Genomic DNA, 255291 nt, shown 5'->3' on the forward strand with positions numbered 1-255291 from the left:
CTTCTCTATAATTATTATATACCTATACAGATGTACCTACATACTATAATAATATAAAATATATATAGTATTAGTAGTGAATCTTCTCTATAATTATTATATACCTATACAGATGTACCTATATACTATAATAATATAAAATATATATAGTATTAGTAGTGAAGCTTCTCTATAATTATTATATACCTATACAGATGTTGTACCTACATACTATAATAATATAAAATATATATAGTATTAGTAGTGAAGCTTCTCTATAATTATTATATACCTATACAGATGTACCTACATACTATAATAATATAAAATATATATAGTATTAGTAGTGAAGCTTCTCTATAATTATTATATACCTATACAGATGTACCTACATACTATAATAATATAAAATATATATAGTATTAGTAGTGAAGCTTCTCTATAATTATTATATACCTATACAGATGTACCTACATACTATAATAATATAAAATATATATAGTATTAGTAGTGAAGCTTCTCTATAATTATTATATACCTATACAGATGTACCTACATACTATAATAATATAAAATATATATAGTATTAGTAGTGAATCTTCTCTATAATTATTATATACCTATACAGATGTACCTACATACTATAATAATATAAAATATATATAGTATTAGTAGTGAAGCTTCTCTATAATTATTATATACCTATACAGATGTACCTATATACTATAATAATATAAAATATATATAGTATTAGTAGTGAAGCTTCTCTATAATTATTATATACCTATACAGATGTACCTACATAATATAATAATATAAAATATATATAGTATTAGTAGTGAAGCTTCTCTATAATTATTATATACCTATACAGATGTACCTACATACTATAATAATATAAAATATATATAGTATTAGTAGTGAAGCTTCTTTATAATTATTATATACCTATACAGATGTACCTACATACTATAATAATATAAAATATATATAGTATTAGTAGTGAATCTTCTCTATAATTATTATATACCTATACAGATGTACCTATATACTATAATAATATAAAATATATATAGTATTAGTAGTGAATCTTCTCTATAATTATTATATACCTATTCAGATGTACCTACATACTATAATAATATAAAATATATATAGTATTAGTAGTGAAGCTTCTCTATAATTATTATATACCTATACAGATGTACCTACATACTATAATAATATAAAATATATATAGTATTAGTAGTGAATCTTCTCTATAATTATTATATACCTATACAGATGTACCTATATACTATAATAATATAAAATATATATAGTATTAGTAGTGAATCTTCTCTATAATTATTATATACCTATTCAGATGTACCTACATACTATAATAATATAAAATATATATAGTATTAGTAGTGAAGCTTCTTTATAATTATTATATACCTATACAGATGTTGTACCTACATACTATAATAATATAACAAGGATGACAACATCCATAAAAGTGAAGCACTGAAACGGTAGGACAAACGGATATTAACACTTGTATAGTGTCTGAACTGAATAATCAGAATATAAAAGAATCGAAACAGTAAAAGCAAAATTGTAAGTAAATTTGTTCAAAAACTGCTTGATACGGGATAATGTTTCTGGACATACTTACATTTTTAGGACTTGATTATAGAGTTGCTTCGCTTATACTATTGTTCTTTGTTGTCCCATGAATCAATATACCAAAAATTAGATCAAACGGATAACTAGATCACATAAAAATTTGTTGTTAAAAAAGTAGAAAATCAACATGTTTAAAATGGACGTACGGACATTCTGGTAATGATTATAGAGTTGCTACGCTTTCTAAATCGTACCTAACTACTACAGGAATCATCATGCAAAATTTGAAATCGATAGGACAATTCTAACCTGCCTAAATTAACGAATAAAAGCTATCTATCTCGGACGGAAGTACGGACAGACGTACGGACGGACAGACCGACCCTAATTATAGAAAAGCTTCGCTTTTAAAAATATATATACATATATGTTAGGGTAAAGGGGTGGATTGTGGAATCGTTATTTTAGCCAGCTGCAAGTATTACTTTATCAAAGTACGAGATAATCTGTTGCATCATCCAAGTAATAATACATCGATTACCACAGTGACAATATAATTTTGACTTTACAATAATAATATGAGTCTCGCTAAAATTAATTTTTACTGTTAAAATTTTAGCGGAAAAAATCACACATCCTTTTTGCATGACCTTGGGAATCCAATACTATTAGTTTTCCCTCTTTAAAATATGATAATATTTAAATTTTAAATCTGATTGATAGAGAGTACATACAATGATATTGAAGCTTTTCAAATAATATTCTTTACATATAAAGAAAAGAAAAAATACTAAAAGAAAGGGGGGGGAAAGAGATAGTTATAAAGGGAAAGAAAGTGATAGAAAAAGAAAGAAAGAGAAGGAGAGAGAAAGAGAAAGAAGGAGAACGAAAGAAAAATAAAGAAAAGGATATTGAAAGCCAAATAAGAAAGAATGAATGAAAGAAAAGAAAATTTGATCTTCAGACTACAGAAATCTATATCGAAGAGTATCTTCACTAATAAAATCAATTTTAAATTTCCTCATTTTTTTTTATTTTCCTGTTGTCATAACAATTTAAAAATTAAAATGAATTTTATGAGAGAAATATTTTAATATCAAAATGACTAGCAATGTCCATAAATATCAACCTATGTCATAAAAAAAAGTTTTGAAATTACAAAAATAACTTCAAAACCAACGAATCAAAAGTCCTATGATTTTTAGGTAAGCTTTGTTTAATGTGACTGTAAAAAGGGACTTGAGAAAACAAACAGTGTTTGATATGACAAGAATAACAAGAACCACAGACCTAAAGACTTTCTAAAGATTCTAGCAACCTAAATTAACGATCGGGGTTACTAATTAGTGGCGTATACCCTAAATATAGAAAAGCTGCGCTTTAAAAATGATATTTTCAATTCTTTTTCCCTTCAAAAAATATACTTTTTAAAACACTTAAGTACTTAAAGAGGAAACATAAGAATTCAATTTATATTTGTTTTTATTGAGACTTGAATGGTTTTTCGAATCATAAATACTGTGACTCAATATGATTGCAATGTATATATACAGTGATATAAATATCTAAAGTTATTATTTTATTCCTAAAAAAACTATTCAATTAATTTGTCAATTTTACTAAAAGTAGCTTGTCCAACACTAGTTTTGAAATATACTGAAAAAGTGGGAATTTTTTTTCTCGTATTCATTCAAATCCGGTGGATAGGAACCGGTTCTTATCCATTCGAAAAAACTATGTCTAGCATCGTATTATATCCAGCTTTCTACGAATACAAAAATGTACAATCATAAGATTAAAACCAGTTTTTTTAGCTGGTGCCTTCGGCACCCCGGGGCTAAAAAACTGGTTTTAATCTTATAATTGTACTTTTACATCCGTGGAAAGCTGTTTATAATACGGTGCGAGAAATAACTATTCTTTGTTTCTTTAGGTAAGGTTAGGTTAGTATCTCTGCAGAGTAAAGGCAATGCAGGTAGATGCCCTAGACGATTAGGGCCTCCGTAATGGTTTGTCATGAGGGAAAGTTCATTTTAAAAAAGAGAGGCCGGGGGGTGTGGGGGGGAAGTGCTTAGAGTTGAGAATTTCACTTTGGAGGGTTAAATAATCCTTCCTAAGATCATTCATAAAACCTTTCTTGGCCTTTTAAGAAGTTTCACTGTAAGGAGAACCATATCGGTTCATCAGATGGCGAGATCCTTCGCATCGGACATACACACGCAGATAGACATAATGTTGCTTTTATATAAAGATTAATCTTTGCTCTGATAAAGTAAGGACGGACTGACACTTTTTGTATAAAAGCATTGTTTTCAAAAACGTTCGTAAATGTACAAAATAAATTAGTTTAATTAACAGGTGTTTTAAAATTTTAATTGTTTTACTTAAACTTTTAAAATCTTCTATAATTCAGGGCGGGAGGGGACATAGCACTGTAAATTATTAAACTAACCAAACTTTAATAAACATTAATTGGGGATGTACATAAATTAATTGTTTATTGTGTTATCCCTGGCAATAGCCATAAAATGAAATTGCAAATACTCACACAAAAACCAGGATGATAGTGTTAAAAGGTTAACCAAACAAATATTAAAGTGTAGACAATTAATTTTTTGTGTATTAAAAAGAATAAGAAGTTTGCTAGACAAAAATCGATAAAAAAAATAGCTCATATCATTAATTTATTAATGTTTAAGTTTTGATTTTAAACTTCATGATTCCTGAAACAAAAAGGTACAGTTTAAAAACATTCTGACTCTGTATTTATGTTATTTTTTAAACTGTTTTACAATAATTTTAATTATTTATACGATATAATTTTTAAATTATGATATCTAGTGCGATTATTATTAGAATACAAATGCCTGAATTAAGCTGACTGATTTTAAATAACCTTGGTATAGATTTACACTTATTTGTTTAGATATATTAGTTAATCTTGAATATTGACTGCGTTGCTGCTTTATATTTTCCCTATTACAAATATTGTCATCCTAGTTTATAACTCTATGTCGGCTGCACTACCTTTAACTCTAGTGATTCTAGTTTAACATAATTTGAGAAATATCTCAAATTGTAGATCTATTGGATTTTATTTGGCTAGTGCATTTTATTGCCAGCAAAGCATCTCTTTATATTATACTAGCGGCTTCGCCCCTAGCCTCTAGGGGCTTTGTCCCAAGAGGTTTATTCAAACCAATTTTTCATATTTTAGATTTAAAAGAAAAAATATAAAAAAAAATTGGGGGGGTTCGGGGTGTCACACCCCCCAAGAAAATAGTTATAAACCTTCCCGGGACCTATGAGAACCTACCCTGGAAAGGAGAACCCGATCGGTTCAGCGGTTAGCGAGATCCTTCGCTACAAACAAACAGACAAACAGACAAACATCGTTCTACTTTGTATTATAGATTTGTTAGTTTGATAAATCTATAAGAATAGATGTATATTCCAGATAGCCATCTGCCCCAAGCGGTGAAGACCATTTTCGTCTGCTAGCCAATTGCTTTACGTACTTTTTTTAGGGATCGTATGTTTTATATTTCCGACGCTATTAGCTGATTTAGCTGATTCAAATATCTTGTAGTGTAACAGTGAAGGTTTTATTTCTCTTTTTTTTTCAAATTTGATGGTTAGAAGGTTAATATCTCCCCAATATCCTTCAAATTTTCGCAATTCGTGTTCCTCCAATCAAAATAATAATTTAATATAAAGCTTGGACGTCCTTCCTTCCTTGTAATATTCCTATTCTTGTATGAATACATACACATATATAATATATGATATATGAACTATCTATTTGTATTATATTACAGTGATCTAAAGGGATAAGACAATAGCCAATAAATTGATGTACATCCTCAATAATGATACACAAAATTACCTCTTAAAATTGGTTGAAACGTTCGTACACTCCAGTTTATGACCAACCAATCAAATTTCAATAAAAGTCCCCAAAGTTGATCAGCCAACACATAAGAAAACGTTATAATAAAACTTTAGGGACTTTAGTGTAATAAACAGCCCAATGTCCCCTCCCTCCCAGATTATATTATATTTGATTTGTATTTCAAATATTGTAAAATATAACAACAATATTTCTATGGGAAAACAATGTAACAAAAAAAAAACAAGGATAGCAACATAAAGCAAACAAGTTTACAAAATAACACATTCTTTAGTACTTATTTGAAGATTTGATAAGTTTTTTTTGTACCGCCTAATCAACCATAGAATCACCATCAATTAAGTTTAAAAGTCATGCTCTCAATTGTAGAGGTCGCAAAATCATACCGACTATAGAGACTATTTTTTATCAATTTGTTATCGACAAAGGAATCTCAATGAATAGGTTTGATATTTATCTGAATATAAATATAAATTAGCCAACCATTATGCTGTATTAGCAGATGTAGACTCTATTTCTGCAGATATTTATGCTAATAATATTATTTCTGCATTTCTAGAGGTATTATAAAAACATAAAAATGTTTGTGGGTTATTTCGATATAACCATCAATATAGTTTTACTAGCCTACAGCTCACGTTGTTCACTGGTCTGTAATGTTCTTGAGAATATTAAATATCCGTACTGGAAAGGTAGAAGGCTGATGCAAATATTAAGGTATAAAATCCGATGTATTAAGAATTCAGGGTTAAGACAGAAGGCTTATTTTATGTTTGCTGACCAATGCATGTATACTCTAAGAATAATATTGTCTGTCGGTCTATTGGTAATGCTCTTAAATAATTTTCCCAGCTTTTATCGAAGATATTTTTTGTGTAAAGATTCAAATACCACTAAGTATCATTACTCAGTATGTCTGTTTTTTGTGCACCCTTTTTGCTTTCATTTGCTTTGCCTTTTATTTTTTTAATTCAAAAGCTTCTATAGTTATGGATTTTGTCATCCTTTCTGTTAAATGTTAGTAGCCAAGACAATAAATTTAAATTTAAAAAGTTTTACTTTCTGTCTTAAGTGCTCTGAAATAAATAAAATTACTGTAGGAGAAATGTTTATTTTCCCTTCTGCTATTTAATATAGAAGGTTTAATTTTTTGGAAAGCAATGCACTTCTGTACGCCTATAGCTAAAATATTTGTTTTGGATTACATTTTTTATCAAGATTATAATGGAACATTTGCAAAATTCATTTTCCGCTGTTATTTAGTAGCGAATCTCATTTATAATCAAAATGTCTGTCCGTTTGTCTGCTGTTGGCTAGGATTAGGGGAAAATGTGATTTTCTCATTTACTAATCAATGGCTGAAAAATTGTGTAAATTTTCCCAACATAGCTTGCCAGTGTGGACCTCATTTATTGGTCAGTTTGAAAAGGGATTGTATAATATTAATGATCTATTTCTTGTTAAAAGCGAAACTTTTCTACAGTGGGGGTTGGTCTGTCCATCCGAACCTAACAGATAGTTCTGATTGTTAATTTAGGCATATTAGAATTGTCCTCATTCAATTCAACTCAACAATAAAATTTTTGAAACTGTTATGTCCTCTCCCCTAATTCTCTCTCGTCCTCTCTCTTTCTTTCTCTCTCTCTATCCCCCCGTTCTCTCTCTCTCTCTATCCCCCCGTTCTCTCTCTCTCTCTCTATCCCCTAATTATCTCTCGTTCTCTCTCTTTCTTTCTCTGTCTCTCTCTCTCTCTCTCTCCCTCTATCCCCCTGTTCTCTCTCTATATATATCCCCCTGTTCTCTCTCTCTCTCTCTTTTCTCTATCCCCTCGTTCTCTCTCTCTCTACCTCTCTCTCTATCGACCCGTTCTCTCTCTTTCTTTTAAAAATATTAAGTTGCACATAAAGATTACGACTTTAACGTCTTATTTTATAATATCTGTTTAACTGATTTGTTCAGTAATTTTTTGTTTTATCTATATTTAATGTAACAATACACGATATAACGTTTTGCCTCATTTTTTTAACATTTTTAAAAGAATATACACCTAATATTTTTCATTTCAAATTTTCGTCCTGAAAGGGTTAAAATGTTTAGTTTAATATCAGACCACATTACGGGAGTGTTGCACGAATCAATTTATATTAAAACTAAGTTTTCTTAGATTTTCTATATTATAAATTTAAATTTTCTGTGTTATAAATAGAAATCAAATATTTCAATGTTATTCAAATAGCAACATGAATTTAAAAAACTGAATTAATGATGCTAAAAGTAGAATAATGGGTCTTATCGTTCTGGTCAATGAGAATTTAATAGGGATTATTGGAGCACTATGAGTTTTTAACATTCTTTACTTGGAGAATTCGAGCTCGATTATAGATGTTTATTTCCTATTTAGATCTGTCATGGATCTTGATGCAATACAGCATGCCGTTTTGTACATGTTAAAAATTAGAAGATTTCATTAAATAAAAGTAATCGCAAATATACTTAGTAAATAATTTATTTTCTCGTATTCATTCGAATCCGGTGGATAGGAACTGGTTCTCATCCATACGAAAAACTATGTCTAGCATCGTATTATATCCAGCTTTCTACGAATATAGAAATGTACAATCATAAGATTAAAACCAGTTTTTTTAGCCGGCGCTTTCGGCACCTCGGGGCTAAAAAAAATAGTTTTAATCTTATAATTGTACATTCTATATCCGCGGAAAGCCGTTTATAATACGATACGAGAAATAACTATTCTCGTATTCATTTGAATCCGGTGGATAGGAACCGGTTCTCATAAATACGAAAAACTATGTCTAGCATCGTATTATTTCCAGTTTGCTACGAATATAGAAATGTACAATCATAAGATTAAAACTAGTTTTTTTAGCCGGTGCCTTCGGCACCACGGGGCTAAAAAAACTAGTTTTAATCTTATAATTGTACATTCTATATCCGCGGAAAGCCGTTTATAATACGATACGAGAAATAACTATTAAACTTTTGATTAAACAGTTTTTTTTTTGGCTGGTGCCTTCGGCACCACGGGGCTAAAAAAAATAGTTTTAATCTTATAATTGTACATTCTATATCCGCGGAAAGCCGTTTATAATACGATACGAGAAATAACTATTCTCGTATTCATTTGAATCCGGTGGATAGGAACCGGTTCTCATAAATACGAAAAAACTATGTCTAGCATCGTATTATTTCCAGTTTTCTACGAATATAGAAATGTACAATCATAAGATTAAAACTAGTTTTTTTAGCCGGTGCCTTCAGCACCACGGGGCTAAAAAAACTAGTTTTAATCTTATAATTGTACATTCTATATCCGCGGAAAGCCGTTTATAATACGATACGAGAAATAACTATTCTCGTATTCATTCGAATCCGGTGGATAGGAACCGGTTCTCATCCATACGAAAAAACTATGTCTAGCATCGTATTCTATCCAGTTTTCTACGAATATAGAAATGTACAATCATAAGATTAAAACCAGTTTTTTTTTTGGCCGGTGCCTTCGGCACCACGGGGCTAAAAAAAACTTGTTTTAATCTTATAATTGTACATTCTATATCCGCGGAAAGCCGTTTATAATACGATACGAGAAATAACTATTAAACTTTTGATAATTCTAAAATCTTTTTTTTATGAATATATCTATCCATCTGAAAAGTTTGAGGAAAATATTATTTTTTCGTATTCATTCGAATCCGGTGGATAGGAACCGGTTCTCATCAATACGAAAAAACTATGTCTAGCATCGTATTATATCCAGCTTTCTACGAATATAAAAATATACAATCATAAGATTAAAATCAGTTTTTTTTTAGCCCGTGCCTTCGGCACCTCGGGGCTAAAAAAAACTGGTTTTAATCTTATAATTGTACATTCTATATCCGCTATATGCTAAGGTTCTTTCTAAAATTACCTATTAAAGCCACTGTGAAAATACGGCGAAACTCGCTACTTTGTTTTCTTTCCATGATCCAGTGCTTTTTTAGCATTAAAATGATTATCTTTTTTTAGTACTATTAAAACTTATAAAAAGTATTTACTTATTCAAACCTAACAATCTATATCAAACAAGAAATTTTTATGTAATCATTCAATTTTTATAAATGTGTACGGTTGGAGATTTAACTTGAAAAACATAGAGTGCAACATTCATAAAAGAGACGCTTTTATTTATTAGAAAACTTGAAGATTAGTTAGTTGCAAAGTGGTTTTTGCAATGTAGAAAAATGTCCATACCTACAATTGTATAACATAGTACCCTTAACCCTTCTTTGGTGCAATCTAATCCCCTAGAGGCTTTGGATACAGCCAGTTGTATTAAATATAATAATTATTCATCATATCGTCTCATAGACAGCTTTCCACGGATATTAAAATAAAACCAGTTTTGTTAGCTGAAATGGGCCAAAGGCACAAGATAACAAAACTGGTAATATTTAGGATTTATATTTTAATATTCATGGAAAATTGTCTGTAAAACGATACGTTTTTTTCAGTTTGGCTAAGAACCGGTTCTAATACAGCGGGTATTAATCGGTTTCGAAGCCATACTGAAAATAGATTTATAATAATTTATTCGAGAAATTCAATTTTTTTAAACACCCAACTTTTGTATTAGTGATAATCTTATCTTAAACTACAGTTGTTATTTGCTTACTTATTTATCTTTTATAATTATAAAACGTGATTTAATGAAAAGAACAACATCTATAACTAATTCAAATATCAGCCCACATTGAAAAAATTGAAAATAAGGGGGAATTTTTTTTTTTACTCTATGTTGAACCCCTGTGGAAGGGCCATAACCTAACTGGACCTAAAGTAATCAACAAAGAAATTAAAAACTATCCCCCCTTACTCCTTATTTTAAATTTACTTCAAATAAAGAGTGAAAATTGCCTAAAATATGTTATGCCTTTAATTAAAACTTTATGACAAAATATTATTGCTTAGTATTGTTCTTTAACTTACGTCTTTCTGGATAAGACTGACCAATAATAAGGCTTAGTTCATTAATATTTTTTAAAAACATTTGAGTATCCACAGGCCTAAAATTAATAAATTTTAAGTTAGATCTTAGAATTTCGTATATAGTCCACATGTCATTTTCTTATGAAAGTTCTTGTTAAAGTAATAAAATTAAGAACAAGGATGACAACATCCATAAAAGCGAAGCGCTGACACGTTAGGACAAACGGACATTAACACTTGTATAGTGTCAGAACTGAATAATCAGAATATAAATGTATAAGAGTCGATGCAATATTGTAAGTGAATTTGTTGAAAAACTGCTTGATACAGGATAATGTTTATGGACATACTTACATTTTTAGGACTTAATTATAGAGTTGCTTTGCTTATAATATTGTACTTTGATGTCCCAGGAATCAGTATACAAAAAATCAGATCAATCGGATAATTAAATCATATAAAAATTTGTTGTTAAAAAAGTAAAAAAAATCAACATGTTTAAAATGGACGTATGGACATTTTGGTAATGATTATAGAGTTGCTACGCTTTCTAAATCGTACCTAACTACTACAGGAATCACCATGCAAAGTTTGAAATCGATAGGACAATTCTAACATGCCTAAATTAACGAAAAAAGCTATCCGTTACGGACGGACGGACGGACGGACCAATCCTAATTATAGAAAAGCTTCGCTTTTAAAAAGAAGGGTTTTTCCAAATTAAAATTGAGGGGGTGGGAGTGTTAGATAATAAAAAGTAAAAGCACCAGATAAACCTAAGTAATCAGTCCTGGTGTCTTTTTAAAAGCGAAGCTTTTCTATAATTAGGGTCGGTCCGCCCGTACGTCCGTCCGAGATACAGCATGACCCTCGAAAAAGTATTTTTAAGCATCTGCAGCCCTTATTTCTCAATGAAATATTAAAAAATGCATATGTCCTTGTTCTCTATAGTATTCCACGTAAGTAGATATAAAAATATTTTTTTTACCTCCATTAACACCGGAGATTTTTAGTGCTTTTGAAAAAGTGACTGAGGAAAAAGTAACTTTTAACATGAAACGACTTTTTTAGCAAAATTAAGCTAGAAATCCTTTTATTTTTGTTACTAGCAGAAACTTTATACAAAAATGAAATAAAAAATTTAGTTTTTGAGTAAAAAGCATTTTTTTACACATATTTTTGGAGTCTTTTTAGTTTAATGATATTTTGAAAAACTTACTTATTAGGCAAAATTTTTTAAGATTAAAAAACCAAATAAATCTATATGAATATAGCAGGAAAATTGTTTTTGTTTCACAATCCTAACTTTAATAACAAAAAAGTTATAAAGAAAATAAAAATAAACATAATGATTTTTTAGTCTAAAAAGCTTAATTTACCCCCTATTAAATAATTGAGATGTCAGAAAAGTAGGCGGAGCAACTGTCATAATTAATCCTTTTCTATAAATAAGGGTTGATAAATAACCTAAAATTTGCAAATAATCAATTCATTCAGTAGTATTTTTTGCCATTAAAAATTTATATTTTTTGGTGGAATAAAAAAGAAATATTTAGTTAACTTGTTTTTCTTTGTGTCTCATTAATCAGTTGCCAGAAAAACATAATATAACCATCCAAAAAATAAAGAGAAACAAAAAAAATTCTTTTTCTCAGTCACTTTTTCAAAACTTTAGCTCTAAAAATCTCCGGTGTTAATGGAGGTAAAAAAAATATTTTTATATCTACTTACGTGGAATACTATGGAGAACAAGGACATATGCATTTTTTAATAATCCATTGAGAAATAAGGGCTGCAGATGCTTAAAAATACTTTTTCGAGGGTCATGCTGTAGATAGCTTTTTTTATTGTTAATTTAGGCATGTTAGAATTGTTCTATCAATTTCAAACTTTGCATGGTGATTCCTGTAGTAGTTAGGTACGATTTAGAAAGCGTAGCAACTCTATAATAATTACCAGAATGTCCGTACGTCCATTTTAAACATGTTGATTTTTCTATTTTTTTAACAACAAATTTTTATGTGATCTATTTATCCGTTTGATCTGATTTTTGGTATATTGATTCCTGTGACAACAAAGAACAATATTATAACTCTATAATCAAGTCCTCAAAATGTAAGTATGTCCATAAACATTATTCTGTATCAAGCAGTTTTTCAACAAATTTACTTACAATTTTGCTTCGACTCTTATACTTTTATATTCTGATTATTCAGTTCAGACACTTTACAAGCGTTAATGTCCGTTTGTCCTACCGTTTCAGTGCTTCACTTTTATGGAAGTTGTCATCCTTGTTTTTACATAAATGATAAGATATTTTTTCCTGCATAGTTTTATAATATGTTAGTAATAAGCATAGATTATTTTGGAAAGGTGAAAATTAACTTCGAAATAATACTTTATTCATTACAGAGGAAGGGGGCAAAGGACTGTAAGTTATGCTGGTACCCAAAGTTTTATAAACATCCTCTAATTCATCAGATTAGATTGGGGACATTTATAGAATCTTAATTGTCAAAATTTTCCGCCAATGAATTTAAAGAGTAATTTGGAAAGTACATGAATTTATCGTTCATTGTCTTATCTCTTTTTCACTATTTAGAATTATATGATTAATATTCATACTTTTTATCAAATTTTTAAAGGTTAAAAATGCAGGTAGGGGCTTTAGGCTGCCTTCTGGTCCTTTGGCTATCAAGGTAAAATTTTGATATTTTTTGTCAGGGAAGTATGTCCTTTAGTACTTTTATCCGTTTGTACGTTTATCCCTTTAGTGGGTTTTTCCCTTTAGTAGGTTTGTCCGTTTATTAGGTTTTTTCGCTTTAGTAGGTTTTGTCCTTTTAGTAGGTTTTGTCCCTTTAGTAGGTTTTGTTCCTTTAGTAGGTTTGTCCCTTTAGTAGATTTTTCCCTTTAGTAGGTTTGTCCCTCTATTAGATTTTTTTCCCCTTTTTATTTGGTGGTTTCTTTGGTATTCCCAAATAAATGGTAAAATCTAATATAATTATTAGAATACTTAGAATATCAGTATTTCAATCGCTATGGATGTTTTCATACTTGTTTATCCTTAATTTTGAACTTGCAGTGTATCTGGACAAGTGCAGGTTCCTGTTCCAGTCTGGTATGAGAATAATGGTGGTCTCCATGTTGAGGTACAGATATAGATAGATAGATAGGTCCCTGTTCCAGTCTGGTATGAGGATAATGGTGGTCTACATGTTGAGGTACAGAGATAGATAGATAGGTCCCTGTTCCAGTCTGGTATGAGAATAATGGTGGTCTCCATGTTGAGGTACAGAGATAGATAGATAGGTCCCTGTTCCAGTCTGGTATGAGGATAATGGTGGTCTCCATGTTGAGGTACATAGATAGATAGATAGGTCCCTGTTCCAGTCTGGTATGAGGATAATGGTGGTCTCCATGTTGAGGTACATAGATAGATAGATAGGTCCCTGTTCCAGTCTGGTATGAGGATAATGGTGGTCTCCATGTTGAGGTACAGAGATAGAATGATAGATAGATAGATAGATAGATAGATAGATAGATAGATAGATATATAGATATATAGATAGATAGATAGATAGATAGATAGATAGATAGATAGATAGATAGATAGATAGATAGATAGATAGATATATAGATATATAGATAGATAGATAGATAGATAGATAGATAGATAGATAGATAGATAGATAGATAGATAGATAGATAGATAGATAGATAGATAGATAGATAGATAGATAGATAGATAGATAGATAGATAGATAGATAGATAGATAGATAGATAGATAGATAGATAGATAGATAGATAGATAGATAGATAGATAGATAGATAGATAGATAGATAGATAGATAGATAGATAGATAGATAGATAGATAGATAGATAGATAGATAGATAGATAGATAGATAGATAGATAGATAGATAGATAGATAGATAGATAGATAGATAGATAGATAGATAGATAGATAGATAGATAGATAGATAGATAGATAGATAGATAGATAGATAGATAGATAGATAGATAGATAGATAGATAGATAGATAGATAGATAGATAGATAGATAGATAGATAGATAGATAGATAGATAGATAGATAGATAGATAGATAGATAGAAAGATAGATAGATAGATAGATAGATAGATAGATAGATAGATAGATAGATAGATAGATAGATAGATAGATAGATAGATAGATAGATAGATAGATAGATAGATAGATAGATAGACGATAGATAGATAGATAGATAGATAGATAGATAGATAGATAGATAGATAGATAGATAGATAGATAGATAGAAAGATAGATAGATAGATAGATAGATAGATAGATAGATAGATAGATAGATAGATAGATAGATAGATAGATAGATAGATAGATAGATAGATAGATAGATAAATAGATAGATATGCATTCGATTAGATAGGTCTAATAGTTATTGAAAAAAAGTTTACTTTCTATTTGCCAAATATTTTACTCTTTTTCGTCTGATATGTTATATTGCCAATATATTTGGATTTTAGATATAGCAAATCAAATTAAATTTAATATTGTTTTTTTTTATATACTGTATACGTTGTTTTTTTCTAGTAAGTAAATAAACAAGAAAAAAAACAAGCGAACAAAATAAAAATAATTACACAATTACTTTTCCAGTAAATCTTCGAAAACGAATCATATCAGATTGACTTAAACTGGCTGTGAGCTATATTGAAAAATCACGTATCATATAACAGACAATTTGTCAATTATAATAAAACCAAAATCATAATATTAAATCCTATTGGGTTGGGCCAGGCCTTCAGTATCTCTGTGCCAACAAATATAAAATTATTTCATAACTTTTTATTTTAATATCCGCGAAAAGTTGTCTATAATACTAAAATTATGCCCTAACTTTTTTAATTTTCCTACCCGCGGATAACTATTATTTCATATTTTATTTAGGTTCCTGATGTGTCAGGCATGACAGCAGTAAATCTACATTTCAGGAAAACCTTGCAAACATATGTATTGTATACGCACGCACATACAATAATTCTAGCGCAGTTGCGCTACTATTACTGATTATCCAAAATTATTTTATCGTATTCATTCGAATCCGGTGGAGGAACTGGTTCTCATCCATACAAATAAAATATGTCTAGCATCGTATTATATCCAGCTTTCTACAAATATAATAATTAACAATCATAAGATTAAAACCAGTTTGTTTAGCCCGTGCCTTCGGCACCTCGGGGCTACAAACACTGGTTTTAATCTCATAATTTTACATTCTATATCCACGGAAAGCTGTTTATAATACGATGCGAGAAATAACTATTAAATCATTGGACTAAACATATTAAGAGAAGTTTTGATTAAATACCCATTGGACACGAGAATTTTTAAATGATTATCTGATTCAACAGTCCTCAATTAAAATCAAATATGTTTAAATAACGTTTTTACATAGAGACGGACAAAGTTAGTTTTATAATTGATGTGGTTAAAGAATCATAACAAAAACATCACAAAATCATTAATAGCTTTATGGGTGGAAAAAATTATTTACATTTCTGCAACAAAATCAAGTTTTTTTCATACTAATTTTTATAAATTGATTAAAATTTACAAATTAACAATTATAGAAGTCCAGTTAATTCTACTTCTATGTTCTATAAGTGATAAAGACTTAAAAGATTAATTAAAATTGCAATGTAATGGTTGAAATTGTTAGTGTGAATGAACCTGTAGTTGGAGTAACAGTTGGAAAATATAATATTGAAATACAGTAAGAGTAATTCTTACATGCAAACCTTATCCATAAATTCTACCATATAAGTAGTAAGGTTTTTGTCCATAGCTTTTGATTTCAATAACTTCTGAACCGATTGAGTTCTCTATTTTGGGAATGCTTCACATTTGTCCATGAATAGTTTTATGCTATTATTATATATATTTAAGTTTTCATATGGTTTTAGGCTATTTTTTCTGCTCTTCCCAACCATCTAGATGCTAGGGACGCAGTCGCTAGTTTAAAAATATTAAGACCATAACGGAAAGCTCTTTTTTGTTAATTTCGGCATGTTCAAACTTGTTTTGATGCTTCATACAATTTATCATGTGGTGTATGGCTACAAACAGTTCTTTTACTTCCCTCCCCCCCCCCTCATTATATTGTACATTTCTACCTGCAGTACGTCAGGGGGGGGGGGTAGTAGGCATAACTCGATTCATTTCGTATTTTCCATACATTTTAAACCTTAAAATGTATTTCAGGTCGAGCACTAACGGAGTTTGGATTTATGATGATCCTGCTATTCCTGTTAAGGTAATTAAATAGCGCATCTATTCTAGAATTAGGGTGTGCAGTACGTCTTTCCGTCACATATAATCTTTTTCCAACCAACAACATTGAGAAGTTATGTCAGGAATAGTCCCGAATATTCGTGGCAACGCCCCTTAAGAGGCGATTCGTCGTATTTTTAAAATAGCTTTTGAGAGGTTATTTTAGGTTAGGTTAGGTTATGTTAGGTTAGGTGATTGACCCATTGGGTTAGGCAAATGGCCCCGCAGGTTTAAACTGTTTTTAAACTATTTTTAAAAGGTATATTAAAAATATACTTTGACATCCGTAGAATCATACTGCAAAGCCAAAAATGAGAACAATTGCCCACATCAACTTTTATTAGGATTTTAAAGTTTATTTTTTACTATGGATTAAATAATTTTTACTGAATCGTGATGTTTCTTCCCTTTGTAGGTAAAATACTCAGCTTTTAGAGTGTCTTGCTTCGTAAATATTGTATGCTAGTATACAGTAAAGTTAGGTCTTTTGATTTTATCTATCAATACTAATTAAAAATTAATTCTTTACAATATATCAATGAATTAACATAAAAATGTTTCATGTTTATTATACATTAAAACACATAAAAATTGGCTGTAAAGGGTTAAATAAATTAAGATGACAACAAATGTTTATGCAATACAACAAATTTATTTTTGTCACATATACAAATATGATATAAAATAAGATTATTCAAACATATTTTTAAAAATATTTTTAAAAAGTATGTATCTTTTATGAGTAGGGTTTTCATTCTTTTCATTTTTATTAAATAAAATTATTTAATTACGTTTGAAATAAGTCACTTTGTGAAAACACTCTTTCGGAAATTCTAATTTCTAATTGGTTTAAATTCAGCATTATGTTTTTTATTGTATTATGTCAGATTTTTCAATGAAATTGATTGTTTTAGAAAAAAAATTATTTCCATTGAACAGAGTAATGTTTTTTTATTGTATCAGTATAAAGTGAATTATATAAAATTGTTCACTAAGTTACAATATTACACGAAGTAAAAAAAGATCCTTTGATCTGGTAAAAATGACCAGAGCAACAGTAAAAATTAATTTTTAAATCCCCCAAAAAACGTTTATTGGGGACTTAATTCAAATTTGGGCTCTGCAGTCTGATTCTATAGGTGTCCTAGTATATTTTTGACCCCCCATTCAAAAATAGTTTAAAAACAGTTTAAAGCCCCCAGCAGGGGCTAGAAATAGGAGAAAAGCTACTGTGAAAAAAAAACCAAGAAACGCCCTTGAGGAGCGTTGCCACGAAAGGGACTATACCCGTTATGTCAAATGCCTTTGAAATTTTCCGCTTGTACTTTTTAATCCTTATATAAAGTAACCGTATGTGTATTTGTATGTGTATTTGTGTGTTTCTTTCTGTCTGTACTGAAGGATCTAGGTATGTTTCCTCTTTACAGTGTAGCTTCTGAGAAGGTTTATAACCATTTAGGGGAAAGGTACCACCCCCCTCCTAAATAAATAACCCCTCCCTTCAAAAAATCATTTTATCTTTTAAAAGCTAAATTTGAATTTTAGAGGCGGCTTCCCCATTTCAAGTGCCACTAGAGGCCTCTAAAGCCGAAGACACTAGTTTTACATTAACAATCAAATTATTCCTTTTGTCCTAAATATTTAATTGATTGTGCATTAATCTGTGTAGTGCATATATTGGACATAAATATCCTTCTACAAATTACATAACAACAATAAATCATAGTCCTATAAGGCCTTGAAATTGATAAATATCCACAGGACTAGAACCGGTTCTACTCATGGATTGTAATGTATTATTAGCGATGAATAATAAAATAATAATCATAAAAACCAATACCAAAACCCTGGATGCATAAGAAATTAATTTTAAAAATTTTCATATTACTGTCCATGGAAAGTTATTGATTATTCTACGAAAACAATGATGACAACATCCATAAAAGCGAAGCTCTCAAACGGTAGGACAAACAAACATTAACACTTGTATAGTGTTAGAACTGAATAATCAGAATATAAATACAAAACAAAATTGTAAGTAAATCTGCGGAAAAACTGCTTAAATACAAAATATTGTTTAAGGACATACTTACATTTTTAGGACTTGATTAAAGAGATGCTTCGCTTATAACAATGTACTTTGTTGTCCTAGGAATCAGTAATCCAAAACTCAGACCAATCGGATAGTTTTATCACATAAAAGTTTGGTGTTAAAAAAGTTAAAAAGCAACAAGTTTAAAATGGACGTAAGGACTTTCTAGTAATGATTATAGAGTTGCTTTTCTTTCTAACTCGTACCTTACTCCTATAGGAATCATCATGCAAAGTTTGAAATCGATAGGACAATTTGGGAATAGTTCCTTTCGTGGCAACGCCCCTTAAGGGGCGATTCGCCTTATTTTTAAAATGGCTTTTAATAGGTTATTTTAGGTTAGAATAGGTTATATTGTGTTAAGTGATTGCCCCACAGGGTTAGGCAATTGGCCCCACATGGTTATAGCCCCCGCAGGGGCTAGAAATAGGAGAACAGCTACTGTAAAAAAAAACTAAAGTTGGCCCCTTAAGGAGCGTTGCCACGAAAGGGACTATACCCGACAATTTTAACATGCCTAAATTAACGAAAAGAGCTATCCGTTAAGTACGGACGGAAGGATGCACGGACCTACCCTAATTATAGAAAAGCTTTGCTTAAAAAGATTTAGATGTCTTTAGACTATTCACTGTTAGAATAAAGATCTTGTTGTTCCTCTCATTAACTTTTATTATGCAAAATTGGAATGGAAAGACAGAACTTTTTTAAAGCTTAACTTAGTTTACTTATCAGTCATTCAAATGAGCTTAATGGATACGCCATACAATACATCCCACCAATGATAGGCCAGTATACTTTAATATTGACCAATGGTAAAATGTATACTGGCCTCTCATCGGTCATTTGTATTGTATGACGTCATTTTCTATAGGACACTCAAAGCTACTTCAAATTTTAGGTTGGAGACACAATCAACTTCTGGATCCTGGTGTTTGTAAATGGAGGTGGATACCAGAATACTGATCAATCTGCACAGGTAAAAATCTGGGAGAAAGTGGGCTGTTAATTACACCAGTCCCCAAAGTTTTATAATAACATTTTCATATTCTATTGCTGAACAGCCTAAGGGACTTTAAGTAAATGTTTTGTTTAGTTTGTTTAGTCGAGTGTCCAAACGTTTCAACCACTAATTGTAATCTATAAAAATGGGTTTCTTGTGTATCATCATTGGGGATATATTTCGTTCTTATCCCTTTAGAACCCTGGATATATATAGTACATAATTATGGAGTAGATACATATTAGTAATGCAAATATCTAAATAACCATTGATTTAAAGGGATAAAGCAATGGCCAATAACTTAGTGTACATCCCAAATGATGATGCACAAAATTACCCCTTCTGTAGCGTACAATTAGTGGTTGAAACGTTTAAACACTCAACTTAATAAACCAACAAAAAAGAAAGCGTTTTTTAAAAACTTTGGGGAATAGTGTAAAAAACTGCCCATTGTCCTCTCTCTCTCTAAGCAAATAACACTTTATCAGGAGTTGTGGCTTATATAGGGGATAGCTGCGGCTAACAAAGCCTGAAGCTGAGAGTAGCCGCAGAGTAGTGGCTGAGACGGCCTGCGGATTAGAGTGGCTGATTCTTTCTCCAAGCCAACCTGTTTTTTCACAAAAAAAATTGGTGTATAGTCCCTTTCGTGCCATCGCACCTTAAAGGGCGATTCTCCGTATTTTTCACAGTAGGTTTTCTCCTATTTCTAGCCCGTGTGGGGGGGGGGGGCTTTAACCCTGCGGGGCAAATTACCTAACCCTGTGGGGCAATCACCTAACCTAATATAACCTAACCTAAAATAACCTATAAAAAGCCATTTTAAAAATACGACCAATCGCCCCTTAAGGTTCGATGTCACTAAAGGGACTATTCCCAAAAATTGCACAATTAAAAACTTATCCTTTTTTATTTTAATTCATATTCTTGTTTTTTTTTAATTCTAAGACTACTCTTTAACATAAAAAAACACTTGTAAAGTTGTGTTATTAAGAATACTGTATAATTAAACTTTGCAAAAGTAGAAAATATTTCATAAAAACATATTTTGACAAAATTGATTTTCACCAAAGAAACCAATTATCTCTTGTTTAACTCAGGTGCAAAGTAAATCCCCTCCCACTACGACAACCCCGAAGACAACAACGCCCAAGGCCACAACAACCACTGTGCCAACCACAACTGTGACCACAACAACCACAACCACTGAACCACCCTACCCACAGCCACAGTTGGAACAGACTGATAACGGATTCAGGTATATTATTTGCATGTAGATTTTTGAAATATTTGTGAATAAAAGTTTTTCGTGCTTTTTTTGACGGGCTAGGGGCCTATTACCAAGATCTTATAAAGCGCATCCCAATGAAAAGGAACCATGACAATACAATATTGAAATATCAATCTAGACATTATATTACAAACAGAAAAATGGGGGTAATCTTCAGAAAAAGTGGTTTCTGTCCAAAATGTTTTTTACCCTAGCCTTAAATTCTCAAAATATTTTGATATAAGCATTTTTTGAACAACTTAGTATTTGAATTATTAAAATGTGTAAATATCAGGGATCGAAAGCCGCGCGTAAGCTTCAGTGAAATCGTCATTTTATCACTATAAAATTTAGCTGGATGTATAAAACTGTCTCTTTAGTAGACAATCCTTCTTTCAAAAATTTCTTTTTCTGCTCACAAGCAGGTTTAAAACTGAGGCTTATGCGCGGCTGAGGCGCGGCTTCCGAACTCTGGTAAATATGTAAATTAATTCTGTTTTGATTAAGAAGCTGTAAAACTAAGGAATATTTATCAACTGTCAACACTTTCAGAATCTTCCTGGAGGACTTTGAAAATCTGGAGCATGTGTCCTACCACATGTCTATCAATCAACCTGTCAATGGAATTGATTATGGAGATGTAAGTCGTTTTTTTTTATTTTTTCAAATAAAGTTTTCCCTCAAAGTGCCTCCCAACTTTATAATTTGATAAATCAATTGAAAAAGGACAGGTATTGTTTTCATTTGCTGTCTAATACTTAGGATAGGTTAGGTTATATTGGGTAATTCTGCAGGGTTAAGGCAAAGTAGGGGTTAGACATAGAAAAAAATACCCCTCCCCCTTTATTTTCTATTCATTTAAAAATAAGTTTGGAGATAAGAAGTAAATAAGATTGAAGTAAACAACAATAATTGGTAAATCAAAAATTGAAAAAGAAATATATAAATTATGTTTAATTTTTATTAAGATTAATATTGAGCTGGATATGCCTGGTTCTCAGGGATATTGGGAATATGAATGGACTGGCAGAGAACTTCAAGGTATACAATCTAAAAGCTTGAGATTTAATATTTCATTTCATATTTTATTCCTTCACCTAATATTGTTTTAATGTTACGTATTTATTTTGAAATATAGAAAAAAACATAGACAAGCAAAGATCAGTAAGATCAATAAACTGTAATTCAGTAAAAATCACGAATTTGTCATTTTAAAATAAATAGCACCAGGGACATACAAGGGGGATATCTAACCCTTAAAAAATTGTCAAATTTGTGTCAAAAAAATATCCCGAATTGCGCCATAAGTAGATTTTTTGCATGTAATTATTATTATGACAGTTCAATATACTTGAAACAATTGTCATTATTTACTTTCAGGGATCTAAAGAGATACGAAAATGGACGATAAATTCATATACATTCCAAATTATGATACACAAAATTACCCCTTCTGTAGATTACCATTAGGGTTTAAAACGCTTGGACACTCAACCTTATGAACCAATCAATAAATAGTTATTCAATAAAAGTCCCCAAACTTGTCAAGCCAACGAGCATGAAAACGTTATCATAAAACTTTGGGAACTTGTATAATAAACAGTCCAATGTCTCCTCCCTCCCTGATTTACTTCTCTGATGGTCTGTCTTTGTAAGAAACATTCTAATATAAATTTTAAATGTTAGATGGAGACACTGTATACTACTGGTATATGATTGTTGTGGCTCACCATGGAATGCAGTTTACAGATCTTCACTGGACTATTGGAGAAACTACACCTGCAAGTAAGATCTTAAAATCTTAATTGCTTTAGCAAATTATTACAACCTGAGATATTGATTTAATTATTTTTGTTCTCAAACATTATTGCTAAGATAATGAATATAACCATAAAACTAGGGAGAGAGGGGACAATGGGCTATTTATTACACCAGTCCACAAAGTTTTATTATATCGTTTTCCTTTGGTTTAACAACTTTGGAGACTTTTATTGAATTTTCATTGGTTAGTGTATTAAGTTGAGTGTCCAAACTTTCAACCACTAAAATGTAATATACAGAAGGGGTAATATTGTGTATCATCATTGGGGATGTACATTAGGGCGGGTTCATATCGGAATTAGACAAAGAGGGGATATGCAACAGATAAAATTAACCTTTAAAACATTTCTGACCGGAAAAGAATTTTAAAAAATTGAGTTTTAGAACGCGAACACTGAAAAATATATTTGATTACTTATTAATATGCAAAGATGACATTCAAAAAGTTTTTGAATCAGAACTATGGCTTCATGATGCTCCCTGGAAAGGCCTTGAGGAGCTGAATCAGGAACTTTTGTCCGTTTCAAAATATCTCGTTCATAGCCTTAGAAATCACTTAAAATCCACATTTTTTAAAGGTTTATTGAGAATTGTCCAATTTGTAGATGTTTTTTTAGATTTTCTCAGGCTAGGAACGAGATTTTTTGAAACGGTCAAAAGTTCCTGATTCTACTCCTCAATGCCTTTCCTGGGAGCACCATGAAGCCATGGTTCTGATTCAATAAATTTTTGACTCCCATTTACAAATAGCTATACAATTGAATGTCTGGTCGTCAGCGGTTTAAAGACTTAGGATAAATTTTAAATTATCCATAGGTGTATTATACTCATACAAATCATTTGCAGATCCCCGCTTTGGCCTCAGAAAAAAATGTCCAAAATCGACCCACCCTAAATGTACATCCGTTTATCGGCATTTTTATTATCCCGTTAGATCCCTGCATAAAACTGTGATTTGAAAATAAGAACATATATATTAGTACATTACTACTATGAATATTATGTAAATGTACATTACCCCGTCCCGTTTTAGAAAAATTTTGTTAAAATTTTGAGCCCCAGCCAAAATATAGTTGACTTATGCCAAAAAATGATCCACGCTAAATTTTTTTTCTGTAATGCACAAAATTGCGATGGTACAAGCACTGCAAAGATTTTAAACTCTGCAAAAAGATCTGTTTTTAAAGCTCTTGTAGCATCTCAATTTTAAAGATTTTTACAAAATTTCAATTCTAGTGTGTTGATATAAACCTGAAATTTACCATAAAAATGGGGGCCTTCCAAATTATAACATATGAAGGACTAAGGTGTAGCAAGTAATCTTCCAAAGTCAAAATTGCCAAATTGCATACATAAATAATAGGGTTGGGCCAGATTGGACGGATACAGATATCCGGCTAATTTATAATGCTGGATATCAAGTATTCAGGTTTATATTGACACACTAGAATTTTAAAAATCTTTAAAATTGAGATGGTACAAGAGCTTTAAAAACAGGTCTTTTTGCAGATTTGAAAAACTTTGCAGTGCTTGTACCATCACAATTTTTGCATTACAGAAAAAATATTTTGCATGGGTCATTTTTTTTTGCATAAATCAACCATATTTTGGCTGGGGGCCAGAATTTTCACAAAATTTTTCTAAAACGGGACGGGGTAATGTACATATACAAATATACATATATGTTAACAAATTTAACATCTTAAAACCTAAATATTGCAAATTAATCAAGATAGATTTTTTTGTATCAAAATACATAATTACATAGGAATTGAACTCATGTTATATTAAATTCTTTAGTATTTTAAAGCTAGTTATTAAATAGGATACTCATTTCTTAATTTCTAGCTACTACAACAACTACTTCTGCTGGTACAACTATACCTGACATCATTTCTGTCACTGAATCCAATGTTGGAAAATACTTCCTTCCTGGAGAACTTATTTTTGAGGTAGATTAGTTATTTAGTGCATCGTATTATAAACAGCTTTTCGCGAATATAAAATCTACAATTATAAGACCCATGCCTTCGGCTTCTCAGGGCTAAAAAACTGATTTTAATCTTATGATTGTACATCTTTATTTTTGTAGAAAACTGGACATAACACCATGCTAGACATAATATTTTATTTAATATTATTGCTGAGAACTCAACCGGTTTTAATCCACCGGATATTAGTCGGTTTTTCGAATGAATATGAGAAAATTTATCAAATGATAAAAGTAAATTTTGAAAGTACAATAGAAAATCCATAAAACAAGTGGTGTAAAACAGTAAGTTGTTATTTTTTTAAATTTATATGATTGAGCAATCACCATAAAAAATTCTACAAAAAAATATACTTTGTATTATCTATCCATATTTTATTTTGAAATTGAGGAAAAATGCATTACTATTTTTATTTACTATTATTTTCAGGATAACTTTGACTTCTTTGATGAAGATATTTGGCAAAATGAAATTACCATGGCAGGTTAAAAAATTTCTACTTAGACTTTTTTTAATTTTGTAAATTTATAAGGATTTTATATTTATAATTGATTGTTTCAATTATCTGAAATGATTCATTTAGGTGGTGGAAATTGGGAATTTCAACTGTACACACACAACAGAACCAACTCTTACACAAGGTCCTACTTTTTTTTTAAGGAATGCTAAGTAAAACAATAAAATAGAGGGAACATTGGACAGTAAATCATGCAGGCACTCAAAGTTTTATAATCTCATTTCTCAATTGTTTGCATAAACACTTTTGGTACTTATTATATCTTAACTAGCAGTGTACAACTTTTCAAATAATAACTTTAGTCAACAGAAGGGGATGTACATCAATCTATAGTGTATTTGTCTTATCCCTAAAAATCCATGAAGAATAAATATACAAATTAGTTTTATATTGTTAAAGCTCAGAGTAGATGTATGTAGTAACTTAGAGAATAATTTTTAAGCTATTTTGATTTCTCTAATGTTCAGAGATGGAAATTTGTTCTTGAAACCAACTCTAACAGCAGATGTTTATGGTGAAGAATTCTTAACCACCCAAATTCTAGGTATTTTTTTAACTCCAAAGTGCATTAATATGTTTAGTAGCAAGTCACACATATAAAATTAGTATCAGTTAGAGAGTGGGCTGTTTATTACACTAGCCCCCTTAGTTTTCGAAAACATTTTTTTATTCGTTGGTTTAAAAACTGTGGGGACTTTAGTAAATTTTGATTGGTTGATTCATAAAGTTGAGTTTGTTAAACGTTTCAACCAATAACTTTAATCTACAGATTATTATTCAATATTTTTTCAGATATGTTTTCTGGTCAGCCTGGAAGTGAATGTACAATGAACTCTTTCTATGGATGTTTCAGGTAGGTTCACATTAATTAATTTATAATCTAACTATTGGCTATGCCCCTAGAGGCCTCATTTCTCTTAGTTATAAACTCTCTTAGGACCTATAAGAAGCTACAATGTAGAGAAGAATCAGATTGGTATAGTGGTTAGCAAGATCCTTTGGTTCACACAGAAAGACATTTTGTTACTTCTATTAAAGGAATAAACATGATATTTTCTGTGATAAAAACACACACTGTATTTTTATCTAACTGTGACCTTTCTGATGATTTATTTACATTTTGATTAAAAATGATTATCAAACACTGAATATTAAATTGAGAAATCTTTATTTCATGGTTAGTTATCTTAAATAATGCATATAAGTTATCCTGCATATAAGTTATCCTGGGTAAGAATACCAAATATTTCACTTTGCATATTTCTATTCTAATGTTTTCCCTATCATGCTAATAGCTTAGTTTTTTAAAGATTTATCCGATGTACTTTGATTCATTTCTTCTATAATTCTGTGTATTGTAAGTATCTAAATATTTTCTAATTAATATAGATACTATTTACATTTGGCAACATAGTTTTAAAATTTGATTTCAACTATTTATTGCTGTTTAGAGCTGGCACTGCTACAAATATGCTGAACCCTATCAGTTCTTCAAGATTGAGATCTTCTATTTCATTCTCCTTTATGTATGGAAAGGTACAACTTTTGAAATCATATTCATTGTTTTAATAGGAAAGGTAAACATTCTAATTAACAAAAAATATATATATGAGAAATTACTTCTATAGGATGCTGTGAGTATTGGTGCAAAAAATATGACGTAAAAAAAAAAATTAGCCAATGAGAGGCCACTATAAATTTTACCATTGGTCAATGACAGCCTCTCATTGGCTAATTTTTTTTGTTACGTCATATTTTTTTGCACCAATACTCACAGCATCCTTCTATAGGAAGAACTTTTAAAAACAAACAGTATAAAATTTGATATCTTGTTTAACAAAATAGTATACAAAATTTTATTGAAACACACAATAAAAAAATTTAAATAAACTTAATTTTAGGTTGAGGTAAGTGCCAAGATGCCCCTGGGTGACTGGTTGTGGCCTGCTATCTGGCTCCTACCTGCAAGATCTAAATATGGTCAATGGCCAGCTTCTGGGGAAATTGGTATGATGAGTTTAAAATTTTTGCAGTATCACTTTGAAACCAATTACTATCTGAAAAATTATATAAAACATCAAAGTTTTCTACAAATAAAAATTGAACAGTCACAATCACAAAACCAGTTTCTTTAGCTCGTGCCTTCGGCATCTCATGGCTAAAAAAAACTGGTTGTAATCTTATAATTGTACATTTTATATCTACAGAAAGCTGATTATGATAAGATGCCATAAATAACTATTGCAAAATTATTTTCTCATGTATTTTAGATTTTTGTCAATAAGCACTGTTTTGTTTTAATTTCTCTCTGTTTATAATTGTACATTTGTATCTGTGGCAAGCTAATTATATTACGATGAGAGAAATATCTATTATTTAATTTTTTTAAATCTTCCCTATAAACTTATGTATATACTACTACAATTATTGATAACTTTGATTTGAGATATCTTGGAGAGCAGAGGCAACAAACAGTTGACAATGGATGGGGAAGATATTGGTGTCAATCAATTTGGATCCACTCTGCAATTTGGTGGAGGATATCCTTTGAATGGTTATGAAAAGGTTACACTTGATTTTGATATTACTCCTTTAAAACTGCAAATAATTAATTTTAGCAAAATTCTTGTGAGTTCTTGTATAGAAAAGTTCCATGTTAAAAGAATAAAACACATGGGGAAAAAAAATTTTAGTTGGTGACCAATTTTCTCAGACTAACAAAATTTATTGTGTCATTTTAAAATAATATTAAAATAATTTCTCTTTCCTTTTTTATGAAAACTCCTAAAATATAAAGTTGAAAATCTAGAGTTCAAGTTGAAATTTATTACTTAATTTTACCTTTTTCATCATTCTTTCTGTTACATCATAAATTTTCAAGAATGATATCTTTAAAAATAATAATTTTACAATATTCTATGTTTTGTAAGTTACAGAATTTAAAATTGAGTAATTATGATATATAGTCTATATGAGACTGTACAAAATTAATTCTAAATCACATATGCCATGACTAGCAAGGATATTCCTTGAAAAGTTGAACATACTCTTTACTAATTATGGCAAGACTTTAAGTTTAATCTTACTTACAGAAAGACTGGATAAGATAGTCTACCTTATATTAATATTCAATTATAAGCTGACTAATGATAAAAGCTTATTGAAGTTTTTAGATATTAAAACAAGATGATCAGTGCACAATAAGATCTCTGAACCTATTTTATATTATTACCTAGGCTCACTGTGTATACAACCTCCCTGGTGGTGCTGGCTTCAATGAAGATTTCCATACCTTTGGTCTGGATTGGACACCAGATTATCTTTCTTTCAGGTAAGAAAGTTTAAAAGTTGTGATTCTAAAACACACATTTTATAACTTTAGTTATTTTAGTAGAAAAAAATTGAAATATTATTCAAAATGCTGCTTTCCTTAATTGATTTTTTGTTTTTATCATATATAAGTTCCAATTCATTTAGAATTTTGTGTTGTTTAGAGGCCATTGTATATAACTGAAGACAAAGAATTGTGAAGTGTTATGAAAATACCATATCCAGCACGATTTGTAGAAAGAAATATAATTAGATCTTTGAATTTATTTGATTAATAACTATTACTTCAGCATTGATGGTGAGGAGTATTGCAAGGTTGAGCCTCCAGAGGGTGGCTTCTGGGAGCTTGGAGAGTGGCAGGATACAAACATGTTGAACCCATGGGACTGGGGAAGGTAAACTTCTAGTTTTCAAGGGTGTTCTCAATTTTTGGAGGAGGGGGTGATTTTGTGAAATAAAATTATGTTATAGAATTGATTCAGCAGTAGGTGAGATCTTAGATCATTTATATATTCAACTTTTTAGAAACAAGAAGATTGCACCCTTTGATGAACAATTCTTCCTTGTTTTAAATGTCGCAGGTATTATTGTGCAATAACATCTGTGTGGTTAAAAATACTTGTACTACTAATTCAGACTACTATAGTCTTAGTTTTAAAATGTAAAAATAAGACATTTTATTTGATACTTCATGGAGAATAACATCCTGAAAGTTTATTGAAATGTCTTGTTTTAGCTGTCATTTTTATTTGATTGTTCCTATTTGTCCATCACAAAAAAATATCCACATGTCAGTAAATTGGACATTACAGACAAACGTTACAGTTTCATGATCTGAGTTGTAGTTATGGTTTGGTTTGTTAAAAGTAATAAATGAAAAGATATACAATAACATGATTTTCTAGCTTGTCTGATTTAACCAGATCGCCTAATGAGCCTATTTTAGTTGGTGGTACTGGTGGTTATTTCCCTGACGAAGCCCAAGCTGGCAATGGAAAGCCCTGGTCCAACAAGGCGGAATCTGCAATGTCTGACTTCTATCATGCCAAGGTAAATTTGATGTTATTGTTGATTGATTGATTGTTACAGTGGTAATAACAATAAAAATCTTTAACTGTTTTAATGTTTTTGTTGCATTTTGGATGTTTAAATGGATATATTATTAATTGGATCTTATACCTGATTTTCCTGTTCTCTCATAAAAGTGAAACTTGCAGAGGGATAATCTACCCCCTTTACCCCATCCCCTTTCATGTTACTGGATGATCGAATTGACCATGTTAGAAAGCTAAATTGACGGCAATTTTTCTACTGTCATGATATCCATGTACATTCTACAGCCATTGATATTATCATCCTTGTTTATTGTAGGATAGCTGGCTGCCAACCTGGAACCTGGATGAGAACAATGGAGAAGGGGCGGCTATGGTTGTGGACTATATTAGGAACAACATTCTTTCATATAAATTCTCAAAAATTGAATTTGACCTTTTATTAGAAATTTTGATAATCATTTTAAATTTTTTATCAGTCCAATTCATTTTTTATTTGGTATTATTTTTTTTTCTTTTATAAACTAGGGGTTCTTAAGGGTTGCTTCCCAAGCAACCCCTTCTACAATCTCATTTCTTGGGGAGTTGGAGGTTACATAAAACCCAAGAAAAAGGACTTAAACCTTGGTATCTTAAGCTTCTGCCCGGCAGACAGACATTCTCTTAGCCAAATATTTTTTCTAACAGCTTTTTTGTTAATCAAAAATATACTTTTGCAGTTTTTATTTTGAAACAAAACTTTAAAAACATAAATCAAATATGAAAACATGAAATATGAAATAATGCATATTTTTTACAACAGAGTGTGGGCCTCTGACGTCACGAAGCCAAGCAGCAATTAAGTGAAACAAAACAAAAAATTTTGGAGCAATATATTCATAATAATAAAAAAAAACGATTATATCCAAAGGTGGCTTAGCTTTTTGACAATCTTTTTTCTATGGTAAAAATTAACATTTTTTCTACGCTAAGTAGTATAGGGGATGTAAAAAACATTCTGTTCTTTCGATACTTTTTGAGGCTCACCTCATCTTGGCGAAGCATTAAGACTGTCCCCCACCAAAAATAAAAGTTTAATACAATTTAATTACCGACATACAGACCAACGTATCTTTATATGTTTTATAACTTTTTGTAAAAACAATGTTAAAAAAGAAAAGAATTGTTTTATTTCTTATGTACAATTATAAAATAAAATAATAAATAATTGTTGAAGCTTTTTTGTTGATTTATTCTGCGTTGTCTTACAAAAGGACTGTACAGAGTCATAACACGCAAAGATTAAAAAGGGGTAAGGGCATGAAAGAAAATGAACATTAACCAATTTTAGACTTTAAAAAATCCTTACAACACGTTAAAGTGCAAAAAAAATATAATTCTTCGAACTAACCCCCTTCCCTCCCCACAAAAAGAATAAAGCCTGCCCTTGCTCACACACCCCTCGGTTTTGGTTTCAGAGGGGTGTCAAAATTTTCCGACGAAACCCTGTCTACGCCACTGATTTAGGACATACAGACTGAGATTAGCTTTTAAAATACAATAAAGTTACCTTAAGGGGAAAAATCATACAAAATTAAACGAATGCGCCATAAGTTCTCAGGTATCCAATTTTAATAATAACCTCTATTCCAAGATCTTAAAATACTTTTTTACATTAAACACAAATTAAAATACTGTAAAGTGCGAAAATATTTGCGATTAACGATCTTATAATTTACGCTTAAAGGTGTTTAAAAGTAATAAAATATACATAAATTATAATCTAGTTCATTGACTTAAATATAATGGATAATGGAAAGAAAACGAAGTAGGGGGGATTGTCATATTTTCACAGTAGCTTTTCTCCCATTTCTAGCCACAGCGGGGTTAATTTCCTAATACTGTTGGGCAATCAATAACATTTACCTAACCTAACCTAAAAAAAAATATCAATAGCTTCTATAAATAATAAGACGAAACCCGCTACGTTGTCTACTTTCCATGAGCCAATATAGTTAGTACACAAGGATGACAACAGCCACAGTAGCAAAGCACATAAAATTGATAGTTATTTATCCTGGCGAACAAAACTGATATTACAGTATGGCCATGTATCGGTTCTAATCCAGCAGATATTAATCGGTTTCGTATCTACAAAACAATTTTAGTATGTATAATTGCAAGTAAAAGACAGACAGATAGACAAGTTGATTTATTAAGTAGATTTTAATTGGTTGGCAGAATCTTCACTTGAAAATTCAGCATTATATTTTCTTTAAAAATGGAGAAAGATACATTTCTCTAAAGAAACTTGATGCCCTCTAGAGCATATATTATAGACCGATGGACAAAATATATTTTTTAAAAGATGTTATTTTAAAAATTAAGTACAAGGTATAAGTTTATTTTTTATATTCAATTCATAATATACACATAAACATATTCTTATACAATTTGAGACATTAATTCTCAAAGTTTTATAATAATATTTTCTTATTTGTAGGTTTAAAATCTTTGGGGACTTTAAATGAATTTCGACTAAGTTGAGTATTCTAACGATTTAATTACAGACTGAGTAATTTTGTATATCATCATTGGGAGGTACTTTAATCTATCCCTTTAGATCCCTGATACTTTTAGCTTACTTTACGCACCTATAAGACTCTAGCGGCACTTAAGGTGTGGGGGTGGGGGGGTGGGGGGGTGGGGGGGTAAAAGGACGAAGTCGAACTCCCTCCATTTTCATTTAAGATATAAAAAGAATTAAATATTTTTTGTGGGGCGGGGGTCATTTTTATAGGGTGGAGATATCCTCCACCAAAGTATTTAAAACCCTTCCTTGACCTATAATAAGTTTCACAGTAAAATAGAACTACATTTATCGGGTCAACGGTTAGTGAGATTCTTCGCTACAGACCAAAAAAAGCTTACTACATTATAAAACAGGATAAATAAGATAAATACAAAAGGGTTGGAAAGAGGGTTTATAATTATGTCTCATTAAAATAGGATTGGAAACTATTTTGCAAGTCCATTAGAGCATGAATGAACCACATAGAAAACTTTATGTGTATTGTATCAACACTAATAGGAATAAGAATTAGCTAATATGATCGGAAACAATTTCTATTAATACAATTTCAATTCAAGGTTACACCCAACCTTTTTATTTACATAAGGTGATATTGGAACCTTTTTAAAAGCGAAGCTTTTCTATAATTAGGGTAGGTCCGTACGTCCGTCTGTCACTGGATAGCTTTATCGTTAATTTAGGCATGTTAGAATTGTCCATTCGATTTCAAACTTTGCATGGTGATTCCTTTGGTAGTTAGGTACGATTTAGAAAGTGTAGCAACTCTATAATCATTACAAGAATGTCCGTACGTCCATTTAAAAATGTTGATTTTTTTGATTTTTAACAACAAATTATTATGTGATCTAATCATCCAATCTAAAAATTTAAGTCTATTTAAACATTATCCTATATCAAGCAGTTTTTCAACAAATTTTGCTTCGACTCTTAAACATTTATATTCTGATTATTCACTTCTGACACTAGTGTAAATGTCCGTTTGTCCTACCATTTCAGTGCTTAGCTTTTATGGATGTTGTCATCCCTGTTATTTTTCTTTTTGGTCAATATTTTTCTATCTTTAATAATACCATGAGATGTATTAGGGTAGACTTAGAGATTCAAAATTCAAAAATCCTAAATGTTAAAAAAAGTAAAAGCAAAAATCACATTCTTATTTAAACTAATTGCTTTATTTATTGACATAGGTATCTCTAGGATATTCCCTTACTTATGATATCATGGCTCCATTATATTTTTTAAAAACTGATTTCAATAATAATACTCTTGTCTAATTTTAGTTTAACTTTAAGGTTATTACCATTAAATGTATTTTCAAGTATATTTTTTATCATTATAAACTCTTTTTAAGATTACTCTTCATGAATTTGTATCTTTATTGGTTGCAATAATTTTGAAATGTTTGATATATTTTACAGACATATATTTTATAATATACCTCAATCTGATGTAAAGTCATTTATTGCAAATTCTAATACCAAAACATTTTTATTGTTTGGTGTTTATATTTTTTTAAGTCATAGATAAAGATTAAACTTTTTTTAACCTATTTTTGAATGGGGGGTCAAAAATATACTAGGACACCTATAGAATCAGACTGCAGAGCCCAAATTTGAATTAAGTCCCCAATGAACTTTTATTGGGGGATTTAAAAATATTGACCAGAGCAAAAGGTCTTTTTTTACTTGGGGTTATACTGTAACTTACTGAATAATTTTATATAATTCACTTTATACTGATACAATAAAAAAAAACATTACTCTGTTCAAAGCAAATATTTTTTTTTTCTAAAACATTAATTTCATTGAAAAATTTAACATAATACAATAAAAACATAATTCTAAGGTCAAACCAATAAGAGATCTTCTTTCATTTCAATTCTTTATAATTTCCGAAAATAGTTTCCACAAAGTGACATATTTCCAATGTAGTTAAATAATTTTTATTTAATTAAAATTAAAAGATACATACTTTTTAAAAATATTTTTAAAAATAAGTTTGAATAATATTATTTTATATCATATTTGTATATGTGACAAAAATAAATTTGTTATATTGTTCTCATTTTACATTATTTATCCCCTTACAGCCAAGTTTATATATTGCAAAGAATTAATTTTTTAATGAATTGATCAAGAGGCCTAATGTTACTCTATACCAGAATACAATATTTATGAAGCAAAACACTCTAAAAGCTACGAATTTTACCCAAATAAAAAAAAGACATTTTGCTCCGATCAAAAATGACCAGAGCAACAGTAAAAATTAATTTTTAAATCTCCCCAAAAAAGTTTTTTGGAGACTTAATTCAAATTTAGGCTCTGCAGTCTGATTCTACTGTTGTCATAGTATATTTTTGATATAAATTTAAAAAAAAAAAGGTTAAAAACAGTTTAAGAGCGAAAAAATGTTATCAGTCCTGAGTAACATTGATTTTAAAAAGTCTTTTGTAACATTTTGTACTGGAAGGACAATTTTCAAATTTTATGTTTTCATCAATAATTATTTAATTGTACTATTGTGACTATTTTACAATCAAGTTAAATCAATTTTTGATTATGAAAAAAAAATTAATCCTCTGAATTCTGAAATTATGAAAATGGTTTAAAATTTAATTTGAATGTTCAGGTTCTTTTTTTAGGATTAACATGATAAAACACAATTTTTTTCAGAGTTTGAATATTTAACTATATTCATATTAACATCTATAGCACTATTTAAAGTTATTTTTAATACAGTTCAATCTTCATATTTTCAACAAAAAATAGCATACATGCATGAAATCTTTTATTTAAACAGATTTAGTTTGTTTCCAATTTTAAATCAATCAAGTTGTTGGAATAGAATATTTTTTTAATGTAAACATTGTCTTTAAAATTATTTGTGCATAACAGTTGGAACTCAAGGATTTCAATTGATAAAAGAAATAATTGGTGTAATATTCCACACTGTTTAAAAGTACTTTAAATGGAGTGGGGACAAAACACCTAATTTAAAAATGCCTAACTAAAAATGCCTATATAAAAACACCTAAGTTTAAAAATACCTAATGTTAAAAACACCTACGTTAAAAACACCTAATTTAAAAACACCTAATTTATAAATGCCTAATTTAAAAACGCCTAACTAAAAATGCCTAACTAAAAATACCTAATTTTAAAAATGTCTGATTTTAAAAATGCCTAATTCAAAAATACCTAATTTTAAACTATCTAAACGCCTAATTTAGAAATGCCTAATTCTAAAATATCAAATATTTTCACTAAATACCTAAAATTTTGATAACATTAATCCAATTGGCTGATTGTTATTGCTAAAGGATCTTGCTAGTCGATGAACCAATATGGTTCATTTTTACATAGACGTCTAAGGGGGGGGGGGGGGGGGGTAAAGTGGGGATTACCCCCCCCCAACGAATTTGGGGGTGTCGTAGGCACCCCTAAATTTTTTTTCATTTTACCCCCCCCCCCCATTTAAAATTTACCCCAACCACTTAGGAGGGTGTATTTACCCCACACAATCAATTGGGGGGGGGGGGGGGTGGGGGGGTAAATACCCCCCCCCAAAAAAAAAATAAAAAATCTCTAACAAAAAAAATGTTTGTGCGCTTCGCGCACATTTTTAATACTAAATATTTAATAAAACTTAAATTACCCCCCCCCCAGAAATTTTACCCCTGGGGTAAATTTTGGGGGGGGTAAACAAAATTTACCCTGCCAACAGATTTCAGGGGGGGTAATTAACCCCCCCAAGCTAATTTTACTCCCAGGGTAAAAATTTTTTTGGGGGGTTAAAAAAAATTTGCGGCACGCTTCGCGCGCCATTTTACACCCCCCCAATAAAACAAATTACCTCCCCCTTAAAAATTTTTTACAATAATGCTTCCCGTATGTCATGGGAAGGTTTTGGGGAGGTTACCAACACCTTCCAATGAGAAATCACCCTTTGAAAAATCCCCCCCCTCCGTTTTTTAATATTTCTTCAATCTTTCTTTATCAAACTAGAACAAAAATGGGGGATGATTAACTATCACCCCCCAAGAAAAAAAAGGGATGCTACGGCTACTTAGGTTAGGGAAGAAACCGAAAAAATTAAAATTCAACCTTTGAAATTCTGGAGGGGGGGGGGGGGGTCATGAACCCTCAATCCCTCCCTCACCCCAAAGATGTAATTGAATTCCCCTCCGCACTGCAATCGCCCCTAGAGGCCTCTAGGGGGCGTAGCCGCCGGTTTAATATATTTAACAACAGTTTTAAGATATACTTAAAATTAGGTTTTTTTATATTAGGTATTATAAAATTAGGCATTTTTAAAGTTAGGTGTTTTGTCACATTAGGCATTTTTAAAATTAGGTATTTTTAAATTAGACATTTTTAAATTAGGTATTTATAAATTAGGTGTTTTGTCACATTAGACATTCATAAAATTAGGCATTTTTAAATTAGGTATTTTTAAATTAGGTGTTTTGTCCCCACTCCCTTTAAATTGCATAAGTCTGTCTTAAAGGAATCTCTGTAATTTTCTTTTATTTGGTAAATTTAGGTTTCAACTTAAAATTCAAATTTTTAGAACAAAACAAGGCATATTTTTGTTGAAAGTTATTAAAAAAAATCTATAATACAAGTAGAACGATGTCTGTCTGTTTGTCTGTTTGTTTGTCTGTGTGTCTGTTTGTCTGTTTGTTTGTAGCGAAGGATATGGCTAACCGCTGAACCGATCGGGTTCTCCTTTACAGGGTAGCTTCTCATAGGTCCCGGGAAGGTTTATAACTATTTTCTTGAGGGTGGGAAAATTTAAAATACCCCCCCCCCCAAAAAAAAAAAAATTTTTTTTAAAACTTAAATTAAAATAGTGGAGTCGACTACCCCACACCCATGAAAAAAAAATCCCCCCCCCCCCCCCCAAGGAAAACTTATTTTTTAAATTTAAATTATGAAAAATTGGTTTGATCAAACCTCTTGGGGCAAAGCCCCTAGAGGCTAGGGGCGAAGCCGCTAGTATGTAATAAAACATGATAATTCAAAAATATTTGTCTTTTTAAAGTAATTTTCCTGAACATAATTTATAATGCTTTTACCCTGGATTATATGGTCCTTCTTTCATGCTCTTCAAGGCAATAAATTTCAAGAAACAGATGTTTTAAAGCTTATTGTTTTTTAAAAATCTATTGTTAGTAAGTAAATACAAGGCTACAGTGTTATTTCTTCTTCTGTATAATATGAATAGCTAAAATAAATAGAACAACTTTTTTATATATTAATTTTTATAGTTTCAGAGCAGATAGTAGCATGTTTATAGTTTTTTTGTTACTTTTTTGTGGACAAATTCATGGTAAGTTCAAATTCTATTGTTTTGATAACACAAGTCATAATAATTTTTAGATTGTACATCATTCAAATCTTTTATTTTAAACTCTAATTCAACAAATAACAGTTACAGCATAATGAAATTAAATCAAATGCCATTCTTAGTCCATTGGTAGTTTTTTAACTGATTTTCTGAAAAGAAGGCGTCTTAACTTTTTTTCTTTTTATTTAGAATAGCTAGACAGTGCTTTTAGTATGTAGTAGATGTAAAATTTTCCATAGAATTCAGATATGCAATCGGTTTTTTTTGTAGACCTCTTATTTTTGAAGTAATTAAAGTTTTTTAAAAAATAATTAAGTCGGTTTTAAGGTACTAAAACGCAACAAAATAAAAGAAGAAAATTGCCACTATGAACAAAAATAGTAAGATCTTTAATTTGATACCTTACTTTTTAAGTTCTGTTGAGTAATTATTGAAAAAATCTATTTTTTTAGCCTCGTTTTAATCAAAACTTTAAACCTAAATATTTTCTCTCACAGGCATAAAAAATATGTGTTTATATATGACTTTAGAATGAGAAAAATATTACAAATCCATTCTAAGCAAAATTGAAAAAGTTTTATAAAATTATAATAAAAAATATAAGTTTATTTTAAGAATCATAATTTTCGGCTTTAAAGGGTTGACTTGAACAAAACCTGAACAAAACCTATACAAATGTACATACACTGTAATAGATATTTTTTAAATACAAGAAACAAATATGCATTTTTAACTGCATTGTTTTGAAGTCTATAAACAGATTGGAGCAAATTTGTACATAATTTTTCATTCTTTACATGTTATGTAAGTATCACTATTTTTATTGTAGTATCTATTGTATATATTGTATGAACATTATCCTTTTTTTTGTCAATTTTATTGGTTAAGTTTTGAGTTGAAGCTTCTTGATTTGTCAATTTTTGATTGGCTAGTTTAATAGTTACAATTAAGTGTTGCCTGTAAAAATATAATATTTTAGGCCAATTTTTTTTTAAGTTTTTACTTTTTTTCAATTTTGCTTAGAATGGATTCGTAATATTTTTCTGATTCTAAAGGTATATAATATATATGAACCCATATTTTTTATGTCTGTGTGACAAAATATTTAAGTTGAAAGTTTTTATTAAACCGAGGTTAAAAAAAAAGATTATTTCAATAATTACTCAACAGAACTTAAAAAGTAAGGTGTCAAATTAAAGATCTTACTATTTTTGTTCATACTGGCAATTTTTTCTTTTATTTTGTTGTGTTTTAGTACCTTAAAACCGACTTAATTATTTTTTTAAAAAATTTAAATTACTTCAAAAATAAGAGGTCTACAAAAAAACTGATTGTAAATCTGAATTCTATGGAAAATTTCACATCTACTACGTACTAAAAGCACCGTCTAGCTGTTCTAGATAAAAAGCAAAAAAGTTAAGACGCCTTCTTTTGAATTTATGAGATAACAGTTTTAATTCTGCAAAGAGAATATTTTTGACTTTTGGCATTTGATTTCCCAAAATGAAATAATTTCAAAGATTCTGCTTAAACTGTTTTTAACCTATTTTTTAATGGGGGGTCAAAAATATACTAGGACACCTATAGACTGCAGAGCCCAAATTTGAATTAAGTCCCCAATAAACTTTTTTGGGGGGATTTAAAAATTAATTTTTAGTGTTGCTGTAATCATTTTGACCGAAGCAAAAGCTCTTTTTTTACTTCGGGTAATATTGTGGCTTACAGAACATTTTTATATAATTCACTTTATATTGATACAAAAAAAAAAACATTACTCTGTTCATTGGAAGTAATTTTGTTTTCCAAAACAATTAATTTCATTGAAAAATCTAACATTTACAATAAAACAAATAATTCTGAAATCTAAGCAATAAGAAGTCTTGTTTTATATAATTCTTTACAATTCAAAAAAAGAGTGTTTTCACAAAGTGACGTATTTCCAATGTAGTTAAATATTTTTATTTAATTAAAATAAAAAGAATGAAAACCATACACATAAAAGATACATACTTTTTAAAATTATTTTAAAAGATAAGTTTGAATAATCTTATTTTATAACACATTTGTATTTGTGACAAAAATAAATTTGCTGTATTGCATAAACATTTGTTGTCATTTAGCCCTTTACAGCCATTTTTTATGTTTTTAAAATAAGTGAGAGAACACAAACATGTTAATGTTAATTCGTTGATATATTATAAAGAATTTACTTTTTAGTGAATTTTTATAGTAAAATCATAAGGCCTAATTTTACTCTATACCAGAATACAATATTTATGAAGCAAAACACTCTAAAAGCTACGAATTTTACCCAAATAACAAAAAAGACCTTTTGCTTTGGTCAAAAACAGTAAAAATTAATATTTAAATCCCCCCAAAAAAATTTATTGGGGACTTAATTCAAATTTAGGCTCTGCAGTCTCATTCTACTGGTGTCATAGTATATTTTTTATATACGTTTTAAAAATAGGTTAAAAACAGTTTAAAGCATTTAGTTGTTTCTTTGCATTGTCTAAGGTGCGTTGAAAGCCCCCTTCCCCACTGGTTTTTTCTATCTCATTTTCTGTGTGTAAAAGATAAAGAGCCCAAACTGCGTGACTTTTTAATTATGGGTATGACACATAACTGAGAGTTGAATTTTTTTGAATATCTCCATCCTGTGCCACGGGATGCCAGCAAACCTGGCAAGGTCATCAGTTAAAGAGCAAAAATAGTTTTTGACTTAAACAAAGCATTTTATCTTAACAAAATACTAAAATATCCTCTAGTAGTACATCCTCATATGAAATACAGATGTTCAAATCAATTTCAGGTTCCAGGTATGATCCTCCGGGTCCTGATCCTCCAGGTCTCCAGCCCATATTTTGTTTTCCCGCCGACCGCTGACTGCGGCGGCTGGCAGCTGCGACCGAAAAAATTGTTCTTCTAGCTTCAAAAATAAGAAAAATTACAGCCGTTTGAAATTTTTAAGTAAAATCGGACATAAAAACAAAGGTTGTTAAAAAAAGGGTGAACTTTGACTCACTTAAGGTCGGAAATTCATTATCAAACAGGAAACCGATTAAGGTGCGACATGGGGCTCGACTGTTAAGGGTTAAACTCATTTTTATATTGGTAGACAAAGGTCTGATTAGGACAGATGTTGAACTTTTTCAATTCTAAAGAATATATTTGGTAAATAGTTGTAGATGGAAAGATAAAATGTTGCTAGATTTGATACTATTGCTAATTTTTATTGGTCATCCATTTTAGTCCCTTGTTTCTTTAAGGTGAAACAACTTTATCATGGTTTGAAGAGGATTATGAATATGTTGATGGAAAGCTAAGAACCCAACCTCCCCGTAAGAAAGATGACTTACCCTAAATTTGTAGATTTATGCTTAAAAACTAGAATAAAAGCTTTTGTAATTTTTTGTTTTTTTAGCATGGATAAGATTTGGATATTAAATGCTTTGTGCTACAGTCGATTAACTTTTTGGAGGGAAACATTTAAATAAAACAAAGGGTTTTGGTAGTGATGCACCAAAAAGTGATGAAAAAATGCTTACAAACATTTGCTTCTGCTGGGTGCTCGGTCTTGATTTGCGGCTTCTTAGAATGATAACAAAAGATTAAATAGTAAACTCCATTCCAATGACATTTACAGTATTTTTTGTAATGGGAAATTACATCCCTATTTGTAACTGAGGAACACGGAATTATTTGTTTTCAATCAAGACCAATACCCAATCAGAAAAAAAACAAGATTGTAAACAAAAGATCTCACAATTAAAGTTAAAAATATGGGACATAATTCTCATTTAATTAGATCCTGGCAATGTTTCAGGAATGGAGTGTATTTTTTCTTCCTCTAAAATAATATCTTTATATATAAAAATAAGATTTTCCTTCTTCTAATGTAGGAATGGAATTTCCAAGATTATCTTCTGGTTATACTATCAATGGGTGAAAAGTTTAATTCATTCTGTTATTTAGCTTGTCAGTATGAATGTATGACAAGTGAAACCCTTGCCCAAGCTCTTCAATATGGATGCTGGAATGCAACATCTGATCTTTCTGGGGTAATATTTGCTGTATAATACTACTCAAATAAGAAAATTAAATTTAGAATAATATTTTAAATTGAAAAAAATATATGATTTTTTTCTTTTTAAACTAAATGGGTCATCTCAAAAAACGCCTATCTCAGAAAATTCCTATATAAAAAAAAACTTTATTTGTTTCCATTTATTATGTGCATAAATAATTTTTCATCCAGGGAACCCAAGGGCATTATCCGCTTGTAATGGGATGCCATACTCTTATAACCACTGGTGGATATTAGGTTAAGTAACATCCAACAGACAACCAACTCTTTGATTGCACGACGTTTGTCTTGGAAGTTGTTGTTGTAGTTGTAGCTATGAATCTCTGAAGTTAGGACTCAGATGCACACGGAGACTGGAAGTGAGAATACTTTGGCCAATTTTAGATTGGTAAGCCTCGCGCACAGCTGATTGTATTCTATGTTACATTACAAGCTGATCCGCAATTCTCGTGGAAGCTACTCAATTATTACATCACCCTGGCCAAGAGTTTTGGCAGGTGTTCCATATTAGGCCACCCTAATTAATGGCACTCTCATACGTGGAGCATGGATGAGGGAAAGCATTGTTAGAGCTGCCTGATTTGTAGAATCTTAACTTCCTACAAATCTCCCCTTTTTTGTCTTGGAAGTCCTAACTGTGCTTGGTAATGAGTTGCGCCTGTTGAACCAATGACAAGCGGATGCGCTACATGATAAGCTTTAGTTGCGGATTAAATAAATTCAATATAAATAATGTTTAGTACACAGAAGCAGAACTGTCAGCAGAGCTTCAAACTGCTATAAAGCTCACAGTAAGTTATTCAAATTTAATTTAAAATAGCTAACTGTAAGTTCAGGAAATTTTGAATTATTTTTACACTCTATAACTATAACAAGGATGACAACATCCATAAAAGCAAAGCTCTTAAACGGTCGGACAAACTGACATTAACACTTGTGTAATGTCAGAACTGAATAATCAGAATGCAAATGTATAAGAGTCAAAGCAAAATTGTAAGTAAATTTGTTGAAAAACTGCTTGATACAGGATAATGATTATGGACATAATTACATTTTTAGGACTTGATTATAGAGTTGCTTCGCTTATAATATTGTACTTTGTTGTCCCAGGAATCAGTAAACCAAAAATCAGACCAATAATTAGGTCACATACAAATTTGTTGTTAAAAGTTTTTAAAAAATCAACATGTTTAAAATGGACGTACGGACATTCCGGTAATGATTATAGAGTTGCTACTCTTTCTAACTCGTACCTAACTATTACAGGAATCACCATACAAAATTTGAAATCGATAGGACAATTCTAACATGCCTAAATTAACGAAAAAAAAACTATTTAAAAAAGTAAAAAAATCAACATGTTTAAAACGGACGTACGGACATTTTGGTAATGATTATAGAGTTGCTACGCTTTCTTAATCGTACCTAACTACTAAAGGAATCACCATGCAAAATTTGAAATCAATAGGACAATTCTAACATGTCTAAATTAACGAAAAAAGCTATCCGTTACGGACGGACGTACGGACGTACGAACGGACCGACCCTAATTATAGAAAAGCTTCGCTTTTAAAAATGTCATTAATGGACAAAAAATCTTAGAATTTAGATCTTTCAATTTTATAAAACCTATTGAAAGTTCTTTCCTTAAAGATTGACTTATTGATATTGATAATCAACTGAAAATTTATTTATAAATTGAGAGTCTATCAATTAATATTAAGGTAACTGATACAACAGAGCTAATTGGTCTTGGAGCATGTACAGCTTATCTGCTGCAAAAGGGTACAACTGGAGTGTACAGAAAAACTGTAAGTTATTTCTTTAACATTATAAGGGCTTGTTACAATTTCACTTATGAATTTTAAGCCAAATTCGCCAAAAATTGGGCACCAATGATTTCTATGATTATATTAGTCAATTAAAGAAATATTTTCATAGGGAATGTTAAAGATGAATAAGATAGACAAGAGGGATATGGTCCCATACATTAAAATTTTACTACATATATTACAAAACCTAATATCTTAATCTTAATAACAAGATCTTGTTATCAGGCAGCAGAAAGAAGAACCCTCATGGAAGGATATTTTAATACCACAAACACACAGCTGGGTAAGAATGTTTAATAAAGGTACTAAGAAAGAGAGGGAATGTCTGATTGAGCAAATAGGAGAATCGCATCGGTACATACATTTAATTTCATTGGTTGAAATTTTGTACACATCTTGTCACGAATATATGTTTTTTTTCATTTCATACATAGTTAAAAGTCAGCTGTAAACAGTATATTTTCTTAGTAGAAAGCTTTGCGGAATCAGAATTAATTGCCCAAAAATTTCGTTTAAATTTGAAAGCTTCGAAACGAGGTGGATTCTTAAAAAACAAGTTAGGCTGGCTACTCGCTGGTGAGGCAAAATTATTTTTGTGAAAAATCCTACAAAATCGTATAAAAAAATTTACAAAAATTAAATAAAATATTAAGGGGTTATTAACATATGATTTTGTTTAATTTTTGTAGATTTTTAATGTGCTTTTGGATGATTTTTCACAACAATAATTTTGCCTCACTATCGAGTAGCGAGTCTATAATTTTTTAAGAATCCACATCAGCTTGAGTCGAAAGTAAACAATACTTTTGTCTGCTAGAAATGTTCCTTCTTAGATTTGACGAAAAAGGGGTTCAGAATATGCTTCTATTCTTCTATTTCTATTGAATGTTTTAACCCAAATAAGCAAATCATGAATCTTCAGGAATGAAGTTGCATGTAAAGTATAATATATATGTATGAAATAAAAAGTGTATGTTTATTTTTAAATCTATAAGAAATTCAAGAAAATTTTCCATATAGATATATCTAAATATTAGAGGAAAATTAAAATATATAATTGATATTTTTTCAGCTGTGCTTGCTGTACAAATAACTTCAACACATGAGCTATTTAACACTTATTATTCTATTCTCACCAACATGTTGTAAGTATCACCTTTTTGATTATTTTTTTTGTCCTTATAATTGATTAATTTTTACTATGTTCAGTGAATACATGCTTGTTTAGTGTACTAATTATGTACACAGATTATTATTTTTTAAGGACCATTAAAACTCTGGGACTTACAAAAGTTTCAAGTTATAAATTGGCAAAAGGAAATTGTGAAGCTCAAAAATTCAGTAAGTTATAAATATTTACACTTTGATATCAACTAAATTCAGCCATATTTATTTATATTTTTCTTTACCATTTAGTTAATATCTATTTCATAATTATTTTTTTTCAGTTGACTTATTTACTGCTACAACAACTACATTGGCAAGTACCACCACTACAACTACAACTATAGATTCAACAACTACAACTACAGATTCCACAACTACAAATATAGATTCAACAACAACAAATACTGATTCAACAACTACAAATACAGATTCAACCACTACTAATACAGATTCAACAACTACCAATACAGATTCAACAACTACTAATACAGATTCAACAACTACTAAAACAGATTTAACAACCACCAATACAGATTCAACAACTACAAACACAGATTCAACAACTACAAACACAGATTCAACAACTACAAATGATGGTTCAACAACTATTGATACAGATTCCACAACTTCAAATACAGATTCAACCACTACCAATACAGATTCAACAACTACCAATACAGATTCACCAACTACAAATACAGATTCTACAACTACAAACACAGAATTAACAACTATAAATTCAGATTCAACTACACTAAATTCAGATTCAACAACAATAAATACAGATTCAACCACAGCAAATACAGATTCAACAACTACAAATACAGATTCTACAACTACAAACACTGATTCTATTACTACAAATACAGATTCCACAACATCAAATACAGATTCAACCACAGCAAATATAGATTTAACAACTACAAATACAGATTCTACAACTACAAATACAGATTCAACAACTACAAATACAGATTTTACAACTACAAACACTGATTCTACAACTACAAATACAGATTCCACAACATCAAATACAGATTCAACCACAGCAAATATAGATTTAACAACTACAAATACAGTTTCTACAACTACAAATACTGATTCTACAACTACAAATACAGATTCCACAACAACAAATACATATTCAACCACAGCAAATACAGATTCAACAACTACAAATATAGATTCTACAACTACAAGTACAGATTCTACAACAGCATATACAGATTCAACAACTACAAATACCAATTCAACAACTACCAATACAGATTCCACCACTACGAATACTGATTCTACAACTACTAACACAGATTCAACCACTACAAATACAGATTCTACAACTACAAACACAGATTCAACAACTACAAATACAGATTCAACTACATCAAATACAGATTCAACCACAGCAAATACAGATTCATCAACTACAAATATAGATTCTACAACTACAAATACTGATTCTACAACTGCAAATACAGATTCTACAACTACAAATACAGATTCAACAACAGCAAATTCAGATTCGACAACTACAAATACAGATTCAACAACTACAAATACAGATTCAACAATTACAGTAGCAAGTACCACTACTACAACTACAACTGTGGATTCAACAACTGCAAACACAGATTCCACAACTACAAATACAGATTCAACAACCACAAATACAGATTCAACAATTACAAATACAGGTTTAACCACTACTTATACCGATTCAACAACCACAAATACAAGTACAACAACCAACCTGTCTCCTTCAACAACAACAAATCCTTGTGCTGGATGTCCATACAGTAATACTGCAGTATGTGAACTTTGGTGTGCTGTATTTTCTCTAAAATCAAGTGTTATAACTTTAGTACAAGGCAAAAGAACACTAACAACTCCGTCCAAATTTGTAAATATGACTATAACTGAACAGAATATCATAACTGCTTTAATCCAATCTCATACATTGATGGAGTCTTGCTGTAGTGGAGGAGTATGTCAAGAATCTGAAATTACTACACTAGCGGCACAAATTTATACATATCGCACAGAACTGATTGCAAGTGGAAGTTTGACTACTGCATTTATAGAAAGTCAAGAGTATTATTTCAATCAAATAACATTATTAGAAACAAATTGTGGTACCACAACTACAACTGTTACGACAAATACAGATAGCACAACAACAAATACAGACTCAACAACTATTAATACAGATTCAACAACTACAAATACTTATTCAACAACAACAAATGCAGATTCAACAACTACCAATACAGATTCAACCACTACTAATACAGATTCAACAACTACAAATACAGATTCAACAACTACAAATACAGATTCAACAACTACAAATACAGATTCTACAACTACAAATACAGATTCTACAACTACAAATACTGATTCTACAACTACAAATACAGATTCAACAACTACTAATACAGATTCAACAACTACAAATACCAATTCAACAACTACTAATACAGATTCCACTTCTACCACTACTAATACCGATTCAACAACAACAAATACAGATTCAACAACATCAAATACAGATTCAACAACAAATACAGATTCCACTACTACCAATACAGGTTCAACAACAACCAATACAGATTCAACAACTACTAATACAGATTCCACTACTACCACTACTAATACCGATTCAACAACAACAAATACAGATTCAACAACATCAAATACAGATTCCACAACTACCAATATAGATTCCACAACTACAAATACAGATTCCACGACAACAAATACTGATTCAACAACTACAAATACGGATTCAACAATTACAAATACAGATTCAACAACTACAAATACAGAATTTACAACATCAAATACAGATTCCACGACAACAAATACTGATTCAACAACTACAAACACAGATTCCACGACCACTACAACTACAACTGTGGATTCAACAACTACAAATACAGATTCCACAACTACAAATACAGATACTACAACATCAAATACAGATTCAACAACTACAAATACAGATTCTACAACATCAAATACAGATTCCAACACAACAAATACAGATTCCACAACTACATATACAGATTTAACAACTACCAATACAGATTCATCAATTACAAATACAGATTCAACAACTACCATTACAGATTTAATAACTACAAATACAGATTCGACAACTACCAATACAGGCTCAACAACCACAAATACTGGTTCAACCAGTGGCGTGCGAACCGAAGGGGGCACTTTGGGCAATCGCCCCCCCCTTGTCCCCCCATAGCCAAAGCCCCCCCTGTCCCCCCCCCCAAATGTTGAAAAATGCCCCTTTTTGCGTCCCCCCTGGTGAACAAAAATACCCCCTCTCCAAAGCAAAACTGTCCACAGTGCGTATGAAGGTGCTTATACTTTTGTATCAGAACCTAAATTGGGACATAGTGCATTTCATTACCCTAGGTTAGGTAACTTCATTTCACTTTTCAATAAAATCTAAAATGCAGCCGTTTTTAAGGAAATTAGATTTGAAAATTTCAAGTTCAATTTTCAACCACTAGAAGTTACCGCATAATCATGACAAGAAAAGCTAAGATTATTTATTTAAAATTTTGAACAAGTTAGCTTTTATAAAGTTCTTCATAAAACCACTCCTGAAGTGAGTTAATTAATGTCTTTTTTTATCAGTTGCTTTGCTAAGGTCACGGAAATTCAAACTTAAATAAATCATATATTCAGAGGTTTTATGACAGACTTTATAAAAGCAAAGTTTTTCAAAATTTTAAATAAATAACCTTTGCTTTTCTTGTCATGATTATGCAGTAACTCCTAGTGGATGAAAATTGAACTTGAAATTTTCAAATCTAATTTTCTCAAAAACAGCTGCATTTTAGATTTTATTAAAAAGTGAAATGAAGTTATCTAACCCAGGGTAATAAAATGCATTATGTCCCAATTTAGGTTCTGACACAAAAGTCAAAGCACCTTCATACGCACTTATTACTCAATTAATCATACCATATTTGGAATTTACCAATAATGACCAATAATTTTTTTAACTAGTGATTTTCTCTGCTTCTATAAGAGATAGATGGCAACTTTTTTATAACATTCCTATAATCAAGAAGCATAACCAACTATAAAACATCCATGGCAGTTGGACTGTCATTTAGCAGGATTTGGGCTATTTTTATATTTTACATATTTCCCCTTATCTTTGGTGTTTTTGGTCCTGTTTTCAAACTTTTTTTGGATAACAGTATCAATATAATTTTTTTCCATTGTTCTTAGCATCCAGTATTTAATCTACTTTAACTGTCGAAAATAAAAAAGGGCTTTGTGCTTATTTTCTCAAATAAATCTAAAATAACCATCTACATTTTTTTGTGCTTTGCTACTTATGGATGTTGTCATCCTTGTTTAAAATATAAACTTTACTGCAAAGAGAATTCATATTTGCAGGGATTTATAGGGAAAAGAATATGGCTGATTAATTGATGTACATCCCCAAAGATGATAAACAAAATTAATCCTTATATAGATTATAATTAGTGGATAGAACATATGGAAACTCAACTTAATTAACCAACCAATCAAAATGCAATCAAGTTCCTAAAGCTGTTGAGCCAACAAATAAGAAAATGTTTTTTTCTTTAAACTTTGGGGACTAGTAATATAAATAACCCAATGCCCACTCCATCCATATTTGAAAATAAGTTGCACTTTGCGGCCTTTCAAATGATTTCTTCTGTTCATCATATGGTATATTATGTTGTTATTTATATAAAAACATTTGTAAACATTTAGACAAAAAGTTACTTTATGTTAAAAAGATTTGCGTGCTTCGCGCGCCAATTCACGAGTACATTTCAAACTGCTTTGACATTTATCTAGGTCTTTTTCTCAAAACTGTTTGTCTGTTTAAATGAAAAACAATATGTAAGTATATCATAAAATGTTCAGGATAAGTTTATCATTTTTTGTGTATATTCCCTTAACTAAAAGATATGTTTTTTTCCTAGCAATTAACATTAACAACCCTAATTAAAGCTCACAATTTTCTATATTCTTGACTTGATGAAGTAACACAATTCTTGTTGTCTTTAATTGATTTTAGTTTGAAGGTGGTGTAAAATTTTCTTAGTGCGCCACCCTATCAAATACTTGCAAAAACCACTTTATAAAAGAGTGACAGATTTTTAAAATGCCATTTGAAGAGGGTGGGAGATGGTGATATAACTTTTTAGCTATAATTCAATCATTCTGTCATGTCTGTCAGTCTGTAACACTATGTGATTTTCCAAATTATTTCCAAAATGAGAGTTTTTTTATCTTGCTTATTCTTTAAAGATGGGTTATCATTCTTTTGTATCATTCTCCCTCCCATGAAAAAGGAAGTAATTCTATGTGGGGGTGGGATTAGTAAATATTCTTTTGTTTTGCAAGATGCCTTTTAGCATAAGGGATGGTGGATATAGATGGGGGATAGGAATGGGGGAAGGGATGGGGGATAGGGATATGGCAAGGGATGGGGGAAGGGATGGGGGAAGGGATGGGGGAAGGGATGGGGAAAGTGATGGGGAAAGAGATGGGGGAAGGTATTGGGGAAAGGGATGGGGAAGAAGGAATAGGGATTAGAAGGCCCATAATCAAGTAATTCCACCCCCTTAAAACGCCCTTGTTTAAAATAGGTATATAAAGGGTGAGCAAAAAAATGCGTACTTTTTTAAAATTGAAATTGCGCGGCTTGTGTTAATAGTAGAAAAATGTTATGCATAGTGTTAGAACCGCTAAGAAGTCTATTTTTCGGAAATATAAGAACGATTCCTCTGCTACGTGTAGTTACGGAGCTACGTATTGAAATGTCCCAACTGATGTAAAACTTGACTTGCGAGTAAATTTTAAAATATAACTAAAAATTAGAGAAGATATTTTGCAAAAAGAGATGCCTACATCTTTTAATTTCAAATTTTGCGGCTTGTAATAATAGTAGAGAAAAGTTACGCATACCTTTAGAACCGCTATGAACTAAATTTTTTGAAAATATAAGAACGGTTCTGTGCTACAAATAATCTAGGAGCCAGATGGAAAAATGTCCCAAAATTTACTCGCAAGTTAAGTTTTAAGTCAGTTGGGACATTTTAACACGTAGCTATCCGTTCTTATATTTCAATTTAAAAAAAGTATGCATTTTTTTTTGCTCACTCTTTATAATCAATAATAGGGGGCACTTTGCTTGATATATGAAAATATTCAAAATGCCCCCCCCCCCCCCCTAGACAAAGGGCTTCGCACGCCACTGGGTTCAACCACTACTAATACAGATTCCACAACTAACAATACTGATTTGACAACTACCAATACAGATTCATCAACTATTAATACAGATACAACAACTACCAATACAGATTCAACAACTACAAATACAGATTCAACAACTACAAATACAGATTCAACAATTAAAAATACTGAATCAACCACAACTAGTACAGATTCTACAACTACCAATACAGATTCAACAACAACAAATACAGATTCAACAACTATCAATACAGTTTCAACCACTACAAATACAGATTCCACTACTACCAATACAGATTCAACAACAACCAATACAAATTCAACAACTACAAATATAGGTTCAACAACTACTAATACCGCTTCAACAACTACAAATACAGATTCAACAACTGCAATAGCAAGTACCACCACTACAACTACAACTGTGGATTTTACAACTACAAATACAGATTCTAAAACTACAAATACAGATTCTACAACAACAAATACTGATTCAACTACAAATACAGATTCAACAACTACAAATACAATTTCAACAACTACAAATACCGATTCAACAACTACAAACACAGATTCCACAACTACCAATATAGATTCCACAACTACAAATACAGATTCCACAACAACAAATACTGATTCAACAACTACAAATACAGATTCAACAATTACAAATACAGATTCAACAACTACAAATACCTATTCAACAACTACAAATACAGATTCAACAACTGACAACACTGATTCAACAACTACAAACACAGATTCCAAAACTTCCAATACAGATACAACAACAACCAATACAGATTTAACAACTACAAATACAGATTCAACAACTTTAAATACAGGTTCAACCACTACTAATACCGATTCAACTACAACAAATACAGATTCAACACCATCAAATACAGATTCAACAACTACAAATACAGAATCTGCAACATCAAATACAGATTCCACGACAACAAATACTGATTCCACAACTACAAATACAGATTCTACAACATCAAATACAGATTCAACAACTACAAACACAGAGTCCACGACCACTTCAACTACAACTGTGGATTCAACAACTACAAATACAGATTCCACAACTACAAATACAGATTTTACAACATCAAATACAGATTCAACAACTACAAATACAGATTCTACAACATCAAATACAGATTCAACAACAACCAATACAGATTTAACAACTTTAAATACAGGTTCAACCACTACGAATACTGATTCAACAACAACAAATACAGTTTCAACAATTACAAATACAGGCACAACCAGTACAAATACAGATACAACAACAACCAATACAGATTCAACAACCACAAATATAGATTCAACAACTACAAATACAGATTCAACAACTACAAATACTGATTCAACAACTACAGTTACTGAATTCACAACTACAAATACAAATACAGCTAGTATATCTACAAATTCAAATACAGTTTCAACAACAACAATTGCAGGTATATCAAGTTCAATAACAGATTCAACAGGCACAACAACAAACACAGTTAACCAGACAACAAATAATGGGTCTAGCAATACAGGTTATACATCAATTACAGATTCATCATCATCAAGCACAGGGAAATTTAATATCAACTAGTTTTTTACATAATTAAAGTTAACCTCCCCCAATATATATAAAAAACACAAATCATATTAAAATATTGGAAATGGGTAGGTATGCTAAACATTTGCAAATCATTTTTCGTTAAAATGAATGAACAACAAAATAGATGTAATCATTTCATTCTACATTTAAAGAGTCATAAATCAAAATTTATTACAATGAGTACACTTTTAGTTATCTTTAATGTTTCTTTAATTCTTTTTTTCTATTTTAGTAGACGAAAAAAAACTTTGATCTAATTAAGAGTTATCTTTCATAATTTTTTATTTTATTTCTTAATTATTTAATTAGGGTTACATAAAATTACTTAAGTATACCTACATTTTAAAGGTATCTTATCTAGTTAAAGTGACGCCCAGCAAGTTTTAAAAATTTGATATATATTTGGAATAACTTAGTTAATCAGAATTATGACAAAAATTTTGCTAAATTTGATATAAAAAGTGCCTATTTTTAAATTTGCTACAGTATAACTAAAATTCATTGACACAATTCTGTGCTAAACAAACTTTTAGATTTGTTGGCATGTCTCTTAACACAGATTGAGTTGATAAAATTAATACTTGTAAAATAAGAGATAAATTACTGCTTTTTATGCAGTTATTATCAATTTTGCTTATTGACAACTGGAAAAGTTGCAATTAAGGTTTAAAAATGTTGGACCAAATGTCTAAAAAGATAAAAAAAACCATAAACTAAGAAAAAAGTTCCAAGAAAAAAAGCAATCATTTGAAAATAAGATTACCAGTATTACAGACTGACATAACCATTCTGTAATTAATTACTAGAAATATCTCCCTGGATCTCTCTAGATGACAGGGAAAGAGAAAAGAGATTTGGGGGCAAGTGATGTGAACACGGAAAAAGGGGCAGGCAGGCATGTAGCTGGATGAACCCCACGCCTTCCTGCCCCTTTTTATCCTGTTTATTTCTTCCACCTCCCTTCTCCATTTCCCTTTCTCGTCGTCTACTTTTAAAAAGGAGGTGGGGATGAAGGGAGTGAAATATAGTATGGGAGGGGGCCATGTATTTATATTTGAACTACTCTCTGTCTGCAAAACTATATATTTTCAAAACTAACATAGCGAGTAACGGCATTTCTTGCGCAAGTCCCCAAACTCAGTCAGAAACTGCTAAATTCTTGCACATTCCCTTTAAGCCAGTCCCCAAAGTCTGAGACTCCTAAAGATTGAATATTCGATCCATTGTCCCCTCCCTTACTCCCTGATTAGTAATTCACAGTTATATTAAATATAATTTTTGTTATCAATGTTGTGCCAAAGTGCCTCAATAAAATGACCCTTAGAACAGGAGGAAACTGGTAGTGGATGTATCATTTATTAAATAATACATAGATATCCAATTAAAAATATTTTGATTGTGTAATTGTAAAACAGTAAAATATGTATAGTCTAAATATTTTATACAGTTCTTCATTGATATTACAATTATAAATGAAGATAATGAAGGAGCTTCTTTAAATCCTCAAACAATAAAATATGTATAGTCTAAATATTTTTAACATTTTTTCATTGATTTTATAATTCCCAAAGAAGACCATTAGAGCCCCATTAAATCCACAAGCAATCAATTGGGCTATGAGGTGAAAGAGCTTGCATTGATATTTCCATTTGCCTATCATAAATTGGTAGTTTAGTAATTACATAATTCATTCATACCTCTTCTAAATGCAACTAAAAGGCTTCAGTATGGAAAAAAAGCATGAGGTACACTTAAATCAGAAGAAACAAATCATGTAAAGAAGTGCCCTTCTAAGTCTTCATGCCATCCATTGCTTTAAGAGGCAAAAATGCTTTCTTGTAAGGTTTCGCATAATCATCATTTTTAGGGGAATTGGTAATCCAATTACTATTTGGTATTTGGTGAGTGTCTAGAAGTATAAGTGTACAAAAAAGGGCAGGGGGAATGAAATAGTTTTCCTTCATCAAAGATTATTTATATATGTATGATGATTTGGGGGTGTCTTTAAAAAGGGTAAGGCGGTACAAAAATTATCTCATCTGAGTAAATTATGTAGAACTTAATAAATTTTTATTGTCATAATAATAAATATGTTAAATAGAACATTGATACAGGAAAGGCATTATTTCCTAAAGGTTATATTTATGTGGCATTGCAATAAGTATATTTTTTCTGTATCAATGTCCTATTTTACAAATTCATTATTTTTTTCAATAGCTATTTATTTCATACTGGGCTCTATTTGTATAGTCTATGATGTTTTGGGGCTGCCTTTGAACAAGGGAAGGCTATACAAAATAAACCTTTGAACTGTAAATATTGAACTGCCTTCCCCTATTTGAAGTCACCCCGAAATCATCATAGAATAGACAAATAGAGCCAACTATAAAATAAAAATAGCAATTGTAAAAGTATTTCTCTACAAGATAGTATCATGTTTAAGAGGAGAAATAGGCAATGTTAAAGGGTCCCTTTTAGTGGTACATACATAGACGTCCAAGGGGGGGGTAATGGGGCGATTACCCCCCCCATATTAAATTTACCCTTACCCTGGGAGTGCCGTAGGCACCCCCAACCATTTAGGAGGGGGTATTTACCCCCCCCCCCCCAAATAAAAAATCCCTAATAAAAAATTTTTTAATACTAAATATTTAATAAAATTTAAATTACCCCCCCCAAAAATTTTACCCCAGGGGTAAATTTTGGGGGGGGTAAACTAAATTTACCCCCCCCCAACAGACTTCAGGGGGGGTAATTACCCCCCCCCCCCAATCAAATTTTACCCCCTGGGGTAAAAATTTTGGGGGGGGTAAAAAAAATATTTCGGCAAGCTTAGCGCGCCATTTTACCCCCAATCAAATACGAATTACCCCCCCCTTAAAATTTTTTAACCCCCCCCCAAAAAAAAGCTTGGATGTCTATGGGTACATATATAGAATTATCTTCTCAATCCTTGGGTAATTTAATTGCAGAACATTTATGTATGATCAGACCAGAGAAGTGTTGAATGATGCTTTCTAGAGTAACTATATGAATGTAAAAAAAATCAAACTACTATCACAATAAAAGAAATGCCTCTAGAAATATTTTTCAAATTTATTTAATCCTTTTAATCTAAACATCTATATATATATAAATAATCTTTGATGAGAGGAAAATATTTCATTCCCCTTTGCCCTTTATGTGTACACTTATATTTCTAGACCCTCACCTAATACCAAATAGTAGTTAGAGTTCCAATTCCCCATAAAATGATGATTATATGGAACCTTACAAGAAGGCATTTTTGCCTTTAAAAGCAATAGTCGGCATGAAGATTTGAAAGGGCACTTATTTACATGATTTGTTTCTTCTGATTTTAGAGTGCCTCATCCTTTTTTCCATACTGAAGACTTTTATTTGCATTCAGAAGAGGTAGGAATGAATTGTATAATTACTAATCTACCAACTTATGATGGCCAAATGGGAACAACAATGCATGCTCTTTCACCTCATAGCCAAATTGATTGCTTGTAGATTTAAAGGATGCCTGCAAGAAATACCACGCCTTAAATGCTGAAAGACTGCCACAAGTAGACCTAATACCCCAAATTTAAAGCCTTCAGCTTCAATAACAAAAAAGTTCTTGGCATTTTAAAATAGTATTTTATGTACAATGCAAATTTTGAAAGATTTCCAACGCTCATAAAAGAAAAAACAATATTGAATTATGTAGCCTAGACACAAAATTATAACCTTATCTTTGTCAGAAATTTAAATTGCTGGTAACTAATTACATTTTTACAATAAAAACACCACATTTCATAGTCAAAATCTATGAAAAAAATTGATTTAAATTGCATTTGTAAATGAAAAACATAGTGGAAACAAAGAGGAAAACTAATACAAGCTCAGCTGTGGTTGGTTGCTTAGCTGATTCAGCCTTCTGATTGGCTACAGTACACTCAGTACAACGCAAGTTAAACTTAATTTTTTTTAATGATTTTGACTATAAAATGGGTATTTTTATTGTAAAAACATAATTAGTTACTGGCAATCTAAATTTATGACAAAAATAAGCTTATAATTTTGTTTCAAAATTTCTAACATTAGCATTGAGATTCTTTCAAAACTTTCATTGTACATAAAAAGTCATTTTAAAATGCCTAGAACTTTTTTGTTATAGAAGCTGAAGGCTTCAAATTTGGGGTATTGGGTCTACTTGTGGCAGTCTTTCAGCAGTTAAAGCGTGGTATTTCTTGCAGGCTTCCTTTAATGGGGCTCTAATGGTCTTCTTAGGTTATTATAAAATCAATGAAAAACTGTATAAAATATTTAGACTATACATATTTTATTGTTTTACAATTCCACAATCAAAAGATTTATTTTGGATATCTAGATCATTAGTTACTAATTGATACACCCACCACCAGTTTCTTCCTGTTTTAAGGATACTCTTATTGAGGCACTTTGACCCAACATTAATAACAAATATTATACTGAATACAACTGTGCATTACTAATACTACATCTCTCTAAAAGTATTTGAGGGCCCCTTAAACTGTTTTTAACCTATTTTTAAAACATATATCAAAAATATACTATGACAACAGTAGAATCGGACTGCAGAGCCTAAATTTGAATTAAGTCCCCAATAAACTTTTTTGGGGGGATTTAAAAATTAATTTTTACTGATGCTCTGGTCATTTTTGACCAGAGCAAAAGGTCTTTTTTTATTGGGGTAAAATTCGTAGCTTTTACAGTGTTTTGCTTCATAAATCTTGTATTCTGGTATAGAGTAAAATTAGGCCTTTTGATTTCATCTAAATTAATTAATTAAAAAATTAATTCTTTATAATATATCAATGAATAACATTAACATGTTTGTGTTCTATCACTTATTTTAAAAACATAAAAAATGGCTGTAAAGGGTTAAATGACAACAAATGTTTATGCAATACAACAAATTTATTTTTGTCACATATACAAATGTGATATAAAATAAGATTATTCAAACTTATTTTTTCAAATAATTTTAAAAAGTATGTAACTTTTATGTGTATGGTTTTCATTCTTTTCATTTTAATTAAATAAAAATTATTTAACTACATTGGAAATAAGTCACTTTGTGAAAACACTCTTTTTTTGAATTGTAAAGATTTGAAATAAAACAAGACTTCTTATTGGTTAGACTTCAGAATTATTTGTTTTATTGTAAATGTTAGATTTTTCAATGAAATTAATTGTTTTGGAAAAAAAATTATTTCCAATGAACAGAGTAATGTTTTTTTATTGTATCAATATAAAGTGAATTATATAAAAATGTTCTGTAAGCCACAATATTACCCAAAGTAAAAAAAGAGCTTTTGCTCCGGTCAAAATGACTACAGCAACACTAAAAATTCATTTTTAAATCCCCCAAAAAAAGTTTATTGGGGACTTAATTCATATTTGGGCTCTGCAGTCTGATTCTATAGGTGTCCTAGTATATTTTTGACCCCCCATTCAAAAATAGTTTAAAAACAGTTTAAGTTGTGTTTCCAAAATACATTATTCCTCACTAGTTCTGATTGCCTGTTATGTTAATTGCACTAAAATAAGCTGAAAAATATCTTTTTAGTCATTTGGTCCAACATTTTAAAACCTTAATTGCAACTTTTTCAGTTGTCAAATAGCAAAATTGATAACAACAGTATAAAAAGCAGAAATTTATCTCTATTTTTAAAGTGTTTGAGTAGCTAATCCCAAATGTAACAGTGATTTAGAAAGGGTTAATATAAGCAGCATTGAAAAGCAATTTTATTGTTTTGCCTCCTGATTTAATTTTTATGAGAAAAAAAATTTAAAAAATTTATTTAGACTATTTCTCTTAAATTTTTTTTGTCAATAAATAAAAGGGAAAAATTTAAGATTACTACTCAAAACAAAAAATCAAGAAAACTGCTGTTGTAGAAACCATTGGGTATAATACAGGCCTTCTTTTACGATATTGAAATAATGTGATAACATTAAATCTTGCATAGGAGATAGTTTTTTAGCGATTCTTTATTGTGCTAAGTATTATCTGTCAAATTTGTCAGAGTTATCAAATTATGAAAGATTGAGTTGAAGATTAAATTAAATTTTATTTTTTTTCACATACAATATGTACTTAAACAAGAGAATTGCAAATACCATTAAAGTATTTATCTTTAATCCCTTTTTATTTCCAGTTCATTTGAAATAAGAAGTTGTTAACTCTGAAATCAGCTGTTAAGTCAAATTAAGTTTGAAAAGTTTTTTTTAGTCATAAAATTCTTTTGAAAAATTAAAATCTTAATCAATTTAAATTTTTAAGATAACTTAATTTTATATTTAAAGTTGAAAAGCTTTATTTCTAACATATATAAATGTAAAAAAAATATGATTACTGTAATAATCATGAAGAAATATCAAATATTATGTCAAATGTATTCGCTATATTTTTTCAGGTTCAAATTCTTTTTATAAAATATATCCCTGTTATGCTAAAATTTATAATTTAAGCATAAATCTGTAGATATTTGTATTGTATATAGGTTCTGTAAAATCTTTTTTTTTATTTTTCTTCCCAAAAATGAGAAAATTATGTTTTAAACAAGGATGACAACATCCATAAAAGCGAAGCACTGATACGGTAGGACAAACGGACATTAACACTTGTATAGTGTTAGAACTTAATTATCATAATATAAATTTATAAGAGTCAAAGCAAAATTGTAAGTAAATTTGTTCAAAAACTGCTTGATACAGGATAATTTTTATGGACATACTTACATTTTTAGAACTTCATTATAGAGTTGCTTTGCTTATTACATTATACTTTGTTGTCCCAGGAATCAATATACCAAAAATCAGATCAATCCGATGATTAGATCACATAAAAATTTGTTGTTAAAAAAGTAAAAAAAATCAACATGTTTAAAATGGACGTACAGACATTTGCTACGCTTTCTAAATCGTACCTAAATATTAAAGGAATCACCATGCAAAATTTGAAATCAATAGGACAATTCTAACATGCCTAAATTAACGGAAAAAGCTATCCGTTACAGACGTACGGACTGACGTACGGACGGACGGACGTACGGACGTACGGACAGACCGACCCTAATTATAGAAAAGCTTCGCTTTTAAAAACATCTATTTGGGCTATAAGTCTATAAGCAAAGTAAAAATATTAAAATCTATCTCCTATATATCTAATAAAGGAAACTGAATATAAATTGAACTATTGAATAGCCATTTTATTGCTGCTCGATTTTTAATTTTCATCCTAAATCAAGAAAATTATTTTTTAAACAATGTTTCCTTAAAGGGCGAATATAGTTTCAATATGATATGAGCTTATATGAAAGGTGCCATTACATACTTTTAAAATATCTATGTTAAATTTTAAAAATCAAAAAAATCCTTAAGTAGATTTTGCAATTTTTGCTTTTACTTCAACATATGATAAATGAGAAAGTCAACAAAATCGTTTATTTTACCCCTTTACAAGACTTTTTTTGACTAGTTTTCTTAAGTTTAATTGATTATTACATTGGCATGCATCTTAATTGATAATTAAAGTGTTTATTTTTTTTATATTATATACTATTTTATTAATTTTTTAAAAAGCATAAAATAATTTGCGTCAATTTGCGTCCGGAGTAAGTACTAGGGTAAATAATACGTTTTAAAGTTTTTTTCTGTATAAAGATCAATGATTAATTCTTGATGATATAATTACCCTAGTACGCATTTTTCAACACACACACACAAACGCCCCGATCGCCAGATTTTCTCCAGAAAAAAATATAAGAAAAAAAACACTATTCACCTATTATTTTTGTCCTCTTTAAATTAATTATAACAATTACCATATAATTTTCATACTTACATGAAATAAAATTTCTCCTGTAAAGGTTTTTTTTAAAAAATAAAATTCATATACTTTACACTTTGTTGGGGAATATTGTCAAGGAAGAAACAATCCACAATACAAAAAAATAGATTGATAACTGGTTTCCACTTTTATTACAACTATCATTTAACGAAAGCTTTTTAATTCAACCTTAAACCGAAGCCTTGTGTGATGCTAGGGTGTTTGGAGTTCTTAGGGAACCACACTTATTACATAAATTTATCCTGAGAATGTTCAGGTTTTAAGCTATAACAGACTTATACATTTGGATATGTCAATATCTTAAAGTTACTTATAATCTATGGAATTGCACGGTTTTTTTGAGCCCATATTATATTCAACCTATATTCGCCCTTCAAGCACCATGTTTTTATACGAATATTGGTGCTAAAAAGAAAATCTATTAATTTTTCTATAAAAAAACTTATGGGATTTTAAAAATGGCCATTATGAACAAAAATAGTAAGATCTTTAATTTGACACCTTACTTTTTTAATTCTGTCAGGTAATTATTGAAAAAATCAATTTTTTTAAACCCACCAGAATAAAAACTTTGAACTTAATTATATCATTACCCAGGCATAAGAAATAGGAGTTATATATACTTTTAGAATGAGAAAAATATATTACAAATCCATTCTAAGCAAAATTGAAATAAAAAGTTTACAAAATAATAAATAAACTACAATAAAAGGAATTATATGAAAATATTATATTATATTATACAGGCAACCATCTTATTTCTTGTTTTGAGAATAAAAATGGGAAGGGGGTAAAGAGGGGATGAAGAAAGTGTTGCCTGTTAGGCCATTCTTAATTTTTTTCAATTTTGCTTACAATGGATTCATAATATTTTTCTGATTCTAAAGGTATATATGTACCCATATTTTTTATGCCTGTGTAATGATATAATTAAGTTCAAAGTTCTTATTCTCGTGTGTGTCAAATTAAAGATCTTACTATTTTTGTTCATAATGGCCATTTTTAAGAAAAATTTTAGGACAAAATAAACTTTTTGGGAGGAATATTTTCCACCCCTCCCAATTTTTTCTGGGGGGGGGGGGTCATCAACTCCATAAAACATCCCCCCAAACCTTACTCTAAGGTTGTGTGAAAGAATTTTTCAAATCGGACCATAAACAAGACCTTGGGTTTTATTGGGGGAATACACCCCCCCCCCAAAAAAAAAGGTAACTTCTCAGAGGTTATTTAAATATAATAATAATATCCTTTTTTATTGTGTTGGACAATAATTAACGCACTTAATTAGTTTACACTTTTATCAGACTGTTTATAAAGAAATATCTATTATTTACAAAGAAGGTGTCTTAACTTTTTTGCTTTTTATTTAGAATAGCTAGTTGATGTTTTTAGTAAGTAATAGATGTAAAATGGTCCATAGAATTTAGATATGCAATCAGATTTTTTGTAAACCTCTTATTTTTGAAGTAATTTAAGTTTTTTTTAAAAATAATTAAGTCAGTTTTAAGGTACTAAAACACAACAAAATAAAAGAAGAAAATTGCCAGTATGAACAAAAATTGTAAGATCTTTTATTTGACACCTTACTTTTTAAATTCTGTTGAGTAATTATTAAAATAATCTATTTTTTTAACCTTGGTTTAATCAAAACTTTAAAGGGCGAATATAGGTTCGATATGATATGAGCTTATATCAAAGGTGCCATTACATACTTTTAGAATATCTATGCCAAATTTAAAAATTCAAAAAAATCCTTAAGTAGATTTTGCAATTTTCTGTTTCAATTGAACATATAATTAATGAGATTGCTGACAAAATCGTTTATTTTAGCCCTTTACAAGACTTTTTTTTGACTATTTTGTTTAAGTTTGATTGACTATTACATTGGCACGCACCTTAAAAGATAATTTAAATGTTTATTATTTTAGATTATATACTAGTTTATTTAATTTTTTAAAAAGCATAAAAATAATTTGCGTAGAAGGGCGTCAGGAGTATTGACAGGGTAAATAATACGTCTTAAAGTTTATTTTCTGTACAGAGATCTTTGATTAATTCATGATGATATAAACAACCCTTGTGTACGCATTTTCAACACACACACACACGGCCACAAAAAAACAGGGATTTGAAATCATTCTTCCTCCAAGAAAATTATCGATTATTTTTTTTTACTTTTTACATTATTTGATGTTTTTTTAACTTTTAAATAATTTACTTTATGAAGGTAGAAGGAGGGTATATTTACCTCTGATTAATTGGTTTCCACGTTATAACGACTATCATTTAACGAAAGCTTTTTAATTCAACCTTGCCACGAAGCCTTGTGTGATTCTAGGGTGTTTGAGTTCTTAGGGAACCACACTAATTACAAAATATTTTCTTCGAGATTGACGGGTTTTAAGCTATAAACAGACTTATACAATTGAATATGTCAATATTTTTAAGTTATTTATAATCTATGGAATTGCACCTTTGATATAAGCTCATATCATATCGAACCTATATTTGCCCTTTAAACTTAAATATTTTCTCACACAGACATAAAAAATATGGGTTCATATATACCTTTAGAATCAGAAAAATATCATGAAACCATTCTAAGCAAAATTGAAAAAGTAAAAACTTTAAAAAATAAAAATGGCCTAACATATTATATTTTTACAGGCAACATTTAATTGTAACTATTAAACTAGCCAATAAAGTCATAAATAAACACATATTTTTTATGCCTGTGTGAGAAAATATTTAGGTTTAAAGTTTTGATTAAACCGGGGTTAAAAAATAGATTTTTTCAATAATTACTCAACAGAATTTAAAAAGTAAGGTGTCAAATTAAATTTCTTACAATTTTTGTTCATACTGGCAATTTTCTTCTTTTATTTTGTTGCGTTTTAGTACCTTAAAACGGACTTAATTATTTTTTTTTTTAAACTTAAATTACTTCAAAAATAAGAGGTCTACAAAAAAAACCAATTGCATATTTAAATTCTATGGACCATTTTACATCTATTACTTACTAAAAACACCTACTAGCTATTCTAAATAAAAAGCAATAAAGTTAAGACGCCTTCTTTGTAATTAAAGGTGGGCGATAAATGGGCCATCTAAAGTTACTTGGATACAGAATGCTTTCAGTTCTATATGTTCTTTCCTTATAGTTTTTTCCATTGTAATAAAGTTAAAAATAATCCACAAAAAATGCAACTTATAACTATAATTAATTTATGAAATACTTTTTTTATTAAATTCACGTTATCCTTATACTAAAGTAACAGGAGTAACATGTTTGTGTGTCTGTGTGTTTGTATGTTTGTGAGTTTGTGTGTTTGTTTGTAATAAAGGATCTCGCTAACCACTGAGCCGATCGGGTTCTCCTTAACAGGGTAGATTCTCATAGGTCCCAGGAAGGTTTCTAACTATTTTTTGGGGGGGTGGGACACCCCAAACAACCCCCCCCCAAAAAAAAAAACTTTCGCCCCTCCAAAAATTTTTTTCTTACTTTTTCTTTTAAAATCTAAAATAAGAAATTGGGTTATCAAATTCGACTCTCCCCTCCTCAAGTGCCTAGAGGACTCTAGGGGCGTAGTCGCTAGTTTTACATAATCAAATACTTAGCTAAGAGAGATTTTGAAATATTCCTATTTTTTATTTTAAGTTGATGTAATAAGAAAGGTTTGGTACACTTATTCTTGACAGAGATAAGTTAGGAATAGCCTAACATTAATATGACAGGTTTAGGTATTCCTAATCTTGACAAAGATAAGTTAAGGCTAGTCTTAAATTGATATGAGAGGTTTATGTAAGGCTAAAATATACCTATCAAAATCTTTACTTAAGCTTGACATTACTAAATTTAAGGGTAGCCTATCTCCCCTAAACTAAAGTAAAGCTAAAGATACCCTTATTTTTAAGGGGTCCCTAAACAACCGATTGTGATTTGGACTAATAAAAATTAATTTTTCCTTCAGTCTGTAAAATCCTCTACCCTCATAAAAAGCTATATAAATGTTCCATCTCTTAAAATTATAATTAAAATCAAACAGTATATACTGCAGAGTTTCTTTACAAAGTTTTCATATGAATGTATATTTCAATGAAAGTTTTTTTCAAGTTTTCACCATAACAAATATACAATGAGTCTCTTTTCTTGTTACATTATTATTTCAGCGATTTAATCCTAGGGAGTTAGAAATTAGAATTTGGATTTTTAGTTTGTCTCCAAATATAAGCAAACACATTATTAAAATTTCTGTGTGTAGATAACTCGACCACAGATACCGACTCAACAAGCACAAACACAGGTATCACCAATAACAACATAGATTCAACAACAACTACAGAATCAACCACTACAAATACAGGTATGATTAATACAGATTCAACAACCACTATTGGTGATTCAACTACAACAACAAATGCAGATTCAACAACTATACCCCAAGGAACAACCTCTGGTAATACAGGTGTACAAAGTTCAAATACAGATTCAACAACCACAAACACAGGTAGCACAAGTACTAAAGTAGATTCAACGACAACAAATACAGAATCAACCACAATAAGTACAGGTATAATTATTACAGATTCAACAACCACAAGTGATGAATCAACTACAACAACAACAAATGTAGATTCAACAACTTTAATTCATAGCACAACAACTGCTAATACAGGTGTACCAAGTTCAAATACAGATTCAACAACAAATACAGGTTCTACAACTACAAATATAGATTCAACTACACATTTAGATTCAACAACTATCAACACAGGTACAACAACATTTACTAGTGCAAGTTCAACAAACATAAACACAAGCTCAACAGACATAATTACAACAAATTCAGATTCTTCAACTTCAAATACAGGTATAACAAATGCAATTACAGATTCAACAACAAGTAATGCTGATTCATCCTCATCTACAATTACAGATTCAGCAACCACAAACACAGAATCAACAACTACAAATACAGGTTCAACCAGTACAAATACAGATTCAATTTCTACAAATACAGAAATTACAACTGCTAATTCAGGTACAACAACAACAATGGATACAAGTAGCACAACAACAAATACAGATTCAACAGCTATGAACCCAGGTAGTACAACAGTAAAAACAGATTCAACAACTTCAAATATAGACACATCAACCACAAATACAGATACTGTTTCCACTATTGCAGGTACAACAGATATAACAACTACAAACCAAGGTACAATCACTATTAATGTATATTCTACATCACCAAGCACAATGATAGATAGCACAACATCAGACATAGATTCAACAGCTACAAATACAGGTACTACAATGAACACAGAATCAACAACTTTTAATACTAATACAAATACAACCAGTGCAAGTATAATATCAACAAAAAATACAGATTCAACAACTACCAATATAGGTTCAACCACTACTTATACAGATTCAGCAACTACCAATACAGGTTCCACTACACTCAATACAGGTTCAACAACAACAACAATTGCAGGTTTTACAACAATATTAACAGGTAGTACTGAATTAACAGAATTAACAACCACAAATACAGATTCAACTACTTCAACTTTGGATTCAACTAGCACATCTACAAATACTGAGTCAATGACTACTAATACAGGTTCTATTTCACTAAATAAAGATTCTACAACTACCAATACAGGTTCAACCACTACTTATACAGATTCAACAACTACCAATACAGGTTCCACTACACTCAATACAGGTTCAACAACAACAACAATTGCAGGTTTTACAACAATATTAACAGGTAGTACTAAATCAACAGAATTAACAACCACAAATACAGATCCAACTACTTCAACTTTGGATTCAACTAGCACATCTACAAATAATGAGTCAATGACTACAGATATAGGTACAACAAATACAGATTTAGAAGGAAGTACAGCTAGTGTTACACTTCTGTCTACTTCTACTGATTTATCGTATACCATTACAGCTGAGACAACACCAAATACAGAATCAACAACTGCCAACACAGCATCAACAACAACTGGCACCACTTCAAATACAGATTCTACAACATCTTTAAGGTAGATATATTTTTACTATCATTTTAATTTGATTTTAAAACTTACATTTATGAGCTATATTTATTCACAATAGTTGGACAATTCATTATTATCAAAAGATGTTTTCTATGAACAAATGTAAATTATATCAACAATTGTATATTTTCTTTGTAAGATTTTAGAATAACCTAAATAGGATTTAATAAATTTTAAAACAAGTTCTTTAGTGATGAAATAGACATAATAATATAGTCTTACAATTTTGTGAGACAAATTTTCATTTTACTTTCAAAATTTCTTTTAAAAATTATATAGTCAAAAATTTTATATGGGTACAATAATATTTATGTATCTTTTGTCATGTAAATAAAAATATTAACCTAAACTGCGAACCAAAAAAATAGGCAAATCTGAATTTTCAGAATAGCAGCTTTATTATTCATTTAGGATGATTTTACTGTAAATATGAAAAGTAGATGCATATTTTGGTTACATGTTTCCACCGTTAATTTTTTATTAATTCGCACCAATGATGCACAAGATTTCAAAAACAGCATTATGAAGAAAAACTGCTAAAACCAAAAAGATATGCAAATCCAAAACAAATCAACAGAAAAGTGATTTTTTTTCACTTTTCTTCTCTTTTAAAGATTGATACTGATAAATCAATGATTTTTAAAGGGATTTATGCATTAGTTATTGTGAAATATAGTATTAGGTAGAAATTAATGATTTTTTTAAATAAGAAATATTAGAAAAAAAGAAATTCGACCCCTGTCACTTTAGAGGACAGTTGCTGACCTCCAGTCTTACAGAAGAAGCTAAATACATGTTAAAGATAAAAATTACCCTAAAAAGTATACAAAAATGTTTTGTGATGTGTTAAAAAATCCATTTTAAAATCTTGATTTTAAGGATGATGGCCTTTAAGATGCTCCTACAGGTATTGATGGTGAGCCAAATGTTATCAAAGTGCATGCTCATGATGACAACTTATATATTGAACTATGGTCCAGTTTTTGTATTCATAGCAACCTCCAGTCAAGCAGTATCAAAAAGGAAAAAATTTGCATTTTGATTACTCCAATTACTGTGGTTTTTAGAAGATGTTTATATTTCTTGTTGGCAGGCTTCATTGGAGATTGCTATGAATACAAAAATTGGACCATAGTTCAATATATAAGTTGTCATCATGAGCATGCACTTTGATTACATTTGGCTCACCATTTGCACAAGTAGGAGCATTTTTAACCCATTAGTGACGAGCGCCACTTTTATGGACGTATCAAGCTGAAAATTTCAGGGAAGCTTTATTATGGTAAAAACAGAATTCCAATTTTTTTTTTGCTCTAGTGGTGTCCACAGGAAAGTTGCAAATACACCTGGCTCGGCGCAAGTAAAGAAACTTTTAAAATTAAAAATGTAATTTTTGAATGTCCAAAGTGAGTTGTAGAGTAGCTAATACTATGATACGATCCGCAATTGAAAACTACATAACCTCATGTAATTGATAGAGCTACAAGTAAGATAGGAAACGATTTATATCACATTTAAGATTTTGGCTATAGGTACCACCCCTTTTCGGGTAATAAAACTCATTTTTGTTGTTGTAAAAAAGATCTATTAGTAAAACCAGGTAATAAAATTCTCGGACTTTTCCCCCATATGCCGAGCCGGGCATATATAGAACTTAAAAAAACGATAAAAAAATCATATAAAAGATAATAATTTGAATAAAACGAATTCACAAATGGATGTAGTTGGCAATAAACTTTAAATTTCACGAAAAAAATCAGGAACTTTACTTCAGAAACAAAAAATTTAGAAGGGGTATTTTAAAATCACCTCGTTTTTCTTGATTTTCCAATTTTGTTGAGCTATACCAGCAAACGGAAGTAAGCAAAACTGCCTGCTCCAGGGGAAAATGAAAACTAGAGTAATAGAGGGGGGATTCATACTGTCGAATGATGCAATTAAAAAACTAGGAACCAGTTTTTTTTGATTTTCTGTAACCGGGCGATAAAAACCGGTTCGTCACTAATGGGTTAGGGCCACCATCCTCAAAATCAAGATTTTAAAATAGATTTTTTTAAAACATCACAAAACATTTTTGTATACTTTTTAGGGTAATTTTTATCTTTAACATGTATTTAGCTTCATCCATAAGACTGGAGGTCAGCAGCTGTCCTCTAAAGTGATAGGGGTAGAATTTCTTTTTTCTAATATTTCTTATTCAGAAAAATCATTTTTTTCTACCTTATACTATATTTCATAATAATTAATGCATAAATCCCTTAAAAAATTGTTAATTTATCAGAACTAATCTTTTAAAGAGGAGTAAAGTGCAAAAAACATCGCTTTTTTATTGATTTTATTTGGATTTGCATATCTTTTAGGTTCATCAATTCCCTCCAATGCTGTTTTTGAGATCTTGTGCTTCATTGGTGCTGATTAATTAAAAAATTAACAGTGGAAACTTGTAACTAAAAGATGCATCTAAATTTCATATTTACAGTAAAATTATCGAAAATGAATAATAAAGCTGCTATTCTGAAAATTCAGATTTGCCTATTTTTTTGGTTCACAGTTTAAATTGATATCTCTGATTTGATTTTTATATTACATGTTAGTACTTCAACTACAGATTCCACAACTACAGATACAGATTCCACAACTACCAATACAGATGCATCAACTACAAATACAGATTCAACAACTACCAATACAGATTCAACTACAACTAATACAGATTCAACAACTACAAATACAGATTTAACAACTACAAATTCGGATCCAACAACTTCAAATACAGATTCTACAACTACAAATACAGATTTAACAACTACTAATACAGATTCAACAACTACTATTACAGTTTCAACAACTACAAATAAAGATCCAACAACTACAAATACAGACCCCACAACAACTAATACAGATTCAACAACCACCAATACAGATACAACAACTACAAATACAGATCCAACAACTTCTAATACAGATCCCACAACAACTACTACAGATACAACAACTACAAATACAGATTCAACAACTACCGATACAGATTCCACAACTACAAATACAGATCCAACAACTTCTAATACAGATCCCACAACAACTAATACAGATTCAACAACAACCAATACAGATACAACAACTACAAATACAGATTCAACAACTACCAATACAGATTCCACAACTACCAATACAACAACTACAAATACAGATCAAACAACTTCTAATACAGATCCCACAACAACTAATACAGATTCAACAACCACCAATACAGATACAACAACTACAAATACAGATTCAACAACTACCAATACAGATTCCACAAATACCAATACGGATTCCACAAGTACAAATACAGATTCCACAACTACCAATACAGATACAACAACTACAAATACAGATCGAACAACTTCTAATACAGATCCCACAACAACTAATACAGATTCAACAACCACCAATACAGATACAACAACTACAAATACAGATTCAACAACTACCAATACATATTCCACAACTACCAATACAGATTTTACAACTTCCAATACAGATTCCACAACAACTAATACAGATTCAACAACCACCAATACAGATACAACAACTACAAATACAGATTCCACAACTACCAATACTGATTCCACAACTACCAATACAGATTCAACAACTACAAACACAACCCCAAGCGAATGCTCAGGATGTCCATATAGTGCCAGTTATTTATGTTCATTATGGTGTCTGATCCAGAATCTTAAAAATAGTATCATAAGTTGGTCAGCCAGTGGAAGAGCATTAACTACACCTTCTCAATTTAATGTTATGAGCTCCACTGAACAAAATATTATTTTGGGTTTAATCGACTCCTATGCTCTTATTAAAGGTTGTTGTAATGGCACAGTTTGTAGTGAGGATGAAATAAATGCTCAAACAATTCAACTAAATTCAGTTTATACTGAATTATTAGTATTAGTATACAGTGGAACTGCTATGACAACAGCATTCAGTAATAATTATGATTATTATTTCACTCAGATTGATTTGCTGCAGTCTAATTGTGCTGTATCTACTACAACCTTAACTTTAACTGTCACTTCAAGCTCTGCTACCACTAGTACAAATACAGCATCAACAAATAGAAGTACAGATTCTACAACTTCAAATATAGATACGACTACTGGCAATACAGCAACCACAACTACAAATACAGCTACAACCAATTTGAATACAGATACAACTACTACAAATACAGATTCAACAACTTCAAAAACAGACTTAACAACTACAATTACAGATTCAACAACTACAAATACAGGTACAACCACTGCTAATACAGATTCAACAACTTCAAATACAGACTCAACCACTAATAATACAGATTTTACAAATACAAATACAGATTCAACAACTACAAATACAGATTCAACACCTGCAAATACAGATTCAACAACTTCATATACAGATTCACCACCTTCAAATACAGGTTCAACCACTGTTAATACAGGTAGCACAACTACAAATACAGATTCAACTACTACAATTACAGTTAGCACTACTGTATATTCAGATTCATCTACTCCAAATACAGCTAGTACAACTACAAATACAGATACAACTAATACAAATACAAGTTCAACAATTGCAAATACAGATTCAACAGCTACAAATACAGATTCTACAACTACAAATACAGATTCTACAACATCAAATACAGATTCAACAACTACAAATACAGATTCTTCAACATCAAATACAGATTCAACTACTGCAAATACAGATTCAACAACTACAATAGCAAGTACCACCACTACAAATACAACTACAAATACAGATACAACTAATACAAATACAAGTTCAACAACTGCAAATACAGATTTAACAACTACAAATACAGATTCTACAACTACAAATACAGATTCCACAACTACAAATGCAGATTCAACAATTACCAATACAGATTCAACAACTACCATTACCGATTCAACAACTACCAATACAGATTCAACAACTACAAATACAGAATCAACAATTACAGATACAGATTCAACAACTACAAATACAGATTCAACAACTACCAATACCACTACCAATACAGATTCAACAACTACAAATACAGAAACAACAATTACAGATACAGATTCATCTACTGTAAATACAGCTAGCACAACTACAAATACAGACTCAACTACTGCAACTACAGTCTTAACAATCACAAATAATGATTCTACCACTACTAATGCAGATTCAACAACTACTATAACAGACTCAACAACTACAAATACAGATTCAACAACTACCAATACAGATTCAACAATTTCTAATACAAACTCAACAACTACAAATACAGATTCAACAACTACAAATGCAGATTCAACAACTACCAATACAGATTCAACAAATACCAATACCGATTCAACAACTACCAATACAGATTCAACAACTACAAATACAGAATCAACAATTACAGATACAGATTCAACAACTACAAATACAGATTCAACAACTACCAATACCTCTACCAATACAGATTCAACAACTACAAATACAGAATCAACAATTACTGATACAGATTCATCTACTGTAAATACAGCTAGCACAACTAGAAATACAGACTCAACTACTGCAACTACAGACTCAAAAATCACAAATAATGATTCTACCACAACTAATGCAGATTCAACAACTACTATAACAGACTCAACAACTACAAATACAGATTCAACAACCACCAATACAGATTCAACAATTACTAATACAGACTCAACAACTACAAATACAGATTCAACAACTACAAATATAGATTCAACAACCACAAATACAGGTTCAACCACTACTAATACAGATTCAACTACAACTAATATAGATAATACAACTACAAATACAGATTCAACAACTACAAATACAGATTCAACAACTACAAATACAGATTCAACAACTACAAATACAGATTCAACTACTGCAAATACAGTTTTAACAACTACAAATACAGATTCAACTACTTCAAATACAGATTCAACAACTACAAATACAGACTCCACAACATCAAATACAGATTCAACTACTTCAAACACTGCAACGACAAGTACAGCCACTACAAATACAGCTACATCAGAAATATCTACAACAAATACAGGTTCCACTTCTACTACAACTACCTCACAGTGCTCAAGTTGTCCATACAGTGTAAGTGTTCTTTGCCAGCTATGGTGTACACTTCAAATACTGGAAGCTAAAATAACAAGTTGGATTAGTAGTGGCAGAGCAATTCTAACAACTCCAGCACAATTCTATGACATGACAACAACTGAACAAAATACAATTCTAGCTCTTATAAATTCCCACAAACTTTTGCATGCTTGCTGTAGTGGGTCTACATGTGATTTGGCAGGCATATTACAAGTAAAACTAGAACTTGATACTTACACGGCTGAATTAGAAGCATTTATTGCTTCTGGTGGGGCTTTGACTACAGCTTTTAAGGACTCTCAAGGCTATTTCTTTTATGAAATTGATACACTTGAATCAAACTGTAATGTTACAACTATTGCAGATTCAACAACAACATACACTAGCCCAATGACTTCCGACACTAATCCAACAACTACAAATACTAATCCAACAACTACAAACACTAATCCAACAACCATAAACACTAATCCAACAAGTGCAAACACTAATACTTCAACTATAAACACTAATCCTACAACAACAAACACTAATCCAACAACTACAAACACTGATCCTTCAACTTCAAATACTGGCACACCTTCCACAATTGAAGATACAACAACACATGATTGCATTCACACAACAGAAATGACAACAGAAGAAGCTACAACACACAAATGTGAAGAAAACACTACTGAGGACCCATCTTCATCCCTGCTATCCACATTAATTTCAACTTTATCATCATTGATTTCTACTACTGGAAGGTACTTTTTTAACATGCAAATTTTATTAACTTATATATTAATTAATTTTAAAGATATAGATCTCTTCTATTGAATTATATTATCAGAAATAATTTTAAAATGATATTTAGTGGTTCTGGAGCTAACTGTCATCTAACACAGGTTTTATTTCTTATCAATAGCATTATTAAAAATTTATGAATATATATTTGATACCAAGCATTAGAAATATGAAAATTTGATTATTTTTGTATAGACTTCAATTCAAACTCTGACTACATACATGCAGTTGAAGAATGTTACAGGTTATTATCATACATAATAATAAAGCAGATACAAATAATGAGATATGAATTTATTTTTTACTATGGTTGATAATTTTTTTACTTAGCCTTTGAAGTAACTCAACAAATGGACAGGGAATGGAAGAACATGTATGACTTTTTGTATGCCACTTGTGAAACTAGAACATTTAATGTCAGGTGAGAATATTTGAATCATCTCACAATTTGTTGTTCTGTCGTTTATGAATACTCTACAGGTGTTTTTATTTATAATTATGAATCCTTAGAGATCACCTAGATTCCAAGTTCTTAACTAATGATAAAAATTTAAATCACTTTTTAAAATTTAATTTATATGAAGTGACATTATAGATTTATGAAATTGAAAATACTAATTTGGCATTTTTTTCAGAATTGAGTTCTTTGTGGACTTTTAGACAAGAAGATTAGATGAATAGAACAAAAAAAATACAAAAAAAGTACAATATAACAGAGTCTCATTAAAAAAGCTGTTTATTTCTTGTGAATAAATGGTGCCCCACAAGAGTGTGTTTTTTGATTTATTTTTTTAAGAATTTAAGATCTTTATTGGAACAATTGATTATTTAAACAATACAGTAATAAGATTTTTACATATCATTTATAATTTTCTAGAATTTACTAATTCTAGTCACTGATGACAGTTTCTTTGTTTGTGGTAGTATTTGATTTGTCCCCAGTATCTATAACTCTACTAGTTCTAAATTATACAATCAAACAAACAAACAAGTCTTAACAAAATTTTTCTTAAATCTATAACTCTAAAACAGTTTAATTTGCAAAAAAAAAAAGTAAATTTAAAAAGGGTGTATTTTCTTTGTTCAATTTTAATTGTGTACCCATGCTATAAAGCAATTTAGAAGAAAACAAAAAATTTGTAATTTTAGATTTAAATTCTATGGTTGATATATGGCTAGGTAAATTTACTTAAGATTTTTATGATTTACATCCATGCATTTAAATCAAGAATGAAAGCTATGATTTTTTTTTAGATAATATAAAATACTAAAAAGAAAGATACCTAGTTCTGCTTGCAGTACCATTACTGGCCATTGTGCTGCTACCACTTATTCTTCTCAATGAAAACCTTCAAATTATCAGTTATTCAGAACAAATATGTATAAAAATTTTCTAGCCTTGAAGTTTACATTTCTAGAGACTTTGATGATACAAAAAAAGGATCTAAACACAAATATCACTTGGGCGCAGCTTCCGCCAAAATTTTGACTTGAGCTTAGAAAAGACAGTGGGCTGTTTATTATAATAGCCCCAAAGTTTTATAATAGAATTTTCTTATTCGTTGACTTAACATCTTTGGAGACTTTTATTGAATTTTGTTTGGTTTGTTCATTAAGTTGAGTGTTTCAACCACCAATTGTAATCTACAGAAGGGGTAATTTTGTGTATCATCATTGGAGATATAAATGAAATTGTCGGCCATTATACCTTTAGATCCCTGAAGATTTTATTGTGGTTCTATTTTTAGAATTGAAATGTTACCTAGATTGCTGAGACTGCAACACAATACTGGTCCTACGCCGTCTGTCTGTCATACGATGAACATATTGACGAAACTAAGAATAAATCATTTTATAAAAAGATGATAGGCACCTTTATTTAAAGTACCTATATGAGCACTAATAAACTCACCACTTATTTTTTTTTGAAAAATGTAATAGGGGTGTTGGTAGTTTTCTTATGTTTGTTTATCACTAAGGTTATATTGGTTACTTGCTGGCCCCGCAGGGTTATGACACTGCAGGTGTAGATCACGAAGGATAAAAACACCTGGCCGTAGGGGTTAGGTGTAGGGGGAAAAACTAACCTCCCCCACTCAAATTTTTCGATTGATTTAAAAAATATTGATGGGATATCAGTGCTGAATCGTGCCCATTTGGATCCATTTTTTTTATTTGGTTGGTTCAATTTTAACGTTCCATTTAAAAAAAACTATTTAATCAGTGCTAAAGTGAATAACAAAGCTTGAATTACTTCTACCAGAGATTTTATTGAAGATTTTTTAAAATATATTTTGTTTTGAATCAGTAGTAGTTACTAATTTAAATGTTATGGTTGATATAGATTTAAAACTGTTAAAAAACTTTACCTCGTCGGTCTTATAGCAAAGCATAATAGACATTATGATTCCCTAAAAAATACAAAAATGCAATAGCTATCATTTTTCTTTATCAAGTTGTTTTTAAATATAATAAAAAGTTGTTTTAAAATAATTAAATCAATACGCCCCTAGAGGCCTCAAGTACTTGAGGAGGGGGGGGGGGGTTAATCCCAAAACCCAGTTTTTAATCTTTCATACAATGCTATACATGATTCTTCAATATGGCTGAAAACTGGTTCTAATCCAATGGATTCGGTTGTTTCGAAGCCTATTTCTAACATGTACTAAAAAATTTGAAAGACACAGACGAATAAAGTTTATTATATGGTAGCTAAGTTTATATATAAAAAAAAGGATAACAACATACATAAAAGCGAAGCTCTAAAACGATAGGACAAACGAACATCAACAATTGTAGAGTGTCAGAACTGAAAAAGCAGAATATTAATGCATAAGTCTGAACAAAATTGTAAGTAAATTTGTTGCAAAACTTCTCAAATACATGATATTGTTTAAGGACATGCTTATATTTTTAGGACTTCATAATAGAGATTCTTCTCGTATATTATTGTACCTTGTTGTAAGGATTCATTAGTCCAAAAATCAGAGAAATAGAATTATTATGGCATGCAAAAATTTGTTTACTTAAAGTAAAAAATCATCATTATTAAATGGATGTACGGAGTTTCTGGACACAATTATAGAGTTCATATGCTTTCTAAATCATACCTAATTGCTTTAGGTATCATCATGCAAAGTTTAAAATCTAAAGGACAATTCTAACCAGTTTAAATCAACGAAAAGACCCAAGGACAAGGGAATGATATTCTTACCAATCCCTCTTCAATTACATGAAAGAACAAAATATGCTTCCACATACTTTAAAAGGTTTTTTGTAGAATTGATTGTTAGACCAGCTACCCCTGGAAAAGACCTAACTATCCCGGACGGACGGACGGAACCTAATTATAGAAAAGCTTCGCTTACAAAGACCTGTGAAGAATCTGTTAGCATATCAATAATCTTATACACAAGCAGAAAATAACAATTTCCAGATTCAATTCTAAATAAATATGAATAAAAAATATATTTGATTTTTTAAGGTAAACAAAAATCTTGAAAATCTGATTGATTTAAATGCTAACAAACATTATTGACAGGGATCTTAAGGGATAAGACAATTCGAACATTAAATTGAAACACATTCACAATGATGATAAACTAAATTATCCCTTCTGTAGATTAAAAACATTGGTAGAAATGATTAATCACTGCACTACTAGTCTACAATATCAATGAAAATTTAATTTAAGTACTCAGAAAACCATACCAAGAATTAATTAAAGCCAATACATTCAGAATTAATATAAAAGGATATAGAATACGTGGATATTGTGAGAGATTCTCGCATACCCTGATAAAATGTTTCTTCCAGCTGGCTAATATAACAATACACCCACCCTCATCCCCTTGTCTGATGGCTTTAGCCTATCCCCTCCCCTGACCATAGAGGAATGTAGTGACCAATATCTAAGAACGGCGTTGCTACAAAAGACCAACGCATACAAAAGACCAACGCCTACAAAAGACCAACTAGACGGTTCTACAAAAGACCAACGCCTACAAAAGACCAACTCTACAAAAGACCAACATTCAAAAAATCGTAATGCTAGGTCATGGCCGCAGAGCTCGGCTCCCTGGACTGCCTAGCCGCGGGCGCTCGGCCCCCTTGCCTATAACCTAACCTAACCTATATGTATGAATGTTAAATGTACATTAATTTATTTATAGTTTAGAATATCGTGGATTTTACAAAAAGTGGTTGGTAGATTTAAATAGGCGTTGATACATTATTAATAAATTTAATGTTTATATAACAATATATAGGTGTTGGTCTTTTGTAGGCGTTGGTCTTTTGTAGAGTTGGTCTTTTGTAGGCGTTGGTCTTTTCTAGAGTTGGTCTTTTGTAGCAACGCCCTAAGAACTATATTAACAAACGAATTTCCCCTGTCACAATATCCACGTATTTCATATCCATTAATTTACCTATATAGTGTAAACAGCCACTGAAGTCCAAATAACGGTATGATCACAATACACGCTCGAAATGTTTTGCTATAAAATGAAAAATTAATTTGGAAGATTTTTGTTTAATATTTAGAATATTTTTTTTTAATTTTTTGGATATATATTACCTCGCTTTTGCAGGATCATGTACATCAGAAAAGTTTAATTTAAATCCAATAATTCTATAAAATATAAATAAATCAAATTTTGTAATTTTACAAAAATTAAAAAATCAACATCTTTAAATACAGAATTATCGACTATTTTGTGTTTTACAACAATTTATTATATTTGTGTTCTGGAATAGTTATTTATCGCATCGTATTATTTATAAACAGCTTTCCACTGCTATCAAAATATACAATTACAAGATTAAACTAGTTTTGTTAGCACGGAGATTCCGAAGGCGCGGGCTATCAAAACTGATTTTAATATTATGATTGTACATTTTTTCAATTCTAGAGAACTAGATATAATAAGATACGACGATACATTATTTTTCAGTATGGCTTAGAACCGATTCACTTCCGCTGAAACTGGTATTCTGAGCAGTATTGAAAAATCATGTATCATATTGTATTACAGTAAATTTTTATAAAAAAAAAATTAATAAAATTTGTCCCTGTTTTGTTAACCCTCTAGACATTTACCTTAGTATGTTAATGAAAAAAGCCAGGTTAGAGATAAAGACAAGAAAAACTGGAAAATCTGCCACATATTCTATCCACGCCTTAGTAATACATAAATAGTTAGATATAGACAGGGAAAGGGGAATGCGATTCTGACAAACAATTATAAAGGACAATTTCCCCACAAGTTTTTTCTCCCCCCCCCCCTCCCCTTCTTGCCCACTCCCCTTCACTTACGTAACAAAAAAAAGTCTTACTCCAACCGGTTGTTAACAAACTAATGCCAAACTAAACCACGCGGTGGGGGCGTGATTTAAATGTGTAGTATACTCCTTTTGTTAAACTCAATTTATGGTTTTGTATATAATTGCAACGTATTTATAAGACTTTGGGCAGCAATAAAATGAGACGTTGGGTATCCCTCTAACTGAACCGATTTTTGATTAGTCAACGGATCTAAATTTGTCTCGGCCAGGATATAATTAAGAGCCTACACAGTTAAAAATAATTTTTTTATTTAGTATCAATTGATACTCTGGAGAGTATTGGACCCGTAAGTACGCTACAACTATATAATTAATATATAACACTATGTAATACTATATAACACAATAATTATTACTATACAGAACCCATACATTTTTTTAGTATCGATTGATATGCTCTAGGGTACTATGGATTACGCTGTAGAAAAGTTTATTAAAATAGTAATATTTTATACGTTGTAGGGTATCGGAAAATACGCTACAGAAATGTATATTAATTTAGTACTATTTGATACGCTGTACAGTATCAGACAATACGCAAGAGAATGATTTATTGAAATAGTAACTATTCATACCTTCTAGGGTACGAATCTGTACTGTAAAGAATAATAGAAACAGACACCATTCGTGCACACCTCTCATGGAAGTGTTTCTGCTTGGTCGTTTTAGACAAAGATAAAAAGTTACTATTTATGCTCAGATTTATAATTTTGATTTTTGTAATTATGACTGACCATAGTTTTTATTTTTAAGGATAATGTTTAGTCCTAAACATCTTTAAAGTAATTTTTTTACTAAATTTACATTTAAATTAATGTTTTATGGCTCTGCTTGGTATGTTTGTTGATATAACAAAATGTATATGTACATATAATAATCATATATTATAAACTGATCTTTCATACAAAGTAAAACAGTTTCATACTCTCCAGAGTATCAAAAATTATGATAGAGGGTAACAACAATTGCGAAGGAGCGTAATGAAAAATTACTTCTACCGTACTGAATTTTATTCCCAAGAGCGTATTGGATAATACTCTACAGACAAATACATTATTTAGTACTACATGTTACTTTACAGAACATTACCTATTACTCAATACAGCATTGAAAACTTCCTTGTATCGTAATGAGGTTTTTTTCCTAGTACGTACGGATTGATACTATACATTAATGTGAAGAATATATAGTATTACCTGATGCTAAAAAAAAAAATTATTTTTAACAGTGTAAATTGGCCAAGGAATAGCCGAAAACAAAATTTTTAAACTTAAAAAAATATAAATAAAGAGCTAAATGAGCGATTGTGTCTTTCTCTTTTTATCGACAGACGCACTTGGATATATTCAGGGATAAGGGATAGGAAACCTGGCCATTAATTAGGTCCCGGCCTAGATTCTAAAGGGATATTGCAACTATTACAAATTACTATCAAACTGGCGGACGCTCCCAAGTAGCTATAGCTCTAAACCAATAAGAATCGGCCTGTTTTTAACAACCAATCACCAATTGGCGAAAATTTTAGAAGCAGACAATTCTGGGAATGATTTCGTCTGCTACTAAAAAATAAATATAAATGGTGTTAGATCACATTGGCTTAATTATTAAATCTGCTTAGAGTTAAACATTAAAAAAGGGCCATATAGAAAAAACAAAAATAACGGGATTATTTTTTGGAAAGGAGGTAGCTACGAATTTTCATTTGGTAGTTTATAAATTAGATGTTGTATTTTGAATTTTAAAAATTTAATACGGAATTGATACAACACTTTAACCCTAATATATGTACAATACACAATACAACACAGTACAAATATATCACTACATAATATCACTACAAAGAATACTTGATAGAATGTTACCCAAGTGCATATTAATTTATTTATTTTGAATTTTAATTAGCAATGAAATTTTGGTGCTTGCTTACATGTGAAGACCGGAGCACCGAAAACCCCCCCCCCCGCTTAGTTTTGACAAAAATCAAAAATAAGGGGGGGGTAGTTTTTTAACCCCCTGCTTAGTTTTGACAAAAATCAAAAATAAGGGGGGGGTAGTTTTTAACCCCCCCCTTAATTTTGAAGAAAATCAAAAATAAGGGGGGGGTAGTTTTTTCACTGTACAACACGCCAGAAAGTTGAGTGAGGTAAATCAAGTAAATCCAGTATACCAGAGGGGAAACCTTATTACAGGGATATTCATGTTTTGTGGCATAATTTCCTTATTTATTGACTTTGGCCAGTAAAAGGTTTTAATTTTGCGCAAAATTTACCTCACTCAACTTTCTGGCGTGTTGTACAGTGAAAAAACTACCCCCCCCTTATTTTTGATTTTCTTCAAAATTAAGGGGGGGGTTAAGTCTTTGCCTTGCTGAGCTTTTTTCCTCCTTGCCGTTTTCCAGACATTAAAAAACTACCCCCCCCTTATTTTTGATTTTTGTCAAAACTAAGCGGGGGGGGGGTTTTCGGTGCTCCAGTCTACCACATGTAAGCAAGTACCGAAATTTTCAAATAAAATTTTTACTCATTAATAAAAATGCAAATAATACAAACTAAAATCTGTCTGAGGGAAACCCAACGATAGCTTTCTGACAGTTCAAATTACCAAAGTAAAAGATAAAAAAAATTTGGGAGAGAAAAAACTTCATTTTAACAAAAGCCATTAATATATAGGTTTATAAAAAGTTATGTTTTTTACTTTAAACTAGCTACCTAAATTTGATTCTATACTTTATCTACACACACACACACAGCTTTTTTATTAGCGTTTTATACGAAGCACTGCGCCATCCCAAAACTGGTTTATTAGGCTAGAAATAGGCCTAGGCTTGAAATAGGCCTGAAATAATATTTTCCTACGTTTCCCATCCCTTATCCCTGGATATATTATTTTCATAATGAATGATATGTATTTCCTATTTTAACGTCAGCTTATGTATAATTTTGGTGAGCTATATTATTGAGTAGCGTTGTTAAGTTTGGATGGAAGAATTTTGTAATGAAAGCGAAAGTGGGGTAGAGAATAAGGGATGGGGTAGGAACCAGTTACAATAAATCCAAAAACTCTTGTCAGTGGAACAAATTCCACCCTCCAACCTTACTCCAACAAAATATTAAATTTTGCGGTATTTTCAATTGGAATTAATTGGCTGAATAGCAGACCCTGGATATATAGAAAGATATATGTTTAGGTAGATAAATGGATTGATGAATAGAAAGATAGTAAGAGAAGTAAGACATATAAGTACTTCAGAGTTTGAATGGTTATATTTCTGTTGGTTCGAGTTTAACCAATAGCGTAAAAAAAGATTTTTATAATTTGTTTTACAAATATTGACCATATGTGTTACTATCGGGGTGAAGTATCCATAAGGAAGGGTAAATCGAGACATTTTGTAATTTTTGAAGAAATGAACATAAAATCGTCAATTTTAAAGATTTTATTGAATTTTAAAAACTGGGAAGAAAAATAGGTATATGACTAGTAGATTATTCAACAAAATCGCCGCCAGCCTCAATCACTGCCTCTACCGGCCTCCTCAACCGCCGGCAGATCCAGGTCAAAATGTACCTGTCCAAGCTGGCGTAGTTCTCCTTGATAGTGGCAATGAGGGAGGTCTTTGTGGTATGGGCACGTCTATTGGTGCATGCTTCAAAGTAGCCCTAGGCCCAAAAGTCCATTGAATTAAGATAGGGCTGCTGGGAGGCCACATTTCCTTAGGAACATGAGTAACCGCCAAATTGACAAAATCCATGTTTTTGCTCTCAATTGGGCTAGGATTTAGCTACAGTGGACTTTAAGTATTCAAAATGCGTGTCTCGATGAGCTTAAGACACACAAAAAATTTTGAGTCAAATTTCCAACTCCTTCACTGTCGGGCCCTACTGTTTGTGATTTCTTAAGGCTCAAAATCTTGAAAAATCGACCTCATTTCGGCTAGGATTAAGCTAAAATGGATTTAAACACGGCAAAATGTGTGTTTCAATGAGCCTAAGACACCCACAAAATTTTGGGTCAAGATTCCAACTCCTTCCCTGTCGGACCCTACGTTTTGTGATTTTGCGCATTAAACCACCGGCGCATTTGGAATCTGCCTTGTTGAACATATGCGCGGCCAGCTCGGTGTACACGTCTATCTTCGTCCCAAGATTTTTTTGTGCTAAAAGGTCATTACCTAAGCTTTCTATAGTGGGGTCAAACGTCCTGATTGGTCAAGTAGTTTTCGCGCCATGGCCGTTTAAAAAATGTCTCGATTTATGTGCCGCACCCTGTACATATTTATAGAGCAGAGATCTTAGTGGATAAGACAATGGATGATAAATTGATGTACATAATCAATGATGATAAACAATTTACACCCCCTGTAGAACTAATTATTGGTCAAATTGCATGGCACTACAAGTTAGAAACAAATGATTCAAAATTCAATGAAAGTATTTAAAATAATTTGCAATTCAGTGTCCCCTCCCTCCGTGAGATATATAAATAGTATCAGTGGCGTGCGAACCGAAGGGGGCGTTTGGGGCAATCGCCCCCCCCCCTAGCGACCAAAACGCCCCCCCCTGCCCCCCCCCTAGCCATCGCCCCCCCTGCCCCCCCCCCCTAAATGTTGAAAAATGCCCCATTTTGCCCCCCCCTGGTCAACAAAAATGCCCCTTTTTGCCCTCTACCCTACAAAAAGCAAAACTATCCCAGTTTCCAAAAAAAAAGATCAAGAAATACCAAAAAAAAAAAAATTTTGGCGCTTCGCGCCAATTAGACAGTTACTATTCATTTAACCTTACCAAATTTTCTAATTAGTGTAGAAATTAGGTTATAATCTTTTTTCACTGAATATAACAAACCAGGTAATAGGAAGTATTTTATTTTGTATAATAATACAATGTGATGATACACAAAATTACCCCTTATATAGATTACAATTAGTGGATGAAATGTATTGAAACTCGACTTAATTAACCAACCAATCAAAATTCCATAAAAAAACATGTTTTTTTGTAAGGGTATGTACACAAGTCCCCAAAGTTGTTGAGCCAACGAATAAGAAAATTTTATATGAAATATTGGGGACTAGTGTAATAAATAGCCCAAAAACCCCTCCCTCCCTGCATATTTGAAGAAAAAAATTTGCGCTTCGCGCCCTTCCAAATGGTTTCTGCTTTTTATCATATTGTATATTTTGTTTTTATTTCTATAAACAAATATTTAATCAAAAAGTTATTTTATATAAAAAAGAAATAGCATTGATATTTATCTAAGCCTTTTTCTCAACACTGTATGTCTGTCTGTATAACTATATATATGATGTCATATTATTTTCAGGATAAGTTTATCTTTTTTTTGTGTACATACCCTTACAAAAAACATGTTTTTTTTATGTAAATTTTGAATTTTCATTAAAAACCCTTAAAACTAACTACACTCTATATTCCTAACTTGATAAAATACACCACTCTTGTTGTATTTAATTGATTTTAGTTCAAAGGGGGAGTAAATATTTTTAGGTGCGCTTCACACACCGCCCTTATAAATCCTTGGAAACACCACTTAATCAAAAATTAACAGAGTTTTAAAGTGCCATTTAAAGAGGGTAGGATATGTTGATATAACTTTTTAGCTTCTCTATAATCCACTATGCTGTCAGTACGTAATGCTAAAGGGGAAATGTGATTTTTTTAACTGCAATTAAAGATAGAAGGCTAAAACTTAATGTTAACATTCTCATCATTATGGAGTATAATTAACTATTAAAAATTCATGGAGGTCGGATGTTTTTTTGTGCTTTGCTACTTAAAGATGTTGTCATCCTTGTTGTCATACAATAAAGAAATATTTAAAATCAGTTTTACATATTAGGTTAATTTTTGGTAAATTATTTCCAAAATGAGTGTTTTTATCTCCACCCCCCCAAACTTTTTTTTAATGGGGTTTTTCATTCTTCCTGCTGAGATTTTATAACATCGCCTTCCACCCATAAAAAATGTATTGTGGTGGGGGGGGGGGGGAAGGTTAAATTATCTTCTGTATTTTTTTTACGAAGATGCTTTCTAGCTCCCTTCCCTTCGGTCATTGCAGGGTGGGGAGAAGGGATAGGGGAGAAGAGATGGTGGGGGGAAGAGATGGGGGATATAAATGGGAAATAGGGATGGGGGAAGGGATGGGGAAGAAGGGATAAGGACTAGAAGGCCCATAACCAAATAATCCCACCCCTTAAAACGCCCTTATTTAAAATTAGTATATATAATCAAAATGCCCCCCCCTAAAGCAAAGTGCCCCCCCGGGGCACTTTGATTTAGGGGGGGGCAAAATTTTACAAAATCTTCAAAATGCCCCCCCCTAGACAAAGTGCTTCGCACGCCACTGAATAGTATGCTTACATGTTTGGATGGAAATGCCCACGAATCTGAATCATCCATTCTGGTGCGAAGTATTCCATACCCAAACATTGGAACCAATGGGAAACCTTAAATTTAAAAAAAAAACTAGTAATGCTCCAATATTTAGAGAAGAAATTCTTCTTAATTTGAAATCAGGCCATATTAAGACCAACAGATCTATAGTATAAATGTATATAAAGACAACTACCTCCCTTCATTTTTCAAAGACCTTTTTCATCTGCTTCTAAATTATTTTCGGCTACTTGGCTGTGTTAGTATAAGCGACACCATTGGTTGATTTTCAATGACCCAATAGGAAGGTAGCGATGGGGAGATTCAGTTATTTAACCTTTCTTCCTCTAGTGTTTTACTCTAATTTACAGATATTAAATTTTATCCTATTCCCATTTCAAATATAACTTGATTAATAATGGGGGAGTTCATGACGGGGTTGACCTCCTCCCCTCAAAAATGTATATAAACCTGACCTATTCAACAGATATATAAAAACACCATTCGGTCCTTTTTTTAATGCAAGGATTAATTAAAAATAAAAGATTGAGTCTGGAAATTAGAAACTTACCCCAACTAAGAATATGAAAATGTTGGAACTGAATTTGATCAAGAGTGAAGGCATTCTGTAGAATTCTGTGTAGGTAATAACCTTCACACCTAGTATATTATGTGTGAATTAAGATCTCTTAAACTGGTGAGAAGAAAACTTTCACAAACACAATCCCCAAAATTTAAACATTAGAACTCCCTTCATAGGCAAAAACAAAAATGCTTCCTAAAATGCTTAGTGTTGAACCTTTAGTATTCTAAGTAAAAAATTTGCATTGAAGGTAAAGGGCACAGCAGATGTGCAATTTGATTTAAACAAGGTATCTAAACAGTTGCATCGTTGAGTTTTATACAGAAAAGTCGATTTAAGTAAGCTAAGCGTTAAAGCGCACTCGTTGCGTGATAAATCTCTACTGACAACATCCAAACATATTTTGTTAGTCTTAAAATCTAGCTGTTGATTTATCATAAGAGATAGATTGAGGGAAGTTAAGCTTTAAAGAGCACTCGTTGCGTGTAAATTCAATACTGACCACAACCAGGAAAGTTTGTTAATCTCAAAAATTGTAGCTGTAAATTTTATTCCATAGATTTGTTTATTGGGGTTGCATATAAAATCTGTATACTAACCATTTTCAAGCATAGTTTGTTAGTCTTAAAAATTTTAGCACTAATGTATCCGTAGAGATAGATTGAGGGAGGCTAACCTTTAAAGAACACTCGATGCTTGATAAATCTCAATACAGACCACATCCAAACATATTTTGTTAGTCTTAAAAATTGTAGCTGTAAAGAAGGTGTATCAACTTTTTTGCTTTTTATTTAAGATAGCTAGCCGCTTCTTTTAGTAAGTAGTAGATGTAAAATTTTTCATAGAATTCAGATATGCAATCGGTTTTTTTTGTAGACCTTTTATTTTTTAAGTAATTTTAGTTTTTTTAAAAAATAATTAAGTCGGTTTTAAGGTACTAAAACGCAACAAAATAAAAGAAGAAAATGGCCAGTATGAACAAAAATAGTAAGATCTTTAATTTGACACCTTACTTTTAAAATTCTGTTGAGTAATTATTGAAGAAATCAATTTTTTTAACCTCGGTTTAATCAAAACTTTAAAGTAAAATATAATCTCCCACAGGCATAAAAAATATGGGTTCATATATACCTTTAGAATCAGAAAAATATTACAAATCCATTGTAAGCAAAATTGAAAAAAGTAAAAAAATAAAAATAATAAAAATGGCCTAACGTATTATTTTTTACAGGTAACACTTAATTGTAACTATTAAACTAGCCAATCACAAGTCTCAAAAATTGACTAATCGGGAAGCTTAACCTCAAAACCTCAACCAATAGAATTGACAAAAAAAAAGGATAATGTTCATAGAATATATACAATAGATACTACAATGAAAATAGTGATACTTACATAACATGTAAAGAACGAAAAATTATGAACAAATATGCTTCAATCTGTTTATAAACTTCAAAACAATGCAGTTAAAAATGCTTTATTGTTTCTTGTGTTTAAAAAATATCTGTTACATTGTATGTATATTTATTTAGGTTTATTTCAAGTTTCAAGTTTTCAAGTTGTTCAACCCTTTAAAACCGAAAATTATGATTCTTAAAATAAACTTATAAGTTTTGATTAAACCGAGGTTAAAAAAATTGATTTTTTCAATAATTACTCAACATAATTTTAAAAGTAAGGTGTCAAATTAAAGATCTTACTATTTTTGTTCATACTGGCCATTTTCTTCTTTTATTTTGTTGCGTTTTAGTACCTTAAAACCGACTTAATTATTTTTTTTTTAAACTTAAATTACTTAAAAAATAAGAGGTCTACAAAAAAAACGATTGCATATCAGAATTCTATGAAAAATTTTACATCTACTACTTACTGAAAGAACCGGCTAGCTATCTTAAATAAAAAGCAAAAAAGTTGATACACCTTCTTTATCATAATTGATAGATCAAGGGAAGTCAAGCTTTAAAGAGCACTCGTTGCGTGTTTAAATGTATACTGACCACATCCAAGCATAGTTGGTTAGTCTCAAGTATCTGCACAGTAACACTATAAAGGTATCTGAGTAAATGCTGAATCCCGAATCCTTAAAAAAAATGTTTTTAAACATTATAGTATATTTTTGCCGGTTTCCCACAGAGTGATCAGTCGAGCAAACTTCCTCCCTCTCCGATCCCTATTTTGATAAATAGGGGAGGGTGTATTTTTAAAAGCGAAGCTTTTCTATAATTAAGGTCGGTCCGTCCGTCCGTCCGTCCGTCCTTCGGTCCGTCCGTCCGAGATAGTTAGCTTTTATTCGTTAATTTAGGCATGTTAGAATTGTCCTATCGATTTCAAACTTTGCATGATGATTCCTGTAGTAGTTGGGTACGATTTAGAAAGCGTAGCAACTCTATAATCATTACCAGAATGTCCGTACGTCCATTTTAAACATGTTGATTTTTCTACTTTTTTAACAACAAATTTTCAAGTGTTTTAATTATCCGTTTGATCTGATTTTTGGTATATTGATTCCTGGGACAACAAAGAACAATATTATAAGCGAAGCAACTCTATAATCAAGTCCAAAAATGTAAGTATGTCCATAAACATTATCCTGTTTTTAAGCAGTTTTTCAACAAATTTACCTACAATTTTGATTCGATATTTATACATTATGTTCCGATTTTTCAGTTCAGATACTATACAAGTGTTAATGTCCGTTTGTCCTACCGTTTCAGTGCTTCGCTTTTATGGATGTTGTCATCCTTGTTTTTAGTTTGTTTATTACTGTAGGTCGGGTCTGGTTAGGTCACCCACAGGTATAGGCCAAACAGGGGTTAGGTACAGGAAAAAAACTACCCCTACCCCCCAAAAAAGAGGTCAAAGGGTCGATGGGCACTTTGATGGAAATCAATGAAGAAACTAATTTACCTCTTACTTAACCGCTGGTCAAAGTAGGAAACAACATTATTTTCTTCTGTTCAATTATCCCTTTATTTATAACTTAAAAAGCATGTATTTTTATTATCTTTATTATTTTTCTATTATGACTTTTTTCATTTTAAAGCATTATGACTATTATAAAACATTTTAGAATAGAGAGAAAAGGGCAGTTTTTTCTCTCTATCTTATCCCTGCCGACTGCCCTAATCCTGTGGGTCTGACCTGTACCCAATATATCTGATCAAAAGTAAAATACAAACAAACTTATTCTTATTTTCCAAAATAAAGGGGGGTTTCTCTGCTCGACTAGGCACTTTGAGGGGAGTCGCCATGTTTTCTTATGCATTAAAAAAAATGCCTTAGTAAATTGTTTTACCATATTATTTACAAAACAAACTGTACAGATAAACATACCTATGTATATACATATATATTATCACAAACTAATTGTATAACAAGATAAAAATATTATCGATTAGAAGCACAGATACTCTAAAGATTGGATTTGTCCTCTTTTTTTAATTTGTCCAATATTTATTGTACAATGTGATAAATATGTGATATTCAGTGATTTACTTGCAATATCTATTGAAAATCCAAAGATAATCTAAGATTTCTACTTTTACTGTACTACTTAATTTTACAGTTCAAAGTTCTTTTTTGGTCTAAGATGTTAGCTTGTTGTTGATGAACTAAAAATGAACATAATCGTTGATATTTTACAACACATTGTATTTAGGGTATGGTTCCAATAGAATTCATCCTACATAGAATTTTACCAACGACTTGCACCTAAGCCCCTACTAGCCCCTGCGGAGGTAATGAACCTTGGAATAAATAGCCTAAAAACTAAATAATAAAACTTAACCTTTTTACTGAATATTTTGTAAATGGAAGCAAATCTGTTTGGGTGCAAATGAAGGCTCTCCCAGAGTTAAGGTTTATTTATGTATAGATGTTTGTTTGAATATGTGACAGAAAAAGAAAGAAGAAGTTTTCAAAATCAATTTACTTTGCTTCAAAACCATACCTTTATGTAATCCTATAACAAATACGAGAATTATATTATGCTTATTTTATTTAAAATATAATGTCTGGGCCTCTTAGGAAACCTGTCAATAAGTATAAGGAAATCTAAATTTGATCCAATGATTATCGAGTTTTTGTTTGCAAGATAGAAAGATATTCAACCTACATCTATAATCTAAAAACTAAGGTAAGACCATTGTTTGGACATGCTAATATGATTATTTTATTTCTATATAAATTACTAGCGGCTACGCCTCTAGAGGCCTCTAGTTGCACTTTAATTTTTTTTCTTCAAATATTCAAGTTGAGAAATAATTGTCTATTTTGCGTTCAAGTCTCTAAGAAAAGCTCTAAAAATTTCGATTTTTGTGAATTCTCTTGGGGAATTGTTGGTACCCTCCCCCAAATAGTTATAAGCATTCCCGGGACCTATGAGAAGCTACCCTGTTAAGGAGAACCCGATCAGTTCAGCGGTTAGCGAGATCCTTCGGTAAGACAAATAAACACATAGACATCCTGTTACTTTATTATAAGGATATACAACATCGTAAAATGGACAGTCATCAAAAACCACTTTATCTTTCATTTTTATTGTACAAACATTCAAACGATAGAGTAGCTACACCGCTTCTGAAACAGTATGAGTGACTGCTGGCAAATACAAATGGCAAACATAAAGTTTAAAACTTTTGTTAAGTTTCCTTTCAGGCCTAATTAGGTGTGAAAGGTTTTTATGTTTTGATATTTATCTATCTATCTGTAGATATCTTTATATTTTTTTGGACAAATCAGGGATCTAAAGGGATAAGACAATGGCCGATACATTGATGTACATCCCCAATGATGATACACAAAATCACCTCTAATGTAAGTGAAAATCATTGGTTAATACGTTTGAATACTCAACTTAATGAATTCACCGATCAAAATTCACTAAAGTCCCAAAAGTCGTTAAGCCAACAATTAAGAAAACGTTAAATTGTAAAACTTAGGGGACTAGTATAATAAACAGCCTATTATCCCAACTCTCCCTGGGATAACTGCTTTTTATTTGGTAGGTTTCATCTGTCTGACTATTGGACCGAAATTCCTTCAACCAGTTTTTTAGTTTTTCACCTAAGAACCTTGAGGGAAGCTTTAACCCCTAAGAGTCCTAAATCAGTGGGGAATCAAAACTGCGGGGCGTTTTATAGTATATAACCACCTAACCTTTAGATGTATCTTAATATAGGTTCTTTTTCAAATGATTAAATCAAAGAAGGCTTTTTAGGTGCTCTAGTGGCAACGTAAGGGATTTTGCCTTTTAAACCAATTTATAACTTTTTTCCCATTTTTCTATAAATATTTATTTATATGTTTGAATTTAACATTTAAGTTTTTGAGATTAGTTGTAAACTAATTTTTATTATCCTATTATTGGATCCCTAAATCAATAATTTTGTTTGTTTTTTCACATATTGTTTTGACTTGTTTGTAAACAAATATCAAAATCAGGTATTTACTATATTTTAAATGTTAAACACTTTTGTTTCGCCCCCAACCTTTAAGGGCTTGCCCATAAGATCCCCACCATCCTCCACACAAAAAGTACAGAGAAATATTTGGGGGACTTTTTAAAAGTAATTTAATTTAGGAGGGTTGATTCAGGGCGGGAGTGGACAATGGTTTTTTTTTATTACAGTAATTCCCAAAATTTTATAATAATGTTCTCTTATTCGTTGGCGTAACAATCTTGGGGACTATTATTGAATTTTGATTGCTTGGTTCATTTAGTTGAGTGTCCAAACTTTTTAACCATAAATTGTACTCTACTATAGGGATAATCTTGTGTATCATCATTGGGATTGTAAATGTACAACAAATTATCGGCCATTGTCTTATCCCTTTAGATCACTAGAGTTGATTACAAAACCTACAAGAAGCTACAAAGCTACAATTTACGTCTTTGTAGATACTGTAATGTTGACCCAGGCCTGCAACCCCTCAGATCTATCCAAAAAAAAGGAATAACAAATTTTTATTTTCCTATCCTTGGAAAACTCCTTTTAATTCTATGCGATAAACATACATTGAAATTTACCTGTTTTGCAAATAGTTTACTTGAATCTGGTTGGTTTATCAAGGCAGGCATAAATACACAAAACCTTTAAATAATTTTTTTATTTGCTTTTTAATAGCTTTGTCCCTAGGAAGAAGGGTCAGTAAAATAGCCTAAACCCGCACAACATAATTGCAAAACTACCACACCTTTTGACCAGCGATTTCAGCTTCAGACAGAAAAGTAATACCATTAAATTCTAGGATATCTATACTATAGAATATAAATTAGAAATGTGGACTTGTTTAGGCTCTGCTAATGGCGACGCAATTATCCTTGTCAAATTAAAATTTAACTGTAATGTTCCTTTGGGTTTGATCACAACAATTTTTTTCGTTTTTGCAAAAAATGCAGAATGCTTTCGATGGGTATGCCCTATGACATCCAAGCTTTTCTTTCTTCAGGGCGGTTTCAAAGGTTTGAAAGGGGTAATCTAATATAATTTCTAAATTTTCAGAGGGGGGAGGGGTAAAATTAAAGCTTTCAAAGTTTGAGTGGGGTAAACACCCATTTAACTCACCTCCCACCCTTGGAGGTCTATGGGCGTGCCTTAACTTATGAAGACGATGAATATTCTTCACTTATAAAATAGAATCATTTATAAAAATAATCATATTAATAACTATTTTGCAAGATCACTATAGTAATTATTACAGAGTTGCTAAGCTTTCATGAATATAACATATTCTTACAGGAACATGTAAACAAAGGTTTAAAGTCGATTTGAAAATTCTAACAAGATTAATTTTACTATCAAATAAAAATGTGAAATATACCTGAAAATAATACTGGCTATCTTGAAAAAGAAAAGGCTGATAAAGAGATGTTTATGCAGTTGAACACGGGTCACTCGGAAACAACTTAACAAGGATGACAACATCCATAAAAGCGAAGCACTGAAACGGTAGGACAAACGGACACCTTTATAGTGTAAGAACTTAATTATCATAATATAAATTTATAAGAGTCAAAGCAAAATTGTAAGTAAATTTGTTGTAAAACTGCTTGATACAGGATAATTTTTATGGACATACTTACATTTTTAGGGCTTGATTATAGAGTTGCTTCGCTTATTACATTATACTTTGTTGTCCCAGGAATCAATATACCAAAAATCAGATCAATCCGATGATTTGATCACATAAAAATTTGTTGTTAAAAAAGTAAAAAAATCAACATGTTTAAAATGGACGTACGGACATATGGTAATGATTACAGAGTTGCTACGCTTTCTAATTCGTACCTAACTACTAAAGGAATCACCATGCAAAATTTGAAATCGATAGGACAATTCTAACATGCCTAAATTAACGGGAAAAGCTATCCGTTACGGACGTACGGACGTACGGACGGACGGACGGACGTACGGACGGACCGACCCTAATTATAGAAAAGCTTCGCTTTTAAAAATGTTTGTTAAAATTATATCTATTCGAGCACAGAACCCCCTTTCCCTTTGTAAGCCTATTTTGAAATAAACAAAAAATAAGAAAGGGGGGGGGAGAGAGGATAGTTTTTTATTCAACATAATCGGCCGTGCGGGGGTCCCTAACCTTCCAGGGCTACCACATATATGTATAATGCAGAAAAAAAATTAAGAAACCTTTTCACATATTTAGATATTTATATTTTGTGGCATGACTGACAGACCGACGGACAAAGTAAAATATAATAGTTAGGGTTGGGCCGGATATCCAGTGTGGCCGGATATCCGGCCATTTTCAATATCCGGCCGGATACCGGATATTGAAACTATTCGGCCGGATATCCGGCTCTATAATTTTTTATACTTTACACCAAAAATCTCTATTTTTTTTAAATTTTAAATGGCTATAATTTTCTTATTATTGAAGCTAGAAGAACATTTTTTCTGAACAAGTTTATATAAGATTTCTGATATCTGGTAATTTGGCCGGTTATCCGGCCGGATATCCGGTAATTTGGCCGGATAACCGGATATTTGCCGGATATCCGGCGTTTGAAATCAGCCGGATATCCGGTATCCGGTATCCGGCCCAACCCTAATAATAGTCATAGGTATAGGGAATCTTAGGATAAAAAAATCAACCGACTATCTTGAATAACAGTTGAGAAAACCACATCTCCAAAAAGCGTCAAGGACTGATTGATGCATGAAATAAATGACTAGCGGACTGACAAACAAAGTGAAATATAGAGTAGCTTCACTAATAAAAAATAGATTAGCATACAACTAAATGATTTAGTGAATAATCATACCTGTCAAAATGAAAAATAATGATGGCAGGAAGAAGAGCTATTCCAGATAAGATATATAGACACAATCTGAAATTATGATAATCCTTATACTAAAGTAACAGGATGTCTGTGTGTTTGTACCAAAGGATCTCGCTAACCGCTGAACAGATCGGGTTCTCCTTAACAGGATAGCTTCTCATAGGTCCCGGGAAGGTTTATAACTATTTTGGGGGAGGGTATCACCGCCCTCCCAAGAGAAATCGCCCCTAGAAAAAATTAACCCTCCCGAAAAAGAGACTTGAACAAAACATAAACCAATTATTTCTCTAATTAGATATTTTAAATAAAAAAAACATTCAAAGTGCCACTAGAGGCCTCTAGGGGCGTAGCCGCTAGTTAAATATAGAAAGCAGAAATAAGTTAATAATTGCCATGTTGTATTTTCGTACTTACTCTCTTCCTTTTGCAAATTTTCTCTCTTTTTGTAATACCTAGCATCTGCTCTATATCTCACTTGGTTCGTTTGTCAATTAATGATTTTCTGTGCTTCGCTGCTTTTGGATGCTTTCATCCTCGTTTTTATTAAAGTTGGCATTTTGACTCCACGGCGCGGGGGAGGGTAAAGGAATGTTTACCCCATAAAACTTTAAAACCCCTCATTTTATCCCTCTGAAAGTTTTAACCTTCATAAAAAGCTTGGACGTCCCTTGAAGTGAAAGTTTAAAGAAGTTACCTTTCCTTGCTGGACAAAGTTCATATTTGTCTTTAATATTTAACAAAATGTGTCAAATTATGCATTAATGTATATAATGTTAACAAAATCGAAAAAAGAAGTCCAAAAATGGGTAAATTAGGCCAGGCTTAGGATAAACATTCTCATATTTTCAGCCTCCTTCAATTATTAAACCCCCATATAGAATATTTAAAAAAATATCCAAAAACTATGCACAAGCAATGGCGTCCAATGCAATTGGGGAGGATAAAAATTTTAGGTGTCGTGGCATCCAAAAATTTAGGAAATACATGGATTTTAAAAATAAAAAATGAAAAAGCTTGGACGTCCAACAAGTATACGGTGAATAATAAATAAAGCAGATTTCCGGTTTCTCTTTCTTTGATTTTAAGTGAAACTATTCAATAAGATTAAACGTGTGAAAGTATTTAAAATAGGTTAAAAAGTGTACAAAAAAAGAATATTGACTATATTGTTCTTTTTCTTTGCACTTGTTTCATATTGTTATAGGTCAATTTATTCAAGTAAAGTTTTAAAATAGGTGAACCGTAGGATTTGGCAGAGAGAGGGTACAATGGGCTGCATTATTACACTAGTCTCCAAAGTTTTGTAATAACGTTTTCTCGTATTCATTCGAATCCGGTGGATAGGAACTGGTTCTCATCCATACGAAAAAACTTTGTATAGCATCGTATTATATCCAGCTTTCTATGAATATAAAAATGTACAATCAAAAGATTAAAACCAGTTTTAAAAAAAGGCTAAAAAAACTAGTTTTAATCTTTTAATTGTACATTCTATATCCGCGTAAAGCCGTTTATAATACGATGCGAGAAATAACTATTTTTTATTAATTTAGTGAATTTTCATTGGTTGGATCATTAAGTTGAGTGTTCTAACGTTTCAACCAATAATTTCAATGTACTCGAGAGGTAAGTAGGGATGTACATCAATTTGTCAACCATTATCTTATCCCTTTTGATCCCTGATGATTTGAGGACCCTGCAAACCAAATAGCGTATATACTCTAAACTGATAAAGCTAAAATCTTTTTATCTTAGAATAGTGTATTTTTATTAAAAATATGTTGAAAAAACATTCTAACTTTCAATAAAGAATTACAAAGAAATCAAGATCAATGCTGAGACTCAAAAATTGAATTCTAAGTTATTTTACTTAGGTTAAATGTCAATAGACATTGAATGATGCATGAGGTTATGAAATAAAAGGCATATAACTACATAGGTCTCTACTTCAAAAATTAAGACCCCTTTTAATATACCTAGATTTTTAAGTTAATTTAGAGTATAAATCTTACTAGAAGTGGTTGTGAAAATATTCTCTTATGGGGTTTTCTAGTCTTATACAGGGTGCGTCACATAAATCGGGACATTTTTTAAACGGCCATAGCGTGAAAACTACTTGACCAATCAGGACGTTAGACCCCACTTTAGAAAGCTTAGGTAATGACCTTTTATCACAAAAAATCTTTGGACGAAGATGGACGTGTACACCGAGCTGGACGCGTATATGTTCAACAAGGCAGATTCCAAATGCGCCGGTGGTTAAGTGCGCAAAATCACAAAACGTAGGGTCCGACAGGGAAGAAGTTGAAATCTTGACCCCAAATTTTGTGGGTGTCTTAGGCTCATTGAGACACACATTTTGCCGTGTTTAAATCCATTTTAGCTCAATCCTAGCCGAAATGAGGTCGATTTTTCAAGATTTTGAGCCTTAAGAAATCACAAACAGTAGGGCGCGACAGGGAAGGAGTTGGAAATTTGACTCAAAATTTTTTGTGTGTCTTAAGCTCATCGAGACACGCATAATTTGAGTACTTAAAGTCCACTGTAGCTAAATCCTAGCCCAAATGAGAGCAAAAACATGGATTTTGTCAATTTGGCGGTTACTCATGATCCTAAGGAAATGTGGCCTCCCAGTAGCCCGATCTTAATTCAATGGACTTTTGGGCCTAGGGCTACTTTAAAGCATGCACCAATAGACGTGCCCATACCACAAAGACCTCCCTCATTGCCACTATCAAGGAGAACTACGCCAGCTTGGACAGGTACATTTTAACCTGGACCTGCCGGCGGTTGAGGAGGCGGGTAGAGACGGTGATTGAGGCTGGCGGCGATTTTATTGAATAATCTACTAGTCATATAACTATTTTGCTTCCCAGCTTTTAAAATTCAATAAAATCTTTAAAATTGACGATTTTATGTTCATTTCTTTAAAAATTACAAAATGTCCCGATTTATGTGACACACCCTGTAATTATATAAATAAAAAAAGCTTCTTTTTTTACCTAGCATATTCCATGTAGTGGATATCATTAGATTTGTTACAATCTGAGTAGTCTGTCCATTCTGACCAATACAGAGGCTAAATATAGATATTCCATGTATTGGATATTATTAGATTTGTTACAATCCGAGTAGTCTGTCCATTCTGACCAATACAGAGGCTAAATATAGAAATTCCATGTATTGGATATTATTAGATTTGTTACAATCTGAGTAGTCTGTCCATTCTGACCAATACAGAGGCTAAATATAGATATTCCATGTATTGGATATCATTAGATTTGTTACAATCTGAGTAGTCTATCCATTCTGACCAATACAGAGGCTAAATATAGATATTCCATGTATTGGATATTATTAGATTTGTTACAATCTGAGTAGTCTGTCCATTCTGACCAATACAGAGGCTAAATATAGATATTCCATGTATTGGATATTATTAGATTTGTTACAATCTGAGTAGTCTGTCCATTCTGACCAATACAGAGGCTAAATATAGATAGATAAATGAATTATTAAACTCATAGATAGCACCAACCATACATACTCCATAGATAGATAGATATACTTACTGGAATATTATTGTACTGTCTGTACCATCCATACTCCATAGATAGATAGATAGAAATACTTACAGGAATATTATTGTACTGTCTGTACCATCCATACTCCATAGATAGATATATAGATATACTTACAGGAATATTATTGGACTGTCTGTACCATCCATACTCCAGAGATAGAAATACTTACAGGAATATTATTGTACTGTCTGTACCATCCATACTCCATAGATAGAAATACTTACAGGAATATTATTGTACTGTCTGTACCATCTATACTCCATAGATAGAAATACTTACAGGAATATTATTGTACTACCTGTACCATCCATACTTCATAGATAGATAGATAGAAATACTTACAGGAATATTATTGTACTGTTTGTACCATCCATACTCCATAGATAGATATGCTTACAGGAATATTATTGTACTGTCTGTACCATCCATACTCCATAGATAGATAGATAGATATACTTACAGGAATATTATTGTACTGTCTGTACCAACCATACTCCATACACTGTTTGATAGATTTACCTATATAAAAGTATTGATTAATTATAATACTACATATATATTTAAAGAAAGCAGATGATTTTCCTAAAAGTACCTGGCAAGCAAAAGGGGGAAATTTTTAGGTCTATTTCCTTTAGGGCCTATACCTCCGGATATAACTACCCCCCTTACCCCCCCCCCCTCCTACTATTTTAAATTTATTTCAAATTAGAGTGTAGGTTCTTTCTCTTTGAGGTAAACTGCCAGAAAGCTTCTTCATGAGTCATTATGTGATAAACATGTTAGTATATAATCTTATGGATCTTTTAAATATTAAAATATGTCTGCCAATAAATTTGCTTTCTCTTCTTCCAAGTATTATACTCACTACCGCAAGCGTAAGATTGTTGACGGCCATGTGTGAAGAAGTATATGTAGTGGGGACACCTGCCATACTCATATTCACCTGTATGCAAAAAAAGATAAAGTTTTAACTATATTTTGTATTTGCATAACATAATCCCCAAAAACTTTGGGATCATTGGACTAAAAATTATTATGTTAATGATCTCTCATTCACTGGCTTGAAACCTGGGGACTTTTATCAAAACTTTTCAACCAATAATTTAAATCTATAAAAGTTGTAATTTTGTTAATTATTATTATGATGTCTTATCCCTCAAGTTCCCCACAAAACATGAAAAAAGAAACATTGATTTGTTTCAAATGTTATTCTGGCAATAAAAATGTTTTTGCCTCAAACAGTTAAAAATATGCTACCTACATTTAAATGAATATACATTCATCTTACCAAGTTTGCCAGAGTTTTTCCAGCAGTGCCACCCGTCCCAGGTGGGAGGACATAATCCTACAGTACTGCAAGAAAAGAAAATTTGGATCATGAAAAGAAAGCGAAGTAGCGAGTTTCGTCGAATTTTCACAATAGCTTTTGATAGGTTATTTTAGGTTAGATAATCTTTATGATTGCCACGCAGGGTTAGTAAATTGGCCCGAGTAATTTGAGCCCACTAAAAGGCTAAGGCGCTGACGCTCTTATCATTTTTTATTTTGTCTACCTTTCATTCATAGCCTTGCAGCAATCAGCAGCAGCTTGACAGCAGTCTTTCAGCAACAAAATGTCTTCACTATCCTAAATTTTTAATACAGCATGGATGAAAAAGTGGTGTTTTTATTCTCCTATGCTTAACACCTGAGGGGATACTAAAAACCCAATATAACCTACACTAACCTGACCTAAAATAATAAATAAAGAGAGATCACCCTCCCAAAAAATTGAGGGTGAAAATCAACCATCCAAATTTTAATTTTAATTTAATCAACAAAAAGTAAACTTATGGCATGTCATTTTTTAATGGCGTTATATAGCTTAAAGGGACTGTGAACGTAAATTTTTCTCATCTTAATATCAAACCTTAACATTATCTAATTCATAATATCTCACAGATAGAGTAAAACGCGCTTTTGTTTGCTTAAAAAACGACTTTTTCCGACGATTTTTATAAGGTAATGGGAAAGGAAGAAATTTTCCGTATTATATAAAATGTGCATTAAATTGCTTTTTTCTCCCATTATAGCTAAAATTAAACTTTTTCACATAGTTCTTGACTTTTCCTAACGGTTAAGCTGACTTTTAACATAATCCTTGCTTTAAACCGATGTTTAGTTACCTAGAAATTGATAAAATAAGCAATATTTTTTATTGAAAACCAAATACAATAACAAAGCCATAAACAGTTTTTTTTATTAGTATCCAATTAACTTTAGATGGCCCATCTCTCGCCCACCTTTAATTACAAATTTGTAAATAATAAAGACGCAATATTTCTTTATAAACAGTCTGATAAAAGTGTAAACTAATTCTTGAAAGTGGGTTATTTATTGTCCAACACAATAAAAAAGGATATTATTATTTTAAATAACCTATGAGATTCAACCCTTTGTAGACAGTGAGGTATTTTTTTGTCAATAATACGAATTTAAAATAGGTCTTCATTACCTAATTACTACGTTATAAAAAAACTAATTGGCAATTTTATATCATAAAATAAATCCTTAACAGTAAGTAAATTGTTTCAACTATGTATGACAAGTTAAATATCCCTACAAACATTATAAGAAACAAAACCGTTCAGATTTTCCCTGTTTTTTCCTTTTTCCCTCCCAAAATACCATAAAATCAAGGCATTTTTCCTGGATATTTTTGTAAATAGGACGTTTTTTGTTGATCAGTGTAGTGAAAGGTGCTTAGAAAATGTTAAGATTTGATAATCAGATGAGAAATTTTTACGTTCACACTCCCTTTAATTAGGAAAATAGTTATCATCTTTCCCTGGACCATTGAGAAGCTTCAATTTAAAGGAGAATTATATCGGTTCAGCAGTAAGCGATATCCTTGGCTAAACACACATAGACATCCTGTTACTTTTATGCAAGGATTGTAAGCTAACCTTAAATATTGTTGAAAGATCATCAAACATTTTATTTTTAGTTGTACTTGTGTTAAATTTTTCTTCATTCTAAATATTTTTTCTAATTAAAGTTAGTATTTTAAAGATACCGTAAAAATAAGTTTTTTATTCATTTAGAAAATATTTGTTTTAAGTATGTCATAATGGATAGCTACAATCTTTGGACATCAAGACATTTATAACTTAAAAATAGTTCTAACATGCCTACATTAACGTACGAACATACAGTCCTTAAGAATAGAAAAGCTTCGCTTTTAATAAAACCTGAATGATATATGTTATTCCCAAGGTTTTGTAGTAACTATCCATCTTAGTTGACGAATTTTGCCTAAAATATTTTTTTAAAAACTTAGAGTCATACAAATCTAACTATATGGCTAAATTAAAAACAACAAAACAAATTTTGAAAAGTTATTTCTGTAATTAGGTATCATACAGACTGATAAATTTAGGTAAATAACTTCACTAAGAATATCTTTAACATTTGATCATGTAGAGTGACAAAGTGACTAAAAAATCAGCCATGTGACGTCATAAAAATGAGTTTTTTTAAGGGATTTTCCTACCACTTTTCCTCTCATCTCCCACATTTTATTATGGGGTCATGTGGCTGATTTTTGGACAAAATTCATTAATTGTTCAACATATTGTTACCTAAATAATTGATCTGGTATCCAGCTTAAACATTTTAAGCATGACTCTATTTCAAATTCTTTCTCGTCCAGTAATCTGGGAAAATGTTGAATTAAATAAGAATAACAAAAGTAGCTTTACAAAATAGAAAGACAAAAGAACATTGACAAATATAAATCTGTGCAAAAAATTGTTATAAATATTTTATTGAATGGCTTAAATTCAGTATGTTTGATATCTTCTAACATAAGTTTTTAGACTTAATTATAGAAATGCTTCGCTTGCTACATGTTTCCTTATCGCCATAGCAATCACCATTACAAAAATCATGTTCCTTTTTCTCTATGCATCAAATATCTATAATTTATGTACGTTTGACTTAAAGAGCACATTTGATATTATTCTTAGAGTAAATTTTTCTATCAAACAAAATTAATTAAAGGGAAACTTTAAGATACATATTTTAATTGTATACATTAATACAAGTTTAAAAGTAAATAAAAATGTAACAAGACAAAATTTAAAGGATAAAGAAGGATGACAACATCCATAAAAGCGAAGCACTGAAACGGTAGGACAAACGGACATTAACACTTGTATAATATCAGAACTGAATAATCATAATATAAGAGTCGAGGCAAAATTGTAAGTAAATTTGTTGAAAAACTGCTTGACACAGGATAATGCTTATGGACATACTTACATTTCTAGGACTTGATTATATAGTTGTTTCGCTTATAACATTATACTTTGTTGTCCCAGGAATCAATATACCAAAAATCAGATTAATCGAATGATTATATAACATTTATATAAAATTTGTTGTTAAAAAAAGTAAAAAAATCAACATGTTTAAAATGGACGTACATGATGGTAATGATTATAGAGTTGCTACGTTTTCTAAATCGTACCTAACTACTATAGGAATCACCATGCAAAGTTTGAAATCGATAGGACAATTATAACACGCCTAAGTTAACGAAAAAAACTATCCGTTACAGACAAAAGGTTACAACTCTCTCTAATCCCCAATATTTGGCTACTATTAAGGTAGACTTTCTCACAAAAGATTCGGAAAGATTAATTGATTGGCTATTGTCTTATCCCTAAAAAATCATCGATTTATTATGAATACTTTAATTCTAGCCTCTAGGGGCTTTGGAGGTCCTCCTCCTATCTAGAATCGTTATAGTTATAAAGATATTATCCAAAAATTTCTGTTTACTTTTGTAATTCGGAAAAAAATTGTTTTTACGAACACATTTTTTGTTGTGGATGGGCGTGTCCCATCCTTCAAGAAAATAGCTTAAAACCAACGCAGGACTAGCAGGTATATTCCCTGAAATGTAGAGCCCAATCTGTCTAGCAGTTGCCGAGATCTTAAGCTTCAAAAAGACGGATAAACATCAGGCAACTTTGTAGTTTAAATACCATTACCTATGTTGTAGTCTACATTTCTTTGCAGAACATTCTAATTTCAGTAATATCAATGACACAAATATTAGCAACAATCTATACATTTTTATACTAAAATATAAGCAGAGAGAGAGGGGACAATGGGCTGTTTATCACACTAGTCCCCAAAGTTTTCTAATAACGTTTTCTTATTCGTTGACTTAAATACTTTGGGGACTTTAGTGAATTTTGATTGGTTGATTCATTAAGTTTATTGTTCAAAGTTTTAACCACTAATTTTAATCTACAGAAGGGGTAATTTTATGTATCATCATTGGAGATGTACATCTATTTATCGGATATAGTCTTATCTCTTTAGATCCCTGACAGGAGCAACTAAGTATGAATCTTAGAGAAAGGTAGTGCAATCTTGATGGTTCTGAGCCACACTGAAAAATCGTGAATAGCATCGTATTAAAGACAATTTTCCACAAATACTAAAAAACAAAAAAATTCTATCAGTTTTGTTAGACCCGACTGGCCGAAGTACTGGCTTAAATCTTGATTTTTTTCATTTTCATTTAATATCCCCGGAAAGCTGTCTATGATACGAAGTAATAAATAACTATTAGTGTGCAAGAAAGTTGTTTAATAACTTGTTTAAATGTAATTACAAGTACAACAAGTACACGAACATTTTTTAAAAGCGAAGATAAAATTAGAACATTAAAAAATAAAAAAACCATTAAACATTAAAAAAGTTTAATATCAGCATGCTTTAAAAAAAGACATACTGACTTTCTGGTAATGATTATAGTGATGCTACGTTTTCTTTAGTAGTACTTTGTTGTTACAGGAATAATCAGTCCATGTTTGAAATCGATTGTACAATTCTATCATGTCTAAATTACCGATAAGAGCATCATTAACGGACGGGCGGACTTTTTATATTTAGAATAGTCTCACTTTTAAAATAGCGTACATTTAACAACTGATGGACATCACTTATGCATTTAATATCATCTATCATATATATATGCATATTTTAAATACTTCGGATTATACATGACAGCTAAGGCTTCATGTTAATTCTTATTTAAAAGTTACAGGATGTCTGACTGTTTCCGTTTGTCTGTAAGTTGAGATCTTGGTAAACGCAGGACGTGTTTATAGGGTTTGATAAATCTTTTTATATTTCCAAGGAAGGTTATTATTTTGGGGAAGGGTACCAAGAGAAATCACCCCCGAAAAAAAATGCTTCTCCCCCCCACACCTCTAGGAGTGAAGCTGATAGTTAGAAAAATTATAAAAAGGACTGATAATCTGCAACTGCTGATTGTTAACTTGGACGCGGCTTACATCGACTCGGCTGTAAATTCGATGGACAAATGGCCTTAAAAAAATTATATGAAAATTATATTTTAATATATATTTAAATTCTTTTATAGCTTGACCGACAGACTGATGGATCATGTAAATTATATCATTGATGCTCTTTGGAATGTATGGACTAACGTGCTACTAAAAACCGACTAAGGCGGACTTACCCTCATAACCAAAAGTAAATTCCAATTTAAAATGTTTTTTTTTTACTTTTGTTTGCGCTTTCTTGTAACACAATTATACTTGTCTTATTATCCAGAGAGAGAGGGACTGTTTGTTACACTAGTCGCAAAGTTTTTTAATAGCGTTTTCTTATTCGTTGGCCTAACAACTTTTAGGACTTTTAATTTTGATTGGTGGGTTTATTAAATTGAGTGTTTAAACTTTTCAACCACGAATTTAAATCTACATAAGGGGTAAATTAGTGTTTTTCATAATGAGGGATTTACATCAAATTATCGCCTATTGTCTTATCCCTTTAGCTCCCTGCTTATTATCACATTTATGTAAGAGCATTTTCAAAGGGAATTTTTTATGAATGTATAACATAAACAGAATCATTTTTTTCTCACATTCTGCTCGTTTACCTAATTTTGTTTAACTGAGTTAGAAACAGACCTTCATTATACTCAAATTTATACCTAATGCACGCTTACTCAGAAAAAGAGAGGGGCTGTTTATTACACTAGTCCCTAAAGTTTTATGATAACGTTTTCTTATTTGTTGGCTAAACCACTTTGGGGACCTCAGTAAATTTTGATTCTAATTTCAGTAATATCAATGACAAAAATAATAGCAACAATCTATACATTTTTATACTGAAATATAAGCAGAAAGAGAGGGGACAATGGGCTGTTTATTACACTAGTCCCCAAAGTTTTTTAATAACATTTTCTTATGCGTTGACTTAAATACTTTGGGGACTTTAGTGAATTTTAATTGGTTGATTCATTAAGTTGATTGTTCAAACGTCTCGACCACTATTTTTTTATCTACTGAAGGGGTAATTTTGTTTATCATCATTGGAGATGTACATCAATTTCTCGGCCATTGTCTTAACCCTTTAGATCCCTGCCGCTTACTACTTCGGGGAAGGGATATGTTATTGCAAGAAAATTAATATGAACAAGCCAAAAATTATAGTTTCTTAGTTTCTTATAGTAGATACCAAGTATTTCATAAAATAAAAAGGCAAAAAGTTGGATTTATAGAACTAAGAAAAATCTAAAAATCCGGTTTATTTCAATATGATTAAGCATAAGCATGTACCTTTTTCAGTCTGTCTATTCATAAACAAGACTGGCCTTGCTAGGTTAATTTGTTTTTGTTAGTTTAATTGAACAGTGGCACCTCTGTGTCGGTACGCGTTTTGTCACTCCCCGATACAATTTGATTTTTGTAAGCGCGACGTATATTTTGTTCATTTTAGCCTAGCCGTGATAGCTTATAGAGGATAGGATACACCACAAGTATCTTATTGTATTTCTCCTGAACCAAGTTAGTTTAATGATATGCACGATTATAAGGTCAAACGTCCTTCTGACAACCAACCATTTGATTTCACAGTCTTTATCTACTAATAAGTAATAAAGATCCATTTTTAAAGTCTTTAGTTATGAGATGGTGTAGGGCCGAGATTAGAGCCTATTACCTTCCCGACAACAAGCTGATGTTCAGTTCAGCCACGATAGTGTGTTGAATCTTTAAGGTAAATTGTGTGGGTTACACTGCTGTTAGCGCATTAGCAAATACATTACCATTTCATAAAAAAAGTATTAATGTAATTATGGCAGATTTAATCATTCATACGTACTTTTGCAATTAGAGTAAAACACTAGAGGGAGAAAGGGTTAAATAACTGTATCTCCCCATCGCAACCGCTTTATATTGGGTCATTGAAAATCAACCAATGGTGTCGCTTATATTAACACAGCCAAGTAGCAGAAAATAATTTAGAAGCAGACAAAAGAAGTAATTGAAGAAGGAAGGGAGGTAGTTATCTGTATATACATCTATACTATAAATCTGTTCTTTTGCCAAATTTATATCAATTTTACTAAGATAACATTAGATAGATTAGATATTCTACCTAAGGCAAAGAGCCAGAAGTGCGATATTTGCCCAGTTTAATAAATTATTTTGTTTAATGAAACTACAGAAAATGTTTATATTACACCCGACTATGCAATGAAATATTATCAAGTATGCAGAATAAAATTTTTAAATAAATATACTAAATATTTTACATAGTAATAAAGTTATACGTAAGCAAACAATTTCCAAAGTACAGTTATACTGAAAGTATAATAATAATTATTCATTGCATCGCTTTCCGCGGGTATTAAATGTTAAATTGAAAAGATTAAAACCAGTTTTGTTTAGCCTCGAGGGACCGAGACAGGGCTAACAAAACTGGAATTAATTTTATTATTTTTATCTAATTTTAGTAGGAAATTGTCTGTAATACATATTTTTTCAGCATGGCTGAGATCCGTCTCTATTGCATTGGAAATTAATCAGTTTCGAAGCCATTCTGGAAAGTAACTTATAAACAACTAATTATTCTTTGACAGGGACACTTACATCCATTTGTAGCACTATTAGAAATACAAATTTTTAATATCATATGCGAAATTTTTATGGTAAAACTTAATTAGGAGTGGAGTAATTACCCCTCTAAAACATTAAGATGAGGGGATATGTGATATGTAAAAAAAATACCCGATTTGCCAAATAAAAACAAGGCTTTAAAACATGGCATTAAAGCATATTTTTCGATGTTGAACTTGATATCCGTCACCAATTTTTTTTCAGGGTTTTTATACCCTCGCCAAAACTCTTTGTGGTGCCTATAATAAGAAGGTTTGGTGACACCCTTTTACCCCCCCCCCCCCAAGCCCCCTGACCATAAATCTATACTAAGGATACTTGGCTTTTTGCGTTTATGTATGCTTTTGCTTGACTGAGTTTTGATTCCTTTTTTAAAAAGGTTTTTTTTACAATCTTTTAAAATAATGTTTTTTTTCGGAATTGATGACACCCCGCTTTTATATATATATAGAGAGAGGGGGGGGGACAATGGGCTGTTTATTACACTAGTCCCCAAAGTTTTATATTTAATAACCTTTTCTTAATCTTAACAACTTTGGAGACTTAGTGAATTTTGATTGGTTGCTTCATTAAGTTGAGTGTTCAAACGTTCACATCACTTATAATTATCTACAGAATGAGTAATTTTGTGTATCATCATTGGGATTGTAAATCAATTTGTAGGCCTTTGTCTTATCCCTTTAGATCCCTGTTTTTTGCGGAATTGATGAGACATGAGACAATGTGTGGATTTGGCAATGTGACAAACTTTGATATTGAACTTCAAAATTAACTTAGTTTTACCCATAATTAAATGTGGGTGCGCATTCATTTCCGCGCATGTACCACATTTACTAATCACCAGCTGCGCATATTATTACAAAATCATAAACAAGCTTCTACGCTCCTAAGGAGTCGACCACCCATAATTTCAGTTTTAAAATGAAAAAAAGTGATATTTTTTTGTTAGCAGTGTTTTTTGTCTAGGGGTGATTTGTGATTTCTCATTGGAAATATGGCGGCCATTCCCCCAAAGATTTATAAACCTTCCCAGGACCTATGAGAATTTATACTAAAACGGAGAACCATATCAATTAAGTGATTAGCAAAATTCTTCCAAACCGACAGACACAGATCCTGTTACTTTTACATTAGGATTGCCCGTTTCCCTATGCCTTACCCTTCTCATAATTAAATACTCTTTCAAGTTTTTATATCTATTTGCTAAAATGCCCTTTAATAAATGTTAAACATTAAGAGAATATGCGGAAGTTGATGCACACCTTTAATATGATATTATCAGCAAGCATGTACTAATATATAAATATGTGGCTTGGGATAAGCGTAGTGACTCTATTAGGTTTATTCATTACAGGTCAACTGCCAAACTTTTTACGGTGCTTGTCCACTAAATGCTTGTATAGCACTTACCCCTGCGGGGCTACTCAGTACCCACTATAAATCGGTCTAACCTGACCTAAATGAATTATTAAACAAACTAACTAAAATAAATCTTCTTCATTTCAATTTATCTATTTTTTTAAGTCCACCTCTTGACTTCTTTAGGGATTTCAGTGCTTGACAAGTTAGTTTGTGTGAATACACCATTTTTGCATGAAAAAGAAAAAACATATATTTCTCCTATTTATTCTAATTTAAAAAGAAACGGTGAAAAGTTTAACAATTTATTGTTGAACTTATCAAATATAATTAAACTATCTTAATACCCTATGACATTCAGCAGATTTTTCATTTCAAGATAAACTATATTGTCTAAAAACATCTCTGATAACAAAACTCTAATTTGTGATTTATTGAAATTCTGCAAATTAAAGAGAAAATAGTTGCATTAAGATTTATGTTTTTTATTTACCAGCTTAAAATAAATACAATAATAGAATTAATAAAAAAAAAATTCATATTTTATAAAAAATTTTAATTAGCATGACAAATAAGTATAAAGTAACCATTGAATAAAATTAATAGAATATAAATGTTAACTACGAAGAAATAGTTTTAATAATATGAATAAATTTTGAGTGGCATGTACTTTATTTGCATTAATGTTCCTAAATGTTTTTGTCTTTTTTTTTCGTTTTTTTGATCTAAGGTTACATATTCAGGGAGGAAGGGGACTGTAGGATTTAAATTCTGTAAATAAAGCAAAAATGATCTTAACTATAATATTATATTTAAACTAAAAAAAACTAATATAAAAATGGATACAATATTAAATGGATGAAATGCAGTGCGGGTGCATTTTCACAATGCGTATGAAGGTGCTTTTACTTTTGTGTCGGAACCTAAATTGGGACGTAGTGAATTTCATTACCCTAGGTTAGGAAACTTCATTTCACTTTTCAATAAAATCTAAAATGCAGCGGTTTTTGAGAAAATTAGATTTGAAAATTTCAAGTTCAATTTTCATCCCCTAGGAGTAAACGCATAATCATGACAAGAAAAGCAAATAATATTTATTTAAAATTTTGAACAAGTTTGCTTGTCCCAATTTAGGTTCTGACACAAAGGTCAAAGCTGCACTGTGTTTTAGGTCAAGAAAACAAACAAAACACTATCCATTTAGAGCAATCTTTCACTCCCATTCCAGTCAATAGAAAAATCTCTCCATTTTGTCCTGAAAAGAAAAATAACGTTCAATAATTTAGAAATAGTTGATAATAATTAATATACTGTTAAATGAACTTTACAATTACAATACCATAGGAAGAAGGTATAGCCAACAAGCGAAATAAATCTAAAATAACATTTGGGGGCCAGATAAAAAGTGTTGCCCCCCAACTATAGGATTCGTGAATATATACAGAGCTGGATCTTTAAATCATTTTAGTGGTGATTTAAAGATCCAGCTCAGAATTAATTTCGTTGTTGTATTAAGGTCCTTTTTTAAAAGTTTAAAAATAACATCAACTTCATTACTCAATAAATATAAAATAGACACACCACACCTATAGGATAGACACTAAAAAGATCATAAATTGAAAAACCCTAAACCTATTATCGTATTGAAATGCCCTAATCCCACATTCACAGGAGAAACGCAGAATTCCTATTTAAATTAAAACTTTTTTTCGGCAAATACTGAAACTTTTTTCTTCTTGTAATTTTTTAATCTAAATAATTTGTAGAAAACTGCTGCAATATATGTATTATTTATCAGAGAGAGGGAGACAGAGAAAGAGAGAAAGAGAGAGAGAGTGAGAGAGAGAGAGAGAGAGTGAGAGAGTGAGAGAGAGATAGCAAAAGAGAGAGCAAAAGAGAGAGATAGAGAGAAATACAGAAAAAGAGAAAGTGAGAGAGAGATAGTGATACGGAAAGAGTGAGTGAGTGAGTGAGTGAGTGAGAGAGAGAGAGAGAGACCCATTACTAGATAGATAATTCAATTAAAATTGATCGACAAGTGTGACGCATTCACGCATGGATACATTAGACCTCACCTATAGAGTAGCTACGCTACTAAAAGTACCTGATACAGTTTTCTAGGGGCGACGCCGATGGTTGCATTGACAGTTGACCATTTTCTCTGGCGGGTGTCAGTGTCAGTCTAGACAACATACAATTGTCAGGAAGTCCCGAAAGTTTTATAATAGCGCTTCCTACTTCGTTGGCTTAACAACTTTGGGGACTTTTATTCAATTTTTATTGGTTGGTTCGTCATTTTGAAAGTCAAAAACTTTCAACCACTAACATACAAATCTGCAGTTTGTGTATCATTAACAACTAATGTAGGATTACCAACAGACCAACGAACAAAGTAAAATAAATAGTGTCGATGCTCGAAGACGAAGAAAGTGGCGTCATAAAAATGAGGGATTATTCATCTCTTTTTTAAGGGTTTTCTTTCCCTTCCTCCTCTCCTCGTCCCTCATTTTTATGAGGTCATAAGTTTTTTAAGCGACTTTCTTTGTCTCTTCTGGAGTCTCAATTGCATATCTACACACAAAAACAATTAAAAGGACTCTCCACAGAAAAATCAACTTTGGATTTTTGAAAATCTAACCTGAAACTATTATTCTCTGTTCAATTTTAGGCATTTTTTGTTTTTGTGGCATCGCGATCGAAGCCCTTTGAAAATTTTGTCCGCCGCCTATTTGTACTGCCGCTATAACAATATATACTACACTTTCCTCCACTCAATATGTGTTCGCCGCTAAAGAACATTTGCTCCATTGCAACCGGCCGCTCTACGATTTATCCTCTTCCTTGACTGGACAATCCTGCCGCCTCCATTTTGTGTTCGCCTCCGCCAAATATAACCATCTTTTGCTGCAGTTGCCGCATTCATCGCCCTTCTCCGCCGCTACTCCGCTATACATTGCGTACGTAGCTATACACAACACCCCCAGCCTCCATTTAATTTCTGAACAAGGGAGAGGGGAGCATGTATTAAAAAGCGACGTACAGCGGAGTAGCGGCGGAGAAGGGCGATGAATGCGGCAACGGCGGCAAAAATAGAAGCTAAAAATCACTAAAGCAGCACAAATTAAATGGCGGGAGGATTCACTTAAAGGAGGTAAAAAATTTCAAAGGGCTTCGATCGCGATGCCACAAAAACAAAAAATGCCTAAAATTGAACAGAGAATAATAATTTCAGGTTAGATTTTCAAAAATCTAAAGTTGGTTTTTCTGTGGAGAGTCCTTTTAAATTAGGACCTGTAAAAATCAAAAAGCTTCAGACAGATTAACATACTATGATTTTTTCACAGAGACCCTTGTCGATCACAGAAACCCCCAAACACTTTTTTAAATTTAAGGAAATTTAGGTCAGGTTAGGTTATGTTATATGGTACTGGATATTCCTGCAGGGTTTTGTCACCCAGAAATAGACCCTGCAGGGGTTAGTGATAGAAAAAAAACTTACTCCCTTCCCACTCCCCTAATTTCAATTTATTTCATAAATTTGGTGGTGGGGTTTAGTGATCCATAGGCACTTTGAGTTAAAGCACCAAAAATTATTTACTTGATTATAGAGTCTTGTTTAGCCAATCCATCATAGTAATACATATCAAACTTTTCTTCCTAAAACAATTTCAATATTTTTTTTTAAATCTCTCTAGCTCTTACTCTCTCTCTCTCCATCGTTCTCTATATCTCTCCATCGATTTTATCTATCTTTCTATCTATTTTTATCTCTCTATCCATCCAGAGAAAAAAATAAAAGAGAGGAATCTAAGCAACTAGAAGACGAAAATAGGCAGTCGGCCCAGGGGCCTAATTAGCGCTGTTGCCGCGCTAAATTTTATTGCTATTCCACCACTTTTCAAATGGGAGGATTACAAAATTAATATGTAAAGTTTTATTAATTAGAATATAATATTAAAATTAAAAATAAAAATAAAATTTTGTTATTAAATATAAAAAAATACTAAAATAACAACACCTAAAAAAATATTTTTTTTTTACTTTTTACTTTTAGATATTTTTGTTTTAATGTTTTAATTAGAAAATTAAAAAGAATTTATTTTTATTTTAAAAAATTTGTGCATGAAAGATGAATCCTTTCATTTCTAAAAAGGGGGAAATTTTTTTCATAATAAAAATTCAGCTGATTCTGACCGCCCACGGCTGTTTGCTAAATATCGCTTTTCTTTTTATTCACATTATTATTTATGATTGACATACAAAAAGGCTTTTGATTTTCGTCTGCTAAATTTTCTTTAAAAATTTAGGGATGGGGAAGTAGAATTTTACCATGAAACGGGGGTGAGTATTCATCCTCTTATCCTTTTTCCTTATGCTTTCACTCTTTCTTTCTCTCTCTCACTCTCTCATTCTCTCTCCAACCCTCTCACTCTTTCTTTTCGATCTATCTCTCTACATATCTACTTGTCTCTTCCCTCTCTCTCTCTCTGCCTCCCTCTAATGATTATCTCTATCTTTTTCTCTCTCTACTAGCGGCTACATAATTTTCCATCTAATCCATGATAAAATCAACTATTAACAAAAAATATTTTTTCGCCGCTCGATGGTGTTTGTTATGTTTTTAATTTATTACCAACAACATCCGCAGGGCTTCGTTATCTTATTTTGGAGATTTCTCCTGGGAGGAGGTTGGTGCCCCCCCCCCAAAAAAAAAAATTTCCTTACCTCGTTAATTGTGGTATGATGAGAAGAAAATAGAACACTAAAATGAGATTCACTACATATCACCCAAACATTACATGCAGGACTTTTCAGATAACTTCCGATTTCACAGGACTAAAACATAATTTTCAAATGTTAGGATGTCTACAAAATTTATTTTTGGCTCCATTGTTGGCAACAGGAATATTAATTCTTTGAAATGTTATATTTTGTTAAGCATGCTCGAAAGACAGGAGTACAAAATAATGTAAAGACTAGATATTAATATTTCATATGAATTTTCATCGAAAATTTCGACTCACTTTCTTAAATAATAGCTGGGAAAACATCCCATATTCTCCAAAGGGTTACTAAAATTTCAAAAAGGAAGATGTTATAATATTAAACGAATAGGCGTTTTTCAAGGGATTTTGGTTAAATATTTTCTCCTATTTAGAGAACCTAATTGGTCCTGCACTGGTTAGAATTGATAAGATATTTACCTTATAAAATTCAAATAAAGAAAGAAGGCCAATTTCATTCTCTGTATGAATACCCTGAAAGATAAAAAATAATGTAATAGTTATTTCTCGCATCGTATTATAAACAGCTTTCCGCGGATATAAAGTGTACACTTATAAAATAAGAATATTTTTTTTAGCCCCGAGAAGCCAAGCCTGAAAAAAAATAGTTTTAATCTTATAGTTATACATTTTCATATTCGTAGAAACTGGATGTAATATGATATAAGACATAACTTTTTCGTCTGGCTGAGAACTGGTTCTAGTTCACCGGATATTAATAGGTTTCGAATGAATATAGAGAAAAACAATTAAATTATCAGTGAATAGTGCAGCTGTTCTACAACTCATGTTCTATAGTGTATCAGTATGTTGGAATTGAATTTAGGAAAAGCACCTAAAATTACCTAAAGCCAAATAAGTAAAATAAATGAATAAAATTGATATAATAAACTACTGTATAAGAGAAAAGTTTTTGAGAAAAAAAAATTTATAAAGGCACAAAGTGCCTCTCGAGATCTAACCCCCCCCCCTTTCTTTTAATTTAGAGAATAAGTGGGAGGAGGTTCTATTCTTATGCCTAACCCCTATCCTTTACCTTGCGGGGTTAATATCTTCTGTGCCCTATAACCCTGCGGGGCTACCCAGTAACCAATAAAACCTAGCTTAAAGTAATAAGCAAGCAACGAAAATCTTACCCCTCCCTTTTCAATTTGTTTCAAAAATAAGGGAAAGGGGTATTTATGCTCTACAATGTACTTTGAGGTATATTGTCTGTTATTTAAACTAACCTTTAGTATGAAACCTCCAGGCAGCTCCTTGGTATTGTTAAACCCATTAGAACAGGCTCTACCAGTTAGCAGCAAATTGACTAATTCTAAAATACAAAATTAGAAGTTTTGTTTAGCTGCTATTAGGGATAGACGTTTGAATTTTTGTGAAGATTGTCTCTAACATCCAGTATATAGATTACATGGTCCGTCGGTCTGTCAGTAATGCTACAAAACTCAAATTTTTGTGCTTTGCTACTTCATTATGCTATTGTCCTTGTAAGAAATAAAACAATTTAAATTTGTTTATCCGATTTTATTGTATTTTTTATATTTTTTATTCAAAAATAGTACACCATTTTTTTAATGTCTGATATACATCTAAAAATGTAAGCTAACTTTCTTAAATTAAAATAATTTATCCATTTTTCATATGTCTTAACGCTCTTATAAGCAAAATTGTCAATTCAATAGTTTAATATCATTACATGAAGCTTTTTATAGTGCCTATAAAAATTACGTGATACTGGCCTAACATTGGTCAATTACTGGCCTGCCATTGGTAAACTAGTCTGTGTATTGGCCTATCATTGGTCATTTGTATTGTATGACGTAATTTTTTAAATACACTATAAAGAGCTTCTCTTTACCTTGATTACAGTAGAAAAGTTGGGAGAGTAGACAAATATCTGGACTGTCAAAATCCTCCTTTATTTTTTCTATACCCCTAAAAATTTCAAAAACAAATTTATTTTGGGATCATGGAAAGAAAACGAAGTAGCGGGTTTCGTCTATTTTCATAGTACCTTTTCTACTATTTCCCATGCAGAGGGTTTTAACCTTGCGGGGCAATCATTAACATTTACCTAACCTAACCTGACCTACAATAACATATCAAAGCTAATGTGAAAATACGACGAAACCCGCTACTTCGTTTCCTTTCCATGCTCCTTATTTTGTGTTACAATAATTATATTTCCGTATAGCCCTGATTCTCTGAAGTTAGGATTCAGATGCACACAGAGATTGGAGGTGAGAATCCTTTGGCCAATCATAGATTGTTAAGCTTCGCGCACAGCTGAGTGTATTCTATGTTACATTACAAGCTGACCTGTTATTCTCATGGAAGCTACTCGTTATTATATCACCCTGGCCTAGAGTTTTGGCAAGTGTTCCATAATAAGCCACCCTAATTAAGGCACTCTCATATGAATGAGGAGCATGGACGGTGGAAAGCATGATATAAGTTGCTTGATATCTAGAATCCTAACTTCAAATTTCCCCCCTTACAACTCTAGGGCATCTCATGGAAGGTTGCGTGATAACAATCTGACAAATTGCGACTGCATTTGTCAACCAAGTACATAGTCTACGTAGTGACTTGAACTCGATTTTTCCCAACCAAAGCGTAGTGTGCTAACCACTATACTATGGGACACCCTTGGTATAACATGCATCGCATCCGCTCGTTGTCGAAAAGGTGTTTCGTGCAAATCTAGGCCTAACATTGCGTCTTAACTACAGATGTTAAAAATGGCGCATCTTCTTCTATTTCAGGTGAGCAACATTAATAGGTAAAGTGGGAGAAATGTCTTGGCACAAGAAAAGGAGCATTTTATTTAGCACGATTTGACCCAGAGATACATCAAAATAAGATCTTAAGGTGTATCATATTAACTCTAGAGGTCAACCAGCTTGGTATCTATATTTTTACTGTTTGTTAATTTGAAAAACATTGGGTACTCAAATTCCCATACCTGGGAAAAACATTACCTGGATAAAATAACCGAGTAGACCGCTGCCAGCATGGAACCTGTACCTCCAGTTGTCAGGTAGAAATTTAGGTTATCCTGTTCAGAATAAGAATGTAAAATATTACCTGGATAAAATAACCGAGTAGACCACTGCCAGCATGGAACCTGTACCTCCAGTTGCCAGGTAGAAATTTAGGTTATCCTGTTCAGAATAATAAGAAGGTATAATAGATATCTCCATAGATTAATTGACCAACCATTTTATATAAAACCTACATTGAATCAACATTAAGTAACCCTCAAAATTAAGGCTTGAATAGTCCAGCCGATTAGGAGATCTAACTAACAGGCTTCTATAAAGCTGCTTATAGTGCCTATAAAAATGACGCCATACATTACAAATGACCAACGATAGACCAGTAGACATTTATATTTACTAATCGTAAAATGTATACTGAGGTGGATTCTTAAAAAACTTTTGCCTCACAAAAAATTCTTCGCCTCATAAAAATCAGTGAGGCTCGCTAAAATTTAGAAAGGATAATTTTGCCTCACTATATTAATGAGGCAGTGAACCAAAAAAGTTTTTTAAAAATACACCTCTGGTCATTTGTATTGTAGGACGTCATTTTTTTATAGGCACTATACGCTGCTTCCTCTTACATGAACCGTTTTCTGACTCATATTTGTTCTCTTTTACATTATACAAAACTAATAAAGATATAGGATGACTGTCTGTTTGTCTTTCTGTTTGTAAGGGATCTGGCTAACCGATAAACCGATATGGTTCTCCTTTAAAGTAATTCCAGTAAATGTCCAAATAATGTTTAAAACTATTTTGAGGGTACCTTAACCCTCGTTCCACGAGAAATTCCAACTAAAATATATACCCTCCTAAATATGTATTGTTTATATTTAATCTTTAAACTAAAATTTAAAGTGGTGGGTGGATGAAATGAGCAATGAAGCATCTAAGTACGTAGCCGATAGTCCCGTCGTACCTAAAGTACTTTTTAACCTTTTAACTTACCTGAACAAAACCTCTGAGCTGTGTTAGTGTAGTGAGCTGATGAACTGTAATGTACTCTGTGACCCCGTCACACAGCAGAGGGTTGTTGCTAGCACTTGACTTGTTGTCTGTTAGGCAAACTATATACGGGCTCTCCTGAAATATTGGTCATTTGCCAAAAGTGTTCGGTTGAGCACTTTTAACCCCATCCCCCACCCTTAATTTTTGAAAAGTTAGAAATAAGGATGGAGGGGTAGTTTTATTTCTAATTCTAACACTGCGGGTCCTATATCGGCCGTACACTAACCCTGCGGGGGCTTCTTTTTACCCAATATAACCAAACCTAACCTAACATAAGGTAATAAACAATTTAATTATAATACCCTCCCCCCACCACCCTCCTTTTTAAAATCTTTTTTCAAATTATCGGGTGTTGAGGGGGGGGGGTGTATTTATCAGTGCTCAACTTTGGGGACTTTTAATGCATTTTGATCAGCTGGTTTATTTAGTTGAGGGCCCAAACGTATCTACCAGCAATTGTGAGTTACAGAAGACGTAATTTTGTGTTTCATCATAAGGGAAGTACATTAATTTATTGGCAATTGTCTTATCCCTTAAGATCTCTGATAGTAGTAATATTAATAATTGTAGTGATGACCCACATTTCTATTTATTTCTATCTATTTCTTTTGAAGCAGTAGAAAGAAGCAGTTAAGCTTTTTTACAGACAAGTTTGATGGATTTTTTTACAATCTTAAGATTCAATAGATTTGAATTCATAAAAAAACGCCATAGATATAATACGTAAATCTATAAGTAGCGAAGCAATAACAATCGTAGAAAATCGTCGAAGACCTTGCTTTTGAATAATTACGTTATGACAGTGCAGTGGTAAGACTTACATACCCTAGTTATAGAGGAGCTGCGCTACAAATAATATTCTATTTTACCATACTATTATGAGCTCTATGAATATACAAAGTTATGTAGACGTACATACCCCTAGTTATAGAGGAGCTGCGCTACAAATAATATTCTATTTTACCTTACTATTGTGAGCACTATGAATAATCAAAGTTATGTAGACGTACATACCCCTAGTTATAGAGGAGCTTCGCTACAAATAATATTCTATTTTACCTTACTATTGTGAGCACTATGAATATACAAAGTTATGTAGACGTACATACCCCTAGTTATAGAGGAGCTGCGCTACAAATAATATTCTATTTTACCATACTATTATGAGCACTATGAATAATCAAAGTTATGTAGACGTACATACCCCTAGTTATAGAGAAGCTTCGCTACAAATAATATTCTATTTTACCTTACTATTATGAGCTCTAAGAATAATCAAAGTTATGTAGACGTACATACCCCTAGTTATAGAGAAGCTTCGCTACAAATAATATTCTATTTTACCGTACTATTGTGAGCTCTATGAATAATCAAAGTTATGTAGACGTACATACCCCTAGTTATAGAGCAGCTTCGCTACTAATAATATTCTATTTTACCTTACTATTGTGAGCTCTATGAATAAAAGTTATGTAGACGTACATACCCTAGTTATTGAGTAGCTTCGCTACAAATAATATTCTATTTTACCTTACTATTGTGAGCTCTATGAATAATCAAGGTTAAGTAGACGTACATACCCTAGTTATAGAGAAGCTTCGCTACAAATAATATTCTATTTTACCTTACTATTGTGAGCTCTATGAATAATCAAAGATATGTAGACGTACATACCCTAGTTATAGAGCAGCTTCGCTACACATAATATTCTATTTTACCTTACTATTATGAGCTCTATGAATAATCCAAGTTATGGCCGCTACAAGAGCCTTTCTTCTCTCCTCTTCGGTTAGACACAATGCATTTTCAGCCTAGCAAATATTTAATGTTATTTCCAGGGAGGGGACATTAGCCTTTAAATTATACTGGTACCCAACGTTTTATAAACACGTTCTCTTATTTGTTGGCTTAAAAACTTAAAATATAAATATATGATATCTTCCGTAGTTTTTATAACTAATTTTTTAACTATCTTAATAATACAAAATTTTATATTCTAGAATATTCTATCCCATAGTTATGTAATAAAGCAAATATTGGGTATAGTCCCTTTCGTGGCAACGCACCTTCAGGGGCGATTGTTCGTATTTTTTACGGTAGCTTTTCTCCTATTTATAGCCCCTGCGGGGGATTCTAACCCTGCGGGGCCAATTGCCTAACTCTGTGGGCAATCACCTAACCCAATATAACCTAATCTAAACTAAAATAACCTATAAAAAGCTATTTTAAAAATTAAGACGAATCTCCCCTTAAGGGGCGTAGCTATGAAAGGGACTATTCCCGAAATATTTATAACCTTTTATATATAAATAATGCATGTTGTTTAATTAATGTTAGTTTGATATTAACAAAGCTTTTGATAAATATTTATTCATCAAGAAATTCCAGTGTTAGGTGGATTTTTGGATAAATTAAAACTTTTCAAAAGTAAAAAAATAACATTTAGCACTGAAATTAATTATTTTTCAATTGTTATAAAAGAAAAACTACAATATCTTTAGCATTTGATATCATTCTTTATTGCTAACGATTATAGCATGCTATTCTGAAATAAGGGGCGGGAAATTATTTAACATTATAAAATACATATTATATAATATATATTAATTATTAAAACTTTTATTGTTTTATAGGTAAATATTGACTACCCCCAAACAGGTTTTTTGAAGCAATCTTAAGAGAAGGTGAAAGGAACAGATATGTATGTAGTATAGATATGTATATACAGATATGTATGTAGTATAGATATGTATATACAGATAACTACCTCCATCCCTTTTTTAATGACCTTTTTCGTCTGTTACTAAATAATTTTCTGCTACTTTGCTGTTTTAATATCCTCAAAACCATATTGGTTGATTTTCAATAACCAAACTGAGAGTCGGCACAAGGATATTGTGATGGGGAGATGCAATTATTTAACCCTTTCTCCCTCTAGCGTTTTACACTAATGTTAAAGGTAGGTCAACCTCGCTCTCTATATTTCATAATTTTCATCGTACAAATTTGTTTGGTGCCAAAATTTCTCTCATCTTAGCGAATATAGATAATTTCCTTTCTTGAACCTTTAAGAAACTACACTGCAACGTGTCGGGTGGTTAGAGAGATCTTTTGTTACAAACATACAGACAAACAAACAAACAACCTGCTTCTTTCATATAAGGATCATAATACTTTTGAAGAACATTTTCTTATTCATTGACTTAACAACTTCGGAGACTTTAGTAAATTTTCATTAATTGGTTAATTAAGTTAAGTGTTCAAACGTGTCAATCACTAATTTTCATCTACAGAAGGGGTAATTTTGTGTATCATCATTGGGGATGTACATCAATTAATCGGCTATTGTCTTATCCCTTTAGATCTCTGGTTTTACCTTCTTAACCTTGAACAGAGCACATCCATTGATGAGAATATTGATTACAAATGCTTGTATGACCGCAAGGACCCCGCAGGGGCCGCCGGAATTCTGGATCAGACCAAACCTAAACAAAACAAGAATGAAAAGTTAATCTTGCAATTAAACAAGGATGGCAATTAATCATAGACAATCGGACAAAGTGTGTTATAAAGCAGATGTTTAGTTAAAATAAAAAGAAAGAGAGAATATCATCTTCAACAATCACTAATTATTTTTTTTAAAATTATGTTTCTCTGTCTTTTTTTGTGGCTTGGCCGACACACTGACGAATCAAGTAAATTTATACTGGATGGTAAAATGAATACCAATTTAAAGTAATGTATTTTGATCAAAATACTTTTAACAAATAGCTTATTTTATCGTAAATCAAATTAAAAAGAGCATTTGAGATTTTCACCGGCATTCATCTTTGTCCCATTAAAAGTAGCCTAAAACATGGCTGTACACAACCAACTACTATGGTATTATATTATATAAAGTTTATTTTGTCTATAGCTCAAGATTTAGATAACTATCGAACCGATTTAGTTCTCCATTTTATGGAAGCTCCTTATAGGTCCCTTAATGTGGTTTTAGGCTATTAAATTCTTAGATCTAAGTTTGATTAGGGCTATTCTCCTAATTTCCTTTCTTATTCAAATACACAGTTCCTAAATGCCAGAAGCCGCTAATAAAGGATATGTAAACATTGTAAATAAGTATTTATTTACCTAAGGTCATGTTTCATCTCAAACACAAAGCTCTGTCTTTTCCAACTGTCCGGATATGCCCTAAATAAATATGTCTAATATAAAGATGACAATATCCAGAAAAGCGGAGCTTAACAAAACATGCAAACAATCATTAAGAAATTTAAAGATAATAAAAATACAAAAATAATGCCTTCTTGAGTTAGAAAAACAGGGCTTGTTTTAAAAGTACTAAGATTGATTTATATAGTCCATTGTCCCTCTACTCCCTCTCTCTCTCTTTTTTTTATTTATCTCTCTCTCTCTCTCTCTCCATATCTTTCTCTTTCGAATCAAAATAAAACAGAGAAGCTTCACTAAAACTTAAATTTTACCTATTCGTAGCTCCAAAAATTAAGAGTTTCAAATGTTTAATTTCATCAATGTCTAATCTTCGACCCTGAATTTCAAATTTTCATTAATCCGACAGTAGATATAATTATACTAGAGAGTGTTGACTCACCTAATGTTTCTTCTTCCACATAAATAACTTAACCCACGACCATTTGAAACTTCTCATTGGCTGATTAGGCTAAACAAAGTTCTCATTGGTTGGTTGGGATAAACTAATATCTCATTGGCTGATGGGGCAAAGCATTATTGGCTTATATGATCGGCGTTGCTACAAAAGACCAACTCTACAAAAGACCAACACCTACAAAAGATCAACTCTACAAAAGACCAACTCTACAAAAGAATAACACCAACATAAGACCAACACCTACAAAAGACCGACACCTACACAAGTTCTACCCATACAAAATATCAATTGATACAACTATATTGTTACATAAACATCAAATTCTTATACTAAAATAAGAGGATGTTTGTCTGTTTGTTTGTCTGTGTGTCTGTACCAGAGGATCTCGCTAACCGTTGAACCGATCGCGTTCTCCTTAACAGGGTAGCTTCTCATAGGTCTCGGGAAGGTTTATAACTATTTTGGGGGAGGGTACCACCACCCTCCCAAGAGAAATCGTCCCTAGAAAAAAAATGTTGGAATGTAATGATTTTTTATCATTAAAATTGGAAGATTTAAGATTTTTTCTTCAAGAATTAGAAGTTTTTCATGCAATTATTCCATTGCATTGATACAAAAAAATAATTTACTGCTTTTTCTCGTTATTGTGTCGTTTATAATCTATTTAAAGCATTTATTTTATTAATTTGATAAATACAGATATAATGTTAGACCATTTGCAGCTTTAGACCTTCTAGCATTACGATTTTTTGAATGTTGGTCTTTTGTATCAACGCCTAGTTGGTCTTTTGTAGGTGTTGGTCTTTTGTAGAGTTGGTCTTTTGTAGCAACGCCTATATGATCTGCTATGGCCTTTTCTCAGAAAGTTGTTGACAAAACAGCGTCCCCCTCACATTCAAAATGGCTTAAAACCTGCACCAAATTTTCCTAAATCTTTCTCAATGTAATAGGAAGGCATGTAATCAACCAAATAATTTTCATGATTTACTGGAATCTTTTCATTTAAAACTGTTTCAAAAAAGTCTATAACTTTTAATCTACTGTAATTTAATCTTGATTTGATTAACTTCACACATTCATTGCATAAGTGCATCTGGAAATTATCCATCCATATTGCAAGTAAACCAACCCCATCCCCCACGTTGATTTATATTTTATGTTTCTTAGAGTTTATTTAGGGTTGATTTGTTACATATTAGTATAAATGAAAACAACATTTAACATCTATACATATAAATTTAACAGGGTGTCTGCCTGTCTGTCTGTACAAAAGGATTCTTGCTGAGTGCAGAACCGATGCGGTTCTCCTTTACAAAGTAGCTTCTCTTAGGTCCTGGGAAGCTTGACAACTATTTTGGGGTAGGGTACCACCGCCCTCCCAAGAGAAATCGCACTAAAAAATACCTTCCCTGATATATTCAACCTTCTAATATATAATAATCTTGGAATTTCGCATTCACAGTAAGAGAAATATAAAAGCAACACTCCTTTTGGGCAGCTTGTAGTGTCTAATAAAAAATAACGTCATACAATACAAAAGACCAATGATAGGCCAGTATACATTGATATTGACCAATGGTAAAATGTACACTGGCCTATCATTGGGCATTTGTATTGTATGACGTCATTTTTATTAGGCACTATAAGCTGCTTCGTCCTTGTTATTTTATCCATTTACCTTGACTTGGCTTCTTCTTGGATTTGAAACACTTGGAACATAGCTACTTGCAGCTTCATTTATGTCCAAATCCTAAATAATACAAGGCTGATATTATCCATTAGGGCAAACCTCAACATATTGTACAAAACTGCAGAAGACGCAAAAATATGCTGTTAATCTAATGTCAAATTACATAAAGGTAATTAAGATACTTGATATGTCTATTATTTTACTTAATTGTCCCAGCTTTAAATATCAAGGCTTTTACAAGTAACAAGGATGACAACATCCAAAAAAGTAAAGCTCTGAAACGTTAGGACAAACGAACATTTAAACATAAGGACCTGATTATTAGAGGTGCTTCACTTATAGCATTTTACGTTTGTGTAATAGGAATCAGTAATCCAAAAATCAGATGAATAGGATAATCATAACATACAAAAATAGCATGTTTGAAATGGACGTTCGGAATTTCTGGTAACGATTATAGCCTTGCTACGCTTCCTAAATCGTACCTCATTGTTATCGGAATCATCGTGCAAAGTTTGAAATCGATAGGACAACTCTAACCTGTTTAGATTAACGAAAAGAGCTAACCGATCCGGACGGACCAATCTTTTGCAACTTTTTTTTATTTTAAGAAATTGCATACAAGGTTCTAAATAGTACCTCTAAAACCTCCAAACTATTTGAACTTGTTAGAAAAACATGCCTCTTTTTCTGTTCCATTTTAGCTGATCTTGCTGCGCTACTTTCATTATTTTTATCCTCCAAGTCTTTATGGTTATCATTATCTAGATTGTCAGTATATATCCAATCTAAGTCGTTGTTGCTATGGCTGCTTGACGGGCTTTTCAGGGTTAGTATGTCACTTTGAGGTATAATATGGCGCGGCATTCCAGTAGCTTTTCGTACTCCAATCTGAAAATAATAAAGTTGATCCTTATATGAAAGTTACATGATGTCTGTCAGAACTGAAGGATCTTGCTACCTGAGATACCTTCAAAACTAAAAAGTATAATGGAAGGGTTGACTTCCCCCCCCCCCCCTCCTTTTCACCTTAAGACCCCCTAGAGGCCTCTATGTCTGTAGCGAAGGATTTCGCTAACCGTTAAACCGATATTGTTCTCTTTTTATAGTGAACCTTCTTATAGACACAAGAAAGGTTTTTAACTATTCTAAATGAGGGTAAATTCAACTTCTTAATAAAAAATCTCCCAAAAAATCTCTTTGTACCTTGGGCTGAGTTCTAATCTCATGATAGACCGGCGGCTGGGCTTCCACAAAATTTGCATCAGCTGACGCTGTTTGGCGGTCAAAATTTGAACTACTAATCATATAAACTGGTTCTCTGGCCGGGGCAGACCCGCCAATGGGAGACATCTGGTGGTCAAAACTTGCACTACGAAGTTTCCTAAATATATTGTCTTAGTTTTAAAAACTTGTAAATCTTGTTCTACAATGTGATCAAAAATAGATTAAGTAATAAGCGTACAAAAGGGGGATATGTGGTGTCAACACCACCCGTAAAAATGAAAATATTTTCTCCTCCATTTTTACCTCCTAGAGAAGTACACCCCACCCCCCTGGTAAAACTAGTTTATATAATGACAGTTTGAGTAAATGAATAGTTTGATGATTACCTGTGGCCGCCAGAATATCCAGAAACAATGTTGTCAGACCTCATCACCCTGTATTCTAAAATAGAATATAACATGTGTTTGTATTAATTACCATTGCATTCCAAGACTTAAGTACAAAAATAAAGCAACCTAAACTGATGAACTAAATGTGTTTAGTGATTAGCGAGATATTAACTAACAAACAAAAATCTTATCTATAATACAAAGTAGAATGATGCCTGTTCGTCTGTCCGTCCGTCTGTCCGTCTGTCCATCTGTCCGTCCGTCCGTCCGTCTGAAGCTTAAGATCTTGGTAACCAATGAACCGATCGGATTCTACTCTTCAGGGTATATACCTATTGGTCCTGTGGTGGTTTTAAGCTATTTTCTCGGGGGTGGGACACCCCAAACCCCCCATAAAACAAAAAATTTCCCCCCCCCCCATTTTTTTTTTGTAGAAGAATTCTTTTGTAGAAGATTTCTTTTGTAGAAAATTTCTTTTGTAGAAGATTTCTTTAGTTCTTCTTATTTTTTTTTTGAATTTTTTGTTGTTGTCATCTCTTCGCCCCTAGAGGCTAGGGGCGAAGCCGCTAGTCACTATATAAACTAGTTGTTTCCGCCTAGCCTCTAGGGAGGGGGGAGGGTCAGGAAAATTGTCTTAGACCACCCAAACACATATGAAGCTTCTCTAAAAAGAACAACTAATTCGGAACGGCATTTTCCAAAATTTTGTTTCTGACAAAAAAAAACATACTTTCTTATTTGTATAACTAGAGGCCTATAGGGGCATTTGAGGAGGGGGGAGTTGAATTCGATAACCCAATTTTTATTTTGGATTTAAAAAGAAAAAGGAGGGTGGTGGAACTCTCCCCCAAAATAGTTATAAACTTTCTCAAGACCTATGAGAAGCTACCCTGTAACGGAGAACCATAACGGTTGCGGTTCAGCGGTTAGCGGGATCCTTCGCTACAAACAAACACACAAACAGACAAACAAACTAAGAGACAGACAGACATCGTTCTACTTTGTATTATAGATAGATTTATCACAGATATCAAAATTTATAAACTGATATGTACAACTTGTAGAGAAAGAACGAAATAGAGAGAGAGAGAGAGAGAGAGAAAGAGAGAGAGAGAAAGAGAGAGAGAGAGAGAGAGAGAGAGAGAGAGAGAGAGAGAGAGAGAGAAATAATTTGAGGTATAGATAGAGACATATAAAGTTTTAATTAGTTTGAAAGTCTGAAATGTTTTGTTTGCCTATTTATGCATTTATTAAAATAAATACAATATCAATATTAAAACAAGTACAAGAACATCCATAAAAGCAAAGTTTACAAATTTTTAAAGTTTGTTTTTGAAAGAAAAATAGTATCAAAACTGGTACAAAGTAAGTCAAAGAATAAGTCAAGAAAATAAGACGAGAAATAAAATATATTTTATACACTTGAAAAAGGTAGGGGATTCTAAGATGACCCATATATTGAAGTAACAGGATGTCTATCTATGTGTATCAAAGGATACCGATAACCACTGAACCAATATGGTTCTCCTTTTTAATGTAGCCTCTCATAGGTTCTGATAAGATTTATGATTATTTTTTTGGAGGGTACCACAACTCTTCCAAGAGAAATCACCTGAATTACATAGTTATAAAAATAGTTGAGTAAATATTAGGGTTGGGCCGGATATCCGGTGTGGCCAGATATCCGGCCGGATACCGGATATTGAAACTATCCGGCCGGATATCCGGCTCTATAATTTTTTATACTTTACACCAAAAATCTCTGCTTTTTAAAATCTTAAATAGCTATAATTTTCTTATTATTGAAGCTAGAAGAACATTTTTTCTGAATAAGTTTAACTTAATGTAAATTTATATAAGATTTCTGAAGAAATTTTTTTTTTACTACTTTAATATCTGGTAATTTGGCCGGTTATCCGGCCGGATATCCGGTAATTTGGCCGGATAACCGGATATTTGCCGGATATCCGGCATTTGAAATCAGCCGGATATCCGGTATCTGGTATTCGGCCAAAAAAGTATCCGGCCCAACCCTAGTAAATATCCATTTATAAATTATTTACCTAAATTTCTTGATTTCCTCATTGCAGTATCTTCAGACGGTTCTGCTGTTTTTATTTGCCTGCAATTTTTAAAAAAATTAGGTGCTTTCCTACAAAGTACTTTTTTTGGGCCTAACAATTGCGGGGTACTCTAATCCTGCGGGAATAACTTAATATAACGTAACCTAAACTGACCTAAAGTAATAAAACAAACAAATAAAAAAAAGCACCATCCCCCCTTCCTCCCTTATTTGCCCCTATGCATTTCGAATTCAAAAGGCAGGAAAAGGGCAAAATAATAAATTAAAGGATGACAAGTTAACATCCATAAGTAGCAAAGCTCAAAAATTATTACTGATATCTGGAAAAAATAATCTACAGAGTATGTCACAGAAAACTTTAATAATAAAAATCACGAAACCTTTTAAAAGTGTATAATAGTCTTTTGAAGCATTAAGCTAATACGAAAAACGTTAAAATCTAAAATTCGATTTAGCACCCCAACCAATAGTAAGTCTTTATAAATTTTAGTCAAAATATGTAGAATGTTGACTCAATTAATAACTAAAAATTCCACCCGTTTATCTTGAACAGGAGTTGAGAAAATCACAAGAACTTGAAAAACTAGGAATCGATCTATCACCCCAACCAATAAAGGTATAGTAATAAAACTTGATGGAAATATATAGAGTTTAAACTTATTCAATCCCTAAAAATTTCAGCTGTCTATCTTGTATAGGGATCAAAAAAATCATGAAAACTTAAAAATCTAGGAATCGATCTAGCACTTCAACCAATAAAAGCATCTTAATAAAACTAATAAAAAATATGTAGAGTGTGAATTTATTTAATCCCTAAAAAGCCGTTTATCTTGAACAGGAATTGAGAAAATTACAAAAAAGTTGAAAATCTAGAAATCAATCTAGCACCCCCAATTAATAGACAGATGAACTAAACAATGTATAGAATAGATGAGCATATGTCATAGGAATCTTCACTAATAATTTCAGCTTTCTATCTCTAATAGGAGCCGAGAAAATCACGTTTCCCCCATAGCGTTACTGACTGACTGACGGACGGACGGATAGACAAATTGAATTATAGAGTAGCTACGCTACTAAAAACTTAAACTTTGAACTTGGTGTAGGAGTGGAGTTATCAATATCATATGCTACAGACATAAAAACCTTACTAATCTATTTAATAGGATACGTGTAATAGTTATTTCTCGCATCGTATTATAAACAGCTTTCCGCGGATATAGAAAGTACAAATATGAGATTAAAACTAGTTTTTTTAGCCCAGAGGTGCCGGAGGCACCGGCTAAAAAAACTGGTTTTAATCTTATGATTGTACATTAGGCTATAAAAGTTTTCCGGAATTTTAATAAATATAATAGATTTGAAATCTTCATAAAATTTTAAGGATTTTTTATAAAATTCGTTTTTTATATAATTCATTATTTAAAAGCGCAAATCCAATTTTAGTTAATAAATTTTGACCAATAGGATAGGTGGATTGGAAACTACCTGCGCTCTAATTGGTTGAATGATGTACGTCACTTAAGCTTCTCCAATCAGAGCGCAGATAGTTTTCAATCCACCAATCACAGATGTCAAAATTATTTAACTTAATTTGTATTTGCGCTTATAGATAAAGAATTATACAAAAAACGAATTTTATAAAAATTCCTTAAAATTTTATGCAGATTTCAAATCTATTATATTTATTAAAATTCCGGAAAACTTTTATAGCCTATTGTACATTTCTATATTCGTAGAAAGCTGGATATAATACGATGCTAGACATAGTTTTTTCGTATGGATGAGAACCGGTTTCTATCCACCGGATTCGAATGAATACGAGAAAAACTTTTACCAATATTTTTTTCCTAAGGGGATTTTCGTTTTTATCAAATTTTAGAGGATAAATTAATCTATCATCCATTGTTACATCCCTGATTATCCCTGAGTGAGCAATGCAGACCTGTTAGGTAAAGCAAAGCTTGGAATATAATCAGACTGGTCACTCAATCTTCTTAAATCTAAAATAAAAATGTAAAAAAGAGAATAAATTACTAAGAAGAAAGGACATAACTATTTTCAAATTTTACTAAATGTGTAAAAAGAAATAAATTTTACCCTTGACGACAGACAGACAAATTGGCAGAAAAACAGTCAAGTTGACAGAAAAGCAGACTAATTACAGACAAACAGACAGACAAACAGACAGACGAACACACAGACAAACACACAGACAAACACACAGACAAACAGACAGACAAACAGACAGGACAAACAGACAGTCAAACAGACAGACAAACAGACAGAACACCTGTAATATTTGAAACACTGAGTCTTCCTCCAGATCTCAACTCTACTCTTTGCAATGCTTCTTGCTGAAACAATATAATGCTGAAAGTTCTTGCCATTTTCCTCAAGGCTCCTAATTATTTTTCTGTCAAAACTAACACAGAAACAAAGCATGTTTGCTGGGGTTAGGATACAGATAGCCCGACTCGAAGAAAGCCAGTAATACACTTTTTGTTTTAAATTTCAGAAATCCCATAAATCTCAAGGCAAATTATTGGGGTTAAAATTTACACTTTAAAAAGATTTTAAGGGGTGGGGAGGGGGTATATGAGGTAATGAAAATTGATTTAGAACTAATAAAGATAGTGGACAAAATAATGCCATATCTCCCGGTCTTACACCGTCTGATATCTGCTATCTGATACCTCACTCGTTTGCTGCACTTGTTTGACTGTGCATATCAAATCATCCTTATAAAGTAACAGGATCTGTGTGTGTATGTGTGTCAGTCTGTCTGTCTTTGTGTACTGTAGGATGTCCATTAAAAGATATGGTTCTTTCTCCTATATAGGGTAGCTTCTCATAGGTTATGGGAAGGTTCATAACTATTTTGAGAGAGGTTATCACCACACTTCAAATAGAAATCGCCCCTAGAAAAAAATTATGCCTATCTCTCTCCCCCCCCCCCCACAAAAAAGAAACAACATTATTTTAAAAACAAAAAAAAATTGTGTGTTGAATTAACAACCTCCCCACTACCTTAAGTGCCTTTAGAGGCAATGTTTTTTTAATGATAAAAATAATAGAATGTTCAGAACCTTATTTTTTAAAGGCTTACTTAAATAAATGCAGCTCCTAATGATTTTAAAACGTAATTAAAATACCAAGACACAATTATAAAGATATGCTGTTCATTACCAATGGTTTAATACTGAACCAAAATGTATTTTGTTACCACTAATATTTAAATAATCAATTAGAACTCGAGTGTAAACCGCAGAAAACTAGTATCATATATGTATGATACATGTATATGATATTAAGAATCTAAAGGGATAAAATGATGACCAATTTATTGATATTCAACCCCAAGGATAACACAAAATAACCCCCTCTGTAGATTACATTTATTGGTTGAAACCTTTGGATACTCAACTCAATGAACAACCAATCAATAAGTCCCCAAAGTTGTTAAACCAACAAACAAGAAAACGTTATTATAAAACTTTGAAAAAAAAGTGTAATAAACAGACCAATGTCCCCTCCCTCCCTGATATGGTATTATATATATTGTAAGGTTTAAATTGAAAGGAATTCTTAATTGCATTGATGACATTTGAATGTCATTTTTGCTGCTGCTTTTTAAGTGCCTTTTTCAAGCATACTTTCTTTATTTTCTAAGTATTCTGATTCTCTTTTCAATTGACTTTCCCTCCCTCTATCTTTTTCTTTCTGTCTTTTCTCCCCCCCCCCTTTCTCTATCTCTCTCTCTGTCTCTCTCTGTCTCTCTCTCTTTCTCTCTCTCTCTTTCTCTGTCTATCTCTATCTATATTTCTTTTTCTCTATCAATCCATTTTTTTAACATTTTTACCCTTCTAAACCTTTCTTTTTTTGTTTTCTTTTCTTTGTCTCTCACTCTCTCTTTGTACCTTTTTTCATCTTTCTCTGTTTCTTTTCTCTTAATATTTTCAATTCTGTTTTACTGCTCTTCCTTTTTTATCCCTTTTTAACTAATACAAAATATTAATATTACTTTTGGTCTTTTAATTACATGTCCGTAATTCCATCTAAGTTTTCTTGTGCTTCGCTACTTATGAATGTTTTGATCCTTGTTAAAAGCAAAGCTTTTCTATAATTAGGGTCGGTCCGTCCGTACGTACGTACGTCCGTCCGTAGGCATGTTAGAATTGTCCTATCGATTTCAAATTTTGCATGGTGATTCCTTTAATAATTAGGTACGATTTAGAAAGCGTAGCAACTCTATAATCATTACAAAAATGTCCGTACGTCCATTTTAAACATGTTGATTTTTTAAACTTATTTTAACAACAAATTTTTATGTGATCTAATCATCCGATTGATCTGATTTTTGGTATATTGATTCCTGGGACAACAAAGTATAATGTTATTAGCGAAGCAACTCTATAATCAAGTCCTAAAAATGTAAGTATGTCCATAAACATAATCATGTATGTATAAAGCAGTTTTTCAACAAATTTACTTACAACTTTGCTTCAACTCTTATACATTTATTCTGATTATTCAGTTCTGACACTATATAAGTGTTAATGTCCGTTTGTCCTACTGTTTCAGTGCTTCGCTTTTATGGATGTTTTGATCCTTGTTTTAAGAATAACTATACCTGTATTTTGGCAGGACTACTTCCTTTAAATTTTACTCGCTTTTCTTTTCTGGAAAAATATTTATGATTAATGATAATTTACCTTTTAATTATATTGTTGGTGGAAAAGTTTGGACACTGCTGCGATGATGATTCAATATATGACCCCAAAGTTTATAAACCAACGATTGATTAATCGTGTTTATTATAAACTTTTTGGACCATAATTAACAATTAATGCTTATTAATGATTTAATTGTGTTTTAGTTAGGATATCAATAAACTGATATTCCTATTGTATTATAAAGGTCATTAAACTTGTAATTGCCAAATTCGAGGATTTTTGACATTTAGATACTTTAGGAAAAATCATGGCTCGGCAGCCACAGATGCAATCAGCCTCGCAGGTTACAGGAGCCTCGCCTTTTGCAGTGCATGACAATCTGTCATGTTTTTCTATATATATAATCAGCTAATTTACTATTGAATTGAAACTAGAGACCGCGCCTCTGGCCACTAGGGGCATTAATTATTCAAAAATATTATAAATCGAAATTGCCTAAATTTAAAGCTTTAATGATAAAGGAAAAATAATGGATATAGTCTAGCGGTTAATGGACAGACCAATTTAAAAAAAACCTTGTACACCATATATATTAATATTTAGGTAGAAGCAGCTTATAGTGCCTAATAAAAAAATTACTTCATACAATACAAATTTCCAATGTTTGGCCGATATACATTTTACCATTGGTAAATTTCAATGTATACTGGCCTATCATTGTTCATTTGTATTTTATGACATTATTTTTTATTAGGCACTATACCTAAGCTTTATATCAAGAAGTAGAAATTAGTCAAATAATGTATATTATTATTTCCCTACAAGAAAGACACAATTTTCTACAAGTTAGCTTCTATTCATGATTGGTCTTTTAAATTGAAGGTTTTTTTTAATTAATATGCCTGGTGGTCGCTCTTTAGACCAAGTTTTATTTGTTTAAAAAGAAAATATTTATTTTAAGGGGCGGAGGGGTGATTTTAGTGTCAAATAGTATCAAACCTACCCTCAATAATTACTTAGTTGAAAATTGTGGAACGATCGATCCATCCGTTAACAAGATCTTATTGAACAAACAAACATAAATAAGGGCAGACAAAAATCCCAATACTTTATCAAATAAGTTTGTTATACCTTTCATCGTCACATTGCATACCTAATAAATTATTTCCATAATTTATCACAAAAAATATTAAAAATATTCAATATATTAAAATTAATATGAAGTGACCAGTTATAAGACTTTCAGAGTTACTGAAACTATTTTGTATAGGAAAGGAATATTATACATTAGATATTTATGAATGATACACTTCGGTTGTCATGGCAATATAAAACCAAAAAAATATTTGTAGTTTTTTTAAATGTCGGCATCCAAAATATTTTGTTTTAAAAAGCTAATAAACTTGTTTATAAACTTGAATCAATGTGTTTTTTTCTTTTCAAATTATAAATACTATAGATGCTTCGCCTCTAGGCCTTCAAGGTTGGTTAAGGAGGTCAGAAAATAGCCTAAATCAACCCAAAGACATTTATGAAGCTTCCTTGAAAGTGCGATCTATTCAAACCAACAATTTCCGACAACTTTAGCTTAGGACAAAAAAATTTATTACTATACATTGTAGGATACTAGCGAATGCGCCCCTAGCATATAGTTGCCTTGAATTTTAAGGATGGAAATCTAAAAGTGGTAGAAAAATAGCCTAAAGCCATCCCAATAGTTAAATCTAGTTAAATAAAGTAGCCAAAAACTCTCCCTGGACCTGTGTGAAGCTTACCTAAAAGATGATCCATTGGTTTAGTGGTAATTAAGATCTTAAGCTTTAGACAAAAAAACCTTTACCACTTTTTAAAATGTTAAAAAAATAACCTCTGTGTTTATATATATAAATACTTTATAAAATAGGATGCTAAATGGTTGCGCACGCACCCCTAGACTCTAGAGGCTTTAAATTGGAAAAACATAGCCTAAATCCATTCAAAGATGTATATATAAAGCTTCTCTGAAAAGCATTACTTATTCGGACCAGCCTTTTCCAAGGTCCTTTGCTAAAAATAAAAAATGTACTACTTTATATTATTAAAAAAGGGGTTTCTTCAATAGCATCTACATAGGAGCTTTTTAGAGCTTTTGGTAAAGACAGACAAACATCCTACATTAATGAACGATGTTGCAATTAAAAGGAAAAAACTGTTTTTAAAGAAAGAGAGGAAGAAATTTAAAATAATTTGAAGAAAAAAATCCTTATCCCAAAACTAATAACTTAGTTTATAATGTCGTCGTTATGATAATAAATCGCGGCATTCCTTAGTTGTATTGCGCATTTACATTTTCGGGCTCTTCGTGCGTCGTTATTTTTGTGTACATTTCAAAACAAAAGCCCTTTTCTTTCAATAATTTGAATAATTTATGAATAAAATTAGCTTTGTTCTAGTGTCTTTTAATTATATTTAATATTTTCAGATAAAGTAATAATGTTAAAATTGTAAATTTAATTAGAAGTGAACGTTTTTTGATAAAAGATTATTAAGAATGGCGGCTGGTCCTATTTCTGAAAGAAATCAGGTACATGTACTGTTTAGTAGCGCGGCTTATATGATATTTAAGTTAGGATAGTACGATCTTCCGTACCTACATATTTTACATTTACAATTAACGTCGATTGATAGAGTTAAGATTTTTTAAACTAGTTCCTGACTTTTAAAGGGCTGGGTAGTAGCACGAAATGCATTTGAATTTAAAGGGATAGTTTTACGAAGTGTATTTAAAGAGTTAAGGTACTTAGAGTAGTGAACTTTTATATGTCTTAGTAGAATATATTAGGCATTGGATAGATATGATTAGGTATATGTTAAAGAATTTTTAACATTGACCAGACCAAACTTTTTTTATTTGACAATATCTAAAAAAGTTGAAGTGATTTGCCACATAAATTACATGAGAATGGTCTATTTTTTTCCAAATATGTATAGCCAAAACAACAATATCAGAGAATCTTTTTCCACATATTTCACAAGAGTTATAAAAAAATTGAACAGGGGTTCCCCTTGGGACAAGTTACTTAGAAAACATAAAAAAATAACGTCCGGTTCATTATAGGACAGGTTTTATAGAGATTCTTTTTAAAAAATAAAGAAAACCGTCCGGTTTACTTACAATATACAAATTATCTCACGCGGAAATACCAACTAACCATACAACATATATATATATTAGTGATGGGAATCCGGATCCGGAATCCGGAATCCGCCCAATTTTCGGCCAATTTTGGAATCCGAATCCGGATCCGGAATCCGTTTTTTATAGCGGATTCCGGATGCTAAATTGGTAGGCTAAAATTACCGTCTTTTTTCTTACAACTCCCTCTGTTTGAAGGCAAAGATAAAAAAAAAATTTCTACATAACAAATTTTAATAATTACTAATGTGATGTAAATGTTTTAGTTATGCTGGAAGTCAACACTTTAAACAAATCAAGGCTTTAACCAAGTAACATAGTGATAAATTAACCGAAAAAGCTATCCCTCAGTGACGGACGGCCTTACTGCTAGAATCCGGAATCCGAATCCGGAATCCGCCAAAAATAAGAATCCGGAATCCGCAAGAATCCGTCACTTTTTTTTGACGGATTCCTTCAGAATCCGGAATCCGAATCCGGCCCAAAAATTCGACGGATTCCCATCCCTAATATATATACATAAAAAGACCATTCTCATGTAATTTATGTTGCAAATCACTAACTTTTTTAGATATTGTCAAATAAAAAAGTTCGGTCAGGTCAATGTTAAAATTCTTTATCACAATCATATCTATCCAATGCCTAATATATTCTACTAAGACATATAAAAAGATCACTACCCTAAGTACTATACTAAATATTTTTATTGGTCATTCTTTGTTGTTATGTGTATTTTGTTGTATAAAAAGTTTGAAGTTCTATCAACTAGTAAATGCTATCTAAAGTTGTATTTATGACAAAAAAGTTTTTGCCATATATAACATGCAAGGAAGTTGAAAATAAAAATGAAAAACTCATTTTTTAAGGAAAATCCCTGGTCAAATCTTTTAATTTTAATCAATAACTTTATATTATGCACTACTACGTTATTTAAAATAGAAAAAACTTACAGTTCACTATTTTTTTTTAAATGCACTTCGTGAAACTATCCCTTTAGTGAACAGCAAATTGTTTTCTGTATAATGGTATAAATTACATTCATAGGGCATATATTTTCACTAAAATAGCATGACGACTAATTTAGTTATGTCTTAATTGATTGTCATATTTTGTTATACTAAATTATATATGTTTGCAACTTCTGTAACTTCTGCTTGAAATAATTTTTCTGAAATGCATTTCATGCAACTATCCCTATAGCTGCATGTTTTTATTGATGTCCAAAACTGCAGAAATTGAAATCTAGGCTGACACAAAAGAAATTGAATAACTTTTGTTGTTCAATTTCATACATACTTTCAGATTATATAGTTGATTTAATTATATTTAAGTAATAGTCCTTATTAACTCCCTCGATCACAACCTTCCCCATTTTTATGTATATTGTATAAAACTACGTCTTATGTGTACAATTTCTTAGATAAAATTTTTAAGGAGGGGGGGGGGGGGGTGGAGTTCTGGCACTTTAGCGTAAACAGGGAGCTTAAGCTTTGTCTTAAGAGTTAGTTTTGGGATGAAGTAGATGTATTACCCAGCTAACATTTTCATTAAAATTCATTTAATTTTCATCTTTTTCGCTTACATCTATTCATTTAAAATCATCATGCCAGAAAAATGAAAATCAGGGATATTTCAGAATCAACTCCCTTCTAAAATGGCACCGATTTTGATGATTATAGAAATGAATTTTAAATGACAATCATTTTTGTGGAGACCTGACTTTTAAATGACAGTCATGTTTATAGAGAAATGAAATTTACATGCCAGGTCATCTTTTGACGGAAATAATATATAATGTAAAGCAGCATCCAAGGACTTGCCACATGTAGTATGATGGTCAAAGATATTACTAAAATAAATAATGTGTTGTAGTTGCCACTGAATTTAGTCGTTTATATGACTAATTAAAATTGTAATTCAAATAAGATTTCTTTATTTTAAATGAATGTTAAAAATTCCTTTCATGTTAAAAAATATTTCCTTTATATTTTCTAATAACATAATAATTACTCAATTTTAATTAAATTTATTTTTACTTAACTTTTCCCACTTTTAAAATTTAAATTTGAGACCTCTAGCGGGATTTTTTCTAACAATGTAATATAGAAAAAAAGAATATCATGAAAATTAAATGAAAGTCATTTAGATGAAAAAAAGATGACAGGAATGTTTTTTTCATGAAAAAAATGAAAAGTAAATGACCAGCATTTATTTTTCATCTCTTAATGATATGAAGATTCTTGGCATAATTTGGAAAAAGTCAAACATGAAAATTTAATGCCAGGTCATTTTTCGGAAATTACAAAAATGAAAAATAAATGCTGGTCATTCACTTTTCATTTTCAATGAAAAAAACATTCTTTTCATCTTTCTGGCATTTGGGGGAAAATTACAAAAATGAAAAAAAAAATGCTGGTCATTTATTTTTCATTTTTAATGAAAAAAAGATTCCTATCATTTCTATGAATTTGAAATTGTCATTTAATTTTTTTGGAGAGATGACGCATGTTTGACTGGGAAAAGAAGATGGATTTGGCCTTTAAAATATAAGAAAATTAAACCACAAAAAGAAACTTTTATTGCCAAGAGCGTATAAATAGCAAATCTTTTAAATTCTTATGATTTTGCATTGAGAAACTATTGTTTATAATCCGAATACTGTTATTTTTCTTATGATAAATTTTAAAGATATAAATAAGATAGGAATCACACTTTTTTGTAATTTCCCTTTAATACCTAACTAATTTCATTTGTAACAATTCACCTAAACTTAAGTAGAATTTCTTGACAGTAAGTCTAGTTATATAGCATGAATCCTGAAATATTTTATTTATTTAGGATGCCACCATCTATGTGGGAGGTCTGGATGAAAAAGTTAATGAAGCTTTACTATGGGAACTTTTCGTTCAGGTATTATTTAACAGTTTAAAGTTTAATAAACAATAATTGAAAATAAACGTTGATTCTCATATCTATCTAATTTTACCAACTCTTATTAAACAATACAGAAGAAAATGTAATATTTTTTGGGGGACAGTTTTTCTTGGACTTTTTGAGATTCTTTTGCCAACAACTGTTCAAACCTTTCTAGAATTCAAAAGAAGCTTCTTCGCTACAGACACACAGACATCCTGTTTCTTTTAAATAAGAATTTACCTAATTAAATTGAATATGTTTAGGCTGGTCCAGTAATGAACGTTCACATGCCAAAAGATCGTGTGACCACCATGCACCAGGGATATGGGTTTGTTGAGTTCTTGGGTGAAGACGATGCGGACTATTCTATCAAGATCATGAATATGATTAAACTATATGGAAAACCCATAAGGTGAAAATAACTAGGGAAAAGTTAATAAACAACGCTTTCTTTCCTCCTATTTTTGTCTAGATTAGTAAGAATTTTGAAATAAAATTTTTTTGTCTTTTAATACCTATGGAAAATTTAAATTATTATTTTAACAAACTGAACTCTTAAAAATGCATATATACAGTTCAAAATTTTCGAAGCTACCTATAGAATAATTTTCATAAAATTATCCCAATAACAAATTAGAAACTACTTGTCTTATTTTGAAATATTTGTAGAGTAAACAAGGCAAGTGCTCATCAAAAGAATTTGGATGTTGGCGCAAATATTTTCATTGGTAACTTGGATCCAGAGGTATGAAGGTTTTTTTTAGTAGCGAAGCTTCTATATAATTTCATATTTCCCTCCCTCGGTCTATCCGTTGAAAAATAGAATTGGGAAAACGCGATTTTCTCGACTCATTTTCAAGATAAACAGCTGAATCACATTGTCAACATTTTCATTATTATGTAGCATAATAAAGTATAAGACATCCATAGCGGTCGAAATGCTGTAGCTTTCTTTATTTTAAAATTTCGCTTATTGTCGTTGCGTTGCATATAAACGTAGTTGTTGCATATGTTAGTCTTGTTTACATTTGATTTCTTTTATTTTGCTAGTATAATATATGAAAAAAGGGGTAATATTTATATGTTACCTAATAAAGATAGAAAGTGACACTCAAATCAATTCAAGAAACTATAATTGTCTAGGTTGATGAGAAACTGTTGTACGACACCTTCTCTGCCTTTGGTGTTATCCTGACTACCCCTAAGATTCAGAGGGATCCAGATTCTGGAAATTCTAAAGGTTGGACATTAAATAAAAAGATATTTTAAAAACTGTGATGTCCGTTGTTGAATACACCTATAGCATTTTGGGGGGGGGGGGGTAACACTTTAGCGTAATACGTAATTATTATGCTAGGTATTAGGTACTAAGGTAATTTAGGATAAAAGTATAGTAATATATTAATGTTTCTGGGAAAACTCCCCCCTTACCATCTACCAACGCCCATGGGTTAGAAAATACTTAATCCATTGCAGTCTAAGGAATTATATTAATTAAAAACCTCATGGTTTATCTCCCTCCACACTTTGAAGGGGTTAACCCTAGTGTTCTTGTTGGAGAAAAGGACTCGTATCAAGTTAATTTTTGTAACTAGGTAGTTAATCTTTCATTTTTTTAAATGTAGATATTTTTGTTCTGATAAGATTATTTATAAAATATATTTTAGGTTTTGCTTTCATCAATTATGCCAGCTTTGAAGCTTCAGACGCAGCCATTGAGGCCATGAATGGACAATATCTTTGCAACAGGAATGAACATATTATTTTCTTTAAAAAATTTCTTGAAACTGGTCTCTGTTAGATCTTTACCCATATAAGCCTAATGGCCTGTTTCTTTTCTTTTAAATAGTCACCTTATAAAGCTAAAATGTATTTAACCATATTTATAAACTCTGTAAGATTAATATGTTTGAATGTTCAGAGCAATCCAAATCTCATATGCATTTAAGAAGGACGCCAAGGGCGAGCGTCACGGCTCTGCCGCCGAAAGATTGTTGGCCGCTCAAAATCCTTTATCCCAGGCCGACAGACCTCATCAACTGTTTGCAGATGCGCCCAGTGCAAATGCTCCGCCTCCACCTATTGGCGGTGGACCGCCCACAAGCATGCCGCCAGGATCAGGTCCCCCAGGGCTACCACCGCCCCCTGTTCCACCCCCAGGAGGATTACCGCCTCCGCTGCCGCCTGGCCCGCCGGGAGCTCATCCACTGCCCAATCTGCCGCCGCCTCCTCCGCCAGGCAGCATGGGTCCAGGCGGACCACCAGGCATGCGTCCGCCAATGCCGCCGCCACCTGGATGGGGCGCGCCGAACCAAGGCGGGCCGCCAGGTCCTCCGGGCATGCGCATGCCTCCGCCGCCAGGATGGATGCCGCCCGGCCCAGGCGGGCCTCATGGTGGACCACCGAGACATGGATTCGGTGGACCGCCCGGTCATGGAGGACCACCAGGTCATCATGGACCTCCTGGACACGGACCACCCGGTCATGGAGGGCCTCCACATGGATGGAGGGGTCCACCACCCCCCGGCTGGGGACCACCACCTCCCCCACGCCACCACGGGGGTCAAAATTACCCTCCCCGCCCACCTTTCCATCATGGTGGTGGGGGAAGATATTAAAATGTCTTCTTATCCCTCACAAAATGTATCGTTATTGCTTTTTTGTAACATTGTATTATTTTTTAACATTTACATAAGGAAAAAATACCTGATTTTTTAAAAGTTTTCATCTCACATACCTAGTTGTGTTAATATTTTGCAGATATCCTAATGATGCAGATCCTATATTGTGTGATATCCCGGGGGAATACTGTTCTCACCAAGTATGCATCATGCGTTGGCAATTTTAGTGAAATTAGGTAAGAATATTTTTTTAGGTACCTAGTAAATCTTAAGTTATTCGGGTCTGTATGTAACTTTCATGCCTTTGAAATATGTTTTAGTTCATTTTTTATGCTCTCCATCAAAGTGTATGTTGAACATTGAAACTATATTTTTGATAAATTAAAAAATTAGGGGGGAGGGGGGCAGAAGTAGTTTTTTCCTATGCCTAACCCCTGCACCGCGGGGCCTTCACCGAACTTGACCGAAAAACTACTTCCCCCTTATTTGAAATTTGATGTATTTTTAGTGATCTGGTGATATCAAAGATACCCTTTGGAGATGGAAAAATGACATACAAACACGGCAACTATTTGTACCATTATATTCAAGAGGATGGGCTTGTTTATTTATGCATTACAGGTTTAGTTAACTTATCTGATTATTAGGAGCTAAGCTACTCTGTAATTCACTTTGTCCGTCCGTGTGTCCTTAAAATGACATAGAAACACGGCAACTATTTGTATCATTATATTCAAGAGGAATGGATTAGTTTATTTATGCATTACAGTTTAACATATCTAATTAATAGTAGCTGCGAAACTACTATATAATTCACGTTGATTGTTTGTCCGTCCATCAGTCGGTTGGTCTGTAACGCTATGGGAGAAATGTTATATTCTCTAATGCTATTTATTTGGTACATATTGTCCGCAGGGTTTCGGATCCGCATTGATTTTTTGCGGATCCGGATCCTCAAAATTTGGTCTGTGCGGATCCGGATCCTACCGGATCCGGTTCCGGATCCTTGACAATAAAAATAAAATCACCAAACCTTTCAAAAAATATTTATTATTTAATTCGATTCAAAAATACTTTTAATTTTCAAGTCTGACCCTAAACCTTAAAGATTGGCTCTCATCAAGAGAATGTCTGAGATTGTATATAAATTTAGGTAGATTTTTCCATTTTTCCATTTTTTCCGCATTTTTTTGAGTCCAAGGATCCGAAACCCTGATTGTCCGTTTGTCCAACCATTATTTTTTTGTGCTCGCTACTTACGCATCTAGTCATCCTTGTTAAATGATTATTAGTATTGGTATAATAATATACCTACCTACAATCTAAATCATCCAAATGGGGGTTTAACGTAATGAGGGTCATACCTCTCCCCCCCCTCCCCCATTTTTGTTGTTGAAATTTAGCCATTTATTTATTTTAATTTCAGAGGATGGATTTGGACAGAAGGATGCTTTTCATTTTCTCGACAGAACACAAAACAGATTTAAGAAAAGATTTGCACTTAGGTAAGTGATTAAAGATAATTTTGTTTTAGAAGATAAGACCTTAAATAAAAAAATTGAAAAATTTGGCATAATTATATTGCCACAGCGAGTTAGAATTAAGGAATTGTTCCATTACGAGATCATTTCTAGAAAGTTAGTTCCTATTGAAAAGTCAATTTTTAAGCATGTCCCACATTATTCTAGGTTTTCCCTCTCCCACATAGTTTTTATTTTTTCCTTTAGCCGGGGATGGGGATCCCATGCAGAATTTACACCCCTGAGATATCTATAATACAAAGTAGAACGATGTCTGTCCGTCTGAAGCTTAAGATCTCAGTAACCGCTGAACCGATTGGGCTCTACTTTTCAGGGATTATACCTACTGGTCCTGTGATGGTTTTAAGCTATTTTCTTGGGGGGTGGGACACCCCCAACCTCCCCCAAAAAACAAAAAATCCCCCCCCCATTTTTTTTATCTTTTTTTTTATTTTCCTTGGTCCTTTTTTTTTTTTTTTGCAGCAGATCCCTTCGTCCTTTATCACCTCTTGGGGCAAAGCCCCTAGAGTCTGGGGGCGAAGCCGCTAGTGTTAAAATAAAGAGAAAGGAATTGAAAATGATTGATAAAATTTAAATATATCTTCATGTCATAGAGTAAATAATTCTAATAGGTTGAAGCAAGGGATTTAAAGGGATAAGATAATTGCCGATAAATTGGTGTACATCCCTAAGGAGGATATACTAGATTACCCCTTCCTGTATATTACAGTTTGTAGTTAAAATATTTAAACCTCAACTTGCTTAACCAACCAATCACAATTCAAAGAAAGTCCCCAAAGTTGTTAAGCCAACGAAGAAGAAAAAGGTATTTTAAAACTTTGGGGGACTAGTGTAATAAACAGCCAAATGTCTCCTACCTCCCTTGAAGCACATTCTAACTTTAAATACAGAATTATGATTCCTAGGACGATTAGATAATTTATAAGCGAAGCAAATCAATAATCATATCTTGTCAACCTGTTTCATATTTAGGGCCCAGACAGCTTCAGCGTACAGTTTAAACACAGAATTCAGCCTGGTTATCAGGGAGGAGATGGATAGATACAATAATAACAGTCATGAACACGAGAAAATTACAATGTAAGTATGTTGTCTTAATATGAACTAGCGGCTGTGCACCTACCATTCAGGAAATAGTATTTAAATGTGAGATAGTGTAGAAAAATAGCCCTAAAACCATACCAAGGATATTTATTAAAAACAAACTATTTCAGATGATTATTTTTCCCAATTAAAAGAATAATACTTCTCTGGGACGTCCAATCTTTTAATTTGATACTTGTACATTTGACTTTCTAATAACATATGATTACTTCATAGTCATACTCATGAACACGAAAAAATTACAATGTATGTAAGCTTATTATAAACTAGCGGCTTCACCCATAGCAACCAGGTTCAGATAAAAATATCCTTGAAACCTCATTTCTAAGACTACAATTCAAAATTCAACATAAACTTTTTTGTTGTCAGAAATTATCATATTTTATACAAAAAGAATTTTATTTCTGCATTTGACTCACTTTAATAACATTACGTTATACCAAAATGAAGAATTTATGATTTTACTCACAGAAAAGTTTTTAAAGACTTGGATTTATTCCAAAGGGTTTCAAATTGATTCTTATTTAAGAATCTGACACGCGGCTAACTAGCCCTGACCTTTATATAAAACTTTATATTTTTTTAGGATACAAGACGAAGTCAACCAAGTTAAAGATATTATGGTCAGAAATATAGGTAAGAAAATGAAGTTAGATTTTTAAATTCTTCTTGAAATACCTACCTAATTTGATAGTTTTTATCTCATAGAATTTTTATCAAAAGCGAAGCTTTTTATAAGTAGATACGTAGTTCCGTAACTAGGAGGTAAGGGTAGAAAATCTATACCTCTTAGTTGAAAAAAATTATGAATCTTATATATTTATTTGTATAAAAAATATACTTTCACAAAACTGACCTTATTAGATGGTTATGAGGAAAGGGAAGAAAATCTATACCTCTTAGTTGAAAAAAATTATGAATCTTATATATTTATTTGTATAAAAAATATACTTTCACAAAACTGACCTTATTAGATGGTTATGAGGAAAGGGAAGAAAATCTATACCTCTTAGTTGAAAAAAATTATGAATCTTATATATTTATTTGTATAAAAAATATACTTTCACAAAACTGACCTTATTAGATGGTTATGAGGAAAGGGAAGAAAATCTATACCTCTTAGTTGAAAAAAATTATGAATCTTATATATTTATTTGTATAAATAATATACTTTCACAAAACTGACCTTATTAGATGGTTATGAGGAAAGGGAAGAAAATCTATACCTCTTAGTTGAAAAAAATTATGAATCTTATATATTTATTTGTATAAAAAATATACTTTCACAAAACTGACCTTATTAGATGGTTATGAGGAAAGGGAAGAAAATCTATACCTCTTAGTTGAAAAAAATTATGAATCTTATATATTTATTTGTATAAAAAATATACTTTCACAAAACTGACCTTATTAGATGGTTATGAGGAAAGGGAAGAAAATCTATACATCTTAGTTGAAAAAAATTATGAATCTTATATATTTATTTGTATAAAAAAATATACTTTCACAAAACTGACCTTATTAGATGGTTATGAGGAAAGGGAAGAAAATCTATACCTCTTAGTTGAAAAAAATTATGAATCTTATATATTTATTTGTATAAAAAATATACTTTCACAAAACTGACCTTATTAGATGGTTATGAGGAAAGGGAAGAAAATCTATACCTCTTAGTTGAAAAAAATTATGAATCTTATATATTTATTTGTATAAAAAATATACTTTCACAAAACTGACCTTATTAGATGGTTATGAGGAAAGGGAAGAAAATCTATACCTCTTAGTTGAAAAAAATTATGAATCTTATATATTTATTTGTATAAAAAATATACTTTCACAAAACTGACCTTATTAGATGGTTATGAGGAAAGGGAAGAAAATCTATACCTCTTAGTTGAAAAAAATTATGAATCTTATATATTTATTTGTATAAAAAATATACTTTCACAAAACTGACCTTATTAGATGGTTATGAGGAAAGGGAAGAAAATCTATACCTCTTAGTTGAAAAAAATTATGAATCTTATATATTTATTTGTATAAAAAATATACTTTCACAAAACTGACCTTATTAGATGGTTATGAGGAAAGGGAAGAAAATCTATACCTCTTAGTTGAAAAAAATTATGAATCTTATATATTTATTTGTATAAAAAATATACTTTCACAAAACTGACCTTATTAGATGGTTATGAGGAAAGGGAAGAAAATCTATACCTCTTAGTTGAAAAAAATTATGAATCTTATATATTTATTTGTATAAAAAATATACTTTCACAAAACTGACCTTATTAGATGGTTATGAGGAAAGGGAAGAAAATCTATACCTCTTAGTTGAAAAAAATTATGAATCTTATATATTTATTTGTATAAAAAATATACTTTCACAAAACTGACCTTATTAGATGGTTATGAGGAAAGGGAAGAAAATCTATACATCTTAGTTGAATGAATATATCTTGATATCTACTACATATGTAAAAAAAAGACCCTTTCATAAATCAGTGAAAATAAAACACTTATAAAACTGACCTTATTAGGTGATTAAGAGGAAAGGGTAGAAAATTTATACTTGAATGAATAAATCTTGAAGTTAATGTAAAAAAAGACCCTTTTATAAATCAAAATTTATCAGATGGTTAGGAGGAAATGGGAGAAAATATAGATATCTTAGTTAAAAAGATTAGGGATCTTTATATTTATGTAATGTAAATGGATAACAATCCCTTCTCATAAAACTGACCTTTTCAGATGATCTGGTGGAAAGAGGAGAGAAGCTGGACCTGCTAGTAGATAAAACTGACAACCTTTCAGCCACAGCCGTTACCTTCAAGACAACCGCCAGAACGGTTCATCATAAAATGTGGTGGAAAAACGTTAGGTATGCCTTTGTTCGGTTTGTTACTTTACCAACCAGTATGGCTTAGAAACCTATTAATATCCGCTTGATTAGAACTGGTTCAGATCCATACTGAAAAATCATGTATCATATCGTATTTTCTACGAATAATAAAATAAAAATGATAAAATTAACACCAGTTTTGTTGGCTCGGGCGTTTGGGGCCAAGTAAACTGGTATAAATGGTATAATTTTCCTTTACAATTCGAGGAAAGCTGTCTTTAATACGTTTATGCTAAGAGGGTATTTTATTTACTTAGTTCGTTATGTGTATGTAATGCTCTGACGGGCATTTCATTTTTATATTAAAGTTTATTAATGTTTTTTATCTTTCAGATGGACCATCGTGGTGTGTATAGCTGTTCTGATATTCGTGTACTTCATCGTGTCCATGTCTTGTGGTGGTATGGCCTGGCCTAAATGTGTTTAATAACACACACACACACACACACGCTTGCTTCTATACATTCTGTCCTTGTTTGATTTTAAGTCACAAATTTTTATGCATTAAAGAATATTATTTTTAATCTATATAAAAAATGTTACATTTTCCCCCTGATTTTAGCATAGGTATTTAAAGTTTAAATAGTTTCAAGTTTAAGCTGATACAATTCCTAGAAATCAAATAAGACTTTCATTTTTCTTATGATTAAAGTTTAATCATCAATCATAAAAATAAATTAAAAAACAAAAAAATTACATTATTAAAATTGTTTAAATGCAAAAATTTCCCTGCTACCTCACTCCTTATTGTAACAGTAATCTATAAAATCAAATAATTACAATATTTTGCACTGATATGCACAGCAGAATTTACTTTTTTTCTTCATATTTTACTTTAGATATTAAAATTAATATTTTAATATTTAAAACATTTGTAGTATATCAATATTATAGCTATTTAAAATCTTTTTTGTTTGTTTTTAAAAAATATTTCTTATTTCCGTTAATTTAATCCAAACTGTATTTTTATCAAATCAGATTTTAATCATTGAGTACAATTCATAAAAGTATTATCATGGCGTTGATGCAGAAGATCTAAAGATTTAACATTACAAAGATCTAATTTACAAAAGACCAAATGCTACAAAAGGTCTAATGTTAAAAAAGACCTAATTCTACAAAATTAATATACATTATACAAACATACAATGGGCTAGGTTAATGTATATAATATGTTATGTACATAAATTTTGTAAGTTAGTTCTTTTGTAATTTAGACCTTTTGTAACATTAGATCTTTTGTAAAATTAGACCTATTGCAGAACTATACCTTTTGTAACATTAGAACTAATGTAGCATTTGACCATTTAACCTTTTGTAAATTAGGAATTCTGTAATTGGATCTTTTGATGCAACGCCATTATTATACCTATCTTTTAGTCACTTCAAACCTTCAATTGCATTTAATCATCATCAAAATTTACATCAAAGTATATTAAAATTTATAAAAGATCTTTAAAACGAATCAAAGAGTTTTTAGTTTTAGTCAAAGTTTTGAATTTCATACTAGTCCAAAGATTAATAAATAATACAATTTCCAGTTTCGCTTCCAAACCGATTAATATCCGGTGGATTAAAACCGGTTCTCAGCCATACTGAAAAATTATGTATAGCATCGTATTATAACCAGTTTTCTACAAATATAAAAATGTACAATCATAAGATTAGAACTATTTTTTAGTCCGTGCCTTTAGCATCTCTGGGCTAAATAAACTGGTTTTAATTTTAGAATTGTATATTTTTATATCCATGGAAAGCTGTTTAAAATTCACGACGATAAATAACTATCCTACCTATGAAACATTCATAATTTTATAGTTTCCAACTATTACAAGTTCCCGGTGATTATGTAGGTCATGTAAATTATGGAATCAAGAGCGTAATAACATTATAGAAAGCTAAAACATTATATTTAACCAGGGGTGTATATTCTTCATAGGATCCCCTGTTAAAGGGGGGGGGGGGGAGAGTATTGAAAAACATATTTCTCCTTGGTGGAAAAAAACTAGGGAAAAAAATGAAATATTTTGCAGCAGGGAAAAAATAATTCTTGTGCAGAATATACATCCCTGTAATGTTTCTAAGTGTTCTTTATATCTTCATTACGATATATCTAGATCTACAAAGATGACCCCTCCCTTATAAGTTTAATTATAAGTCTTGATGTAAATATGCTTTTATTTACTTTTTAAAAATCTAGCTTTATTGTCTTACTTTTCAGTATAAATAAACATACAAAATAAAGTAAAATATATTAATTAATAAAAGTAATTTTATATTTGACTCATTTACTGTATTAATATACATTAAGAGATTATATTTTATAATTCTGACTTAATGATTAAATGCATAACTTTCTTCTCAAAGATTTTAACATTCAAAGTTGTGTCTTTAATCATATAGCTTAAACCCTATTTGTAAATAAATAAATCTATATACTAGAATAAATATACATGAAAATTATACTTGCAGACATTGATAAAATGGGTAAGATTAGCACACTAGTGAGCTTGGGTGTACGGGTTGGTGCTGTGGGCGCCACTGTCTATGGTCTTAACCAAGTTGGTGCCTTTGGTGATGTTCACCAGGTAGACAAATACCTCTTATTTAAAAGTAAAAGGATATAATATTTGTCATTTCGATAAGTTTCTCCTGTATCAGTGTATAGTCAAGCTACGTACAGGCCTAATGTTTTACATCTTTTTGGGGGGAGGGTACTTCCACCCTCCAAAGAAAATATTCCTTGGAATAGATTACCTAGAGATTTAGAAATATATTTTATAAAACTTTTTTATGGGTAGGCTGCAAATAAATAAAAAAATTAAGAAGTGATAAAATTGTTGTTGAACAATGTTCTGATAGATTGATATAAACTATCATGAAGGTCAGGGACGTGCTATGAATTGGGGTGTAATGCGGTGATAATCCCCCTTCTCCACTTTTTGGTGAGGTTCCCCCCCCCCCCTTCCTCAAGTAAATTGTTAGTGGGAGATAATTGCGACATAATATGATAATCCCCATTCCCTACAAATAAAATAAACTTGTAACTACCGTCCTCATCCCTATTGAGATATTGTTGCCCTGTCGCAAAAAAACTTATAAAATGTAAAGTTTGGACGTCCTTCATATATAATATGTAAACTTCTCTATAATTAAAATACAACTTTAATCTAGGGCAAGGCTGCTCTGGAGAAAGTAAAGTCTATGAGCCTAGAAGATTTAGTTGGTAAAGATATTGCGGATCAAATTCCTGCTGTAGAAATGCCTGAGGTTATACGGTTCAACAAAACTAACAAGGATGACAACATCCATAAATAGCGAAGCACACGAAATCATGGATAGACAAACGAACAAATTGAATTCAAATTGTCCTTAAAGCGAGGAATAAAAAGAAATATAGAGCGACTTCAGACAAATTTAAGTATAAAGTAGCTTCGCTACAAGAAAATAATATTTCTACTTATTCATCATGTCGGCTTACTGTAATGGAGGTGTTAGCAAGAGTAAAGGAATGCTTTGACCTTTAAAAAGGCGCAACTTATTACTATTCACAGTCAGGATTTATTGACAAAGGTTGTGCAATGAAATGGTTGGTTGTCTTTCGGGTATTAACTTATATAACACCCCATTTGTTTGAAAATAAAATGCTGCATTGCTGATCCTAATGGCGAGGAGGTTGCTTTTATTTAAAAACAAGGATGACAACTTCCATAATAGAGAATCTCAAAATATTACTCATAAAACCTTTCATTAACAAATGTTGAGTAACAACTTATTTCATGTTGGTTAAAATTGTTTTAATAAAGACAAAGAACATCATGTTTCAAATGGACATACAGAATTTTTTGTTTTTAATATAGAGTTGCTTCGCTTTCTACTAGACTGTTTATTAATAAGAATTATTATGTCAAGTTTCAAATCGACAATACCAACGATAAGAGCTATCCGTCGCGGACGGACGCTCAGACCGGCTCTAGTATTAGAAAAGCTTTGCATTTGATAAGTAAATTTTTATTGTCTAAAAAAATTGTATTGTTATAACCAGATGAACCTTATAGGAGATAACCTCAACTTTGTCAACTGTCAGAAACACAACAAGTGATGTTTCAAAGGTAATCCTATTTTTTTTTATACAAAGGGGTAGTTGCACGAAATGCTTTTAATTTTGAATTTATTGAACTGTATATTTTTTCCTCTTCAATGGCTTTAACTACATTTGTATGGCATGTATTTGAAAGAATTTGAATTTTCTACCATGTAGTTTTAAAAATATCAAGACTTGAAAATCGTATTCTTGTTATATACCTTTACAATTCATATAGCTGACTAAAAATAAAAAGCATAACGACTAATTTAGTGATGTCTAATTGTTTTTTTTTATTTATAATACAAAATTATATATGTTTGATGGTATACTTCTAACTTATGCTTGAAATCATTATTCTGAAATGCACTTCATGCAACTATCCCTTTGGCCATAAACAATCCAATATACTAAATTAACAGGATGTTTCATTCTATGTATACTATGTATGTCAGCTTAGATCTTGAAAACGGCTGGACGTTCGTTTCACCATTTTCCGGGAAGATTTACATTGGTTTCACATGGTTTTAGGCCATTCTGTATAATGATTAATCTTATTTCAGAACTTGCCAGGATACTGGAACTACGGCGTAGAATCCACATTTACAGCAGCCACTAATCTGCCAGATACCAGCAAACATTACCTGGTTCTTGCCGTAGAAGAGGCTAAGAAATCTATGAATTAGATTTTCAGATAATTTTGTTGTTGTAGATTTTTAAAGAAATATAATCAATGTTCGATTGATTACTAGTAAAACCAGTTTATATTTTGAAAAACCTTATGTTATTGAGGAGAATGATATGTTCAATGAAAAAAAAAAGATTTCAAACGGCAAAAAAAAATTTGAAATCGCCTAAATATTATTCATGGAAAAACCTCCCTTTTTAAAAATCTACTAAACTGATTTTGTAGTTTCATGATTATATAAAAAAAGAATAAAATATTTTAAAATACATTCAGTTGCAAAATTTATTACAATGCTAATGAAAAAAGGGTTTATTATAAAAAGTAGTCATTTATAATAGTTTATTTCAAGTAAAAGCAAGCTTTTTAATAAACCAAAATTGTAAAAAAATGCTTTTTCAGAATGCTAAAATGTTAGCTCTAAGAATAATTTCAGGTTCTTTAGCCCATAAAACGGTGAGTTGATTCAAATTAAATTTTGGGTACTACTAACATTGTCTCTGGGTTAAAAATCGAAAAAAAATAAAATTTGCATGATAAAATCATCAAAATTTGGTTTATTAATTAGCATGTTTTACAACATAGATTACCATCTAATTAATGTTCTTTGTATATTATTAAAATTATTGTAATACTTAAAATTATTACTTTTCTTATAACATACCTACCTAATAAAAGTTTGTTTTATTTTTTTCTTAAGAAAAGGGGTAATTTGAATTGAAATTTAAACAATGTAGTAGAAATATTTATATACATAATGTTCATGATTTTGTGAATTGTAAAGAAATTTTTCTTGTTAATAACCCAACTGAACCCTGATATAATATTTCAGAGGCCTCTTGTCAGCCATAATCTCTTGTCTGTCATAACAAATCAGGTACCTACAGAGAATTTAAAGATTTAATAGTAGCATTGATAATCAAAAGTAGTTGGATGTGTGTTTGTTCAGTATTTTCTTGGAAACTAACTAGGTGTTTATATTCTGCACAAGATTTTATTTCTCATCATTTTAAGGGATTTTTGTAACTGTAGATGAGAGGACAAGTAGCTTTTTGCTGATTTTTCATATATTTCTATGGCGTCTTTGGTCCAATTTTCAAATTATTTTCTTGGTAAAAGTATCATCTAACTTTTTCAATAGACTCCCCCCCCCCCCCTAGATATACCACACTTTTCTGGGATCTTGCTGTGTCAAGTATCAACTGTTGGGAATATCAAAGGATGACTCCATGCAAAATTTGAGCCGGATCCGGCCAAAACCGGCCGTGAATTTTATGAAAAACCGGTTTTTTTCCGGTTTTTAGGGGGTATCTCTAAAACAATTCAGCTGGAGCAAAACCGGTTGGAGGTACAAAAAATTTTACTTTACATAAAATTTAGCCAATGCAATTGCCTACAAAAATGTACTTAATCATCAACTTGATTGGACAACTCTTTCTCCTCCTAAATGTCCATTAAAACCTCGGAAACGGCAAAAATCGCCAAAAATCACGCCTTCGGCGACGAATAACGGCTAAACGGTCAGCCGGAGGCGAATGAAACATAAATAAAGAAATGTCCGCCTCAAAAAGTTGTTTAATATCAAAGAGATGCCCAAAGTCCCTAAAACGACTCCTTCCCCTCCTTTAAGGGGAAAAACTGAAAAAACGTGATTTTCAAAAGTATGCCCACTTCGTGGGTATGGGGGGCACTGAACCCGTCACCCCAGGGTCACCAAATATAAAGTCTAGGCGGCCCACAATGCTGAATTTTCACCAAGTAAAAGTCTTGTGTCATTATCTCTTATGAGAAAAAAGTTATTAATTAATTAAAATTTTAAATTGGGATTTTTTGATGGATTTCTTTGATGAAATGACAGGCCGGTCAATTTCTAGGCCATTTTTTGCGGTTTTTGGGCCGTCACGCCCAAATGGTTTGAGATAATCTCATGGGACCTTTTGCTCAACCTAAGTTTGGTTATTTGTGAGGTCTAGGGAAAAAAATCATACTTACGCAAAAGATTATAATTATGATCTTTACACAGAAAAATGGCACGAGGTGAGGGTTTGAGGGGACAAAATGAGCCGACTAGCGATTTTTGACGGCGCGTAGCTACGTCGTGCTTCATCCAATCCGGGATTTTTTTTTTCTTAGACCTCACAAATAACCAGACTTAGGTCGGGCAAAAGGTCCCAAGAAATTATCTCAAACCGTTTGGGCGTGGCGGGCCGAAAACAGCAAAAAATGGCCTAAAAATTGACCAGCCTGTCATTTAATCAAAGAAATCCATCAAAAAATCACAATTTGAAATTTTAATTAATTAATAACTTTTTTCTCATAAGAGATAATGACACAAGACTTTCACTTGGTGAAAATTCAGCATTGTGGGCCGCCTAGACTTTATATTTGGTGACCCTGGGGTGACGGGTTCAGTGCCCCCTGCACCCACGAAGTGGGCATACTTTTGAAAATCACGTTTTTTTCAGTTTTTCCCCTTAAAGGAGGTGAAGGAGTCGTTTTAGGGACTTTAAGCATCTCTTTGATGTTGAACAACTTTTTGAGGCGGACATTTCTTTATTTATGTTTCATTCGCCTCCGGCTGACCGTTTAGCCGTTATTCGTCGCCGAAGGCGTGATTTTTGGCGATTTTTGCCGTTTCCGAGGTTTTAATGGACATTTAGGAGGGGAAAGAGTTGTCCAATCAAGATGATGAAGTACATTTTTGTAGGTTTTTTATAAAATTCACGGCCCGATTTGGCCGGATCCGGCTCAAATTTTGCATGGAGTCATCCTTTGATATTCCCAACAGTTGATACTTGACACAGCAAGATCCCAGAAAAGTGTGGTATATCTACCCCCCCCCCCCCCCCCCTCCCCCAACTTCCTAGCCTGGGATCCCATGCAGAATGTTTGTTAAGATCTTGCTAACCACTGAACCGATTGAGTTCTCCATATTTGGGAAGCTTCACATAGGTTCCTTAAGGGTTTTAAATTAAGTCTTAAAATTTTAGGCTGTTAATAGGTCCCAAACCTCTCCCTTGGAAAACAAAACCTCTAGGTATATGTGAAGCCATTATTTTCTTCATAATATGCTTGAAACATAAATATTATGACATAATTTAAATGTTTATTATAGGCTGCGGCTGTGCCTAAAATACCCTGGCGAACAATGTCTGAAGAAGCCAAGGCTCAAGCCGGACGCCCGGAAGGTCAGATATAATATTTTATTTAAGAGATGCTTCTTCTTAAGTCAGATGGCAGAAGGAGTGAATATTGGACTGTAACTTAAACTTGTCAGTTAGGAGGCAATTTTGTTTTTCGTAATTTTGAGGGTTAAAATATAAATTTTTCATCCTTAAGATCCTTGAGGAAGGGAGAGGACACTACAATTTTTCTCAGCTCATTTGTTTTCAATAGGGTACCAGCTACTAAAAGTACATTATTTTTAATCGGGAAATCATTTTTATTCCGTCTACATTACAATAATCTGTATCTCTGTGATCTTGCTTTGATAATAATATTTTGTATCAGGGCCAACTATTTTCTCCAAGATTCTGGATGGAAGTATTCCCGCCACATTTATACACCAGGATGACCAGTGCGTTGCATTCAAAGATGTCTCACCACAGGTAGAAATGCTGATTGGTGCTTGTCCTCAAAATGCATAAATGCTAAAAATTGAAAATTAAGGGGATATCTAATTCTACACAGTTGTTTTTTTCCCTGACCAACCCTGAGTGGCTATCCTGTTTTAATATGACCTAACTTTATCTTAAGTAAAACACTCACACACAGTTACACTGAAAGCTACCCTCCCCAGGTTTTTCAATTAACATCTAAATTATGGGTAAGTAAAATTCTGACACATTGAATATTCCCCCCCCCCCCCCTTATTTTCAATGTTGCCGTTGGGCGCACAGTTATGGAATCTCGACCATAAACATTTTTTATCCAATCTTGACAAGAGAGGTATTTTTGGAAAGAGGAATATATATAGAAAACGCCTATATAAATTAGAAAATCCGCAGAAATTATATTTGCAAGTTGTAATTCAGTTAATTTCTATTTCTTTTTAGGCCCCTGTCCATTTTCTGGTGATTCCAAGAAAACCCATTGCCATGATTGAAGAGGTATTTATTAGAAATATAAATATTAAATAATTATAAAAACCACAAATCTATGGTTTTAGTTGTACGGCTAATTATTAACAAAGTTTGTCCATTCGTAGTTTTCAAATTCATGTACACATACCAAGTAAGTTTGATTATCATGGACCTAACTCACTCAAATTATGGATTATTAATTTTTTCTATGGGTGATTATTTCGTTTGGGAGTTTGAAGAAACCCTCTCCCGAAATAGTTATAAACCTTACCTTGGCCTATAAGAAGCTTAACTGTAAAGGAGAACTGTATCGGTCCAGCGGTGAGCTACAGTATACGTTACGAAAAATGACCGGTCTTTAAAATGGTCTAGACCCCCCTGTAATGAAGTTGTAACCGTATTTTGTGTGATCTTTATATACATGTATGATGGTGTTTGTATCGGTCAATTAGACTTAAGAACATTTTCCGACATTTAGCAGACTCTGAAAGAAAATATTAAAAATGAAAAAATTCAGACCCTTATTTTTTAAAGTAAATTTTACTCAAGCTCAAAAATCACATAGAAAAATTAATTTTAGCCTAGGGGTTATTCAGAGTTTTATCTCAAGCATAAAATTCTGCTTCTATAGACACCTTACTCAGCTTCCTAGCTCTCATACAAGTAATTTGAGCACAAAAAGCATGTATCAAGTACTCAAAATCAATTAAATTTGGGCTTTGTGCCCAGGGTGCCCAATTTTCATATCTCAGCCCACAGAAGGGCTAGAAAAAAGTTCTTTAGCTTTTTGGTAATGGCAGAAGGAATAAAAGACAGTTACCATTTGAACTCATAGTCTAAAATGACTTTAGAGTACCCTTAGGGCCGTTTATAGGCTAGAATCTAGACATTTTAGATTTTCGATTTTCAGGATTCCAGGAATGAGTCTTTGGTTTGACTTTAGCTCGCTAAAAGTGGAGCTATGGTTAAGATATTGGAGTTTAGTCTTCTTTACCCTCTCACTGTGGTATCTCAGTGTACTATCCTAGCTTGGTAACTCGATATCTCAAATATCAAGGCGCTGAGACAACTTTTAGTGAGACCGTTTTGGTAGAGGTAGGAAAAAATTCACTCAAAATACATAATTGGTTGATTTTTGACATTTTTAATATCTTCTTTTATAGCCTGCAAAATGTGGGTAAATGTTCTTTAATCTCATTTACCGCAACAAACACAAGAATACGTATGTATAAAGAGCACACACACAAAAAAAATGGTTAAAACTTTATTAGAAGGGGGGCAATAGCATTTTAAAGACCGGTCATTTTTTGTAACGTATACTGTAGTTCCTATGCTACAGACAAAAAAGCTTACTACTTGATGTATATTAAGATAGGATGAATCTATTCTAATTTATAGGCTGAGGATAGCGACGCAGCCCTTCTGGGACATCTAATGTTGGTTGCTAGGAAGGTTGCCAAGGAACAGGGTCTGGAAAAGGGATACAGGTGAGAGGGATAGATAGATAGATAGATATCACTTCTGGGACATCTAATGTTGGTTGCTAGAAAAGTTGCCAAAGGAACACGGTCTTTAAAAGGGATACAAATGAGAAAGATAGATAGATAGATATCACTTCTGGGACATCTAATGTTGGTAGCTAGAAAGGTTGCCAAGGAACAGGGCCTGGAAAAGGGATACAGGTGAGAGGGATAGATAGATAGTAATATGTCTATAAGTAATATGCCTTTAGTTGGACTTAAGGGAAGAGGGAGTGGGGAAATTTCAATTTTAGTTTTTTAAATAAAAAATTTTGGGTAGGAGAATTTTTTTTTCTTGGGGTGATATTTCTTGGAATGTTGGAGGTACTCCTAAAAATACCTAGTTAAAACCTTTCTTGTACCAAAGAAGAAACATGGCGATGGTTTAGCGTTTAGCGCGATCTTTCGCTAGATAACAAGTTCTAAAAATGTTTAATGTTGGTAGCCAAAGTAAGTACATGTAAACTTGTAAATTATCATGGTAACAGATAGATAGTTATTTAGCAAGTAAGACATCTATTATCTGTCTAAACCTATATATCTTTATCTTCTTATCTAGGATTGTGATTAATAATGGAGTAGAAGGTGCCCAATCCGTGTATCATCTTCATATTCATGTTATGGGGGGCAGACAAATGTCTTGGCCTCCTGGCTAAGACGGACAGACAGACGACGGCCTCCGTATTGTTTTTTTGCTCACTTTCTATCAGGTAAAATTTACTTCATAAAAATCTCTTTAAAGTTGATAAGGATGACAATATCCATAAAAGTGAGCGTTGCAATTCTGAAGGTCATACAAACGAAATTTAGGTATTTAGTTTTAGAAGTTTAAACAATTTTTTTAATAAATCTTAACAAATGACCTACTTAAAATACAGGTTGCTTAACATGACAGAGATAGAGGGGACAATTTTCTGATAAATTACGCAAGTCCTGGGAAAAGGGAATGTGATTCTGACAAAAAAAAATCTGAGTGAAAATTTTCCCACAACCCCTTCCCTAATTTCTCCCCTTCTTACCCACTTCCCATTAGGTACACACACAAAAAATTGTTACGCCAACATAACGCCAACAAGATATTTAATTTTCGGCAATTTCGAATAATTGGCTGAATAGCAGCCCCTGTGGTCCCCCAAGTATCATATTAACGTTTATTTAATTTATTATTTTTAGGATTTCTTCAAAAATGGCCTCCACAGAAAATGCTATGCGGATTTTTTAAATACCCTGGTGAAAAAAACATCTTTTTTTTATTTTTACACCAATAGCTTTTTTACAATTTGTTATTATGCAACAAAAATATGATTTGAGCTTATTTCTCTAATTTATTTCATATTTTGTTTTTATCCTAATTATTTTGCATGTTTTTAAATCGAAATACATTCAATTGTTTTTTAAAAATCTTGTTTTCTTTATTTTTTTTAAATTAGAATTATTACTTTTTATTGTTATTTGTTGTCTCATGATCATTGATAATTTTAAAAGGAAAGCTACTCTACAATTTAGTGGTTTCAATAATAGTATGTCTTATCGGGCTATGGTTTTAAATAGTTTTACATGAATAGCTTGCGGCAGTACATATCTTTATTACAGATAACCAACATAACAATCTAAACTTAATTTCAACTCATAACAGTTCATGGTTATATGTTGCAACTTTTCTTAGAGTCAAGATAATTCTCGTTAACATAAATCTGAGGCGGCAGTTAAAACTATTTTAAGGACTTTTTATTAATTTGAAAGACAACTAGGAAATGTATTACATTTTGCGCCAGAGTTCATTTAATTATAACCAGGGTGTCGGAGCCGTTTAATTTTGATCCGCTCCCGGCTCCGAAACACTGATTATAACTTCTTGCATATAAATATTTTTATATTTGCCCCAGCAGTTTTGAATTTAATTCAAGTCCAATTATCCCTTCTACACAATACACCAGAGACTCAGGGAAATAACAATGGACGATAATTTAATCATATTCCCGTTTTTATGTGTTGAATTCTACTTTTGAGAGCTGATAATTATGGAAGGGTGTAGGGGTTGAAGATTAAATTAATCGTCATTGTCCTCTCCCTCCCTGACGCAATATTCACAGAGAGAGGGGACAAATGGCCGTTTATTATACTAGTCCCCAAAGTTTTATAATAATGATTTCTTATTCGTTGGCTGAACAACTCTGGGGACTTCAGTGAATTTGAGCGGTTGATTCATTAAGTTGAGTGTTCAAACGTTTCAACAACTGAAATTAATCTACAGAAGGGGTAATATTATATATTAATAAGGGGTATATTATCATTGGGGAAGTACTTCAATTTATCGGCCATTGTCCTCTCCCTCCCTGACTCGATACACACAAAATTGTAGAGAAACTTGTTTTACAAGTATCAGATAGCTCTATACAAAACGGTATAAAAATTTTTAAGATTTAAACAGCAAAGATATTCTATATATGTCTGTTGGTCTGTGGATGCCATGAAACATCACGTTCATCCTAAATTATCAAAATATTACCAAATTTTTCTTTCCAGGGATCTAAAGGGAAAAGACAATGGCCGATAAATCGATGTAAATCCCCAATGATGATACTCAAAATCACCCCTTCTGTAGATTAGAATTAGTGATCGAAACGTTGGAAACTCAACTTAATGAATCAACCAATCACAATTCACTAAAGTCCCCAAAGGTGTTAAGCCAACAAATAAGAAAACGTTATATAAAACTTTAGGGACTAGTGAAATAAACATTTTTTCTGTATTATAGTTAACTGTCGTTTTTTTCTAACTGTAGTAAGTCGGCATGTTTTTGCTAATGTCGATAAATTGTTTAGTAAGGCTTATTATTATTTTAAAATCTACTTGACTACTGACGTAATCAGTTTTTCGCTATTAGTTTTTTTTAAAGTAGTTCTGTACGAACACTATAAGAATTTAATTTTGATGTCTACTTACACAGTAGATACGAACAAGATAAAATTCTACATTTTAAATAGATGATTATTTCATAGATGTTTATCACTAAATATGATTAAACTAGAACGAATTTCCCCATAATTAGAGCATTAATATCTCAGAAATTGAAGGTCTGAATTGGTTTTACTTTTCAGATTAGCTTTGTAAATGGTTGGGATGGTTTTAAGCTATTTTCTGGCCGCCCCTAAGGCTAGGCCTAAAGTATTAGTCTTAGAAAGTAGTAAGATTTTTTAGTCTAAAGCTTAAGATATCATTTACTAAAGGGGGGAGGCGAAAGTGACACTTTTTGAAACCAAAACTAAAAGTAAACAAAGGAACTCAACTAAAAAAAGAGTTACAGGTCTGAGATTTTGCATGGCAGTTGCTTTATAGGGGTATAATATGGAACTGCGAAGAAACGGCGGCGCAACCGCCAAAAACCGCCGTTTTCCGCCGAATTTTTTTTTGCCTTTTCTCGGCGGTTTTCGGCGGTTGCGACGCCGTTTCTTTACAGTTCCATATTGTACCCCTAAAAAGCAACTGCCATGCAAAATGTCAGACCTGTAACTCTTTTTTTAGTAGAGTTCCTTTAACTTTTAGTTTTGGTTTGAAAAAGTGTCACTTTCGCCCCCTCCCTTACTAATGAACTGACCTAGTTTTTCTTTTTAGGAAGCTTCACATTGGTCAAAGTATGGTTTTAGGCTATTTTTTTAACACTAGATGTGAAAATCAATGGCGAAACTGTCCCGACCGTCGAGAAACCCAAATTTCTCGGAGTTACCTTTGATGGCCTCCTCTCTTTTAACCAGCATGCTTTAGACCCTAATTAAAGGGAAGAGGCGCTTTAATTTTCGTTTATTTTCTAATTTAAAACTTTTTATTGAAACCAAAAATTCATCAATTTTGGTCCATAGTGTAATTTTTCAATTGTTACTAAAGGAAAACAAAAAAGCAGTCGCAACTCAACTTTAGGAATGAAAACATACGCAAATTTTGTATGTATATATTTGACTTTTGGTGAAATAAATTGATGCAAAGTTAATAGGGGTATAAAGGGGGGGGGGCGAAAGTGACACTTTTTGTAACCAAAACTAAAAGTCAACAAAGGAATTCAACTAAAAAAAGAGTTACAGGTCTGAGATTTTGCATTGCAGTTGCTTTATAGGGGTACAATATGTAACTGTGAAGAATAGGCGGCGCAACCGCCGTTTCTCGCCGAATTTATTTTTTGCCTTTTCTCGGCGGTTGCGCCGCCGTTTTTTCACAGTTCCATATTGTACCCCTATAAAGCAACTGCCATGCAAAATGTCAGACCTGTAACTCTTTTTAGTTGAGTTCCTTTGACTTTTAGTTTTGGTTTCAAAAAGTGTCACTTTGCCCCCCCCCCCCTTTAAATCCTCTCAAATGTGGTTTATTCCACAGAGAGAGGGGACAATGGACAAACTAACTTGCTCTTATATAAATTAAGACTTCCAGACAAAGGTCGTGTAAATAAATGATCCATCTGTTGACCAAAGAAACACTCTGAAAGCTTCCATAGAAATATAAAAAGATTGAAGAAAATTATTTATTTCAGAATCAGAAAAAGTTTTAGATAAAATGGAAAGTATGCTGACTAAATTAGCTCCTGCGGCTACTAGGTAGGTGACAGAAGGGATGTATGTATGTGTGTACTAGTGTAGTCATAGTTTCTTAGTGTTTGGACCTAAGTAGTCATGAAGTAAGACGAGACACTTTTGTATACTAGCCACCAGGGTCAGCTCAAGCTTCAAGTACAAGTACTTGACCCGCTGTCTCAAAGGAGCTACTCTTTATTACCCTACCCTCGTCAAGAATGGCAGATTTCCCAAAGGGGGAGGGCGGGCGTAATGACATTTACACTTAAACTGTGAGCAAATTGGTCTAAATATTGAGCTAGACTCTTGAAACTTGGTACATAAGCCTAGTCCTATAGGTACTACATCTAAATGGCAAAAAAAAATCATTTTTTTTATTTTAGGTTAGGTTAGTAGGTAAGTAAAACCCTGCGGAAATGGGCGCAAAATGGGGTTTTTAGACCTTTTTTGGTCTATTTTGATGTAGAAACTTACCTTTAATTGTTTTTTATTAGGTTTTTTCCCTTGAATACACTGTGTCTATACACAAGGACATTATTCAAGATGTTCAGCAAGTCGGGGACCGACCCCAGCGGGCTAGGTGGTTGGCTCCCAGGAGTAAAGTGCCTTTTTTCTAAAGTTTGTGAGTCTTATATCAAATATAGGTTTTTTGGGATTTTGTCCCAAACTTGCTGAATCATCTTAAAAAATAATGTCCTTATGAATAGACATACAGTATTTAAGGAAAAAAATTTAAGAAAAAAATTACCAGTGAGTTTTTACATCAAATTACACCAAAACAGGCCAAAAAAGACCTAAAAATCCCATTTCCGCAGGGTTCTCTTACCTAACCTTAAAATAAAAAAATTTTAATGTTTTTTCATTTAGATGTAGTATCTATTAGACTAGGTAGTATCTATTGTAATGATTTTGATTGGTTGATTCATTAAGTTGAGTGTTGCTAAACAAGGTGTTTAATTAAAGTATGGCTGAGAACCGGTTCTAATTCAGCGGATATCAGCGCGGTTTCGAAGTCATACTGGAATATCTGTTAAAATCTAAATTTGACAAGTTTTAAAAATGGCAAATCTATTTAAATTGTAGACTTGGAGTTCGTAGAATGTCATCTCTGGGCCCAGAAGTTGATGTACTTCTGAAAGATAAAGCTTATGGTGAGTAGGACACCTGAAGATAAACAACGATTTAAAAAAACTAAAAGCAAAATCAGTTTTGAAGTATTTTAGTTTGAATTATATTTCACTAGCGGTTACGCTCCTAGCTCCTCTGTATTTGACGAGAAAAAGATTTACTTGAAAAATAGCTTAAAACCATCTAATGACTAAAATCTGAAAATTTAAAAGCCTAAAACCAACATGGGACCTATAAACAGTTTACCTAATATACAGAAAACCTTACTACTTTATATAATAGGATACATAAGCTGTTTTTAGTGCTTTTGTGATTTGAATTGTTGTTGAATTAAAGCAGGGAGGGGACACTGAACTATAAATAATTCCTATTGTTCCTCAAAGTCAAAGATCCATTGCACTCTGCTGTTGGGTTTCAAAATTTGTCCTTTCATATTAAATCTAAATAATGTTCAAGCCAACATTGCAGTGCCCAGCCTTTTCCACCAATAATTTTAATCTGACAAGGGGTAATCTATCGTCCATGGTTGTATCCAATCTTTGAATCTACCCTGGATTTTAAACATTATGGTTATTTAGTAAATGGAGCCTGGATTGGGGCGGCCTCTGGTAAAACTTTCCAAGTCACAAATCCTATGAATTCACAGGTATTGTAATTCAGGGAGGGAGGGGACATTGGGCTGTTTATTACACTAGTCCCCAAAGTTTTAAAATAACGGTTTCTTATTCGTTGCCTTAGTACTTGTGGGGACTTTTATTAAATTTTGATTGGTTGGTTCATAAAGTTGAGTGTTCAAATGTTTTAACCACATATTTTGATCTACAGAATGGGTAATTTTGTGTTTCATCATTGCGGATGTACATCAATATATCGAGTCCGACCATTGTTTTATCCCTTTAGATCTCTGGATTTTGACACACAAACTAACAAAGAACATTTGATTTTCCATTAGAAAGTTAATAGAACCTTTTCATAAGAAAAACAGGTTTTGATGCCAGAGGCACAGTCTTAAGAATTTTTAAAAGTATCAACAGCTTAAAATAAAAACAATGTGTTTTTACCTAAACAATTTTGACCACCCTTCCTCATATTTTCATTCCTAGAATACTCAACTAACCATTGCTTAACCAAACCTAAATGTGTGTGTTTTTCTTCAAAAAGTTGTCTAAACGCCAAATACCCTCCCTGAACTATCTCTTTTTTACATCTTGTTGTAGGTTATTACAAGTGTTCCTGATATGAATGCTGCAGATGTTAGTCTTGCTGTAGATGCTGCTAATGATGCTTTCCAGGTTATTTTCATAGATTTTAACTCATTTTATTTAAATACATAGGTAGTTATTTTAAATGCACGCTATGTTACAAGAGTTGGAAACTTAACTGTTGCTTCTTTTAAATCCAAGAAATCATTAATTCTGATTTTCTTGCAGACTTAGTTAATCCCTTATTTTTTTATATTTATGAATTTCAAACGACATTTTGATGCAATGAGGACGAGAATACTGTTTTGGATATCTCAACTGTTAAGAAAAAAATTTCTATTAATTTCTTTTATAGACATGGAGAGGTACAACGGCAAAGTATAGATCTGATTTACTTAGGTAAGCATTGCATTTTTTAAAATGTGCCTATATTACCTATGCAACTGTTATATTTAAAAAAAGCCCTTAATTAAAAGTTTTCTACTTATTTTTGTATTATTCTTTATTTGTTGTAACTACCTATAAATACTTAATTCAACTACCAACCTAGCATACAAATTTACCAACAGTTTTTTTTATTAAGTACCTATATATTTTAGGAAATGGTTTAATCTATGTGTAGCCAATCATGAAGGACTTGCAAAACTATTGACTGCAGAACAGGGTAGCTACTTTTATTTAGAGAAGGATTCATCTTTTTTTTCAGTGTATATGTATATGATAGTTAGTATTCCTTCAGAATAAATATACACATAAAACACAAGAGTATCAAAAGCAGTTTTTTTTTCTGCATCATAGTAATTAGTAATATTTATTTTATATTTATTACATCGTATTATTAAGAGCTTTCCGCGGTTATAAAAATGTACAATTATCAGATTAAAACTATTTTCGTAGAAAACTGGATATAATACGATAGGATACATAATTTTTCAGTATGGCTTAGAACCGGTTTTAATCCAGCCGTATTGGAAAAATAAAGCAAAATATGGTTTTCACAAATATTGAATCCTTAAAGATGATATCACATTATATTTAGTAAACTAAGGGGGGGGGGGGGGGGGAGTTAGTACACTTATAGGAAATGAAATTCAGTATCAAAGTTTGGGAGGGCCGTGTGGGCTTGTTTTTAAAGTTATCAACCTAATTCTTTTTGTAGGCTCTCTTATATGACTGTATATACACGTATTTCTTTGAAAATTGAATTTTGGCACTTTCCTTCTTGTGGAGCAAAAGACCCCCCAAAACACTAAAAATATGAGTTCTGACCTTATTTTTAAAGATATCAACCTGATTTTTTTTTTAATACTTTTTTAACACAACCGAATCAACGAACCATTACAGATTTCATTTTGGGACTTTCCTTCTAGGGGCTTGTGGAGCAAAAGACCCCCAAAAACACTAAAAATATGAGTTCTGACCTTATTTTTAAAGATATCAACCTGATTTTTTTAGGAACACTTTTTTAACATAACCGAATCAATGAACCATTACAGATTTCATTTTGGTACTTTCCTTCTAGGGGCTTGTGGAGCAAAAGACCCCCAAAAACACTAAAAATATGAGTTCTGACCTTATTTTTAAAGATATCAACCTGATTTTTAAAAAATAATACTATTTTAACATAACCGAAACAACAAACCATTACAGATTTCATTTTAGGACTTTCCTTCTATGGTCTAGCGGAGCAATAGACCCCCAAAACACTAAAAATATGAGTTCTGAGCTTATTTTTAAAGATAACAACCTGATTTTTTTAGGAACACTTTTTTTAACATAACCGAACTTGGTAACTTTTACAGATTTCATTTTGGGACTTTCCTTCTAGAAGCTAGTGGGGCAAAAGACCCCCAAAACATATTTTTAGAGATATTGAGCTGATTTTTTTCATGAAAACTTTTTTCCCATGTTTGAACTAGGTAGCCACTAATAATTTCATTTTTGCACTTTCCTTTTAGGGGAAAGTAGGGTAAAACACCTCCAAAACAAAATAAATTGAGTTCTCAGCTTATCTTTAAAGATAATGAGCTGATTTTTTTATTGAAACTTTTTTCATTTTATTCAACTAAATAATCCCTATCTTATGCTCCACTAGCCCCTAGAAGGAAAGTCCTAAAATGAAACCTGTAATGGTTCCTTAATTCGGTTATGTTAAAATTTTTTTTAAAAATCAGGTTGACATCTTTAAAAATAAGCTCTAAACTCATAATTTTAGTGTTTTTGGGTCTTTTGCTCCACTAGCCCCTAAAAGGAAAGTCCAAAAATGAAATCCATAATGGTTTCTTAGTTCGGTTATGTTAAAAAAGTATTATAAAAAAATCAGGTTCATATCTTTAAAAATAAGCTCAGAACTCATATTTTTAGTGTTTTTGGGATCTTTGCTCCCCTAGCCCCTAGAAGGAAAGTCCCAAAATGAAATCCGTAATGGTTTCATAGTTCGGTTATGTTAAAAAAGTATTATTTTTAAAAAAATCAGGTTGATATCTTTAAAAAATAGCTCAGAACTCATATTTTTAGTGTTTTTGGGGTCTTTTGCTCCCCAAGCCCCTAGAAGGAAAGTCCCAAAATGAAATCTGTAATAGTTCGTAGATTTGGTTATGTTAAATTATATTTTTATTAGGGTTGGGCCGGATACTTTTTTGGCCGGATACCGGATACCGGATATCCGGCTGATTTCAAATGCCGGATATCCGGTAACCGGCCGGATATCCGGCCAACGCCGGATATCCGGCAAATATCCGGCTATCCGGCCAAATTACCGGATATCCGGCCGGATAACCGGCTAAATTACCAGATATTAAAGTAGTAAAAAAAAATTTCTTCAGAAATCTTATAGGAAATTTACATAAAGTTAAACTTATTCAGAAAAAATGTTCTTCTAGCTTCAATAATAAAAAAATTATAGCCATTTAAGATTTTAAAAAGCAGAGATTTTTGGTGTAAAGTATAAAAAATTATAGAGCCGGATATCCGGCCGGATAGTTTCAATATCCGGTATCCGGCCGGATATTGAAAATGGCCGGATATCCGGCCGGATATCCGGCCACACCGGATATCCGGCCCAACCCTAATTTTTATAAAAAGAAATCAGGTTGATATCTTTAAAAATAAGCTCAGAACTGATATTTTTAGTGTTTTGGGGGGTCTTGCTCCAAAAGCCCCTAGAAGGAAAGTCCCAAAATGAAATCCGTAATGGTTTCTTAGATCGGTTATGTTAAAAAAGTATTATTTTTAAAAAATCAGGTTGATATTTTTAAAAATAAGCACAGAACTCATATTTTTAGTGTTTTGGGGGGTCTTTTGCTCCACAAGGCCCTAGAAGGAAAGTCCCAAAATAAAATCTGTAATGGTTCGTTGATTCGGTTATGTTAAAAAAGTATTATAACAAATTCAGGTTGATATCTTTAAAAATAAGGTCAGAACTCATATTTTTAGTGTTTTGGGGGGTCTTTTGCTCCACAAGCCCCTAGTAGGAAAGTCCCAAAATGAAATCTGTAATGGTTCGTTGATTCGGTTATGTTAAAAAAGTATTATAAAAAAAATAAGGTTAATATCTTTAAAAATAAGGCCAGAACTCATATTTTTAGTGTTTTTGGGGGTCTTTTGCTCCACAAGCCCCAAGTAGGAAAGTCCCAAAATGAAATCTGTAATGGTTCGTTGATTTGGTTAGGTTAAAACAGTATTATTTTTAAAAAATCAGGTTGATATTTTTAAAAATAAGCACAGAACTCATATTTTTAGTGTTTTGGGGGGTCTTTTGCTCCACAAGGCCCTAGAAGGAAAGTCCCAAAATAAAATCTGTAATGGTTCGTTGATTCGGTTATGTTAAAAAAGTATTATAACAAATTCAGGTTGATATCTTTTAAAATAAGGTCAGAACTCATATTTTTAGTGTTTTTGGGGGTCTTTTGCTCCACAAGCCCCTAGTAGGAAAGTCCCAAAATGAAATCTGTAATGGTTCGTTGATTCGGTTATGTTAAAAAAGTATTATAAAAAAAATAAGGTTAATATCTTTAAAAATAAGGTCAGAGCTCATATTTTTAGTGTTTTTGGGGGTCTTTTGCTCCACAAGCCCCTAGAAGGAAAGTGCCGAAATTCAATTTTCAAAGAAATACGTGTATATCCAGTCATATAAGAGAGCCTACAAAAAGAATTAGGTTGATAACTTTAAAAACAAGCCCACACGGCCCTCCCATACTTTGATACTGAATTTCATTTCCTATAAGTGTACAAACTTCCCCCCCCCCCTTAATGATAGAAATGTTTATTTGTTACCTACTAAATTAATCAGAAAGTTAAGTTATAGAAAAATGATCACAAACTTATTAAAAACTATGTTCATGGAAACAACCCTCCATTTTTTTTTCTCCAGGTAAGCCTTTGGCAGAATCTCGAGGAGAACTGGTGTATGGTAGCTCTTACATTGAATGGTTCAGCGAAGAATGCAGAAGAATTTATGGAGAGGTAATATATTGATGCTTTGGTGCCAACTTTTCTGCCAGTCACATATAACGAAAAAATGTTTGCTAATATCTCTGTTTTTAAAGGGGGAGTTTAAAAGCCTTAAACCATACATAAGCTTAGATTGAAAGATAAAACAGCCTAAACCCTGCATCCCAAGGATTCTCTAAAATATACAACCTAATCGATTTTTGGTTAACAAGATCTTATAGAACAAACAAAATTAAATCTTACCGCTTTATATGACTGGATTGTTTGGCTTTTGTTTCAATTTGAAATAGGAACAAAAAAAACTTTTAAATCGAATTAGTTGAGGAGCAAAAGGGATAATAAAATAATAATTTAGCCAAAAAGATTCATAAATTATATTCTTAAAAAGTTTTTGGGTATTGTCGGTTTCGTCTCCTCTTCAGGGGCGTTTCGTCGCATTTTCACAGTAGATTTTGATAGGTTAAATTAGGTTAGATAAATGTTAATGATTGCTCCACAGGGTTGGCAATTGGCCACGTAGGGCTAGAAATAGGAGAAAAGCTACTGTTAAACGAAACGCCCCTTAAGAGGCGATGTCACGAAACTGACAATACCCATTTTCACAGTAGCTTTTGATAAGTCATTTTAGGTTAGGTTAGGTTAGGTAAATGTTAATATTTTTCTTATTTAAGGTAGCACAAAGTCCAGTGGCCAGCAAGGAAATGATGTTTATTCGTCAACCAATAGGAGTTGTTGGTATGATTACCCCTTGGAACTTTCCTAATGCTATGATTACTAGAAAGGTAACAATTTCAACCAATAGGAGTTGTTGGTATGACTACACCTTGGAACTTTCCTAGTGCTATGATCACTAGAAAGGTAATGTCAACCAATAGGAGTTGTTGGAATGATCACCCTTGGAACTTTCCTAATGCTATTATCTCTAGAAGGGTAATGTCAACCAATAGGAGTTGTTGGCATGATCCCACCTTGGAACTTTCCTAATTCTATAATTATTAGAAAGGTAATGTTAAGTTTATGAGTTGTTGGCATGATTACACCTTGGAACTTCCCTAATACTATGTTTACTAGAAAGGTATTTTCTACTAATAGGAGTTGTTAGCATGATTACTCCTTGGAACTTTCCTAATGCTATGATCACTAGAAAGGTAATGTTTCAACCAACAGGCGTTGTTGTCATGGTTACTCCTTGTAACTTTCCTCCTAATGCTATGATCACTAGAAAAGTAATGTTTCAACCAATAGGAGTTGCCGGCATGATTACACCTTGGAACTTTCCTAATGTTATGATTACTAGAAAGGTAATGTTTCAACCAATAGGAGTGGTTGGAAATATCGCCCCTTGGAACTTTCCTAATGCTATGATCACTAGAAAGATTACCTAATATGTCATGTTTTAAACAGAAATGATTCCTATGACAACAAGACACATTGTTAAAGCATAACCAATAGGAGTGGTTGGAAAGATCACTCCTTGGAACTTTCCTCATGCTATGATCATTAGGTAGAAAGATTAATATGTCACATTTTTTTTCAAAATGAAATGAATCCTAGGACAACAAGACACAATAATAAAGCAAATCCAATAGGAGTAGTTGGTATGATTACTCCTTGGAACTTTCCTAATGCTATGATGTGATCATTATAAAGATTAATATGTCACATTTTTTCAAAATGAAATGATTCCTAGGACAACAAGACACAATAGGTAATAAAGCATAACCAATAGGAGTGGTATGAAAGATCACTCCTTGGAACTTTCCTAATGCTATGATGTGATCATTAGAAAGATTAATAAGTCACATTTTTTCAAAATGAAATGATTCCTAGGACAAGTCACAATATCAATAATCACTAGAAAGATAATGTGTCAGCTTTTTAAACAGGACAAGTCACAATATCAATAATCACTAGAAAGATAATGTGTCAGCTTTTTAAACAGACATAAAATTAAGAACATAGACAAAATTAGATAATATTTGGAAATTTTCGAGTGGTGTTCAATTTTATTACCTAATAAATCTTTTTTATTATTAATTGGCAATTTGGCGAAGCATCTGCATATTCAATCCTTTAAATGAAAGCAAGTCCCTAAAACATATAGTGTCTTTTGCCATGTAATTTTGCCAAAAGTGTTTATGATCGTTGGCCTTTTGTTTGAATTTAGAGCTTAATATTTATTGATCATTCATGTTTTATTTATAGGTAGCTGCGGCTTTGGCAGCTGGATGTACCTGTGTTGTTAAACCTGCGGAAGACACCCCTCTGTCAGCCCTGGCTCTAGGAGTTCTCGCAGAAGAGGCTGGCATTCCTGCAGGTTTGTTTGCAGTAGACATACAATCTATATATAATAGTAACGGGATGTCTTTCTGTGTGTACCAGGATCTCGCTAACCACTGAACCGATATGGTTCTCCTTTGCAATGTTATTGGTCCTGGGAAGGTTTATATACTATTTTAGGGTAGGGATTAATCCATGGAAGATACCCCTATGTCCGCCCTGGCAGAAGGAGCTGGCATTCCTGCAGGTTTGTTTGCTGTAGAACCTTAATCCTTAGATAAAAGTATCAGGATGTCTGAGAGTGTACGTCTGTCTATCTGTCTGTGAGACCCAGACTTTCTATAGTTATTACAAGATGGTTTATTTTGTGTTATGTCTAGGTGTGGTAAATGTGATAACAAGTAGCAGACAACACACAGCAGAAGTTGGAAAAGTGCTCTGTGAATCTCCAAAAGTGGCGGGCATCTCATTTACTGGTTCTACCAAGGTAGAAAAAACATTTTCATCATTATGAATATTTGATAAACTAGAGTTTGCTCGATATAACTATCTCCCTATTGGCTAGTTTTCTATATGCATATCTATTTCTCAATAAATCTATTTTCCTCACCCGGCATTACTATTTAAAGAAAGTAAATATTTAATAATTTAAATGATTTTAAAAAGATTTTTTAAATTATATTTTTTTCTTTACAATACCATCACCAAAGGGTTAATATGATTACTACAATTTTAGTTTAATATTTGAACACACAAAGTGTCGCCACAATCGAATTCTTTTAAAACAGAGTTTTCTTAAAGGGGGGGGGGGGGGGGGCGAAAGTGACACTTTTTGAAACCAAAACTAAGAGTCAACAAAGGAACTCAACTAAAAAAAGGGTTACAGGTCTGAGATTTTGCATGGCAGTTGCTTTATAGGGGTACAATATGGAACTGTGAAGAAACGGCGGCGCAACCGCCGAAAACCGCCGTTTCCCGCCGTAATTTTTGTTGCCTTTTCTCGGCGGTTTTCGGCGGTTGCGCCGCCGTTTCTTCACAGTTCCATATTGTACCCCTATAAAGCAACTGCCATGCAAAATGTCAGACCTGTAACTCTTTTTTTAGTTGAGTTCCTTTGACTTTTAGTTTTGGTTTCAAAAAGTGTCACTTTCGCCCCCCCCCCCCCCCTTTATTATATTATAAATTTAAATTTTCTTTTTCATGATTAGAAATTAAATACTTCAATATAATGTAAATAGCAACATGAAATGAAAAAAATGAATTAATTTTTAATAGAGTAAAATAATGGGTCTTATCGTTCTGGCCAATGGGATTTTATTATGGATTATTGGAGCACTTTAAGTTTTAAACATATATTCTTTGGAAGACTTGAGCTCATTTATAGACATTTATTTCCTATCGTCAAATAAAGTCACTACCTGATCGTGTTGCAATGACAGGTCAGATCAACACTGGGTGATGACCTGGCCTTCTGCCAGGATGGTAGATGCAGAAGGTACAACAGTCAGATCGCGGACAGGATTCAGCTACTGATTCTGGTGATGGTCATTGTATCACAGTCACTCTATTATCACTGAGTGAGGTAAATATATCCAGAGGTGGACTATCTATCTGAAATACAAATATATATGTACACAATGAACATTTGTAAGAGAAAGTACAATGTACATGTTATATTTGTATCCCCTGATTATCTTGAGCAGGACTGCGTCTAGTCAGGTAAAAGATCAGATCTTGAATCTTCGTCACAGTAATACAACACTGAAAAGTGTTTAAGTTAATATTGCGCAGTCCTGTTCCTCCTTTCTTCCCTCTTCAATTTTTCTCTGTTGGATCCTGCTTACCATATTTATTCATGTGATAGTAATCAGGTCTTTGAGTTTGCCTAAGTGATTTCCTTTTAGGACAATTATTAAGGAGGTCAAGAGTTTTGGAAACATCTTGAACTTTGTTTGTGTCTGTTGGCAAGTTTAATTGGTTGAGAGCTGGTGAGACATCACATACAACATTGACAGAGATTGAAGAATTGGGATCATTTATAGTGGCAATAGGATATATATGGTTTCCTTCAATCCTATTTTTACAAGGGTTCACGTGAGAACAGTCAGTCTCATGAGTATTAGGGGATAGATAGTCTGTGTTTCTGTGTTTTATGTTCTGATTTAACATATTCAAGGAAAGATGTTGATGAATTTGTTCTTTTTCATCACTATTAGTATGAGTTTGTTCTTTCTCATCATTATAAGTATGAGTTTGTTCTTTCTCATAACTATTAGCATGAGGTTGTTCTTTCTCATAACTATTAGTATGGGTTTGTTCTTTCTCATCATTATTAGTACAAGTTTGTTCTTTTGTATCACTATTAGTATGAGATTGTTCTTTCTCATCACTATTAGTGTGAGTTTGTTCTTTCTCATCACTATTAGTATAAGTTTGTTCTTTTTCATCACTATTAGTATGAGATTGTTCTTTCTCATCATTATTAGTATGAGTAGGTTCTTTCTCATCACTATTAGTGTGAGTGGGAAATTGGTAATCTTGAAATGCAGGAGAAGAAATATTGTTTAGGAAACCATTCACTATGTCTTGTTCATGGTTCTCAAATGCCATTTGCAGAGACTCATTTTTAGAATCATCACATTCAACAACAGTGCTTGACATGAAGTCAAATAGATCGGGATCATTTAAAGTGCTTTGTAAGGAGCAAAATATGTCATCCTCTGATGAATTCGAAGAAAGATCAGTCTCTAGATGAAAAGGATTAGTTGATGACCTGCGCTTATAGTTTCTCCAAGACTGTTGAATCTTAACAGCAGCACTGTTGATATCTATATCAGATTTTGTAGGCCATTCAGGAATAATCATTGACAAGTCTTTCAATGAAATTGAATCAGCAATAGTCTGATCATCCAATTTGGGCATTTCCTCAAAGTCCCAGGACAGATCTAAATGTGCACATTCAAAATTAACAATAGATGATATACCTGCTGTATAATCTAAATCATCCTCAAAATCCAGCATTTGGGACCATTGTTCTTGGTCCCAGCCATGGGTTGGAGGTTTAAAAACAGTTTTTAACTTACTGTTCAAAGTTCTGATGCAAGAAGGACCAGGTATAGCATCATCTACTATATAATCAGGATATTTAGGTTTGGGGGGTCTTCCTTTTTGTTTCGGAATCTCCTTTTCAAGGTTGGTGATAATATTTTTCAGTTTATCATCAACACTGGGTATATCCTGTAAACTATATCCATGCATTTCATTTTCTTCATCTATTTCATCATTTTTTACATCTGTGTTGGAAAAACAATTTGAGACAAGTACTAAGTTGTTTAATTGAACATTATAATCAATTGATCTAAGACCTTTTTCAATTTTTTGAATTTTTGCCCATTTGATGTTATCTTTCTCAAATAATTTAGTAATCACATGTTCTTCTCTCCCTCTTGATTTGGACTTGTCAGTTTTTATAAAAACTCTGTCGCCAATATGAAAGTCAAGATTAGTTTCTGCATTTACCTTACTATTATGTTTGTCATTATAGCTTTTTCTTGCTTTAAATTGTATTTCTGCAAGTTCATCATCTTGAAGTTGTATTGTTTCATTTGTCATTAGTTCCCTTCTTAGTAAAATTTCTTTGGCAGACAATCCTCTATATCTGATTCTTTGGTTCATATTGTAGGTAATAATTGCTCTGTCTGATTCAGTTATAGGGCCACCATTCTTGTTTAACTTTAGTTGTTCCTTACGAAACTCCTTAATTGCATTTTCCCCAATCGGATTCTTATTAGGGTTATGCACTCTCCCTAATTCTAATTGAATATTGAATTTTCTGAGTACATCATCGTTCTTTACATCAGATAGGAGTTTGTGAGCTGGAGCAGGGTCCACTCTAATCACAGTCCCAGTTGGAGGGATGAACTCCATGACACATGAAAGGATAGCATCTCTGATTGAGACAGAAGTTTCATCCTTAATAATCTTTGTTGTTGTAAATTGAGAAAGATTTTCTCTGCAGACAAAGATTTTTTGATTATTATCAACTAAAATATCAGCACTGAAATATGATCCAAATGTTGGTCTATGTGATGTTGTATATGTGTTTTCAAATTTAGGGAGTTTTGCTAGTGATGAACAAATTTGACAAGCATTATGTATTGAGTCCACTGTTTCATTGACTCCAATACAAAAGAAATAGCGGTGGAGAAATTTATGCATCTGATTTTTAGATGGATGTGAAAGTTTAATGTGAATACTTTGAACAAGGCCAGGATAAAGCTGCTTAGGTACTGAAATAGCATCATATTCTACTCCTGATGAACCATCAATGTATTTCACAGTTATTAATCCTGATTGATCAATAGACAACAAACCTTTCTTGTAGAGATTATACATTCTTTTTAAATCTGTGTGTCCTCTAAGTTTAGGTTCAGGTTGAAGTCCTCCTGATGTTATGAGTCTGTAAAGTAACCTGTGTGTTTCATCCTGTTTCTGTAGTTTAAGCCATGTTGGTTTTTCAGTAAGTGGAATTTTGTAATTCCCATCTTCAATGTCATTAACAGTTATAGACATAATTGAAGCAATGTCCCCAATAGAGGTCTGTTCAAATGCATAATTACATATCTGGCATCTTGATATGTTGCATGGCAATGGATTTCTTGAGCTGAAGTCAGCAACCTTAGTCTGGGTCCCTGGAAAGTGTACTATTTCTATATTGTTTTCAGATATAGACGACAAAAATGAAGCAACCTTGGATGATGTGGAAATATGTCCTTGTTTAAGTCTGTTCCAAGCTTGTACACAAATAAGGTTGTCAGTATGGATATAGGTCCTGTTCTTGGAGTTTTGAATGTATGGCTTGAAATGTTGAATGGTAAGTTTTATACCTAAGCATTCCTTTTCACAGGGGGTCCATCTAGTTTGGCAGTCTTCCAACCTAACAGAGAAGTAACCACCATTTAACCTGGTTATGTCCTTACCAGGTTTGTGAATTATAAGGTGTGAACCTATGGCATTAGCATTTTCACTAAAATCTGGATAGATATGTAATGTGTCCTCAGGTGTGGGGATTGCAATGCTTTTCAGGTCATTCAAAGAGGCTTTGGCATCTTCAAACTCAGAAACCATGTCTTGATTCCAAGTTACATATTCACGTGAGCCTTTGCCTCCAGTATATTTTTCCAATTTTCCTAATTTCATTGAATAATTGGGAATTGTAGAGCTAAGCTGTCTGAAAGCTCCAATAAAACCCCTCAGTTGTTTGACAGTCTTAGGACGTGGAGCTTGAGATAGTGGGGTTACTACATGTGGAGTGGGTGACCATAGATTTCCATTCTTCTCCCACCCAAACAAAATTGTTTTTAAAGGGCAGATAACAATCTTTGAAGGTTTGAATGTGAGACCACATAGTCTGGCTCTGTGAAATACAGATCTTAGATTTTCTAACAAATCATTTGGAGATGATCCTCCAACATAGAGTCCATCTGCCATTCTGCTCATCTTTCCTTGTTGTTCAAGGTCCCCAAAGATTCTGGCAAGTCTTTCAGAATTATGTTCTGAGGCATTTCTAATACCTTGAGGTTCTCTAGTGTAAACTCTGATGCCTCCAAAGGGATGTGGAGTAGCCAAGTATTGACTGTCTTGGGGAGACATTTTACCTTGCCAAAAACAATGGGTCAAATCAAGTTCAGCAAGAAATGCAAAAGATGATATCATTCTTTTTGAATTAGCAATAGATGGTGCAACCACTTCCAACTTTCCTATGAAGGGTAACAAGCTAGTGAAGTCAGTGACAAATCTAAATGTTCCATCTGTCTTCGGAACAAGATAACTGGTGTGAACATTTCTTGGAATCACTCCAACATCTTCTGGCTTAGATAAAACCCCCATGGATTCCATTTCATCCATGAGATTTGCCATAGTCACAAGTTTGTCATTTGAATAGCTGGGTAGTCTTGCTTTCAGAGATGCAGGTGGATCTTTAATGAAATTGATGGAACAATCTACATCTCCAAAATACCCATTATAACAACCAGGAAGAGATGAGATGGTGTCAGAATATTCATGTATAAGTTCTTGAAAAAGACATTTGTCCTTGTCTTTTAAGATATTGTCAGGATCTATAGATACCTTTGCTAAAGTAGAGCAGTCATTACTGAGTTGTAGATTTGAAGCTTGTAAAGGTTGCAATGAACTTAATTGCAAGGAAGATGATGGACTAGAAGGTGTTAAATCACCAAAATGGCTGTTCTTTTTGACAAAAATGGAAGTATTGTTGTTGTTCTTAATACTTACCTTGCCATTCTTCACTGAACAAATTTGGTGTGAAAAGAAATTGCCTGATGTTAGTTGTCTTGGAGAAAAGAATACCTGTTCTGATTCTTTGAAGTGGGCTGGGACATCAAGTTCAACTTCTTCACCAGAATAGACTGTCTCATTTTTATTTATTCTGCAAATAAAATCATTCGGATAAAATTGTTTTTTATTTATATAGGGGAGGGAAACAGGACATTTATTAACATCAAGAGTTGTTATTTTTCTTTTAACAGGATCAGTTAAAATGGTATTATAAGATTTTCCAGGTTCTCCAATGAGAATTGGGCATCCCAGATTCATAACAACAATACAATGTCCCAAATTCCATTCGATCTTGTTGTTGTTGTGTTCCAATTGGATGATAATTGGATCATCAGTTTGACCCATGAGTTTCATTGAGTGTGATCCAGCTGAGACAGCAGATTCATTTGTCCTAGAAAATTTTATGTTAGAGCTGTTAGCAAATCTAAAATCAATACAGCATAATTCACTACCTTCGTCAATTAGACAAAATGTTCTTTTAGTTTTAAAATATGCTTGTAAAGATGGAGAAGAAGCTTTTAGAATAGAAGTATTACCTAATCTAGTTTCAATATTTCTTATTTTGCTTATCAGATCAGAGGGTGGTATTATGGTAATGTTACCTGTATTTTCTTCAGGAGATTCATCACTAGCAGGATCTTTTTCTTGATCCTGATCCTCTGTAATAGTTTCAGCAGTACACTCTTGCACTGAGCGTATTGAGGATCGTTGTGGGCACTGGGAGGGATTGTGTCTAAAATTGACATAAAGAGATAAGCGCTTTCCTAGAGAATAGCAACTATTGCAATTGTTTGGGTTATGATTTCTTGTATGTTGGTAGTTGCTTACCTGACCTCTGCCACCTCTGGAACTGGAGGAAGCAGGGAAGCGTTGATTGGCTATTCTTAACACATTAGCTTGACAATCAGGATTCTCAGTACTGTCAATCTTATTCACTTTGGAAGTGAATCTCATCATAAGAGAATCAATATTCTCTGCAATAGTTTTGACAAGGGAGGATAAGGGTATACCTGCCTTGAGGTCCTTGGAGTACTCCAATTTTACAATATCAATTAGTTTCGGATTGATAGCATTCAGCCAGTTTAATGCGATGAGATTTTTATGGCTGGTAGTTAGAATGTCAGTCTTTTCTAACTTTGATGGACTGGGGCTTGACTCTGCTACAGGTGTACCAGCAGGACACAGGTGGTTCACTGTGTGATAGATCATTTTGTCATATAGATCTATATATCTTTCATCTTGTTCAATTTTCAAGTTATTGAAGTCTAGGAAACTATGTTGTGTAGGTCTTACTCCATAGTGTTCCCAGATTATGTCCCATACAGATTGTATTGATGTTGAGTTCTCAACAATCTTGTGTGTTATGTATGGGCTTGGTAGGAAGGATGCAATAGTATCCAAAAGACACTCTAAATTGTCAGCAAGAGTTTCTTTATTTTCTTCTGTGAAACCATAACATGGTAAGCTATGATTCCATTTGGTGCCACAGCTGAAGAAGATAGAATAGTTGGTAGACCGGCGGAAGTAATTTCTAACACTGGATTTCCAGTGGGAAAGTGATTCAAAAGTTTCCTTCTTAGACAGTTGTCTAGGAAAAGGAACTTTGAGATGTGAACTGTCCATTGCACAAGATTTAGTTGGTGCTTTTAAATGATGTCGGGGGCTGAGTTCTTTCAGGCTGCCACCACGTCAAATAAAGTCACTACCTGATCGTGTTGCAATGACAGGTCAGATCAACACTGGGTGATGACCTGGCCTTCTGCCAGGATGGTAGATGCAGAAGGTACAACAGTCAGATCGCGGACAGGATTCAGCTACTGATTCTGGTGATGGTCATTGTATCACAGTCACTCTATTATCACTGAGTGAGGTAAATATATCCAGAGGTGGACTATCTATCTGAAATACAAATATATATGTACACAATGAACATTTGTAAGAGAAAGTACAATGTACATGTTATATTTGTATCCCCTGATTATCTTGAGCAGGACTGCGTCTAGTCAGGTAAAAGATCAGATCTTGAATCTTCGTCACAGTAATACAACACTGAAAAGTGTTTAAGTTAATATTGCGTATATAGATCTAACATGGATCTTGATGCAATACAGCAGGCCGTTTTGTACATGATAAAAATTAGAAGATTTCATTAAATAAAAGTAATCGCAAATATACTTAGTAAATGAAAGCAGAGATCTAAAGGTATAAGACAATTGCCGATAAATTGATGTGCATCCCCAAAGATGAGACACAAAATTACCCCTTCTCTAAATTAAAATTGGTTGTTGAAACGTTTGAACACCTAACTTAATGAATCAACCAATCAAAGTTCAAAAGTCCCCAAAGTTGATATGAAAACGTTATTATAAAACTTTAGGGACTAGAGTAATAAACAGCTCATTGTCCCCTCCCTCTCTCTCTGAAATTAAAGAAATGAAAAAAATTACGTAATATTTTCTAGATACCCTAAATGAAGCTAATAAAACTTTTTGAATACTAAGATATATTTTTAGATGACTAGTTATTATTACTATTTTACCATCGGCTACGCCCCTAGAGGCATCTAATTACACCTCTCCCCGAAATAGTTATTTCCCTGGAATTATAATAAGCTTCGTTAGACACTACACAGAGACATACAGAAAAATATCTTAGTATATCCTGTTACTAGGGGCTAGAGGCTCTGTTATCAAAGGGGAGAAGTGGGAGCTATAAATATAGTTTAAAACCACAAAAGGACTTATGTGAAGTTTACCTAAAATAGGGAACCCAAAATGTTCAGTAGTTACTACCTTATATAAGAGGATAATAGAATATCATATGAAAAGTAATCTAATTCTCAGGTTGGAAAACTCTTGTAGAGACAGAGTGCCAACACACTTGAGCGCCTTGGTCTTATAGTCATTCCAGTATGGCTTCGAAACCGACTAATATCCGCTAGATTAGAACCGGTTCTAAGCCACAGTGAAAAACCATCTATATCATCGTATTATAGACAATTTTCAACTAGTAATAAAATAAAAGTCATAAGATTAATACCACTTTTGTTAGCACAGGCCTTCGGTTAACAAAACTGGAATTAATCTTATAATATTTAATTTTACTATCTGCCGAAAGTTGTCTATAATACTATGTGGTAAATAACTATTTCAGGTTGGAAAAATCTTATACAGACAGAGTGCCAACACAATTAAACGCCTTGGTCTGGAGCTAGGTTAAGTATTATTTTTTTTTTGTCTTATATGGCCTGTATGGAAACAATGTGTGAATACACATTACTGCATACTTCCTACCTTTTAGGAAACTGCCACTTGGAACAAAAATTTCTATATAAATTAACCATATCAATAAATTTTGAATGTATACCTATATAAATGTATAAATAATATTTATTTACACATTATTTATGTACAGTACACCCAAGAATAATAAATCTAATCTAATCTAGGTGGCAACGCTGCTTTCATTGTCTTTGATTCTGCCAACCTAGATCTGGCCGTACAGGGCTGCATGGCCAGCAAATTCAGGTAGGACTGGGATAGTTATTTGCCGCATCGTATTATAAACAGCTTTCCGCGGTTATATAAATGTAAATCAGGGCATCTCTGGGCTAAAAAATGGAAATTATGGCTACAAACACACATACATCCAAAAAATATTTTATTAGAAAAGATTTACATATTATTCACAACTCAAATAATCTAACAGGTACAGTTATTTTGTCTTTTCTTTCCATTTTTTCTTACCCTAACAAGTTCCAAATAAAAAAGGTTGCTAATATATGTTTGTTTTAGAAATGCCGGCCAAACATGCGTATCTACAAACAGGGTTTTAGTCCAGGTCAGTTCGAGCTTCTAACTTTTCCAATTAAAAGTTTCATGGTTAGTTGCATGAAGTGCATTTCAAATAAAATTATTTCAAGCAGAAGTTACACGTATATCCTCTAACATATGTATATGTATATAATTTGTATTACAATAAATAACAAACAATTAGACATCACTTAATCAGGCCTTATGCTGTTTTTGAAACCAACTATATAAATTGAGTATGTCACAGTAATACGATTTTCATGTCTTGATATATTTTAAACTACATGGTAGAAAATTCAAATTCTTTCAAATATATACCCTATAAATGTAGTTTATACCATTGAACAGAAAAAAAATATGCTGTTCACTAAATTTAAGTTCAAATGCATTTCGTGCAACTACCCCTTTTTTGTTTTTGCAACTGCTATACAGATCTGATTGCTGTAACTAAATTTTGTAGGCTAAGTTTCTTTGTGTTTAATAAAATTGCACTTTAAGCAATAACCATCCCCTTGAGTCATTTTAAATATTTAATGTTTTGGATCATGGAAGGAAAACGAAGTAGCGGGTTTGTCGTATTTTCAAAGTAGCTTTTCTCCTATTTCTAGCCCCTGCGGGGGCTTTAACCCTGCGGAGGATTCATTAAAATTTATCTAACCTAGCCTAAAATAACCTATAAGTTACTGTGAAAATACGATGAAACCTTTCGTTTTCTTTCCATGATCCGTTTTGTTTAGGAATCTGTGGTTGAAGAATTTATTGGGAAGCTGAAAGCTGCCATGGACAATCTTGTTCTGGGTGATGGTATGAAGGATGGTGTCAGCCAGGGGCCTATTATTAATAAATCTCAATTTGATAAGGTAAGGGGAGGGGGGGGGGGGGGGGGTAATGCAACCATCTCGTAATCAACGCGCAAATGGCACTTGAATCCGAATTTCGTTATGAAACTTGATTAATCCTTGGTAGGTCTATTTTCCCTAAATTGAACAAAAAATTGTAAAAGTAACGGTTAACGGCTTAGCCGTTTTTTTGGCTATTTTTTGGGCAAGTCTATCATTAGATGATACAAGAGGCTAGAAGTCTTGTACCTTAATTAGTTGAAGAAAATAACCTTATTCTATCTTTCTTGTCATCCCTGTTAAAAATTCTCTAACTATCTATCCATAAAACCATCAAGAGGCCAGAAGCCAGGGAGCAGCTTTAGTTGTAGGTGGTGAATCTCAAAACTCTATCTATATCTATCTATCTAGCTATCACTCTATCTCCATATATCTATCTACCTATTTAGATTTGTGAGATGGTACACTCTGCTAGAAGCCATATCTAGTTAGTTGTCATAACTCTATCTATCTATCTATCTATATATCTAGATTTGTGAGATGGTACAAGAGGCCAGAGGTCAAGGAGTAGAGTTTGTTGTTGGTGGTGAACCTCATAACTCTATCACTATCTACCTATCTAGCTATGACACTATCCCCATATAACTATCTATCTATCTAGATTTGTGAGATGGTACATGAGGCCAGAGGTCAAGGAGCAGAGTTTGTTGTTGGTGGTGAACCTCATAACTCTATCTATATCTATCTATCTAGCTATGACACTATCCCCATATAACTATCTATCCATCTAGATTTGTGAGATGGTACAAGAGGCCAGAGGTCAGGGAGCAGAGAGTTAGTTGTTGGTGGTGAACCTCATAACTCTATCACTATCTACCTATCTAGCTATGACACTATCCCCATATAACTATCTATCTATCTAGATTTGTGAGATGGTACAAGAGGCCAGAGGCCAGGGAGCAGAGATAGTTGTTGGTGGTGAACCTCATAAATCTGCTGGAGAGCTGTTCTATAAACCAACTATTCTTACAAATGTAAGTAAAATAAAAATAATATTAAAGGGGGTAATCGGGTATTTTCCGTAAAGTTGTGTGTTATAGGTTAGTCAAATGCGGTTATTAAGTTAAACTGTTCTTATTTATGGCAAATTTGTATACATGAAATGGTTATAATTAAGAACAGTTGACGTAATAAGTGCATTTCACTAATGTTAACATAACATACAGAAAATACGACAAAAAATGACCCCCCTTATTTTTATCAATATTATCATGTTAAAAACAAGGTTTTGTTGTTATCCTTAAAGTCTAGTAGAGAAAAACTTCAATTTTATTGACCTATCCTCGAGTTTTTTTTTATATATTTTGTAGGTAACAGAGTCAATGAGCTTGTACCGAGAGGAAATATTTGGTCCAGTGGTTTCTATTAAAACATTCAAGACTGAAGAAGAGGCTCTGGCCTTGGCTAATGACTCCAGGTATTAAGACTAAGAGCGTCATTCTTTTCGCGTAATTTCGTAAAGTTGGATGTTGAGTTATAGTCAAATGCTCTTATTAAGTCAAACTATTCTTAATTATAACCAAATGTATTAACCAGGGTTGTCTGAAGCCTAGGGGAACAGGGAAAGGCTGTTATTCCTAACATCTTGTTTGATGATTTATCGACCCCTCTTACATCTCCCTTCCAACACAATACAACGTCCCTCCCATTATTACTCAACTTTTCATGGTGTTTTATTGAAAATTTAAATGTAAGAAAACTACCACCTAAATAAATAGCTCTTCTTGTTAAAATGATCTAAATTCAAAGCATCTTTTATTGTCTAGGGTTGGACTAGCAAGTTATTTCTACAGCGAAAATATCAGCCAATGCTTCAGAGTAGCCAAGAAACTAGAAACAGGTTAATAATATTTGAACTTTATTTTTCATAGTTTTCACTTCAACAATTAAAAAAAATATCAGAACATTCTCTTCATTTTTATGTTACTTGGGACATCTAAAACGATGGTCTCCAAAAAGTTTGTCTGTCCGTCCTTTTTGACCTTTTCCACAAATTAAAAAAATAAATTATGCCTTCTCGTAATATATATGGCTTTAAAGTAATGGTGTAAGAAAATTTAAATTGTTTTCGCCTACAAGCAGTAGGAAATAATTTCCAGTTGTTCTATGCTGTTACTGGATGTTTTTCTGCCAAATTAGTAGGATGGATGTGTGTCATTAATATGCAGAGTTAAGACTTCAAGATAAAGATTGCCCAATCAATGGGCTGGTTGTCTGTAATACTGAAAATATGCGCCAATGAAGCCTTTTAGTGCATGCTTTCTACTGAAAACCATTCATGTCACGTTATTCCAGGGAACAAAAGGGATAAGACAATGAACGTCAAAGATAAGTTTGGATTGGAGGGTCTCACACTTCTTTTGATTTTTAATAGTTACATATAAGATTACTCCAAGAGAGGGATAGCGGGTCATATTTTTTCCACATTAGATTGTTGATGTAAAATGAAGACAGAAGGTTAAAAAAAATCTTTTAGGGGGCTCGAACCAGCTTACACCAATAACGAAATTAATTCGAAGAAAACCACGAAACCTATATGTGGTTTTCAGCTGTCGTTGGGGTAAAATATAGTAAAATTGATGACCTCTCCATTTGCCCCCCCCCCCAAATCCTTATACTAAAGTAACAGGATGTCTGTGTGTCTGTACCGAAGGATCTCGCTAACCGCTGAAAGTTTTTTTTAAATTTTTTGAACTAACATTAAAAATGAGTGGGGGGGGCACCCCCCCCCCAAAAAAAAATTTAAAAATTTTTTTTTTTTAAATCTAAAATAAGAAATTGGGTATTAAATTCGACTCTCTCCTTCTTAGGTGCCCCTAGAGGCCTCTAGGGGCGTAGCCGCTAGTATTATATAAAGATTTATTTTACTTGTTGGTTATACCTAGGCTTGAACTAATCCCCCCAAAAATAGACAAATATGAAACCAAACAGGGAACTTACAAATTATTTGAATTATTATTTGAATCTATAGGAATGGTTGGAATTAATGAGGGAGCAATTTCTGCAGCTGAAGCTGCTTTTGGTGGAATCAAGGTAATTAATACACTTTTACATAACCACATGCGCTTATTAGTTCAAACTGTTCTTATTTTTAATTTAACACATAATTAAGAACAGCTTGACCTGATAAGCGCATTTGCACCCAACTTTGCGGAAAAAATGACGCTCTTTCACATAAGATCTCATTTTTTTATTCTAATCTAATATTAAATTTTTTATGAAAACTAGAAAATCTGCTACAATTGAACAGCAAAAGCTACAAAAAGTTAGAAATCCGTTTTATCTGTCAAATTGCTCACTGTGGGCTAGAATTGAATCAAGACAAAAGTAAGTGCCGAGCCCTGGGACCTATGTATGGTGAAAATAGACATAAAACCATGATGATTCCAGGTAAAACCAAAATATTCCAGCGGGGGCTTTTTGAGAAAATTAGATTTGAAAATTTCAAGTTCAATTTTCACCACCTAGGAGTTGCCGCATAATCATGACAAGAAAAGCAAATATTATTTATTTTAAATTATGCACAACTTTGCTTTTATAAAGTTCTTCATAAAACCACTATGAAGGATGTTAATAAATGGCCATTTTTATCACTTGCTTTGCAAAGGTCACGAAAATTCAGCCTAAAATAAATCATATATATAGAGGTTTTAAGAAGGACTTCATAAAAGCAAAGTTGTTCATTATTTAAAATAGATAATATTTGCTTTTCTTGTCATTATTATGCGGCAACTCCTAGGTGGTGAAAATTGAACTTGAAATTTTTAAATCTAATTTTCTCAAAAAGCCCCCGCTGAAATATTTTGGTTTTACCTGGAATCATCATGGTTTTATGTCTATTTTCACCATACATAGGTCCCAGGGCTCGGCACTTACTTTTGTCTTGATTCAATTCTAGCCCACAGTGTGCTCTTTAACTAGGTATATTACATGCTTTATACATTTTCTTATATAAAAGCTGTGATTCTACTATAATCCAGGGACACTATAATCGCGTCTTATGGCAGGGTAGCTGATTTTTAATTAATTCACTATTTTTAATATCTCTAGGTTGGTAATTCGTCCAATTTTTTAACCGGATTCGGATTCTCACAAAAATCCGCCTAAAAATGAAACGGATCAATCCGTGGATTCCGGATTCTTATTTTTTTGACGGATTCCGGATTCTAGCAATATTTTAAAGGGCCTTTTTAAAAATAATTTAAGGGATTTTACCGGGTACTGGGAAGAATCTAAGGCAGCCTTTTTTTCTTCATATTTTCACAGTAGTTTTTCTTCTATTTCTAGACTCAACAGCGGCCAAAATGACTAAGATTAAAAAATAGATTCGGACCAAAAAGACGCAAGACGCTAATTTTAGCCTAACAATTAAAAATCCGAATCCGGTATCAAAATAACGGATTCCAAACATTGGATGGATTCCGGATTGTCAACCCTATTGATTATATCAAATTTTTAGGAGAGTGGACTTGGTAGAGAGGGATCTAGCCATGGACTAGACGAATATACAAACATCAAGTATATGTGCTTCGGAAATCTTTGAAGAATAAGAATTTTACATGAAATTGTGCCATTTAACAATCACAATTTGATTAATTGACAATGGAATCTAGAATTTATATTATTAATAGTCAAAAATAAAATTAATAGATTTATAATAGATAAGACATTCAATTCACCAAATATTAAATTATCTTTGTTTTTCTTCTTAATTTTTCCTATCCTATATTTTAAAATAGTTTTGTATGTCTAGTTAAACTTCTAGGATGTTTTGTTTTGGTCCATGGCATGTTTTAGGCTTTTATTACATTACCTGTCCTCCTTTTGATAGACAATGGCATTAATTCAAAGTGAAAAAAATAAATTTTAGGTTTAGTCATTACTTTACAAAAGACAAAAATTATATGTATTTTTATGTTAATTGTGTTATTGCATTTAAATATTATTGTTGTGATTATTAATAAAGTTATGATAGAGAAGATTATTTTGTAAATGTTTTTCAGTAAACTAAATTCATACTGTGTTTAAAATCGGGTTTTCCAGGTGGAGAGGGAAAAATGGACTGCTTATAACGCTAGTTCAAAATGTTTTATTATTCGTTGTCTTTGGGGACTTAAATAATTAGTTGGTTCGTTTAGTTAGGTGTTCAACGACTAATTTCATTCTATAGAAGGAGTAATTTTGTATATCATCATTGGAAATGGACATTAATTTATCGGCCATTATATTATTTCTTTAGATCCCCGTTTAGTACGCGATAAAAAAACATTAAAATGAAAAAAATATATATTTGAGCCAAAAATACAAATAAAATATCACAAAAATTTTATAGGTTCATATCAGGAGTAGAAAAGCAGCGATTTTATTCATGTAATGCTTACGTGGAAATTTTTACGTGCATGGAAATTTTTAAATGTGTGGATTTATTAGCAGACGAAAAAAATAAATTCGCGGTAAAATTGCATGATAAAAATGTGCGAAAAATCTCCAAATCCTGGATATTACCTTCAGATAATACTAGATTTTTTTTGTACATAATTTCAAAAATTTAACTATATTACATAGGTACATATTAGATTAAGCGACTAAATATATAATACGATTTTGGATATTATTACATCATTTTACAGTTTTATAAAGAACCAATTTTATAAAAAAAAATATCCAGTGTAGCTAGCTATGGCTATTAAAAGTTTTTTTATGTACGTACAAATTATCAGGATATTATACATACCATAAGAGAGAGGACTATAGACTATAAAATAGTTCTGCCATTAGTTGGCAATATATCTTTTAAAAATCAATTAAAAGATTGAATTAGGATTGGATTAGACAAAGTAAAACTTTTCCACCAATAATAATCTACTCAAAAAGTAATGTAGACACAAATCTAACGTTAGTTGTCCAATCCCTGTAAGTATTATATATCAGACTAAAGACAACTCTGGCAGTTAGACTATCCTTCCCTCGGGTATAGTCCTTTTCGTGGCAACGCTCCTTAAGGGTCGATTCTTAGTTTTTTTCACAGTTGCTTTTCTTCTATTTCTAGCTCCTGCGGGGGGCTCTAACCCTGTGGGGCAATCACCTAACCCAATATAACCTAAAATAACCTATCAAAAGCCATTTTAAAAATACGACGAATCGCCCCTTAAGGGGCGTTGCCACGAAAGGGACTATTCTCCTTCCCTCTAATAATCATTAAGGGTAAGAAGAATTTTTACAGTAAGGCTTCAAAACCGATTTATACCCGCTGGATTAGAACCAGTTCTCCACGATACTGAAAATTCACGTTTAAAATCATACCGACAGTTTTCCGTGAGTTTAAAATAAAAAATAATAAATATAATAATTACCAGTTGACTTTTGTTATTATAGTTTTTATTTTAATATCCGCTGAAAGCTGTCTTTAATACGATGCGATAGGTAAAAAACTAATCATAAAATTGAATGATAACGAATGTGACATATTTGAAAAAATATACACTATACATATTTTATAAATCGGAAGATTTTTAATCACAAATACAGTAAAATACTGAACACGTTGTGGTTTTAATTTTTATACAGTGTGAATATGAATAAGTTTTATTTTAATTACAAGTTTTACCTTAATAACTTAAGAACTAATAAAGCATCTTAAAACCTCGAAATGATGCGAATTTTGTAGTATGAATATAAGGCACATAAGAACTGTATGAATTACTGAAATTTGACTTTTAATTTAAATTTTGGATAACTTTTTACAGACAAAGTATATACTAAAATTTTGATCATTTGAAATACTTTTCAAAATGCGTTACATAACATCTTTATACAAACGAAACATGAAATAACAAATTGCGATAATTTGAACAAAAACTTTGACTTATATAATATGTATTATTTATCTTTATTAAAAAATAATGAAGAAATATAATAACCTTTGTTTATATAAAATTTTAATTTCTTCATAAAATTACTTCATAATACTATAAGACTATAACAAACAAAAAATTTGTTAGGCACATCATGTTTCATTTTTATTTTTTTGGTATTGTAAAAAAAAGTGAGAAAAACATAAGTTTAATTACTTTTATCATATAAAATAGCTTATAATTTTGACTTTAATTAACATGTTTTAAATTATCAAAATGTGAACTGTTTTGGGAATTCTTTATAATTCCTTAAAAAATGCGGGAAACTGAACTAGTAAAAATGCGCGACTACAATTTTGTCAAACTTGTCAAGCCTTCTTGGCAATGTCGTTTCTTGATTTGGTTTTCCTAACACCTTTACGCCTATATAAAGAAAATAAACCATAACATGTGGACAGTTAAAGCCATAAGTCAGGGATCTAAAGGAATAAGACAATGGCCGATAATTTGATGTGCATCCCCATGATGATGCAAAAAATTCCCCTGTATGTAGATATTAAATGTAAATGTAAGTTGAAACGTTTGGACTGGACACTCAATTAATGAACCAACCAATCAATATTCAATAAAAGTGTTGTTAAGCCAACGGATAAGAAAAAGTCATTATAAGACTTTGGAGACTAGTGTAATAAACAGTCCCCTCCCTCCCTAGAATATAACATCTCATAAAACTAGTAGAACTTATTAACATACGGTTTGTTAGGGGGGTGCATAGCATTGATTTTCTCATATTTCAAAACCGACCGTTTTCTTTTTCGCAAAGACAGCAAATAATAAAATAAGTGGATGGTGGACATTATAAAGAGAATAAACTAGGGTTAGCAATCCGAATTTTTGGACCCATTTAGGACCAAGAATCCGAAACCGCAATTTAAATTTCACAGTAGCTTTTCATGCTTATTTTAGGTTAGGTTAGGTTAGGTTGAGTTAAAGTAAGAAAATGGCCGCTGCAGTAGGGGCTAGAATTTTTTTATTTACAAAATAAAAAATATTGCATCCGCAATCAACAATCCGGAATCCGCCAAAAAAACAAGAATCTGCAATCCACGGATTAATCCGCTATTTTTTGGGGGCGGATTTTTGTAAGAATCCGAATCCGACCCAAAAATTGGGCAGATTGCCAACCCTAGAATAAACAAAAAATGAAAGGGGTATTGTATATAATTGCGCTGTGGTAGTTTTGCGTATTGAATGGTTTGATTGCACGATCTACACTAGGTAGCCATTACAATACAAAAACTGTTTTTGGCTTAGTAACCCAAACCCCCTCAATTCAAAACGTCCTGCAACTGAATAAGTATTGGGATCTTTTATTAACGTTACAGCGTGGTTTTAGTCCATTTTCTTGATTGTTTATTGTTTATTCCTACCTGCAAAGAATCTGTTTCATGTGTAATTTGTCTGCTGGCTTTGGAAAGACGACTTTCCTTGTCTCCGCGTTTTTGATCAACTCCTTCCACATACTGTTGTGTTGCAGTGTATCAGTATTTCCTACAATAGACAGAAATGTTCATGTTCTATTATGAATAGGAATGAGGTACAATTATATAAATTAAAGCTGGAACAAGACTAGGAAGGTTCTACAGGGAGGGAGGGGGAAATAGGCTGTTTTTGACATAGTCCTCAAAGTTTTTTAATGACGTTTTCTTATTCGTTGTCTAAACAGCTTTGGGGACATAATTGGAATTTTGAATGGTTTTTGGTTGGTTCATTAAGTTGAGTGTCCAAACGTTTCAAACGCCAATTGTAATTTAAAGAAGGATTAATTTTGTGTATCATTATTGGGGATGTACAACATTGTGCATCAATTTATCAGCCTTTGTCTTATCCCTTTAGATCCCTAAGTAGGTATAAGCTTTTGATGGATGAGATTCGGCCTTAAAACAGACATATTTTTAACCCAGACTTAAGTATCGTAGAATTGGGTAGATTTTAATGTAACTTGTAATACTCACCTAGAATGACCAGACATTGTTTGGCTCTTGTGAGAGCAACATTCAGCCTCTCTGCTTCCTTCAGAAATCCAATAGTACCACCTTAAATATGTCAAAATTTGATATAAAAAAAAACTTTGGGTACCTATTTGATTGAATTTTGATCAGTTGGTTCCAAATATTATTCAATTTATCGCCCATGGTCTTGTTTCTAGAGATGTCTGCAGTTCTAATTTATATGATGACAATGTTAGGATTGCTAAACGACATTCAAATTAATGATGTCCAAAATTGGTTTAAGACATCAAACAAATGCTTGGCAAAAGTCTAAGTGACAATAATTCCTTGATATAGTATTTCCCTTTAGTCACTGTAATGAATTACGCTTAATTTGCAACACCTGCCATACTCGGCGAGAGTGAGGTAATATAGAGTAGCTCCCTTGAGAAAGTGGGTCAAGGCATGAAATACTTAAGCGTGGAGCTTGCTAGCCCTAGTGGCTATACAAAAGTGTCTCGTCCTTCTCCATGACTATTTAGCCATAAATACTAGGGTTGGCAATCAGTCAAAATTTTGGACCGGATTCGGATTCTTACAAGAATCCGTCCAAAAATAAGACGGATTCTCCGCGGATTCCGGATTCTTATTTTTTTTGACTGATTCCGGATTTTGGATTTTAGCAATATTTCAAAAGGCTTTAAAAAAAAATAAATTAAGTGATTAAATTATACCAAGTACTAGTATAAAAATAAAGTATAGGTATATTTTCTGATCTCTCCACTTAGTGGTGAAGGTGGGGAGAGATGAGGGGTTTGTGATCTTTGTCTTCAAAGAGGGAAGGTTTAAAAAAAACTCAAGACGCTAATTTTAGCCTAACAATTAAGAATCCGAATCCGCTATAAAAAAAACGGATTCCGGCTTCGGATTCCAAAATTGGGCGAATTCGGATTCTGATTGCCAACCCTAATAAATACACTTGTAAAGTGTAATGTTCTATATTTTTTTTGTCTTTGTGGAAAGGGAATAGTTATTAATCGCATCGTTTTATAGACAGCTTTCCATGGATATTAAAATGAAAAATTATTGTTCAGCCTTGCTTAGACCGGTTCTAATCCAGCGGATATAAATCCTACTTGATTTGTACCTGATCTGACACATGAGATAATGATGGCGTCCTTCTCAGCCCCCTGGAAACCATCCACGGTGTTGACCTCAACAATAGAGTTACTTAAGAGACATATGTCTAAATGGGTCAATAAGAGACTACTGTCGGAATATTAAAGAGATCTCATTGGTTGAAACATCTTACAGATCTTGGAACGTAAGGGCATATTTTTTCATTTTGTTCCCATTATGAATCAGCTATGAATTGTTGCATATCTTAGGATTAAGCTTTTCCTGGGTAAATTAATTTGTGAAAAAAGGTAGCTTTCTCAAAATTCCATAAAGTTTTGAGTAAGATTCCAGTCAAATGTGCTTATTAGGTCAAACTGTTTTTAAATATGCGTTTAATTAAACTATGATTTTCGTCAACATTAAGAATAGTTAGACCTAATAAGCCCATTTGACTGGACGCTTGCTCACAATGTTGCAGAATATTGCGAAAGTACAATTCCCTTTTTACACAAACTATTTTAACCAGAAATAAATAATCCTAAGATTTGCAACAATTCATAGGACCAAATAGATATACTAAGTCTATTACCTCAACAATATCCTTGAGTCCAAGGCTAGCCACCATAGTACTCAGCTTCTCCTTCTGCCATCTGTAAGCAATTAATAGTTATTTTTTGTTCAAAGATTTTTAAAAAATTTATAGAAAATAAAAACATTAGAAAGCATAGTTTTCATGGGAATCGCAAAAAAAATTCTAGTAAGTATGTGCCATAAATTAAATCTTCCTTAATTTATATCGTCATAGTAGAAATTCATCCTCTTTAAAATCCCCCTCCCCTCCCCACCCCAATCCCTCCTAAGAGGGGAATTTTGAAAATAAACACCCCTGCAATTATCTCAATAAAACCAAGGTATTAAAATCATTGCTTCGATTTTATAAAGATTTCTGTGAATGTTTCTAGTACCAAAAATTAACAACAAAAAAAAACAAAGGCTTTTTTTTGTATCAGGACATAAAAACCCCTTAAAACGTCTACAAAACATTTCCTGAACTTTTCCTTATGATAACTGCCGAAATTAAAGGGGGGGGGGGGGGGATGTTATTTTTTCAAAAAATTTTGCCCTTACAAGCAACCCTGCGGGGGGACTTTTTTCAAGGTTTATCTTAAATTCAGTGCTACTCCTGTGCTTTTAAAGATATTGAAACAAAATCTTTTTAGGTAGGTCAGTAAAAAATATTTGAATTTTTAAAGATACCAAAACTTGGGGTAATTAGTGACACAACCTAAAAGATTTCACCCAATGAATTATCTCTAAAACTAAGGGAGTAGCGCCCAAAATAAAATTGCTGGTACGTCGTATGACGAGTCACCACATCCCCCCCCCCCCCCCCTTGGAATTTAATTGGGGAAAGTATTCTAAACTGAGTGTCCGAAAGACAAAAAGTCATCAGACTCTTACTCAATTCCGACTGGGAGATACACACTAACAGACCATTGATTTTAAGACATAAAATAAAGAAAAATTCAAATAACAAGCTTACTTGTAGAAGGTGATAACGCCAACGCTGAACTTAGCTTGGTCTCCTTTGCCAACAACATTGCGGATGCCACAGAGAGTTTGTATGACCATCCTAGCAAGGTCAACCTCCTTCTCATTGCATATGTCTACACCCTTGATCTTCTCTGGAGACTGTTACAACATTGCAGTTTTAAATTAAATTTCTAAAATAAATGGCAGCGAACGGCGGACACAGTTGTTCCGCTGCCGTTTTATATGAAAGATATCAAAACTTGGGGTAATTAATAAATTATTGACTCAACCAAAAAGATTTTTAAAATTGCAACCATTCCTTGTTGTTAACAATTGTGTAGGGGGCCAAGTTTAAACTTGGAGATGGTATTCCCTGCTGGATCTTGCCATCATAAAACTTGGAATTTGGCCAGGTGGATATCTCCTTGTGCATCCTGTACTGGGTGGATAACATTACACCTGAAACAAATAACTAATTAAGAGGCCTCTAGGGGCAATTGAAGAAGGTTATCTATTTCTAGGAGCGATTTTCTTGGGAGGATGGTTGCAATCCTACCCCAAAAATAGTTATACACATTTCCAGGAACTATGAGAAGCTATATTGTAAAGGAGAACCATACCGGTTACCAACATCTTTTGGAACACACAGCAGACATCATGTTACTGTTTTAGAAGGATAGGTAGTGCAGCAGGAAGAACAGTTAATTGTAGATATCAAACATAGCTTAGTTATGAAGTAGCTGCGCTTTAGGCCAGGGTGATGTAATAATTGAGTAGCTTCCATGAAATTAATTCGAAAAAAATCAACAAACCTATACCTACTTGATTTTCACCTTTTGTTGGGAGTCATCACTTCGTAGAATTGCCGACATTATATTATTTTGATTTATTTCGTGTGTTGACTTATTCCTGGCTTTAATATAATTTCATTCACTGAGCTTAGCGTGAAGCCTACAAATCTAAGATTTGCCAAAGAATTTTCACAACATATCTCCATGTGCATCTGAATACTAACTACATAGAATAACTCAATCAGGGCTAGTACAATCAAAAAAAATTATTACCTGAAACTTCCTCAGCTTCCTGTGCAACAGTGAACAATCTCTTGAACAGAGATGTATCATATTTGTGCTGCTTAGCCTAGAAATATCCATACATTTTTTTTTGTTATTACTTATTTTTAAGAATATATTTTATAAAATATTGAGCTCTTTTGAAATAATCAAGTTGAATTTATTTTTGGTAGCGCAGCCACTCTATAATTTACTTACTAATATGTCCGTCATTCAGTCAGTCAGTCAGTCCGCTAGAGGTGAAATGTGATTTTTTGTCTGCTATTGAAGATAAGACAGCTGAAATGTTTTTGTGAAGATTCCTATGACATTTTCACAGTTAGTCTTACATTATTTTGTCCGTCTGTTATGCTTTAAAAAGCGTAATCCTTATTTTTAAAAGGTTTTGTGAATTTCTTTTATTGATGTGCTTGACTGACTAAAAAGTAAAATGTATGTAAACCTGCATGCTGATAACTGTGGCTGGTAGCTGTTTATGGTCCCCAACAAGAATCAGCTTCTTCATGTTATACTAGCAGCGCCATTTTATTCATACAATCAATTTGTGAGAAATATTACAATAGGGTTACGTATTAAAACAAGGAAATAAAAGGGATATTTCCATATGGTTCATTTAGGGAGTTGAGGTACTTATAATTCAATAAAGATAATAAAATAACTGAATAACATGTGCAGATAGGCCACTAATGAACTTCGAAAATGGCCATACTCATCAGCATAGGCGTCCAAGGGGGGGGGGTGATGGGGCGATTACCCCCCCGAAACGATTTTGGGGGTGCCGTAGGCACCCCCAAAATTTTTTCATTTTACCCCCCCCCCCATTCAAAATTTACCCCTACCCTGGGGGTGCCGTAGGCACCCCCAACCATTTAGGAGGGGGTATTTACCCCCCCCAAACAATTTCGGGGGGGTAAATACCCCCCCCAAAATAAAAAATCTCTAACAAAAAAAATTTTTGCGCGCTTCGCGCGCATTTTTAATACTATATATTTAATAAAATTTAAATTACCCCCCCCAAAAAATTTTACCCCGGGGGATAAATTTTGGGGGGGGGGGTAAACTAAATTTACCCCTGCCAACAGATTTCAGGGGGGGTAATTACCCCCCCCCCCCCAAGCAAATTTTACCCCCGGGGTAAAAATTTTTGGGGGGGTAAAAAAAATTTGCGGCGCGCTTCGCGCGCCATTTTACCCCCCCCAAACACTAATTACCCCCCCCCCAAAATAAAAAGCTTGGACGCCTCTGCTCATCAGACTTATTTTAAAAAAAGATACCAATTGGGAAAGAGAAATTAAGCACCTTCTAGTGGGATTTTAATTATTATTTTAGAAAACATACTTGGTTTTTGTTAAAATGAGCGTAATGAATAATAAGAATTAAGGTGTACAATAAATACTTAATTAAAAATATCAAAAAGAAGATTTAAATATGAATGAGAACCGGTTCTAGTCATTACGTTTTAAAAGTAAAAATACTGGAATTTTTAATCTAAAATCGTATGATTTTGTTAAACTATTTCTTGGATTCATTACCACTTAGATATGTTCTTATGTATTTACTTGATTTGGTATGAATATAAAACCTGCAGGGGTATTAAGGCCTCGGGTTCAACACATTGGCCGGCTTCGTCGATGATACAAACAGATATTTTCCTGTTCACATTCTTCCCTATAGAAAATATTTCAATATTTTTTCTCGCATTCATTCGAATCCAGTGGATAGGAACCGGTTCTCATCCATACGAAAAAACTATGTCTAGCATCGTATTATATCCAGCTTTCTACGAATATAAAAATGTACAATCAAAAGATTAAAACCAGTTTTTTAGCCGCTGTCTTCGGCACCTCCGGGCTAAAAAAACTAGTTTTAATCTTTCAATTGTACATTCTATATCCGCGGAAAGCCGTTTATAATACGATGCGAGAAATAACTACTATCATTTAAACTGTTTTTAAACTATTTTTGAATGGGGGGTCAAACATATACTAGGACACCTATAGAATCAGACTGCAGAGCCCAAATTTGAATTAAGTCCCCAATAAACTTTTTTGGGGGGATTTAAAAATTAATTTTCAATGTTGCTCTGGTCATTTTGACCAGATCAAAAGGTCTTTTTTTACTTCGTGTAATATTGTAACTTAATGAACAATTTTATATAATTCACTTTATACTGATACAATAAAAAAAACATTACTCTGTTCAATGGAAATAATTTTTTTTTCTAAAACAATAAATTTCATTGAAAAATCTGACATAATACAATAAAAAACATAATGCTGAATTTAAACCAATAAGAAATCTTCTTTCATTTCAGTTTTTTATAATTTCCGAAAGAGTGTTTTCACAAAGTGACTTATTTCAAAACAAAGTTAAATAATTTTATTTAATAAAAATGAAAAGAATGAAAACCCTACTCATAAAAGATACATACCTTTTAAAAATATTTAAAAAAATATGTTTGAATAATCTTATTTTATATCATATTTGTATATGTGACAAAAATATATTTGTTGTATTGCATAAACATTTGTTGTCATCTTAATTTATTTCACCCTTTACAGCCAATTTTTATGTGTTTTAATGTATAATAGACATGAAACATTTTTATGTTAATTCATTGATATATTGTAAAGAATTAATTTTTAATTAGTATTGATAGATAAAATCAAAAGACCTAACTTTACTGTATACTAGCATACAATATTTACGAAGCAAGACACTCTAAAAGCTGAATATTTTACCTACAAAGGAAAGAAACATCACGATTCAGTAAAAATTTTTTAATCCATAGTAAAAAATAAACTTTAAAATCCTAATAAAAATTGATGTGGGCAATTGTTCTCATTTTTGGCTTTGCAGTATGATTCTACAGGTGTCAAAGTATATTTTTGATATACTTTTCAAAAATAGTTTAAAAACAGTTTAAGAAAAATAAAACTGTTAGAACTTAAAAACAAAATAAAATCAACAATTCCAAACAAAAGAGGAGTATGCATGAACGAGAGCAAGTGAATCTGATCACCTTCCAGCAGTGATTCTAAATGTTGTTTTGGTGAATATACTAGGGTTATGTTTAATATCGTTATATCAATATAAAAAATAAGTTTCAACATGGTTTTTTATGAAACAAGGATGAAAACATCTATAAAAGCGAAGCACTAAAACGGAAGGACAAACGGACATTAACACTTCATTGTATAGTGTAAGAACTGAATAATCAGAATAAAAAAGTCGAAGCAAAATTGTAAAAAAAAAGTTTTTAACCACTGCTTGATACACTATACCTAATGTTTATGGACATACTTACCTTTTTTTGGACTTGATTATAGAGTTGCTTTGCTTATAATATTGTACTTTGTTGTCCCAGGAATCAGAATACCAAAAATAAGATCAAACGGATAATTAGATGACATAAAAATTTGTTATTAAAAAGTAGAAAAATCAACGTGTTTAAAATGGACGTACAAAGGAATCACCATGCAAAGTTTGAAATCGATAGGACAATTCTAACATGCCTAAATTAACGAAAAAAGCTAACTGTCTCGGACGGACGGACTGACCCTAATTATAGAAAAGCGTTGCTTTTAAAAAACTTTGAAATGTTAGTCATTTTTGACTATATAATATATATCATCTAATGTTTTGTTGAGTTCAAACTGCTGTTACACAAAAGTAAACTTTTTCGAAGGAAAATGTTAATTTAGAAAAAGGGATGGTAATTTGTAATATTGTAATAGTTATTTATCATATTTTCGTAATATTGTGAATGCTAGAAAGGATATTAAAATTATTTCAACAATTTTGGTCATGTGATCAAAATTTGAATTTTCCTTCTACTATTGCCCACTCTGGGGGCGAAGTAGGTGGAAATTTAAATTTTTGTCACTTGACCTTAATATTGGTGAAATAATTTTGAATGACCTTTCTTGTATAAGCAATATTAATAAAATATGATACTTGGTTTTGTCTCATTCTCTATCTTTTTCTTAAATTCAAGAAAGTCTATCAAAAAATTTACATCATCTAAGGGTGAACAATAAATATCTCAGTCTATTTTTCTCTATATTTCTTCCCCCTCCCCCCTCCCTCACTTTTCTGTCTATTTCCTTCTCTCTCTCCTCCTCTTTTGTATGTTCATTTATACAATAGAGATAACCTAGAGACAGCACAAGGGAATTTTGTTTACATTATGTATCAGCTATAAATTGTTGAATATCTTAGGTTAAAGCTTTCCTTGGGTGAAATATTTGAAGAAAATATTTCTTCCATCATATAATGTGAAGCGTATGACACAACATATAATAAGTTAGTTATAAATAATTTAATTTCTTATAATAAAGTTATCTTTCTAAAAATTATATCATTGCAAAATTTAGTTGCAAATAATGTTGCCTATAGGGCTGTATTTCATATACAACAAAAAGTGAACAAAGGTTTCTTTTTAAGAAAAAAATGGGGTCAGATTGACCATCTATGTCTAATGTTTATACCCACATCAAATATTAAATTATAACAATGTACAGTAGAGTGGATCAATTTTGGACATTGAATTCGTAATCAACATCTACAGTTTAAACGTCATATAAGAAACCTAAATATAAAAAATTGATTTTGTCCTTGAGGGGAAATGGGGGAAGGTGTTTCCATGCATTAAAAATTTTAGAAGTTTATTCTGGAGGTGCAACTTTTTTTCTTTCAAAGTATTGCTTTATGCATCTTTTAGAATTTGTCTTGTTGATTAATATAAGAATATCAAATTGGTTTTAAAAAATATTCATCCAAGCATGAAAAATCTTAAATTAAATGTAAAATCTCTTGGTTTTTAAATTTATTTATGGATTTTTCTTGCTAGGATCAATAGTTTTAAAAACAGATTTTTTATTCTTATTCTACTCTTCAAAACAAAATTGGGAAGGTGCATAAAGCTATACTTTGAAAGAAAAATAATTGCCCCCCCCAAAAAAAAAAAAATTCTCCCCACAAGTGTCTTTCTAAAAGTTTACATTCATCAGCGAGCCTCCCCATTATTCAAAATATTTTCTTTTCATTTTTTGGTCTCTTATATGATGTTCAGACAGAAAGTGTATGTAGCACATTTAAAATTAGAAAATCATTGAAAATCAAGCCACTCTAATGTACAGCATTTATTTCTTCAATTCCACAGTACAATATTATTCCTGTATTTAAATTTAACATATCATATACCTAGGAAAAAATATTCTTGTATTTAAAATTAAAAATCATGTTGGAATTTTTTTTACAATTTTTTAATTTTTTAATAATGTACAGCAAATTATTTCCTTTTTATCTCATGTTTTGAAATTTATAAGATAGTTAGAATAAATTACAGAAATAATGAAAGATTTAAAGAAGAGAGCGTCAGGGGGGGGGGGGGTTGAGGGGGGTCCCCCCCCTCAGAAAAAGCTTGGGCTTAAATCTTCAAAAAATAAAGAAAACAAAATTATTTTAAAAATTTCTTTTTTATGTTAAATATTATTATTTTTGTGACACTTGATTTTGAATGACAAAAAATGTTGAAATAAATATTACCCACTGTATGAAATGTTAAATTAGAAATCAATAATGATGTTGGAAAATTTATTCTCATTTTATACTCTGAAAAAAGGAATTGACAAAAAATAATAATTTTTATTCCAAACTTTTAAAACAGCATGCCTATTTCTTATTGGTTGACACTCGAATTAAAATAAAATAATGAATATTATTTCAAGACCAGAAATAAATTTGAAATAAATAATTTTCTTTCCCCTATATTTTTTATTCCAAAATGCCAAGAATTAATTTTGAAATAAAATAATTTTCTTTCCAATATTATTATTCCTTTTTCTTATTGGACGTCATTTTGTGTCCAATGAGAGACTAGTGTTTAAATATTTTAAAGCTTATTACAGCATTTATTTTGAATATGATAATAGCAACATTCTCACATTAAATGTGATAAACAATTTTATTAGTGTACTTTTGTAATTTAGAGCATTTGGTTATGTTTTGGCGTGTTATTTCATTTGAACCTTGAAACTCATCAAAACACTTGATAATATTTCATCAAAAAAATGCTGAACATCTCAAAGTTTTATTCATAGAAAACCATGGTTAAACTTATTTTTTAAATAGATAAAACGATAGGTATTAAACATAACCCTAGTATATTCACAAAAACATCACTTAGAATCACTGCTGGAAGGTGCTTAGAATCACATTCTCTCGTTCGTGCATACTCTTCTTTTATGTAGATTTGTTGTAAAATTGCTTTGTATATACAGTTTACTGTTCAAGGACATGCTTACATTTTTATGATTGAATGTAGGTATGATTAGCTTATAACATTATACCTTGTCGTCCAAGTCATTATTCCAAAAAAACAGATAAATAGGATAACAATAACACTTTTGTGTTTCGATTATAGAGTTGCTACACTTTCTTAATTTTATCTGAGCTGAATCTTTAAATCATTTTAGTGGTGAGCCAGATCGGGGTGAGCCGAATTTCAGCCAATCACAGCGCGGCTCTCATTGGTGGAAAGTTAGCTCACCCGGTCTGGCTCACCACTAAAATGATTTAAAGATCCAGCTCTGTTAATTGTGTAAAATATTTTCCAGTGTGGCTTCGAAACCGATTAATATCAGCTGGATTAGAACCGGTTCTTAGCCATACTGAAAAATCATGTATCGTATTGTACTACATAGCCAGTTTTCTATTAATATTAAACAGAACTTACAAACAAATCTAGTTTAAATCTTATAAGTTTTCATTTTAATGTCCGCTGAAATCCGTCTAAAGTATTACCTGTAAAATACTCCCTCATCATAGGACCATAGGAGGAGGAGAGGGTGGACAGAATTATGTCGGCGTTAGTTAACAATCTCCTTTTAGCTAGCACCTAGGAGAGTAGTTGTTTTTACAGGGATCTTAAGTGATAAGACAATAGTCGATAAATCAATTTACATCCCTAATGACGATACACAAAATTATCCATTCAGTAGGTTACAATCTGTGTTTGTAATATTTGGACACTTAACCTAATGAACCAACCAATCAGAATTCAAATAAAGTCCCCAAAGTTGTTGACCTAATGAGAAAACGCTATTATTAATCTTTGCGGACTAGTTAACAGCCCAATGTCCTCTCCCTCCCTCTTTTTTTTCAAGTTAAGACTTCACAAGGCTAACTTTTCGTGTACTGAGGTACAAAACGACTATTACTGGAATAGTTATAATTTTATAGAAAGGTATCCGCGGATATTAAAATGAAAAAAAATATTAATAAAAACAGTTAGCCCTCAGGGACTGAAGGCCTGGGTTAACAAAACTGGTTTTAATTTTAAGATTTTTTGTACTATTTCTGAAAATTGTCTGTGCCTAATAATGTTTTTCAATTAATATCCGCGGAAAACTATCTATAATACGAAGCGATAATTAACTTTTTAATGATTTAAAAAACAACAGTTTTCCTCATATCCAGCGTAGGATTTCTTGCATCGTTTTATCTCCTCCAGCTTGTCATTCAATTTGGTTTCCAGGGCCAGCTCAAGTTTCACATTAGCCAGCTTTTTCTGGGCTTTAAGTTTCGCCAATTCTACCTGGAATCAAATAACAAGAGATAAGACAATGACAGCTAAATTGATGTACATCCCCAATGTTCATGCACAAAATTACCCCTTCTGTATAGTACAATTAAAGGTAGAAACGTTTGGACAATCAACTTAATAAACCAACCAATCAAAATCAATAAAAGACCCCAAAGTTGTAATGCCAACGTATAAGATAACGTTATTACAAAACTTTGGGGACTAGTGTTATAAACAGTCCCATGTCCCCTCCCTCCCTGAGGATGACAACATGAATGAAAGCGAAGCTTAAAGAATCATTCAAACAAGACGGACAAACAAACGTCAAAACAGACAATTTCAAAAATATTGATATACTTACATTTTAAGACTTGATTATTGAGGTGCTTCGCTTATAACATTATACCTAAAGGTCCTAGGAATCTAGGTTCCGATAATTAATGAAAAAGGATAAATGCATAAAGGTTTTTTTTTTTAATGCAACCATCTCGTAATCAGTGAGCAAATGGCACTTAGAATTCGAATTTCGATCTAAACTTTTGCATGAGTAATCCTTGGTAGGTCTATTTTCCCTAAATCGAACAAAAAGTTGGAAAAGTAACGGCTGGTGGCTCAGCCGTTCAGCCGTTTTTTGCCTAATTTCAGGGTAAATTCATCATCAATTACGTAGGAATCAACTATTTAAAACATATTTTTGGTTTAATTCATGTTAAATAATAGCAATAACCATTTTTGAAACTTCTAGTACCAACAGCTACCGTCTAGAACCGTTTGATAGCGTTTTGGAGTGGCAACGAGAATAAGGTGGAGATAGGTTTCGTGAATAATTTGTACTATAGATATCCAAAAAATGGCAAAACTGCTGGGCCGCCAGCCGTTAGCCGTTACTTTTCCAACTTTTGTTCGATTTAGGGAAAATAGACCTACCAAGGATTACTCATGCAAAATTTCAGATGGAAATTCGAATTCTAAGTAACATTTGCTCACTGATTACGAGATGGTTGCATTAAACCCCCCCCCCCTTATTGAGTTCAAAAAAAATTATCAAGTTAACATTGGACATACGAATTTTCTCGTAATAATAAAGGAGTTGCTACGCTTTCTAAATTGTAACGGACTTGTAAAATCAACATAATGCCAAAGTTCTAATCAATAGGACAATTCTGACATGCAAAAATTTATTTATAAACATCTACCAATGGTTGTGATTTAGGATTTAAAATTCTCCCAAATTTATATTTTTGAACAGAACTTGGATTGTGATAAAACTGATCGGAAGTGTATAATATGTACAGAGAAGAAAATAAAATCTAAAGGGATAAGACAATAGCCGATAAATTGATGTTCATCCCCAATGATTTGATGTTAAACAAAATTACCCTTCTGTAGACTGTAGATTACACTTAGTAGTTGAAACATTTAAACACTCAACTTAATGATCTATCCAATCAAAATTCATCAAAAGTCCCCAAAGTTGTTAAGCCAACGAATAAGAAACGTTATTATGAAAATTTGGGGACCAGTGTAATACACAGCCCGTTGTCCATTCTCTTTCTAGAAGAAAATTAAGTAAGTTGGGTTGTTGACAATAATACCTGCAGTTTTTCAACCGAATTATTGAGCTCCTTCACTACTTTCTTCTGTGATTTAGCATCCTGTGCGGCCACCTTACCAGCAGCATACTCAAGGCAGTAGTCCTGGACACGTATATATTATTACTAGAGGCTACGTACCGAGAGGCCTCTAGTGTTTCTTTTCTAGGACGGTCGCTCTTGAAAGGAAGGTGGTAACCTCCACAAAAAGAAAATGACGACCCAAAGTGGGCACCACAAAGGTTAGGTAATTGTTTTTTCATTCCAACTAGGAGTTTAAATTTTGAGCCGGAGTTGTGGGCTGTTAAATAGTTATTTATTCCATCTTTTACGCGGTTAGTAAATTGAAAAATTTTAAGATTTATTGCATTTTATTGTCCCGATGGGCCAAACAAACCTGATAATAATATTCTCATTTTTTTATTAATCGTGGAAAAGTGTATAATATTATATGATACAAAACATGCTTTTCCAGTATGGCTAGAACTGGTTCTAATCCAGCGGACATTAATCGGTTTCGAAGCCATACTGGAATAGTTATTTCTCGCATCGTATTATAAACAGCTTTCCGCAGATATAAAAAAGTACAAGAATAAAACTCGTTTTGATAGCCCAGAGATGCCGAATGCACGGGCTAACAAAAAGGGTTTAAATATTATTATCATACATTTTTATATTGGTAGAAAACTGGATATAATACGATACGATACATGATTCTCAGTATGGCTAAGAACCAGTTCTAATCCAGCGGAAATTAATCGGTTTGGAAGCCATACTTGAAAATGTTTTACCTGAATATCTGGATGAATTTTCTCTGCCATGCCAACTCGAACAAAATTTACGTGGCTAAGCTCTGAAAAATATTATTTTGCAAAATTAAAATATCGTAGAATTATCTTGTTTATTTTTGCCATAAAATATTTAGTCCACCCTTTTATATACTTATATACATTAAGCTTCGTCACTTGCCTTTAGGGTAGTAAGGGATAAATCAGAAAAAGAGCTTAAAATTACCCCAAAATCACTGAAAAATGCAAACCATATCAGTCAAGTATTTTCTGAGATCTATAATTTAGCTTCAGATGAAAAAGTTATAATCTTTTGTAATATAAGATATTATACCTATAATTTATCTTATCTACAACTCCCCTAGTTATAATGAGCATTACTTTTTTTTAAATAATAAAAACCTGCCCAAATCTATGTAAACCATTTTAAGAAGGTAGAACGAGCAATTTTAAAATAATTTGGACAGACGTAGCGTAGGTATACCAAACCATTGTTATACGAGAGATTACCTACGCTTTATAAAAAAGTCGAAAGTAAAATTTAATTAACTTAAAATCATGGAACCTGTATAATTCTTCTGAATTTGAATAATTTTCAGCGCAAGAGCATCCACAGCAGCATTCGAGGGAGCACACACCAAAATTCTAAAAATTATCAAAACAGCTTTAATTTAAAGTTATTAAAAGTAGGTAGATATTTAACCCTTGTAATTTTTAATGGTATTTAATCAGTCTCGTGATGACAATAAAATGTGAGAAAAGTTACAAAAAACATACAATAAATACAGCAACCAATTTCACATTCACTTACGGGTAAAGTTCGTGCAATCAAATGGCTTGTTATATAATTTGTGCAACTTAATTTTTCTAGATTACCTACTCTGATATTTTACCCTATGCGTATGAAATATTAGACCAATATAATAGCAGGGTTTCGGATCCGCGTTGATTGAATGCGGATCCGGATCCTCAAAATTTGGTCAGTGCGGATCCGGTTCCGGATCCTTGACAATAAAAATAAAATCACCAAATTTTTCCAAAAAATTTTATTCTTTAATTCGAAGTCAAAAATACTTTTAATTTTCAAGTCTGAACCTAAACCTTAAAGATTGGCTCTCATCAAGAGAATGTCTGAGATTTTATATAAAGGGATAGTTCTACGAAGTGTATTTAAAGAGTTAAGGTACTTAGAGTAGTGAACTTTTATATGTCTTAGTAGAATATATTAGGCATTGGATAGATATGATTATATGTTAAAGAATTTTTAACATTGACCAGACCAAACTTTTTTTATTTGACAATATCTAAAAAAGTTAAAGTGATTTGCCACATAAATTACATGAGAATGGTCTATTTTTTTCCAAATATGTATAGCCAAAACACCAATATCAGATAATCTTTTTCCACATATTTCACAAGAGTTATAAAAAAATTGAACAGGGGTTCCCCTTGGGACAAGTTACTATAGAAACATAAAAAATAACGTCCGGTTCAATATAGGACAGGTTTTCTATAGATTCTTTTTAAAAAAAATAAAGAAAACCGTCCGGTTTACAATATACACATTATCTCACGCGGAAATATTAACTAACCATACAACATATATATATATATAGAAAGACCATTCTCATGTAATTTATGTTGCAAATCACTAACTTTTTTAGATATTGTCAAATAAAAAAAGTTCGGTCTGGTCAATGTTAAAATTCTTTGTCACAATCATATCTATCCAGTGCCTGATATAATCTACTAAGACATATAAAAAGATCACTACTCTAAGTACTATACTAAATATTTTATTGGTCATTCTTTGTTGTTATGTGTATTTCGTTGTATAAAAAGTTTGAAGTTCTATTAACTAGTAAATGCTATCTAAAGTAGTAATTATGAAAAAAAAAGTTTTTGCCATATATAACATGCAACGAAGTTGAAAATAAAAATGAAAAACTCATTTTTTAAGGAAAATCCCTGGTCAAATCTTTTAATTTTAATCAATAACTTTATATTATGCACTACTACGTTATTTAGAATAGAAAAAACTTACAGTTCACTATTTTTTTTTAAATGCACTTCGTGAAACTATCCCTTTAGGTAGATTTTTCCATTTTTTCCGCATTTTTTTGAGTCCAAGGATCCGGATCCGCATTTTTTTGCGGATCCGGATCCTTGGACTCAAAAATATGCGGATCCGGATCCGAAACCCTGCATAATAGGATGGTTTCTTTCGTAAATAAGAAGACAAAATTAGTAGGTTTAGGACACAGACAAATTATTTAATAGCAGCTTCATTAATAACAAATCTAATCAAAAATTCACTTTGTCTGTTCGCAGTCAGTCTGGAACACTGTAAGAGAAGTGTGATTTTCTCGGATGCTATTGAAGATGGACAACTAATAATTACAGTATGATTCCTATGGCATATGCACATCTACTATATACATTGTTTTATCCGTCTGTTAGTCGGTCATGCTTAAAAAGAATATAAAAAAAATTAAAAAGATTTTGTGATTTTTTTTTGTTATGACAACTGATCATCTAATATATAACTTGCTCCGTCTGATAGTGCATTACAAGTTTTTGTGCTTTGCTACTTACGAATGTTGTCATCCTTGTTTTTGTATATTTCACATCATACCTGGGTAATTCTGAACCTTTTCTATAGGAGCTGAAGATCTGATACAAAATACCACAAATAGTTGTAGATTTCCCAGTTCCTTTTCATTTTCAACATTTCATTTCATTCTCAGTGAGGTAGGGGGGGGGAGGGGGGGGATGTGGCACTGGACTGTAAAAATCAATGGTTTCCAAAGTTTTAGTATTCACGTTATCTTATTCGTTGGCTTAAAACCTTTGAAGTCTATTGTTGAATGTTGATAGGTATTGCATCAATATTTTTAACCTAAAGGAGTAAATTTGTTTAAAATCATTGGGAAATGGGAGGGAATGTATATCAATTTATCGTCCATCCTCTCATCCCTTAAGATCCTAATATCTTTAACTATAATGGCCGATAAATTTATCTACATCCCCAATGTCAATACGAAAAATTACCCTTTATGTTCATTACAATTAGTGTTTGTAAAGTTTGAATACTCAACTTGATGAATCAACCAATTAAAAATCAATAAAAGTCCTCAAAGTTCTTAAGCCAACGATTAAGAAAACGTTATTATAAAACTTTGTGGAAAAGTGTAATAAACAGTAAAATATCCCCTCCCTTTCTTATTTTTTGTTTTATAATTAGAAATGAAAGCTGGCATTCCTGGTGGTCCTTGGACCAGGCAGATCTTGTTCTGTCCAGATGTTAAACTGGCAGAACTCGCTGCCACAACAACCTAAACAAGTGGACACGGTTAATAAAACCAGGATGACAAATCAGAGTAACAACAAAGCATTTAAAATTAAATCAACATTAATATAAGTTTAGGGGTGTACATTCTGCATGGGATCCCTTGTCTGTACGTTCAAAGAATTTTGAAATTTGGATGTCGCATCTCCAAAATGGTTCTAGGAATCCATATTCCAAAAATCATCATGAAATTTGACTTTGAAATTTAAATTGGTAAATGTAGATTACAGAGTTGCTAACGCTTTCTAAATTATACCTAACTGTTACAAGAATCTTTATGTCAGATTTGAACGGAAAACACTTACTGACAAGCCTAAATTAACGATTAAGGTCTCCTGTATGCACTTTATATAAAGCTTCCCTTTTGAAAGTAAATAACTCAAGATTCAACGTATAATCCCTTTACAAGAAATTCAGAATTCTGACAAACACAAAGAGTAATATATAGAAAGCTTTATTGAACCTTACCCTTTTCTGTATTTGATTTAGCTTTGTGAAAGGACCAATGTCTCTAATATCACTGTGAAGATCCATGCCATCAGATACCTTAAATTGAAACAAAATCATTATAGTTGTTAAGTAAGATCTTCAAAAATGCTGAACATTTAAGCAGGGATGCTGAATCGGAACTCTCTATTTTTTTGGTTTGCTGGGTTTTCTTGTAAAAAAAAAGTAACGGGATCTCTGTTCCGGTTCTCTTTTGAAGTATAACATTTCGTAGGTCCTGGGAAGGTTCATGGCAATTTTGGAGGAGGGTACCACAGTCCACCAGCCTGCCATTTGTTTATTAGTAGCGAAGCTACTCTATAATTCACAATGTCCGTCCGTCCGTCTGTCCGTCTGTCCGTCTGTCCGTCCGTCTGTCCGTCCGTCTGTCCGTCCGTCCGTCCGTCCGTCCGTCCGTCCGTCCGTAATGAATTGGGGGAAACGTGATTTTCTCGGCTCCTATAAAAGATAGAGAGCTGAAATTTTTTGACAACATTCCCATCGATAAGGAGCACAATTAACTATAAAACATCAATGGCGGTCGGACGGCTTTTTAACAGGTTTTAGGCTATTTTTATATTTTCCAAATTTTCCCCATATCTTTGGAATTTATGGTCCGATTTTCAACATTTTTTCAGTTAAAGATATCAAAAATAAATTTCTCGTCATTTGAAGAAAACAACAATGACGGTCAGACTGCCTTTTTGCAGGTTTTTGGCTATTTTTATATTTTTCACATTTTTCCCCATATCTTTGGTGTTTATAGTCCGATTTTCGAATTTTTTCAGTTAAAGATATCAAAATTAAATTTCCTGTCGTTTGAAGAAAAAACAAAGACAGTCAGACTGCCTTTTTGCAGGTTTTTGGCTATTTTTATATTTTTCACAATTTTACCCATTATCTTTGGTGTTTATGGTCCAATTTTAAAACTTTTTTGCATTAACAGTTTCAAAATATGTTTTCCCACCGTTATGTGCATCTAGTATGTAATTTACTTTAACCGTCTTCATCATACAAAATAAAACAAGGTTTCGTGTTTATTTTCTCCAATAAATCTATTCTTGATTTTGATAAATACACTTTAAATCTACTTCTACGTATTCCCATCCACAATTTTTTGTGCTTCGCTACTTATGGATGTTGTCATCCTTGTTTTTTATTTTTTTACTTTTTTTCAATTTTGCTTACAATGGATTCGTAATATTTTTCTGATTCTAAAGGTATATATGAACCCATATTTTTTTACCTGTGAAATGATAAAATTAAGTTCAAAGTTTTTATTCTCGTGGGTTTAAAAAAATCAATTTTTTCAATAATTACCTGACAAAATTCAAAAAGTAAGGTGTCAAATTAAAGATCTTACTATTTTTGTACATAATGGACATTTTCTTCCTTTTTTTGTTGCGTTTTAGTACCTTAAAATCGACTTAATCTTTTTTTTAAAAACTTAAATTACTTAAAAAATAAGAGGTCTACAAAAAAAACCGATTGCATATCTGAATTCTATGAAAAATTTTACATCTACTACTTACTAAAAAAAACCGGCTAGCTATAAAAAAAAGTTGATACACCTTCTTTAAATAACAAGGATGACAACATCCATAAAAGCGAAGCACTGAAACGGTAGGACAAACGGACATTAACACTTGTATAGTATCTGAACTGAAAAATCGGAACATAAATGTATAAATGTCGAATCAAAATTGTAGGTAAATTTGTTGAAAAACTGCTTAAAAACAGGATAATGTTTATGGACATACTTACATTTTTGGACTTGATTATAGAGTTGCTTCGTTTATAGTATTGTTCTTTGTTGTCCCAGGAATCAATATATCAAAAATCAGATCAAACGGATAATTAAAACACTTGAAAATTTGTTGTTAAAAAAGTAGAAAAATCAACATGTTTAAAATGGACGTACGGACATTCTGGTAATGATTATAGAGTTGCTACGCTTTCTAAATCGTACCCAACTACTACAGGAATTATCATGCAAAGTTTGAAATCGATAGGACAATTCTAACATGCCTAAATTAACGAATAAAAGCTATCTATCTCGGACGGACGGACGGACGGACGGACGGACGGACGTACGGACGGACGGACGGACCGACCCTAATTATAGAAAAGCTTCGCTTTTAAAAATGGGCAAACACCCAAGAGACCCCTAGATACTTAAATAATAAAATAGATTGATGGGTAAATCCTGTTTGATTCTTCTTCTTTTTACTTATTAACAGTTAAAACAAGGATGACAACATCCATAAGTAGCGAAGCTCAAAAAATCCTAGAATGGACAAACGGACAAAGTAAGTTTATTGAGCAGATGTTCAGTTCAATGAAAGAAGAATTTGCAGAAACGAAAATCACAAAACCTTCAAAAAAAAAAATAACGTTTACATCTGTATAGATTAGATGCGCATATGTCATAGGAATCTTTCTCTGAAAAATTCAGCTGTCCATCTTTAATAGCATCCCAAAAAGTTACATTTCTCCCAAAGCGTTACGGACTGACTGAAGGACAAAGTGAAACACTAAAAAATTAACCCATCTCCCTTACCCACATACTAAAAAGCCTAAATATTTTACCTGAATAAAGTTGAAGTCCTTCTGGGTTGGTTGAATAATGCTTCTACCCAATTGAGTGCTTGACAAACGATCTAAAGCTTTAGCTTTGCGCAAATCTGATCCAATTTATAGGTTTTCATTCTCTTATCAAATACTAAGTAGTAGGAAAAATATTGAAGAAAAAATAGGTAACTATTACGCATGTTGACCGCTTTCCATTGAAGGAAAATTACTATCCTAATATATATAGTAATTTTGTCTGTAGCCTAAGACTGAACCGATTAAGTTCTCCATTTTATGGAAACTACATTTAGGTACTGGAATGGTTTTAGGCTATGTTACAATTAGATTTAAGTTCTGGAATGGATTTTAGGTTTTTTCTCCCTTTGAATACAGAGCTCTAGTAGCTAAGGGCGTAACCGCTAGTTTATTTTAAAGTAAGAAAACCTGCCTGTATTAAGTCTGTACAAAAACTTGACGAAAACCAAAGCTTCGTCATTATCCAGACCAAAACTATGAATTTCATTGGTTGAAAATCTTGTAGTACGAATCATGTACCTAGAATATGATTTTGTTTATCTTAAATTCGAATATATTTGAAATAAAGCAAACATAATCTATTTTCTTTAACTAAATACTTAAATCTAGATTATGTGTATAACATTATTACTACCTAATCGTCTTAGCAATCTGTTAATATACATTTTTGGGATTTATGTACAATTGAATAAGACAAATATAAGGGGGGGGGGGGGGGTTAATGCAACCATCTTGTAATCAATGTATAAATGGCACTTAAAATTCGAATTTTGATCTGAAATTTTGCATGAGTAATCTTGGTAGGTCTATTTTCCCTAAATCGAAAAAAAAGTTGAAAAAGTAACGGCTAACGGCTCAACCGTTTTTTGGCTATTTTTAGGGCAAATCTGTCATAAATTACGTAGAAATCAACTTTTTGAAACATATTTTTGCTTTTAATCATGTGAAATGATACAAAAAAAAACATTTTTTTAGATTTCTAGTACCAGCAACTACCGGCTAGAACCGTTTGAAAACGTTTTAGATCGGAAAAGATCATTCTGTGGAGAGAGGTTTCGTGATGAATTTCGCTTGAAAATACCCAACAAATGGCTAAACGGATGAGCCGCCAGCCGTTAGCCGCTACTTTTCCAACTTTTTGTTCGATTTAGGGAAAATAGACCTACCAAGGATTACTCATGCAAAATTTCAGATAAAAATTCGAATTCTAAGTGCCATTTATACATTGATTACGAGATGGTTGCATTAACCTCCCCCCTTTAATCTACATTCCCAATGCCGATAAATAAAATTACAACATTTCAATGTAGATTAAAATTGTTTGATAAAAATATAAAATGACACTTCTAGTTTAGAACCAACCAATCCATCCTATAATATAAAGTATTTAGCATTTTTATCTGTAGCGAAGCATCTCACTAACCGCTGTACCGATATGGTTCTCTTTACAGCTTCTAATAGGTCCTGGGAAAGTTTATAACTATTTCGGGACAGGGTAACACTTGCATCTAAGGGGAAATTGCAAAAAAAAACTAACCCCATCTAACGGCGAGTTCTACAGGGGCGCGGTCGCTAGAATTGTTAAAAAGTACCTTATGTTTTCTGTTGTCACAATTTTTAAAAACTACGAACATTCAAGACATATTAATGAAGATAACCTGGTACAAATTTTTGCATTCTCATTGTCCCTTTCTTCCATGAGCTCCTGTTTGTACGCCATGTTGGAGAAGGGGGACTTCAACTCTTGAACAAACCCAAAACAGCGGTGGAACTTTTTTGTGATCACGTTGAAGATGTCCAAGGTAACAATTGTGTGTGGAAAGCCCATTTCTGTTTCCAGCTCTGATAAATAGATGCAAATATTGATATTAAAAACACAGCTGGCTTTATGAACAGAAAAAAGCCGTTGATTGAAACAAAATTGGGATTTTATATTACTAAGATACACTAGGTACCAACCTATTTATTGAACTTCTACAATGGTCAAGTAAAGAAGTGATAGATTAGACTTAAATTTTTCTTTAAGAAAGGCCTGGGAGTGGGCTTCCTAAATTAGTGGGTATTATTCTTATTTTAATCTTCGTGGAAAATTGTCTGCAATAAAATGATATACATAATTTTTTAGTAAAGCTGAGAACCAGTTCTAAACTAGCAGATATTAATCGGTTTGAAGCTATACTGGAATACATATACCTGCTAGGGTAAGAACACTGTAACAATAAAATGATGAACTGTCTTTCTCACGTGACTTGATCTTTTGTAGGATACATGGCAGACCTTTGTCTGTCTCTTTCTTTTCCTACGTAAAAAAAAAACATTTAGTTTTTTAAAATAGGAAAATGGATAGTTATAAAATTAATTTACAACCTAGTATGGAGCACTGTCTGGGTCCATAAACAGGCATACATTGATTTTCCAGGTAAAGATTCTAAGGAGTTCAAGGAATGATTAAGTTGTTCCTTTACCATAACCCTGGGTGTTTGAAATCAAAATAACATTAGCTCAAAAAGTTTTAGAACCACATTTTCTTATTTGTTGTCTTAAATTTTTGAGGTGCTTTAATTAAACCTTTATTGGTTGGTTCAAAACATCTTTAGTTATGACGTGGTGTCCCGCTGAGATTAGAACCTATCATCATTTCCACAACGAGTGGATGCGCTACATGTTGAGCCACGTAATGTGTAATACCTGGTAGCTGGATTGAATGGACGCCCAGATGTCATGTACGATCATCGGAAACAGAATGTTGGAGTAGTGACTGAATGACGAGAATCTCGTCGGCATGGTTTGGAGTTTATTATCCAAATTAGCCAAAATGTCTGGTGCGTTGCCTTCTGAATAAAAATAAAATATTAAAAAAAAGTGTATCAAAACACAAAGAAAGTTATTGATATAGATTATTTCGACATCCTTACGTATACAGATAGAAAGACAGACATATACCTACCTATTAAAACTGACACATTTGCAAACAAAAAGGTACTAATACATTAAGACAGACATATATAATATTAGAACTCTAGAATTAGAGACGTGACATGTATCATACATACTAGGTATACTTATAATCAAACAGACATCTAGCAGGAATCTAAAGTGATAAGACAATGTCCGACAAATTGATGTACATCCCAAATGTCAATACACAAAATTACCCCTTCTGTAGATTACAATTTGTGCTTGAAACGTTTGGACACTCATTTTAATGAACAAACAATCAAAATCCATTCAAAGTCCCACCGTTGTTAAAATACGAAATTTGAAAAAGAAAACATTATAAAACTTTGGGGACTAGTGTAATAAACAAACTAGACAAACTAACGACTTGACTTGTTCACAATCCTAAACCAAACCTCCCTCCCCCCTTATTTTGGAGAAATTAAGAACGTGAAGTTTATTTAGTTACTACTTTTCATCTTAGGTCAGGTTATACTTGGTACAGGTTGGCCCCTGCACGGTTTAGGCATAAAGAAAAAAACTACCTATTCCTCGCTTATTTTCAATTTAATTTTTAAAAAGGAAGGGGGGTTCTGCTCCAGCAAGGTACTTTGTGTAAAGCAACAATTATAGATTTATTAATGTACAGAATGTCTTTGCATAGTCTCCTTAAAAAGCAACCAACACAGGTAGCTTGTATAGTAACCAGGGTTTCGGATCCGGATCCGGATCCGGATCCGGATCCGCAAGGATCCGCATATTTTGAGTCCAAGGATCCGGATCCGGATCCGCAAAAAAAATGCGGATCCGGATCCGGATCCTTAGACTCCAAAAAATGCGGAAAAAATGGAAAAATCTACCTAAATTTATATAAAATCTCACACATTCTCTTGATGAGAGCCAATCTTTAAGGTTTAGGTTCAGACTTGAAAATTAAAAGTATTTTTGACTTCGAATTGAAGAATTAATTTTTTTTGAAAAATTTGGTGATTTTATTTTTATTGTCAAAGATCCGGATCCGGATCCGGATCCGGATCCGCACTGACCAAATTTTGAGGATCCGGATCCGGATCCGGATCCGCATAAAATCAATGCGGATCCGAAACCCTGATAGTAACTATGCTTCACAAATGAATACCTTTGTTCTGTGAATCCCCTTCCTCTACTTGTAGCCATTCTGTCTTCCAATTTAGAATAATGTTCACTAGATTTTCATTTGTTATCAACTCTTTTTTCCTAAAAAAGATATGTTTAGAACAAGATTGGCTGCTTTTTAAAGAAAAGGGATGTGACACTAAAAATGAACCTTTTAGAATTCAGAAGAAAAAAACAGAATTAATTTGAAAAAAAAATTACAGTGCTATTACAAATCCTTTATACTAAAGTACCAGTATCTGTCTGTATGTAAGAGGCTGAAACTATTATTTTAAAATTTTCACCCATATTATATACTGCAGTGCTCTAATAAAGGAAAACTTATCATGGATATTTGAACGCTCTACTATTTAACATATTTGTCCTTGTAAAATTTCTCAGATTTTTTATACCTTTTTTGGACGGAAGAATCAGGGGTGGCAGTTGTCTTTTTAGGAGTAACACTGGCAGCTGTTTTTCCTGTTGATTTGGTTGAAGTATTTAACTTCTTGGCGGCCTTCTTTGATTTTATGCTTGCAGGTGTGCAATCTTGCTTGGAAATAGCTTTAGCTTTGTCATGTAAATTTAAATTGAACAGGCTGTCAGACTCAGTACTTGAATTACTTGTCAAATTTCTAAAACTATCATCATCTGTCATATAGCTATAGGCATCATTCTCTGCTTCTGAAGATTCGTCTGAAGTGTATATATCTAAGTCTGCATAGGTTTGCAAATGGTTCTTTTTTTCAGGTTCTCTTGGTTGTACAGTATTTGCAGTTTTTGGAATGGTTCTTTTGGCAGTCGCAATCACCCTTTTTGGTGTTTGGGTTTCAGAGTTTAAATTCAAACTCTGCAGCTGCTTAGTAATCACATGATCTATGTTTAATTTCTCTTTTGGTTGAATAATCGTTGAAATTTTTGTCAATTTCTCTACATTTTGTTTGGCAGGTTCAATTGTCTTAAATCTAAAACCAGCTAAATTTATATCCACTGCTGATGAGTTGGCTTGAGTCAAATTGTTGGCTTGCTGCTGTTGCTGCAAAGGCTTTGCTGCAGATTCCAAGGTTTTAAATCTGAAACCTTGTAAATCTGCATTTGTTGAGGTATTTGCAATTGGTGTTGTAGTTTTGGAGGTAGGATTGTCAGTGATTGAGGATAAAGATTTGAAATGAAAACTAGGTTTTTCTCCATCCAGTAGTGGCTTGAATTTAAAACCTGACAGACGATCATCCATTTGTTGAGCTGTTTTCTGTGGATAATGCTTGTCACTTGTTGTAAGAGCATTATCTGTGACAGACACTGGTTTTTCTTCCTTGCTGGAAAAGGCCCCCATTTCGGCTGAAAATAAGATAATTTCCTGTTAAATACCTACAAGTAAATATAAAAATTTAGAAGTGTATATTATCTAAAATTTCCATATCTCCCCCCGGAAAAGAAGGGAGTGCAATTAAATTGGAAATATTTCATATTTTTACTTTATAAATTTGGGAAAGAAATAAAGTGCGATGGGGGGAAAATTCATTTAGGACATAAATATTATGCTGTTAAACTATTTAAATTAAAAATATAAGTTTATAATATCAAGTGCAAGTATAATGCAATTATTATACTTCTATTTATTCAGTCAAACCTTCATCTAAAGTGTCCTTATTGAACTTACACACTTCTTTTTCCATTGCATAGTCCCTAGTATCTAATGAAAGAACATATAATAAGAATATCACACATAATACTTGAATCATCTTTCTAATTATCCTTTCACTTCAAGATAAAAGTATTTTTTGCATTGTATTATAAAAAGCTTTCCGCGGATATTAATATCAAAAATTAAAGATTAAAACCAGAGTTGATCGCCAATATTCATAGAAAACTGCCTATAATACAATGCCATACATAATTTTTCAGTATGATTGAAAACCGGTTATAATCCAGCGGATATTGATCAGCTTCGAGGCCATACTGGAAAATACCTTCCATACGATTGTTCTGTGTTGTTCCTTGACGAAAATCAAAGGTTAACTAAATGTAGAAAATGATTTATTTATACTGTAATCTTAAATTCGCTACGCGACAGTGTCTAGTGATAAAAGTAAAAGAAACAAGGATGTCAACATTCATAAACACAAAGCTTACAAAACAATAGAAAATATGTCCATTTTTGGGGAAGTTATTTTGCAAAGTTCTATTTCTATAGAACAAAATTATTTTCTATCATGACTAAATTAAATAAAAAAGTTAAATAGGAGGTAGGTATGAGGTTTTGCAAAGACATGTACAAATGAAAGTTTAATGTATATCCAAAAAATCTTCAAAAACTTTTTTTAAATCCAAAATAAACAGGTATTTTAAAACACCGTGTTAAATAATCTCCAATTTCTGACATGAGTCATCGTGTGTTTATTATGTCTTTAATTGCTGAAATATTTAGGTATTTCAACTTGTTAAGCCACATTGTTGTTATCTTCTGTTACAAAAAAATTAAATCCTTTTATTAATTTTACTAAGCCACAAAAAAATCGTGATTTAAAGAGGGATGTGATGATGTTTAGTAATTTAGATTTTTTAGACTTTAAATTTATAGGGATATGAAATAATTTTATTAGAGAGATCACATTACTCCCCACCCCCCTTCCGCGGGGCTTATAATACCCTAAAATTGGACCTAACCTCAGTTTTCTTAGTAGGTATTCCCTTTATAAAGAAGATTTTTACTCTTTTATCTTCTTTTCAAAAAAATTGTCAATTTTGTTAGTTCTAGGAGCCCCTGAGGGATAGAGGTGAACATGGGGTTGACTTCTTAAAAATAAGCTTGTTAAATTCAACATAAAAATATCAACAAAGAGTTACCCAATAAAATAAATTCAGTGTCACTTTTATTAAAATTTCCATTCAAATGTTAAAATGCATTAAGAGATAAACCTTCCTAGATTGGAAATTATTGTTCTAATCAATTACCACATTGATATATCATTGTCTATATTTTTCCTTTCCAATCAGGGAACTTTAGGGATAAGACAATGAATGGTTAAACAAAATTAAATCTTCTAAAGATTAAAATTATTTGTAAGATTTACCGCAGCTAGTTTTCGGTAAAAAATCTCATAGGGAGATTTCAAAATGTAAAACTGATGAGAGAATGTGTTCATAAATCTTAGATTACCAATATAAGGGGGGGGGGGGAATGTGGTGACTCGTCACACGACATACCAGCAATTTTATTTTGGGTGCTACTCCCTTAGTTTTAGAGATAATTGGATGAAATCTTTTGGGCTGGGTCACTAATTACCCCAACTATTGGTATCTTTAAAAAAAACGGCGGCGAGACCGCCGCTCCCGCCGCCCGCCGCCGTTTTCCGCCACCACCAAAAAAAAATTTTTATTGCATTTCTCGCCGAATTAGGCAATTTGGAATCATTTGAGACCCTGTTATTTTTTTCAAAAATTTTTCCCCTTACAAGCAACCCTTAGTCATTTTTTTCAAATTTTCGTTTATGAAGGTATATCTTAAATACAGTATGCTACTCCCTTAGTTTTAGAGATAATTGGATGAAATCTTTTTGTTTGTGTCACTAATTACCCCAAGTTTTGGTATCTTTGAAAAAAAAACAGCGGCGGGACCGCCGCTCCCGCCGGCCGCCGCCGTTTTCCGCCGCCACCATAAAAATTTTTTTATTGCATTTCTCGCCGAATTAGGCAATTTGGAATCATTTGAGACCATGTTATTTTTTTCAAAAATTTTTCCCCTTACAAGCAACCCTGCGGGGGGACATTTTTTTCAAATTCTCGTTTATGAAGGTATATCTTAAATACAGTATGCTATTCCTTTAGTTTAAGAGATAATTGGATGAAATCTTTTTGATTGTGTCACTAATTATAAGTTTTGGTATCTTTCAAAAAAACGGCAGCAGCACCGCCGCTCCCGCCGTCCGCCGCCGCCACGAAAAAATTTTTTTTATTGCATTTCTCGCCGAATTAGGCAATTTTGAATCATATGAGACCATGTTAATTTTTCAAATTTTTTTGGGGCGGTGGCGGAAAACGGCGGCGGCGGATGGCGGGAGCAAGGTTGCTTGTAAGGGGAAAAAATAACTTGGTCTCATATTATTCCAAATTGCCTAATTCGGCGAGAAATGCAATAAAAAAATTTTTTTTGGTGGCGGCGGAAAACGGCGGCGGACGGCGGGAGCGGCGGTCCCGCCGCCATTTTTTATTCAAATATTTTCAAATATTTTTTTACTGACCTACCTAAAAAGATTTTGTTTCAATATCTTTAAAAGCACAGGAGTAGCACTGAATTTAAGATATACCTTGATAAACGAGAATTTGAAAAAAATGACTAAGTCCCCCCGCAGGGGTGCTTGTAAGGGAAAAAATTTTTGAAAAAAATAACATGGTCTCAAATGATTCCAAATTGCCTAATTCGGCGAGAAATGCAATAAAAAAAATTTTTTGGTGGCGGCGGAAAACGGCGGCGGGCGGCGGCGGTCCCGCCGCCGTTTTTTTTTAAGATACCAATAGTTGGGGTAATTAGTGACCCAGCCAAAAAGATTTCATCCAATTATCTCTAAAACTAAGGGAGTAGCACCCAAAATAAAATTGCTGGTATGTCATGTGACGAGTCACCACATTTCACCCCCCCCCCCTTAAACTCTGATGTTCTTTCCCTCCGTGTTGAAAATCCTTTAGATACCAAACAAAGATAAGAAAGTCTGAGTAATTTCACAATGTTTATAAAAAGTTTAAAGATTAGACTAAATAAATCAAATAAAAATATGATTCATATTTCTAAAAGTACAAAAATTTGAAACATTAAAAGAAATTTTAAAATCCTACACTTCTAAACAAAAGTCAGGACAGGTTTAGTACGCAATAATATAAAAAAATATTCAAAAACCAATTTATAATTGGAATGAAATAGAAAGACGATAATATAAGATTTTTTGTGAAGGCCTTTAACAATATGCGTAGGATTATTTCGGACAGGTAGGTACCAATTGATAATTATGAACTATTTATAATAATTACCTACTCCAAAATACCCATAGATAATTCATACAATAATGCTTTTCTATGTGTCTATCATGTTCTATTCTGATTTTTAAAACATGTGACCATATTTAGTTATTATACTACGATCAAAAGTTATATTATTAGTTCGAGACTAGAAAAAATTCTACAAAAAGAAATGCGGTAGTATAGCTAAATCCACGATAACTAAAATAATAAACAACATACCTAACAATTTATAAGAGAAGGGGAACTCAATATAATAACTAGGGATGGGAATCCGTCGAATTTTTGGGCCGGATTCGGATTCCGGATTCTGAAGGAATCCGTCAAAAAAAGTGACGGATTCTTGCGGATTCCGGATTCTTATTTTTGGCGGATTCCGGATTCGGATTCCGGATTCTAGCAGTATTTTAAAGGGCCGTCCGTCACAGAGGAATAGCTTTTTTCATTAATTTAACACTATGTTACTTGGTTGAAGCCTTGATTTGTTTAAAGTGTTAAACATTTACATCACATTAATAATTATTAAAATTTGTTATGTACAAAAAAATTTAAGAGGGAGTTGTAAGAAAAAACTGAAGACGGTAATTTTAGCCTACCAATTTAGAATCCGGAATCCGCTATAAAAAACGGATTCCGGATCCGGATTCGAATTCCAAAATAGGCCGAAAATTGGGCGGATTCCGGATTCCCATCACTAATAATAACGGAAAAAGAAATATTAAATCGAGAATTTTACCCGCTTGGCGCCGACGGACAAACGAACATGGAGAAATTAAACAAAAGTTAATGAACTTTTAATATTTAAGTAAAAGATTTCGGAAACATAATCTTTCTTTACACTGTATCTTTAAATAGTTTAAATAAGGATATTTTATAGACCTATTCGTTAAGTATTCACCAATGAAATAATAATTTTACTAATTTACCAATTGATGTCGACAAAATACCTAAATAATAATGTCAAATATATGCTTTAAATTAACAAACGAAAGTTTACATATTCGCTTTCCAAAGTACGTACATTTAATTACATACCTTTGGCTTTGACATTAACAAAAAAAAATCATACAAAGTTTAAGATCTATAGTACAATTCTAACCTGCCTAAAAAACGAAAAGAGCTATAACAAACGGCCGGACGTTATAGCTTTAATAATAAAGGATTTGCAATTAAAAATGATTCACCGTCGCGCGCGCCTTAAATTCTGTCAATCATTTAAAATAATGAAAACCTGCACATAGAAACAAATCAAATCAGACAATACTTCTCTCGATAAAATTTCCTTTACGAAAAATTAATTTTAATCCTTTTTTAATGATTTATATTACTTTAATAATCATTTACTACTTATTTTTCTTATTTTTCATTTACAAAATGAAGAAATCCTATTTAATCACGTTGATATTAAATAAAAATCGGAGAATATTTCTGAGGGAATTTTGTGGTGCAAGTTTTCGAGGCATAACATGCCTACTCGCGAATACCGCGAAACACTATGAACCTAATTCCTTATTTCAAATAATATGACGAAATAATTAGGATTGAAAAGAAGAAAATTATGCTCGATGTTGAAGCAGGTTATGTATTGTAATAAAAAATACCAGATAAAGGTTTATTTTTGATGATGTAACAAGTGCCTAATAAAAAATTACGCCATACAATAAAAATGACCAATGATAGGCAAGTATACATTTTAATTGAATAATCATTGTATTGTATGACGTCATTTTTATTAGGCACTATAAGATGCTTCAACATCGAGCATACAACTTTTTCATATGACGGTAACTACAAGGTGTGTTATAGTCGAGTTCCCTTATGCCCCCCACCCCCAGGCTAGTTTAAAATTACTCAAATTAATGTGTACACCCTAATAGGGGCCCTGGATTAGAAGAGCAAAGGGGGGCTAGAAAAATGGCTAAAAACAATCCCAAACCTACATATAAAAAATAGCCTTAAACCATCACAGGGCTTATGTGAAGCTTGCCTAAAATAGAAAACGGTTTAGTATAAATTAGATCATAAGCTACAGACAAAAAAACCTTACTACTTAATACATTAAGATAAAACAACCTCTTTATGTCTGTTCCTTTAGCGCCATAATGAGCTTATTTTCATATTCTTATAAAAAATATTAATAATTGATGATCTAATTATCTCTAGATTAACTTTCTATATTATTGAATATAATAGAGGAAAGTGTCTTTTCAAAACTACTAATTTTGATTATTTAAATATTTTCATTGTATTTTTAAAATTTTCATTGTTGACCATAATAGAAAATCATAAAGTTTGCAGAGGTGGGGTGTACCACCCACCTGAACATGAAAAGCAAAGGAATACTTTTATAAAGATCTCTGAAAAATAGTCTTAAACTTGACTAAGATTTCCATTAAGATTATAAAGCAATTGTTCAATAAGTTTCCTAGATCTTATCATACACAAAGACAGACTTACTTTCACTTGAAAATCCAGCTATTGAATTAAATAGGATATTAAATGTATTCCTGTATTAAATGTATTGTATTAACAAACAAAAAATGAGAAATATCTATTAATTATAAATCAGATAATCACAGACAGGTAATTAACTTCAAGAAAATATTAGTCTGATGATTTTGTGATTAATTTTTATTTTCTAATTTGTCTTCAATTTTTCCGCTAGTTCGAAACAATCATATGAATAAATTTGGAGAAAAATAACATTTGGAAAAATTTCCCTTCTGAAAAAACTATAGGAATAATCATCTTATAATGAAAAGAAATTTCAAAAAGTCTTAAGAAAACTATACAACTTATTGGTAAGTAAAATATGTTTTTCCGCAATTTTCTTTTTTTGTATTCCATAGCCCAGTCCTGGTTAAGGTATCGCCAAGATTTCAAAGGATAAAAGTACGGACTATTTGACAGTAAATTACAGTAAGGTTGAGGTTAAAATGCTACTGTGATACAAAGACAGATACAAAAGCATAAGATCCTTTTAAATCAATTATGGAAATCAGTTTTCAATTATAATCTCATTTAATAGGAGGTTCAATTGTCATCAAATATTTTTTTTGTTATCAAAAAGTAAAAGTAAAGAGAAAGTGAGCATTTGTTTGTTTGTTTACATAATTATCCTTATAAAAAGTAACAGGATCTGTGTTTGTCTGTCTGTGTGTATCGAAAAATCTCACAAACCGCTGAACCGATGTGGTTCTCCTTAACATTGTATCTCCTCATAGGTACTAAGAAGGGTTAGAAATATTTTATGGAGGATACCACCACTTTCCAAAGAGAAATCACCCTAGAAAAAAAGACCCTATCAATTTTTTAAATTTTAATTTCGACAACACCGCCTTCCCCCCCCCCCCCCCCACCCACAACCTTACTTGTACCTAGAGGCCTCTAGGAGCACAGCAGCTAGTTATTCTTATTTTATTAGAAAAAAGGAGAAAACATGTATGTTAGTCAAACCAAGCCAATAACAGACAACAATGAACAGAAATTTCCAAGGGATGTTCATAAAATTTTCATCTATCTATCTATCTATTTATCTTTCTAACTATCAATTTATTTGTCTGTCTGACAGTCAGTCTGTCTGTGTGTATGTTTGTATGCCTGTCTGTCTGTATGTCTATACCTGTCTGCTTGTCTGTCTGACAGTCAGTCTGTCTGTGTGTATGTCTGTATGCCTGTCTGTCTGTATGTCTATACCTGTCTTTTTATCTATCTAAATATCTGACACCATGGAAACTGTCCCAATTTTGTATAACTTTTGCGGAACATGTTCCAGTTACGTCATATTTTTCTTTCCCGAAAAAGGGAAGGGAGGAAGAAAATCTCTTCAAAAGAGATGGGGAAAACCCCCTTTTCTCCCATCTCTTTTTTCTTCTCCCCTTCCCTTTTTTTTCTTTCCCCCTTCCCTTTTTCGGGAAAGAAAAATATGACGTAACTGGAACATGTTCCGCAAAAGTTATACAAAATTGGGACAGTTTCCATGGTGTCTAAATATCTATCTGTCTATCTATGAACACCCACGATCCACCCTCCTGGCAGAGACTTCTATGAGATGACAAGTAATATATTTGCTATTGTGAATGAACTCTCTGAGAATGATGATGACAATGATAAAGAAGAAGAAGAATCTGACAAGAATAAGAATCTTAATGAGCAGGGTCAGTTACAAAACAAATAAAATCAGGTGTCTAAAGGGATAAGACAGATGGCAGATAGATTGATGTACATCCCATTTGTTAATACACAAAATTATTCCTTTGAAAATTACAATTAGTGGTTGAAATACTTGGACATTTAACCAACTTAATAAACCAACCAATCAAAACCCATTAAAGTTGATAAAGCTTTGAAGCCAACAAATACGAACAAGTTATTATAAAACTTTGGGACTAGTGTAATAAACAGTCCATTGACCCTTCTCTCTCTCTCTGTATAAAAATACTTTAATTTATATTTCTTATAGTTGTGGCTTTGCCCCAATTATTGTCTTCAGATAGGTATGGATGGTCATTTAGGCATGTCAGAATAGTCCTATCGATTTCCAACTTGGCATTGCAATTTCTGTAGTGGCTGGGTCAGTGGAGCAGTTTATGAGATCTTACTATACTGGTCATATTTACAAAAAAAGAAAAGAAAATACTACTATCCTTATAATAAAGCAACAGGATGTTTGTCTGTACCAAAGGATCTTTCTAACCGCTGAACCGATATGGTTCTTCTTTATAATATAGATTCTTAAAGGTCCTGAGAAGGTTAAAAACAATTTTTGAGGAAGGTACAAGGTCCACCAGCCTCTCAAGAGAAATCACCAGAAAAATAATCTCTAACTAGCGCTACCTAGCGGCCAATTAGATATATTTTGGTAAACAGCTGATCTTAACATAGTAAAAGAAAACATTTTACATGTCTCTAGAGGCCTCTAGGGGCGTAACCGCTAGTAATATTATATATTTGGGAAATATAAGTGTAAAGCCCTTATTCCCCTTTACTGCCTTTATTCCCCTGGCGAAGCAACTACAACTGAATAATTGTAATTATTTATTTTAGATAAAGAATTTTGCAGCTATGATAGAATAGTATCAGGTGAAATTTTATATATTTATAAAAGCAAAGCATTTTTATATTTTGCGTCTGTCTGCCCGTCCATAACATCTAGCTCTTATCTTGAATTTAGTCACATACGAATAATATTCCTATAAAATTCAAACTTGGTATGATGATTCCTAAATCAGCTAGATACAATTTAGAAAGCATAGCAACTCTGTAATCATTACAAGATAGTTCGTATGTCCATTTTAAACGTGATAATTTTAAGCTTTTTTAAATATGAATATTTTGTAAGATTTAAACATTATAACTTCCCTTTATTTTTGAAAGATTTATACCTTGAATCAACAGGCATATGAAATATCATTATACTAACTTTGGAATATATTATAAGAAATTTTTGTCCAAAATTGTACATCTAATTTGTTGATCGTTTATATGGCTTTCTGATTTCTAAAACTTTGCTTTTATGGATGCTGTCATTCTTGTCATCGTATAGTTTACTATTCTTATTATTGCTACGCTATATTTCAACACAATTGTTCTTGCTAAAAGCAAAGATTTTCTACAACTAGGGTCGGTCCGTCTATACGTCCGAGCATCCTATCAGTTTCCCCTTTTAGTTAATTTAGACATGTTAGAAATGCCATAAGTATTTCGCATTATGATTCCTATAACAGTTAGGTACGATTTAGGAAGCGTAGCAACACTACAATTGTTATAAGAAAGTCCATATGTCCATTTAAAACATACTTATTTTTAACACTTTTGACAACATATATTTTTATGATATTATAATATTCTTATTCATCTGATTTTTGAAATAATGATTCCTAGGACATCAAGTTACAATATAAAAAAGCAGGGCATCTCAGGAATCAAACAAAAAATGAAAGTATGTCCTTTTGTCCTATCACTTATTTCCGCAATTTACAACAAATTTATGTACAATTCTGTTCAGACTTACAAATCAATGTTCTGCTTATTAACCCTTACAGATCGGGGGGGGGGTCATATTGACCCCCCCCTCTAGTTTTTTCAATGGCATTTTTTTTGTAGGTAAGATAGAGAGTTGTGACTTCATGACTTTTTAAGTTTAGTAATTATACGTCGGCAAGAGTTGATTTTATTAGGATATCTGGTCTGTGTCGGTCGTGGTGTCCGGTCAAAGTCGGTTGGGTAGCACCAAAATTTAAAAAAAATTCTAAATAAATCTTAATTTCTACATTATGACTTTTGTGTATAAGGTAGAAACCTAAAATTTTTTTTGGTGAATACTTAGATATCAATGACCTTATGAGAAAAGTGGTGTTATGACCGTTTGACCGCTCCCTGACCGACTTTATGACCGATTTTTGTCCGGCTTTTACTACAGTCATATATCATGAATATCGTGGCTTCTATTACAGCTAGAGACCTATAATTTTTTTTGGTAAATCCTTGAGCAACAATAAACAGATAAAAATATTAATTGGCGCCGCCAACCGCCGTTTTACCGCCGTAACCGCCGAAAATGGCGGTTTCCGTTATTTGCCGTTTTTCGGCGATGATCAGAAAAAGTAATTTTTTTGTTATGAAAAATAAAAGTTCGTCCTAAAATTTGGTCATCCTAGCTGCAAAATTGGCCGCTCTACAGCTGTTTTAAAATTTAGCGGCTGGCCGCTAAAAAGCGGCTAAGGAGCGGCCTGACCGCTATGACTAGAAAAAGTAATTTTCTCTAAAAATACACATGAACCACCAGAAAAAAATTTTACGTCTTTATCTGTAACAGAAGCCAAGATAGAGGGGGGGGGCAATATGACCCCCCCCCCCCCCGATCTATTAAGGTGGGAATAGGGGCCCGATCTGTAAGGGTTAAGTTCTGACACTCTACAAGGGTTATTGTTTATTTGTCCTTTGTTCTAATTTTGGAGCTTTACTTTTATTGATGTTGTCATCCTTGTTTCAGGTTATGGAGGACGTACAGCAGAAATGGACAACCATACAAATAATTCCAATAGTAGTACCATGTCACATACACTAATTATAGTTCTAACTTTGATTTTGGTTGTCCTCGTTGTTGTTGGATTAATTAAAGCACTCAACATAATACAATAATTTTTTTAAAATCTAAATAAAATTTTAAAAGAAAAGTTAATTCTTAAATATTTATGTAACAGGATATATGTTTGTCTGTCAGATAACTGCTGAACCGATTTAGTTCGCATTTACAATGGAGCTTCTCATAGGTCCTGAGAAGGTTTTAGGCTATTTTTCTGCCCTTTTATTTTCCGTTATGGTTTTCCTTTACAATGTAGCTTCACATATGTCTTGGGAAGGTTTTTACATATTTTGGGGGAGTGTACCACCATCCTCCGTTGAGAAATTGCTTTTTAAGACTAAAATTTTTAAGTTGGAGGAAGGGTAAACCCTTAAAAAAAAACTCAAGTGGGTCTAGCGGCTTCAAGGGGATAGGCCTTCCTACCTTTTAATTTTTAGTCTTAAAAAGAAAAGCGGAATGAAAATATTTGAGTAAATAGTAAATTTAAATTGAAAATGTGGGAAGGGTTTATGCCCCCCCCCCCCTCCCCCAAATTAAACCAAAAGTGGGTATAGAGCTTAAAGGGGCTACGCCGAAGTAATAAATCGTTGAAACCATCTTATCAATTTCATACCTTGCTCTATATTAGTGTCTTGATAAGCCTCTTCAACTGACCTCATAACAACGGAAGCTGCCGAATGAACTTGCGTCTCTAAATATATGTAATTATTATTAGTCAAAATTATGAAAATATTTATATACATTATATCCTATAATACAAAGTAGTAAGGTTTTTCTTTGTCTGAAGCTTAAGATAATCCGAATTGGCTTTACTTTTCAATGAAGCTTTAAAAATGTCCTTGGTGTTAGTTTTAGGCTATTTTCCTGGCCTACAATCCCCTTGCCTAGAAGCTACGGACGAAACAACTAGTATATGTATAAACTTTGTATCAAGGGGATATGTTTAAGATAGGCTAGAAAATTAGCTTAAAACCATCCAAAGTCTTCTATGATATGCATAAAATCTATGAATCTTAAAGGCTGCTAGCTGCAAAAGGGCTGAACGTACAGATCATTCCCGCACACTGTTTTAAGCGGCATAAGAATGCCTACAAATAATCTGGAATAGCCATAAATGCTAAATAGCAGTGTAGAGAAATGCGCGAAAAAGACCTATTTTACGCGTTTATTCTTCAGTGAAGCTTTACCTGTGCATCATTGGGTCTTGGCTATTCCAGATTATTTGTAGGCCTTCTTATGCCGCTTAAAATGGTGTACGGGTATGATCTGTATGTTCAGCCGTTTGGCAGCTAGCAGCCTTTTAAAATTTTTTACAACATTCGTTACCAGCAATATTTTACCGTGAACTGCAGTAGATCATAGATATCATTTAACTTTTATATGAGGATTTATTTATGAAGCTAACCTAAAAGATATAAGTACTAGATTTACAAAATTTACTATACATATACTTACTAACACTTTATAAGATGTAAACGGTTTAAATGTCGGCAAGCAACTATGCATTTATTTTTTTATTGAAAATACACTGAAAAAATTAGTTATAGTTATTAATTATTATGTGAAAATATTAAATTATTTTTAATAAACTAGCGGCTGTGCTCCTAACATCTACGGGGCTCTTTATTAAAAGGGAGAGATAGAGGACAGAAAAATAGCTTAAAACTATTCAAGTGATTAAATCTACAAATAAAGTAGCCTAAAACCATTCCCTGACCTATATGTAGCTTCCCTATAAAGGGAAACACAATCAGTTTATGTATTATTTATTAAAATCTTTAGCTTCAGGCAAAAAACCTTTGTACTTTACGTAATAGGATTAGCGCTCTCTATTCCTTAAAAATAATTTAAAGGCCCAAATTTAACTTGGTTTCTTAGCAAGTTGTGCCATCCAAAGAATAATTTTTAATCTTTTACCAATATCTAACTCTTTTAGATTCACTATTTTAGATATATGATCCTTACAACAATTGAAAAAGAACTAACTAATAACTAAACTTCGAAGATTTTATCTTTTTTGTTTCTGATAGTAGTCAAAACATTAGCTCTATGGTACACAGTGGGATCATTTGAAAAAGAATGGAACATCCTAAATAGGTCGACTTTTATCAATCATAGGTGTTAATAATAGCTGCAAAGAAAGAGCCAGAAATGGAATTTTTTTAAATTGAAATCTTTTTGATGCGTTATGTGATTATATATTGAATCTCATTATAGAGAAACTAGTGGCTTCGCCCCTAGCCTCTTAGGGCTTTGCCCCAAGAGGTTTGATCAACATCAGACATCAAGCTACTTTATATTAAAGGATAGCTGTTATAAATTTAGTTTACAAACTAAAAATTTTTAAAAACTTTTTACAGTGCAGTCTATAAGATTGAGAAAGTCAGGATTGTTTATGATATATTATTACTTGGATGTTGCATCAGATTTTTATGTACTCTAATAAAGTGATGCTCGCAGCTGGCTAAAACAACACGGATACCCCTTATCCACCCCCTTTATCCCATCACCTCCAATCTTACTGAATGTAAGAACAGGGTAATAAATGAAGTCCATATTAGCAACCAAAATCCAAGCATTCTATATCCATTATTCATTCAAGTGGACAGACTACTCTATAACTCAACTCTGGTATATCTTTTATAATAAAAAGTTTTGTAATAATTTTTATCACATCGTATTATAAACAGCTTTCCACAGAAATTAAAAGGAAAGATTAAAATCGCGTTTTGTTAGCCCCGAGGAGCGAAACCACTTTATTTTATGATTTACTATTGAATACAATAACAGCGCTATCATTCAAATACATATGTTTGTATTGAAATTAAGCTTCGCTTTTAAGAATGCTGCATTTTCTTATATAAAAAAGCTAAATATGATAAGCAACATATCAAATTTCGATCATTTTCAAGAAATTTTATAAGAAATTTGATTCCTATAAATCTTGAAATTTTTCAACACATTTATAATTTATATACAATTTCGCTTAGACTTAAATATTGATATTTTTCAGTTCTGACATTCTACAAGTGTTAATGTTCGTTTGCTAGTTTACAATATATTTCAATTTTAGAGCTTCTGATTTATGGATGTTGTCATCGTTGAAATATAACAATTTTTTGGAAATACTTACGACAAAAAAAATAATATATTTATAAAATTAATGGGCTATAAAGCTGTAATTTTGATATCAAATAAAAATTATAAACATTGTAAATGCATCCGTAGGATCTAGAGGTTCTGTATTCAAAATTAACAGAAATGGGTTAGAATAAGAGCTTTTACCACCCTAAGACTTAAATCTTATGTTAGGTGATTACCCCTAATGACTAGGCAGTTGGCCCCGCATGGCTAGAGCCTCCCGCAGAGGCTAAAATAGGAGAAAGGCTTCTGTGAAAAAACGACGAAACGCCCATTAAAATGTGTTAAAATACCTAAAAAAAACTTACTATTTTAATTATAGGGTATTATAGTTTTTTCGTTAGCTTTTTAAAAATAAAAAAATATATATACCAATAACGACTTCTAATAGATCTCTTTTAGGCATCCTTGCGACTTTTGAAAAAGAACTAACTAACTTTAAATATTTCTTTTTAAATTCGAGGATTTTAAAAGATTTTTTTCGAAGATTTTTAAATTTAAATCTCAAAACATCAAAAACTTCAAAAACCTTATCTTCATGGGATTCGCTATAACTTTTCTAATGCATGTAAAAATGATAATAGTGTTTTGGCGAATCGTCTCTGTAATCAAGTATTAAAATCAAATTCAGTCTACAAAGTTCAGACACTCCACAAAGTTCGTTTCTCCTTCCTTCTGATTTTAGTGCTTCGCTTTGTTATTTTGAAACGAATGCGATGGAATACGTTCATTTATAACAATTTTTTATACGTTTTACAGTTAGGGAGTTGAATCCATTTTTATAGAAGCAGAAATATAATCTATGATTATGGTTTGGACCCTCTAAAACTGTAATCTACCCTTCCACTTTCCCCTCTCTTGGTGAAGATATCTTCAACGCCGATACGATTTTTGAAATATAAGATTCCACTTTTGTCTCTCTTGTTGAAGATATCTTCACCAAGAGAGGCAAAAGTGAAATCTTAAATTTCAAAAATCGTATCAGCGTTGAAGATATCTTCACCAAGAGAGGGGAAAGTGGAATCTTAAATTTCAAAAATCGTATCGGCGTTGAAGATATCTTCACCAAGAGAAGGGAAAGTAGAATCTTACATTTCAAAAATCGTATCGACGTTGAAGATATCTTCACCAAGAGAGGGGAAAGTGGAAAGGTAGATTACAGTTTTAGAGGGTCCAAACCATAATCATAGATTATATTTCTGCTTCTATAAAAATGGATTCAACTCCCTAACTGTTTTAATAACGTGTTATGCATTTGTTTTTTTAATGATGATTTCTATTATGACAACACTAGAGTTGGCTTAATATAACTATATCGCTATTGGCTAGTTTTCTATAAGTACATATCTATTTATCTATTTCTCAAAAAATCAATTTTCCTCCCTCGCCATTACTATCTTAAAGAAAGAAGTAAATATTTAATAATTTAATTGATTTTAAAAAGATTTTTTCAATTATATTTTTTTCACATTACCATCACCAAAGGGTTAATATGATTAAAATTTTAGTTTTAATATTTTAACACAAAGGAAGTGTCGCCACAATCGAATTCTTTTAAAATACAGTTTTCTTAGATTTACTCTATTATGAACGTAAATTTTTTATTTATGAAAAAAGGATTAAATACTTCAATGTAATTCAAATATCAACATGAAGTGAAAAACTCAATTCATTCCATAAACAAATAGAATAAAGATCTTAAATTGCTTTAGTCAATGAGAGTTTAATGAGGATTATTGGAGCACTATGAGTTTTAAACACTTTACCATTGGACGACTCGAGCTCATTTATAGACGTTTATTTCCTATATAGATCTGTCATGGATCTTGATGCAATAAAGCAGGCCGTTTTGTAAATGTTAAAAATTGGAAGATTTCATTAAATAAAAGTAATCGCAAATATACTTAGTAAAAGATGCATCAGCATTATTTTAAATTCATTTCAAAATAAGAAGGGAGCGTAAGAGGGGGGGGGGGGGTACCGATGCTCATGTGGATACTTTAAGGGAAAGTGCTTATTTATGGCTGCGTTAATAAGCATTTTTCTACCTAGCTTAAAAATTAAATAATAGCAGATTAACAAGTCCAAGTTAAAAGAAATCTTAAAAATGAGAATATTCACGAAACCTCTTAAATTTTTCTTGAATTTATTAAGGGACCCATAATGATGGAGACCCGAACAAGGGACAAAATTTAAAAAAGTTTTGAGGGGGGGAGGGTAATCTAATATATTTTAAGTATTAGGGGGGGGGGGACACCCAGTTACACCCAACCTTGCAGGACGTCTATGACTCGTATCAAAACCGTCAAAACATCTTGAAAATATGCAGTTTTGGATTTTCAAGAATGACAAAATCTATAAGTAGCGAAGCAAAAAATCATGGATTGACAAAGGGAATTCAAACAAAATTAGAAAAGGGAGTTAAAAAGAAGACGTTCAAACAAAATTACAAAAACCTTAAAAAATAAATGTTATTTGTCTTTTGGAGCACTGAAAATTTCTGATATCTATCTTCTACATCAGCCAAGAAAATCACATTTCTCCTATAGTATAACGGACTGACTGATGGGCAGACTAAGTTGATTATAGAGTAGCTTCACTTTTAAAAACTTATATAGGGACTATATTAGCTGTATCTCAAATGCAAATGCTAAACATGACAACATCCATAAAGGCGAAGCTCTTAATTAAAAAGATGAAAAGGTAGAACTTGAGATTTAGAGATTCTTCACAAAATTAAATGAACAGAACAATTATATCATGCAAAAAGTTATTGACGAAAAAAGTTAAAATCAGCTTGTTTTAAATAAACGTACGGACTTTCTGGTAATAATTGCTACAGGAATTACCATACAAAGTCTGAAATCAATAGAACAATTCTAACATGCCCAAATTTAATACCTTATTGTTATGCGCGTATGGACGTACGAATTGACCCTAATTATAAAAAAGCTTCGCTTTTAAAAAGTGTATGTAAAGCCAGGAGGTAGTGGACATTAGGCTGTTTATTACACTAATTCCCAAAGTTTTAAATTAAAGTTTCTTTTAAGTTGGCATAACATCTTTGGGGACTTTAATTGAATTTTGATTGGTTGGTTCAGAAAATTTAGTGTTCAAACGGCTTAACCATGAATTGTAATCTACAGAAGGGGTGCATCATCATCTAGGATGAATTTACCGGCCATTGTCTTATCCCTTTGTATCCCTGATGTAAAGGGGTGCTGACAAATTGTCTCCTAGAAATGAAACATATTCTTGTTTTTAAAAATATTAGTAATGTTGCGGATATTCATTTCCAGTATAAGTATTGCTTGAAACTGATTGGCTTAATGCTGAATTAGAACCGGTTCTCACCCATACTGAAAAATCATTTATCATATCTTATTATAGGCAATTTTTAACAAATAGTAACATGAAAATCATAGTAATAATTCCAGTTTTGTTAGAACGGGGCTTCGACCCTTCAGTGTTTACAAAACTAGAATCAATCTTTTAAGTTATCGTTTTTGCTATCTGCGGAAAGCTGTCTATAATACGATTCGATAATAGTTATTTCTCGCATCGTATTATAAACGGCTTTCCGCGGATATAAAATGTACAATTATAAGATTAAAACTATTTTTTAGCCCTGAGGTGCCGATTAGAAAAATGGATATAATACAATGTTAGTCATAGTTATTTCGTATGGATGAGAACCGGTTCCTATCCATTGAATTCAAATGAATACGAGAAAAACTATTACTTATTCTCGTGTTAACCCTATACTACAAAGAAACTCGCTCTAGTGAAATGCACGGTTACCCATGAAAAGAAGACAAAAAATTAAAAATATTTTAAGTAGCGCAGCTTCTCTACATATTAATAGCGTATGTCTGTCAATACTTACAAATTCATTGTGGGAATATGGATTTAAAATAATTCTTCAGAGAGAGAGTAAGATAGATAGATAGGTAGAGAGAGAGAGAGAGAGAGAGAGAGAGAGAGAGAGAGAGGGAGAGATAGAGAGAGAGAGAGAGAGAGAGAGAGAGAGAGAGAGAGAGAGAGAGAGAGAGAGAGAGAAGAGAGAGAGAGAGAGAGAGAGAGAGAGAGAGAGAGAGAGAGAGAGAGAGAAAGAGAGTGAGAGAGAGAGAGGACAATGGGCTGTTTATGACACTAGTCCCCAAAGTTTTATAATAACGCTTTCTCGTATTCATTCGAATCCGGTGGATAGGAACCGGTTCTCATCCATACCAAAAAACTATGTCTAGCATCGTATTATATCCAGCTTTCTACGAATATAAAAATGTCGAAGGCACGGGCTAAAATAATTGGTTTTAATCTTATAATTGTACATTCTATATCCGCGGAAAGCCGTTTATATTACGATGAAAGAAATAACTTTTGGGAATTTCGTGATTTTTGATGGTTGGTTCATTAAGTTGAGTATCAAATTGTTACAACGACTAATTATAATCTACAGAAGGGGTTATTTTGTGTATCATCATTGAGAATGTACATCAATTTATCGGCCATTGTCTTATTTCTTTAGATCCCTGAATCTCTCTCCTATGATTTTTTTCTTCTAACTTCTTATCGTATCGTATTACAGACAATGTTCCACGGATTATAAAAAAAAACACAATGTTTTGCTTGGCTGGAACTTTTTTCTTTTACTATCTGCGGAAAATTGTCTATAATACGAAACGATAAAAAAAAACTATTATCCGTTTTATCTCATTCTCGGAGATATTAAGGATAAGACAATGGACGATAAATTGATATACACCACTAATTGGTTAAAACATTTTGACACAACACGTTTAGAAATAACCAATCAAAATGGCGTAAAAAGTCCCAAAAGTTTTTGAGTTAACGTGGTTAGAAAACTTTGGGTACTAGTTTAATTATCAGCCCAATGTCCCCTCCCTTCCTCCCTGATTTTATCTGCACTATTTTTAGAGTGTATTTATCCTTTGGGAAAAAAAACGACCCAATTCTTATCATGGATACAAGTATAGGTGTCAAGAAGATTAAGGGAATAATAATTCATAAAGTTCATAATTCGTAAAGTTTTGAGTAATATTCCAGTGAAATGCACTTATTAGGTCAAACTGTTTTTAAATATGCGTTTAATTATACTATACGTTGTTTAGTCAACATTGAGAATAGTTAGACTTAATAAGCGCATTTGACTGACACCATGGAAACTGTCCCAATTTTGTATAACTTTTGCGGAACATGTTCCAGTTACGTCATATTTTTCTTTCCCGAAAAAGGACAGGGGGAAAGAAAAAAAAGGGAAGGGGGGAAGAAAAAAGAGATGGGAGAAAAGGGGGTTTTCCCCATCTCTTTTGAAGAGATTTTCTTACCCCCTTCCCTTTTTCAGGAAAGAAAAATATGACGTAACTGGAACATGTTCCGCAAAAGTTATACAAAATTGGGACAGTTTCCATGGTGTCATTTGACTGGAACCTTGCTCACAATTTTACAGACTATTGTATAAGCTACTATTCCATTCATAGTTAAGATAGCCGAAGACGTTATATATTGTACCTATTGCTGCTATGCCAGATGCGTGACATTATTAATATGTTTATGGGGAATGTTTCGGCTTGAAACAGCCCACAACTTAATCATGCACTGTTGAGATTTCTAAACAAAGGGCTGGTTGTCTGATGAAGTTAGGATGTTTATGACAAAGTCCATATTGTCCTGTTGCGACGTCATAAATTTCGGTTTAGGAAAAGGGAAGGGGGGGAAGAAAATCTCTTTAAAGGAAATGGGAGTGACAGGGTTCACCTTTCCCTTTCCCGAAATTTATGACGTCACAACAGGACAATATGGGCTTTGTCGATGTTAATGCCTTAGGACCTAGAATCTTCTATAAAGGTCTGTCCGTACGTTGTTATTTACCTCCCCAGAGGTATTAAACAACTAGATAAAGTAGTAAGAGTTTTGTCTGAAGATCTCAATAACTGCTGTACCGCTTCTCTATTTTAGATAAGCTTCACATAGGTCCTATTATGGTTTTAGGCTTTTCTTATTTTCAGATTTAAGTCTTGATATGGTTTAGGCTACTTTTTCCATCTTTGATATAGAGCCCTATTTGCTAGGGGCGCAGTCCCTAGCAGTTTTAATCAGGGATAAGGGATAGGAAACCTGGCCATAAATTAGGTCTCGGCCTGGTTTTGAAAGGGATCATGCAACTTTTACCATTTGCCTAATTTAATGACCTTACTGGCGGACGGCTCATATTGGCTACCGCTCTAAACCAATAGTGTTCTGTGATTTGGGCTTGTTTTGTACCAACCAATCACCAATCGGCGGAGCCAATTGGTGATTGGTTGATACAAAACAAGCCCAAATCACAGATGGCGGAAATTTTAGAAGCAGACAATTCTGGAAAAAATAATGATTTCGTCTGCTACGAAAAAATAAATATAAATGGTGTTAGATCACATTAAAAGTTAAACATTAAAAAAGGGCCACATAGAAAAAACAAAAATAACGGGATAATTTTTTGGAAAGAAGGTAGCTACGAATTTTCATTTGGTAGTTTATAAATTAGATGTTGTATTTTGAATTTTAAAAATTTAGTACGGAGTTGATACAACACCTTCACCCTAATTTTTGTACAATACAACACAGTACAGATATATCATTACATTATATCCAGTATAGTATCCAAAGAACTTGATAGAATGTTACCCAAGTGCATATTTATTTATTTATTTTGAATTTTAATTAGCAATGAAATTTTCAAATAAAATTTTTACTCATTAATAAAAATGCAAATAATACAAACTAAAATCTGTCTGAGAGAAACCCAACGATAGCTTTCTGACAGTTCAAATTACCAAAGTAAAAGATAAAAAATTTTGGGAGAGAAAAAACTTCATTTTAACAAAAGCCATTAATATATAGGTTTATAAAAAGTTATGTTTTTTACTTTAAACTAGCTACCTGAATTTGATTCTATACTTTATCTACACACACACACACAGCTTTTTCATTAGCATTTTATACGAACCACTGCGCTATCCCAAAACTGGTTTATTAGGCTAGAAATAGGCCTAGGCTTGAAATAGGCCTGAAATAATATTTTCCTACGTTTCCCATCCCTTATCCCTGGTTTTAATAAGCCATGAGGCATTGCATGATACACAAATTTAAATGATTTTTGTCGACTACTGAATTGATAAAATATGTGATCATGGCTGACATAAGTCGATATATTATCACTTGGATGTTGCACCAGATTTGCATGTACTCTGATAAAGTGATGCTCGCAGCTGGCTAAAATAAAGATACAAACAATCAACCCCTTTAACTCCATCTCCTCCCCTCCTTCTTGATGAACAAACCGACAAAACGACAATTTCCCCTCTGACATAATATCCACGTATATTCTATATCAATTGTCGATTATTAAATAAAATTAGATATGTGGTCATCACTTAATTATTATTGTCATGAGGCTATAAGATTTACAATGATATTTATGTTGACATTATTTACAAGGTATATCGTCTAATGTTTAGTGACTTAGTTTTAATTTTCTTTATTGGCGAATTTAAAAACCATATCGATCAATTAGTTGTCGACAAACAAACACAGACCCACAGACAGACATCCTCTTACTTTTATAGGGATAATGATATATTCTTAGCAAATTTTAACCTAAAAGTATTTGATAATCTCTCTTAGTACTGATATAGTTAGCAATTAATATGTGCTATTTATAAATTTTGATGTACTTTTTACGTACGTGGAAGTACACGAATAATATTATAATGTAAATGTTATTTATTTACTTTCAATCATCAAATTGATCCTGGCTATACCTTTATTTACCATGGAGGGAGATAATAATATAAATCTACATTTATTAGGATTGGCAATCCGAATCCGCAATCCGTTATTTTAATAGCGGATTCGGATTGTTAATTGTTAGATTAAAATTAGCGTCTTGAGATTTTTGGTCCAAATATACAAGGTGTTTTTCGGTAATTTTGAACCAAGATAACTTGCTTATTTTTAAAGATATTGAAATGAAATAAAAAGTTACTTGTTTAATTCTTCAATGCGCACAGTATTATAAGAGATTCCTTACTAAAAATGATGTTGAAATAGAGAAATAGAAAAAAGTAAATTCTGAAGAACCTAAAAACTCTTTGCATGTAGCAAAAAAAAGAAGAATGTAAAAAATCTTAAATGGTTACATTGATTTAACCTTTTGTTACTTTAATATTGCACTTTACAACCTATATGTTGCACAATAAATGAGTTATTTGATTATAATTGTTATCACAGTTTTAGCATCAGGCATTTTTACCCTACATATACCTTTCAGTACAGCCGCATTTTTAGAGATATCGAAAAACACCTTAAGTAAATGTTATGTACATTTTTACAGAGAATATGGACATAATTATTTTTTTCATGCTCCTTCTGGTTGATTCCCAAAACTGGAAAACGCATTTTTTTTGAAACACCTTGTATATATATCTATAATACAAAGTAGAACGATGTCTGTCTGTTTGTTTGTCTGTCTGTTGTCTGTCTGTTTGTTTGTTTGTAGCGAAGGATCTTGCTAACCGCTGAACCGATCGGGTTCTCCTTTACAGAGTAGCTTCTCATAGGTCCCGGGAAGGTTTATAACTAGGCTAGGGGCGAAGCCGCTAGTATATTTTAAAGGGTTAGAAAATGACCGCTGTAGGGTTTAGAAATAGGAGAAAAGCTACTGTGAAAATAAATAAAAACCGAAGCTTTAAATTTTTCCCAGTACCCGATAGAATTTATTACCTTAATTTATTTTTGAAAAGGCCTTTTAAAATATTGCTAGAATCAGCAATACGGAATCAAAAAATCCAAAATCCGTCAAAAAATAAGTATCCGGAATCCACAGAATAATCCGTTTAATTTTTGGGCGAATTTTTGTAAGATTCCGAATCCGGTCATAAATAGGACGGATTGCCAACCCTAACATATATACAATCTTTCTGGTGCTACCCCTTAATTAGGGTGGAAAAACAAATTGAAAATAAATGAAGGATGGGGGGGGGGGGGTTGTGGTGATTGTTTTTTTTCCTTGCGAAGCCTATGTATCATTGTATATGGTGTCCTAATCCTGTAGGTGCTAACCCAGTACTCAGTCAATATTACCTAATCTAACCTGACATAAAATAATAAAAAAAAACAGACTAAATACTCCACCCCCTTCACACTCCCCTACTACTATTTATTTGCATAGTTTTGAAAAAAAAACGCATAAATTTATTTGCCTTACTTTCTTTAACCAATATTCCTTAAAAAACTAACAATTTGTCAATCTACCTATGTGTTTGTTTGTGTGTCTGTTTGTAACTGCTGTACTATAGAGAAGGGTATCTCAACCCCCCCCCCCATAAGAAATCGCTCGTTTTGGCAATAATGCGAAAATTATAAATATAACATTAAAATCAATAATAGCCACAAAAATATAATTCAGGCGCAGCTGCTTGATCCATTACTGATTATAGGAAGCCGCAATTGCTCTCAGCCGGTAACTTCAGCCGCTGTAAGCCAAAACTTTTTCACTTATTAGCTTTCAGAGAGTTTATCTCTGTTTTGAAGAGCATTACTTTTATAGCTCTAATATAGATTATAGCTATATAATAAGCTTCATAAATAACATTAAGATAGAAATATACTTAGCAGATGGATTGTTATTTAGATAGATGGGTAAATATATAAATAGATGGATTAATGGATAGATTAATAAATGGATTGATAGATGGATTGGTAGTTGAATTGATTGATAGATACATAGATAGATGGATTGATAAATGAATTGATAGATAGATTGATCAATAGATTAATTGATAAATATATTGATAGATGGATTGATAGATAGTTAATATATAGATTAATAGATGGTTATATAGATTATAGATAGATAGAGAGATAGATGGATTGTAAGAGGGTTTGAAAGATAGTTTCATGGATGGATTGATAGATGGTTTTATAGATTGATTGATGGATGGATTTATAGCTAGATTATTAGATAGATTAATAGATTGATTATTAGATAGATAGTTTGATAGATAGATAGATAGATTGATAGATAGATAGATTGATAGATAGATTGATAGATAGATTGATAGATAGATAGTTTGATAGATATATTGATAGATAGATAGATTGGTAGATGGACTGATATGTGGATTGATAGATTGGGTTGATAATAGATGGATATATATGGATTGTAAGAGGGATTGATGGATATATTGATAGAAAGATGGATAGATAGATAGATGGATTGAAAGATGAATTGATAGATGAATAGATTGATGAATTAATAGTAGACTGATATATATCTAAAGATGGGTTAATATAGAAATGATATAGATAGATTGATAGATTAATTGATAAATACATTGATAGATGGATTGATAGATAAATTGATGAATGGATCGATAAAAGGATTGATGGATATATTAATAGACAGATGGATAGATAGATTGATAGATGGATTGATAGATGGTTTGACAGATAGATTGATAGATGGATTGATAGATAGATTCACAGATTAGATGGGTCTAGTAAAGTATATATGTATATATTTAGACTTAACATAGACATAAACAAAAAAAGCTTCATAAATTTTATAAAGTAAAATATAGAAAAATAAAATAGATAAATAGATAGAAGATAGGTATATAGATATAAATAAATTTATTTGATTAAGACACAAAAATGTGTTTCTAAAATATTTACTAATAGAGACATTCAAATATGTAAATAATGTAGTGTGCAATAATTCCCACCAAAATTTGATTATTGTAAATGTTTTGTATTAGCAAAAAGTGTGTTGTATTATTTACTGATTTGATGTTTTTTCCTTTAAAGGACGATTGATAATAGGCGTGTACTCAGACATTAGTTTGATAAAGTAGCCTAGGGACCCGACAATAGAGGGGAAAGGGGTCAAACCCGTAGAACCTGTGACGAATTTCATTAGTGTCTTTGAATATCAACCAATAGTATATTACCACAACTAAGTCGCTACAAAAGAGCAGAAAGTATACGAAAAAGTCCCAACACTTGATGCAGGTAGTTGTGTGGTTGGGTATAGTCCCTTTTGTGGCAACGCCCCTTAAGGGGCTATTCGTCGTATTTTTAAAATGGCTTTTGATAGGTTATTTTAGGTTAGGTTTGGTTATATTGGGTTAGGTGATTGTCCCACAGGGTTAGGCAATTTGCCCCGCAGGGTTAGAGCCCCCCCCGCAGGGGCTAGAAATAGGAGAAAAGCTACTGTGAAAAATAAGACATAAAAAATCTATACATCTATACTTATACATTTATTGCCTACAATTTTCAAACAAACAAAAAACAGATCTTCTGTGATATTGAATGCACACCAAATAATATAATCATGGACAAATATTAATTCACTTAGACACAAAAAGGGATAACTTTTCTAACATTAAATTATAGAAAACAGTGGTTAAAAATCTATAATACAAAGTAGTAGGGTTAGTAGAAAAATAAGACTAGTGAACAACTCTTTCATTACAGATAGAAATAAACAGTTATAGAGTAGCTACGCTACTAAATACCTAAATACTAATAGATCCAAGTAGTTGAGACCCATTTCGACTGCAAGCAAATTTTTTTAGGGTTTATTTTTCCGACGCTATTAGCCGATTTTAAAGATCTAATTAGAGTTAAACACTATAGGGGGAATGGGTTAAATAACTTTATCTCCTCATCGCAATGTCCCTGTGCTGACTCTCAATTGGGTCATTGAAAATCAACCAATGGTGTCGGTTATATAACACAGCTAAGTAGCAGAAAAAAAACTTTGGTAGCAGACGAAAAAGGCTATTGAAAAAGAGAGGGAGATAGTTATCTGTATATACATCTGAACTATGCAGGATCTGTAAATCCAATACAAAAAATCGGGTCAGGATCCCCACCATTTGTACAGAGTTATGTGTAGCCCATCTATTAATTTACTGTAATATTTTGTCTAATATTTTAAAATATTTTGCTGCCTATTTTAAGAATACTTTTCCATTTCCCTTGATCAAATATCTAGACATTAAACTATTCTAAAAGATAATCAGAGAAATTTTTAGATATTTAGAGAGGGAGAGAGAGATTCATTGAATCCAGCCGCCGGTTTAGGTCGGCTGATAGCGGCTTAATTTTACTGTATTTAGCTGCCAATAGCCTGTATATTTTTGTGTCTTTGGCGGCTGTAGTTTGTCCAGAAGAAATACAGCTGGCTAGTGTAGCTTATTAGGTTATTCGGTTATCGGCTGTAAATTAAACGGGTGACTTTGGGTTTATAAGGACAAGACAATGGCTGATAAATTAATGTACATCTCCAATGATTTTACACAAAATTACACTTTCTAAAGATTAGAATTAGTGATTGAAACGTTAGAATACATAACTTAATGGATCAACTAATAGAAAGTCAACCCACAGTTGTTCAGCCAACGAATTAGAAAACATTTTTATAAAAATTTGGGGACTGGTGTAATAAGCAGCCCGTTGTCCCCTCTCTCTCTGGGTTTATTTGCATTCTAGGTGCCGAGCCCGAGCCCTAAATAAAAATGTGATAAAGAAAAAAGAAAACAAATATAGTGTGCAATCACATCTACACAAACTAAAAAAACCTCAAAATGCAACTAATTGCCACAATGTCATACAGGAAGATTTTTATAAGGATTGGTAGTAAGCTAAATTAATAACATGATTCTACAGGGATCTTAAGAGATAAGACAATGGACGGTAAATCATAACTATTTGTTTGAAGTTTACAACCAGACATCCAATTCAATAAAAGTACCCAAAGTTTTTGAGCCGACGAATAAGATAACGTTGTAAAATAGGGTTTTCCTCTCTGTGGTTTTCTGATTTAGGCGGTATTGTTATTTTTGTTGTTGTTTATCTTTAAGCGGTAGTGATGGTACACCGACAAATATTTACCTTAAAGTTATTTCCACAAATATTTCTCATTTCTTTTAGAACATAATTAGAGTTACTTTAGAGTAAGTGAGTAATGATTGGGGTTGGCCCGGATATCTGGCCAACGTTCGATATCCGGCAAATTACAAGATATCCGAAATTATAACCGGATATCCGGCATTAAAAATCACCCGGATATCTGGAATCCGGATAGTTTCAATATCTATATATATGCTCTTGTAATAATATGCGTTTCTATTAATTTATAAAGTGCTACATGTGATGCTCTAGAATGTTTAAGTCTAATGCATTAAAAATAGATCATAGACGTTACATTGTATTTTTATTTTTACGTTTTAGAAATTATATTTATCATAGTACGTTATATTACTTTTTAAAGCTGCTTGCGGCTACGCCTCTAGAGGCCTCTATCTTCACCTAGATGTAGTAATAAAACCTACCCAGGACCCATAATGAGCTTCATTGTAAACGAGAACCTTATCAGTTTAGCGATTGGAGAGATCTTTTGGTACAGACAAACAAACACACAGACAGGCAGATATTTTGCTTTATGAATCTTCTACAAAAAATGGATTGTCCGCCTGTCAGTAAATTACGTTAAAGCAAAATATGATTATATCAGCTGCTATCAAAGATAAATGTCTAAAGTTTCTTGTTGATAATCCCATGATTATTATCCTATCCTATTATATAAAGTAGTAAGCTTTTTTGTCTGTAGCGAAGGATCTCGCTAACCGCTGAACTGAAATGGGTCTCCTTTACAGAGTAGCCTCTTATAGACCCAAGAAAGGTTTTAAACTATTTTGGGGAAGGTTGTGGAAAACCCCAAACTGTCCCAGTTTTGAGCAAGACGATTCCAGTTACGTCATATACGTTTCGGGAAAGAAAAAGGAAAGGGGGGAAGAAAATCTCTTCAAAAGAGATGGGAGAAAAGGGAAAAGATTTTCTCCTCCCCCCCTTCCCTTTTTATATGACGTCACAGGAATCGTCTTGCTCAAAACTGAGACAGTTTGGGGTTTTTCAAGGTTGTGTCCACCATCCCAAAAGAAATCGACCTTAGAAAAATTTCCCCCTCCCCCCCAAAAATTTTCTTTCACTTTATAGAAATAGTGAATGGTAGACTTCCCCTAGAGGCCTCTAGGGGCGTATCCGCTTGTATATTATAAATGATTCTTTATTTTTGTACATCCGTCCGTTTAGTTGCTCTGAATGTTAAACCATGAATGAGGAATTCTGAAACAATCAGGTATAAACACGAAACTGTAAATATTTTTCTGTTTATTTCTTTCTTATTTGTTGAGCTTCAGTTTTTGTAAATGTTGTCATTATTGTTTTACATATCTTCATACAGAAAGAGTAAAGCTTTATCCTATTTTATAATTAGAAAGATTTGATGTTTGTGGCTTAAGATATCAGTTACTACTGAACCGATAGGTCCTGGGAAGGTTTTATTCTCTATATGCTAGGGGCACAGCCACTAGTTCTTTCAGTAGTTAATTATTCTGAAAACATAATTTTACAGTTAGTAAGCTTGGATAAATGGAGAGAAAAATTGATTGCTTGCTTCACAGACGTCCAAGCTTTTATTATTTTTTTTGGGGTGGGGGGAGGTACATAATCTCAAAAGGAGGGTAATTCAAATTTAACACCCTTCCAAAATTAAACTTGGGATAAAATTTACATGGAAGGCGGGTATTTGGGGGAGTAAAAAACAAATTTTTGGGTGTATTATGACAGTACTGAAAACTTGGGATAGGGGGGGATTTCATTTATCATCTATTGTCCTATTCCTAAACTCCTGCGTAAACGTTTGTTTGAAGAAAAAATTGAAATAACTTGTTGTATATTTTATGATTAACTTGTCATTTTTACCAGTAGGATGTTGCAGCCTTGACAGGGTCGCCAAGTTGAATATTTTTAGAAACAGAGTTGCCATATTTTATATAATTTTTTACAAACTAGCAGTGTCTACGCCCCTAGAGGTCTCTAAAAGCACTTAACTTTTTTCTGGGGCGATTTCTAATAGGAGGGTGAAGATACCCTCTACAAATGAATTGAAAAACATGACCCATACAAATATTACCTGTCCATTAGTAAGCTAGATCTTTGGTATGAACAGACAGACTGATAGTCAGTCATCCAGAGCTTGATCTTTAAATCGTTTTTATGGTGATTTAAACCGGGGCGATTCAGTGGTGAACCGTAGGTGCGTTGGTGTTAAGCCACAGCGCGCCTATAAAACATGGATTTTTAAAAGATTTTCGGCGCGGTGTTGTTAAATCGCCTGCGCACTCACTAAAATATCGATCCGCGCCAGTACAACTTTATTACTTAAGCAGTGTCAGTAAGGTATTTTATATAAAATGTCGTGTCCGTATGGTATTTTATATAAAACATTAATATATAATTTATTTTAAAAATAACTATAAAAATGTTTTCACGATAGTTTTGCAATAAAATATTAAAGTAATTGAAAAAAAATATTTATTTATTTAATAAATCACCCCGATTTGGTTCGGCAATGGCACTCGGTGAGTGCCATTGCCGCGCCGGGCCCGCGCCACTGCCCGATTCAAATCGCCCATGCAAATTCGATTTAAAGATTGATATTAATAATTTGATGGTGCGCCAAATGAATCGCCCCGGTTTAAATCACCTATAAACGATTTAAAGATCGAGCTCTGTTACTTTTTTTGGGTCATGGAAAGAAAATTAAGGTGCGGGTTTCGTCGCATTTTCACAGTAACTTTTGAAAGGGTAATGATTACTCCGCAGGGGCAAAAAATAGGAAAAAAGCTACTGTGAAAATACGACGAAACCCGAAACTTCGTTTTCTCTCCATGATCCCCTTTTTTGCAAGTATATAGTCTACAAAATTGTTTAGATGTAGCAAATTTACATGATTATTAGATTGTATATTGTTCTCAAAAATGCCCCTTGAAGATGGAATTGGGCCAGGGGGAGGGGGGGAGGGGGTTGTGTTGTTAGAACATGTTGCCTCATTAACTAACACCCAACAGACAATCAACCTTTTGCTTGTATACCGTTTGTCTTGAAGTTCTAAATTTACATATTGGTAAGTTTTTTTTATTTGTCTATGTTATTCTATGATGCAATTTGATCCAAATTCTATAAAGCCATGTTATACTAATACTGCTAATTTTATATGGTACATCTGTTTAACTTTAAACAATGTGGCACATCTGTCTGTCCGTCAAGTCGGAGGCATAAATGTATGTAAATTGAAAAGATTTAATCATGTAACTTAGCTGTAAACCACTACAGAAATGCAAACTTCACCATATTAATAAAACATTATTCTTGGTATGGAAAGCTATATTCATGTATGTATATATATACAAGGATGACAACATCCATAAAAGGGAAGCACTAAAACGGTAGGACAAACGCACATTACCACTTGTATAGTGTCAGAACTGAATAATCATAATATAATTGTATAAGAGACAAAGCAAAATTGTAAGTAAATTTGTTGAAAAACTGCTTCATACAGGATAATGTTTATGTACATTGTACATACTTACATTTTTAGGACTTGATTATAGAGTTGATTCGCTTATGATATTGCACTTTGTTGTCCCAGGAATCAATGTACCAAAAATCATATCAATCGGGTAATTAGATCACATAAAATTTGTTGTTGAAAAGGTAAAAAAATCAACATGTTTAATATAGACGTACGGACATTCTGGAAATAATTAAAGAGTTGCTAGGCTTTCTAAATCGTACCTAACTATTACAGGAATCACCATGCAAAGTTTGAGATCGATAGGACAATTCTAACATGCCTAAATGAATGAAAAAGCTACCCGTTCCGGACGGACCGACCCTAATTAATATATATATATGGTTTGTACGTATGTTTGTTCTTCAGAGTTACTTAATTTGCTGTGATACCTTCAACAGAGACATGTATTCGTGAACCTCTAATGTTCTTTCAGGTTTCTAGTATGGCTACAAACCCGACAAATATCCGTTGGATTAGAACCGGTTCTGAGCCATACTGAAAAAATCATACCATGAATAGCATTATAGTATTACAGAAAATTTAAAACTATTTGAAGGCTACAATGCAAAAATCAAAGAGAGGGGTAGGTTTCTGGTAGAATCCGTAAAGGTGTGTGTTTTAAGGCTTAAAAATAGTAGTAGAACGATAATATTCACTAAATATGTGTAATTCTTATTGAAAAGAACTATAGACAAATTAAAAAAAAAATTAACATAAATTGTTATGGTTCTGGTACTGTTTTTTTACTTACAACACATAACCTTTACGGATTTTACCAGAAACCTACCCCTCTCTTTCTCTCAATTACGAATGATTTTTCTATTCCTGTATATTCTATATTTCCTCCTTAATTATTATGTAAAGGTTTTCTCTGCAAGTCATGGTTTTTTTTTACTAGCGAAGCTTCTCTATAATTCACGTTGTCTGTCCGTCCATCAGTCGGCAATTCTTGGGATGAATTTAATTTCATCAGCTGACGTTTAACATAGATGACTAAATTCTTGTTCGAGAATTCCGTCGGTCAATTAGTCATGCTACAAATCATAAATAAAGAAAAAAAAGTATGTGGGAAAGGTTTCGTGTTTTTTCTCCAATGAATCTTTCCTTGATATTAGTATATGCTCCTTGTCCGTACTGTTAACCATAATTTTTGGTGCTTCGCTACTTATGGATGTTTTCAATCTGGAGACAGAATAATTAATCTTTGGGGCGGAGGGCAAACTATTCAGGGAGGGAGGGGATATTGGGCTGTTTATTACACTAGTCCCCAAAGTTATATAATAACGTCTTCTTATTCGTTGGCTTAACAACTTTGGGGACTTTTATTGAATTTCGATTGGTTGGTTCATAAGGTTAAGTGTCCAAACGTTTCAACCGCCAACCAATTGCAATTACAGGAAAGGTAATTTTGTGTTTTTCATTATTGGGGATGTACATCAATTCATCTGCCATTGTCTTATCCCTTTAGATCCATGCAAACTATAACATATGTATCAAAAATTGTAGGGATAAGGAATTTTCAAAAATGTAATAACTTTTCATCCGCTTAGTCATCACATGAAATCATGGCTAGGCAGCAGCTTGAAAGCCTTATGGATATTAGTCTTTTCCATTTAAAAAAATCAGCTGAAAGTTAAACCTGATCCAATTATGGCAATTTTGAGGCTTAGTTGGTGCTGCCGAGTACTGCATAAAAACAATATGTATTGGCAAAATTTTAAAATATATATTTAAAATAACGGATTCTTGAAATGACCTTTTTCGTCAGATTCTAAATTATTTTCTGCTACTTGGCTGTGTCAATATAAGCGACACCATTAGTTGATTTTCTATGATCCAATAGAAAGGTTGAACAAGGTTGCGATGGGGAGATACAGTTATTTAACCCTTTCTCTCTCTAGTGTTTTACTCTAATGTATTTTCACAGTGGCTTTTCTGCTATTTCTAACAACTGCGGGGCAATCAATAACATTTACCTAACATAAAATATGACGTTTTCTTTCCTTGGTCCCATATAACTTTTATTCTTGGGCATACGAACATTACCGGATAATATTCAATACAGATATTATATATACATACAAAATTAATAGATACTTACAGATATTCTTATAAGGTAGATATAGGTATCAAGTAGACTAATGTTATTAATATTTATTTAAAATAACTTTATTTCTGGGCATAGGAACATTACAGGACAATATTCAAATTGGATACTATATATGCATACAAAATTAATAGATACTTACAGACATATTATTACAAGGTAGATATAGGTATCAAGTATGTTTATGAATAGAAAAATAATCGGGGGAGGGGGGGGGGGGGGGTCGACCCTATATGCAACTTTATATTCTAGTTTTGATTTTGAACAATTCAAAATCTTCAAAATAGTTATATTTCTTCCAGGAAGCTACACTGTAAAGAAGAACCATTCGATTTAGCAGTTAGCGAGATCCTTCGCTACACAGACAGACATACAGACACAGATCTTGTTACTTTTATATAAGAACTAGTGGCTTCGCCCCTAGAGGCCTCTAGGGGCACTTAAGGAAGGAGAGGGAAAAGTCTACGCCCCCTCAATATGAGCTTTAAAAAAAAACATTTTTTTAGTGGGGCGGGGATCCTTTTTAGGGAGGAGACTCCCTCCCCCAAAATAGTTAAAAATCTTCCATGGACCATTAAGAAGCTTCAATGTACAGGAGAACCATATCAGTTCAGCGGTTAGCGAGATCCTTCACTACAGACAAAAAAGCTTACTACTTTATATAATAGGAGGATTAAGAAAAATATCAAAAATTATATTTGCATTCACGGAAAGTATTAACAAACAGGAATAATTGGACTAGAAATTATACTGGTACCCAAAATATCTCTCATTCGTTGATCTAAAAATTTGAGTACTTTTATTAGATTATGATTGGTTGGGTCAGATTATCAGTGTCCAAACTTTACTACAAATAATCAAATCTACTGAAAGGGTTATTTTTTGTATATCATAATTGGAGGGGTACATCAATTTCATGTCCATTGTCTTATCATTGAATATCCCTGATTACTAACATATATTGTGGACAGGGATCCAAAGGGATAAGACAATGGCCGATAAATTGATGTACATCCCCAAAGATGATAATCAAAATTACCCCTTCTGTAGATTACAAATGTTGGTTGAAACGTTTAGACATTCTCAACTTAATGAACCAATTAATCAAAATCCAATTAAAGTCCCCAAAGTTGTTAAGCAAACGAATAAGAATAAGTTATTATAAAACTTTGGGGACTATATTAATAAACTACTTAGTCCTCTCCCTCCCTGTATTGTGGGACCAAATTGATATTCTTATTCATTAATTACATGCTTTTACCCACAATGAGGATATTTCAGGAATACAGGGTTTGGGTAATAGGCAAGTTAAATATAGACATATTCAGGGCCTAAAAGGATAAGACAATGACAGATAAATCGATGTACATCCCTAATGATGATACACAAAATTTCCCCTTCTGTAGATTAAAGTTATTGGTTGAAACGTTTGAACACTCAACTTTATTATCCAACCAATAAAATTTTACCAAAAAAGTCCCCAAAGTTGGTAAGCCCACGAATAAGAAAACGTTATAATGAAACTTTGGGGACTAGTGTAAGAAACAGCAAATTGTCCCCTCTCTCTCTGAGCATATTAAATTTTCTTCTTGATGATGATTTATACATTTCATAGAATAACTCAGCTGAAGCACGGTTGAGAGCCCAGGTTTTGCTTCAGACACTAATCTTTCAATAACTTCAAAACTTCATTAAATTCGTCGAAGTAGAACCGGCCATAATAAAAAATCATGTATCTTATCAAAAACACAGACAATTTTTTACAAATAAAAAGAAAAGATCACAATATTAATACCAGATTAATTAGCCAGGGCCTTTGGCCCCTCGTGGGTAACAAAACTGGAATGTATCTTATTATTTTTAATTTTAATAACCGCAGAAAGCTGTGTATATAATACGATGCGTTAAATAACTATTCTTTTTTTTCTGAAGTTTACCTGGATCCACATATACTTATATTCATGTATGTTATTAATGGTAATGTTTATTATAATCGCAGCTGCTCTGTATGTCCGTTCGTCAGTCTGTCTTTCTGTATGGAGAAAATATGATTTTTTCATCTGCTAATCAAGATAGACGGCTGAAATTTTCCGTGGAGATTCATCTAATTGATGAGCATTCAGTATATAGTTTACTTGGGCATTAGTTTGTCGGTCATGCTATTCTTTATGTTTATTGTCAATTTTTGTACTTCGCTTTTTATGAATGTTGTCATCCTTGTTTTTCATCTCCTTATTCTAAGTTATTTAAGTCATTTTTGTAAAAAAATAAACCTTGGGACATAAACTAAAAAGTATTATACAGTAAAACCAGCAGACAAAAATATACTTTATTTTTTTCTTGATAAAATTATTATTACTAAATAAGCAAAGCTGAAAATAGTTATTTCTTGCATCGTCGTATTATAAGCAGCTTTCCGCGAATATGAAATGTACAATTATAAGATTAAAACCAGTTTTTTTAGCCCCGAGAAAACGAAGGCACGGGCTAAATCTTATGATTGTACATTTTAATATTCGTAAAAAACGGAATATAATACGATACTAGAAATATCTTTTAGTATGGCTGAGAACCAGTTCTAATCCAGCGGATATTAATCGGTTTCGAAGCGATACGTGAAAATACATTACTTATCTTTAAATTAACTCATAAAAAAACTAAACAATTACAGCACAATTCTTTAAATGGACAATCTAAAAACTTTTTGTTCTGAAACATATTCATTTTAGGATTTGATTATATCGTTGCTTCGCTAATATAGTACCTTGTTATCCTAGGAATCATTATTCCAAAAATCATATGAATGGTATGATTATATCCCACAAAAATTGTTGTAAAAATTTAAAAAATAGTTTGTTTGAAATGGACGTACGAGTTTCTAGTAACGATTTCTAAATCGTACCTAACTGTTATAGGAATAATCATGATTAGTTTGAAATCGATAGAAAATTCTAACATGTTTTACCTAACGAAAATAGTTAGCCGTTATGGATGGACGTACAGACAGACCGACCCTTATCTATAATACAAAGTAGCTTGAATTCTGTCCGTCCGTCTCTTAAGAACTCGGTAACCACTGAACAGATTGGATTCTACTCTTCAGGGAACATACCTTCTGGTGCTGTGGTTTATGTTTATGTTTATGTTGATAATACTCTTGAGAGCCCAAACATAGGGCTATAATAAGAGGTTTACTGGGCAGCAGTCATCAGTTTTGGTTGGATAAATATTCAGCAACTCTTTTCTTGAATGATGACAGTTTAGGCAGCATTTTTATATCATTTGGCAGTTCGTTCCATTTCTTTGCAGCTCTGGTACTGTAAAAGTTATTTCCAAGCTCAGTCCTTAGGCTTTAGGCTATTTTCTTGTAGATAGGTACCTAAGTTTTTAAAATAGATTTTCTATTTACGTCCGCCGCAAGAACTCCGTGGATCGGATTACCACATATACAGCGAACAACACACAATAATTTTACAAAGAATAACTTTCTTGAAAATATCTTTAGCTCTAAAAATATTCTGTATAGGAGGGTTGATTTCCCCTTACCTCATAGGGCGCAGCGAATCCGCTAGTTATAAATAAGCCAAGCTTTTAACAATTACAGCACAATTGTTTAAATGGACAAAAACTAGTAAAAAAATAAAAATGAAAATGGTGGAGGATGTGAATATTGAATGATTTATTAAAAGTGTTTGCTCTGAAAATGGATGTAATAATACCTGGATCTTACACCAGATTATCGTGTACTCTAATAAAGTGAAACTCGTAGCTTGCTTAAATAACGAACCTCATATCTAATCCACCCCATTTACCCCCTCTCCTCCTGCTGGATGAACGAACTGACCTATAAATGTTTTTCATAGCATCCTTAGTTGACGATATATTTTCCCAGGTCATAATATCCACGTTTTGTACATCCATTGGTGTGAAACTGCTTAGACAAGCTAAACATTGTTCAACCTACATATTATTTATACGGGGTCACTCAACAAATAGTAAACAAAGATGACAACATCCATAGAAGCGAAGCTCTGAAACGGTACGGCAAACGAACATTAACACTTGTAGAGTGTCAGAACTGAACAAACTTATAATAAAGGTATAAAGTTCGGAACAATATTGTAATTAAATTTGTTGAAAAACTGTGCAAATACAGGATAATGTTTAAGGACTTGATTATATAGATTCTTCGCTTATAACATTGTTCTTATAATAATAGGTCACTTAGGCCAATAAAAAAGAGAATATGTTTATAAAACTTTGGGTACCAATATGATTAACATCCAAAACTGGATCAATACAAAACAATGTCTATCTTAATGTGCTCAAAGCTGGAGGGAAGGGTTAAAAATACCCTTTATTATCTTAATGGATTAACCCCCCCACCCACCTCCCCCCCCAAAAAAAAGAACTTGATTCTATTTTATAAAAGGGATCTGAAGGGATGAGACAGTGACTGATAAATTGTTGTACGTCTTCATTGATGATACACAAAATTACCCATTTTGTAGATTAATATTAGTAGTCAACTTAATTAATCTAACAATAAGATTCACTAAAGACCCCAAAAGTTGTTAAGCCAACAAATAAGAAAACGTTATCATAAAACTTTGGGGACCAGTATAATAAACAGCCCATTGTCCCCTTTCTCTCTGGTTATTTAATACTTATATTTGCGGGAACTTTTGTTTAATGAAATCTTCCAATTTTTAACATTTACAAAACAGCCTACTTTATTGCATCAAGATCCATGACAGATCTATATAGGAAATAAATGTCTATAAATGAGCTCAAGTTTTCCAAGCAATAAATGTTTAAAACTCATAGTGCTCCAATAATCTGTAATAAACTCTTATTGACCAGAACGATAAGACCCATTATTTTACTGTATGAAGAATAAATTCATTAATTTTATTTCATGTTGCTATTTGAATTATATTGAAGTATTAAATTTCTATCCAACAGAAAATTTAAATTTATAATATAGTAAATAAAAGAAAACTTAGTTTTAAAATAATTTGATACTAGCGATATGTGCGTAATGTGGTCAGATATTGAACTAAAATTTGACAGTTAACTAAACATTTTAACCCTTTCAGGACGATAATTTGAGGGAGAAGATAATGGAAGAATAGGGTTAATATTCAGAATTAAGATAACCAAAAGAAAGTAAATAAAACATTGAATAAACCTAGCCAATAGCGAGATAATTATATCGAGCCCAACTCTAGTATTCTAATATGAAACTACTATCGGTGCACCCTGTTAAAGATGCAGAAAAATATAAAAATACATAAATATATTGTAGATAATAATGTACAAAATACATAAATGCTGCTCACAAAAATTACCACAGATAGGGAAGAATGGTAAAAGTAGCACAGGGTCAACCCGTCCGTCTGTCTCTTTAAAACCGGTTAGTTTTTTTTGCAGGATTCATATACAATTAGAAAGCTTAGCAACACTATAAATGTTACCAGAAAGTCCGTACGTCAATTTTAAACATGCTGATTTTTTATTTAAAGGATAAATTTTTTTTTATGTGATATGGTTACCATTTCCATATGATTTTTGGAATACTGATTCCTAGGACAACAAAGTACAATGTTATAAGCGAAGCTTCTCTATAATCAAGTCCTAAAAATGTTAGTATGTCCTTAAACAGTATTCTGTATTTAATCAGTTTAGCAACAAATACACATATAATTTAGCTTGAACTTTTATATCTATATTCTCTTTATGACACTCTACAATGTTCGTTTGTCCGACTATTTTAGTGCTTCGCTTTTATGGATGTTATCATCCTTGTTTAAACAAAAATATTACGAGTAAATTAACGTTTCAGGAATTGAACATTAAGCTGATGGCTTAAAGTCTCAAAGTGGTTAAACCAACGAATAAGAAAACGTTATAATAAAACTTTGGGGACCAGTCTATACAGCCTATTGTCCCCTCTTTCTAAATAAATTATCCAAGATTTATTTTTAGCAGTAATTATCCCCTCTCCAGTCTGAGAATAAGAGGGTCAAACTCTAGCAATATGTCAGTTTCCTTTATTTATTCAAATGGCCAATAAAATCTCTCCCAATTTGCAGGAATCTAAAGGGATAAGACAATTGTCGATAAATTGATGTACATCTCTATTGATAATAAACAAAATTACGACTTAAGTTGATTACATTAAGTTGTTGAAACGTTAGGACACTCAACTTAGTAAACCAACCGATCAAAATTTAATAAAGTCCCCAAAGTTGTTAAGCCAACGATAAAGCCAAAAACTTTGGGGACTTAGTGTAATAAACAGCCCATTATCCCATATAACATGATAACATAATTTAGATATAATGTCATAGTTAGACTAGCATTAAATCTTGTCTGTGTGTCTCACTAACCGCTGAACCGATATGGTTCTCCTTTACACTAAAGAATCTTATAGATCAAAATCTCTTATTTTTTCCTTTCAAAAATCAAGATTGAAAGTGGAGGGTCGACTTCTTCCCCCTTCCCTCAAGTGCTCCTATAGGCCTCTAACAATTATAATGTTTTTTTTACTAAATACGGGAAGGATAAGTGCGGGGGGGGAGGGTATATGGTCCCCTTTTGTATAATGTAGGATTTTTGATTCTCGGAGCATTCTAGTAATATTTATTATCTGTTAACATCATTTCCACTAAGTATTCACTTTCAACTAACATTTACCCCCATACATTTACTAAGCAAATACATTTCTAGATAGATAGATGGATAGATAGATAGATAGATAGATACATAGATAGATAGATAGAAAGATAGATAGATAGATACATACATAAGTATATATTGATAGATAGATATTCACTTTCAATTAACATTTACCCCCATACATTTACTAAGTAAATACATGATAGATAGATAGATAGATAGATAGATAGATAGATAGATAAATAGATAAATAGATAGATAGATATATAGATAGATGGATAGATAGATAAATAGATAGATAGATAGATAGATATATAGGTAGATACATACATAAGTATATATTGATAGATAGATATTCACTTTCAACTAACATTTACCCCCATACATTTACTAAGCAAATACATTTCATATATAGATAGATGGATAGATGGATAGATAGATAGATAGATAGATAGATGGATAGATAGATAGATAGATAGATAGATAGATAGATAGATAGATAGATAGATAAATAGATACATAAGTATATATTGATAGATAGATATTCACTTTCAGTTAACATTTACTCACATATATTTACTAAGTAAATACATGATAGATAGATAGATGGATAGATGGAT

The 255291-nt window shown here is 32.2% G+C and overlaps 13 protein-coding genes and 1 long non-coding RNA gene across 25 annotated transcripts; 9 read left to right on the top strand and 5 right to left on the bottom strand.

Moving 5' to 3' along the window:
* Positions 1 to 13098: 13098 nt before the first annotated feature.
* On the top strand, positions 13099 to 31104 carry LOC145335410 (beta-1,3-glucan-binding protein-like). Of its 4 annotated transcripts, none has more exons than XM_080181155.1 (25): positions 13119 to 13188; positions 13572 to 13590; positions 13935 to 13982; positions 15435 to 15476; positions 16205 to 16260; positions 16749 to 16800; positions 19808 to 19885; positions 21007 to 21164; positions 21729 to 21816; positions 22145 to 22217; positions 22863 to 22961; positions 24846 to 24949; positions 25418 to 25472; positions 25572 to 25629; positions 25973 to 26049; positions 26298 to 26358; positions 26957 to 27041; positions 27407 to 27512; positions 27952 to 28070; positions 28742 to 28836; positions 29126 to 29230; positions 29361 to 29416; positions 29782 to 29885; positions 30207 to 30278; positions 30688 to 31104. In XM_080181155.1, exons 1-25 carry the CDS (start codon positions 13142 to 13144, stop codon positions 30727 to 30729), a joined length of 1899 nt encoding a protein of 632 aa, XP_080037281.1. In that variant the 5' UTR covers positions 13119 to 13141; the 3' UTR covers positions 30730 to 31104. The 4 variants fall into 4 exon arrangements, with proteins under 4 accessions (XP_080037282.1, XP_080037281.1, XP_080037284.1 ...); XM_080181158.1 differs by lacking the exon at positions 13935 to 13982 and adding an exon at positions 13663 to 13710 and having other exon boundaries at positions 13127 to 13188; XM_080181157.1 differs by lacking the exon at positions 13935 to 13982 and adding an exon at positions 13731 to 13778 and having other exon boundaries at positions 13127 to 13188.
* Positions 31105 to 37732: 6628 nt separating this feature from the next.
* Positions 37733 to 48153, top strand: LOC145335274 (uncharacterized). Its single transcript, XM_080181013.1, has 9 exons — positions 37733 to 37790; positions 41078 to 41149; positions 41784 to 41869; positions 42636 to 42686; positions 43620 to 43706; positions 43953 to 44010; positions 44800 to 44872; positions 44992 to 45068; positions 45176 to 48153. The coding sequence occupies exons 1-9, from the start codon at positions 37748 to 37750 to the stop codon at positions 48151 to 48153; spliced, it is 3525 nt and encodes a 1174-aa protein (XP_080037139.1). The 5' UTR covers positions 37733 to 37747.
* Positions 48154 to 50451: 2298 nt separating this feature from the next.
* LOC145335275 (uncharacterized) lies at positions 50452 to 74472 on the top strand. Its single transcript, XM_080181014.1, has 8 exons — positions 50452 to 50461; positions 51143 to 52760; positions 64937 to 66745; positions 69355 to 73665; positions 73776 to 73806; positions 73901 to 73949; positions 74036 to 74126; positions 74341 to 74472. The coding sequence occupies exons 1-8, from the start codon at positions 50452 to 50454 to the stop codon at positions 74363 to 74365; spliced, it is 7944 nt and encodes a 2647-aa protein (XP_080037140.1). The 3' UTR covers positions 74366 to 74472.
* A 20-nt stretch (positions 74473 to 74492) lies between these two features.
* LOC145304538 (G-protein coupled receptor seb-2-like) lies at positions 74493 to 103380 on the bottom strand. Its single transcript, XM_080146444.1, has 23 exons — positions 102940 to 103380; positions 101524 to 101598; positions 101134 to 101197; positions 100849 to 100917; positions 99457 to 99530; positions 99192 to 99256; positions 98772 to 98846; positions 98364 to 98422; positions 97322 to 97398; positions 94302 to 94367; positions 92840 to 92923; positions 92046 to 92109; positions 88015 to 88097; positions 86006 to 86094; positions 85423 to 85508; positions 78804 to 78883; positions 78282 to 78335; positions 78133 to 78201; positions 77080 to 77149; positions 76075 to 76116; positions 75468 to 75541; positions 74989 to 75054; positions 74493 to 74667 (listed from the first exon to the last, which is right to left on the bottom strand). Exons 1-23 carry the CDS (start codon positions 103020 to 103022, stop codon positions 74595 to 74597), a joined length of 1641 nt encoding a protein of 546 aa, XP_080002570.1. The 5' UTR covers positions 103023 to 103380; the 3' UTR covers positions 74493 to 74594.
* A 5332-nt stretch (positions 103381 to 108712) lies between these two features.
* LOC145303790 (putative ubiquitin carboxyl-terminal hydrolase MINDY-4) lies at positions 108713 to 111902 on the bottom strand. The gene is made up of 3 exons (XM_080145401.1): positions 111848 to 111902; positions 110354 to 110431; positions 108713 to 109504 (listed from the first exon to the last, which is right to left on the bottom strand). Exons 1-3 carry the CDS (start codon positions 111889 to 111891, stop codon positions 109450 to 109452), a joined length of 177 nt encoding a protein of 58 aa, XP_080001527.1. The 5' UTR covers positions 111892 to 111902; the 3' UTR covers positions 108713 to 109449.
* Positions 111903 to 112098: 196 nt separating this feature from the next.
* LOC145335276 (putative ubiquitin carboxyl-terminal hydrolase MINDY-4) lies at positions 112099 to 131782 on the bottom strand. Its single transcript, XM_080181015.1, has 19 exons — positions 131738 to 131782; positions 129398 to 129461; positions 129050 to 129107; positions 127085 to 127143; positions 125019 to 125073; positions 124612 to 124789; positions 124045 to 124296; positions 123394 to 123465; positions 121570 to 121634; positions 121217 to 121276; positions 120462 to 120570; positions 118804 to 118896; positions 117026 to 117160; positions 116121 to 116197; positions 114892 to 114968; positions 114263 to 114348; positions 113454 to 113507; positions 112975 to 113085; positions 112099 to 112119 (listed from the first exon to the last, which is right to left on the bottom strand). Exons 4-19 carry the CDS (start codon positions 127104 to 127106, stop codon positions 112099 to 112101), a joined length of 1467 nt encoding a protein of 488 aa, XP_080037141.1. The 5' UTR covers positions 127107 to 127143; positions 129050 to 129107; positions 129398 to 129461; positions 131738 to 131782.
* Positions 131783 to 134200: 2418 nt separating this feature from the next.
* Positions 134201 to 140632, top strand: LOC145303791 (splicing factor 3B subunit 4-like). The gene is made up of 7 exons (XM_080145402.1): positions 134201 to 134343; positions 137794 to 137865; positions 138135 to 138283; positions 138541 to 138616; positions 139015 to 139111; positions 139539 to 139617; positions 139790 to 140632. The coding sequence occupies exons 1-7, from the start codon at positions 134311 to 134313 to the stop codon at positions 140487 to 140489; spliced, it is 1206 nt and encodes a 401-aa protein (XP_080001528.1). The 5' UTR covers positions 134201 to 134310; the 3' UTR covers positions 140490 to 140632.
* Vamp7 (Vesicle-associated membrane protein 7) lies at positions 140585 to 148512 on the top strand. 8 transcript variants are annotated; one of them, XM_080145405.1, is made up of 9 exons: positions 140585 to 140728; positions 141001 to 141113; positions 141919 to 141997; positions 143006 to 143113; positions 143724 to 143773; positions 145889 to 146018; positions 146373 to 146606; positions 146918 to 147689; positions 147797 to 148512. In XM_080145405.1, the coding sequence occupies exons 1-7, from the start codon at positions 140640 to 140642 to the stop codon at positions 146464 to 146466; spliced, it is 663 nt and encodes a 220-aa protein (XP_080001531.1). In that variant the 5' UTR covers positions 140585 to 140639; the 3' UTR covers positions 146467 to 146606; positions 146918 to 147689; positions 147797 to 148512. The 8 variants fall into 8 exon arrangements, with proteins under 8 accessions (XP_080001531.1, XP_080001532.1, XP_080001530.1 ...); XM_080145406.1 differs by having other exon boundaries at positions 146918 to 147046; positions 147420 to 148512; XM_080145404.1 differs by having other exon boundaries at positions 146918 to 148512.
* On the top strand, positions 148493 to 151212 carry LOC145303794 (uncharacterized). The gene is made up of 4 exons (XM_080145414.1): positions 148493 to 148627; positions 149214 to 149309; positions 150098 to 150151; positions 150687 to 151212. Exons 1-4 carry the CDS (start codon positions 148493 to 148495, stop codon positions 150807 to 150809), a joined length of 408 nt encoding a protein of 135 aa, XP_080001540.1. The 3' UTR covers positions 150810 to 151212.
* On the top strand, positions 151199 to 157811 carry LOC145303793 (adenosine 5'-monophosphoramidase HINT1-like). Of its 2 annotated transcripts, XM_080145412.1 has the most exons (9): positions 151199 to 151264; positions 151641 to 151685; positions 153924 to 153996; positions 154319 to 154416; positions 154864 to 154917; positions 156289 to 156342; positions 156538 to 156572; positions 156970 to 157120; positions 157584 to 157811. In XM_080145412.1, the coding sequence occupies exons 1-8, from the start codon at positions 151199 to 151201 to the stop codon at positions 157064 to 157066; spliced, it is 522 nt and encodes a 173-aa protein (XP_080001538.1). In that variant the 3' UTR covers positions 157067 to 157120; positions 157584 to 157811. The 2 variants fall into 2 exon arrangements, with proteins under 2 accessions (XP_080001538.1, XP_080001539.1); XM_080145413.1 differs by lacking the exon at positions 156538 to 156572 and having other exon boundaries at positions 156289 to 156377.
* Positions 157812 to 160861: 3050 nt separating this feature from the next.
* Ssadh (succinic semialdehyde dehydrogenase) lies at positions 160862 to 186081 on the top strand. Its single transcript, XM_080145415.1, has 19 exons — positions 160862 to 160996; positions 162056 to 162123; positions 162679 to 162746; positions 163318 to 163392; positions 163658 to 163701; positions 163902 to 163966; positions 167675 to 167766; positions 168426 to 168536; positions 169960 to 170071; positions 170415 to 170521; positions 179545 to 179605; positions 179840 to 179918; positions 180186 to 180231; positions 180941 to 181063; positions 181966 to 182076; positions 182413 to 182519; positions 182869 to 182942; positions 184074 to 184135; positions 185562 to 186081. Exons 1-19 carry the CDS (start codon positions 160956 to 160958, stop codon positions 185643 to 185645), a joined length of 1530 nt encoding a protein of 509 aa, XP_080001541.1. The 5' UTR covers positions 160862 to 160955; the 3' UTR covers positions 185646 to 186081.
* LOC145335425 (uncharacterized) lies at positions 171432 to 177547 on the bottom strand. Its single transcript, XM_080181170.1, has 2 exons — positions 176994 to 177547; positions 171432 to 176782 (listed from the first exon to the last, which is right to left on the bottom strand). Exon 2 carries the CDS (start codon positions 176743 to 176745, stop codon positions 171850 to 171852), a length of 4896 nt encoding a protein of 1631 aa, XP_080037296.1. The 5' UTR covers positions 176746 to 176782; positions 176994 to 177547; the 3' UTR covers positions 171432 to 171849.
* Positions 186082 to 186370: 289 nt separating the features above from the next.
* Positions 186371 to 229796, bottom strand: LOC145304097 (uncharacterized). The gene is made up of 28 exons (XM_080145858.1): positions 229767 to 229796; positions 226867 to 226944; positions 215784 to 215846; positions 214567 to 215491; positions 214158 to 214255; positions 212771 to 212916; positions 212276 to 212381; positions 211741 to 211924; positions 210495 to 210601; positions 210065 to 210159; positions 207458 to 207535; positions 206900 to 206975; positions 206276 to 206351; positions 204206 to 204285; positions 203644 to 203705; positions 202856 to 202957; positions 201143 to 201272; positions 200480 to 200572; positions 195255 to 195340; positions 194115 to 194183; positions 193664 to 193739; positions 192919 to 193058; positions 192610 to 192758; positions 191656 to 191716; positions 191095 to 191161; positions 189972 to 190052; positions 189387 to 189507; positions 186371 to 188379 (listed from the first exon to the last, which is right to left on the bottom strand). The coding sequence occupies exons 2-28, from the start codon at positions 226910 to 226912 to the stop codon at positions 188325 to 188327; spliced, it is 3372 nt and encodes a 1123-aa protein (XP_080001984.1). The 5' UTR covers positions 226913 to 226944; positions 229767 to 229796; the 3' UTR covers positions 186371 to 188324.
* On the top strand, positions 223107 to 226344 carry LOC145304282 (uncharacterized). The gene is made up of 3 exons (XR_013874049.1): positions 223107 to 223323; positions 224213 to 224248; positions 226161 to 226344. It is a non-coding gene; the product is annotated as an uncharacterized LOC145304282 (long non-coding RNA).
* Positions 229797 to 255291: the final 25495 nt, after the last annotated feature.

The sequence above is a fragment of the Acartia tonsa genome, chromosome 13, assembly GCF_053477335.1.
Source record: "Acartia tonsa isolate MP-2025a chromosome 13, ASM5347733v1, whole genome shotgun sequence".
NCBI lineage: Eukaryota > Metazoa > Arthropoda > Copepoda > Calanoida > Acartiidae > Acartia > Acartia tonsa.

What these genes read in the sequence shown, in the direction of transcription:
- LOC145335275 (XM_080181014.1), top strand. An exon ending in GATTCATCATCATCAAGCAC is followed by an intron (nt 52,761 to 64,936) that starts AGGGAAATTTAA and finishes ATTTCTGTGTGT; the next exon opens with AGATAACTCGACCACAGATA. An exon ending in GCAGTTGAAGAATGTTACAG is followed by an intron (nt 73,950 to 74,035) that starts GTTATTATCATA and finishes TTTTTTACTTAG; the next exon opens with CCTTTGAAGTAACTCAACAA.
- LOC145303794 (XM_080145414.1), top strand. Translation starts at nt 148,493, where the DNA reads ATGAAAATTATACTTGCAGACATTGATAAAATGGGTAAGATTAGCACA. An exon ending in CTGCTGTAGAAATGCCTGAG is followed by an intron (nt 149,310 to 150,097) that starts GTTATACGGTTC and finishes TGAACCTTATAG; the next exon opens with GAGATAACCTCAACTTTGTC. An exon ending in CAACAAGTGATGTTTCAAAG is followed by an intron (nt 150,152 to 150,686) that starts GTAATCCTATTT and finishes ATCTTATTTCAG; the next exon opens with AACTTGCCAGGATACTGGAA.
- LOC145303793 (XM_080145413.1), top strand. Translation starts at nt 151,199, where the DNA reads ATGCTTTTTCAGAATGCTAAAATGTTAGCTCTAAGAATAATTTCAGGT. An exon ending in GTTCTTTAGCCCATAAAACG is followed by an intron (nt 151,265 to 151,640) that starts GTGAGTTGATTC and finishes ATAATATTTCAG; the next exon opens with AGGCCTCTTGTCAGCCATAA. An exon ending in CCATTGCCATGATTGAAGAG is followed by an intron (nt 154,918 to 156,288) that starts GTATTTATTAGA and finishes TCTAATTTATAG; the next exon opens with GCTGAGGATAGCGACGCAGC.
- LOC145304097 (XM_080145858.1), bottom strand. Translation starts at nt 226,912, where the DNA reads ATGAGGTCAGTTGAAGAGGCTTATCAAGACACTAATATAGAGCAAG. An exon ending in AAATTCATCCAGATATTCAG is followed by an intron (nt 202,958 to 203,643) that starts GTAAAACATTTT and finishes ATACGTGTCCAG; the next exon opens with GACTACTGCCTTGAGTATGC. An exon ending in GGCGTTATCACCTTCTACAA is followed by an intron (nt 191,717 to 192,609) that starts GTAAGCTTGTTA and finishes AATTGCTTACAG; the next exon opens with ATGGCAGAAGGAGAAGCTGA.
- LOC145303790 (XM_080145401.1), bottom strand. Translation starts at nt 111,891, where the DNA reads ATGTATTACTATGATGGATTGGCTAAACAAGACTCTATAATCAA. An exon ending in AAACAAGACTCTATAATCAA is followed by an intron (nt 110,432 to 111,847) that starts GTAAATAATTTT and finishes TATGTTGTCTAG; the next exon opens with ACTGACACTGACACCCGCCA. An exon ending in CCCCTAGAAAACTGTATCAG is followed by an intron (nt 109,505 to 110,353) that starts GTACTTTTAGTA and finishes TTTTCTTTTCAG; the next exon opens with GACAAAATGGAGAGATTTTT.
- LOC145335276 (XM_080181015.1), bottom strand. Translation starts at nt 127,106, where the DNA reads ATGAGGAAATCAAGAAATTTAG. An exon ending in ATAGTTTGGAGGTTTTAGAG is followed by an intron (nt 123,466 to 124,044) that starts GTACTATTTAGA and finishes TGTATTATTTAG; the next exon opens with GATTTGGACATAAATGAAGC. An exon ending in CAAGAAGAAGCCAAGTCAAG is followed by an intron (nt 121,635 to 123,393) that starts GTAAATGGATAA and finishes TTTGAAATTCAG; the next exon opens with GGTCGAAGATTAGACATTGA.
- Ssadh (XM_080145415.1), top strand. Translation starts at nt 160,956, where the DNA reads ATGGAAAGTATGCTGACTAAATTAGCTCCTGCGGCTACTAG. An exon ending in ATGCTATGATTACTAGAAAG is followed by an intron (nt 168,537 to 169,959) that starts GTAACAATTTCA and finishes TTTTATTTATAG; the next exon opens with GTAGCTGCGGCTTTGGCAGC. An exon ending in GCCTTGGCTAATGACTCCAG is followed by an intron (nt 182,520 to 182,868) that starts GTATTAAGACTA and finishes TTTATTGTCTAG; the next exon opens with GGTTGGACTAGCAAGTTATT.
- LOC145335425 (XM_080181170.1), bottom strand. Translation starts at nt 176,745, where the DNA reads ATGAAACTCATGGGTCAAACTGATGATCCAATTATCATCCAATTGGAA.
- LOC145335274 (XM_080181013.1), top strand. Translation starts at nt 37,748, where the DNA reads ATGTTTATAGTTTTTTTGTTACTTTTTTGTGGACAAATTCATG. An exon ending in TTTTTGTGGACAAATTCATG is followed by an intron (nt 37,791 to 41,077) that starts GTAAGTTCAAAT and finishes TGTTTCTTTAAG; the next exon opens with GTGAAACAACTTTATCATGG. An exon ending in AAACTGCTATAAAGCTCACA is followed by an intron (nt 42,687 to 43,619) that starts GTAAGTTATTCA and finishes ATTAATATTAAG; the next exon opens with GTAACTGATACAACAGAGCT.
- LOC145304538 (XM_080146444.1), bottom strand. Translation starts at nt 103,022, where the DNA reads ATGTATAGATTGTTGCTAATATTTGTGTCATTGATATTACTGAAATTA. An exon ending in TTTGCTATAAGACCGACGAG is followed by an intron (nt 75,542 to 76,074) that starts GTAAAGTTTTTT and finishes ATTTATTCTTAG; the next exon opens with TTTCGTCAATATGTTCATCG. An exon ending in TTGCAGTCTCAGCAATCTAG is followed by an intron (nt 75,055 to 75,467) that starts GTAACATTTCAA and finishes GATAATTTGAAG; the next exon opens with GTTTTCATTGAGAAGAATAA.
- LOC145335410 (XM_080181156.1), top strand. Translation starts at nt 13,142, where the DNA reads ATGCAGGTAGGGGCTTTAGGCTGCCTTCTGGTCCTTTGGCTATCAAG. An exon ending in CTGGTCCTTTGGCTATCAAG is followed by an intron (nt 13,189 to 13,571) that starts GTAAAATTTTGA and finishes TTGAACTTGCAG; the next exon opens with TGTATCTGGACAAGTGCAGG. An exon ending in CTTAACCACCCAAATTCTAG is followed by an intron (nt 26,050 to 26,297) that starts GTATTTTTTTAA and finishes ATATTTTTTCAG; the next exon opens with ATATGTTTTCTGGTCAGCCT.
- Vamp7 (XM_080145404.1), top strand. Translation starts at nt 140,640, where the DNA reads ATGATGCAGATCCTATATTGTGTGATATCCCGGGGGAATACTGTTCTC. An exon ending in GAACACGAGAAAATTACAAT is followed by an intron (nt 143,114 to 143,723) that starts GTAAGTATGTTG and finishes ATATTTTTTTAG; the next exon opens with GATACAAGACGAAGTCAACC. An exon ending in TATTATGGTCAGAAATATAG is followed by an intron (nt 143,774 to 145,888) that starts GTAAGAAAATGA and finishes TGACCTTTTCAG; the next exon opens with ATGATCTGGTGGAAAGAGGA.
- LOC145303791 (XM_080145402.1), top strand. Translation starts at nt 134,311, where the DNA reads ATGGCGGCTGGTCCTATTTCTGAAAGAAATCAG. An exon ending in TATGGGAACTTTTCGTTCAG is followed by an intron (nt 137,866 to 138,134) that starts GTATTATTTAAC and finishes GAATATGTTTAG; the next exon opens with GCTGGTCCAGTAATGAACGT. An exon ending in AATGGACAATATCTTTGCAA is followed by an intron (nt 139,618 to 139,789) that starts CAGGAATGAACA and finishes TGTTTGAATGTT; the next exon opens with CAGAGCAATCCAAATCTCAT.